Source organism: Gopherus evgoodei, chromosome 6 (assembly GCF_007399415.2).
Source record: "Gopherus evgoodei ecotype Sinaloan lineage chromosome 6, rGopEvg1_v1.p, whole genome shotgun sequence".
NCBI classification, from domain to species: Eukaryota; Metazoa; Chordata; order Testudines; family Testudinidae; genus Gopherus; species Gopherus evgoodei.
The window spans coordinates 4163122-4443218 of NC_044327.1; the positions used below are offsets into that span (position 1 = coordinate 4163122).

The 280097-nt window shown below is 45.9% G+C and overlaps 2 protein-coding genes and 1 long non-coding RNA gene across 4 annotated transcripts; 1 reads left to right on the plus strand and 2 right to left on the minus strand.

Moving 5' to 3' along the window:
* Window positions 1-5321: 5321 nt before the first annotated feature.
* LOC115653686 lies at window positions 5322-69012 on the plus strand. The gene is made up of 3 exons (XM_030567238.1): window positions 5322-9108; window positions 11324-11717; window positions 68537-69012. The coding sequence occupies exon 1, from the start codon at window positions 5566-5568 to the stop codon at window positions 6694-6696; it is 1131 nt and encodes a 376-aa protein (XP_030423098.1). The 5' UTR covers window positions 5322-5565; the 3' UTR covers window positions 6697-9108; window positions 11324-11717; window positions 68537-69012.
* On the minus strand, window positions 46784-144593 carry SLC44A1 (solute carrier family 44 member 1). Of its 2 annotated transcripts, XM_030567236.1 has the most exons (16): window positions 144436-144593; window positions 103464-103553; window positions 99703-99845; window positions 91393-91529; window positions 80254-80347; window positions 75504-75673; window positions 72737-72826; window positions 70627-70766; window positions 67865-68051; window positions 64185-64350; window positions 60754-60910; window positions 60450-60533; window positions 58188-58325; window positions 54992-55228; window positions 50966-51046; window positions 46784-48060 (listed from the first exon to the last, which is right to left on the minus strand). In XM_030567236.1, exons 1-16 carry the CDS (start codon window positions 144460-144462, stop codon window positions 48037-48039), a joined length of 1965 nt encoding a protein of 654 aa, XP_030423096.1. In that variant the 5' UTR covers window positions 144463-144593; the 3' UTR covers window positions 46784-48036. The 2 variants fall into 2 exon arrangements, with proteins under 2 accessions (XP_030423096.1, XP_030423095.1); XM_030567235.1 differs by lacking the exon at window positions 46784-48060 and having other exon boundaries at window positions 50496-51046.
* Window positions 144594-246755: 102162 nt separating this feature from the next.
* LOC115653845 lies at window positions 246756-257365 on the minus strand. The gene is made up of 3 exons (XR_004001019.1): window positions 257326-257365; window positions 248136-248338; window positions 246756-247333 (listed from the first exon to the last, which is right to left on the minus strand). It is a non-coding gene; the product is annotated as an uncharacterized LOC115653845 (long non-coding RNA).
* Between the last annotated feature and the right edge of the window lie 22732 nt (window positions 257366-280097).

Here is a 280097-nt window from a genome sequence, read left to right on the forward strand (position 1 = left end):
ACTCTGGTTGCAAAGTAAAAGAAAAGAAAACCACATTATGGTAACTCTCCAGGACTACCTTCACTACTACACCACCACTTAATGGTAAAAAGGATTTATTAAGCCAATTTGAGCCTAAAATAACTATAGAACCAGTTTTGAAACTATACAAAAGGAATGTCCTGTCAGAGTGTTTTTAATTTTGAGGGAGGAGCTTTGGGGGACATAAATGGGAATTAAGAGTGATGAACCCCCATTTTTTCTTAGTATCATTGTTTTTCTAAAGCATTATGGACTTCCTACCTTCATGAGAGTCAATCAGGCACTCAAAGGAAATTTTATAAAACAAGACACCTAGTAACAGGAGGAAATGAATTCTCTAGTGAGGTAGAACTCCATACCCTTTTGTTATTAGTATTGTTTAAGATTTGTGAGATCAGGACCCCATTGTATTAGACACTGTAAAAAGATATAGCAGAGACAGACCTTGCCTCAAAGAGCTTACAATGACAAATATGTGAACAGACAAAGGTTGAGAAGGAAAATGGGCACAGAGAGGTGAAATGACTGGCCCAATGTCACACAGGACCAGGCAACAGAGCCAGAAATACAGATCAGATCTAAAAGAACGAGGAGTACTTGTGGCACCTTAGAGACTAACAAATTTATTTGAGCATAAGCTTTCATGTGCTATAACCTTATAGCTAAAGCTTATGCTCAAATAAATTTGTTAGTCTCTAAGGTGCCACAAGTACTCCTGTTCTTTTTGCTGATACAGACTAACACGGCTACCACTCTGAACTCAGGTCTAATAAATTTAAAAATGGTAAGGGGTATGGAACCACTTCTATATGAGGGGAGATTAAAAAGACTGGGACTTTTCAGCTTGGAAAAGAGATGACTGAGGAGAGTTAAGACAGAGGCATATACAATCATGACTGGTGTGGAGAAAGTGAATAAGGAAGTGCTATTTACCCCTTCACATAATACAAGAACCAAAGCTCACCCAATGAAATTAGTAGGCAGCAGGTTTTTAAAAAACACAAGGAACTACTTCTTCATACAGTGCACAATCAATCTGTGGAACTCATTGCCAAGGGATGTTGCGATGTCCAAAAGTATAACTGGGTTCAAAAAAGAATTAGATAAATTCATGGAAGATAGATCCATCAATGGCTATAAGCTAAGATAGTCAGGGCCGGAGCCCCATACTCTGGGTTTCCCTAAAGCTCTGACTGCCAGAAGTTGGGACCGGATGACAGGGGATGGATAATTCAATAAACTGCCCTGTTCTGGTCACTCCCTCTGAAGCATCTGACACAGGCCACAGTCAGAAGACAAGGATACTGGGCTAGATGGACCTAGGGTGACCAGACAGCAAGTGTGAAAAATCGGGACGGGGTGAAGGGTAATAGGAGCCTATATTAACAGAGGCAGCTCCAGGCACCGCAGCTTCAGCAGCAATTTGATGGCAGGTACGCCCAAGGTGCAGGACCGGTGGACCTCCCACAAGCATGCTGCCGAATCTGTGTTACCGGCAGACCTCCCACAGGCGTGCCGCCAAAAGCCACCTGACAGCTGTGCTTAGGGTGGCAAAATACATAGAGCCGCCCCTGCATATTAAAAAAAGACTGAAAAATCGGGACTGTCCCTATAAAACTGGAACATCTGGTCACCCAGATGTTCTGACCCAGTATGGCTGTTCTTAGATCCCAGTCTCATGTCTCAGGTAGCAGGCTATGCTGCCTCTCAAGGGCTGGAACTGATTTATTGTATGATCCTGAGGGTGTGTGTTTTGTTTTGTTTTTTCCTCCAAATCACGCACACACTACTGTGCACATAATTACCATGCCTGTGTGAGCAAAGAAGAATATTAGTTCGAGCAAACCTACAATTAGATAATAGACAATTGACTATTTGCCCATTGAAAAGCAGTAATTTTGCATTCAAATTAGCCATTTGATTGTGCATGTCACTATATAAATAAAGAGACCTGAAGAAGAGCTCTGTGTTGCTCAACAGGTTGTGTCTGTCAGCAACATAAGTTGGTCCAATAAAAGATATTATCTTGCCCACCTAATATTCTAGGACTAACAGGGCTACCACAACACTGCAAACATTGTGAAAATAAATCCCTTTATGTTCATGTAACTTATAAAGAACCTATGCACATGAAAATGAAACACTAAGGTCTTAGAGACAATGCTTGCTTTTTTAACTATTGCAGAGTCTGGTGACTCATACCAAATAGAAAAAAAGCAATAGCCATTTCCACAATAGCCATTTGTTTCCACTTAATTTCTCTTGATTAATTTTATAGACTAACAGACGTATTGGAGCATGAGCTTTTGTGGGTGAATACCCATGTTGTCGGATTCACCCACGAAAGCTCATGCTCCAATACATCTGTTAAGTCTATAAGGTGCCACATGACTCTTCGCTGCTTTTACAGGTCCAGACTTACACGGCTACCCTCTGATATTTGATTAATTTTGTAATCCTAAATAATGTAACCCTCATTTGAACTATAAAGGAGAGCAAGAACATCTTTAAACCGCGGTCTGTTTGTACACACCACACTTTGAGTAATGAATTCCAAAGAATCCATGCCTTTGACTACACTCTCTTGATTTGTTTTATTGCAGCAATAGCAGTGAAGATACAATACTCTCATTCAAAGTGTCCCAGATTGTTTTACTGCAGAATGTGGACATTCATCCTGTAAAACAGTATAACAGTATAAAATAGTTTATGTGTCATGAGTCAGTTCATAATGTAGGCGGCAACAATCTCTTTTCTCTTGAATATGCACTTTCTGCATTCCTGGTTGCAATCTACTCTGCTGTACAGAAAAGTTCACATGCCACTGATAGGAAATGGTGTTATCACTGATGTCCCATTGTACAGTGATTAGTTCAGTTGATTGGTTCAGTATTACATGCCCTCCTATTCTGTCAGCCAATCTGTCACTCCTACACAAAAAAAGAGATTAACCCTGTTTTGACCAATACCTGGAACTCTCTTGAAGTCAGTGGGCCAGGGCCTTTGCTAGCACAAATCAGAATAGATCTTCTGAAGTCATTTTACATTAATTTACACTATCTGAGGACATGACCTATTATTGGGAACATGAAACAGCTTTAGAACCACATCATAATTGTATCTGTTACGGAGCAATCTGCACATGCAGCTTTCTCTCATTACATGTATTCTTCAGGTATTTCATCTCCTTAATTATGATGCCCTGTAGAATGGGATTTTTTATTTTAAACTGCACATGCGCATTATATCTTTATGAAAGGTAAAGCATGATAAAGCATGATAAAGCTTTGTTAGAACAAAGACGATAATACAACTATGGTTTAAAAATAAATACAGTACTTAACACTTCTGTGCACAGCTTCTTAAAGATTACTCTGAATTTGTAGATCCATAGTGCCCATAATCACTGATAACAAGAGTTATCAACCATTTTTTTCCCAAGTAGTGCAAAACCAAATAATAAAAGTCAGTGGAGTTTAAAAATGAAATCTGCTTTTTGCTGGAGCTAGAGGGAATTCAGGAGTTAAAATGGCAGACCAATGGAGGGCAACACCTAAGCTCAATCAGGGGCCTTAGGCTAAAGTTTATATTGCCTTATTTTTTATGAATTACCAGTAACACCAAATCCCAGGAAGGGGGACAGTTTGGGGTCCAAATGGCCTGGGTCAAAGCCCATTGAAGGCAAAGGGAGTCTTGTAATTTATTTCATTGGGCTTTTGATCAGTCTGAATGCTTTGTCTAAATTCAGACACAAACCATCAAATGCATGTGCCTTCCCCAGTACCGGATTAAGGTATAAACTAATTAAACTACAGTTTAGGTCCTCGCAATATCAGGGACCTCTAAATAAGAAAAAACTGAATCCATTTAAAATTTTATCAAAATCAGTGGATAAATAAAGGCAATATCGGAAAAAAAGGTTCTCTCTAAATACAGACATTTTCATTAAAATATGACAAAAATATACACATCTGGCTACACAAATACCCTTACCCTTCACTAATTGTATTATTGATAGATGGGAGGCCAGGGCTGAGGAAAAAAACAATAATTGCACTTGTAAAATTAGTATTTCTACGAGTATGTCTGTTATCAGTCTCTTAAGGCAGCATTTTGTTGGCCAGCTACTACTGGTAAAATTCTGACCGTGACTTCATAGCTTATTTAAATAAATAAATAATCTCACTGCTGATAAAATCAAGAAAAATGTTGAGGTCGGAGACAGCAGTCATGAAGCAGTCCTGCCAAGCTTATACTCATATGTTAGTGTGTTCTTTCTTTTGTTCTGTACATACATACAATTGTGTATTTTAGTGCGCACTCCACTTTTCGCTTCATGCGCTATCCAGGCTTCACATGACTGAGTTTGCAGGCGATCATTTTGTGGACTTGGGTCAAGTGGATCTTGAGGAGGATAAATTTGTGTTGGCTTCTCTCCATCAGTTTTGGGAACCTTCACAGTAAATATCAGAGAGTGCTGACGAAAGGATAAATAGAAGGTTTTGAGAGAAGTGAAGGAGGACAAAGCCCTGGCTGGGATGATTTAGTTGGGATTGGTCCATCTTTGAGCAGGGGGTTGGACTAGATGACTCATAGACTCACAGACTCTAAGGTCAGAAGGGACCATTATGATCATCTAGTCTGACCTCCTGCACAATGCAGGCCACAGAATCTCACCGATCCACTTCAATAACAAACCCCTAACCTATGTCTGAGTTATTGAAGTCCTCACATTGTGGTTTGAAGACCTCAAGCTGCAGAGAATCCTCCAGCAAGTGACCCGTGCCCCATGCTGCAGAGGAAGGCGAAAAACCTCCAGGGCCTCTGCCAATCTGCCCTGGAAGAAAATTCCTGCCCAACCCCAAATATGGAGATCAGTTAAACCCTGAACATGTGGACAAGATTCACCAGCGTAGTGAGGCGGCCTGGCTCCCAGCCGCCCCAGGGGAGGAAGAGCCCCGCCGGAGGCCGGTCTGGGCAGAGCTAAAGAGCTCTGAGCCCGCCCCGCAAGGGTCAGGCCCCGACACGGAACTATAAAGGCGGGCCCTCAGAGCTCAGTCAGAGGCCAGCAGCTGGAGCGAACGGACGTCCCTCAGGGAGCTCGGGACTGGGAAACTCCCGCGGCCCAGGGTAGCCGCCCAGAGTGGCCGGAGCTTCCCCACACCCGTTACTTGGAGGAGCTGCCGGAGCGTCCCCTCACCTGCTACCTGGAGGAGCCGCCAGAGCCCAGGAGCCTGGGCTTAATATACTGAACCGTTTGCTCAGCCCTTGCCTGAGGGTCTGAGCCCTGACTTCTTGTTTGCAGCCCCGCCCTGACCGAGGCCGGGGCCTAATAGACTGAACTGGTCACTCAGCCCCTGTCGGAGGGTCGGAGCCCTGAGCTGTCGTTGTTGCCCCAGGTAGTGAGACGGCCTGGCTCCCAGCTGCCCCAGAGAGGGGCAACCCCCAACAGTGGACGTCTACACGTGGTACCAGAAGTAGGGACTCCGTCCCGAACCCTGATCCTTGTGAGAAGGGATCTGAAGAGACTTGCCTGCGGTAGCCATGGACATGGACAAGCTGATGAAATTCTTGGCAGAGAACCAACAGCAGCTGCAACTGGTCCAGCAGCTCGGGATGCAGCAGCAGCAGCTGATCCTGGAACTGGGATGCCAGAACCGAGACCACCAGCAACAATGCCTGCAGCAGTTGGTGACCTTGCTGCCCCGTCCTGTCGAGTCCCAGCTGGTGGGGCCCCCGGGACCACCCGGCAACGCCCCGCGTATCTGGCTAACGAAAATGAGCCCCAGCGACAACCCAGAAGCTTTTCTCATCACGTTTGAACGGGTGTTGGTCGTTGCTGATTGGGCCCTGGACCAATGGGCTACCCTCCTGGTGCCGTACCTGACTGGAACTGCTCAGACGGTCTATCGGGGCCTGTCCACGGAGATGGCTCGGGACTACAGTCAGGAAAAGGCCGCAATTTTAGATGCCTTGGACGTGAGTCCAGAAACCTTTCGCCAGCAGTTTCGGAGCCTGGCCTACCCCACAGGGGCCCGGCCCCGAATGGTGGCTCAGGAGCTAAGGGAAGCATGCAAGCGGTGGCTGCAGCCCGAAAGACGAACTCTGGAGGAGCTTACCGAACAAATCGTGCTGGAACAATTCACCCACATACTCCCGCCGGGAGGAAGGGCTTGGGTCCTCCGCCATCACCCGGCGACGCTAGCCGCCACCATTACCCTGATGGAGGACTTTCTAGCCACTGAGGCGCTGGTGGGTCCGACTGTACGAGCAGCTCCACCCGGAGTGAGGCACCCTAACCCAGAGAAGAGGAGGGCGCCCGCCCGGACTGACTCCCAAGTTTCCTCCCGGAGTTTGGAGCCCCGAACCTGGCCAGCGGAGGCCCCAGGGCAACAAGCTCCAGCACCTTCTCCAGTTGCTCGGAGGATCAACCGGAACCCTCCCCGGGGAGTCGCAGGAACACGTCCATGTCTGGGACGGACAGACCTTGGGCCCTGTTTTTCCTGCAGGGAGTATGGCCATTTACAACGGGACTGCACAGCGATGGAGTGCCACTTTGGCCAGGTCTGCTCAGGGGAAGCCCATGCCCGACGTCCACAAGCCGCCAAGATCACAGTGCCAGTGGTCATGGAGGGTTACCCAACGGTGGCCCTCATTGATTCAGGCTGTGGCTAGACGCTGATCCGCCAAAACTTAGGCCCCCAGGCCAACACCCGCCTGGGGATGATCCAACTGCAGTATATCCACGGGGACATACGGCTGTACCCCAGTACTCAAGCCCAGCTAACTGTAGGTGGGGTCACCCAACCGATGGTGGTAGGTTTAGCCCCGCGCTTTGCATACCCAGTGATCCTGGGGCGGGACTAGCCAGAGTTCCCAGAAGTCCTCCGCTGCAACACCAGGGAACGCCCGAGGGTCACACCAGCCTTGGAAGGAGACCCCCCCTGAGACTGGGGCAGAGGAAGAGGAAGCACCCAACCCCACCAAACCGACGGGAGAATCGGAGGACTCTCCCCCGGAAGCTGTTGGGGAGCCCTCGCTTCACACTGACTTTTGCCACGATCAACGGGCCGATCTCACACTCAAGCAGGCGTACAAGCAATTGGCCACTGTCGAGGGCACCGTCATCGATCCACACCGGGTGGCCCAGTGGCCACACTTTGAACTGTGGCAGGAGGGCCTTTATCGGGTTGAGAGGGACCCCTGCACGGGAGAATCCCAGACCCAACTCCTCGTGCCTCAATGTCATCGGCGGGCCATCATGAAACTAGCCCACGACATCCCGGCAGCCGGACACCTGGGCCACGAGAAGACCCTGTCCCGGATATTGACGCGCTTCTTCTGGCCGGTATACACCAGGAGGTGAGGAACTACTGTAAGTCCTGCCCAGACTGCCAGTTGGCTGCTCCTGCAGAGATCCCCAAGGCGCCCCTGGTCTCCATGCCCTTGATCGAAACCCCCTTTGAGCGTGTGGCCGTGGACCTGGTAGGGCCTCTCCCCAAAAGCGTTGCTGGGTTTCAGTATATATTGGTCATGGTGGATTATGCTACCCAGTTCCCTGAGGCAATAGTCCTCCAAAACATCATGGCCCGCAGCATCGCAGCATCGCAGCCCCGGGCCCCAGCATGAGCTTGTGAAGATCTTCGCCCGCGTAGGCTTGCCCCGGGAGATCCTCACAGTCCAGGGCACCAACTTTACTTCTCAGCTGTTGCAGCAGGTGTGTGAGCTCCTGGGAATCAAGCAACTATGTATGTTGGTCTACCATCCCCAGACCGATGGGTTGGTCGAACGATTTAACCGGACCCTTAAGAACAGGCTACGCAAGTTCCCCCAAGAAGATCTCCGCCGATGGGACCAGTTGCTTCCACCTCTGCTCCTGGCGGTTCGGGAGGTTCCTCAGTCATCTACAAAATTTTCTCTGTTTGAACTACTGTACGGTCGACGCCCACAGAGCCTATTGGACCTAATGAGGGAGACATGGGAGCAAGCCCCGTCCCCAGCCCAGGGCCTCTTAAAATACGTACTCTAGCTCCAAGAGCGCCTTACGAAGGCTGGGGCCCTGGCGCATGAGAATTTGAAGGCCACCCAGGAGGCTCAGGCCCAGACCTACAACCGCGAGGCACGGACTCATGACTTCCAACCTGGAGATCGGGTTTTGCTCGTCCTCCCCTCCAGTGAATCAAAGATCATGGCCCGGTGGCAAGGGCATTATGAGGTGATCCGAAAGATCGGGCCCGTCACATACGAGATCTACCAGCCCAACCGACGCAAGAAGAGGCAACGCTACCATGTGAACCTTCTCAAACCTTGGCGGGAGCGAGAGGGACTGTTAATTAACCCATACCCGCCAGAACCCGAGCTGGGTCCCCAGGTAACATGTTTGGAGGACCCTGGAGGGCCCCAGCTTGGAGAGACCCTGACTGTGGAACAACTCAAACAGACCCAGTGTCTCCTACAAGCTTTCCCCCACACCTTCACAACCCAACCGGGATACATCACCCTCATCCATCATAGAATTCAGACAGAGCCTGGGATGGTGATCCGAGGCACGACCAGGCCCCTGCCATATCACATGCGACAGGTCTTTGAGGAGGAAGTACGGGCCATGCTGGACTTGGGAGTCATCGAACTGTCACAAAGCGAATGGCGCAGCCCGGTAGTGATGGTACCGAAGCCCGATGGCACCTGACGGTTCTGCATCGATTTCAGACGTGTCAATGACATCTCAAAGTTCGACGCCTATCCGATGCCCCGGGTAGATGAGCTGCTCGGCCGGTTGGGAGAGGCCCTTTACATTACCACCCTTGATCTGAGCCACCTACCTTGAGGATGTGGTTATTTGTAGTCGCCAATGGGAGAACTACCTAGCACGGGTAGCAGCAGTCCTGAGGTCCCTGCGGGCAGCCGGGTTAACCGCCAACCCAAAGAAGTGCCATATTGGCTGGCAAGAAACGACCTACCTGGAGTATACTATAGGGAATGGACAAGTAAAACAATTTGGTGCCGTGACTACGGATTCCACGGATGACCCCCCTGGACCGAAGGACCGCAGACGGCTTCCTCCCACACCCCGGGCCCACCTAAGAGGTAAGAGACCTTTTGAAATCTCTATTGGGGTCTGGAGAGAGACCGGCCCGTAGGCTCCAGCTGGGGGTAAGTCACAAGCTGGATTCGAACTTTTAAATTTCAGACAGGCCTGACGCCCTTTCTCTGAGGTTCTTAAGGTCTTTCTAAGGTTCTTAAAGTCTTAAGGTATCTGTCAAGGTTCTTAAAGGTCTTTCCAAGGTTCTTAAAGTCTTAAGGTATCTGACAAGGTCGCTGGCAGCCTACGGACCATGCTCTTTTTGGTCCGGAGAGTCCTGATCCACTCTTGGGCTAATACGCCCTGGGAGTTGATTGGGGGTCCCCTTCCTACCAGGATTGGTGGGGACCCGTGTTTTGAGGTTTCCTGCCTTGAAAGCTATGTCAAGAACATGCCTGTGTGTGTGAGGGCCAAGCGGCCAGTGTGAGTGACAGCTGTGGGAAGACGCCCCGAGCCTCCTGCGAAGCGAAAGCTCGTGACCGGGAGTGTCTCGAAAGCAAGCCCCGCAGCTGAGCTCGGAGAGACTGTGAAGCTTCCCAGCTGGGAGGCCTTGGTAAGTGGCTATCCAGCTGAGGTGCGTGCATGTTTCCCCATCCTTTTTCACTTCCCCTTCCATGACCTATGACCCTGTGACCGTTCCCTGAGTACTGTCTTTAAGGACTGCGGGGTCCCTTTCTTTGCCCCCCAGAGCCATAAGCTCCCTTCCCTTCTCAGAGAGGAGGGGAGCCCCGGGAAACCGCACCGCCGACCCGATAGCTACAGAGGCACCATTGGCTTGTAGGCTGGTGTTCTGGGCTGACGAAAGTCGTGTGGGGACCACGGGCTTTCCATTAGGGTAAAAGTCCCTGAGGAGGCCCGCCCCCCTTCACCTCTTTTCCCTTGTAGGTCTCCAGCTGTGGTTCTGGCCCACAGAAACCTACCCTTTTGCCCTTACCAGGGGCAGGAAAGAGGCCATTGGTGTTAGAACCATGGCAATCCAAGTAAGCATTCCCTTGTGTGTGTGGCTTGAGTGAAAGCGGGCTGAAGTAAGAATGGGGACTGACGGATCCAAAGGCATCCCAGTTCCGCCTAAAGGCATGCCTGCTGCATATATGTATGTACATTATAGTCCGTCGACGTGTAAATACTTAAAGAAATGGAATTGGTGTACCAAAAATGATCCAAAATTGCAATTTCCCCTAGAAGGAAGTTTCGACCTTGACAGGATTGTGCATCCGCAAGGTGCACTTCTTGCCAAGGCCGTACCACAGGGGCAGTTCAATGCATATCTTAATTGGCATAATGAGACAGTAAAACGGCACCATGAATTCCAAATAAGGGGTCTTAAGGACTCCCAAGAAAAGTTAAACGTTCACGCAGAAAAAACTAGTACATTCCCAGAAAACTCAGAAAAAGCTAGTCCGTGTCTGCAGCTGGTCCGGGAGCCCCTCTTTGGGGAGTGGCGGCCTCTAGGCTGCCGCCTTTATCCCCACCAGATAATTTAAATAACTTATTTATGAAATATAAACAGTGGCCCCCACCGGTAGCCATTGATAAAGGGAAAGGTCAAGATACCTCTCTCCCTCCCATAATTGCAGTCGTTAATCGGAACGGCAAAAATTTAGAGGGTATTTTAGCTGCGGCACAACACTTTTATAGGCAACTGGAAAGGGAAAAGGACAAGACGGAGTCCAAGCTTATGGCTCTGCACATTCAAACCATGCAGGACACTAGTAAAAGGTTGCCCAAACAGAAACAGGTACCGGGGACAAAAAAGGTGAAGCCCCTGCAAAGGGTGAAGCCACTGGTAAGCCTCCCACCTAAACCCAGTGCCTGCTTTTCGTGTGGGCAAGTAGGACACTGGAAGGATAAATGCCCTCGTAAAACTGCTGCGCCTACTGTGAGCAGGAAGGCCATCTCATAAGAAACTGTCCCTCACGACCTCCTAAGCGTTTTCCTCATCCTGAGGGAGTTTCGAACCAAGCTTTTTTTTTAATTGTCAGCCAGTCGATCAAACTGGCCCTTCAGTTCTTGTATTATAAACAAAGTGCCTATCTCTTGCTTAATAGATACTAGAGCTTCGCGTTCCACTCCTAGAGTGCAAGATTTCCCTTCAGCACCCTTTTCCTCAGAAGTTATTACTGCCATTGGTGTGGGAAATACTCCCATTCCCCACCCTGTTTCCTCTCCTTTGTTAATCTCAATCGGCCTTCTCACTGAGTACCATGCGTTTCTCCTCAGTCCTTGCTCCCCTCAGGGAGATCAGGACTGGGCAACTCCCGTGGCCCAGGGTAGCCGCCCAGAGTGGCTGGAGCTCCCCCGCGCCCACGACCTGGAGGAGCTGCCGGAGCTCCCCCGCACCCACTACCTGGAAGAGCTGCAGGAGTTCCTCCGCACCTGCTACCCAGAGGAGCTGCCGGAGCTCCCCCGCACCTGCTACCCGGAAGAGCCGCCAGAGCTCCCCCGCAACTTCTACCCAGAAGAGCCACCAGAGCTCCCCTGCAACTTCTACCCAGAAGAGCCACCAGAGCTCCCCCACGACTTCTACCCGGAGGAGTTGCCGGAGCTACCACCCAGCCCCGGCCGTGACGAACCCATGCACCTAGACCCTGCAGAGGACGACCCCAGGATCCAGGTAGGCCCCGAGGGGGAGTTTGGAAGTAGCCCGGGAGCAGCCAACCCTAGTCTGGCTGCAGCAGAACCAGAGCCAATGTCAATGTGTTGCGGCCAGAATCCCCACTGACACAGCAGCAGTTTGCCTGCCGCTGTTAGGGCCCCGGGGCTGGGACGCAGAGGACTGGACGGGCCTGCACCCCCCCGCCACCTCACTCATGGGTGGCTGTGTCCTCCTCGCCCCGACGCTCAGGCCTAGGAGCCCGGGCTTAATATACTGAACTGTTTGCTCAGCCCCTGCCTGAGGGTCTGAGCCCCGACATGTTATTTGCAGCCCTGCCCTGACTGAGGGCCTGAGCTTAACAGACTGAAATGACTGCTCAGCCCCTGCTTGAGGGTCTGAGCCCTGCATTAGTGTTTGCAACCCCGCCCTGACCGAGGACAGGGGCCTAATAGACTGAAGTGGTCGCTCAGCCCCTGTCAGAGGGTCAGAGGGTCGTAGTGAGACGGCCTGGCTCCCAGCCGCCCCAGAGAGGGGCAACCCCCAACAGCGGACGTCTACAACCAGCCAGCACCCAGGAAAGAATTCTCTGTAGTAACTCAGATCCCATCCCATCTAACATCCCATCACAGACCACTGGGTATACTTACCTGCTGATAATCCAAGATCAATTGCCAAATTAATTGGCAAAATTAGGCTATCCCATCATACCACCCCCTCCATAAACTTATCAAGCTTAGTTTCGAAGCCAAATATGTCTTTTGCCCCCACTACTCCCCTTGGAAGACTGTTCCAGAACTTCACTCCTCTAATGGTTAGAAACCTTCGTCTAATTTCAAGTCTAAACTTCCTAGTGTCCAGTTTATGTCCATTTGTTCTTGTGTCCACATTGGTACTAAGCTTAAATAATTGCTCTCCCTCCCTAATATTTATCCCTATGATATATTTATAAAGAGCAATCATATCCCCCCTCAATCTTCTTTTGCTTAGGCTAAACAAGCCAAGTTCTTTGAGTCTCCTCTCATAAGGCAGGTTTTCCATTCCTCGGATCATCCCAGCAGCCCTTCTCTGTACCTGTTCCAGTTTGAATTCATCCTTCTTAAACATGGGAGACCAGAACTGAACACAGTATTCCAGATGAGGTCTCACCAGTGCCTTGTATAACGGTACTAACACCTCCTTATCTTTGCTGGAAATACCTTGCCTGATGCATCCTAAAACTGCATTAGCTTTTTTAACGGCTATATCACATTGGCGGCTCATAGTCATCCTGTGATCAACCAATACTCCGAGGTCCTTCTCCTCCTCCGTTACTTCCAGCTGATGTGTCCCCAATTTATAACTAAAATTCTTGTTATTAATCCCTAAATGCATGACCTTGCACTTTTCACTGTTAAATTTCATCCTATTACTATTACTCCAGTTTACAAGGTCATCCAGATCTTCCTGTAGGATATCCCGGTCCTTCTCTGTGTTAGCAATACCTCCCAGCTTTGTGTCATCTGCAGACTTTATTAGCACATTCCCGCTTTTTGTGCCAAGGTCAGTAATAAAAAGATTAAATAAGACTGGTCCCAAAACTGATCCCTGAGGAACTCCACTAGTAACCTCCTTCCAGCCTGACAGATCACCTTTCAGTACGACCCGTTGTAGTCTTCCCTTTAACCAGTTCCTTTTCCACCTTTCAATTTTCATCTTTTCCAATTTAACTAATAATTCCCCATGTGGAACCGTATCAAATGCCTTACTGAAATCGAGGTAAATTAGATCCACTGTGTTTCCTTGGCTAAAAAATCTGTTGCCTTCTCAAAGGAGATCAGGTTGGTTTGGTATGATCTACCTTTTGTAAAACCATGTTGTATTTTGTCCCAATTACCATTGACCTCAATATCCTTAACTACTTTTTCCTTCAAAATTTTTTCCAAGACCTTACATACTACAGATGTCAAACTAACAGGCCTATAGTTACTCGGATCACTCTTTTTCCCTTTCTTAAAGATAGGAACTATGTTAGCAATTCTCGAGGCGTACGGTACAACCCCTGAGTTTACTGATTCATTAAAAATTCTTGTTAACGGGCTTGCAGTTTCATGTGCCAGTTCCGTTAATATTCTTGGATGAAGATTATCTGGGCCCTCCGATTTCATCCCATTAAGCTGTTCAAGTTTGGCTTCTGCCTTGGATGTGGTAATATCTACCTCCATATCCTCATTCCCATTTGTCATCCTACCATTATCCCTAAGCTCCTCATTAGCCTCATTAAAGACTGAGGCAAAGTATTTGTTTAGATATTGGGCCATGCCTAGATTATCCTTAACCTCCACTCCATCCTCAGGGTTTAGTGGTCCCACTTCTTCTTTCTTTGTTTTCTTCTTATTTATATGGCTAGGGAACCTTTTACTATTGGTTTTAATTCCCTTTGCAAGGTCCAACTCTAAATCAAAAACCCTAGTCCCAGATCTATTTTTATTTATCCTTCCATCTAGTTTGAACTGAATTAGCTCATGATCACTCGAACTAAGGTTGTCCCCTACAACCATTTCTTCTATGAGGTCCTGACTACTCACGCTCCTGAGGTCTCCTCCAACCCTAATCTATGATTCTATGATTCTAAGATATACATATATATCAAAATATTCTGAGTAGTTCGTGAGCAAGTTATTTCAAACTATGTGCATATATGATTTATAGGCTATTAAAGCCTATGGTATTCATTATGTTTGCTTGAATATAGGCTAGTTTTTCTCACTTTCTCAATGCCTGTCTAGACATTACTAGTCTTTTTTCTGGAAAAAATCTTTCTCTCTCTTTTGCACATATAGCTTGTTGTCACTCTGTGTCCGAAGTGTTTACTCAACATTATTAGTGGTCTTGGAGAAGACAGAGGATAGAGAAGCAAACACGAAGAGAGATGTCTGACTAGAAAAAAGACTGGGATTATCTGCTTGATAAGCTTCCAGAGGGCTATTGCCACTCACTTCTCCTGTGAGGGCTGCTCTCATCTTGATATTATGGCGTTTCAGGGCAGGGGAAAGCAAGTCACAAAGTTCCATGAAAGTGCTCTTACGCATGCGAAAGTTTTGCAGCCACTGCGAATCGTCCCACATCTGCAAAACTATGCGGTCCCACCAGTCTGTGCTTGTTTCCCAGGCCCAAAATTGGCGTTCAATGGGTAGAAACTTCCCCATTACCAGCAGGAGCTCCAAAGCGCAGGGGCCCGCGGTTAGGGAGAATTCAGCGTCCATGTCCTCATCACTCTCGTCGCTGCGCTGCCGTAGCTGCCTCCTCCTCTCCTGCGTTTGCAGTTCATGGTTCACCATAGACAGCACGAGAATGTGCGAGGTGTTTACAACGTCCACGATTGTGCTATTGAGCTGAGCAGGGTCCATGCTTGCTGTGATATGGCGTTTGCTCAGTTCACCCAGGAAAAAAGGCACGAAATGGCTGTCTGCTGCTTTCAGGAAGGGAGGGGTGAGGCTGTACCCAGAACCACTCGCGACAATGATTTTTGCCCCATCAGGCACTGGGGTCTCAACCCAGAATTCCAAGGGTCAGGGAAGACTGCGGGAACTATGGGATAGCTACGGGATAGCTACCCACAGTGCAACGCTCCGGAAATCGATACTAGCCTCGGACCATGAACACACACCGCCGAATTAATGTGCCTAGTGTGGACGTGCACAATCGACTTTATAATATCTGTTTTATAAAATCGGTTTAAGCTAATTCAAATTTATCCTGTAGTGTAGACGTACCCAAAGTCACTATCGTTTAAAAATCATGTATTCTTTATTGATTGATTATAAAAAGAGGGAGAGGACTGACAAGGTAGCCCGGGTGGGGTTTAGGAGGAGGATAGGAGGGAAGGAAAAGGCCACTAAAAAAGTTCAAAATAATGACAGCCTTTTGGTAGGGCTGTCCACTGGGGTGGAGTAGCAGATGCACGGAGCCTCCCCCCACGCGTTCTTACACATCTGGGTGAGGAGGCTATGGAACTTGGGGAGGGGGGAGGGTGGTTATACAGGGGTTGCAGCGGCACTCTTTGATCCTGCTGTCATTCCTGAAGCTCCACCAGACACCGGAGAATGTCAGTTTGATCACACAGAAGCCCCAGCGTTGCATCATGCCTCCTCTGATCTTCCTGCCACCACCTCTCATCTCAAGCGTCTCTCCTCTCCTGACATTCATCCCTCCTGTCTTCACACGCTCACTGACATCTTTCCTATACTTTGAAACAACGTCCTTCCACTCATTCAGATGAGCTCTTTCATTGTGGGTCGATTCCATGATTTCTGAGAACATTTTGTCTCGCATCCTTTTTTTTCGTCGCCTTATCTGAGATAGCCTTCGGGACGGAGGAGGGAGGCTTGAAAAATTTGCAGCTGCAGGAGGGAGGGAAAAAAGGGAGAGAAGTATTTAAAAAGATACATTTTACAGAACAGTGGTTATACTCTTTCGTGGTAAACAACACTATTCACCTTACATAGCACATGTGATCTCACTACAAGGTCGCATTTTGCATCTTAATATTGAGTGCCTGTGGCTTTGGTGTTAGAGATCACAGATGCAGGTCTGGGCATCAGAATTCAGCTTGCATGCGGCCATGGTAAGCCATTGTCTTTCAGCTTCTGCAGCCTTCATATATCCAGTGCCCTCCTTTCTCACATACCAAGCAAAGCCCGTTGAATGCTGCAGCTTTCCTGTTAGCGTGCAGCACCAGAAACCAACCCCCCCCCCCGCATCCAATTCTCTGGGATGATTGCTTTACCCCACCCCCCACCACATGACTGGTATCATGGAAGATCCCTGCTGGCCACCTTTCCCCGCACCGTGTGGCTGGTATCAGGGAAGATCCCTGATAGCCAAACGCAAAAAAGCTCAGTGCCAATCACTCCCTCCTCCCCTCGCTTGAGTAACTGCAAGGAAGGATTTTTTTTCAGCCGCAGGCAAACAGCCCAGTAGGAATGGCCACCTCTGTCCCCTTAATTACATTCCCGTATTTCAACCAGGTTACCATGAACGACATCACTCTCCTGAGGATAACACAGCGAGATAAAGAACGGATGTTGCTTGAATGCCAGCAAACACCGGAACCATACGCTGCCAGGCTTTGTCATGCAATGATAGCAGATTTCTTGCTACTGACATGGCATGGTCAAGTGTCCTACCACGGAGGACGGAATAAGGCTGCACTGCCCAGAAACCTTCTGCAAAGGCTTTTGGAGTATCTCTAGGAGAGCTTCATGGAGATGTCCCTGGAGGATTTTCGCTCCATCCCCAGACACGTTAACAGTAGCTGTACTGGCCGCGAATGCATCCCAAGTCCTCAGGGCAAATTAATCATTAAAAAAAGCTTGCTTTTAAACCATATTTTATATTTACAAAGGTACACTCACCAGAGGTCGCTTCCATGGCTTCACTGTCTGGGATACCACCTTGGGAGGGCTGGGAGGGTACTTCTGTCAGGCTGAGAAAAAGGTCCTGGCTGTTGGGGAGAACAGAGTGCTGTGTGGTCTCTGCAAGCTCGTCCTCCTCTTCCTCCTTCTCATCGTCCCCATCTGCAGAATCCTCAGGCATGGCTGAGATTACCACCCCCACCTCGGAATCCACAGACAGGGGTAGGGTAGTGGTGGCGGACCCCCCTAGAATTGCATGCAGCTCAGCGTAGAAGTGGCATGTTTGCGTCTGTGCCCCGGACCTTCCGTTTGCTTCTTTGGTTTTCTGGTAGGCTTGTCTGAGTTCCTTAACTTTCACACGGCACTGTACTGTCCCTAGTGTGGCCTCTCTCCTTCATGGCCTTGGAGATTTTTTCAAATGTTTTTTCATTTTGTCTTTTGGAATGGAGTTCTATGGAGATCAGATCCAGTACCTCCCATGCAGTCCATGCTGGAGCTCTTTTTCGATTCTCAGACTGCATGATCACCTGTGCTGCTCAGCTGTCCATGCTGGGCAAACAGGAAATGAAATTCAAAAGTTTGTGGGGCTTTTCCTGTCTACTTGGCCAGTGCATCCAAATTCAGATTGCTGTCCAGAGCGGTCACAATGGTGCACTGTGGGATAAGTCCCAGAGGCCAATACCTTCTAATTGCGGCCACACTAACCGTAATCCGAAATGGCAATACCGATTTCAGCGCTACTCCCCTCATTGTGGAGTACAGATATCGGTATTAAGAGCCCTTTATATCGATATAAAGGGCTTCGTTGTGCGGACAGGTGCAGGCTTAATTCGGTTTAATGCTGCTAAATTCGATATAAACTTGTAGTGTAAACCAGGCCTCAGGGCTGTGAAAAATCTACACCCCTGAACAATGTAGTTATACCAGCCTTAACCCCCTTTTGTAGATAGTGCTATGTTGACAGGAGAGCTTCTCGCATTGACATAGCTAGCACCTCTCAGGCAGGTGGAGTCATTAAGCTGACAGGACAACTCTCTCCCATTGGCTTAGAGCAGTAGTTTTCAGACTGTGTGTCGCGACCCAGAACTGGGTTTCAGAATGTCAGGCGCTGGGTTGTGGTGACTCTGGTCAGCACTGCTGACCGGGCCGTTAAAAGTCCAATTGGTGGTGCTGCCTGGCTAAGGCAGGCTAGTCCCTACCTGTTCTGACACCACGTGCGCCCCAGAAGTGGCCAGCAGCAGGTCCGGCTCTTAGACGGGAGGGCCACGGAGCTGCGGGTGCTGCCCTGAGCACCGACTTCATACTTCCATTGGCGGGAACTGGTCAATGGGAGCTGGGGCGGTGCCTGTGGCAGAGAGCCGTGCGGAGCCACATGCGCACCTCCACCTAGGAGCCGGACATGCTGCTGCCTGCTTCTGGGGTGTAGTGCAGTCTGCAGTACCAAGATAGGCAGGAGGCCTGCCTCTGCACCCCTACTGCACCGCTGACCGGGAGCTGCCCAAGGTAAGGCCCAGTCCCCTGCCCCACCCCTGAGTCCCCCCTTCAAAGCCAGAGCTCCTCATGCACCCCAAACCCCTCAGCTCCAGCCCCAGCCCAGAGCCTGCACCCTCAGCCCCCACCCCAACCCCCTGCCCAGAGCCCCCTCCCACACCCTGAACCTTTCATTCCCAGCTCCACCTTGCAGCCTTCACCCCCACCAACCCTCTGCCCCAGCCCTGAGCCCCTCCCATACCCCAAACCCTCATCCCCAGCTCCGTTGGGTTGCGGGCATCAACAATTTTCTTCAACTGGATCGCCAGAAAAAAAGTTTGAAAACCACTGGACTAGAGGGTCTCCACTAGATATGCTACAATCTATAAATTTGTAGTGTAGACCTGCCCTAAGTCTCCATAGAGACACACCTTAAGTGTTCACATGAAGAGTTGCACGAAAGAACAAGAGGTGTGTATTCAAGCAAGCCCTTTGGGGCAAGGGTTGTCTTTTGTTCTGTGTTTGTACAGCACCTAGCACAATGGGCTCATGGTTCCTAGGGCTCCTAGGAACTACAATGACACAAATAATAATCAAACTGATGCAGATAAACCAGCTCTAAATCCTTTCACTTACTCACAGGTGGTTTCTGCCTAACCTGACTGCCACTCACCATCACTCCCAGCTGAGATATAGGAGAGCCCAGTCCCTCCCTCTAGACCAGGAACAGGCCCCTAGACTCTGCATACAGAGGAGCAGCTATCTGTTCTAGCTTCCACAGGCTACTTCCTGCCTTGACCCTTTTGCCATCTCTCTCTTAGTACCAGTCCTACCTAACCCTTAGTTACACTCTTCTCCAGAAGCCCTATAGCTGGCTCTCCCCTCCTCAGATTGAAGGCAGGGAGCTTTTATATCTTATGCTGCTTTCCCATACCTGCCAAGGCCCATGCTTAGGTCCAGTCAGGTGCTCCTCCTAACCCTGAATGCCTGGCTTTGAACTCAAGGGGCTGATAACCCATAGCAGTGGAACAGGCCTGACTGTGCCTCTAAAGGATGCACATTTCCTGGTACAGTGGAGATTTCATATGAAACGAGAATGAAAAATGTGTATTAAGAAATACCTCTGACACCAAAAAGTTTGAAAACCATTTTCTTTGTCCTTGTTCCCTCTCATACTGTATATTGACTCTTATCAATACTCTTGATTTCCCTAGTTTCCCTAGAGACAAGCCCTTATTTTGAAATAAGGTGTCTTATTTTGGTGTAGCTTATTAAAAAAACCCAGTCAGCTTAACCAAAATTGAAATAAGATTCTCTTGCTACAAAAGAAGAGCATCCACACAGACTTGCACAAAAACAACGATGCTGTGACTTAAAAGAAACTTGTACCCAAGTAACTACATCTGTCCAGCCAAGGCCTTATTGACCAAGAGCTTTTATGGTTGGTGCTCTTTCTTTGAGCAGAGTCAAAACTACCAGAGCACCTACCAGTCCGTGAACTACCGGGAAATGGTGCCAGCGATGCTTCTGGGTTTTAGAGGAGGGAACTCCACAGAGCCTGGTGACATCAAAAAAACATAAATAAGGCCAGCCCTTCCTAGCGTTTGTGTGGGGGTAGCGGGGGGAACATGAGGCTTGGTACAGTGTTTGGCTTATTGCACACAGTTTTAGTCAGTTTATTTAATAAAGACCAGGTCTGAAGGCTGTTCATTTATATGGTTTTAAAAGAACAGACTGGCTCCACTCACACTTATAGACTCTAGGACTGGAAGGGACCTCGAGAGGTCATTGAGTCCAGTCCCCTGCCCTCATGGCAGGACCAAATACTGTCTAGACCATCCCTGATAGACATTTATCTAACCTACTCTTAAATATCTCCAGCGATGAAGATTCCACAACTTCCCTAGGTAATCTATTCCAGTGTTTAACTACCCTGACAGTTAGGAACTTTTTCCTAATGTCCAACCTAAATCTCCCTTGCTGCAGTTTAAGCCCATTGCTTCTTGTTCTATCATTGGAGGCTAAGGTGAACAAGTTTTCTCCCTCCTCCTGATGACACCCTTTTAGATACCTGAAAACTGCTATCATGTCCCCTCTCAGTCTTCTCTTTTCCAAACTAAACAAACCCAATTCTTTCAGCCTTCCTTCATAGGTCATGTTCTCTAGACCTTTAATCATTCTTGTTGCTCTTCTCTGGACCCTCTCCAATTTCTCCACATCTTTCTTGAAATGCGGTGCCCAGAACTGGACACAATACTCCAGTTGAGGCCTAACCAGCGCAGAGTAAAGCGGAAGAATGACTTCTCGTGTCTTGTTTACAACACACCTGTTAATGCATCCCAGAATCATGTTTGCTTTTTTTGCAACAGTATCACACTGTTGACTCATATTAAGCTTGTGGTCCACTATGACCCCTAGATCTCTTTCTGCCATACTCCTTCCTAGACAGTCTCTTCCCATTCTGTATGTGTGAAACTGATTGTTCCTTCCTAAGTGGAGCACTTTGCATTTATCTTTATTGAACTTCATCCTGTTTACCTCAGACCATTTCTCCAACTTGTCCAGATCATTTTGAATTTTGACCCTGTCCTCCAAAGCAGTTGCAATCCCTCCCAGTTTGGTATCGTCCGCAAACTTAATAAGCGTACTTTCTATGCCAACATCTAAATCGTTGATGAAGATATTGAACAGAACCGGTCCCAAAACAGACCCCTGCGGAACCCCACTTGTTATACCTTTCCAGCAGGATTGGGAGCCATTAACAACTACTCTCTGAGTACTGTTATCCAGCCAGTTATGCAGCCACCTTATAGTAGCCCCATCTAAATTGTACTTTCCTAGCTTATCTATAAGAATATCATGCGAGACCGTATCAAATGCCTTACTAAAGTCTAGGTATATCACATCCACCGCTTCTCCCTTATCCACAAGGCTCGTTATCCTATCAAAGAACGCTATCAGATTAGTTTGACACGATTTGTTCTTTACAAATCCATGCTGGCTATTCCCTATCACCTTACCACCTTCCAAGTGTTTGTAGATGATTTCTTTGATTACCTGCTCCATTATCTTCCCTGGCACAGAAGTTAAACTAACTGGTCTGTAGTTTCCTGGGTTGTTTTTATTTCCCTTTTTATAGATAGGCACTATATTTGCCCCCTTCCAGTCTTCTGGAATCTCCCTCGTCTCCCATGATTTCCCAAAGATAATAGCTAGAGGCTCAGATACCTCTTCCATTAACTCCTTGAGTATTCTAGGATGCATTTCATCAGGCCCTGGTGACTTGCAGGCATCTAACTTTTCTAAGTGATTTTTTACTTGCTCTTTCCTTATTTTCTCTTCTAAACCTACCCTCTTCCCGTAAGCATTCACTATACTAGACATTCCTTCAGACTTCTCAGTAAAGACCGAAACAAAGAAGTCATTAAGCATCTCTGCCATTTCCAAGTCTCCCGTTACTGTTACCCCCTCCTCATTGAGCAGTGGGCCTATCCTGTCCTTAGTCTTCCTCTTGCTTCTAATGTATTGATAAAAAGTCTTCTTGTTTCCCTTTATTCCCATAGCTAGTTTGAGTTCATTTTGTGCCTTTGCTTGTCTAATCTTGCCTCTGCATTCCTGTGTTATTTGCCTATATTCATCCTTCGTGATCTGACCTAGTTTCCATTTTTTATATGACGCCTTTTTATTTTGTAGGTCACGCAAGATCTCAAGGGTAAGCCAAGGTGGTCTTTTGCCACATTTTCTATCTTTCCTAACCATCGGAATAACTTGCTTTTGGGCCCTTAATAGCGTCCCTTTGAAAAACTGCCAACTTTCCTCAGCTGTTTTTCCCCTCAGTCTTAATTCCCATGAGACCTTGCCTATCAGCTCTCTGAGCTTACCAAAATCCGCCTTCCTGAAATCCATTGTCTCTATTCTGCTGTACTCCCTTCTACCTTTCCTTAGAATTGCAAATTCTATGATTTCATGATCACTTTCACCCAAGCTTCCTTCTACTTTCAAATTCTCAACAAGTTCCTCCCTATTGGTTAAAATCAAGTCTAGAACAGCTTCCCCCCTAGTAGCTTTTTCAACTTTCTGAAATAAAAAGTTGTCTGCAATGCAGTCCAGGAACTTATTGGATAGTCTGTGCCCCGTGGTGTTATTTTCCCAACATATATCTGGGTAGTTGAAGCCCCCCATCACCACCAAATCTTGGGCTTTGGATGATTTTGTTAGTTGTTTGAAAAAAGCCTCATCCACCTCTTCCGCCTGATTAGGTGGCCTGTAGTAGACTCCCAGCACGACATCACCTGTGTGATCACCCATCCCCCATCACACAGGCAAGACTGAACTGTTTTATGACAATATTGACCACTTTTAAGTATGAGACACGTTATACCCAGTAGATTGCATAGTATACATGGTGCCCAAACCTCCCAGTGGAAGGAGAATGAAGGAAGGGGGAAGTTCCAGAAAAACCTTTTGATTAGTGTTAGATTAATCTATCTCCTTCCGGCATTCTGCTTGAGGGAAAGGCAGGATGATGTTTTCTCCAGTCGTCTGTAAAGCTCTCCAGAGATTGTCCTGGATGATCTGAGAGTTTGTGATAGTACTGCTCACACAACATTAGATTCAATTACCGCTTCTGCTGTAACGACTACCAAACACTTGATTAAGCACAGAGTGTGCTGTGACTATACTTGTGATAGTAAACTAGTAAGTGTGATTATTTCACTCTTATCTTGTCCTCCCTTTCTCTTTGTTGTATCCACTTCTTGTCTCTCATCAGATGCTAAATTTGTAAACTCTTTGGGGCATACCACTCAACTTGCCCAGTCCCAAATGCAGGGTGCAATGTGTAACAGAGACCAAAATGAGGGACACAGAAAAGAGTCATGTACAATACTGAAAAGGCTGTGGAATTTACTCCTGTAATGGGATGTGCACTGGGGCACAGGTTTTTGAAAGTATTTCAGCATTGCTGTGTTCAGTGTCGCAACCTCTAGCTGATTTAGGCCTCTAAATATTATTTTCAAATGGAATTTAGGCACTTAGCAGCCTAAATCCCATTGGCAGTCGACAAAGACGGGGAGGGATAGCTCAGTGGTTTGAGCATTGGCCTGCTCAACCCAGGGTTGTGAGCCCAATCCTTGAGGGGGCCATTTAGGGATCTGGGACAAAAAAAATTAGCTGGGGATGAGTCCTGCTTTGAGCAGGGAGTTGGACTAGATGAGGTCCCTTTCAACCCTGATATTCTATGAAAGACTTGTTAAACTTTAGAGGAAACCATTTTTAAACACACAAACATGCCTCCTACTATGCATGTAACCCAAAGCTTGCATCATTAGGGAACTGTTTGGGAGGCTCAGAAGGAAATTGACTAGAAAGTAACACAAGCACCAAAACACTGTAATAATCCAAAGTGGTTTGTGTGCACTTGTGATATAGCTCAGGAATTCTCTCTCTCAAGATAGAGGCTTTCTTCAAATCCAGTCAGCTGTGTCCCCTGGACAGCTTCGAAAATCAACCAGATTTTTAAACTTACTACTAGTTCCTTTAAACTGAGAAGTTCATATTAGAACAAGCTGAAAAAAACCCTCCTGAATCTAGTTTCCTCCACACTGAAGGCTTGGCCCTGAGCCAGGTAGCCCAGCAGAGCAGTCACTTCCCCTTTTAAAACAGCCTTTCAAAATGCCCCACAGCCAGGAGCAGAAAGAGGAGAACAGAACAGGAAGAGAGAGAAAAGCAGGGGAGAGACAAGGAAATAACAGAGCAGAGAGAGGAGAAGGGAGAAGCAAGACTTCTGGGAAGGACTTTTTTAGAGGCTATAACGTACATTTAACTAGACAAAAGGGAGGAGCGGATAGGTAATGATGAGCACAAACATGGGCCCTGATCCTGTGCAGGTGACATCTATGCAGAGATTTGCCAGCAGGGAGCTGCTTACCAAATAGAGACCATGGTTAGTAATCTAGATTGGTTTTTTAAAAACCCAAAGATATTTGATTTTTTTTGAAAAATGCATTGTATACATGGCAGTGTTTTCTGCTGATTGGAAATCAAGGAAAGTTACAAAGTCACTATTAATAAATAATAGCAATCTGCATAGCTATATCTCTTTAGCCAAGGATGTCTAAGCATTTCACAAACTCTGCACCTTCAATGCCCAATTGCTGCTAAAGGGGCACTGCTTTTATCTGACACTTCAATAAACAAACTGGTTGTGACTGATGGTGTTTAGCCAGGATATTAGGCTGTGGCTATTGAACCAATCAGAATGCAGGCTTTCCTAAAGCCGTTTCTTAATGAGGATTATCCACTGTCTTGTTAATAGGCTCAAGACATTCTAATCCTGGTCTTGTGCTGCAGGCCATTTTGTTAGCCTTGTCAAAAAAGTGAGAATTGACATTTATTTGCATTATGCACATTGGTAGCTATTCTATCTGCAGCTGATCTATTGAATCAGAGTCTTTCAAATATAACAATGAAGATTTTCAAGGCCTTGCCTACCTGAACCCATTACCTTTAATTGGTGAAGGTGGTTGTGCTTTAGTAACTCAGATTATTTCAAAAACTCAGCAGATGGCACTGCAGCGCTACAGGCCTGAAGAGTAGGATGATGCTGATCATGGGTTTAATGTATGTCGAATAGGCCCGATATACAAGTGTTGTAACTTCTAAACTTCTTATGTGCCCTCTATTTAGTACAGCAAGCAGTGAAGTCCTGCTTACTGAGCTATATGCTGGAGCCTGAAAACTTACTGGGAGCACAATCGTCACATGGGTAGTATGGAGACTGGGACTGGACATGGGATTCTGATAGGCTAACTGGGACATATTCCTGTTAGAGAGCAGTTGATGGTTGTGAAAAAACAAGTCTGGCCCATGGAGAAGGCTTAGAACAGCAAACCATAGCAAACATAACAACAAGCTGCATAGAGACATAGCGGAAAGACAAAAAGGGCCAGATCATAGGCACTGACTCCGTGGATGCTCTGGGGCTGGAGCACCCAAGGGGAAAAATTGGTGGGTGCACTCCCCACTCCAGCTCACCTCTGCCTCTGCTTTGCCTCCTCCCCTGAGCATTTCGTGTACCTGCTTTCCCCCCCCAGCTCCCAGCACTTGCACCGCAAAACAGCTGTTTCACGTGGCAAGCGCTGGGAGGGAGGGAGGAGGAGGGGAAACGCGGTGTGCTCGGGGAAGAGTTGGGGCCGGAGCGGGGATTTGGGGGGTCCAATAGGGAAAGACTGGGGGTGGAGTTGGGGCAGGGACTTTGGGGAAGGGGTTAGAATGGGGGAGGGTTGGGGCAGGGAAAGGGTGGAGTCAGGGCGGGGCCAGGGGCGGTGGGGCACAAGCACTCACCAGCGCTGGGAAAAGTTGGCACCTATGAGCTGTATGCTTGGCTGGTGTAAATTGACAAGACTCTATGAATGAAGCTACCCTGATTTACACCAGCTGATGATTGAGCCAAAGGGTGGGTCTTCCCAAGGAAGTCCACAGTACAAAGATTACAACTCTGCCCAAAAGAGATGTGACCAATTTTGCAGTAGCCCCCTCTCTCTTGCAGTGCCTGCCCTTGCCTGTGTGTTTATAGATCTCATATCTCAAGGAACTAGCTGGCTTGCTGCTAATAAAGCACAGCCATTTGTTGGGGACTTTAACCCAGACGCCAAAGTTTGTTGTTTGACCGTGAGAGAGACAGGCAACACCAGCAAGGTTTGATTAAAAGCTTTTTATTGACAAGTGCATGCATTAATAGAGAGCAGCTTGTTTTCAGAGAGAACCAGCCAGCTTTTTACATTTTAGTATAAGCCTATATAGACAGTTTTGTTGCGTTATAAATTATTTACTTTAGCAACCCATCCCCTTCTTTTAACAGCTAAAAACTAGACACCTTTAGTATACATGCATGCCTAAAGTTAGAAATGTAGGGGAGTTAAAAACAAAGACCAAAACCAGGGAGTGAAAACAAGGAGGCTGGGAAGCTAGGATTTTTATTAGTTTTTTGAAGGATTTGCTTTTAACACAGCACATTTGGTACTATGCCAGGAATGCAGCCTTTTTTTTATTTTACTTTTTTTCAGAGTTTGTGAGACATGCTGCTTCTCAGTGTTTTTCCACTCAGGGATTAACCAAAAACCTTTATTAGCCTGACTTTGGTCAGGCTGGAATACTTGCTTTTGCCTGCTATATCTTTATTTAGGCCTAACACATTCCTTGCTTGCAGCACCAACCATTCTACCTGCTGGCTAGCTGAGTACACAGGAGGCTGGCAATTTGGGGAGCTGTTTTAACCCTATCCCTGCCAGAGCTCATAGAGGTGTCCCTTCCACCTAGCATAGCGAAATGCACAGGGAAATGCAGCCTCAAACTTGGCCAATCAGAGCCACAGGGCGTTTATGTGAGAAGTCTGTAAGAGGTTGGAGATGAGATGAAAACTGACTGAGTAACTTCTGGTAACTTAGCGACGCCAAAGCTGTGGATAATCCTGCCACTGGGATGGACTTCAGGACTGGAGCTGTTGTCTGAAATGGGAACCACTGACTCCTACTGGAGTCACTGTCCCAAATGTTGCACTGAACATCTGAGAAAGCAACATAGTTTTTACTCTGCCAAAGGGTAGGAAGAGAATGAGGAACCCTGGCTCCCCTAGCCTCTACCCAGAGTAGCCAATTGGGGCACATGGAAGGAAAAGCTGCTCCACAGAGAAGGGTGAAGTCACTTGCTCCCTTGAGCAAGAGGGCAGCAAGGGAGGAATCGTGAGTTTGTGTCACAGCTTTGTCAGGTCTGCTCCTGACCAGCTCAGTTTACACACTGCCCCTCTTCTTGGCTCACAGTCATGAAACAGAAATACTCATATCCAAAATGTGTCTCTGTCTAATTGCAGGCAACTGTGTGTCCCCGCGGAGCCTGCAAAACTCCAGTTTTATTGAATGTCTTGAGTCCCCTTAGACTTTCATAAAAATAAAGGGTTACCTGTTGCAAAGTCAACCAAACAAGAAGGCATTTGTTAATTGCACCATTCTATAGACTGCGTAGACAACATAGAGAATGCCAGCGTTGTGGGTACTGGATAACTGCCTTTATTATAGCCACACAAACCCATCAATTGTGAATGAAGGGGTTCGTCTTATAAGGGAAATACACATTTTTCATCCTTGGCATAATTATGCCTTGTACCCTGTATTTTAAAGTATAAGGAAAAAGTATCTCTAAAAATAGGAATCCCCTTGCACAGGGCAAATGAACAAACTTGTGGAGACTTTAGCTAATTTTGCAAATGTATAACAGACAATTGTAATTGTTATCATGTTTACCCCAGTATTCAGACTATGCCCATCACTGTGATAAAGGAGTGCCTTCCATAGCATGGTAGTCTGAATTTATGAGCATGTCCCTTTGGTTCTCTCCTGTGCTACAATACTGCTTTTGTTCTCCAATTGTTTCACTATCTCATCTCATTCCTACTCACCAGAAATCATTAGTGCTGTTCTTTGCCTCCAAATCTCTTTGTGGAAAGCCCAGCAGAGGGTGCTGTGAGATCACTGCAGTAACAACTGCTTCTGCATACACAGTTAGCTCATCGTGCTTTTGAGGACATCTACCTAATAGTGGCAAATATAAGAGACTGATTTTTCATCTTGGCGGGTCACACTCCGGCCCCTTAAGCTCCTCTATATTATCTGACCCAACAAAGTGACATGAAAGAAATGCACTTTTTTCCATCAGGAAAATAAAATAGTCTCCATATGGAAATATCATTGCACAACGCTGGGTCTCAAGATTTGTCTTTGCAACCTTCCTAACTGGACTCCATGTGTCTGTTCCCTCCCCACACTGTATCCCTTTAACAGGATTTTGGAAGCTGCTTCTGGGGCCTGAGAAATCCCACAAAAAACCGAGTCTGAGGCCAAATGTGTGAGGTTAGGCAGGTATGTTTGTGTGGCTGCCCCTTGTCCCCAAAACACTGTGTCCATTTCCAGCCAGATGCAGCCTTTCAGTGTTTGTATGATGCCCAGCAGAAATCAGTGTATATGCTAGATTGGAATGTATGGGAGAATCTCCATAAACTTCCTTTCTAGTTTAAAAAAAGAAAACCTGTGAGGTGCACTCAGGCTGTCAGTGTGCCTGTTTAGAGAAGGCAGAGGCAGTATCAGCACCCAGAAAAGTAACTTTTTTGGACCTCTTTAGGGTCTGATCCTGCAGGAGGCCAGAGCTGACTCAGGAGCCATTCAGTTGAAGGACCAAGCCTTTAACTTGCTATAGCCTTAGATAGCAGGATGCACAAACAAAAGTGGAGTTCAACAGCAGAAGAAACCAGAGTACAAGATAAATACTTGGACACACAATGACTCCTGGGTTTCCATAGTGGACATAGTGACTCCTGGTTTCCGTAAAAGTGAGGTGATGGAGAACGTTTCAGTGGACTATCTGAAATGTTTTAGGTTTAATCTAATTAATGCATAAAGGGGACAGATCACCTAGATCTGGAAGGCTAACGTCATGCCACGTCTTGGAGCACAATAACCTTTGGCATGTTAATTTAGGTAACCAGAGGGGGTGCTGCATAAGCTAAACAACACAGGCCAGGACAGAAACGGGCCAGGTCATGTCCCAGCAAAGCTCAATAGCGGACAGTGGTGCATTCTCGCCTGATTTTGGGCTAAGCCAGTCAAAGACAAGCTTCTTATCTGCTAACATTGATTGCAGCTCTCATAGGCCCTGGCACATTTGGCTTGGGGATCAGGTCAGGCACCTGGACCACAGGCACCAGGAAACAAATATTGACAATCTGACCCTTTTGAGATGGGAGGGAGGCATAGGGGACAGTTAATGATTTGAGAGATTTACTGTATAGGACATTTACAAAATATAAAGTTGATTGTAACAAACTGGAAACAAAATCTTGATGTTCAGCATTAAAGGTGACACTGCAGTGGATCGGGCTTACCCAGCTGGACCATTCAGGGTCCGACACATGGCTGTAGAACAGAGGGTGTTCTGGGAAGTCTTTGCTCTCTTCAGGGCACTCGGCTGCCAGCAGTGGTGCTCTAATACATGAGTGCTGGAGCGAGTCTCCTGTGTGTTTAGATTTAGTTTGGGGGCTTATGACTTAACACTGCCAGCAAGGTGGAATCAAGAACAGCTCTCCAATAGCAGCTGCTATTCCACTCTTCTTGGTGGTTTGTTTAGCACCTGGAGAACAACCAGGAAAAAGAGGAGGAATTTCCTTTTTAAAGGAGAACTCAGAGTGGAAAAATATCAGGCAGCTGCCTGGCAATGTATTAGTCTAGAGTGGGTTTCTGTGACTTCCCTTATCACTTGGGAGGTTCAAAACTGGATTGGAGAAAGCACTGAGACGTACTGTAGGGAACAATCTTGTCATGCCAGGAGGATGAATTACGTACCCTGACAGCTCTCTCATCACGAATGAGATCCAACGGCACCAGAAAACCCTATTCACTGCGTGTCTTAAAGTAACCAAACAACACTGACATTTAGGCTGATTCTTCAGTTAGTTCAACATAATTCATTTCCCACTGGAGTCAGTTTGGCTCCGTAGGGGTTTCCAACCATGCACAACTCTCTGCAGGATCAGGGCCTTAAACATAAATCACGGGGTTTCAGAGTCAGCACCCACTGTAAGAACTGGATGCTGTTGACTCCTCCCCATGTAGTTTCAGACTCACTAAGGCCACCCTCTACTCAACAAGTACAGCCAATGCACTAATGTAGATGGGACCTAGTCATGTCCTTGTGATCATGTTAAAACCCTGCACAGTCCAAGGCTTTAGGCTGACTATGGTGACCAGTTAGGTCTGGTCTGTACTAAAACTGTAAACCAGTTGTAACAGGGTCAGCGGAGAACACTGCTGTAGTTAGGGTGTCCTGACTTACTAGCTGGAATGTGTTTGAGGTCTAAGGTGATACGACATTAGTTAATGTTTGGAAAGGTATCTCCACAGTGGCAAGAGTTAGATACTTAATTACAAAAGAGAAACCTTAGTGACTGCAGAAATGAATGGATCACTTGAGCATAGGTGCTGGAACTAGGGGCGCTGCCACACCCCTTGACTTGAAGTGGTTTCCATGATATCAGGGTTTACACTTTGGTTCAATGGCTCTCAGCACCTCTACTATAAAAATTGTTCCAATGCCCCTGCACTTGAGAAGCATCGGAAAAGTCATCTCTGTCTGTTCTGAGTCCCTTCAAGTCCCCATGGCTACTTGCACTGTACTAGTCTCCGCTTCAGTCTTTCCTGGCTGGTATCTAAAGCCCTGTCTTGTGCTAGGAAATAGAACCATTGCTGAGAAGGGCTGAATTGCTACTGAAGACAATTTCTGCTAGTGCAGACAGGACAAACCCATTGAAATGGAATTCCATCCCAAGACACCAGCAGGACCAACAATTAGGAAATTCCTAACTCCTAGTTCTTAAAAAAAAATGATGAAAATAATTGCAACAGAATAATATGAAGGCTTAGAATAATAGAATCATAGAATATTAGGGTTGGAAGGGATCTCAGGAGATCATCTAGTCCAACCCCCTGCCCAAAGCAGGACCAACACCAACTAAATCCTCCCAGCCAGGGCTCTGTCAAGCCTGACCTTAAAAACCTCTAAGGAAGGAGATTCCACCAACTCCGTAGGTAACCCATTCCAGTGCTTCACCACCCTCCTAGTGAAACATTGTTTCCTAATATCCAACCTTGACCTCCCCAGTGAACTTGAGACCATTACTCCCTGTTCTGTTATCTGCCACCACTGAGAACAGTCTAGATACATCTTCTTTGGAACCCACTTTCAGGTAGTTGAAAGTAGCTATCAAATCCCCCCTCACTCTTCTCTTCTGCAAACTAAACAATCCCAGTTCCCTCAGCCTCTCCTCATAAATCATGTGCTCCAACCCTCTAATAATTTTTGTTGCCCTCTGCTGAATTCTTTTCAATTTTTCCACATCCTTCTTGTAGTGTGGGACCCCAAACTGGACACAGTACTCCAGATGAGGCCTCACCAGTGCTGAATAGAGGGGAATGATCACGTCCCTTGATTTGCTGGCAATGCCCCTACTTATACAGCCCAAAATGCCATTACCCTTCTTGGCAACAAGGGCACACTGCTGACTCATATCCAGCTTCTCGTCCACTGTAACCTGTAGGCCTTTTTCTGCAGAAGTGCTGCCTAGCCACTCGATCCACTTGGCTTTTCAGTTGGTGACAATATTTAACATTATTCCCATTAATGAGCTAGTGTATTTCCTTGTTTTATTTGAATTTTTTTTTAAATTCACTTAATTATGAGATTTTGTGCATGGGTCTTGAGCTGGCTCGCTGAATAGGGATGAATTTCACTCAGTGCACTATACTATAGGCAAAGTTAGCACAGATTCTTGTAGTTAAGGCTGCATAACACTAGAGCTGGGCTATTATCTTTTTTTTTAGTTTTCTTGTGAATTTAAAAAAGTCAGAAACATTTTTTTGGGGTTAAACTAAACAGTTCCTTTGACTTGAAATATTTTGATTTCAAACTTTTACTTTTAAAATTAAAACTGAACAAATTTTTGAACCAGTTATTTTGAACTGAAAATTAAAACATTTTGTTTTGACATTTTCAAAACAAAAAACTTTTGACTCTGTCAGAATTTAGTGGTATTTTGGGGGGGAGGACGAGGAGAATTTGACCAAAACAATTCAGCAAATTTGACATGAATTAACTATGTGTTTTGGCTAACCCAAATCTGCACCTTTGGACAAAAGAAATTTCAGTAAAAATAAAATATTTCCCAGCTTTACCTAGTACATTCCATGAGCAGTCCCTTGTCTCAGCTGTCCAGAACTCTGCCAGACTGTTAGTCAGACGAGCAGCTAGACTCCATGCCAGATACCTATATCAGGATGATTTTAGAAAGTTTTTGGCAAAAATGGTTCAGCTGCTTCCAAGATGAAGGAAAAGGATATTATTTTGGCTATGTTCAATTCTGGCAACCATTTTACTGAGAAGCTCTAATGCCTCTATGCTTCAGAGCAAGGAATTGAAATTTGACAGGATGGATGGATCACCATGGTTCCAAAAGGTTGTCCCTTGCCACCTCTGTGACAACTACTCAAGTCTGGCAGAATTAAACACCTCTGAAAAATGTCATTTGCACACACACAGTAGTAGAATCTGGGAGCTAGTCTCCAAATATTCCACGTATACTGAGATGCTTCACCTACACATCTCCTACATGCCAACGGTACTGAGCATGTTTCAGCAGGGCATGAGCAGGATTTTCCCTGTAGTTTCTCATTTCAATTCCAGGAAGCAATCCTGAGGGGCGGGGGAATAATTAGTATGTGATCATGTAATTAAAGATTTTATCATAATGCATGCACACAAGTTTTTACAGGCAGCCTTAATTCCGGCACTTCCTAACCTGAGTCATTGACTTTGCAACCTTAATATTCTTTTGACATAGGGTTTAAAGTCATTACACAAAACATCTATAGCTATCCATCTGGTCACAGCCATTCTGATTTGAGTCACTTCAAAGCTTTTTGTGATACTCTCTCCAAGGGCAGTGTTCAGACTCCCATCATCTCAGAGTCACCCCCTTGTGGCAAGATCTGCTGTTGCAGCAACGCCTCCCCATCTCTCCTCTGGACTCCAGTGGTCTGCGCAGTGGCCCTCCAGCTAGGTCACACTGTAGTTTTCCCCCTTCTGGTGTACTCCAAACTCCAAAATAAACACCAACATATAAAAGTGGACTCAGTTCTTTCCGGCTTCCTTACAGAGCACTGCTTTTCATGGCTTTCTTCCTAGACATCTGGCTCTTCCTAGAGCCAAGTAGCCATGGGGTTTCTCCCTGAAGTCCCATCCTCAGATTGGATCCTTTTCCCAATCTCCCCCCAGGCCTTAGGGCCTGGCCTTCTCCTGGACCTGCCACAGGAGAGTCTTTCCTCTTACTGCAGTCTCCCTTCAGAGCCATTCAGAGGGGAAAGCCTACAACTCTCCATCTCCCTTGTATCATCCTGCACTCCTTCCTTTAGGAACCAACCAGTCTGATCCTCCCTTCATTATCTGTCTCCCCTCCAGGTGCCAAAGAATGGGCTACTTGGGCTCTCCAGCTCTCTTTAACCCTGTCACTGCCAGTGGGGTTTATACTTCCCAGCACAGAGAGTCTGCGTAGTACTCCACAAAGAATCTTGTGGCTGTTGTTTACCCTCATTTGGGCAGGATCAGCTAAGCTAAAATTGAGCAAACCCTAGTCTTAGTCTTCCTCCAAGCACATGTGTAAAGTTACATTGATTTTTTTTTTTTACCTGAGCCCCTGTGAAAACAATAATTTACACTGGTGGTTTGGGATGTATTGTGGCACCTGATGCTGCAGACTTTAGTCAGACAAAACTCTCCCTCCTATCAGTTACTTCAGTGGGAGTTTTGTCTGAGTAAGAGAAAGAGACAGCTGCCCATCAGGCATATCGATAGTGATTTTAATGACGTGTGGCACCCAGCTGCTGTATTAACAGGGCTATGGAAACTCTTGTATAAATAAATAAGAGTGCAACTGCTGTGGATTTGAGCAGGGCATTGGACTAGATGAGCTCCTCAGGTCCCTTCCAACCCTGATATTCTATGATTCTATGGATGCAAAAATTAGTGTGTATCCATTACCTCTGAATTTCTGTGCACAAAGCCCATGCTCCAGCAGAGACGGCAAACACGTGCATAACGTTAAACTCCAGTGAAGCCAAGGGGACTGTGAGCATATTTGAGTGCCTTGTGGATTGGTGCTAAACTGAGTAAATGCCCTGCCAATGTAGTTTAGCAACAACATTGCTTCTTTATTTCCTTCATGCTGATAATCTGGTCCACAAGGACAATGAATTACTAGTGTATTTTAACTGTTGTTTAGATGGACACATGGTCCATATTTTAGGACACATGGGATTTGGTGCATAGTGATGCTATGCTGGAGCCAGGCTCCGTAGTTCGGAAACCTTTTAAGAATGGTACTTTATTGTAGCACTGATTTTATTTCTCAATTGCCCTTGCTAGCCAAAGGCTATTTATTTCACGCCCACGTTGCAATGCAGTGGCTGGCTAATTGGCTATTTAGTTGGAATATTTTTAATTCCTGCCAGGTTTTTTATGATCATTGCATGTTGTGATTACAGAAGCAAGGAAATGATACTAGATGAGGCAGCAAAGCTCTAGAAACACAATCCTCTACATCCCTTGTCATGGGATTTGCCCTCAGGCTGAAACACACTGGCAGTACACAGCTGGCAGGATGGAGACTGGAGCTGGTATTTTGTAGGGACAATTAACCTTATCGGTCAGCAAAAGGGAGGGGTGTTTTTCTAAATGAAGCACAGACTATTTCACTGCAAGATATTTGTCACTGATACCCCTGAGACTCTGCTACCTTTTCAAAACTAGACATGTACAGTCGAGCGCTTAACTTGCTTGTGCAATTGCACATGTAACTTTGGTATTAGCCGCACTAGTGCAGTAATTGTGTGCCCAATTTGCACACGGATCTGGCATCAGTTCCATTCTTTTCCAGCATTGACTCTGGGTGTTGCAGGGCCTCTTGCAAGGTAAGACACCAAAGTGTCCCATCAGCACCACTCTCGTCACCTTAATCTCTGTATTGCCCACAACTATTCTAGCCACCTTCTTATTTTGTTGTGTCATGTCTTGCTGCTTATTGCCATTTCCATGTCCCCGACAGTCCCATCTGCAAAGGCTTATGAGTTCGAGCTGGTTAGAAAATTGTGAATCTGGAGCTTGTGTAAACACCCCATAACTTTTAACTCTTTGAGGCTGGCTGTTTTGCTTATTCCCTTTAAAGATGACCTGCAAAGCGTGGGAGCAGATATACAAGCCCTTCCCCTCTGCTATATCATTTATAAAGACAGGTGTGTCGAGGGAGGGGACAGACAAACGGTCCTTTCTGCGTCTTTTTAGAATGATCAGGAATGTCAAATCTTGTCTTTCTTCCTTTTTGTTGGAGGACTTCTTGGATGACAAACATGGGTTCGATGCTTTCTCAGCCTTTGATTCAAAGCATGGGGTTACTGAATCCTGAACAAAGAACTTTTTTGCCCAGATGTCTTCAGGTATGCCAACTCTCCCAATATTTGGTGTTCCCCTACTCCTGCAGTCAAGTGATTATATGAGAATCTCAGCTTTGCTTCTTTCTTTTGCTTTTAAGCAAATTTCTAGCCCTCATGGCTGCTGAGAAAAGCTTGAAAACATGACCACTAAAGAGTCAAAAACTAGAAGCAAATAAAAAGGAACATAAATTACTTTTTTGAGCCAAACTCATGATCCTGGAGAGCTTGATCTTGGACACTTGGAGCTGGCAATAGTGTTGATGTGAACAAAAAATGAAACAGTTCTGTGCAGTGTAACTATCACTTCCATTTTCAATCAGGGTTCACTTTCAAGTTAGCTGTAGTGTGAATCTGGATAATTCAGACCTGAATTTCTAGGCTGGGTTTGCTTCTTTTTAAAATGCAAAGACCCGCTTGTTATTGTTTGTATAATGGTAGTGCGGAGAACCCCCATGATGGACCATTGCCTAGTCGTGCAGTGCTACTTTCCTTTTATTGCTCTCAGCTGATCTATTTGATACGCTTCTCTTGTCATCTAATTGTCCCTTATTTACCTTGAATGCAATAAAATTTAAGAAAATCCAATGTTGAGACAGATTTTTGAGCCCAGTACAGCTTTACATGCCCTAAATAAAGCATACAGCAGCATCCTCTGAGTTGATTTATCCAGCCACCTGAGTTGACAGTAATCAGGTAGGAGACAAATAAATGGCTGAACAGGTATTTCACACTAGAATGCCTTGGACATGAAATCACAGCCCTGAGTAAGCCACAATCCCAGAAATAATGACAAAAAGGTCCTTCTGTTTAAATTATGTTTCTGACAGGGTTTAGACAGCAGAGTTCCCACTTTAAATGCAAAGTCCTAGAGGAATAAAAACTCTGGGGAACAAACTGTATATTGGATATTGATGTCAGCGATGGAAGTGGATGGGACGGGTCTGGTTACTTCTTTCCAAATCTCAGGCTCAAATGTGGGTCCCAAGTCATGCTCTGGCTTTAATCTAGAGGCCTCCCAGTTAGAACATGGGAGAAGGCAAGGATGGCCAGCAGACAGGACACTAGCCTGTGAATCAGTTGTTCTCTTCTCTGCCACAGACTTCCTGTATGGCCATGGGAAAGTAACTTAGGCCCAGATCTGCAAAGGTATTTAGGCAGCTAACTCCCGTTGCAATCAGTTGAGGCTCTGGGCCTTGGTGCCTCAGTTCCCCAGCACACAGGGGATTGTGTAGATAAAAACATTAAAAATTGTGAGGCGCTCAGGTATTACAGCAATGAGAAACAGCTGAGTTAGAAAGAGGGGTAGATTGAAGGCTTTGTATAAACTCAAAGTGAGAAAAAAAAGCCTCCAATTGACATTAGTAGTCAATGGATCAGGCCCTGATTGCACGGCTTAGCTAATAACTCTAGAAAAAAGAAAAGGTGTCTCAACAGAATCATGATCCTGGTCTGCGGCTGAGGCTGTTACACTGAATTTCACCAGGGTTTGTCTATAATGAATAAGTTCTTTGTAAGTCTGACTTTAGTAGAGAAAATTGTTCATTGTTTTTATTTCACGGGGATTTTCATTCTTAGGGTAATTCATAAATTTCTGCCTTTTTTTAGAAAGTAAAACTATGGACATTTTTAAGAACAAGATAAACACCTGTCAAGGATGGTCTAAGTATATTTAATCTCCTCTAGTGTATGGGCTGGAGTAGATGACCTCTTGAGGTTTCTTCCAGCCCTACATTTCTATGGCTTTTATTTTGCAATTATACTTTTGTCTTTCCCTTGATGCCTCATCAGGGTACCAAATACAACCCTGAGCGCGACATGGACGTTTAATGAGCTATTCTAGTGAGTCAGATATTTGTAGATTTTAAGATCAGAGGTACAGATCTGGTCTTGATATTGCCATATCTGCAATATGCGCTTATTGGTAAAGTCAATCATCAGGATAAGCTTTTTGCCCCAGGGTTTCGACTTGTCCGTGCCAGAGATGGTCCCACATGGGTTGTTTTTCAGACAACGTGACCCAGGGTTAAACACTGATTATTGCACGCAGAGCATCTTGACTGTGGAACTCTGTGGGTTCCAGAATGAGGCAGTTGTGTGTGTTGCTGCTTTTTCATTTCTTGTGCTCTCTTCTCCTACCTTCTCCTGTTTCACGTCTCTCTATTCCACTCTTGCTTTCCTTCCTGTTAATATTTTCCTGGTTCTCTCTCTTGGTTTTCCCTTACCCTTTTCTCATTCTTTCCCCAATCCATTTCCCTCTTCCTTGTACCTCACCCCCTTCCTTCCCTTCTTCTGATCCCTGTCCACCCTTCCACACAATCTCCATCCCTCCCATCTATTTCCCTATGTGGGTTTCATCTTTTTAGTTCTATCCCTCTGGTTCCCATTCTTGCTGCACACTCATCACAGGCTTCTGTCTGAGCCAAGCCCCAATTGTCTCCTCATTTCAGGTCTCCATGCTTGTTCTCCCCTTCCAAACCCTCTCCCCATTATCCCTGTCCAGATCTTCCCAGGCCCACTCTCTGTGCCTTCCCTTTTCCTCCCCCACCCAGAGCGCCAAGGCTTTTTTGGTTCAGAGACAAGCAGGAGTCAATGCTGCTTCCCCAAAGGCAGTGCCGGGGGCCTCAGAGCAGTGATGCCACAGAGGGGGTTAAGGCAGATGGGGAGCCAGCCTCTGACTGTCTTAGGGCCTTATCCTGAAGTCTTTCCACCTGCAAAGATCAACAGGAGTCGGTTGGGTTCCGAATGAGCTCAGTATGTGTGCAGTCCCATTCTGGTTCCGAGCAGCTTCACTGCTGACAAACTGTGAATGAGATACTCTGAGCCAAACAGACGAGACCTTGGGCACATCAGAGAAATTACAGCACACAGAGACACAAAGCAAAACTAGATCGTGTTGTGTGGAGTGCGATGCAGGCAGGGTTGCCTTACCTGTCTGTAGAGCACCGAGCATACTGTTGGTGCTCGCCAGCGCATGCACGCACACAGCATTATAACTGAGGATGGTTTGTCCCTCAGTGTCTCTTTAAAATGGAATTTTCCAGTTAAAATGGACTAATTTAGGGGTAGTTAGTTCCACCACATGAGGCCCTATCTGTATGCAGGAGTCCAATGTTCTGATTGGTTGATCAGTCCTTTATGCCTCCTAATTGTATTTAGTGATTCTTCACAATGGCTTTAACTTCAAGGTTTGAGCTGGCAATAGCTCCCAGTTAAATTTAAAGCCCCTGAAGCATTGATAACGGGGAGAAGACACAACTCTGCATGGCTTGTTATAGTCCATTGAGAAACTGGCGGCAACAAAAGAGGAAATTTACAGCTATAATGCAAGGGAAAAGGAGGGGAGCTGAACTAGGCCGCATTAAGGTACTCAGATAAGATCTCATAAGTTACCTTCTATAGAACATCTTTAAAGTCAGTGTCCCATTTACTGCCCCCAGAACGGGAGAGTGGTAAGTAACATTACCCCTATTTTACAGATGGGAAAAGGGAGGCACAAACTCACTCAAGGTCACACCGCAGGCTGTAGCAGAGAACACAGGTCACCGGACTCCCCGTCCAGTTTCCTATCCATAGGATTATGCTGCCTCTCTGCACTCCCCTCCTTGCTATGCTACTTGTCCTCTTGGGCTTTGATCCTGAAAGGGCTTAAAAATGTGCCATGGACACCAAGTTAAGCACATCTATAAAGCACTGCAGAATTGGGGTCTTGGATTGTAAAAGCTTCAGAGTGGGGACCATGTCTTTGGCTGTGTACGGCACCTACCACAATGGAGTGCTGATCCTCCAGGTGCTACTGTCAGCAGTGATGGGGTATTACAGTGAGGAACATGGGCTAATATTAGAGATGCCTTTTTAAGCCTGGGGGCATTAGAGTAACATGCTCATGCATATTTGCTTGCAAATGTGTTATTTCAGACAGTGAAGGACCAGACAGACACCTGAACATATTTTTTTCCTGCCTACGTAAGGAAAAAATGGTGTGCGTATAAGAAACATGATGGCTAACACATTTTAATATCCAAGGGGGAAGAGGCCACATTGTAGTTCTAAGTATTATATATACCCTCAGGGGAAGTTTAATCCAGAGACAAAGTCTGCCCATCAAGCCCAGTCCCGCTCTACTACTCACCCATCCTGCAAGGGAAAGCATCTTACCAGCCAACAGAATAGACATGAAAAAGTCTTTCCTATAAAACTTTATTCTGATACATAAAAAAATTCTATACATTTGTTAGACTAAAATACAGTTTGCATCAGTATTCTGCCACAGTCAGTTTACACAGAGAATCTAATATTAGATCAGAACTGTTAATTTCCCTTCCCCTCCACCATTTACAATTTTCATTACAACACGTTTCAGGTTCTCAGACAACAATAAACAGTGTCACGTTAAGTAGTTTTATTCCAAAAGGTGGCATTCCATTGGAAAGAAGCGCACTTCTTAGTAAATGGACCAGCAAGATTCAACATTAATTGCTAATACATTCCTTGGGTTTGATCCCCTTATTAGAAGTATTCGTGATCTGGATGAAAAACCTGCACCAGGATGAAGTAGTGGTAAAGATTGTAACAACGCCATCTGCGAGTACTTAAGCCATGTTTGGTCTGTATATCCAGTATTTCCAAACAGATTTTGATTCCCCACTTTATTGGTATCAAATATAGGAACTATCTGAGATACAGTCCAAACAGTACAAAAATAATGCCAATCTGCTGGTAGATGGCTGCGCCTTGCCTACTTGCTAAAAGACCATAAAAGAGGAAAACCAACACTTGCCAAACTCGGCAACAGTACATATGTTTTCTAAGCCACTAAGAAGGGTCTGTAGGCTATATTCTGACCTCTTTATGCATATGAAACTCAGCTGTGAAGGGCTTCAGCCAACCTTTGTCAATGCCTATCTGGACTGCAGAAGTAAAATTCTGTTTATTGTTCTGTTTCAAGGGCCAACTAGTTTGGTTAGGTAGCAGGGGAGGATTAAGGCAGGGCCCTTGCAATATTGAGAGTAAGCAGCAATGAACTAGTGGACAGCAAGCAGCAGAGCACTCATCTGATGGCTGCCATCTGCTGCCAATGTAGGGTTCCTAGACACATCCTGGGTCCACGCTGCCCCCTCGGTGCCCACTCCGATGTAAAGGAAGGTGGACACAGCCAGGGGCTAGATGCTGAAACCCCGGTGCATAGCACACACTACTCAGGCTTTGAGGAAGGAAACTGGAGGCTATTATGGAGAGGAAGGAGGTAGCTAAGTTGTGGATCTGGGCCATGTGTCATTCTAATCCACTGCTGTTCTGGAGACATGTCCCCTTCCAGCTACCTGCTTTCTACCATCACCCTCTGCTCCTGGTTCACAGACATGCTTGTTTTAATCACAGTGAAGCCAGGGGGCAATGCCTGCAGCCTACACGTGGAGTGTGGGACCTGACAGTGCTGTAGGCCAGATCCTCAGCTGCTGTAAATCAGTGAAACGCCATTGTCTGTCGAGCGACATTTACACCAGCTGCAGGGCTGCCCCTGTAAGAATGAGTGTTAGAAAATGTAAGAGCAGTACTACTTTGCAGAGTGCCTCCCCTCCCCTTATTCTCTCCCAGACCCCTCCTCGCCCCAAAAATTAAACATGTGCCAGTCATCTGTTTCCTTACCTGTTAAAAATCAGCCCTGTTGAAGCAAGATGTATCCCCTACTTTACTGTCGTTGGGTGCACTACAGACCCATCTTAGACCCTGAGCACGTCAGCCAGCCAGTGCTTCCCAATCTTTGTGGTGCAGGATGGGAACACCTTGTGACATAACTGTGCCAGGGTGTATCTAAGTTTTACCATCCATTCCCTCAGCTCATCTTTTCTAGGGCTTCCAGCTTGTAAAACAGATAAGGCATTTGAAGTCTAACTCATTGCCACGTTTGGGGTTGGGAAGGAATTGTTCCCCAGGTCAGACTGGCAGAGACTCCTTTCTCTGCAGCATGGGGCACTTTTGTTTGAACTACAGTAAATGGTAGATTCTCTATAATGTGAAGTCTTTAAATCAATTTTTGAGGACTTCAGTAACTCAGCCAGAGCCTTGGTCTAATGAGTCTATTAGAAAGAGAACTTCCTTCAAAATGGCAGGAACGAAATAAGACTTCTTGTAAACTAAGCAACACTCAGATTTGCTTTAGGATGTACCACTCACCCAGGAGAGAGCATGTGGGGCTGTGGGTATACAGGTCTCTTCCCCTACCTGTCTAAGGAGGTGGAGTCAGAGACTGCTTCTGCTCACACTAAATTTAAGGGTGAAACTCTCATTGACTTCATTGGGAACAGGCTAAGCCTGTAAACTAGGAGCTGTTGACAAACATGAATAATCCTGGGGTGACAGGCATAGGACGATTACCTGGCTCCTAGCAAACCAAGCATTAACTGCAGCTCAGCTTTCCCCCTCTTTCTGCACAGATGTTCCAGGGAAGGAGGGTTGGAGGTTTCTTTTTATTCTGTTCATGTTAAGTTGCATTGCTTTGTTAGGAATATTATTCAACAGTGAAGAGACCTTGCTGACTGCTTCTCTGCCCTTTTTCTGCTGCATAGGTCCCCTAACTTACACCTGGGCTCTCACTCTCCTGGTAAAAATCTACCCAATGTCAACATTATAGTAAGTGAAGTATTTTTGCATTAAGAGCAATGGAGGGTAATGGAGTGAGGTATGAAACTCCCTCTGACTTTCAATGGGAATTGCGTTCCTAAACAATTCTGAAAATCCTAGCAAAACACATTCTTACTTGTCCAGAGAAGCATTGTCTCACCTTGCGCAAGTTAATACCTGTACCGCCTAGAATAAATGCAGGCATTGCTGTTCTAGGGGTCAGTGACGCCTTTGACTGCTGCAGAGAAAACCTTAAGGTAGTTTTAAATTATCTGCTGCTTGTAATTTAATCTACCCATGTCTTCCATCAAATATTTCAGAGGTCAAAGCATTCTTTGAATTTATTAAAGCATTGCAGTTCAGTTTTCAAGACTAATGGTGGTTCTGCTGTAAAACCTTGCAGCACTCTTAGTTCTTTTTTAAGGTATGTCCAACATTTCTACAGAATCTATCAAAGGATCAAATCCTGCTTCATTTATTTGAACATCAATTGGAACTAATTTCAGCAGTAAGACAAACAGGTTTTGATCCCATAGTACTTGGTAATTTGTTTTTTTAATAGAAGTTCCACCAACTATTTTTATAGGATTTTGGCTGATTCACTATGGAAATTCCAGACAACTATCTGTTCTAATTCCTCTGAAATTTCCTGTAGAGAACAGGTATATTCGGAACATTATAATTTGCATGTTTTCTCCTTTGGGGAGAAAAGTTGCCCAAAGGGTTTTAATTGTTCAAATGCTATTTCATTCTTTAAAGAGAATGTTAGGTGGCTAAATCTATTTAAAAAATAAATGGAGTCAAATAGCTTAATGTGACTAGAAAAGTATTTTCGTGATTTTAGAATGTCACTGAAAATCATTTTGGCCTAGTTGCATTCTCTTGCTACATTGAAGCTAAACTTTGCAACACTGTGGTACACCAACAGTTCTCAATGTTTTCCATAACACATCCCAGGCTACAATCAAAAAAGTTGAGACACCAGCCCTCTCTAATCTATCCATGAAGGAAAGCAGCTTGAGAACACAGTGACTAGACAGCATATGAAACAGAGGAACTTACTAGTCTCTGCCCATAGGCAATAATAAACAGCAAGTGTCAAAGACATTGTTTTTAAAAAAATACATTTAAAAGTGACTTAATCGAATGTCTCTTATCAGAGTGTGCACCATGTTTCAGACATATCTGTTAGTTTTAGAGCTGGGTTTGGGCCTATTACACTGAAAAACTACAGGCTTTATTCTGCCATAATGTAGCTTAGGACCTATTACTAACAAACACTTTATGAACTGATGCTTAGGTTTAGGAAAAAATAGTGACCATATAAGCAAAGGTCAAGACTTTCAAAACTTAAAGTTAGATACCCACTCTTAGATCTGGTCCACAGTACTTCTTAAATGACTATTATTCAACGTAATGTGTAAATATGCATGAAGACCAGAATGATCACTGTTTCGTGATTATATACTATACAGAAGTCTACTATATGCATCTTACTCTGAATCCACAACATACATTCACAGAATACATTTTAACTGCTCGGAGCAAGCCACTAAAGTGCATGTCATGAGGGCACGTTAAAAAGAAACTCAAATCCTGGCAGATCAGTTGGTCGAATATTTGACTCAGCTGCGACTCTCGTCTCTGCCATTCTACATCAGGAGAGCCACCAGCCAGCGTGCACCTCAGAAAAAGGGGGCATCTTTTTGCAAGTGAGTTGCTGCTTGTGCGGAAAGCCCTTTCAAAAGGCAGCTATCACCAGCAGAGGGAGTTGTACAGAAACTAGTGGAGAAGCCCTAGATTAGCGCAGAGCCCGTAACTGGATTTTCCAGGTTGAGTGAGCCCCACTTAGTGTGTGACCAAGAAGAGAGACACCTAACAAGGAGACTCTCTCGGCTATAGAGCCAAATGAAAGCTGTACATAAGACAGCCCTGCCAACGGGCACACTTGGGGCTGAATGCAACCCCAGGAATCAAACTAAGAACAGGGGCTGGGGATGCATCTTGACTTGTTCGCATCAGGTGCTTAGAGGCTAGCTGTGGAGCAGCGCTGAGATCTCCTAGGTGGCGGTATGTCCTCCCAAACATGGAGAGTGCAATGACTGCAACTGCTGTGAGGAAGAAGGGATGGTCTCGGGCAGGAGATAAGTGGTGGGGAAGCACCTTAAATCACCCCATTTAGTCCAGGTGATCTCCTGAATCACTGCCTTGGGGAGGCGAGGATGCCCTTGGCACATGCTGAGGTGAGTGGGGCAAAGGGGAGCTGGCATGCAGCTGCTTGGTGCCCCTATGCTGAAAGAGAAATACAGAAATGAGAGGTTTTCCGCAGGTAAGTGTGTTCTCCCTGTGGCCAGCACATTGTCCTTAAAGAACAGGGAGAGGCAAGAAAGGCTGGACACTGCTTGGGCTCTACCTGAAGTGTAGCAAACAGGTATTCTGGTCTTTCAAGCCCAAGTGACCAAAGCTAGGAATATGTTGCATAACGTGCTACAATCCAAATATGCTGTCATTCACCCAGGCTAGGATTTTAAATCCAAGCTGACCTGGCTGGCTCTCTAATCCTTCTTGCTTATGCAGAGTTTTTAAGAGTCAGGGGCATCCTAAGGAGACGGCTTCTCCAGCTTTATCCTTCTCAGCCACCCCCTCACCAGTAAGCGTCTCCCAGTGCAGGAGAGAATGGTAGCACTGACACTAGCTTTAATAGCCAGATAGGAGGAAGTGTCTAAATCCTTTATCACTGGCAGTGCCACGCGTCTCAGCTGCCAGGTGTGGATATTACTGCAGGAGAAATCACATTCCCACTACCCTCATTATCAGGATAGGCAACGAGCATCTAAAACTTGCTCTGCAAGCAACTTTCTCTAGAGACTTGTTTTCCACCTCTCTCTCCACACACAAAGGAGGGACTAGGAAGGAAGAGGGCAGCTTGTAGTCTGCTGCAAAAGTAAGTTTCAAAGAGCATCCAAAACACTGAAGTGCCACTAGAAAGCCTGCATGGGAAAGGAATGCTTTTGAACAGCCAGGGCATTTGTGATAGTTCAGTAAGGCATGACCCTACTTTGTAAGTGAAAAGCTATGCATGCTGCACATACACTAAGGAATGGTACACTTGAATTGATTAAGAACTTTATAATGATAGATAACTTGAAAATTATCGCTACCCATACAAAAGTGTTGTCCATAACTTCTACGCACTGTGATAATAAAACCAATTTATTTGTAAAACAGGCCCTGTTATAAAAATGGTGCACAGGCAAGTTATACAAAAATACAAACTTTGTTTCTGATTACAGTTCCAGTTGTAAGTTAACTGAAAAGCACCCCCTCCCCCCACGGCTTCCAGAGAGCAGAGAACCCAAAGTTGCGGAACTTGTCATGGCAGAATATGATGTTAGGTCATCAAAGTGTGCAGAATCCAAGGCTTCCGTCAGAGCAGGTCAAATGATGTCTTCAGAAACGGTGTAAGCTGCAGTTTCTGTGGAGTAGCTAGGTACATGACAATCCTTTTCCTAGCGCTGGAATCCAGCTTCCAGGATCCTGCTGAGCCAGTATTTAACTCACGGCCAAACTCCACTGATCTCGGCACATATTCGAAGTCTCTAAACTCCAGAGCTGCAGCTGGGCCAGTGCACTTCTGGCCGTTGATGCAGCAGACTCCTTCCGTGCATAAATGAAGGCTGCCCTAATGTCTCCGAGACGTCCTGACAGATGCATGTAATTTACACTGAGAGACCTAACCAGTGCTCCAATTAAAATCCCAGACTAAAGCCCTGATCCAGTTAATGCTTACACAGGTGCATAACTTGACTTACGTAGAATATCAGGGATGGAAGGGACCTCAGGAGGTCATCTAGTCCAACCCCCTGCTCAAAGCAGGACCAATCCCCAGACAAATTTTTGCCCCAGTTCCCTAAATGGCCCCCTCAAGGATTGAACTCACAACCCCAGGTTTAGCAGGCCAATGCTCAAACCACTGAGCTATGAGCAGTCCTATTGAAGTCAATGGAACTACTTCTTTGAATAAAGCTACACAGTTGCATAAGTGTTTGCAGGATCAGAGCCTAAGCCAGTTTTTCCCCTCAAACAGCTACAGTTTATTTATATTCCTACTGTCTGGTTTGTGTTATGATAAGGGTAAATCCTTCTATTAATCCTGATTTTTATTGCAAGAAGTCTGAAAAAAATTGAAGTATCAAATGACTTATAGAAACAAACAGAAGTAGTTCGCTACCACTGGAACCGTTAAGAGCACTCGATTAAAAAAATACAGGATGCCTTTTACCTTCGGCAGCAGTTTAAAGGTCTGATCCTTTGAAAGGAAGCACATAAGCAAACAGTTGCTGATAAAACCCTGGTGGCATTAATCGTATGCTTCTCCACACATCCCTCTTTAATCCATTTGCAAAGCTTAGCTGGAAAGGCTGCTCTCTTTCAAAAGATTTTCTTGTATGGAGTGAACAAACCATTGAGGCATTATTTATTCTTACAGAGCTTGTATTTAGTGCAATAAGATTAAAAATTCTGCTCTGAAATATTTACTTTACATTAACAAAAATAGTTTTCTTAAAAAATTGTAACAAAAAGGAGTATATAGCATGAACAGATCATGAGTTCTTAGCAAATACACTAAGCATTTACCATTACAGTAAGCTGAACAATGGAGTATTAGCATTCATATCTGGTAAGCTTCAGAAATGAAAATTTTAAAACTCTCGAGAATTAAAATGAACAAGTTATCTTATGGTTAGTGGATAACTTTCGATACCATGGCAGTGTCATTTCCAAAGAAATGTTTATCTATCCTCTCCTGTTTTACCCACCGGCTACAGTACACACTAATATGATTGAGAAAACAGCCAAGGCCTGGCCATTTACATTTACACTTCCCAAATCTCTCTGGAGGTAAATAAAAACAACTTACAATACTCTTTGTACAGTTTGTTTCTCTCCTCATGTCCAGCATCCTTTTATCTAGTCATGAATGAATCATGAGGAGTATGGCTAAGGCTGAGTTTTAATGATCAGTTTGTTGAACTGCTCGTTTGGAGAATCCATACCCTTCAAAGGAGCCTTATGAAGTGCAAAGGAGGCTACTGAACTCAAAGGGAAAAATAAAGTAAAACGGAAAACAGTTGCATATAAAACTCATCCTTTCCCATTGTCTAGTTTCTCTTTCACAGAAATGCAGGGGCTCCCACAACATCTAAATACCTGAGGAGTTTATTATTTTGATATCTGAAATTTATAAACAAAACACTAGGCCCCATTAGGGTTGGTGGGTAAAATGACTGACTACAAATGAGTTATAATTATGACTCTCATTGAAACCCTTTTAAAAACACCTAAAATTTTAATTGTTTTTTAACTCAAACATTTCCCCAGAAGTCACTGATGCATCTGAGTTGAAATATAAAATCCTAAATGAGCTGATTTAAAAGTAATTCTTGGTTGCATTTCAATTTTGAGGGACACCTGATAAATCTGATACTCTAACCAATAGAGCCTTGATTTAATTTCTTTTAAAAATAACTGAATCCTCCTCTAGATTGTATCTTAATCAGATAAGAATCTTAACATTTCCATGACCACAATGATTAAAAAAAGGAACAATGATAAAGTTGCTTGTAAAAGCCACCCGTATGAAAAGAGTACATGTTTCACAAAAATAATCATTAAAAAAAGTATTAAATCCCTGTTCCTTTTCTGATTTTGGCTGCTTATTTATATATAGTGTTTTGGAATGTCAATGGGTTCCATAATGGCTGGCTAGTTTCAAGATGAACTTGCTCCAGAGGCCTAGAAAACAAAGTCATACAATACAGTCTTAGACACATGTCAATGGACAACTGAAGAAATTGATCCAAAAGGATTACTACAAATAGTAAAGTTTGAAAAGCCTTGTTCTTGAACATCGACAGTCTCTTTAGAAATGACAACTCCTAAATGTTTCCACTCAGATTTTTAAGAAGTGTAATTCTAGGTAGCCATTTCCATTTCTGAACTAATCTCCACACTCTTGAGAGAGATTTATAAATCTACTTTATAAATGAGGGAACTGAGGCAAAGAACTGAAGGCCCAAACTAGCCTTTAATTTTTGGGTACTCAACTTTAGGAAGAGAGGAAATGCTGGATCAGATCAGTACTATGGTCCATCTTGTCCAGTACCCTCTCTGCTAATGGCCTTCAGAGAAAGGTGCAACAAACTTCACAGTAGGCAGGTGTGTGATAATCTGCCCCCCACATCCTACTCTCTAATAGTTAGAGATGAGCTTCAACCCTGAAGCATGAGGTTTTAGATCCTTTCCAAAAGGTCAGCATTAACTATTAGAGCTCTGGATGTTCTAGTTATTCATATTAGTGTTCAATTTCTGCTTTTCTGGACTCCATGCAGTTGAAATTAGGCACCCAAAAATTGGAAGCCACTTCAGAAAATATGGCCCGATGATTTGTGCAAGGCAAACAAGTTAGTATCAGAACTGGAAATACAATGTAGGAGTTCCTGCTTCCTGTCCCATGCTCACACCATCTCTCTAGCAATCCTCTGTAAGGATTAGACAAAAAATAAATTTCAAAACCTGAGTGCTCTAACGTTAGGTTCCTAAACAAGAGGCCTGAATTCCAAGGTGCTGAGCATGCACTGCCACAGCCTTCAGAGGGAGCTGTGTGGATGCTCAGCCTGTCTTTTCACAGGTACCCAAATATGGCTGAGGAACCAAGCTCAAGCCTGAAAGTGCTGAACCAACAGCTTTTAGCACCTTTCGCAGTGTGCACTAGCTATAAGGCGGACGTTATAAGGACACTACTTGATGTAAACCAGTACTCTGAATTGGGAGTTGAGTAAAAAGCTTTAGGCTAGGACTTTCAAGACTGCTTAGAGGATTTGGACACATAATTCCCACTAATTTTAATGGGAGCTGTGAAAACTCTTAGATAGATCTGAAAATCCCAGCAGTAGCTTCTAATGTTCACTTAGTTGGAATTACTCCTTGAAGTAAACGGTAGCTCATACAGATGAAAACGCTCTTGTTCTATATTTAGATATACAATAGCACTTATGCTTTAACAAATACTTTAAGGTGGAGAAAGGCCAGTCACGGCTAAAATGCTGGCCTTCCAGAAGACTGTGCAAGGAGAGGTTTGAACGAAACCACACAGGTCACAATAAGTGAGCCAAACCACTGTCACTGGACTAAGTGTCTATATGCTGAGGAAGTTGTGCATGGGAATTACTCTGCACAATTCTAGAGACAACAACAGTAACGAGATCTTGGCACCCATAATAATACAATATACGGAGATATACCTAGCTCATAGAACTGGAAAGGACCTTGAAAGGTCATCCAGTCTAGTCCCCTGCCTTCACTAACAGGACCAAGTACTGTCCCTGACAGGCTTTTTTTTGTGTGCCCCAGATCCCTAAATGGCCCCCTCAAGGATTGAACTCACAACTCTGGGTTTAGCAGGCAAATGCTCAAACCACTGAGCTATCCCTCTCAATAATAATGAAAGACCCTTTATAATCTAGGTTGATATGCTAGAACAGATTGCATAAGTAACTTAGCATAACATTTCTCACAGCTACAGGGTTAATCAGCGAGCAGGAATTCAATCTTTTAGATCAAAGTGCTGGCACAGCATGGCTTTATATATGCCATATTAAAAAGCAATTTTCTACTATAAGGAAATGTATTTGGATTTCATTACTTTTTATCGTTTAAAAGAGTTACTACTTACTGTTGGAGGAATCAACATAAACCCCACTATACCCTATGGCAGGTACCGATGTAACAGGAAATACTGTTCTAGCGTCAGTATTAACAGGCTCATCTCTAACTAGTTCAGTCGTACCTGCCCATCTTTTATACACAGAAAGCCTGGCTCCCAGTTCTCCGAGTCCCAAGCTCACCTTGCAAGATGGATAACTCCACTATCTGTATTAGTTACAGATGTTCCTTATTACAGGATACTTAAACATGCCATGCCTTTCAAATAGGCACAGCGTAACTGAAAACAGGTGGTGGTTAAGACTTCAGAAGCATAAGTGATGCATTGTCCCTGTATCTGACAATGTGAAATGGAAATAGCGCAAGAGACAGCAACATAAATAGTTAGCAATAAAAAACAAACAACTGGGAGAAATGTTATTCTAAGCAGGTTGAAAGGAATCACTGTATCCAATCTCTTGCCACAGTTTAACATAATTTGGTGTGACCCTGATGTGCATGGCCTCCATTATTTTAGCATACAGCTCATAAGTGTCCTTCAGATTTTTACGCTGAATGCAAAATTAAGAATTTGGTTCACCAATGGAAAGAGGAGTAAGTTGGGCTATGCTAGTAATTAATTACACTCCCTGCCCCACAGATCTTACAAAATAAGATGACTGTCTTCTGTGTGTATCACCTAGCATGTCGTGGGCATTGCTGCAATCCTGATCCTAATTCAACTGATTTTTCCACTGTATTTCTACTTCACAAGATACAGTTCCTTTCAACTTACTTTTACAGGAGATGGTCTCAGCTGTGACAAAAACTCTGCCATCCAGGTGATAGGCAAGCTCACAAACAGAAAAAGCAGAACATTTTGAGTGATACAAACAACAAAAACTTCCCCTGAAGAAGCGCAGTCAGTAAAGACAGAGAGGGAGAGGAAGTAAAAGTGAAATTCTTGGAGGATGGCCACCTCCTCATCTGCACCTACCATTGGTTTTAGCTCTCTGCCTTCAGCTCCACCTCCCCTGCCAGCTTCTTTCATTGATTTTCTACTGTTCTCCACAAACTCCTGCAAAATAAGTCAAGTGGCTTAGTCTTTACTCTGCTGGTTGTATGCTGAAGTACAGCCAGGGAACGTGCAAGCCTATGGCTCACGTATAAAATTCCCTGACAATGTCAAAAAAAGGAATCTGTTCTGTCCCAAGAAGCGAACACAAAAACAAGAGATACTGCTTCCGTCCGTCTCTTACCCTTCTGGCACTCAAAAGATCCTTACAGACAGTATTAACCATCCCCTCCCTCCACCCCTCCCTGGCATCCACATTTTGATGACTGGCACAAAATAAATACAGACCCCAGCCACTATATTCTGTCCAGTGAAAACAGTATGTAGTGTTACAACTCTATCAAGCAGTTGTAATAGAAAAAAAATATACTGGGATTTTGTCTTTACTTCTAGCAATGACTTCTAGTTTTCCCTAATCCCTCAGAACACAACTTCTCAAAACTTTTCCACATCCAGGATCTCGTCTTGTGAGATTTTCCCCCCCGCCATGGACATGGCCTTTCCCATTTGTTATAACATCAAATGGAAGCAGACAGGCATTAGACTCTGCTATTAAAGATAGCAGCAGATATGCTACAGTTCTGTAGTATTTCAATATTTCTTTCTACTGTAAAAGGTGAAGGCATCACATAGGAAGTTCCATGCCACTAGTACTTTGATATCTACTGCATCCCTTTGTTGTTCACAATTTTGTGGCCAATCTGAACATTGACTCTGCACACACACACACTGTGATCTTTCTAGATTTCTTGTGCTAGATTATATATCATGATCTTACTGAATTACCTGTGCTATGTGAGCGTACGGTATTTTCAATTACTTGATATCAACGGGATCAGTTAGCATTACGTACTATACAACCTAAGACACTACACAACAGAGGCTAAGAGTTAAAATCCTGACACACTTCCCAACAAGTATTCAGAAATCAGAATGTTAAAAAGAATTGGATTTGAGTCTGTCTCTGGTTTATGCAGGAGAATACATTTCATGTGAAGTGAGGAATGGACTTCCTGGCTGCTATGTAGAGCAGGTACAGAAAAAGGAGCAAGGACATTCTCTCTATAGGGTATGTCTACACTATGGGATTATTTCGATTTTACAGAAAACAATTTTTGGAAGCAGACTGTATAAAGTCGAGTGCACGCGGCCACACTAAGCACGTTAATCGGCGGTGTGCGTCCATGTACCGAGGCTAGTGTCGACTTCTGGAGCGTTGCATTGTGGATAGTTATCCCATAGTTCCCGCAGTCTCCCCCGCCCATTGGAATTCTGGGTTGAGATCCCAATGCATGATGGGGCAAAAAACAGTGCCGTGGATGGTTATGGGTAAATGTCGTCAGTCAATCCTCCCTCCATGAAAGCAACGGCAGACAATCATTTTGTGCCCTTTTCCCTGGATTGCCCGGGCAGACGCCATAGCATGGCAACCATGGAGCCCGTTCAGCCTTTTTTCATTGTCACTGTATGTCTATGGGATGCTGCTGGCAGATGCGGTACTGCAGCGCTACACAGCAGCATCCCCTTGCCTTTGCAAGGTAGCAAAGATGGTTACCAGCCATACAGTACCGTCTGTTGCTTTGCAAGTTGACAATGACAGTTACCAGTTACATTGTACTGTCTGCTGCTGTCCTGGGTGCTCCTGGCCGGCCTCGGTGAGGTCGGCCGGGGGGGCATGGACAAAAATGGGAATGACTCCCCAGGTTATTCCCTTCTTTAAGTTTTGTCTAAAGGGAGAGTCAGTCCTGTCTAGACTATCGGGTAAGCCTACTAAAGAACCAGAGAGGCAAACGGCCGCTCTGGGTCAGAACCCCAGACAGCCTGCAGAAATGATGAGCTGCATGTCATTCTAGGGGGTGCCCCTGCAACAACCCCACCCGTTGCTTCCCTCCTCCTCCAACCCCCCTGGGCTACCGTGGCAGTGTCCCCCCCATCTGTGTGATGAAGTAATAAAGAATGCAGGAATTTGAAACACTGACTTTATTGCCTCTGCAAGTAGAGCTCAAAGGGGGAAGGGGAGGGCAGGGCAGCCTCCAGCTGCTATGATATTCCAGGCAGGACTGAATCTCCATTAGACAAAGCTTAAAGAAGAGAACGACCTGGAGTCATTCTTTTTGTCCAGGTGCCCCCAGCCGACCTCGCCGAGGCCAGCCAGGAGCACACACGGGACAATAATGACAGATATCAGTCATACTGTACTGTCTGAAAGGCAAGGGAAGGGAAGGGGATGCTGCTATGTAGCGCTGCAGCACTGCGTCTGCCAGCAGCATGCAGTAGACATATGGTGACATTGAAAAAAGGCAAGAAATGATTTTTTTCCCCTTTGCTCCTCCCTGCCCCACCCCCTCTCCTCAGGGGGGTGGGGCGGGGAAGAGAGGGGGGTGCAACAATGACATATACCTTGAACCACCTGCGATAATGTTTTTGACCCTTCAGGCTTTGGGAGCTCAGCCAAGAATTCAAATGGTTTTCGGAGAGTGCAGGACCTGTGGAATAGCTACAGTCATCAGTCGTCCCTCCCTCCGTGACCGTCCATTTGATTCTTTGGCTTTCTGGTACGCTTGTCTCAGCTCCTTAGTTTCACACAGCACTGCGTTGAGTCCCTGTTGTGGCCTCTGTCCATCATGGCCTTGGAGATTTTTTCAAATATTTTGGCATTTTGTCTTCTGGAACAGAGTTCTGATAGAACAGATTCATCTCCCCATACAGAGATCAGATTCAGTAACTCTCGTGCGGTCCATGCTGGAGGTCTTTTTTGATTCTGGGACTGCATGGTCACTTGTGCTGATCAGCTGTCCATGCTGGGCAAACAGGAGATTAAATTTAAAAGTTTGCGGGGCTTTTCCTGTCTACCGGGCCAGTGCATCTGAGTTCAGATTGCTGTCCAGAGCAGACATAATGGTGCACTGTGGGATAGCTCCTGGAGGCCAATACTGTCGAATTGCAGTCACACTAACCCTAATTCAAAATGGCAATACCAATTTGAGCGCTACTCTCCTCGTTGGGGTGGAGTACAGATATCGATATTAAAAGCCCTTCATATCAAAATAAAGGGCTTTGTTGTGTGGATGGGTGCAGGGTTAATTCGGTTTAACGTGCTAAATTTGAGATAAACTTTTAGTGTAGACCAGGCCTTAGCGCTGAATTCGGTCTAACGTTGGCTTTAAGAGGATTTTTACTTCCCCATTTCTAGTACATCAGATGTACGTGGGGGGTTAGGGGGAACATCTAAATTAAGAAACTAAGACCACATCTACACTACCACTTATGCCAGCAAAATATATGTCACTCTGGGGTGTGAAAAATCCCACATACCTCAGCGACATACGTTTCACCGGCCTAAGTGGTAGCGTGCACAGCTTCTCCCGCCGACATAGCTATCACCACTCACTGGGGGTGGTTTAATTCTGTCGACAGGAAAGCTCTCTCCTGTTGGCATAGATCTGTGGCGTAACTGCTCTGACAGTGGTGCAGCTGCATTGGTAGAGATGTGCCAGTGCAAGTCTCTAGGGTAGACAATCTAAATGTAACATGGCCAACTTTGTCCCTGTCAAATGAGATGCTAATAACAACTTGGGCTCAGACCCATACTTCAGGGAGGGACTGTAGGCACTGCTATCTGAGGACCAAGACAGACACTGTCTGAGCAAAGGCTGGTCTGTTGGTCTGGGTAACAAACCCCAACTTGGGCACTACTGATGTTAGTCATACTTTCTTCTGGACCCAAGAGAAAGGTCTCTAAAAAAGGCCACAAAGAATCCTGTGGCACCTCACAGACTAACAGATGTACTGGAGCATGAGCTTTCATGGGTGAATACCCACTTCGTCTGACACAAAAAAGGCTGACACTGGGATTTTTGTGCTGAATGGCATCAGAAGCTTGCACTAAATTCTCTATAGATAGTAGAGTTCCTTTGACTCAAGGGAGAGGGGAGGAAACTAACTTACCATGAGAATTTTATCCATGTAGAATTCTCTACCAGGGCTTCCATCGTTGTATTTTGTATCAATGGCAAAACATAAGAAGAGGACATCCACAACCATTTCATAAATTGACAGGAAGCAGTGAGCTACCAGGAAAGCAAAGAGGCAGATGATGATGAGAGGCAGCACCCACACTGTGTAATCCCGCTGGTAGTTCAGCAACATAACCCCCGCCAAGCCTGTGCTGCAAACGATCAGGACCTGAAGCAAAGAAAACAGAAAGACAAGAATGATTGCAGAAGCCATTGGATTATTTTTCATGTATGTGCAAACACACTTTAATCTCACAGGTATAGGAGAACAGGATGCTCCAGTGTCACTGATTCCACGACAAGAGGTGCTGCTGGATCTAGCCAGAGGTGTTTTCAGTGCTGTGCTTGCATCTCTTCAAAGCCCCAAAGCTAATTCACATGAGTAAATAAAAAGCTGCCACTCACCCATTGTTCGGGGTGGTGGTGGTGGGGGGAGATACCATAGTAAGACAGAACCTTACTCTGTTGTGTTGTCAGTTTATTCAAATTATAAACTCCTCTGGTCAGGGATCAATTCTAGGTCTGTACTTGTACAGAATATAAAAAATTAATATAACTAGCTAGATACACCAATTAACATGCTTTATAAAAATTTTGCTTGCAGACACACACACACACACACAAAATATCCTTTCAGCTTGTTCCAGTCCCTCCTATTTGCAAGAGGAAGGCTGCTAAGAATTATCTTGTGTACTAGGTCCCCACTGTAAACTAAGCATTATTTCTAACTCTGATTTTAACAGTGTAAGGCACTTCTACATATCTTTCAGATAGTTTCCCAAAAATTAGCATGAGTGGCCCTAAGAAACGTCATACTAGGTGTCAATGTAGTTTTTATGAACAATACACCATACCTCTGCATTTAAAAAGCAAACACTACAAAATAGGTCAGTTTCCACTGTATTATTCAGATATTGAATTAGGCTGAAAGCTGGGTTGGCCAGGCAGCAGAATAAAGCTAACACAGTTGTTTGGTAGTTTGCACTGCTTATTGAAGCATTACTGCCACCCTTCTGTTCATCCAATGATGTGAAAGCCATTTTTTCATGGAAACATTTCTTGGTATGTTAGACTACTCCAGAGAACTGCAGTGTTCACTTCAATACCCCCAAGGCACCAGTGTCTTCATTATGTGCTCATTCCCACTACTCTGTATTGATCAGAGTATTTACTGGATTAGAAAACCACACTTATAGAGTTCAGCTCACTGTAATCTGATGTATTACACGGAGAGGAGTGTACAGAGGATAGACGGCTCATTCCATGAAGGGCCCCAATGCTGACGGGTACTTGTGGGGCTACAGCTGATGCAGTTGGACTAGTATTTAGTAGGTTAGTAAATAAGAACACAAAAAGCCAGCCCAGGTGTAACAGTAATTTACTGGGTTCTGGTTTTCCCTAAAGAAATAGAAAACTGAGCTGCAACAACAGTGCTTACTAATCTTTTTACCTTGGAATATACTCAGTTCCAACTCTTTTCTCTTTACTCCCACTTGGGCAACTCCCAGCTGCCAACACAAGGTCCTGCTGACTCCCATTCCACCCCTACTACGAGGGCTGGTCAAAAATGTATCAACTTCTTTCTGAAGGAAAACTGAGGGTTTGATTAAATAAGTTGTTACGAGAAGTGTCTGCTTTCCTTACATTTTAGATTTTTCATTGGAAAACCAAAAACTCCTGGCCAGACTTTTTTCAGCTTTCAGTTGCCAAAGGAATCAAAAGCCAGAATGTTTTTGATGATGAGAAATTGGAATTTTCAGCTGAACCCCGGCAACGTGCACTTTCTGACCTGTCTCACTCACTACCACCAGAAGTTCTTCTACACTCCCATTTCCTGCTCAATTCCCTCTAAACAAGGGGTATCAAACACGCGGCCCATGGTGCTCTTGCGTGTGGCCCGCCAAGCTCCCCGCGCCCCCCCACCACCTACCCACAGGACTGCCCCCGTGGCGCTGCGAGCCCTGCGCCGCTCTCTGAAGCAGCTGGCAGCACATCCCTTTGGTCCAGGGCGGGAGGGGGAAGGAGGCAGAGGGCTCCTTCCTTGCCTCCTTCCAGGTACCGCCCCCCACAGCTCCCATTGGTTGGGAAAAGGGAACCGCGGCCAATGGGAGGTACCTGGAGGAGCAGCAAGAACAGCAGACGTACAGAACCCTGAGCCCCGCCCCTTCCCCCAGGGACACGGTTCCAGCTGCTTCCTGGAACGGAACGGAGCGGCATGGGGCCAGGGGCCAAGGCAGGCAGAGAGCCTGCCCTGGCCCTGGTGCGCGCCACTGCCACCCCGGAGCCACTCTAGGTAAGCGGCGCCAGGCTGGAGCTCGCATCCTGAACCCCTCCTGCACCTCAACTCCCTGCCCTGAGCCCCCTGCCGCATCTCGCAGCCAACTCCCTGCCCTGAGCCTCCTGACACATCCTGCACCCCTCCTGCACTCCCTGCCCTGAGCCACCTGCTGCACCCAGCACCTCGACCCCACGCCGCACCCCTCACCTTCTTGCACCCCACATACCAACTCCCTTCCCTGATTCCCCTGCCGCACCCTGCACACCTCCTGCACCTCAACTCCCTGCCCTGAGCCCCCTGCCACATCCCGCACCCCTCCTGCACTCCCTGCCCTGAGCCACCTGCTGTACCCTGCACCTCGACCCCACGCCGCACCCCTCACCTTCTTGCACCCCACACAAACTCCCTGCCGTGAGACCCCGTGCCACACCCTGCACACCTCCTGCACCTCAACTCCCTGCCCTGAGCCCCCACTGCACCCTGCACCTTTTCTGCACCTCCTGGGGCAGCGTTGGGGTGGGGACTTCGGAGAAGGGGTGGGAAGAGGCGGGGCCTAATGGAAGGAGTGGAGTGAGGGCGGGGCCAGAGGCAGTGAGGAGTGTGTGTCAGTGATGCGGCCCTTGGGTCAATGCACTAGTCCTCCTGTGGTCCTTGTGGTCATTTGAGTTTGAGACCCCTGCTCTAAACCATGTTCCTGATTGGAAGCAGCAGGATGGGATGGGTGACAGCAGTAGGCAGTGGGAAAACACACGCTCAGAGGCACACTGTAGCTGGAGTGCAAGCACAATGAAGGCTTTTGAGAGCAAGCAGACTTGTTCCAGGTCTGTAACAGTACACCCCTTCGGCATACCTTTCCCAGGAATAGCATGAAGTCTCCCACTGTGTTTATGGCAGCCACTCGCAGAGCATTCTCCACTAGAATGACAAAGGCATCCTTTGCTGAGGTGCAGAAGTTGGTGCTGTTGATAGCTGTGGCTGTATATGCATTCTGGGGAAAAGCAAAATGAAGCATTAGTCACAGACACACTGTCCCCTTTCCTTCAACATTCATCATCTGTTATGGCAACAAGACTTTCTCCTTCCATCCCCTTCCACAACAGAAAGCACAATGTCACGAGACACTTGATTTAGTAAGAGATCTTTAAAGGTACAAATCTAATCAAGAAATAATGAAGACATGACACTCACTTTTAAGACAATCAGCTCCATCCCAGAATTAGGGAGGAAAGGAACTATGTAATGAAAAATCCCATCAGTGCCCACTGCCGATTTCATACACAAAAAAGGGTTTGTGCTGGATCTTGAGACAGTCACTGCTCACCTTGAAGCTGCTAAATCATTTCCCCCCAGGGCAGTGGTTGAATCGATAGACAGAGAACAATATCAGAGGGAATAACCATTTTCCACCTGCCTTGCTTATTCTTGCCACATATATATCAGTTTCACACTAAAATACTAATAGAAAAATAATCTGGAATCTCTCTGCAAGAGTAGGAGGTGAGCAACGACATTACTACTATGGTAAGCAGCTGGACAAAAATATCTCTCTCTCAGGACATACAATAGTTTGAGGGTCATGTGTTTCAGAGAAGTTGCTTTCTAGATGTTGAAAAAGAAAGCATTTCTAGTTCTGTCCAGCATTACTGAATAGGTAAATCAAGGGTAACAAAGACAATTTCCAATAATTACACACTTTACTAATGATCTTCATCAAGACAATTCAAAAACAAGGCCTGCTGAGGGCAGGCCAGCACTATGCCCAGGCTAGAACTTTACAATATACTGTAAAGTTTTGTCTGGTAGTTCATCACTCTGAAAACCAAGCTTCGAATAAGGCAGCTTCCAAAAACCTATCTTGTGGTTCTACAAAAAGTACAAATTCTGTACAACTTTAATCTGACCCAAGGGGTGAGCTCGCTCGCTCACAAAGGTATCTGGGTTCACAATCATGTAGGTTTGTGAAATCAAAGATGGAGGAGCTCCATTATACAAAATGTCTCAAATTTGAGAAACAAATTGAACAATAGTAAAAGAGAGATCTATATTAACAGACTACAGCACAGCTCTCCCACGAGGAAACAGATATGACAAAACAACCCATCACGATTCACAGTCATTCTCCTTCTCTAGATAATGTTACACTGAAGCTGGGAGGTATAATTCCCAGCTCAGGTCCATGTACCCGTGACAGCTCTGTTCAAGCTAGCACGCTAAAAATAGCAGCATGGCAGCTTAGGTGGCACCTTGGGCTAGCCACCAGAGTACATACTTAGGATCTCAGACATGGTTAGACTCTAGCACTAGCCCGACCTGCCGTAACTACCCTGCTATTTTTAGCATGTTAGCTCAAGCAGAACTAGTCTACTCGAGATGGGAATGCACCTCCCATCTGCTGTGTAGACACAGCCTTAAAGGAAGAGAGTGACTTAAAAGAAATAAAGACTTCAAGGTACAGAGAATCCTACAGGGCACTTGCTGGAGGATTCTCTGTACCCTGAAGTCTTTAAACCATGATTTGAGGACTTCAATAGCTCAGACATAGGTTAGGGGTTTATTACAGGAGTGAGTGCATGAGATTCTGTGGCCTGAGTTGTGCAGGAGGTCAGACTAGATGATCATAATGGTCCCATCTGACCTTAAAGTCTACGATTCTAAATACATTTTCTCAAATATGTGATGCTTAAATATTAAAAAGGAGAAAAGCTCCACACTCTGTTACCATATATACACTTTCAAACTTAAATGTACCTGGGGAAAGTGGGTACTGGGAGGCTTGTATTCAACCATTAAACTCTAATGCTATATTGCTTAGACACGATTAGTCATTTTTAAAGGACAAAATGTCTTTTCCAGAAAGAGAAATTGGGACAATTTTTCACACAGGCACTGTAAATGAGGACTAATATAATGAGCCTCAGTGAGATCACAGTGTACTTTAATTTCAGTAATGGGGACATGACTGAAGTACATAGGTTCAATCAAGTTCCAAAGTACAATTTAACATGTGTCAACTTAAGGAAAAAATTACTCCATCTTCTGGTTTCAGACTAGCCTTCCTCAATCACATACATTGTCAGCCTTTATATAAAAGTCAAAATATATAAAATCTTACCTGATTTAAGTAAGTCAGGCACTTTTCTAGACACCAAAGACAGCAGATGCAAGCTTTCAGCATACATCGAGCACAGGCATTTTCCTAGCACGGCAACAGGGGGAAAAAAACCAAGTACATTTAAAAAAAAAAACCCGAGGACAAAGAACATGAATGACCATTACATTCAAATGCATGGGCTATACTTTAAGGGCTGAATATTCTGAAATCATGAACACACACACTTACTTTTTTGGTCAAAACTTAGGATCAAATTTCAAGCATTTGGAACCCAGTATTTTAGTAAGAAGTAGGTTTCCCTTACTTTTCCTTTGAGTTGGGAATGAATATACATTAGGATCATTCGTGGAATCTTCACTAATGTGATAATGAAAGAACCTTTTGCCACTGTTCCTAGGTGGTAACAGACAAGACGATTTACTGATGCTAGAATAGGAGTAAATGGCAGATTCCTTTTCTCCCTGTGGAAAATCATCAGAGAGATAAAATAAAGCAGTATTATCAATATGGATTTCAGGTGAGAAAAACCAGCTACAGGCAAATTCTGACTGACTGAGTTCACAGGTGAAAAGCAATTTGGTGGTCTTCAGTGGACATTGCTGATTCATTGAGAAGCAGGGTCCATAACAGTATTAGCTTTAATGTAATAGCAGGAAAAGGATGAGTCATTGGCTGAGCTGTGAGGGGACACTTGTCTGAATTACAGTTATACCTAACCAATCAATTTTTTTAAGCTCTACACTTTTATAAATGTCTAATTCAAACATTTTAAAGTCTTTCCCTCCTCTCCCCACATTTATTTTAGGATTTTCCCTATTTTATATATTGGAAAAAGCATATACATTCATTACAGAAAAGCTGTTTTCAGACCATTTGTATTTCTGAATATACATATCCACACAGCCAGGGAATCAAGTATTAAAACAAAATACAGTGCTGTAACGAAGTATTTATAAGGATGTATTTGTAAGGGGAAATAGGGATTTATTTATAAGAGCTGAATGCACATTCAGTCTTCTGACACAGCTTTTAAGAAATGTATTCTTATCATTCGTATGTGTCTCCTCTAAAGCAAAGCATCACTATTTCCCTCTCTACAGCAGCTCCATTCAGCATTTAGTGAAAGAGTGCTAGATAAGTATTAAAAAAATCAACTCAGTGATAAAAGTATCACAGGATTAATGTTATTGAACTGCCAGTAATAAATAATTGCATCCAATAATATAACGCCTCCCCTGAAGTTAGGGAAACCTATTCTAAAGGGTGGTTTCACTTGAAAAATATAAAAACGTGGCACCTTCTAATTCCACAGACCTGCTCTGTGCATGTACTGATTCATGCTGACTTCAGTGAGGAAAAAATGTTTTTACAACTTTTGGCTCCTATTAGCATTCTGATGTCAGTTTTCAGTGAGCTGGATTCTATTTCTTCTTGCAAAAACAGTCTACCTAGTTCCAACCAATTATACCTGTGCAAATGGAAGAAGGCAATTGGCTTGTACAAGTGTAACTGAGGGCCTAATCTGGCCAGCAGAACCTTATGATTAGGCTTGGAAACATTACATTTTTACCAGTAGGTATTGATAAATGTCAATTTCACCACAAGCACACACAAATATACACATAATGGCAGAGTAAGAAACATGCTGCTTGAGTTTGATTTAAGGATGTTTGCTTTGTATATTTTGACAAGAGGATGTTGACAACTTGTGTTTTAACAGTTATAAAAGCTTTAACTTTCTGATTCTCATTATCTACTGTCATTAAATAATTCTGACCTTTCCCCTTCATTCCTCTCAACTGTGAAAATTTAAATAAATAAAGATGACTGAAATGCTTGAAATGAAGATTGATATTATCCATCAAAATAATAAAAACCCTCGAATTCTGGCAAGCCTACTTATGACTGGTAGCACTGCATGAAATGCAAAGAGCCCGTCTTGGCTTTAAGAGCCCTAGGTGAGAATGCAGGGCTGGCAGTTTAACAAAAATCTTTCTATATGCAAATTATGTACATTGATCTAGAAATCATTAACAACGTGGAACCCAAGTATTCCATTTTCACAGTTACTTTTCAGACTATAACCACACTTTAATGTGCAAGAAAGCAAAGTAGTAGAGGGAAATGGACATTTAATAACTCAAAATTCCCATTAAGGGATGATGGATAGGGAGCAGGTAAGAGCAAATTCATTTACCTTCAGGTAAAATACAGTTGTTAAACTCACAGATGTTGGAGATGCAAAAGATCTCTTAAATCATCTAGCCCACCAACATGCTGTGGCAAGACTATTCCTACCTACTGTGTATTTCTTAGTTATGTACAATTTTTTAAAACTGTACATTTGTAAAAACAGCACAGCAGGAATATCAATGAAAATAAATCAATGTAAGGTATCTTTCATATGAGAGAACATTTAAACCAAGGTGCTCCTCTGCTCTGCATGGACACTGATGACCCTATGGCAATTTTAATAAGGCATAAGGGCTTTGTCATGGGTTGACATTTTCCTCCCTTACTCCAACCACTCTTGCTGTGCATCACAGCTGATGCCCTCTGCTGCAGAGGTAGCTGCATTTTTCCAGAGGTGCTGTATTTTTATTATTTGTAAACTACTTTGAGACCATTTTGAACGGGAAGTGTAACTTAAATTTTCAGCCTGTTGAGCGCAGAGATTTCTTTCTTTAAACAAATATATAGTGAACTATAAAATATCACAGTTACACTTTGAGAAATTTCACTTTAGAAAGATATACTTTTAAAAAAAGAAGAGGTGAATAAGTACAATAGCATCATTTCTTTCCTTAATCAAAAATGTTGCCAACAGTTGTATGTTAGCAAACACTCGATACCACTTCAGTATTGCTCATTCTTACAAAATTATTGCAAGATTTGTGACAGTTTTTCTTAAAGCCTTATCTCCTAGCTCTGTGATTGAGAACCTCAGCTTCCATTTAAAAATAAATAAAAGTTTCTAGTCCTTATTATGGTAGAAAAAAGCTTAAAAACATAATCTCCGTGCACCTAGAGACTTTAAAAAAAGTAATTAAAAGCGCTCAGATTTATTTATTTTTAATTCTCATTATTTTTTAACACTGCAGTACTACCAATTAGGAGTTATTATCCTAAGAACATGTGATGCATCCCTCTCTTGTACTTGAGATACACGTGCATTAGCTGATACGAGTACAGCATGATTTGCAAATTAGGACTCATGCACAGTGATGGTACATGGAGATTTAATCCATATATTTTGCTTCACTTGAACATTAGTATATAATCTGAATTCATATGAAAATGATGGCTCTAAAGGGACTTTCTGTAATCTTAGGAAACAGACAAATGAGTGGGTGAAAAGAATTAAAGAACTGTATTTTTCAGTTAAGTAATCCCAGTAAATTAGTGCCAATCATTTTTTAATTTAAATGGAGTTTATTGGCTTTATTATTGAAAAGAGAGAAATGTCAAAGTGCTTATTACTTTTTTTTTAAAAAAATGAATCACCTAGGTCTTCATAGTGTATATGGGACTTAGGAGCAAACAAAACTGTGGTGCTTAACATCTTCAAATTGCACATAACCAGCTAAGCACACTATTTATTTTAGAAGTTTGCTTTTGCTTTTCAGCTTCCAGGCAGAACACACCTGCTCATTTCACCACAAGCTCTGGCCCCAGTTATTTTTGATGATTCAGTCACTAGGTCACTTCAGAAAAAGCTGTCTGAAAAGTTCTCACCTTGTAAAATAGTATGTCACAACAGCCCCAGCTACAGTCATCTGTTGACATGCTAGAATAAATTCACTGATCCAGATCAGCCCTACCACATGGTACCACCACATGTATCGTAGAGGGCCCAAAACCTGGAATTCCACAAACCCTTGTTCGTTTAGGACAGGGCTACCTAGGAACAAATCAGAGAAAGAAGGCAGATCGCCAATATCAACTTAGAAAGAAAGAATCGTTTGTAATTCAGCTAATAACTCTCAATCATTTCAAGAGTGACAGCTCTGTCTCCTAATAAAGTGTTAACATCAGTGTAGCTGAACAGTTGATAATGGAGATAATATTGCTGATTCAGCCAGCAAAAATATTAATTACTGTTAATAATTATGCAGAGAAAGGATTTTAAAATTCTCCAGAGCACACTCAACATCCAACTTAAAAAAAAAATAAAAATTGTTAGCTATGTGGAAATTTGGAAAAAAAGATGAAGCAGAATGATTTCTTTTGCCAAAATGTAATGGAAGGAAACCTGAGTCATTCTGAATTTTCGGCCACCCTCCCTTCAGATCCATAGTTTGCAAAAATTCAGGAAATTTATTTAAAGATCATAATTTGTATTTTTTTTTTTAGTTAGGATCAAACAACCTATTTCTTGATGGTGTAAGTGTTAATACATGTGTTTTGTCTATATTTGAATAACAGAATCTATTTGCTAGAATATTAGCAGCGTTTGAGAAGAGAAGATTTTTCCCAGATAATTTTATACATATTTTAAAACCCAATAGACTTCTCTGATCTAAGTAGCATTTTCACATAAGCTCACTGACATTGTGTCAGGATTTCCTCAGGCGATGGATGCTCTATTTCAAAAATCATTAGCACTCACTGTGGAGGTCCATCTCACCCATCAAAATGATGTGAACAGAAGAAGAGGTTCAGAAAAATACAGAGAATGGACATAACAGGTGCATAAAACAGATCTAATTTGAAAGCCATTAGTGTTTTCACTTAGGTTTGCACTAGATCTCTTATGTGAATGGTTTCAGATTTGAACGAATCTTGGAAGTCAAACACCACTACCAAAATAATTTTGTTCTAGTGAATTACTATTTGGAAAAACAAGTTTCTTCTGATTCATTTTTAGAAATGTTATACATTTTGGCTTTCAGTAGTTTGAGAAATACTGATATATAGTATGTATGGCCTTGTTTCTGCAAAGACATCAATATTTGCTTAACTTTAATACAAACCACTTTGTTCCATTGACATCAATGGGACAACTCACAGTAAATAAAATTAGGCATATGCAGGACCAGGGCTGAGGTTACCAACAATTAAAACTGAGCAAAGCTTTTTATTATTAAAGCCCAAACTCTGGCCCTGCTGATGCAATTGGGTCCATGAAGGTGCATGCTATGCGACCCGAACAGCTCAAAATGCAGAATTGGGACCTCAACCATTTTCAGGCACAAGAAAAATATTGTGATTCATTGTTCCCTGGATAACAAACATCTCATCTCATAATTCAAATTAAACTTATAGCAGTAAAACAAACAAAACCAAGAACAAATTTCATTAGTTCTGTCCCTTGTTAAAGACAGAGCCCAAAAATCCCAAATATTTTTCCATAGTTAGGCTGAAATAGTTATATGATCTAAAAAGTGTTAAAATTACTATATTGTATTAGAGCATTTGTGAAGTAGGGAACACACCATTTCAGATGTCAAGTTCCATTAAACCCTCTTCCCTAACATGCACATAACTTTCTGAGAAATACACATTTCCCATTTTGAAAAGTTATTGCCACTGTTTTGTACAGAACTAACTAAAATCAGTGAAACTTTTAGGCCCCAATCCTAGAAACTCCTCTAGTCAGGCAAACCCTTGTACCTCTACTGAGCCCCAGCAACATCTATGGGGCTCAGGTGAACTTCTAGGCCTTTATCTTGAAACTGGATGTGTAAAGTCCGCATTACCGTGGAGCATGTCCCCTGCTAAGGCGATGTCTACACATAAAATGCTACAGCAGCACAGCTATAGCACTTCAGTGTAGATACTTCCTACAGTGATTTCCGTAGTAAATTCACCTCCCTGAGAGAAAGTAGCTAGGTCGATGAAAGCACTGTCTACACAGGGACTTAGGTTGGTTTAATTATGTCACTCAGGCATGTGGATTTTTCACACCCCCAAGCAAGGTAGCTGGGTGGATCTGTCTGGTGTAGACCAGTCCTAAGACTGTCACAAACAACAGAAAATTGGCTACCGTGCATTTGCGTTTTGAGCGATGCTCTGTGCATGCATGCGTCCTTTAGAAATGTGCATTTATCAATTTAAGTAGTGGCTAAATTGCTTGTGCTGCCTTAAGTCCTTAGAGGAGCATAACTGTTTTTTTTAACCCTTTGCTCTACAATGAAAAGGAAGAAAATTAAATAAAAAAAACTGTTAATGTAATGTTACTGTAATAAGAGAGATTTAAAAAGTCAAGAAATCCAGAGTTATGGCTCCTACAATAATATTAGCACATTCACATTGCATGTCTCTAGTATTTTCTAATCCTTTTATTTTTGTTAAAGAGATTGCATATATGTTGAATATTATGGCAAGTGGCTATATTAATATTTCTGCAGGAGGACACCATTAACTTGAAAAGTACATTTATCTGCATGTGACTGTTATAAGTAACCCCTAACATCATCATAACGCAAAGACAGAATACTTTTCCTCTATTATTCTGTTTGTTTAGTTTGTGTATTTGACAGCACTTTATCAGGTTGCTGATGTTGCACCAGGCCCTGCTGGGGACTGTTTACTAGTAACAGCTGCAGCAGAGCTGAAAATGAATAGATTGCAAGCAGCAGGTGGCTGGTTGTGTGCACAGAGAAGGGGAAGAAGGACCAGGGGCAGACCTGAGCATGGCTGGTGGTGTTTCTCTCAGGTCCAGCCAAAATACTCTCTAAACACAGAAAGGAACAGAAATAACACTTCTGAATATTTTAAATAATGGTTTAAATTGAAGGACATTATTTCAAAAGATGTGCTGAGTTTAATTTTTGAAGATAAAACCAGATTGATGGGTTCCTTTGAAATTGTACATTTCCTTACTTTTTTTTTTTAAATGTATGTCTTTACTGATGTATTGACATGATTTTTTTGCATTTAATTTCTGTAACTCTGCAAATCAATGAGACAGCCAAAAATGAGACACTATCCAGTCTGAAAGCTACCCTAACAGGATAGCTAAGTATTCCTCTGGCATGGGGAAATCTGAGTGGCATAAAGCTGGCATCATAAACTCTCCACCTTCCTTTCCTAGGGCCCCCCCGCTGTATATGGAATATGCCATAGCCAGAACACAGTGTTCAAACAGGTCACAGCTAGCATGACAGTCCCTTGGAGACTTGTGCTTGCATATGTTACAGCAGCCCTGCGGCTGCTCTTCCTCACATCAAACGGGCAAAATAATGGTAGAAAGCCACTTCCAGGGAACCAAACAATGGGTAACCTCACACCTGATGATCAATACAGATGTGCACAATAACACAGTACTAAAGTACTCGCTGTGCTCATTCAAAGTATTCAAAGTCAAAGGGCTATAACCAGAGCACAGCAGTTATTTTCAAATTTTAACTATATCTAAAGTCTGTATAAGAAAGTACTAGTGTTTACTTAAAAGAAGACATGTGCCCACATACCTGTAGTGCCAAGGAAAAACAGGACCATGATCCAGTAGCTCCAAAACAGGATGAGAGCAAAGAAAGTCCAAAAGGGCTGGAAGACTAGCAGTGGCAGGTGAATGAAAACTTTGCCAGCCACGTGGAACAAGGCAATGGTGAGAGCTACTCGCTTGCGCATAATTAACATTATCAAGAACAAGATAACCTGAGGAGAGAAGTTTCCAACTGACATTTTAGGTGATGAAAAGCAGACCATTAGGTGCAGTAAACAACACAGGATCTTCAAGTAGAGCAAACTAATCATACTTCCAACAGTTTGTGGAAGCCCTGCAAGTTTACATGACTTAATCTAACATCAAATATTTCGAGATTGATTTATCAATGCAAACAACTTTTAGTGACTCCTGCTACCTTTTAAATACTTTTTTGAACTGACACTAAGACTGACAAGACTATAGACCAAATTCTATCACTCAACTGCATTGTGCAACCAAGTAAAAGCAATTGGATTGCACAAGTGTAGCTGAGGGCAGAATTTGCCCCATATTTTGAAACAGAACCTGGAGAACTTGTCAGATAAGTTTATAAAAAGGTATAATTACAGTGCATACCTGTATTAAGTATTACTAACTAAAATGAAATTATGAGGTATCATCTCAGCATTGCATGTTTGATTTATCTGACAAACAGGATCCAAGTGCAAGTGAACATACAGATTAAGGGTCCAATCCTGAAGTTGCTCTGTGCATGGAAGACTTCTGAGCATGGCCCAGGCCAGCTGTGGGTTCAAGTCCTACAATCTATTCTTCTGACATCAGGGAAGAGTGTGGACTCTCTCCTCAGGTCCTAAGCTACCAGCATTCCCAGCTATCTTCGAGACACCACTGACTTCCTGAGGAAACTACAATCCATTGGTGATCTTGCAGAAAACATCATCCTGACCACTACGGATGTAGAAGCTCTCTATATCAATATTCCACACAAAGATGGACTACAAGCTATAAGGAACAGTATCCACGATAATGTCACAGCAAACCTGGTGGCTGAACTTTGTGACTTTTTCCTAACCCACAACTAGTTCACATTTGGGGGTAATATATACCTTTCAAGTCAGCAGCACTGCTATGGGTACCCGCATGGCCCCACAGTATGCCAACATTTTTATGGCTGACTTAGAACAAAGTTTCCTTAGCTCTCATCCCCTAACGCCCCTACTCTACTTGCGCTACATTGATGACATCTTCATCAGCTGGACTCATGGAAAAGAAGCTCCTGAGGAATTCCACCATGATTTCAATAATTTCCATCCCACCATCAACCTCAGCCTAGATCAGTCCACACAAGCTGTCCATTTCCTGGACACTACTGTGCTAATAAGCGATGGTCACATAAATACCACCCTATACCAGAAACCTACTGACTGCTATACTTACCTACATGCCTCCAGCTTCCATCCAGGACACACTACACGATCCATTGTCTACAGCCAAGCTTTTAAGATACAGCCGCATTTGCTCCAATCCCTCAGACAGAGACAAGTACCTACAAGAGCTCTGTCAATCATTCTTAAAACTACAATACCCACCTGCTGAAGTGAAAGAACAGACTGACAGAGCCAGACGAGTACCCAAAAGTCACCTCCTACAAGACAGGCCCAACAAAGAAAATAACAGAACACCACTAGCTGTCATCTTCAGCCCCCAACTAAAACGTCTCCAGCACATCATCAAAGATCTACAACCTATCCTGAAAGATGATCCCTCACTCTCACAGATCTTGGGAGACAGACCTGTCCTTGCTTACAGATAACCCCCCCAACCTGAAGCAAATACTCACCAGCAACCACACATCACTGAACAAAAACAATGACCCAGAAACCTATCCTTGCAACAAAGCCTGATGCCAACTCTGTCCACATATCTATTCAAGTGACATCATCTAAGGACCTAATCACATCAGCCATGCCATCAGGGGCTCATTCACCTGCACATCTACCAATGTGATATACGCCATTACGTGCCAGCAATAGCCCTCTGCCATGTACACTGGCCAAACCAGACTGTCTCTATGCAAAAGAATAAATGGACACAAATCTGACATCAGGAATCATAACATTCAGAAACCAGCAGGAACACTTTAACCTGTCTGGTCATTCAATAACAGACCTGAGGGTGGCAATTTTGCAACAGAAAAGCTTAAAAAACAGACTCCAGCGAGAAACTGCTGAACTCGAATTGATATGCAAACTAGATACAATCAACTTAGGCTTGAACAGATACTGGGAATGGCTGACCCATTACAAACATTGAATTTATCTCCCCACGTAAGTATTCTCACACTTCTTATCAAACTGTCTGTACTGGGCTATCTTGATTATCCCTTCAAAAGTTTTTTTTTCCCCTCTTACTTAATTGGTAAGAGTTGGTAAGACAGCTCCCATCTTTTCATGCTCTCTCTATGTGTGTATATATATCTCCTCACTATATGTTCCATTCTATGCATCCGAAGAAGTGGGTTGTAGCCCACAAAAGCTTATACTCAAATAAATTTGTTAGTCTCTAAGGTGCCAAAAGTACTCCTGTTCTTTTAAAGGGAGAGTGTGTGTCCACCAGCACAGTGCCTAATAGTAGAAAGTGCAGCAACAAACAGAGCGGGATATTGTTTCTAAAGCACTTTCAATCTTTTATGCACATATTACAAAACCTGCATTGACAAGCCAAAGAACATGGCAAGAATGACAGAAAAAGAGAATACAATTTTGTCAGTGACAAAACACTTACCGTGAAGACAGTAGCTGAAATGGCATAGACCAAGAGGGCCTGAAGATTGTCTTTGGCTACTTGAAGCTGATCAGCAGTAAGAGTTTCATTGATAAACTTTGTTTGCTTAGCATACAGCCACCACAGTACTCCTGTGCCTCCTATGTTTTGAATTAAAGACAGGACAAATACTACATTTCCCTCTACAGAACAGACACACAAAGAATGGAATCAGTCAAACACAGCACAGTCTAAACTGATAGAAAATATCCAAGTGGGCTGATGCTACTCTGAAAGGAAGGATTTTGAAGGGGGAGTGCTGTGGCTTAAGCAGGTGCTCTCCTTGCACTGCTCCTCCCCTGCTAGGTCCATCTGAAAATCATGCAGCCCCTTGGATCAGCACCCCTCATTTCATGTGTTTTAGAAAGAACAGGGTGAAGCTGCTAGTCAGGGGAGGCATACTAAGGACAGATTATTGCCTGTCATATGGGAGCAGTGAGGACTGGAAGGGTGTAAGGAACAGATGATGATGTGGTGGGAGGTGTATGGAAAATTAAAATGGAAGAACTGAGTGAGGGAGCCCCAGAGAGGATGTAGAGAAACAAGAAGAGCAAAGAAAAGTGAATAAGTGAAAGGGTAAACACTTCAGAGAGAAGTGCCACCAGGAAAGAGGAAAGAAAACAACCAAGGGGGGGGAGGGAAGAAAATCCATGATACTAGAAACAGCACCTCAAATAAATCACAGATAGGTGTTCCTGCCTCCAGAAGAGCTGATGCAGGCACGGAAAGTGCAGGAGTGATAGGGAAGAGCCAGCTCACCTCATTTGAGATGGGAAAATGAAAAATAAAAAAAAAGTCTAAGGAGACGAGAGGGAAGCGTCTCCCATTAAACTCCCTGGGGGAAATCCCAGCCCTACCAAAGTCAATGGGAGTGGCAAAATTCCCACTGATTTTAATAGGGCCAGGATTTCACTCTCCAGCTCTAGCCATTTTTCCAAGACAGAACCATCCCTTTGATCTGGGATTCCATACCTCCAATGAATTAACCTTTCTCTTTTGATATTTCTTTTCTCTCTCCAGTGCTCCTCTCCTTCCCTCAAGGCCTGAGACTCCGCAGCAGTGTGCCTATCTAAAGTGCCAAAATCTTAACTGACTGATTCTATATATTTCAAAAGATAGGTCTCAGGACATTCCAGATTTGCCACCGACCACCTAGAGCTTTCAGAAACAATGAACTGATGTAAACAAAGCGGCGTGTCTCACAAAACACAACTTTTAAGGGCTTCACTCTTGGTGCAGTTTTTCAGCATGTAATAAGATGTCAGTGGGACGGTTCAGAAAAGGTAAGTGATCTTGGCCCACTGAAATTTTTCTAACTCTGGCAGGTCATGGGACCTTAAATCATGGCTATCACCGAATTTAGCCTCCCCCCCCACACCCAATATTTTGGCTGCATTATTAAAGATCAACAACATAAAACTTCAGTTCCACAAAATTTAAAGTTAATGGGGTAGATCAAAGCTGCCAGAAAGCAGACTGAATGGGACAGCTGGGAATTCACATTATGTAGAGGAATCTCTGGAATCTTAAAGCCAGCGTGTCTAATTCATCCCACAGCTTCAGGCTACTGTTACGTGCTCTGGGGGGCCTAACTAGCCCCCTGCTCCCCCAGTAGTCCTCAAGATTGGAGGAGGTACGCAAGGAGGAGGAAAAGTGATGGAAAACCATCCATGTTCCCCTCTGCTTAAATGTATTGAGCAGAGCTCAGGAACCCCCTAAGGATCTCTCCTAAATGTTAATGGGGCTGCTCTGCCCACAGGGATCTACACTTCAGTGTAAGGATTCTGGATAGATTCCTGGTGTCATTCTCCAGGTTGTCATGGCGGTGTGTGTACTCATTCACCAAGCAGGAGGTGCAGCAATTGTCTGGCTGGATAAGGAGCAGCAATGACTCTATCTAATCCAGTCCTCCATAGCCAGAAAAATAGCAGTTTCCCCATGGAACCCGGAGACAGGTCAATGCAAAGCAGAAAAGACGACATGGCTCTGAGTAGGATGCTGATGAACCTTGAGACTCGGGGAGAGAGATCAGAACTTGGCTCTCAAAAAAAAGGAAATGAACAAGACTTACCAAGTGATCCCAAAACGACAAGAATTGTTAAGATCCAAACCAGTACTCTTGAAATGTACCTGATTATCACCATCAAAATCATGGACAGCACTGCAGAAGAGAGAAATATAATAAGCAGAGCAATTATTTCAGACAGAAACATGCTATAAAGGTGGTGTTTTTCGCGAGTAAGGGGGAGAAGTTCAATTGAACTCATTACACTAAAGATAACTGCATATTAGTAGAATCCTTTATAAAAGGAATTCCCACCGCCCCCCGCCCCCATGGCTTTCAAAATTATTACACAAATACACAAGGAACGCCAGGTAGCCTCTACAATTCCTGTTTCTCCTAAATAAAAGGAGCATATGTGCATTTACATAGTACACTACATATTAAACATAACCACACAGACGTATTCAGACAGTGACAGAACAAACAAGAGGACATGACACAAGTGTGAGTTTAATATCATGAGCTGGGAAAACACTGCACAACTCTGAGCAGCAGAGGAGAACTCGCATGCAAACATACATGCTAAACAAGTGCAGATATTGTGATGTATGTAATTTAAGATGTCATGTTTGTTACAAGGAAAAAAATTACTGCTTTGTGCTTTATCTTTATTATTCACATTGGGCACTTTAATAAATTTTATTGATTCTGCAATAATTTTTTACTTGCAATTTTCACATTTCCTCCTCCAATCTTTATTATTTTCCCATTTCTGATCTCTCAAATCCCTGTTTTTGTGCACTTGGCATTATGGCACCATATGCAACATGCCACTTCAAAGTTCATTTGTTTGGACTGGTGCATAAGTATTTCTGCACCTGTTTTCAGAGTGCACCTATAATTTGGGAAGCTACCTCCCTCACATGGAGCCAGCATGGGTATTGTATTAGTCCCACCAACAAATAGGCACAGCATGCTAAAAATCCTCCTTGAATTGTCACTCACTAACATGTATTGTGTGTGTACTAGCTACATATTGAAGTGAAAGGCATTGGGGTCTTCTTTGTGAACTAAACAACCTAACATTCTGATATTTTTAATTAAAGGAGCATAAAAAGTGATCTGAAAGCAATCACATTTTTATCCCCCTTTAACCTAAAGGACTACATTAATTTTATATAAAATTTTGCAATAAATATGTAAAGTAAAACCTGGCAGTAATAGTGTTGCTAATAGACAGAGCCCTACCAAATTCACAGCCATGAAAATTGCACCATGGACCAGGAAATCTGGTCTTTTGTGTGCTTTTATCCTATACTATACAGATTTCATGGTGGAGACCAGGGTTTCTCAAATTGGGGGCCTTGACTCAAAAGGGAGTTGCAGGGAGGTTGCAAGGTTATTTTACGGGGGTCGCAGTATTGCCACCCGTACTTCTGCGATGCTGCCTTCAGAGTTGGGTGGCTGGAGAATGGAGGCTGCTGACCGAGGGCCCAGCTCTGCAGGCAACAGGGCAGAAGTAAGGATGGTAACACCATACCCTGCCATCCTTAACTTCTGCACTGCGGCTAGTGGCTGCTCTGCCTACAGAACTGGGCTCCTGACCAGCAGTCACCGCTCTCCAGCTGCCCGGCTCTGAAGACAGCACCATCGACAGCAGCAGTGCAGAAGTAGGGGTAGAAGTACTGCATCCCCTCCCCATTACAATAACCTTGAGACCTCCCCCACCTCAAACTACTTTTTGGGTCAGGCCCTACAATTACAACACTGTGAAATTTCATATTTAAATAGCTGAAATCATGAAATTCACGATTTAAAAAATCCTATAACTGTGAAATTGATCAAAATGGACCTGAATGTGGTAGGGCCCTACTAACAGAGCTACAAGTTTGCAAATTCTTAATTTTCTTTTTACTTTTAGGTCAAATTATTGCAGGTCCATTATTATCACCATAGAGTGCAATGGAAGAAAGAGTTCTGTGGGTTTCTTTGCAGCTGGTTCCAAGAAGTGATTTTGCATTTTATTTTTTTCCCCAGTCAAGATCTAGCTCTCTCTACTACAGAGACAGATTGGCTATAGCAGAGTTGTGCTGCTATAGACTTTGTGGCACCCTGTAGTCAGCAATCATTTCTTTTTCTTTAACAACATGCTCTTTTGACAGATGGCTGTAACAACAGGGGTTGGTTTTTTTAAGAGGTTAAGGGCCTCACACGAAGAATCCAATGAAGTCAGCTGATCAGAAATGTAATAAATTTGGATGCACACAATTTTACCTTCATTTATAGGGTTGTTTAAAACAAACACTTCACTTTGGTGTGATATCAATGACCAATAAGAAACCTAAGGCCCAGAATTGGGAATTTCCCAACTTTTAGTAACATATTTGCATTCATAAAAACCAAGGTTAGGAGTTTCAAAGGAGCCAAATCCAATTGCACCTAACTTCCTTTTGCTCCTTTGAAAATCCCAGCCCAAATAGCTAAGCCATACACACCAAAAGAAGCCTATGCCCCAGGTTTATGAGAGTATAATGCCATAGATCGCTCTCATATTTAGGGCCAGATGAGCATTAGAAAGTAGAGCTGCCTCTGGCTGACTTAAACAGCTGTGGCAAGAGCACTGAAGAATGTCCAACCCCTCTCCCCCCATCTTAAATAAAAACTGAATGTGCATGTATACTTCTTTTGAAACAGTTATTTGGCTACTGAGTAAAAAGCATTTGAACAGTTTCCTGAGGGCTTATTATGGTATATGTTCATATTGTGGCTAGAGGATGTTAAAAGTCTCCTACCGCAGTACTATGAAACAGCTAATAATGAGAAAAACAATTACCTAGTGATAACAAGCAAAGTCCCATTATAATCTCTTTGCTGGTCATAACTCCACTAATCAGCCTGTGTAAGACACTACTGTCACTGACAAAGGTGATCAGGGCCTCTGCAAACTTGGCATAGCAGGAAATGTTCACAGGAGCACAGCGATGGAAGAATGGAATAGGTGCACTGGTGACACAAGAAAAAAAAAATCAGAAAAAAAATTACTCCTACGTAATATAAATGCCACATCAACACACAAATGAAAGGTGAATTGATGCAGTACTCTCCACCCTCATAACACCATAACAAGGAGCTGTGAGTTTAATGCAGAGGTGCTGCTATAATGACAATGGTCACAATGAGGAGTGATGCAATTTTACAAGTATTTCTGTAAAGAAGGCAGCATGCATATTCCAATAGGATATTACCCTCTGCCTCTCAAAAAAGTATTTTCTTATTTCAGCTTAAACATCTGTCATTCAAGTGTCAGGTGGTACACCAGCTCAAACAATGCCTTTCACTGACTTCAAAATGAAATACTGACCCACTTTTGTAGCAAAAAAGTAATCCAAGAATGATTGTACTATAGTTGCAAATATATATATACATTAGTCTAAAACATGTCACCATTTACAACTGTTGCCAAACAGCCATGATAAAGATACCTTATTCTGTCCCTCTCTTATGCTTATTCTGGTCATAGGAGAGGAAAATTACAGTGACTACTTACATTACCTCAGCTAAATATTTAAATGTTTTATAACAAATGCAATGAAGAGGCCTGTAATTGTTTAATTATTCCTTTTACCCTGAATGGTATTGGAGCTCCTCTAAAGGGGTACTGACATTTTACATTATACTGCTCACTCCAGTAAACAGACACGGGGATGCAGTTCACCAGCAGATAATACAGGAGAGCACAAACGTGAAACTTTATTTTCCCAATGCTGCCTGCTGGGGAGTTACATCTTCTTGTTCCCTAAACTGTGTCAGACTATCAAGGTTGTCTATTTTATTTAATTATTCTTTTCCATTACATTTAAGACACTTTTATTAGCAATATACTCTTGCTTGTAATTGAATCCAATGAATACAATACATTTTTACATTAAATTGAAGAGTTTTCTTTTAACCTCCAGATTCTTTCCTTTCTCTCCATCAGTTCCTACTGACTTATTTTCAAGATTTCAGTATAATGAAGCAACCGTGTACACTATCCCTTTGGGAGTCTCCTATTTTAGAAGTGATTTTGAAGCCAGAGATTTTCTGTACCAGATACCTCTTTTTAAATTGTGAGTTCTACCAAAATTCTAATCTTCACTTCGAGTGTGTAGGGTTAGAGGAATCATCTGCGTTAAGAATATCCCCTCCATGCATTATTATTTTGGTGAGGTAGAAGCGAGGAGGGAGATAACATACTAAAAAAACAATTGTCGAATTATTCAGTGCAGAATTGGGAGGGTTTTATGATCACCCTCATGATTAGATAATTAACAGATTCCCATGCTTTTGTGAAACTGACAGACAGTGCTAAATAATAAGATTTTAAGTCAACTGTGCTTGACTAAATAAATGTGTTTGCAGATGCTTATACTGATACTCTGCTTTTAGTGAGTGGTAAAGCCAGCAGTTAAGCAGAATAGTTACACGGTTAGTCAGAACTGTTGAAAATCAAATTAAACCCACAGTAATGGCCTTCCTATCTAGAGAGCAGCCTATATATTCCCTTAGCTTTTTTTTTATAAGATGGAGCTAGTTTGGTGTGTGTTAGCATCTTGCAGGTCTGCACAGAATGCATGCAATGAAATTTGAAAAACTTTAAATTAGAGGGCTTTGCATTTAACTTTTAATTCGTGCCATACTCCAATTTTTAAGAAAGCTTACAAAGTTTAACAGGCTTATACTGAAAATTAGAGCTATCATTCTGACAAAGCTCAGCTTTTAATCTTGAAACGTGCAAAAAAAATCCATTTTTTACATCTTGATGAGAAAACAGACATTCTGAAAAAAGTCATGTGACGCAATATGACCTGAAGGAGAAGTATATACTTTTTACCTTTATCTCACAACATTCCTGTATTAAACTGCTAATATCCCTCTTGCTTGTAGCAATTATACTGTACATATTAAGTTACCTGTTTTTATGTGTAACAGTTAAATACCAACTGTTACAATTAATAAAAAAATAAGGTCAGTGGTTATTACAAACTTTCTTGAATAAATCAAACTCTTGAGAATCCAGCACGAGACCTGCTTCTGTTTCAGTGGTTCTGACTCCCTGAGCATGTGATGTGTCTCGTTTAACAAAAAATGAAATAATAAATCTAGTCATAGTGACCTCTGCTATTTATAAGGCCCCTTGATTACACCTTGGGACATTACATACGTAAATGAAATTATAAGATAAGAATAATCTGCTGCTTAATCATTGTGATCAAGATCAGCAGAATCCGCCTAGTAGGGATGATGATAAATAAATTTTTAAAAGCACAAATATGACAGTTGCATTCAAATTATATTAAAGGCCCAGTTTAACTGGATATGGACAAGGAAATGAATGCAGAGTTAAGAACAGAGTAGTTCTCTATCAGGTGGGCCTCAAAACAAGGGTGGATGTGAGATATTTAGGTCCCCATAACTGATATATGTCAACTTATGTAGGGGAGCCTGTGCCAACAGAATGTAGCATTCTGCTGCTGTGGTATGCTCTCCTTTTCTCTCCAATCTCAATGGAAGCTCCTCTGCCAGGGCTGTGCAGAGTTGGAACAGGCAGAGGCAGGAAGGAAGGGGAAAACTGGCTAGTTTCCCTGCTCCAAAACCACCTTCATACAATGAAACTGCTCTCCAGCCCAGAGAAGAGGTTCCAGGAGGCACAGCTGGAGGGCATGGTTATCTTTGGCAGTGCTGGGAGGAAGCCAAAGCCAGTAAGGACAGAGAGTGCCAAAGGTAAAATGTCATAGTCCCCCAAGATCTTTAGGTTCCTCTGCAGGGCATGAGGAACACTTTTCCTCCGAATTGATCAACTGGGAAACTTCAGGGGACAGTTCTCAGCTGATGTAAGTTGCCACAGCTATTCCATTGACTTAAATAGAGTGATATAATTTACACTAGCTGAGGATCTGCTTCCAGGAAGGGAACATTTGGGAGTTTTCCTCAATATCCTTCTTCCTGCAGTTTATTTTATTTTTCCATCCTTCAGACCATTTCATTTCTTCTCCAAAATGTGCTTGTTCACTTCAATAACTGCACTAGCACAATATCTAAAACACAATTATGTGAGTTAAAGGCAAACTATTGGGTATTTCCTTTCATTTTCTTTGGGGGTTTAAACCAGGAATTTGTACTGTATTATAAAGTGACATGACACTCCAGTCTATCTGCATGCTTGCTTATTAAGCAAAATTCAATCCGACTGAATGACATGGGAATGTTTAGGAAGAAAAGTACATACAATTCTGGCAAAAATTAAAACTGACAAGCCATTTGAGTATGCAAAACACTGAAATTTTTATTTATTTTAGTTAGGTAGCACAGCAGCTATGCCTAGATCTGATGCACAGGCGATAGAGCTGCAGAAAAAAAAAAAGATTCAGAGAAAGTATGTTATTGTCAGCATTTGAGCTGCTGCTTATCACAGTCAATTTAAAAACTTGGATAAGTTACCGAGGTAAACAAAAGACATTTAAAACTACAGGTCCTAAAATGGATACAACATATCCTCTCCAGGACTTCTCTCTGTTTTCCCTTTGCCAACACTCATGTCTATGCAGAGAATGTACAGCCTGCCCCTGAACAGATCTAATCAGACTGAGGTTGTTTATGAAGTAGGAAATATGCCTAATCACAACTGTTTGCATTGTCAAGCCCCTTCAATTTCAGCTAAAACATAGAAGCCCAAAGCCGCAAACACCGCTGTAGAACTCTCATTAAAGACAGTGGGACCACTCACAGAAGTGTTTGCAGGACTGAGCCCTAAAATAATTGCATTGCTGAACAATTCCAAAATTTGCTGTACCGCTGAAGTGCTGACTGCCCCTGTACTTCTGGGCAGCACGCTAATCTTCCAACATACAGCTAGGCTCCCAATACCAGCAGCATCCTCTTTGTTACAATCACTACCATAGACTTTACCAAGAACAGTCAAGGCAGCTCTTCATTGAAATTTTAAGCGTTAAAACGAGAGCGATTTATTTACAAAATGTGGTAATACATGAATAGGAGTGCCTTCAGGTATTTGGGTCTTTTTTCTTCTTTCTGCCATTTAAGCAACCCAGTCCTGGAAACTTAGATGCAACAGAGAACCAGCAAATGAAACAGACTCATTGAGTTTAACTGGCTGAGTAAAGTGCAAGAAGCAAACACCATAAATGACAAACGTAATATTTTATATGTATATATCACCTTTCATTCCGAAGCCCTTCATACGTTGTGTACAGACAACACTGCTAAAATGCAGCCAGTCCTCAGGGTGGCAAACAAACTGCTTTGCAGCATACAGCACAACACTGAATATATAACATCAAATAGCATTTTTAATATTCCAGTTTTAATAGCACTAGTAACAGTAGGGTTTGGGTGTTTTTTGTTGTTGTTTTTTTAGTGTTATGTTGACAGAGTCTCTTTAAAGATGACCTTTGTACCAACAGAGTTAACATGCTAAAAACAAACACAGGTATGTTATACAGTGACCTAAACTATTCTTTGTGAGATTTTTATGAAATCTTTTTCAGACAAATGAACTGTTAGACAAGAAACCATAAACTTACCTCTCTGGAACCGGGAGCTTAGGACAAAGCTTAGAGGCCTGTGAATCTGTAGTGTACTTAGATGACAGTAGTTCATAGCTACATAAATTTGATCCTGTTGAAAGAAAAAAAATGTTACAAGATCAAAAATCTAATATTCCCTGTTCCAGTCCAGCAAATCATCTTAAAATGGATAATAGTCCTGATTTTTCACTCCATTACTTTAGTTTCACATGACAAACTCCATTGACTTCAGAGTTACAAGAGACTATTAGAGAAAATATTTTGTAATGGAATGTTGAATCAAGCCCATTGTATGTTGTATTAGATGGGCCCCTTACATCCATGGCTGGGTCATCCTCCTACCACCTTTGATCATCCAAGAGAGAAAGGCTAAATTCACAGTCTACATTCACAGTCTACCTTTAAAGGAAGGAAGGAACACAAATCACTAGACTCCTTGAAATAATTCCCTCCCCCCGACTGTTTCTTAATCATTCTTAATGCATCAAAATTGCAGAGGCACAACATCCATGATTAGGTATTGAAGGAACAGATTTTTATTGGTAAACGTTAGTTTCACCGTACACCCACAAACTGAAAAAAATATTTCCATCGATAGCAGTCAAAACTTACAGATGGGCAAAGTGAGAAAATGCTGCCTGAGAACTCAGCTTGATTTAAGAATATTTACTTTGTATATTTTGACGTGATGGTGACAATTTGTGTTTTAATGGATAGAAGGCTTTAACTTTTTGAATCACCTACTGTCGGTAAATAATTATTGTCTGATCCCCCCATTTCCTTAGTTTCCCACAACTGTGAAAATTTAAAATTGCTAAATATTGGGAAAAAATTGCTATATACAAATATTATCACCAAAATTATACACAAATAAAAATCAAATTCTGCCAAACATATCCACGATGAAAAGAAATTATCCAGTTTTCTTTTTAAACTACAATCCACGTGCTTTACAGAGAGCAAAGAGAGGAAGAACTATTGAGGTAAAAGAGTGAGTTAGCTGAAGACCTGTACAGAGGAGTGCTCTTGTGTTTATATTGTCAAACCTCTATGGATTGCACAGCAGCTCTAACAAAGCCGAAGCCCTCTCCACACACTGGCCAGTTAAACCATAGTGGAGACCAGGCTGGCTACAATCAAGTTCAAACCATGCTTAAGCACAGTTTTTAAAACTGCTGAGCCAGCATCAACTGGGCTTAATGGTACTGCACCACATAGCAGCATCTCCTCCCATTTACTACCCCTGCAGAAAGAAGTCCTCCATTTGTACAGAGAAGGGGCACAGCCTGGGAGTACCAGTGCCAAGTATCCCATGCAGTCTCAAGAGCCTCAACTGCATGGTTTAGATTTTTCAGGAAGAGACTAACATCTCTATTTAGCAGATCATTAAAGAAAGTCAGGTGGCTGAAATAGGCAATCAAGAATCAGGACTCCTGAGTTCTAGTTCCAGTCCTGCCATTTAGATAATTACTCCGGAGGGCATTCTGCACCAAAAAATAAAAAATTCTGCACACAATATTTTAAAATTCTGCCAATTTTATTTGTCAAATAAATGTGGAGGCCCCAGCCTGGCATTAGGGCGCACAGGCCACTGGCTGCACCGAGGTGGGAGATCACTGTGGAGCTCCCCCCGGGACATGTACTTAGCAGTGAGGCTGCACTCAATCCTGACATAGTGCAAGGACTGGGGCTGGCCCAGAAACACCTCAGGGCCCTGCCTCTCCATGCCAGGTGTGGGCAGACAGTCTTAGCCCAGCAGGATCAAGTGTGGAGGGGCTTAGTGTGTGGGGAATCCAGCTTTGGGTTGAGAAGGTTTCTGTGCAGGCAATCTGGGTGTGGGTGGCTCAGTGGGGATCCAAGTGCAGGGGTAGGGAGATCTGGATGCACTGGGGCTTGTTGGGGGGTTTCTAAGTGCAACAGTAATGGGACTCTGCAGGGGTCCATGGAAGGTGGTTGAGCTCAGCAGGGAGAGGGATCTGAGTGTGTGTGGGGGGGGGACAGAGCTTGGCTGGGGGATCTGGTGTGGGATCTCAGTGGGGGTCCAGATGCTGGGTAGTGGGGCTCATCAGCGAGGGTGAGGCTCGGTGGGAGGGTCTGGATATGGGGGTCTGGATGCACAGTGGTTGAGGGATGGGGGAGCAGCTCCCCAGGAACACCCTCCCTCCTGCAAGCTGAGGAGGCAATGGGTGCAGGAAGCAGGAGTGAAAGGGAGAAGGGAGTTTGCAGAGCTTCCCCAGAGAAAGAAATCTGGGGGTGGGTCTGACTCAGTCTCAGATGCCTTGCAGGGAAGAGGAAGTCCCATCCTCCCCAGCCCAGCCCGGACTAGCAGTTGAGTCCAGCTCAGGGTAGGAGCCACTAGCTGGATCTTCTCCAGTCCTGCCCCTTGCCCCACAGTGATTTACCTATTTAGTGGCTGCTATAGTCACCTGAAATATACTGCTAGGGAGGGTTGCATGACCCCTTTTGTGGCTTCCTTTGCTTTCCTACCAGAAAGTCATTTTTCTGCAGGGAAGCAAAGAAATCTGTGGGGGACATAAATTCTGAGCATTTGCAGAGGTGCAGAATTGCCCCAGGAGTAATGATGAAGCACTATGACTCAGCTTACCTATCTGCAAAGTGGCTATAATACACCCGCCTACCTCAAAGAGGTGTTGCAAAACTTATTTGTAATGCACTTGGAGCTCTCTGGATGAAAGCTTTGCACTACGATAAAGCCTATCTAATCTGAACACCTGTACTAAAATATAAAATTCTGAATTTAAATGTGAGCAGAACAGTCGTAAACATGCAAAGAGGGCTAGCCGTAGGAAAAGGATCCATCAACATGCCCAGCACACCTTGTGAATACAAGGAGAAACATTATTTCAGTTTGGATATCAGGAACCTTTTAAAGGATGCTAAAGTCAGGACATGCGAGTCGGGGAAGCGAGTATGGAGACTCATTTATTGATTTATGATTGTAGTTATCCATGCACAGAGGTCTAATAATTTGTTTCCCACTGTTGCTCATTTTCAGCAATTATCTATAAGGTAACAGAGGGCCCAACCCCACGTTCTCATATCTAAAGGACCAAACCATGTCCCCTTCCCTTTGGTTGCAGAGCACCCTGCCGTCAATGGCCTAGATCTCACAGCGGAAGGGGGTGACAGCAGATTTAGTGAGCACAGCCATTGTGGGCTGAACCCCTTGCATATAAACTCTTGTCTGCAGGGCCTCTGTCCCACATCCCTGCGCCTGAACATTTTGGGCTAATGAGGAGTGGAGGTGGAGCCAAACACTTGTCCTTTCAAGATGGAAACACAGACGGAACCACAAGCCAGAGGGTTCCAATAGTAGCTGTGCACTTCGTGGCTTGCTGGAGAAGAAAGAAAGGAGAGGATTCTTTCTGCCTTCCTCTCCCAGTCGCAAAGGAGCTATCCTGGTTTAGTACAGATTATATGAGCTACACTGGTCTGGTGGCAGTTTTCTGAACATTTGGGGATTTAGCTACCGTTGAGCTTCTAAGTCTGCAAGAGATAAAGCTCTCTAGATCAGCCTTACTTGGAACAACACATTGATCAGAACATCATTAATTCTAACTGGTTTAGGGACATTCTTACTGGAATCCAAATATCCAACCTGAAAATAATCAAAGGCATGAAGCAGCATAATCCATTATTTCCTACACATGAGGGTGTGCTATATTTGGAGATGTAATCAGGAAAGTGCCAATAAACTGCATCTTGCAGAGGATGGACTCAAGAGCTCTACTTGTTCTGAGCCTTATGAAATACTCTCTTATGCAGTGGTCCTGGGTTCTTGCTAGTGGTCCACAGGACTACTGGTCATAGTGCTGTCTTGTTCCTTGCTACTAAATTATATTCTGAAGACGTAGCATTTATTTTTAGCTCCTTTCCTAACATTACTTTTCTGCATAAACCACATGGTCGAGTCACCCAGAGAGCTATGACGTGACCATAATCAGGAGGGGAAGTGACCCATGAGATAAGCTTTCCTTTTTACTGTGGCCCACACCCAGAAAAACTGAGAACACCGGCTCTGGACTCTGATTGGAAAGCAAACATTATTTCCTTTGAAATCCTGCCTTCTGTTTTGTTTAAGATTGATCATTCAGGTACTAAGCAGTTATTAACTCCAGTACTCTTAAAAATGCTGCCACAATTAACATGAATTTCATAAAGATGCTGGAAAAGCTTGAGGACAAGGCGAACACATTGTGCCGAAAAGCTTCTTTCCAGTGGAGAATGCAAAATATTGACGACCTTGTAAACTTTGGAGGAAGCTGCACCTAAATTATGTGACATGGCCCTCTGCATTCTATGATACTGCAACAGACTGAATATTCCACAACAGACTGCAGTGATTTAAGAAATGAAGATTCCTTTAGTGAATGGCGTTTCAGTATTGTACTCCTTGGGACATTTATTTTTCTACAAAATTCAAACATCTTCCAATTTTTTTTTTTGGGGGGGGGGGGGGGATGTATAACCACCACTGTCAGTTATAGGAGTAAATCCTGTAGGGAAAATCATGCTGCTATCCGCTTGGAGGACACAATATACTTTGTTGATGAGTTATACAACTATCTGTGAGATGATAGCAACATGTTGGGTATATCAGTATTTCTGCATTGTTGCTAGCTCTGGAAACAATACTGTTTAGTGGTAGTCTGGACAGACTAGTGGAATGTAAGGATATCCCTGTTTGCATTGTCTGCAAGCGCTGAAACTGAGGCCTCTAGAACTAAACCTCCAAGCCTCTAATTCAACAGTAAAGGGCCATAAACCATGAGCATGGAGGAAATAGCCGATTCATGATCTTCCGTATATGGTTCCTTCTCTAGCAGGGAGACAGAACCACACTGGTAGCCTGAGTTACTGGCCTAGTTCTTCTGAACGGTAGGCGGGAAAGAGGAAAAGATTTATATTGTCATATTAGAGAGCGGGGATTCTATTCCTAGCTCTCTCTGAAGTGAGACTGTACGCCTTCTGAGTCACTCATCTGAAAACAAATGAATGACAGTTGCCTGTAAGACAAGTGTATGAGACCTTGGTTAACAATGGTTACTAAGCATGCAGAAATAGTAACAGTAAGTCAGAAGGCAAAGTGGGAAAAACATGTTATTGTCTCCGGACGGCAGCTCAGTGCCCATTTCCTTGAGTTACAGGCTATTTTGTGGGGAAGTTTGTCTCTCACCAAAAACCACAACAGATCTTGCAACTGCAAGAGTGCACATCTCAAGATGGATGATTCTTGACAGGTCTGCACTGCACAGCTTGGTGGAGGGAAGCTGAAGGCATTAACAGCTGGATAGTGGCAACCTGGGCTTTGGTACCCAGACGGGTAGGCCTGGAGGCTCTTGTAAATTCTGGGCAGGGTTTAATTCATTTGATCGTCCCAGCAGTTATGTACAGCTACCACCTTTCATATTCACACATTTGCCCCATATTTATGTGCACAGCTAAACCTAACCAATGTGTCTACTAAAATGATCAGCAGAAAACAGTTAACCAGGATGCCATTTGCATTGCCATTAGGTTTCAGAGTCAACAGCAAATTAAGAAAAATGGGATCAGTTCCCTGCTCTAGCTATACAAGTGCTAGTAACATTACTTTAAAAAAAATGAAAACTCAGATACTAGAGCATAGTTCTGCAGTAAACTGTGGCTTTGGAATTTGCCCCAGAATCCATCAAATCAGAAACTTGCATGAGCGCTTATTTCACATGGTAAGATATGTTCCACTGCCAACCACTCTTTGTATAAAGGAGACAGGTTTGTAGAACAAGGAGAAGATCCTCATGTGATTTGTGAGTAGGACAAATTATTCCTATGGGGGAAGAGCACAAGTGCTGTTCTCACAAAGACACCTTCTTGAGCCCTTGCAAGTGCACAAAGTTTAAGGACATTAGAAAAAGAAACATATTGAGACTGACCAGCTCTTCTTCATTCTGTGTCTGCTGGACCTGACAGTTTGCAATAATACTCAGTCAAATGCTAAATTGCTAGAGGGAACAAATCTACCAAGAATGTATTCACTAAGAACATACATAATTTAGACCTCCTATGCCAGAGATTTCTGGTTGTGTGTGTGTGTTTTTAAGAGGAGGCAGGAAAGCAGTTTGACTTTCCACTCACTTCTAGAAAGAGAAACTACAGGTTTTAATGCTCTGTCATGGGATCAAGAGGTGCTGGGCCAGATGAGGGAGGAGTCCAGTAATAAGATACAGAGACTTTCACTTCCAGGTCACTGGTTTGAATCTGGTCCAGGTCAGTGGTGATCAAAAGGAGTTCTCTCCTAACATTAATTCAGGGGCCTATGTGAACTGAGGAACGGTGCACACATGAGACCACCACAGACCTCACCATCACAAATGATACTCCTTACTGGCAACAGCGAAGAGGTTAACTATCAAATAGCCACAGCCACTGAACTATCTTCTCACTACAGGTAGTTCCAGCTGGTAGTGAGTGAAGCAACAGACAAGACGGAAGACAACAGACTGTACTGCTTACTATGCGCTACAGATATGTCAGTTGCGTCTGACGAAGCGGGTATTCACTCACGAAAGCATATGCTCTAATACTTCTGTTAGTCTACAAGGTGCCACAGGACTCTGTCGCTTTTTACAGATACAGTGGACTTCATTCACCAGCACTGCCACTTGGCATCTTTCAGAAACATTCCATACACTTTTAAAGGGAGGAAGAATAGGCAGTTGGATATTCAGAGTTTCTTGAGCTCCTAATTGTCTCACAGGAACATATAGTAGGCGCCAGTAAAGAGGAAGCATCAGAGGAAGGGAGAAATTAAAGCTCTCTATTAAATAATTCTGGGATTCAGACTAAAGAAGGGAGTATTCTCTAGAGCCTACAAGAGAGTTCCAAGGAACGAGACATTATTTACATCTTTATAAAGGTCTCCAGATATATAAATATCTATAAGACTGCAAAGGAGGAATAGCAGAGATATCCAATCATGGTTGCCACAGCAACTAACTGGATTCAAGAATGAGATTAAGAAATATTTATCTATCCTACAGTGAGTCAGAGAAGCCGTAAAGATGTATTTTCATGGTCAGCTGCAATCCTTTATTTAAAAAAAGGAAGAATGCTGCCCGAGCCCTTTTTTCTTCTCTGTTCACCATTCTTTATCAGCAGATAGAATCTTGAAAGCAAATATTACTGATTTTCTTTCCCTTTGGTACACAGCAATTCTCTCTCCTCCCATCTCCCTCACTCCCACAGATTTCTAATGGAGCTTAAAAACGAGTGCGGCTTTTTGGCTTATTTTATTTGCAATACAGAGTCATTGATGCAAGCACAATCCTGGGAGAAAGGTTCACTGGTTATACTCCCACTCCCAGGAGCGGGACGCAAACATGTTTTGTGATTTTTTTTGTTTAAAGACTTGTTTCTGTTTTCAATGTAAGTGTACCAGATAGTGCTGACAGTTACAGACAGTTTTAGTCTACTGTGGAGGAGTGCCCCCAAGACCTCCATGCAGTACTACTCAACCATAAACAATCAAACCAAAACATCAGTTGTCTCTATTACAGCCATTCAAAATTGTACTTATATTCAAATAATGGCTTTAGGCTATATGGGGTCTGGCAGAAACCAAGTGGTGTAAAATCTGTTTCTCCTTGGCAACGTGCCTTTAACTAGGAAACCTAACAGCACAACCAGGAGCTTCAATAATAATTCCTTGGCTGTGATTTCCTTAACAGTTTTCAGGAGTGAAAACCAACATTTTTTAACCATTGCATATTTCCACAAAAATATGGAGAAAATATACAGTTCACGCCACATTACTTCCAACGCGTACAAAATCTGCTTTTAAGGCAGGTACCAGTGATGTGCTTCAAAGCAGGGCCATTATTGCTCAGACCAGAAACCACTGATGCAATAGTTTCCCCTACCTACAGTTCCTTCCCATTTCTTCACAATACCTATGTGCATTTTACTTTCAAACCCATCCCAAAGAAAACTCCAGAAAGTCAGCAGTTTAGGCCTTTTGAACCCAACTTGGATAAGAAGACTAATTCAGTGTGTTTTCTCATTTCAGTTCAATTTTCAACCTACTGGTGTAATACAAACAGTGTGGGGTAACCCTTGGCTTATGCTCAAATCTGCAATACCCTCACCCTCAACTCAAAAAGATGCCTGAACGTGACCTAATCAGCTTGATTTCCTTTACTATTTTAATTCGTGTCAGCCTCTGCAGTAGACTTTTTTCCTTCAGTCTTATACTTCAGTAACTGCCCCAGGCATGGCATCCACCTGGGCCTCTGCTGGATTGGCCTGGCTACAGACCTCTAAAAGTGAGATCCAGGCCAAGATGTTTAAAAATAGAAGCTTAATTCTAGGCTCTTAAATCCACATTTAGTCATTAGTGGCCTAATTTTAAGTGCTGAACAGCCAGCAGTTCCCAGCAAGGGTAATGCTAGATGTCACACACTCAGCACTTTAGATGGATATGGCTAATTTTAGGTTCCTACTTTCAGAAATTTTGACCCCAGATTTCATAGCATATGCATATATAAAGGCAGTTTTTTGTGAGCAGTGGGACATGATGCGAAAGAAAATGAAAAAAAATCTCATTGTTTTAAAAAGTTATTTTAATTCAATCTGGCCAACAAGCACTATGTGCATCCACAGTAACTGTACGATTACTGCATGGAGTCACTACAGGGCAGAGTTAAGGTTGTTTAGGTCCTTTAACTGCATTTTCACATATTAGTGTGTTTGGATTTTAAATTTAACCTGAAAAGTTAGAAACCCAAGAAAGTGAGAGTTGGTTTTGGGATAGTTACGATATCCCTGTAATGTTTTTATCTTAATGTACAGATATGTATTTCCAACCTTCCTCCACCTTAATTTAGTTCTTTTCTGGGAATATTATACAATCCTAACTAAATATAACAGTCATTAATTTAGCTTAATTACAATCCAATTTTAAGATGTAGCCTGTGCACATGATTTCAATGGAGACCAAACAATGCAGAAAGTTTGAAGAATGTGTTATTCCATTATGAAGATCATCTGAGACATTACAAGGTCTGACACCAAACAAAACACTAAATTTCTTAAAGGCTCCATTCCAAATTAAATTTCAACTCAGGTTAGTTAATGGATTTACTTTCAAATTCTCAGAAATATCCTGTATGCAGTGGATGCCATAATTTTGGCATGGACACACTATTCTTCGTACTTAAGAAAAAGGTTGAATCTACTTTAACCCAGACTCAACTCAACCTTAACTATGGAGCTGTAACCAGCACTATCATAACATTTAGAATGCAGGCAGTAAACTTCCAGCAAGTACCAGTTTAACCACATCAACTTTCGATCCTAAACAGTTGATATAGTTTTAAACAGAAGCACCAGCAGGGGATGACATGCTTTCTAAGCCATAACTATATTTTCACAATCTTGCATAGGTGTTCATCAGTGATCTTGTACTCTGGTTTCATACTTTTTTGGGGGAGGAGTGGGGAGCTAATTTATTTATAACATGAAAGCTCAGTTTAGATTCAGCATCTACTTTATTTTGAAATTCTGCATTAACATTCTAATTCGTTTACCTCAGACCTAAAATGACTGGCCCAAGGTCACACTGAGTGAATATGGATTAGAAAATAGGGATCAGAGCCCTTGAGTACTTTTGGCTGACACTTCCCTGCATTAAGTGCTAGACTTCAGATACCCTGGTCTAAGTTTACAAGAACCAAGGCAATTCCATGTAATGCCAATTTGAAAACATTTCACAAGACAAGCTCTTGTCTTTTAAACAGCAAGTGCCAAGGAGTTTTGGCTAGCCTGGATCACCTTTAGCACAAGATGCAGTAAATTTTAGCAAAGCGTGTAGCCTTTGGTTCAGTTCGACAAAGTCAGTCATGCTGAATATACTGTAGTTATCATAGGATAATAAAGGAATTTTGATTTCCCGGCACAAGTTAAACTTACACTGAAAAATAACACTAGTCACGCACGGACAAGAGAAAGATACTACGCTTAAGTGGCCACGTTTAAATATTTCAAGAGGCTCTGATGAAGAAATTCTCCGACTGAATCCTTCAGTTTAGTTCTACTAGAAGGCCACTGTACATCAGATAAGACAAAAATAAGAGGTAACCAAAATTAATACGATAAAATAAAGCCACTTTCAGATACTTGAAACTGAAGAGTCAATGGAAGTCAGCACCTCCTTGCCTTCACCAAAATAAGGCTCCAGGCAAACAATTTTCTGCTCTGTGCTCAAAACAGTAACACTGTCACTATCAGCTAATGAGCAGAAGTGTTTTGCCATGAGGTGCAAAAAGATCAAGCCTAAGGAGAAAACCCACTAACCATAGTAATGACAGCTGAATGACAGAACAATTTGAAGGGATTTTTGCCAAATATTTACATTTGGCTTCCTCACATTTCAAAGTCCCAAAGTTGGACACCTATCCGAGGGCTTGTCTACACTACTGCTTAACTCTGTTATAATTATTCCAGCATGCCTTAAGGTGGTGATATTGATGTCACCATGGATAACAAAGCAGCACATTTTGGGGGAGGAGGAATTGAGTCAGTTTCATTCAACCGCACAGTTTCCCTTATGCTTACCTCACACAAAATACAATAAGAATGTTGAAAAATAGGGAATTGCACTGCAGTACTGAATGAAAACAGGATTACCACCCACTCCCCGGCAGACACCGTGCTCCAGTGCAGTTCAATAGCAGTACTGATCCCACCAATCCAATACTTGCTAGAATGACTCAGCAGTGTAGGAAGGCTACCTGGAGCAGTAGCTTGAGGCAGCTTCCAGAATGTAGGGGCACAGGTCCATAAAATGTAAAACCCCTTTGGTCAAGTTCTGGTTAGGTCTTGCCTTTTTTTCCTTCTTTAAGAAAATGAATTTTAAAAAGGAGATTCATGTAGATAACAGGGCAGGACAAATGGCTACCGTTAGGTTTTAGTTTTATAAAAAGACTAGAGACTAGTCCCCTTGGTATTTCCCTTTACGTTTTGTCAATTCATTTTTAGTTCTGCTACGTCTAAGGCATCTTTATCTTTCTTATATCTATGAATACTAAACAAATACATTTGGCTCCAGAGAAAAAAAGGGATGTGCTTTCCTCATACCGTTAGTTTCCGCAAATTTCTGAACATCAGCCAAAGTCTTTAGCTCTTTCCTTGGGCAAGCTGCTACACACAGGGCAATGGATTTGATCTTCCGATGTACCAGATCTACGTTGCATGGATCCAAAAAGAACACATACCTACAATAGGAAAAAAACAAACAAGTGGTTGAATTATTTATATTGTAAAGACAAACTTAAATTTGTTTCTAGCAGAAAAACGTATGTAACTCAAATAACTCAAGTTTTTTGTTTTAAATTCATTTTTCACACCACTAGTCCATAATATTGAATAGATCATTTTGGTATTTATTTAGAAGCATAAAAATTGTTGAGCTATTTCAGGTAACTATCTACTGTGAAAGTCCTTTCCATGAACTCCATCATGATTTAAAAAACACCCAAAGTTGTGAAATGTGCATTGTTTATCAACTCCCTAGCAAACATCTCCTTCCTATATATCTCTTATCTCAGAACCTAACTCAGGAGCTCAAAATGTTAAGAACATGTACTATTTCTATTAAACACATTGATGAAAAATCTCTTCTGATCTCAGAAAGCCTGTTTCATCTCAGAGTACACTTGGAGACAGTTACAAATGATTTTGCAACAGGTACATGATGAAGTACACTAACAAAAATATTTTTCAGTTGATCCAACTGTTGAAATGCTTTTCAGCCCATTGTACTAGCAAAAATACCATTACAGACCATTTAAACAGTTTTACAGGGTTTGATTCCTTGGGGTTTTTTTTTTTTGGTTTGTTTCTGTTAAGGACAAAAAGCACTTTCTTGCTAACTGTGAAGAGGAACTGAAAATGGTTAGATCCTCAGTAAGTTTTACACCCCACTCCTTAAGGTAATACCTCAAACTACATTACTAATAAAAGACTTCTATGGGAAATGCAAAGATGTCCAAGTGTACGTTTATTGTTAAATGATCAGAACAGGCTACGTCTAATTCACAGTGTCAGATAGTGGGAACAGAAAACATCACTTGTGTCATATAATCTGACCCTTTGTACATAGGCTCTCTACTGTTCCTGGCTTTTCTCACATTACTTTGACTATACGCAGTGATGGTGCCTCACTCTGGGTAGTCGTTTCTATTTTCAATGTACAAACGTTATTACTATTTAGCCTCAATTTCTCAGTTTTAATTTCATGCCCTACCTTCTGAAATGGAATCAATCCCTGTCATCATTTATATTAACTTGAATGTATTATAAACTACTCATGTTCTCCCTGAATGTTCTTTTTCCCAGGGAAACTGTAGTGCTTTCCGTCTCCCTAGGTATTATCCTCTACTCCTTGGATCATTTTTTCATTTCTGTTTCCCCTATATACTATATCCATCCAATACTGTACAAACATTAGGGGCTATCACACAACTGGAAACTGAACTTCACATTCTATCTGGCAGCTGTTTTCAAAGGTAACTACACGTAGTAACACACGTGTATTAAGCCTCTGATTCCCCATTTCTCTCAACAAAAGCACAATCGTCACTATTTAAAACACTTTGAGTAGCTAAAATTTAATACTAATATTAAAAAATACTAGAAAAATAAAATATACAAGACAGGTGGTAATCCTAGTCTTACCCCCAGAGAGGAATAGCTTTCACTCAGATACTATACCATGAATAATAACACAATAGCAGCACAAATGAATCGGGAATCCTTTGGCAAGAGCAAGTTAGGAGAGACAGTCCACTCTCTTTGTTTATTTGAGTTCTTGCTATTAGTAGAGAGGTACAGTTTCAGTGAAAGGGGAAAATTACACAGATTATTTTATGAGGAAAATCCCGTAATTTTGAGCTTGGTCCTGTAATTTACAGGTATAGCATAGCTCTATGATGTCATCTGCGTTCCTCACAGGAGCATTCTGTTAACATATCATTAAACAGATACATATAACCTAAACACTAAAGTACTCCTTGGTTTAGAGTACGTTTGACAGGCGAAGTTTTCAATACAGCTTCAGAATGAAACTGGAAACTATGGTGATGTCTGCAACCTTAAATCATACTTTTTGAGAGTTACGGAGTGCGTCTCGTGAGGTGATGAACACCCTTCAGTTCCTACTGACTTCGGTGAGTCATACTCAGCACTTCACAGGATCAGGCCTTTAAGGTAGAAATGTTGACTCAGGAATTAGAAAAGCAACGTAAGTTCACTATGCTGTCCAAAACTGTCACTTCTTGGGTTCCTGAAACTGGGGGGCTCTTCAACCTACCTGAAGCAAAATACTTCTTCAGTCTTCCTCCAAGAGGGACTCCAGTTCATGAATTGACATGATTCATGTCCAGAAGAGCAATTTATTCAAGGGTTGCCTCTCTGACTGGTGTTTCATAAAACTTTTCTGGTCTTAGCAGAGTAAAACGAGTGGCGATTCTCTTACTACTGGAAGTTGCAATTGTGACAAAATATTGGAAGTCACTTTGTGCTCCTGGATGAGACTGGTTAGGGATGATTTTATTCAGTTGTTTGAGTGCTTTTTTGGGTGATGCAATCAAATAGTTAAACATCAAGAGGGAACGAATACATTGTTTCTGGAGGCATATCCCAGAACTCTGATACATATTGTTGGCAGGCTAGGCTGTTGCAGAATAGGGATCCAGACCAGAAAATAGAATTTCACAGGCTCTTGTACAGGAAAGCCAGAGTTAATTTAATGGATCTGAGCTGCTTAGAATTCCTGTCTGTACTCATGAAGAATCTCTTGGATGAAACAAGGAGTAGGGTGAATGAGAGGGTTCTACGTGCTGATATTATGGATATTACCGTTGCCCTTAATGTAATGGGGAAAGATTTCAAGCCCCTTTTAAAAGAACTCTTTATCTTCTAGTCTAAAAAATCCTCTGGAGACCCTACTCTGTTTCCTGTGATCACAGTTTTCCGGTAGCCAGGAGCAATCCTGGCTGAGATGAAGAAAGGTGTCAGTTCTGAGAACCTGAGTCTGAGAACTTGACCAATCAACTTAACCCTTTAACATGTCACAGCTTTGACTAGCTCCTGATAGAGTTCTTCCTCTTTACACTGAGCCATCAAAAGAGATCCTCCTATTAAGAACACTGTTCTGCTCTTGTAACGCTTCATACCATGGAGGCCTTGAGCTAGAGGGAGTTGGGAAGAAAGGTCTGCTATTTTTAATGGCTAAGTAGAATCAGGTCAGTGAGCTCATTAACATTGCCCTGTAAAAGATTACCTCAATCCAACTGACTATTCCCAATGCAGATCAGGAGAGTTCACTCACCTCTTCTAATTATTTAAATAATCATTTATGACAGCTAGTTGACTGAGCACAAAGCTGGTTTGAGCTTTGTTTTCTTCATGGCTTTTCCCTTTCTGAGGTGAGGTTTGGCTACAGAGTGGGAAAGGCTCAGTGAAAGATGTCAGAGGAAATCTATGAAGAACCATGGTAAGTCACTACAGAACCCATTTCAGTTCTGCCTAAAGAACTGTGAAATTATAGTTCCAAACATGAAGGATACAAGTAATCCAAAGTACAGTAGTTAAGTCAGCCCACAAACAAAGGTCACTTATTTTACTTGGGCTAGTTCAACTCACTTCAAGATTACACTGCAGGAATAGGAAAATAATTAATTGTACCATAATAAACCTATACATACTAGATGTGTACATTTTTCGTTGGTACCACTGTACCTATGCTTTAAGACAGCCAATGTACAGGATTAATGAAATTACAAGATCTTAGTAAAGTGTTTTCATAATCCAAAACATTTTTTGAGAACCAATAGAAAAAAATAACTTCTGAAATATGAAAAGAGGGAGGAGAATTACTTAGAGACAAAAATACTTGATTAAACTGATGTAATGGTGGACATGCCCAGTTTTTGGCCAACCCCAGTAACTATCTGGAATTTTAAACTCTTCATCAGTTTTGCCCATGCCTACATCTTTAATTTTTCTCAAATTTCATTCAAAGATAAATTGCAATATCAAAGCTACAGGTTTAAATGTTCAGAAATCAGAATATGAAAGTTCAGGTTCACAGCGAAGTTAACTGCCAAAGCACATATCCTGTGGTATATCCTGTGGCATACATTTAACAAGCTTAAATGTATACAAAAACACAAAAGTGGTAGTTTTTTCCATCTTGACTATTATTGCTTTTAAGTTTACATCATGGTAACATTGATTTTTGCAGGGGAGGAAGGGAATTTTAGGGCCTACTTTAAAAAAAAGGGGGGGGAGTAAAAAAGAAAAAATTCCGAGCTACACAGGAGCTAAACTATATGGTTTTAAATTAAGATGAAGTCACACAAGGAAAAAATGGAGAAAGAATCAACAGTCCCCTCACATGACCAACAGGCTTACTGGGCAAATGCCTGATTACCCCATCCATGCCTGTTCAGTCACAGTTAGCAAAAGTTAAATATAAAAGTGAGAAGAGGCAAAGATATTGTTTTGTTTTCCAAGTATCCTGTGTTTTTCTATTTTAAAACCACAAACAGTTAACCTTTAACTGTGCAGCAAGCTAGCACAATATACAAGTCTATCCTGGCTTGGAGCATCTTGTATGTTCCTACATTTGTAGATTTCATTGATTTTCTGTCATCCCTCAAGACACCTCTAGACGTTTAAATGAGCACTGTACAGAACCACTGTTCACTGCAATCGACAAGCATCTAATTGCAATAATGGAGAGATGAATTAAAATGTTCACCCAATTCATACAAGTTCTGGGTGGGTCATTTAGAATTTAGTTCACATATTTTCTCTCCATGTATGCTGCAAATTTTCCATTTGCTACCTGCATGCACTGAGTAAAGAGCCCATTAATTAAAGTCTTTGCTTCTGGGGGATCAAGAGAATTTGCTAGCATTTGAAAGTCACTGGCTGACAATTCTCTGAAGCAGGGTATTTCTTCTTGTAGTTTTTGTGAAGGATAAATACTATAACAGGGGTGGGCAAACTTTTTGGCCCAAGGGCCACATCGGGGTTGCGCAACTGTATGGAGGGCTTGGCAGGGAATGCTGTGCCTCCCGAAACAGCCAGTTCCCCGCCCCCTCTATCCCCTCCCACTTCCCACCCCCTGACCTCCCACCTCAGAACCCCTGACCCATTCAACCCCTCCTGCTCCTTGTCCCCTGACCGCCCCCTATCCAACCCCCCTGCTCTCTGTCCTGACTGCCCAAACCCCTATCCACACCCCCGGCCCCTAGACAGCCTCCCGGGACTCCCACTCCCTATCCAATCACCCTCTGCTCCTCATCCCTGACACCCCCTCCCGGGACCCTCCTGCCCCTAACGCTCCCCCCCCCCAGGATTCCACCCCCTTATTCAACCCACCCACTCCCTGTCCCGATTGCTCTCCTGACCCCTATCCACATCCCCACCCCCGACAAGCCACCTGGGACTCCCACTCCCAACCCTCCCTGTTCCCCATTCCCTCATCGCCCCCACAGAACCTCCGCCCCATCCAACTGCCCCCTCCTCCCTGACTGCCCCCCACAACCACCCACTCCCTTACCCAACCCGCCCGCTCTCTGCCACCTTACCAGCAGCAGGAGCTTGCAGCGGTGACACCCGGCCAGAGCCAGCTGCACTCCCCACACTGCCCGTGGGAGTGGCAGGCCAGAGCACGGGGGCGGTGTGGCTGGGGGAGAGGGAACAGCAAGTGAGGGGCCGGGGACAAGACTCCCCGGCCGGGAGCTCAGGGGCCAGGCAGGACAGTTCCACAGGCTGTAGTTTGCCCACATCTGTACTATAGTATCTTCATTCTGCCCAAGCAGCAAGATCGTGCAGGTTAAAGACCAGTTAGGACTGGCATCTGAACAACTTGTACCTTGTCAACGTGTTCATAATTTTGTGTGCCAATTACTCTAGCACATCAAGATAATTTTAATCCTATAATCCTGACAAAGCTCTAAAAGAAGAGCAACCTCTTCAAGAGTAGGCAGGCTGGTCTGGAACAGGCTGTAAGGTCTTCACTACACTCCATGGGGTATGTCTCCCAGCGTACAGCATATTGAAACTATGCTGTGTTCTTTTTGTAATAAAGAAAAGACAGTCAATTTTGGTGCAAAGATGTGGCTGTGAGAAAGCTACAAAACTGAGGATACTCTTTCAGAATCTGAGGTGTATTCAGCAAATCACTCAGAGGACCCCCACCCCCAAATTTTAGCTCAAGTTTCCTCAAATAGTGTCAATTTCACTTCCTCATTACATTCCCTACATGTTGCTATGATTCAGCAGGAAGAGATCATGCTAGTTTACAAATAATGTAACACGTCTGCTTCTGATTGGAGGCTAAAGATAAAATTACTCTACAAGAGGTGGCAAATGGAAATATCTTCAGGGATCCCCTGGAAGTTTAGAGCAAGAAACTCTTTCTTTAAGACTTAGTTCATGATAGAGAGGCTAAGAAAAAAAAGCTTATTTTCTCCAGACTGTAAAAAGCATTACTATAAAATGTAGATGACCGTAGGAAGTAATCCCATGTATTGTACCTCTGACACTACAAGAACTCAGTCTGACAGAAACAGATGCTGATCCGATGGAACCCTTTTTGAAACAATTTCAAGACAGTGAAAAACAAGGGGGAAAAAAATCACTTGCTAATATATAGGAATTGCCATACTAGATCAGACTACAGCTCTATGTAGTTTAGTGTGCTGGATTGTGCCACATGCTTCAGACAACTGTGCAAGAATAATCTGGCCACAAGGAAAATTTCTTCTCCCCAGGCAGGTAGTAGTGGTCTTGTGCTCTAAAAGAAATGATGATTTATGCCATCTAATTTTTCTTAACTATGACATAATCAGATGTTCTTGTTAGCCGTACAAGAGTAATCCTTTTTCTGAACTCTGCTGAACTCTTGACCTCAGGTGATATCTTGTGGCAATGAGTTCCATACATCGTGAGAGACTGTGTAGGTAAAAAAAAGGTATTTCCTTCTATCATTTTTAATTTGCTGCCTTTCAGAGTCATTAGATGTCTCTCTGTATTATGTGAAAGGATAATACAATAAAGTACTCTTCCATGTGACAGCTGATAGAAATTAGATTTGAGGACACAACGTTCTTGAATATAAAAAATCCAATGATTAATTGATTAGTGAGAAAGTGGTCCAATGCAGTCACACACCCTGCTCATCTACTTTTTGAAATAGGACAAGCTGCTTGTGAAATGAGTAGCAGATTGCCAACTCAAACATCAGGTGATTTTATAGGATAATTACCAGCGTTACAAAAAGAAACTGGAGGCTAATTAGAAAATTTATGAACTATGAATTATCACCTGGCCTGGATTGTAAGCCCACTCTTTAGATCTTTCAGTCCAAGATGCTGCTCATTCCTTTGAACGTTTAAAAGTAACATCAGAAAGGATCAAATCAGTTTTAAAGAGTTTACAACAATATTAAATTCAATACTACGTACTGCTCAATTCTCTAAATAAAACATGCAATTTTTACCCCACAGAACAATCTGAAAGATTTATTCCATTAAATAAAAGGCAAGTATTTATGTTTTGGTTTCCAAGGGACAAATGCCACTTGATACCCAAGCATCAAAACTAGGCCTACAACTTTTACAGATTTAAATCAATAAATTGTTTAACTGTCACTGGATTTTATGTAACCAACTCAGATTACTTCCGAAAAAGTGATAGTCGTCTTAACTTTTCACATTAAATTACTCTTCCAAATGAAGATGCCAAGAAAACTTCAATACTATCTCCAAATAATCAAACCTTCAGTCAAGCGTCCTTACAAAACGATCTGCATGTACTGAGGGGTTTGTTAGTCTAAAGACATGTGAATCAAGACTATTCCAGAAGTTAATAAGGTCTTTTAGTTTTTCATTATCCTTTGTGGCAGTCCTATTTCAAACTTCATTAGTTATAGTCTCAATACAGTGCAGTAGTGATGATATACAAGCTAAAGGGATATTTTGCTTTCTAAAGTCCTCTGTGAATTATTCAGAGGGGTTTCTTGGCTTTCCTCATTCAACCCTGGAACACTTGAAAATGTTGGTCAGTATGAAAAGCCCCATTGTACCAAACGGCTGAACACAACAATCAAACTATACAATAAGATGCCAAGAAAGCAGCAATACTCCAAATTACTTTGTTTGTATACATATTACAAATTCCACAATGCACATTCACAAATGCAGGCTACTGGTTGTTAGAGAAGGTTTTAAGCAAGAGAAATGCAGGCAAGGACTAGATAGGAAAAATTAAACACATTAACTAAAAGAGTCAGAATATTTATTGTAATCTACTTCCAACTGAGAACAGACTCTGGTTCAATCATACACTAGTTTGAAAAAGGCATATACTCACTTCTTTTGTGTGAGATCTAAACCACTATTGACTATTCCATCCACCTTTACATTCTTCTGTCCACAGATATTTCCATAACTGTCATATCCTGAAATCAATCTCGCAGCTGCTCCAGTAGCTATTGAAAAGCCACAAATAAAACCCTGGGGAAAAAATAGATAAAAGGTTTCAATGGCAACTGTGTCGGAAACACAATTTAACAATGCTCTCCTTGGAGCTAGTCGTGAGGAAAGAGTTAGTTGTCATTCATTTTTTCAGAGCAGAGGAGTCCAATTTTTTGCATCCTTCTTTGAAATTCCTTCCATTTAAAAGGGAAAAGTCTAAGTCAATTGAGAAAGAACCACTGTGGGGAACAACAGACAGTTGTAAATTTAAATGCAAACACTAATTTAAAATATGATTCAGATGTGATAAAAATTATTTATTAGCTGAACAGGCTCAATGTGCTAGGTGCTTTTACAAGACAGGCATAAAACAAAGTTCCTGAGGGGAACTGCTCACAATCTAGGCAGATAGCACACACTTGTAAAGGGGAGGGGGCAGGGAAGGAGAGCAACACATGCAGCATGACTAGTGAAGTTTGGGATACATCTCGTTAATTTCCACATAGTTTGGGTATTTTTGCTTGTAAGATTTTTCAAACATCTTGTTAACACTTCTGAGGGAAAGAAGGCCTATTTGGAGTTTTAAGCAGAAGGGGAGGCAGGGCAGACCAGGCAAGACATTTCAGATATAGAGGACAAATGGAAGAAAAAGAAACACAAATAACAGTGGAAGCATACAAAAGGAGCAGCTAGGAGCAGCATGGTGGAGCAAAGCGGGAAAAAGGGCCTTAGAGAAGAGAGATCCAGGTCTCACTAGGCTATAGACGGACTTTCAAAGAGCTTAAATTGGATACTAAAGAGAAAGTTTGGGAGTTGGGAGGAAATAAAGAGAGGCCACTGTAAAGAGGTCATGCCTGAAAGCATCAATTATCTCTTTACAACTAATTAGGCTAGCAAGATCCTGGGCAGAGAAAAATAGTTCTTATGCTGTCTCGCCAAGTGTCCAGTGATGCCAGAGGAAGAAGACAAGAGGGGTAAGCCAAGGTTTGAGACTGGTGAGAGAATTAATTAGTCTGGGGAGGCAAAGGAAAAGTGCAGAAGAGAGTCTGGAGTTACAAGTGGACACAAGAGAATCAACTGAGAAGGAAAAGGCATTGGAAGGAGGGTGTGGAGGAGTCAAATGTTGACACTTTAAAGCCTTAGACAGCAAGACAGCGCAGTGCAATACCAAAGGAGACAAGCTGAATACAGAGAAATTCCAAATGAAGAGCAGGTCACTGTCTCATAGTAAATTAGCTTATTTATAAACTTAACATTGGACAAGTCAAAGCAAAGAAGGAGTAAAAGGTTATCACCAGTAATAAACTGATATGCAGCTCTTATTGTCAATTTCATCAATCCATCACCACTCTCAGCAAGTCTGCAGATGACACTAACTGGGAGGAGTGGTAGAGACGCTGGAGGGTAGGGACAGGATACAGAGGGACCTAGACAAATTAGAGGACTGGGCCAAAAGAAACCTGATGAGGTTCAACAAGGACAAGTGCAGAGTCCTGCACTGAGGACGGAAGAATCCCATGCACTGCTACAGACTAGGGACCGAGTGGCTAGGAAGCAGTTCTGCAGAAAAGGACCTAGGAGTTACAGTGGATAAGAAGCTGGATATGAGTCAACAGTGTGCCCTTGTTGCCAAGAAGGCTAATGGCATTTTGGGCTGTACGAATAGGGGCATTGCCAGCAGATCGAGGGATGTGATCATTCCCCTCTATTGGACACTGGTGAGGCCTCATTTGGAGCAGTGTGTCCAGTTTTGGGCCCCACACTACAAGGAGGATGTGGAAAAATTGGAAAGAGTCCAACAGAGGGCAACAAAAATGATTAGTGGGCTGCAGCACATGACTTATGAGGAGAGGCTGAGGGAACTGGGATTGTTTATCCTGCAGGGGGGAATTGATAGCTGCTTTCAGCTACCTGAAAGGGGGTTCCAAAGACAATGGATCTCGATTGTTCCCAGTGGTACCCGATGACAGAACAAGGAGTAATGGTCTCAAGTTACAGTGGGGGAGGTTTAGGTTGGATATTAGGAAAAACATTTTCACTCAGAGAGTGGTGAAGCACTGGAATGGGTTACCTAGGGAGGTGGTGGAATCTCCTTCCTTAGAGGTTTTTAAGGTCAGGCTTGACAAAGCCCTGACTGGGATGATTTAGTTGGAAACTGGTCCTGCTTTGAGCAGGGGGCTGGAGTAGATGACCTCCTGAGGTCCCTTCCAACCCTGATATTCTATGATTCTATGAAAAGCTCTAATTCCTTTTAAGCAATAGAATTTTATGTAGGATAATGCATAGATTCTTAATGTTTTCCACACTGACACTCTACATTACAGGAGAGAAGTTTCAGGATCCTCCTCCATCTCCTTTAGGATTCTACTCCCATCTAGCCACAAAGTGAGGGAAAGTGGATGTAACCACCTGAACTTATTTGCAACTCCCCAAGGCAGTGATGATATGACAATTGCTCCGCACACCATATTGGTGTGACAAGAAGGCTGTAGGAGAGTACACCATACAAAAGGAAAATTTCACAGTTGCAGGTGTGTATGGAGTTATATCAGCAGGACACGGCCAACAACAGACCAGGTAACAGCAAAGAGTGAAATGTAACAGTCTGGGACCTAATTTTCGAAGATGGGCATATGCAACTATGTGTACCTAATTTGTATCATCTAATACCCCAAATAAATATACAGAACTAGGAATTTCTGTATTAAACAGTCATTTAAAAATCAAACTTGTCAATGGATAGCAAAAATACCGAAGGGGTGTTAAGTGAAAAACAAGTTAGTGATGAGCTTGCAGGGCACCATGGTTGTAAAATAAAGCCAGTAAGAGTTTGAGATGCATAGGCACAGAGCATCATCTCACAAACCAGGAATGTGAAAAAGATATAGTTATTCTCTAACTGGTGGCAGGTTGGACTAGAATAATGTAAGCAACCCTCCCTAATTCCACACAAAAAAGGCAAAAAACAAGATACTGAATTTTCACTATGCTGCAATCATTTTTTTGTAATTTGACATTTAACTGCATCATAGCCTTTGTCAGAAGGAAGCCAAGTGTTTTGGCATCTAGGTAAAACACAGTGAGGCTTTGACACCTGGGGTAGCTTGGGAAGAAGGTATAGATTGTGGAAGAAGCGTATTAATTGGATGGCTCTGCTAAAGTTATCAACAGGGATATCAACAATTTTGAGGTTCATATTGCCATTTTTATGTTTCAGAACTAACAACCTATTGAGATTAAGGTAACAGTTCCTTATGCTCAAAGCTATTTTTAATACAGGTTTAGGATGATGGCCTTTTTTTTTTTTTTTTTTTTTTTAAGGCTAAGTGTAGCGTGACATCTTCACAACCATGAGGACTAGAAACTTGCTTTAAAAGTAGCTTAGAGTCTAATGCTCACAATTCCATGGCAAAACAGAATCTATACGCAAATTATGAGACCCTGTGAAAGTACTAGATTTGTGCATCGTGACACTGCTTTACAAAAATGTATCAAAATCAAGCAAGTTCTTGTTCCATAACTGATACCTGCCATGCTAAAATACACTAGACATTGACTGATGTTACCAAATTTCTAATCTCAAAATCTGATTTCTTCACAATGAGTGAAAAATATCTGTGGCTAAGTAACATTTAGAATCTTTCTTATTTTACTCACCATTCCAACACAAAAGAGGATGAATAGCAACAGCCATGGTATATCTGTGCATCTGCGATCCTCCAGAGGCTTCCACTCTCGTCTGGAGCTCTTGGGTGAGAAAAAGGGATAAAGACAATGGTTACGAAGTCAATTCAATAAAATATGCTCTGTTAATAACAAAACGCTTTGAAAAGCAGTTTTTAGGGCATTGATATTCGTCAGGGTTTATCTTTGGATACGTAAGCTACTTCATCTATACTGTAAAATGTACAATAATTATTTAAACTACAGTGAGCCTAGTGGAACCATTTAAAAGACAGTCAAGGTAATGCGTCCAAGGGTAAGTGCGGGAAGAATCTGCAAAAGAGAGCAAGTAAGAGCAATGCTGAATTCAGAAAGCATTTCATTTATTCATATTTCTGGCTCTAGCATAAGAGGGGAAATAAGCATGGTCACTCAAGGGATCAACAATACTAGCTAAGTATCAGAGGGGTAGCCGTGTTAGTCTGGATCTGTAAAAGCAGCAAAGAGTCCTGTGGCACCTTATAGACTAACAGACAAACACTAGCTAGTTACTGTACCCTTCCACAGCTACTGTATGTACAGTAATCTGCTTTCCAAGAAGGGTAAAAGGATAAGCTTTCCACAAACTCGTTAGTTTTAAACACCTCCATGGCAGGATTAACAGCATACAGTACAGACAGAAAGAACGTAATATGCAGCAGTCTAAGGAACAGTTTTTTAATCTGCCCAGAAAAGGCAGCTATGGAGCTCTGCAATTCAGGCAAGTAGTGTCAACTTACTAGAAGAAAGGAGTCTGGAATTAAGTTAAAACTCTCAGGAAAGAGACTCTACTGCTTTTTCAGATGACAGAAATACCTCAGTGGATAAACGGCTGAACTGTTAACAGTTTGCACTATAAAAATGGCTACCCTGTGGCCCACAAGTGTACATTTCATAAAGTCTGTTCTATTCATACTGGCTCATTATAATTAAAAAATTATGAAGAGGTTTTTAAGCTATACTTCTTCCCTAGGAAGCTAAGGGAAGAATGCATATTGATTACAAAGCAAAATTAAGTATACCACTAGAATTTTGTTCACAGATCAAAATTTTGATTTAGATCCAAGGCTGAAAAAAGTACACCTCATTTTAAAAATAACGAAGTTGCAGAGACAACAAAGCTCTTTCAATAAGTTTCCAGGAACCTACTGCTAATAGCATCTCCCTACCAAAAGTTTAGGCATTTAAAAGGATCTTTGGGAGAGCTAGTCCTCCATTCAGTAAGGGCATGGATCACAGAACACAGACTGTAGTCCAGAAGAGGTGTAGAATGGCCTTCTATACCTATATGGGAGAGCATGAATTGGGATATAAAGAAACAACTAAAGATTCCAACTTCTTGTGTAGGACAACCTGCCAAAACCTTAAATTTTCATTATAGGTTCTGGAGTCTGTTGGAGATTCAGGTGAGAAATTAGAACAGGAGACTGAACTGCCAACACTGATCTATTGTAAACTTTGCTGATATTTGCCATCTCCAGTACCTAGTTTTGCAGACTGATCAAAAGCAGAAAGTCTGCAGTACGTGGCTGTTGTATTACTAGCTAAAATGTGTTAGTAAGATTTTTCTGGTATTCAAGTCATCTTTAGCTTGATTTGCAAACACAAATACCCTTTACAAATAAGGTTATTAGAAAACTACAAACTAGATACGATGAATGAAAAAATGTATCTTCCTCATCAACTGCATTCAAACTGCACATCCCGTTTCATGACAATGGTATCTGTTAATATTTTTAAAGTCTTTCTGTATTTGTCCAGGCTGCGCGTGAGTCCTCTAATCAGTGGCTGTTGACAGGAAATTAAATGAACAGCTCTTGGGGAATCACTGCCTCCCATGAGAGGAGCTGGCTGGGTGATCCCACTCAGTCTGGGATGGCATAGAGGGGACTTGGAAGAAATTTAGGTTTCCAGATAAGAACTCCAGCAGACCCAGACTCTAGGAACTGCAACCTCTGGAATTTCACTCGAGACCAGGAACCAGAAAGGTACCTTATAAAGGACATCCTGCAGCATAGACTTGGCTTTTGACGTCAGCATCCACAGAGGCTGCCCACATCAACTGTAGTACCATGAAGCTGCAAGGAAACCCATCTCTCTCTCTGCTGAAAAGGTAGAGGTTGCTCTTGTGGAATGAGCCACAAACCTCTTTACTCCTAACACTACATTCTCTTTCTTCATACAACGTCACTCCCAATGACACAAAGCCTTGAAAAGCAAGCTGGGGAACCCCACAAGAATAAAATCTGCCTTCTAGTGTCTACAGTCTTATTCAGTTATTCAAAGCCCTGTTCCCACTGAGCAATAAGTTTATCTTTATTCTATGGGACTGGAAGGAATGAGGAGAGACATCCCCACCTACATGGACAGATTAAACACGCTGGAGGACACAGGAAAGAGACTGAATTATTGTGGAAGTTCTGACCTGATTAAAAAGTCATTTAGCAATCTGTGAACAATGAGCAAAGTTCCCAATATCATGGCCAGACAGACTGCCAATAAAAAGGAAGTTTTAAAGGTGAGAAACCTCTAAGATCTTCTCTAAGTGTTCATAACACATGCCTGTGAGGTGCTTAGCTGGGTAAGACTTCACCGTCAACTGCTTGGAAGAGAGATTCTTACCACTTCCAGATGGCAAGTCAGAAATGCTCTACAGTACTTTGCTTATGTATTATTTATTACAGTTTATAACAATATACACAAAAGTGCCTTGCCTCAGCTCTAGGTGCCTCTGTCAACATTTAAAAATACAAATCAGCAAAACGAAAGCCAACAGCTGTTAAATATCTCCAAGCCACCACTACCCCCCATCTCAATAAAAAACAATCCCATCAGCACTCTCCCTCTCCCCAAAAACAGCTTCTATTGTGCCCCTCTCCCCTCAAGAGCCTGGGTAACTGCTAATGGTCCCTACAATATGAAATTTGGGTTTTCATACCAGGGAGGTGGGAGAGAATAGATTGCAAAGTTGAGGGCCTCTAATGGAAAAACGCTCTGCAAGCGGCTCCTTCTCTACAAAAGGAATGGATGAACTCCAGCACAACTGCCTCTGCTGACTGCAACCATGGCAGTAAGACATGGAGCAGGAATCAGTCTTTCAAGCACTTTGTGGTTCTGTCCCTCAGAAAATGACTTCACGAAAAAAAAAATAAAGAAGCTCAGTGTGGTTCCTTGTTAACTGCCTCATTTACTTTTGTATAAAGTCTGCTCTGTTTGCAAATAAGCTGCATTTCCTAAGAGTACATCTGCACCATGGAGACTCTCCCAGCACAGCTATGCTGGCACAGCCCTGAAAGGTACACACGGTATGCACCGACAAAAGGTGTTTTTCATTGGTGTAGGAACACCGCCTCACTGAACAACTAAGCAACACTGCTGGAAACGCCATCAACACAACCCCCAGTATAGATGCAGCTACGTCGCTTGTGGGGGTGGGATTTTTTCACACCCCTGACCAACGTAGCTACGCAGATACAACTTTCCGATGTAGACGAAACCTATTTGCCAACCACACAAATTCACTCTGGACTCTGAGGGTATGTCTACACTGCAATTAGACACTTGCGGCCGGACCCATGCCAACTGACTAGGGCTGCAGGGCTGTTTAATAGTACTCTTCTATCCCGATACAACATGAATTTGGATATAACGCGGAAAAGCAGCACGCTGGGGGGGGGCAGGACTGTGCACTCCAGCGGTTCAAAGCAAGTTTGATATAACGCACTTTCACCTATAATGTGATAAGATTTTCTGGCTCCCGAGGACAGCGTTATATCGGGATAGAGGTGTACTGTAGACTTCCAGGTTCAGGCTAGGATCCTGCGAGGTACGAGGGTCATGGGCCAGCTGCAGGTAGACGTGCCCCGACAGTCAAGCTGGGTTCTTTTAATCTCTCTCATCATCACCACTACAAGAGGTGCTTGCAGGCCAAATGATGCCCTCAGCTACACCCAGGCAACCTAACCGTCTTCGAATGATGCCACCCTTACACTTAAAACAACATCTGTAGTGAGATTTTTACATTAAATCAATTTGTACGAATTCTATTACATTAAGTTCATGTAATGGCATGCTCAGTATCTTTAAAGATCTCTCCAAGGATCTTTTCTGGCTTTGCTAAATCTCACAATATTTGTTATTTACAGGTAGTGCTAACAGAAAACATAAGAAGCTGATGAGTTTTGTTTGCCACCACAACTTTGGAGAGATCAGTCTTGATGACGAGATGGCAGCTCCTTCTGTGCGCACCACCTTCAAATGAAATCTTATAATAGGATTTTTTAAAAGCCATTGGATGTACTTTGGAAGAGCACTGACAAGGATTTGGAATTACTCACAGTTACCACAGGTAATCCATTTCATTTGCTAAGTCAGTGGACATAGACTCATAGACTTTAGGGTCAGAAGGGACCAATATGATCATTTAGTCTGAGCTCCTGCACAAAGAAGGCCACAGAATGCACAAAGCAGGCCACAGCACCAGAGCCTTCCAGGACAACAGATGCAAAAGCTGCAGACACAAATCTCCACTGCTATAATGATCAACACTTCCCATAACGCACGTTTCAAGATCCACGGGCCCTACACATGCCTATCACGATCTGTAGTGTACCTCATTCAGTGCACTAAATGCCCTAACAACTATGTGAGTGCAACTAGACAGTCCTCACGCTCTCAAGAGGCAAACAATAGGACAAAAAATACACTGTCACCTGTGGATTAAAACTTTTCACAAAATGATCACCCTACATCTGACCTCTCAGTCCTCATCCTCAAAGGAAACTTGCACAACACCTTCTAAAGACAAGCCTGGGAGCTTAAATTCATAACTTTGCCAGACACTAAAAATCATGGACTGAAAAAAAGAGACTGGATTAATGGCTTATTATAACAATCTGTAATTAAAGCTGCAAGTTTGTCATGGATTCTGTGACTTTCAGGGACAACTGTGACTTCTGCAGCGGCCGGTGCAGCTGGTCTGGGGACTGCCTGAGCAGCTCCTGGGCCAGCCGTCCTGGCCGCTGCTGGGGAAGTCTCGGGCCACCATGCTCTCCTCCTCCAGCAGCAGCAGGTGTTTGGGTGTGGGGGGGGCTGAGGCGCAGGAGGGGATGAGGGCTCAGGGCAGTGCTTACCTCGGGGGGCTCCCCAGAAGCAGTGACATGTCCCTTCCTCAGCTACTAGGCAGAGGAGCGGCCAGACACCTCTGTGCAGTGCCCCACCCGCAGGCACTGCCCCCGCAACTCCCATTGGCTGTGGTTCTCAGTCAATGGGAGCTTTGGTGCCAGCACTTGGGGCAGAAGCAGCACGCAGAGCTCCCTGACCATCCCTTCGCCTAGGTACTGAGGAAGAGATATGCGCTGCTTCTGGGGAGCTGTGCGGAGCCAGGCAGGGAGCTAGCCAGCCTCTCCAACACACACCCCCCCACGGGGTCGCAGGCTGCTCCCCCCAGAGCACCCGCTGTGCCCCCAGGCCACCCCCCCAAGCACCCATGGCACCCCTGGGCTGCCCCACCCCCAAGATTTAGTCAGGGGTATATCGTATAAGTCATGGATAGATAACGGGCTGTGAATTTTTGTATGCTGCTCGGGCCCCGACTTTTACTAAAAAAATCATGACTAAAATGTAGCCTTATCTACTGCTGCTGTCCACCCCCCTTTGCCTCCTATGACTGGAGGAGTGTTAACAGGCCAATTCACCTTGAATGGTCTCTTTGAAATACGTGTTAACTGCTTATGCTAACCAGTGGTCCCCAACCTTTTTCATCTGGCGGGCACTGGATGACAAGCCACCAAGGACTGTGGCCGGCGGATAAGCATCCCCTGAAATGCCACCGAGAAGCAGCAACATCAAGAGGTGTCGCCGCTGAAAATCAGCGATATTTCGGCGGTGACGCCTCTTGACATTGCCACTTTTTGGCAGCATTTCGGCAGATGCTTGTCTGCCAGCCAGTATGCAGGTGCAGACAGATGCCCCGGCGGGCGCCATGGCGCTCACAGGCACCGTGTTGGGGACCACTGTGCTAACAATTGTTCTACCTTGTATTTAAGATGTGAGAACCCTTGATTTAGTGCATCACAACACATTTTTTGGTGGCCTCAGTGTGGCCACCAAATCTCGCTGGTGGCCACACTCACACTTTTCCTTAAAATACTTTATTAACTTTAAGAAAAACAATTAAATATGCACCGATACACATCCAAATCTTTGCAATTTATATATGTGGGGTGTTTTTTTTTTTGTCAGCCTCAATAAAAATAATACTGTGAAAAGTGATGTGTGTATATTTGTTAATATCACTTTTCACAGCAAACTTAGTAGCTATCTGGGAGGCTGTGAAAAATATTAACCAACATACAAGTATCTCTTTTCACAGCCTTTCAGACAGCTAGTAAGCCCCAGGACCCAGCCCTAGATTGGGGGCGGGGGCAGAATGGGGGTCGAAAAAGAAAGCAGTTGGGGCCAGAGATGATGGTGGGATAGATAAGGGGTTGGGGGAAGCAGTGGGGGCCCAGGGTGATGGGGGGATGGATGTGAGGCCAGGAAGGCAGCAGTGTACTGGAACCATGGAAGAGATGGATGTGGGGCAAGGAATGTAGCAGTGTCCTGGGGCGATGAGGGAGGGAGGGGGGGGCAGAATGGGCCCCATCTGTCTCCAGAGGCAGTGCAGGGCAGCACATCCAGGAGTAACAGGGGAGGGAGGGAGAGGGGCTAATGTGCTGTCCCCTGCACCCCATCACCAGGCTTTATGGCTGCACGAGAAGTCCCTGGTGGCCGCATTTGAGAAACATTGTTCTAAGTACCTTTCCCAGACCTGAGAAGAGCTCTGTGGAGCTCAAAAGCTTGTCTCTCTCACCAACAGACATTGGTGCAATAAAATATATTATCTCACCGACCTGGTCTCTCTAAAAGGGAATATGAAAGCCATGATTTTAACAGGTATGTAAAGGATTACATGGATGAATTAAGTCTGTTTCCTTATCTTTACTTATATCTTGAATTGTGCTAAATCAGGTTTACAGCTCCACAAAAGCAAAATGTCAAACAAGACTTCTCATCATCTACATATGAACCCTAAATGTATGTAGCAATGATCCTTTGGACGATTAACGACCTGATTTTCAACTCCTCAAATATCAAGAATAAGATGTGATACACATTCAGATCTTGTATTTATCTTGAAAAGCATGTCTTATTTATTTAACGTAAATTATTACTAGCCTTAGCTACTTATGCTCAATCGTACAAAATATTTACTTTATGGTCATCACAAGGTCTAACACAAATGTTGTGATTGTTAGAAGATTGTTTCTTCTGCAGTAGGCCTCCAACTTTTGCCTACATCCTAACCCAAGCACCATCAAAATTGCAGCTGACAAGTTTTGCCTGCAGCCCTCAATCTGCATTTCTACTGGATTTCAGCCTTTTCTATGGACAGATTAAGATTCCTTCTGCATTTGCTAATGCAAGAAGCATACAGATAAGATAAGCAAAAACTGATATTTTTCCTTCCCATTTGCCCCACAGTAACAGTTTTCTCTTAAAATGACGGGATGCTGTTGTTATTCTTGTTCTACTAGCTTACAAAAGGTATTGCCCCTGAACAAAGCACGTAACTGGAAGAAGAGCTCTGTGTAAGCTAGAAAGCTTGGTCGTCTTCATCTATGGAAGGTGGGAGTTTTGCTGAGAACTGCTGGTGGATTAGCTGCTGGATTTGCTATTTGATCAGTTGTTCTTTTAATGAATAGAAGAAGTGCCTAGAGCATGAGATAGTTACAGTTCTGGTATGGATCCCGGGATCTGACATCAGAAATCTGGTCAGGTAATTATTTCTGTGTTTTGTCCGGACTGAGGACTGTCCTGTCTCTGTGTCTATCCGTCCTCCCTGTGGAATGTTTGAGTCTGGGTGCCGTCTCCATCCGGGGATCGGCCGACCAAAGGGTTCCTGTCCCCGCAGTCTAAGTGAGTGAAATCTGCACAATCGCAGCCGTATCGCACCTTGGGTAAAACCCTTAGTGTGAAAGCAAGGGCGACTGAGGCAGTAGCCTGTGGGCTCCTTTTGTGTGTTGCACTGGGCATCGCTGTGACAAACCCTAATTTCCTTCTTGTGTGATTGGTGTGTGAAGTCCTCCTGTATGGGTAACCAGACGTCTAAGCCGGGGCAGTTCCCTAAAGGAACTCCGGCTCATTTTATGTATTTTAGGAAGGGTCTGGACTCCTGTAAGTTTCTGGAAAAATGGTCTAGGCTAACTCAGGCAGATCCCAAAACTCAGTGGCCACTGTTAGGATCTTGGGACAAGGATCGAGTCGATGTCTTAAAAGACAAACTCGGCTAATCTAAAACTAAATTGGCAAAAGGAGAGGTCGATTGTTTTATGCAATGGTGGGAAGAGGCAAATCGTAGATGGACAGAATCGAAATGCCTCTCTCAAAGATTCAAATGATAAGTTAAAAGCTTTATTGGAAACCTCCTCTCCCACCCCTAGACCAAGCGCTCCCCTTTACCCTGTTCTCCAAGCAGACCCCCACCCTTCATACTCCTGTCTCTGGGTGGGAAAAGATGAAGAAAACCCCTTGCTAGATTCCGGGGACGAGGATGAAGAAGACGCATTAATTGGCCTGGCAGCCTTGCGTTGAATCAATAGACGGCCACCCACGCCCCCAGCTCAGGAACAACAGTCACCAGATTTCCCAGCTCAGGAACAATTCCCAGAAATCTCTAGTTCAGACCCGTCCAGATCATCTGGTACTGCCGAGGCCCATTCCTCTGAACTCGCTCTGCCTCGTAAAAGCTCACGCTTGGGCCTTAAAAATGTTCAGGCTCCCCTCCGAATCCTGCATACTGGGGGCCAGGACGGGGGTCCCACTTGGAGCTATAAACCCTGGACTCACACTGAGCTCCTTTCAATTGTAAAAGGCTTTCCAAAGCCCCGAGAAAATCCTACCAAATTTGCAGAGGAATTTTGTTAGTGTGTGACACCTATAAACCCTCTGAGGCAGACCTCCTGCAGCTGTGCAAGCTACTTGTAACAGCCCCTAGTGAGCATGAAAAATGGCTCACAGCAGCAGATTGGCTCGCAGCTGACCACCACTCTACTTTACCAGACACTGGTCCTAATGCTGGATACCGAAAAAAGTGTAAGGAACGAGCTAAAAATCTATTTGAAGCCATCCCTCGGGTATGGACTCCTAAAACCAACTGATGGCCATAAATGGCTGTAAGCAACGACAGGGAGAAAACCCGGGCGACTATCGCACCCAGCTAACTGACATTTTTCTGCAACATTCTGGTATACAGCAATCAGATACAAATGGACAGGGTGCCCTGGCTAGTGCATTTGTTAATGGCCTCCTGCCTGCTACTGGCAATCTGCTAAAACGAATAAGTGTTGGATGGGAGACCGAAACCATGGACAAATTGCAAACAGTGGCAGAGCACTGCCAGCGTACTTTAAAAGGAAAGGAAGAACAATCAGCTCAGCACTTAATGGCCTTGCAAATACAGCATTATTCAGGGTAGGGCAAACAGTACCAGGACGGGAGGGGAAAATACCAGGGAAGGGGACGTGGTTGTGGGAGGGGACAGGGAACTGGATTTTCGGGTTATGGGGTGTTTGTAATTACTGTAAACAGCCGGGACACTGGAAGAATGAGTGTCCAAGCCGGCCTGGTAACTCTGTGAACAACCAGTTAACCCCCCTGCCAGCACAGCCAGTCAGCCCCCAGCCTTACTTTGCCCCACAACGACAGGACACCGGGGAACCTGGGAAATTTTAGCCCCTTTACTACCTCTCACTCCCACGGGTGAGTGTGTGTTAACTATCAATGATCTGTCTCTCCCTTTCCTTGTTGATACGGGAGCTTCGCACTCTGCAGTTCGTACTACTGACCTGCCTGAAAAACCGTGTCCGCTGTGGGCATTACGGGAGTCCCAACCCCTTATCCCCTTTCAAAACTTCTACCGGTCCAGGTTGGTCCCCTTTCTGCGGATCATGCCTTCCTTCTCTCTGATTCCACTCCAGTAAACCTTTTGGGTCAGGATCTGTTATGTAAGCTTGGCTGCACCATATACTGTTCCTCAGATGGGGTCTATTTACAAATTCCTCAGTCTTCCCTGAGTGATTCTGTAGCCTACCTGCTGTCTGAAACGTCCCTTTCTACTCCGCTCCCTTGTTGCCCACTGGTCCCGTCCCTTGAACACCTAATTTCGCAGGTCCCATCCTCTCTGTGGTCAACCCTTCCCTCTGAGGTGGGCTGCTTAAATACTGATCCTGTCTGCATTACTGTTGACTCTTCCAAACCCCTGCCTCGTCTATCCCAGTACCCTTTACACCCTGAGGCAGAGGCTGGCATTGTTCCAGTCATAACTGCCCTGCAGGAGCAAGGCATTATTGTTCCCTGTTCCAGTCCCTGTAACACTCCTAACCTCCCTGTTCGAAAAGCTGATGGCAAATCATGGCGATTTGTTCAGGACCTTCGAGCCATTAATCGTATTATCATACCCACTTTTCCTGTTGTCCCAAACCCAGCAACCATCCTGGCTTCTATCCCACCAGCTGCAACTCATTTTACTGTTGTTGATTTGTGTTCTGCTTTCTTCTCTGTTCCGGTTCACCCTGACTCCCAGTACCTCTCCGCCTTTTCCTACAGGTGACAGCAATATACATGGACCACACTCCCTCAGGGGTATACGGAAAGTCCATCTTACTTCTCCCAGGCATTAGCCTGAGACCTAGCTGATCTTGTTTTCCCATCCAGGTCCACTCTAGTCCAATATGTAGATGATCTGCTCCTCTGTTCCCCCTCGTTATCTGCCTCAGAAACTGATTCTTTAGTGTTCCTTACTGCCCCAGCAAACAAAGGTCACAAGGCTTCTTGCTCTAAATTACAGCTCTGTCAAACCTCTGTCATATACCTTGGTTTTCATCTCTCCCAGGGTTCCCGTACGCTTTCTCCCGCATCCAGGCTATCCTTAGCTTTCCCCGACCCTGCACTCCACACCAGGTCCGAAAATTTTTGGGCATGGCTGGATTTTGCCGGCAATGGATTCCCCAATATGCCTCCCTTGCAAAACCTCTCCAAGAACTCACTCGACTCTCTGTGCCTAATCCCATGCCATGGCCACCTGAAGCAGACTCTGCCTTTGTTTTCCTCAAACAAGGTTTGGCTTCTGCCCCCGCTTTAGGGCTGCCAGACTATTCTAAGCCTTTTATCCTTTTCTGCCATGAACAATTTGGATGTGCACTTGGAGTTCTCAGTCAGGTGCACGGAGGCAAGAACCGCCCAGTAGCTTATTTCTCTGCCACTGTGGACCCTGTGGCCCAAGGCCTGCCCCCCTGCCTGCGTGCTGTGGCTGCCACAGCACGCCTAGTCGAAAATGTCTGAATCCCTTGTCCTTCGCTCCCCCTCACTCTCATGGTCCCTCACTCTGTAGAAACTCTGCTGTTACAACGCAATACAAGCCACTTCTCCTCCGCTCGCCTTACCAGGTATGAACTTCTACTGCTGTCGGCCTCATGTATCACTATAAAGCGCTGTTCTCAGTTAAATCCTGCCACTCTCCTTCCTTTGTCTAATGACGGTGATCTTCACGACTGCCTTGCAACTGTCTCTGCTATCACCGTCCCACGCTCTGACCTTTCTGATGTCCCTCTCCCTAACTCTGACCTTGGTTTGTTTACTGATGGTTCCTGTTTGAGACAGCCAAGGTCGTCTCCTTGCAGGATACGCTGTAGTGTCACTCTCTGAAACCCTAGAAGCTGCGCCTTTACCTTCTGTAACCTCAGCACTCGTGCCTGCTTTTCGGCGGAGGGACGCTCAGCCACCATTTACACTGACTCCCGCTATGCTTTTGGGGTTTTACATGACTTTGGCACCCTCTGGCAAGCTCGGGGTTTCCTTACCTCTGCCAGTACCCCTATTAAGAACGGCCCCTATATCACTGCTCTCCTGTATGCAGTTACACTTCCCTCTGCCCTGGCTATTGTTAAGTGCCCTAGCCACTCGATGGCAGACAATGATGTTGCTAAGGGTAACGCATTTGCTGATGCGTCTGCTAAACATGCTGCTGCCATAGAACCTTCCCCAGATGCATTTCTAGCTTCCCTCTCTGTTTCTATACCACCGCCGTCCCTCACTGACCTCATCCTGCTCCAGGACTCTGCCCCAGAAACCGAAAAGGACTCCTGGGTTGCCCAGGGTTGCTCTCTACATCCTGATTCCCTTTGGCGTTCGCCCACTGGTGCCTTTGTGGCCCCCTTTTAATTCTACCCATCGCTGGCCGCCCTGCTACACGGTGTTTCGCATGTCGGAAAGGAGGGGATGGTCTCTGCTCTAACTAAGGTGGGATGGTGGACTCCCCATTTCAGCTCTTTTGCAGCCCGCACTGTGCCGCCTGTACCACTTGCCAAAGCCACAATATTGGTAAACCTGTAAAAGTGGCTCAGGGATTCTGGGGCTTGCCCCAAGCACCCTTCTTGCATTGGCAACTTGATTTTGTACAAATGCTTAAGTATCAACGATTTGAATTTATTTTGGTTATGGTATGTTTATTTTCTGGTTGGATTGAAGCCTTTCCTTGTCGCAAGGCTGACTCACTGTCTGTTGCTAAATGTTTGTTAAACCACATTATGCCTGCCAAGGGAATTCCTGCCACTCTGTCCAGTGACCGGGGTACGCATTTTACCGGACAAATTGTCTAGCACCTGGATCATAATTACATGTCACACACCTGCTGCACTGTCCCTACCACCCACAAAGTGCAGGTGCTCTGGAAAGGCGAAATGGTGTACTTAAGAATAAGCTTGCTAAGATTTGTGACTCCACAGGGTTAAACTGGCCAGCAGCTTTACCACTAGCCCTTATGGAAATGCGATCCACTCCATCCCAAAGGCATAAACTGAATCCTTTTGAAATCGTTATGGGATGCCCTATGCGAACTGTGGCTACCATTACTCCAGTCCCAGACTTGAACTTGACTTACAGTACACTCCTTCAATATTGCAAGGGATTAATGCAAGCTGTAAGTCACTTCCATTCACAGGTTCGAGCTGCCTGGCCGACGGAACCCACCTCTGACGCCTGCCACAACCTTGAGCCAGGTGACTAGGTCTACGTATGGCACCACCATCGAAAACATGCCTTGGAACCTCGGTGGAAGGGTCCTCATCAGGTACTGCTTACTACCAGACAGCTGTTAAGCTATCTGGCATCGCAGCGTGGATACATGCTTCACAGTGTAAGAAGACACCTCCCCAGTGAACCAATCAACACCTCAGGACTGCGCAGAGTCAGTTTTGACTCCAGAAGACGACGTAGAGGAACATCCTACAATACCTTACAATCTACGCTCTCATAAGGGTTGCCAGAAACAGACGACGACCTAAAGCAAGGCCCAAGCAGCAGCAGTAGATGAGCTAGCGCCTGTGCCTGGTGACATAAAACCGCGACTGTGGTTCCCTCAGTTAGGTTGTCAGAACCAGAAGGGCCTTGCCTCCAACATGCACCTCTGGTGGCGCCTGTTCCTCGGCTGCTGGTATCTTAAGATCTGGGGAGCCCACAATGACAATTCTTTTATCCAACAGCAAGTGTGGATAGCTCAGACCCTTAATATTTCTAAATGCTGGGTCTGCAGCCACATCCCAGCCCATTTTCAAGCTAGTGTTCCTGTCCTGGCTATCCCACTGAATTCCCCAGACCTCACTGGAGGACCTCGTCCATTTCACAAAACACGGAACAGCAATGACACTTGGGAAGCAGTGGGAATAAATGTATCTAAATGGATAAGTGTGTGGGGGGGGAAAGGTCATTGGTGTTGGGTGTGTAATGGGACAGGGCTGGATCTGGGAAAAAGCCGTTGCCTTCAGCATATTGTGGCAAATGGTGTATGCGATTATTCAAACAAAACTAAAGAGTGGCGGGCTGGGTATGGGAATATGAATTTTTTCTCAACCTGGGATCAAACAGAAAAATCAATCACATGTTCCCCCTACAGTAATCTTAGTAAAAATAATACAATCTTCCAATGACATACAAACACTACCACTCCTCGTAAGGAGGATTACCCTGTGTCCTTTGGAGGATATTACTCCTCATTTGCAGATACCTATGTAACAAATGGATGCAATCGACCCTTCCCCGCCTTAATAGGCCATCATTGGGTTTGTGAAACCAAAGCTTATACTGGGTTACCAGCTAACTGGTCAGGTGTCTGTTATCCCGCCCGACTCTTCCCACAATTCCGTGTACTAGAGTCCCTCCCACAAGAACGCCTCCGTAATTTCAGGCGAAGAAGAAGGGACTTACCAGATGTCCAATGGTATATACATAACATAAGCCCCTTAACTTGGGAAGAGGCCATTGGCACTTCCTTTATCCCACTTGGGGGAGTAATACACCATGCAAAAAGACTCCTAAGGTTACAAGCAGTGGTTGAAATAATGGCAAATGAAACAGGAGAAAGTTTAAAAACCCTGGCCAAAGAAACAGGGGTGATCCGACAGGTGGCCCTCCAAAACCGTCAAGCATTAGACACAGTGCTGGCGGCCAAAGGAGGGACCTGTGCTCTCATTGGGAAAGAATGTTGTGTGTTTATACCTGACGATACCAATGAGGTAATAGATCGCGCTAGCCACTTAGAACAAATTGCATATCTTCCCCATGAAGAGCCGAGTTCTTTATGGAAGTGGCTAAGTAACCTGTTCAATTTCTCTGGCATAAGAAGCTGGTTGTTTCAGGGAGCCCTAACCATCCTGTTTGGAATCTTAGTGAGTTTTGTGTGCTTTCAGTTAATCTCCTGTTGTATCCAGAATTGTGTCACCCAGATGACTGCCCCAAAACAGAGTGCTAATATGATGATTTTGAATATCACTGATGATCAAAGAGATAAGGATTAGTTTTAATTTGTGGAACCTAGTAATGGTTGGTCCATGGCGTATGCCTGACCAAAAGGCGGGATTGTGAAAGTAGAATGAATTATATTGTAAGAATAGAAAGGATTAAAGAAATGTTGTCTGTACCTTTAAGCAAAATTGTTGGAATTTTGCAATCCAGATGTCAGGGAATACAGACATTAACATAGAACAATTGCACCGTTTAAGGACAATTGGTGAAGTATTAGCCTTAAATCGATAACAGTAAGGAAGTAGGATATGCACGCTGTGCCCCAGGTGAATTTTACTGTTTTTGCCTTCTTTGTCCCTTTGTCTAATTCCCGCTCTTTTATCTGTATAAATAAGGACTGTTTAGGCCTTGCGTGGCCACTCCATATTCTGAATGTTATTGGCGGAGCGGCTGCGCTAATAAACAGAGTGGTCTGACAAATTGTGAGTCCTGATTCTAACTTTGACACAGTCATACCTCAGAATTCAAATAGGAACACAATTTTCTTGTACAGATGCTTGTTAGTTATCACACACTCATTTTTCTTCATTTTCAACCAACATGTTGCACTAATGTCAAGCAATTTTTCTTTTTGTTCTGACTAATTTTTTTAATTGTATTAGCCCCACTTGCAGAATCAAGTAGGGGACCTACAAGTTAGGTCCGTTCAGTGCACACCCAAGACACAGTGCCAATTTTTTTTAAAAGGAGTAAACAAAATGACCCAGGTAACTATAGGCTTCAGTCTGACATCATCCCAGGAAAGATAAGGGAATGGGTGATGGACTCGATTAATAAAGAGTTAAAGGAAGGTAATATAATTAACACAAATCAACATTTGGTTGATAAGGTAATAGTGTTGATGTAATATACTTGACTTGATACTGCATGACATTTTGATTAAAAAACTAGACTGATATAAAATTAAACTGGCACACATTAAATGGATTAAAAACTAGGTCACTGATAAATCTCAAAATGAAACTGTAACAGGGAATCATCATCAAGCAGGTTTGTTTCCAGTATACTCGCAGGGACCTACGCTATTCAACATTTTTATCAATGATCTGGAAGAAAACAAAATCACTGACAAAGTTTGCAGATGACACAAAAATTAAGGGAGTGGCAAATATTGAAGAGGAGAGGTCACTCATTCAGAGGCTATCTAGACTGATTGGTAAAACTGGACACAAACAAACAATATCCATTTTTGTATGTCTAACTGTAAATGTATACATCTAGGAACAAAGAATGCAGGCCATACTTACAGGATGGGGAGCAGTGATTCTGAAAAAGATTTGGGGGTTGTAGTGGATAATTGGTTGAACTTGAGCTCTGTATATGATGCTGTGGCTAAAAGAGCTAATGCAAGCCTGGGATGTATACACAGGGTATTTTGGGTAGGAGAGGTTATTTTACCTCTGTATTTGGCACTGATGCAAACTCTGCTGGAATATTATGTCCAGTTCTGGTGCCCACAATACAAGCAGGAGAGGATTTGGAGAAGAACCATGAGAGTGATTAAAGGACTAGAAAACATGCCTTATGCTGATAAATTCAAGGAGCTCAATCTAGCTTAACAAAGAGCAGTTAAGGGGCGACATGATTACAATCTGTAAGGACCTATATGGGGAATAAGTACTGTATTTACTAATGGGCTCTTCAATGTAGCAGAGAAAGGTATAACATGATCCAATGGCTGGAAGTTGAAGCCAGACAAATTCAGACTGGAAATACAGCACACATTTTTAACAAGGAGAGATATTAACCACTAAAACAATTTACCAAGGGCCATTGCGCATTCTCCATCACTGACAATTTTTAAATCAAGATTGGATGTTTTTCTAAAATGTCTGTTCTAGGAATGATTTTGGGGAAGTTCTATGTTATAGAAGAGGTCACACTAGTGGCAAAGATTCCAAAGCCAGGACAGACCAATGAATCATTTCTTTAAATTGTTTATTTCGTACTACGCTGACAAGAAAGTTGCCACCTTCATTTGTTAACATCCTGTTCAAGTATTAATTATTTCGATTGCAGTAGCATCTTCAGGCCCTAGCCCCTAATGTTCTAGGCCCCATCCAAACCTAACAGATCCAAGCATAAGATCATAAAAACACAAATGGGCAAAATGGCCTAAGACTGAGATGACATGCAATTGTCACAGCACACCAACTGCTCATACACGGTCAAGTGTTTTGTAGGCAAACTGACAGAGGTGAGATCTGAAGAACACCACTGACTTTGCAGATTTTTTTACAGGTGGCTTTTCTACATGAAGAAGTGGAGACATGAGTCAGAGTGAAAGTGCTGGTTAGGAAAATCTGACAAATAAGCAATGCAGGTTGGTATCGCTGTTGCAATGTAAACAGGGATCAATGTCTCAATTACAGCTGGCTGATTTGGGTTCATCAGAAGTTCTGGTCTTTTCAAATTTGCTTTTCAGCAGTGTTTGGAATGGAAATAACTGGGACAGAGATTGCATTTGTCAGAGAGGAGAAAGTTGCAGTATTTGAGACATGAGCTGATAAGAGCCTGGATAAAACAGTTTTCAAAATGTGGAAGGCCGGATGACTGAAATATTGCGCCTGAAGTAGCAGTAAGATTCTGACACTGCCTGGATAGGTATATCTAGAGAGAGGACAGAGTCAGAAGACAACACAGGTTTATGGGCCTGAGCAATAGAGAAGATGGTAGTTATTGACCATAGCAACTAAGACATGAGGGAGGTGGACAGCTGGGAAGGAAAGATTAAGCACTTTGTTTTGGCCACACTGAGTTTAAACTAGCAGCTGGACATCCATAAGGAGATGAAGTGGGAAAGGCAACATTTTAAGATGATAATTATGGTCATGTATGAGAAAGGCAGCTCACCAGTCAAGAAGAAAAGTCTTTGACTTCAGTTGATTTTTTGTGGTATAATTACCAGATGATCTGGGCAATTGTGTGTGCATCAAAGACGAACAGAGACTACTAGTGAATGAAGGCGATGTTCAAGCGCTTCTGGAAGGCCTAGAACAGGAACTTCATGATCCTCATAGCTACATGTCATTGAATTATCATATTTAACAGTGATCCAATTGTACTTCAATAGACTTTGAATGACACTTTGACATTAAATCTTAAAGAAACTGGAAAAATAGATTTTCTGCACTTTCAGCAATGAACTTTTCTTACGACCTTGCTACTTAAACTTGGCAATGTTAATTTTTCTTTAAGAAAGTTACCTGGTTTTGCTTTTTCAATCTATTCAATTACATATTTCCTACAATGGTCTTTAAACTTCAGACATGTTGAGCAAGGAAAATTCTTGTCTGGATGTTTGGTAACCCCTGAACACTAATCACCTAGTCGCAGCTTTCACGTTCACCACATTTAGAAAGAGAAACAGGCACCTTGTGAATTCAATATTGAAGACTGAAAAGAAAGAAGCTTTATGTAAACTACGGGATCAGGTGCCCTACCCATATTCTAGAAGTTTCCAAATTCTAGTAAACTCAGGAACCTAACAACCCCCCCTCACACACACACACACACACACACACACAAACTCCCTCTTCAACATTCAATAATAGTTGATTCCACCTATTAGGGATGTGACCTCTCTAGTCCCCTGTGACACCACTCACTCCTTTTTCCTGCTAGACATTGACTGTATTAACATTGTAACTGTTTGCGAACAGATGATATAACTGTGACATTCTCATCACTTCTTTAAAATTTGTAGAATAGGTGAAATCTTCATTTAGATTTAAATTAGAACCTAATATTTCTAGAATCAAAACCACTTTCAACTATAATGTAAATAATTCAGAAGTAACAAATATTTTAAAACCTGGAAAAATCCATAAATATCAATAAAACCTACCAGGATCTCCCTCATGCTCCCTGCATTCTCTCTTTTGCATTTATATCCAAATGTTGAATTCAGAATCTGGTTTTGTCCTGTACATAATTTCCCGTTTGAAAGTGATTCTACTTGAAGAAGTGATATGTACTCATCTCATTTTGCACAGCAACATCAAACCCATTTCAAGTTTTTCTATCCTAAAAACTAATATGACATCAGATTAGAGGGGAACATTAAAATTCAACAGTGTCAGTTAAGAAACCAAATGAATGATACCCTCTAACAACATGAACATCTGAACTCTGACTGCAAAAAACTGGACAATCTGCAAACATGAGTTTGAAGATCTATGACCGGATACTAAAATCCTACTTAAACTCTACAGATGACATATCTAGTAAGTACTCTGTTCCAACTAGGCTATACAAATGACAGCTTAAATGTTTGTTAACAGCAACCATGGTTACAACTTCAGTGATCTGGCTTCGTTATTTTCAAGGGGACATGGTTAGGTTAAAGTAATACTTTAACAGATTTCCTTAACTTAAGGTGCTAGTAACTTTGGTATTAGACCTGGAAGAATTTTTTAAATGATTTAACCGCTTATGCTTTTTTTTTGGCACTTTCAAAGTAGCTAATGAAAAATGAACTCATTTTATTTTTTGTCAGTGTCACTTTGCCCTATATTAACAAGGTGTTGTAAAGTCTGGACTGCAAATATTGCAAGAAATTTTTATTCATTTAATAAAAGGCAGTTTCTACTGGAAGTGTTATGAAGTCTTTGGGGACATTTCTACTGATGCTAAAGTTGAAAATATAAATAATCTTTTACAAAGCTTAGCATCAAGTCCACCCAAGTGCATCCCCTTTAAATCAACTATTGTTCTGTGACCTTGATGCAGTGGCCTGCTTCAAAGCATGGAGAAGTGTGACTAAATTCAGGAGAGCAAATGGGAATGACCACAGATGAGGCAGTCTTCATACTGTATTTGCAGCTCCAGGGATTCAGGAATGATGGCACAGCTATTTATCTACACAAGCGCAGGCAGCCACGATGCGGACAGTACTGACATGCAGGGCTTGAAAATTCTACTTGCTCAGGATGGGTATGAATTTTTTCTGGTTGACTGACATGAAGTTCTGCAGAATCTAAGTTTACAAATTGAAGCCCTTATGGTTCTAAAGAAAACTTCCAAATTCACACAGAGATTTAACTGATGAAATGTCTAGCCAAGTCTGCAGAGACAGTTTCAGTGCCACCATCACTGCTTGGGGAGGAGTCTGTGAAAAATGGGACAAACACGATGAAGCCTGATTGCCACCATTATGGTGATTTTTTTGTATATCTGCTTTTGGGTGGATGAAAGCCAACACTCTTTTAGGAGTGTTGTGCAATGGGGGTGCAGGGAAATCTTTTACTTCCGTCTTCTGGAGCAGGAAACATGCCCAAGCCTTGAAACAGAATTCCAACCAACCCAGCAATGGGCCAAGCATGCGTGGAGAGCCCCTACCAATACCACTCCAACACTCCAGACAAGTGTTCAATGTAAGCTCCCATATGATCAGTTAAAGAAAAACAACCTTTGCTTGACCTACATTTGACACAAAATTAACTTTTAAAGTATGAGCAATATGTTTCATATGAATCATTTTTAAAAGCAATACTACGGGTTATCAGTGGTTTAATAATTTATGTAACATTTACCAGCTCAGGTCCAAAGAAAAAAATCTACTAGCCCATCCTTTACCTTGATGCACTGCCATTATAAAAAAAGACAAGTAAAATATTACTGTGGTTATCAAAAATCTCTTACAAGCAAAATTTTACATTGTAGAATCATGTAGCGTCTGTGCCACACAAGTGTATTCTCCAACCCACCGTAAGGCACGACAATCCATTCCACAAGATATTACCATCTCTGCCTCTACTGCTGCTCTAATTTTTCATATATTCTCCTTTTAATAAAAGAAAGTTAGCATTAGTAAAGTTCTTCCACAGGTGAGCATGGATTTCCCTCACTGCTCTAAACAGGAATAGGAGGCTGATGTACTGATTTTAGGTATCTACAATTTAGATCCTTGGTTACAGCAACAGTAGTAGCCAGTTTCTCTCCTTGCGTTATGAATATTAGGTTGCAGAAATAAAGCCATTAAGATTATGTACCTAGAGGTGTTCCTTGAAGTAAAAAGTATTCTCCAATGATCAACTGTGCAACTAGTAGCAACCCTGGGTTAGGTGTGCATCATCCCCATACATGAGCCCATAATTACTGCATGAGAACAGAATACTGCACTAGCAGGATACTTGTCTACACACACAGGAGCTCTGCTAGGCAATGAACAAAACAACAAAGTGTGCAAACCTTCAGAATGGAGCATTAAGACAGAAGAATAATTTGCTACATGTTTTTCACTGAATACCACCAGTCAATTTTCACTCAAACCTTAAGTATTTCAAAAGTTGTTGTTACCATGCAAAAATAGAGACCAATTAAAAAAATTCATATCCATCTTTCACAGAGCCTCTCCTTGACAATTCCATTATAAAGATTTTCTCCATTAACTTGTTTTGGGGGGGGAGTCAGGACGGGGGGGGGGCAATACTTACTCTAAGACCAATCCCATGAATCAGTCCCTAAAAAACCCACACATGTTTATGCGGAAAGCACTACAGGGGAAAGGAGCACCTCAGTTTAACTATTTAAGCGTATGAGTATAGTATTCACAGTGCGAGGATTTAAGATTTCAGTGCTCAAAGTAAAGGCCTGAAATGGTGAAAGCAAATCACAGTTCATGATCCAATCCACCCCTTACCTTGAACTTACATAGTGCTTTGTGTTTTTAAAGCACTCTACAAATATGCATTAATTAAACCTCCTGATACCTACCTGTATCACAAAGGTATGAAATATTAGCCCAAGTTTCTATATAACAAAGGTTACACTGGCTTGCCCTAGGCCATACTGTGGCTATCAAAGCGGAGATCAGAACTAAGAGGTTACTAGCTTCTGGACCCTTTCTTGGGTCCAGGCTACACTACAAAAGGTTTGCCAGTATAGCTATAATGGCAGACAACCCATGTAGGGTAGATGCAATTTCTACCAGCAAAAAATGTTCTTCAGCTGGTACAGCTTATACTGGTTTCCTGGACCAAAAAAAACCAAAACAAAACAAAAAAAAAACCACAACAACAAAAAAACCCTGATATAACTGCATTTACACTAGAGCTTTCGCCAGTATAAAAACATTGTTAAAAAAAGCACTCTTAACATCAGATCAGCAAGAGTTTCTAGTGTGGACCTGGCCTCAGACGACACTCCACCCTGCCCCACCGATTCCCCCCGCCCAGTTTACTACGACATTTAAACACATTGCAATGACAAATAAATATTAACTGTCCTATCACTCCCACCCAAAACAGTATACCACATTACATCTAACAGGTTTCAGAGTGGCAGCATTACATGTGGTCAGTTATTTCAGGAGGTTAGAAAGTAACTTTTAATATGTAAATATGAAATTTTTTTTATCAGAAGTTATTATCAAGAAATATCACTATGTGTTTATTGTAACTCTGTTGTGTCTGTAGATTAGCAAAGAATTTTCATGAGCTTATTTACAAGTTATTCTCTTACTATTATAGGGTTCTTATTATTTGAGCACAGGGTCTCCTGTGTGCTAGAGTCTTTACCAAAAGGACTTTCGCATCCTGAGGCAATACCTCAGAAGACAAACCCAAGTCTGGAAGAGTCACTGGAGTATGTCTATACTGCAATAAGATATCCATGGCTGGCCCATGTCAGCTGATCATAGCTGAACAGGCTGAGCCCTAAAGTTGCAGTGTAGACATTCCAGCTCAGGCAGGAGCCTGGGTTCTGAGAGCCTCTCCTGAGCCCAAACATCTATATTGCAATTTTATAGCCCCACAAGCCTGGGTTAGCTAACATAGGACTGCCACAGATGTTTTATTGCAGTGTGGACATACCCACTAGGTGACCATACTTCTCCTTTCTATACTGAACATGTACATCTGCTCTGCATGCTCACACAACTCAACACTTCTGCTAGGAAGGGAAGCAGCAGCCTTTTCATTATACAGCACTACAAAGTTATTCTCAGTCATCGAGGAGAATGAACATCTTATATTGTGTTGTTCTTTAGCGACTAAACGTAACATTAATGCAATGATCCCACACCTACTACTTCATGAAGTGCTCCCCTACTCCTTATATTGTATTTGCAAATTTTCAACATAATTTAAGTGTAATTTAGAGTGCATGAACCAACACTTGAATTATTAATATATTATCAACGAGGCAGTATGAAACTGACAATCTTGAAAAAGTTTGTTTACAAACCATTTATGAATCCATCCATGTCATATGATTACAATTACAATGTCATCTTTGCAGTCAGTAGATTCTATGACTCATTTATTACTTTGTTTTCACAGGATTAGAAAGGTACCCTCACGGCAGCTATGAACAACATACATAGCCATTACATATCTTGAAATCTAACAGAACTGGCAAATCAGTAACAGGCTGATATTTGACAGTTACAATTATAGACCTATGATGGGAGAAAAATCCATACTTTTAACCACCACTGAAAGTGTTTTAATTAAAGTGCTTAAAAAACACCTATCTGAAAATAGTAGGCATTTGACTAGAAAACAGAACTACTCATCATAAATAAGGATACTCCACATAACTTTCATACACAAATGACTTACAATCTGAATATCAATAATGAAATGCTTTTTCTCTTTTTCAATAGTTCTCAGACCAAAGAAAGAACACCTTATTTTCAGAGCAGTTTTCTCAGTCGCTGAAATAATATAAATTATTTCATTCACATTTTGTATAATTAGCAGTAAATACAATCTGCTTCACAGACTCCTTGAATTCCAATGCAGCTCTGAAATCACAAGTCCTAAATATTAGAATATTTTGAAGTTTTATTAGGACAATATTAGATTATATCTTCAACAGTTATCTGCAAGTTAGTTCCTATTAATTTATTTTTAGCTTCATGAAAATGTGAAATTAGGGTGAGAGAAAAGAGTAAGATATAACCATCAAATTAGAGACCTCAGGAAAATTCCACAGAGAAAGCTGCCCCTCCTCCTATGCATTCCCCTATAGCCTGATGAGTAGCTGTCTCAAACAAAAGAAATTTGTCATCCCTTTACATTTTCTAAAGTTAGAACTTGAGGACACAAAACATCACAGCCATTGCAAGACCTCATGACCTGCACAGTACTGCTGTAAAAAATAATGATCTTGCCATCCACCATAGACACTTATAGCAATTTGCAAAGTAATCGCTTAAAGGGTGTCCTTCGCTCAAACTGGTTTGTCAACGAGAAATTGCATTTAATAAAATCTGACTATTTATGAGTGGACTTTGAAGTTCAAAACAGTGAGAAGAACAAGAGTGAAAAGAACAAGCCATTTCACATTTCTAGCAGGAAAAAAAAGACAAGGGAACAGTTCTAAGGAGTTTCGTGGAACCTTGACAGCAGCATTCTAATGGGCAAAACATACAGTTTGCATTTTCTACTATTTCCAATACAATTTTGGCATAATCTCATTTTAGATTTTTTTAAAAAACTATTTTCATTGACTTGATCTTGGTGGTACAAGGAACATACAGAGACCACAGCAAGACTATATATCCAGCATTAGAAACTATCCTGCATTTCCCCCCACCTACTAATCAATTTATAAACCAAATTCTTTAGAAGCTTCACCAATACATCCTAAAAGATAAATAAATCCAGTCTTGAAAACGTACACAAAGGCAACTTGGAAGTCTTTCTTTCTATACTGCCTTTGCAATTATTTCAGAACAGCTCTTTTCCTCACAGGCAAAGATGAGTTTCTTCAAATGGAGATCCTACTGTGAAGTTGTAATTTTGCATATGCATGTGGTAAGACAAATGCTTGGGGTGAGGGATAGCTCAATGGTTTGAGCATTGGCCTGCTAAACCCAAGGTTGTGAGTTTAATCCTTGAGGGGGCCATTTAGCAATCTGGGGCAAAAATCTGTCTGGGGATAGTCCTGCTTTGAGCAGGGGGTTGGACTAGATGATCTCCTGAGGTCCCTTCCAACCTTGATATTCTTTGACTCTAAATGAACGTGTTATCACAAATTCAACACCATGAACAAAATCCTGCTTGCCTTAGCCATGTGCATTGTTCCATATCACTGCATAATGAAGCAGGGAGTCAAGCTCAGTGAAAGTCTTGTATGAATACCAAAATCTGAGTGAAAGCAAACAACATTCCAAAAAGAAATGAAAAAGTCACAAGTTTGCACATTTCCTGTAACAGGGATATAGGGTGGGTGGGTGTGGGGGTTACACTACTAATTTGCATTTATCTGAATACTGTGAAGAAAATTTACCTTGCTTACGGGTCCAAAATGTTAGCCCTATAACTAAAAAATAATTAAACCAGAAGTAAGATGGTAGTGCTTGAGGACTCTGCAGGCAATTAAAGTACGTATTTACATAAAGAGGGTTCTGCCGGATTCATGGGAGGGGAATAATATACCAATTCGACTTACAGATCATTTACTGCCTTAGGAGGAGGAAGTTATTTTTGCAAATACTCATTTTCCTGAAGTCCCTATTTAAAATAATGGGTGGAGTCTGAAGAACAACTCCAGTAAAGAAAAAAAAAGCTGCTGTCATTGGCCATGGCATTAAAATAGCTTCTACAGCTCATGAATAAGGAAGGAATTAACACAGTCATCTCAGTACAGGACTTGGAATATTCCTTCTTGGACAACTATCAAAAAATACCATTTAGACCACAGGATCAGTTAATTTTAAAAATTTCAAGAACTCAGAAACAAGTATTATTGGAAAGCTGGGATTCTTAACTTACTACACAGCATTGAGCAAATCACCAGCCCATAATATCAGTACATTCTGAATACCAGATTAGCTCACATGCCCCCTGCCCCTCATTTCAGCAGCTATTATCTTTAGAATAGCTGCAGTTAGGAACTACCATAGGAAAAGTAACATGGAATCCCAGCTTCTAAATACCATAAAGCATTAATCTCCAACTCTAGTGCTACATAGGGTATGGTCTGTAGAAACTGTGTTTGCTTCTTCCCTTACTTGTAATCTTTAAAAATTTAAAGACAGTCTTCAAAAACAAAGGAGTTAAGATTTGTGCCCTTTTTGCTCCATTATGATGTACAAAGACAGCCTGAAAAGGATCCATAAGAAGTTCTGGCTTTTTTTTGTGTCAAAAATTCAGTGTCTCTCTAGAAGACTCCCAGGATGGCTGGAGATTTGATCCAATGACATCAAATGCAATGGAAGGGAATTGCTTCATAAAAATCACAGATATTAAAAATGGATTGGATGAACTAAAAGAATGTCTTCATTCCTCCGCCAATATAGAATTGTTCCCCATGGTGAACCAGTACAACTAAACTTTTCCAAGCACTGTCCATGAACTGGTAGCTTGAATAAAAATTCAGATCAATAGGAAAAGGACATAAGGCAGCACGCTTTGTAAAAACTGGCTTCCGGTAGCAGAGATTGGAAAGAATGATAGCCTTTTCCACCAGCTTCTCCAAGTGAAAGAAATTCAAAGAAGAAAAGATGTGTGATGCACAGTTGCACTCAAGTTAGCTTGCAAAAGATAATTAGGTCAGTCAAAAAAGTAACCACTGGAATGCATTTAATTGAAAGTGTATTTTGCCCTTTTGGCTAATTATACAAATGTAGCTACAATAAGTGAGAAGACCTCCTCAGAAGGAGGAATAAAACTAGAAAGACAGCTGACTCTTTACCATACCATGAGCCACTAAAATAAGCTTGCCCTCTTTTCATAAGGGGCAAACCAAAGTGGACAATTTCAGGATACAGCACACGCACTGAAAAACCACCACCAAGCTTAAAATCTAAAGGTTGACACAATGTTTTTACACAAGGTAGGTTGGGGACAGCATATTACAGGTTTTTATTCCAACACTTGTGGTGATGGTTGCAAGACGAACTTTTCTCGTTTGCATAATTTCCAGCAAAACTCTCCTTTGAAGATAAGGACTTTCCATGTCTGGTCTCAGCCCAAAGATTGTGTTTTAAAGTTTGAAGAAAGCCTCCTCAGATAATTCAAAGGCTGAAGTGGTTAAAAAAATACTTTTAACACTGTAATGATTTCTGATGCAGATAATTCAGAGATGGTTTGAATGCTGTAACACCAATGCCGTAACGTCAAACTTTACGTAGGGCTAGACCCCAGGGAGAAATGGTCACAATTAGGGGGGGAAAAGCCACCATTAAAAACTCTCCTTGATATTCAGAACTAAAAAGTTACTTGCATACCTTGTATAACTGCATGCAGCAGGGCTTTGGGGAGGAGGGGGCGGAATTACCCGACACTTACTAGCCAGAGGTCGATACATAACAAAAGGAAGCAGAATGCCCTGGTGACAAGGCCACCCAATATTACCTACAGTCTAAGAAAAGAAACAGCACTGGGATTTCTAGCAAGGTCCCTGGTCCACTGTCCCTGGACCCTGTTTGGAGGCATCACCTTTTATATTATCAGACACCGACTAGCCAGAGGCTAAGTTTCAAGCACCATCTCCCATCTGTTGGAAGGGAGACTAAACTTTCTGGATACTAGGAAGAGAGTCTGCTATTCTACTCATTTCTCAGCATCCATTTGAGCAGGGGCGGCTCTAGTGATTTTGCTGCCCCAAGCATGGCATGCAGGCTGCCTCTGGCGGTTTGCCTGCGCAGGGTCCACTGGTCCTGCGGCTTCGGCGGACCTCCCACAGGCATGCCTGCGGGAGGTTCACCAAAGCTGCAGGACCAACAGACCTGCCGCAGGACCAGCAGACCCTCCGCAGGCACGCCTGCAGGAGGTCCACCAAAGCCACGGGACCAGCGGACCCCCCGCAGGCAAGCCGCCGAAGGCAGTCTGCCTACCACCTTCACGGCGCGGCAGAGCACCCCCTGTGGCTTGCCATCCCAAGCACGTGCTTGGCGTGCTGGGGCCTGGAGCCGCCCCTGCATTTGAGTCCCCATCTTCCAAGATGTAGTGCTCACCTCTGCTGCTGCTCATAGCTTTCTCAAGCATGAGCAGAGCACTGACTGCTGACAGTTTCACTGGGTATGTCAACATAGAAAATCTCTGAGTCAATGATTACAGATTCGGTTCCGCTATGGTACTAAAAATAGCCACGTAGATGTCTGGGCTTGTGATGGAGCTTGGGCTCTGAAGCCTGGGGAAGAGGCTAGGTTACACAGCCTGAACCCCAATCAGAGCCAAACATCTACACAGCTATTTTTATTGTCTTCCAGAGAGAGCTCTGAGAGATGGAGTCTGTAGACCTGGATTCTAAGCCTTGTTGCTACATAAGGTGTTTGTTGTTGTTGCCATTACTATTACCCCAGCTTACCAGATAGCAGTGAAAATAGTCATTAATTTTGTTCTGCTGCAGAAGAAGTGAGCAGCAGCGGAGGCACTGCTGCTGTGTGGTTTGCATACTCTGGAAGACATCACTGCACTACTTTACATTTGGAAGACTAGAGACTTATTTTAATCAAAACTTACACTCCAAAGAATTTTATGGGGTAGGTCCCCAAACTCATGAGGGAAAATGTCCCACTTACTACTGACGAATGGGCATAATTTTTCAAGCCCGTGAAAAGTTGAGACGCAGACACACAAAAAAGGATAATTAAAATGCCATAGATCATTATTTACCATATGTATTAAGTGGTTGAAAATAAAATTTTCTGAGTTCCAGACACCAGTTATACAACTCCAGTGCCACACTTAAAAGGATCACTCCCCATTCTGTCTCAAAAGGGGAAACTATATATAATTTACTTAAATCTGAAATCTTAAGACCAACTGCACAAATGCTTCAAATCCATCATTCAACAATGCATTGCAGCTATGACTATGCTTCATGTTCCACTTGTTGGGTATTGTATTGTGCTGTGCGTATAAGCATTATGCTTTCACACTGACTCCTGCTCAAGGAAGGGATCTGTTTCTTGTTGTTACTGTTTATCAACTGTAACGTCCATGTACTATACTAAACAGAAAGCAAGGAAATGAAGATCAAAAGTAATTCAGCCACAGTGTAAGTATGTAGTATTTTTTATTACAATTTAGGCAGTTAAATGTATACATTAACAATCAGTATGTACACAGTGAGCAAGCTAAGAACTACAACAAGAACTTTGGCTTTTTCATTTTCTGATGCATGTGCATTTTAATTTGCAATTTTAATTACTGCATTAGTTTAGTTTTCTGTATTTAATGTTAAGATGAACCAATTCTGTGTTTAATTATAAACTGGTGAATTAATTTATAAAAGAAAAATCAGTGGAACACAAATATACCTGCTGTAGTATTTTTAACATTACAGACAAGTATAACTGCAAAATATCTCACCACTGTGTGATAATTAAGGGCAACATTCATAGAATCATAGAATATCAGGGTTGGAAGGGACCTCACAAGCTCATCTAGTCCAACCCCCTGCTCAAAGCAGGACCAACACCAACTAAATCATCCCAGCCAGGGCTTTGTCAAGCCAGGCCTTAAAAACGTAAGGATGGAGATTCCACCACCTCCCTAGGTAACCCATTCCAGTGCTTCACCACCCTCCTACTGAATTAGTGTTTCCTAATATCCAACCTAGACCTCTCCCATTGCAACTTGAGACCACTGCTTCTTGTTCTTGTCCATCTAGTAAGTAACAGATCATCCAAATATTCAGAGATATATGAGCGAAATCAAGTTTTATCAAAAGGGCTATGAAAATAATTGCTTTGAGATTAGCTCCAAGCATTTTATTTTGAAACACCTTGCATGTGAGAGTCGTTGCACGGTCTGTCATCACCAGCCTTTGTAGTAACGTACTCTTTTAATCTGTAAAGCCAAGGTCACAACCAGAAGTTTATAGAATAAGATGTGCTCTATTTATCCCACTCATGGCATTATATTGCCTGAAAGATCCCAAGCCCTTCTCACACAAATCTTAATCTAACCTAATGCAATGAAAATGAGTAAGTAAAAGAGTACATTTCCAACCTTCCTACTTGTAGTGCATATATTAAGAAAGACTCTGATATCTTGCTTTCTCTCTGATAATGTTGTGAGGAAATACACTTCCCATAGTTCTGATCAGCCAGTTTAGAAGTAAAGAATTATGTCAACAATTCAGTCAATACCAGAGTCAAAAAGGGAAGCTGTTGATTCAATGGCAAATTCTGTTTTTCTCCCTTATTAAGGTAAAGAACTTCACAATAAAACACAAAATCCAAGTTTTCCTTGAGTTTAAACTTGGGCTTTCTTGGGTAAACCCCAAGACCACTATAAGAGAGAATAGTAGAAATTGTTAGAGCAGCAAAGGGTCCTGTGGCACCTTATAGACTAACAGACGTATTGGAGCATGAGCTTTTGTGGATGAATACCCACTTCGTCAGATCCGACAAAGTGGGTATTCACCCACGAAAGCTCATGCTCCAATACGTCTGTTAGTTTATAAGGTGCCACAGGACTCTTTGTTGTTTTTACAGATCCAGACTAACATGGCTACCCCTCTGAGAAATTGTTATGGCACCACTACTACCCCAGGGAAGCTACATAAAATTTTGCTCTGCTTCGTGCAGTCTGAACATAGAGCTACTTTTTCACAACTGTTATGAAGTGTTTTTCCCCACATCCAAGTGTCTCTTTCTTACCACCCTCCCCCTCCACAGTGCCCACAAAAAAAAAAATCACGAGTCTGGCCTGTGGCTTAGTTATAGTTTCACACAGCACTCACAATATGCTAGGTACTTCCCCCTAAGGAGCTCACACACTACAGACAAAAAAATTAAAAAACGGTAAAAATTAGTATAGTGGTCAAGGTGGGAATGGGCCACGGCATAACAATTAAAAGGTTTTCTGTAAATAAACAAGTATACCAATTAATCCTCTGTACATCTCATATTTGTCAGTGTAAGTTAGTGTCCCATAGGCATCATAACTGCAGCTGGTCTTTAGAAGAACCTTGTGCATAGATGTAAGCACAGGAGACAGCAGAGATACATTTGCATGAGAAGCTGATAAATTGTCAAATGAAGTTGGCATTGATGGGGCAGCAAAGAAGGTGGCTGATGAGAAATGAGACAAGGGCAGAGCAGTTATGCAAAGACTTCAGTGACCATTTCAAACCTCAGGTGGATGGGGAGTCAGTGGAGGGATGACATGGTCTAAACAACAGGCAAGGAAGGCTATGTTAGCAGCAATTTTTGTATGAACTGAAGAAGGGTGATGCGAGTGTCAGGAAGATCAGAAAGAAGAACACTGCAGAAATGAAGTCAGGCAATCACGAGGGCCCAAATGAGATATTTAGCTGAAGGGATAGAAAACAAAGGACAGGTCAGAGAAATATTGTGGTCGAAGAAGCAATGGTGTTTGCATATAGCTAAGTGTGTGAGGTAAGGAAGGAGAAATAAAAAATACCTCCCAAATTAAGGTCTTGAGTGACAGGGAAGATGGTGGTGTTTTCTACAGAGACAGATGGGGCAGCTGAGAAGGTGTAAAAGAAAACAAAAGGAGCTTGGTACTAGTCATGTTAAACTTAAACTGATGGTGCGGCATCCAAGGACAGATACCAGAGATGCATGCTGTAGGGCAGGATTAGATGAACAGGGGTTCTCAAACTAGGGGTCGGGACCCCTCAGGGCATCACAAAGTTATTACATGGGGGGTCGAGAGCTGTCAGTCTCCACCCCAACCCCACTTCACCCCAGCATTTATAATAGTGTTCAATATTAAAAAAGTGTTTTTAATTTATAATGTGGGTTGTACTCAAAGGTTTATTGGGTGAAAGGAGTCACCAGTACAAAAGTTTGAGAACCACTGAGCCAGAAGGAGATAAAACTAGCTGTAAAATAAAAAAATAAAGAGGAAGGGGCTCAGAAGTAACTCCAGAGACAGTGGTGGAGGACAGAAGGAAGAGAACTATCAGAGATAGGAGAAGCCTGAGGAGAATAATCACAGGACAGTTTTGCAGAATTCCAGGGAGAGTGCTCAGGATGATTGACCTCTGCTGCTTTTGATATTATCGAAGAGGGTAGCAATGGAATAGAAGTCTTCAAACTTGGCCAGGAAGAGATCTTTAGAATTGCTAGTAGTTTAGAGGAGAGTGTGGAAGCTAGATAGGAAGAATTTAAAAATGACTAGGACATATTAGATGTCTTCAAGTTACCAGGCCTGATAAAATACTTAGAATACTCAAGAAGCTGACTGAGGAGATATCTGAGCCATTAGCAATTATTTCTGAGAAGTCATGGAAGACAGGTGAGATTCCAGAAGACTGGAAAAGAGCAAATATAGTGCCAATCTAAAAAAAAGGGAAATAAGGACAATGTGAGGAATTACAGACCAGTCAGCTTAACTTCTGTACCCGGAAAGATAATAGAGCAAATAATTAAGCAATCGTTAGCAAACATCTAGAAGATAATAAGATGACAAGTAACAAGTCAGCATGGATTTGTCAAAAAAAAAAAATCGTGTCAAACCAATCTGATAGCTTTTTTTTTTTGACAGGGTAACAAGCCTTGTGGATGCGGGGCAGGGGGGTTGCGGGGGCGGGAAAGCAGTAGACGTGGTAGATCTTGACTTTAGTCAAGCTTTTGATTCTGTCTTGCATGACCGTCTCATAAACGAACTAGAGAAATAAAACCTAGGTAAGGGGTGGGCAAACTATGGCCCAGGGGCCGCATTCGGCCCTTCAGACATTTTAATCCGGTCCTTGACTTCTGCTGAAGAGCGGCATCCAGGGCTTGCCCCGCTCCGGGTGGCTCCCAGAAGCAGCAGCAGCATGTCCCCCCTCCAGCTCCTACACATACAGGCAGCCAGGAGGCTCCACATGCTGCCCCCACTGCAAGCACTGCCCCTGCAGCTCCCATTGGCTGGGAACCTCGCAGAGCCGGGGCATCACACAGAGCCGCCTGGCCAGCACCGTGCCTCTGCACAGGAGCCGGAGGGGAGACATGCCACTGCTTCTGGGAGCTGCTTGAGGTAAACGCCGCCCAGAGCTAGCGCCCCGATCTCCTCTCGTGACCCAACCCCCTGCCCCTGCCCCAGCCCTGATCCCTCTCCCACCCTCTGAACCCCTAGATTCCACCTGCCTGCATCCCAGAGCCCACATTGCCAGCCGGAGCCCTCAGCCCCCCACTCATACCCCAACCCCTTGACCCCATTCAGAGCCCCCTCCTGCACACTGAACTCCTCATTTCTGGCCCCACCTCAGGGCCTGCAGCCCCAGACAGAACTCTCACTCTTTCCCGCACCCCAACCCTCAATTTCGTGCGCATTCAGGGCCCGCCATACAATTTCCATACCCAGATGTGGCCCTCGGGCCAAAAAGTTTGCCCACCCCTGACCGAGATGGAGCTACTATAAGGTGGGTGCATAACTGGTTGGAAAAATCATTCCTAGGGAGTAATCATCAGTGGTTCATAGTCATGCTGGAAGGGCACAGCGAGTGGGGTCCTGCAGGGATCGGTTCTGTTCAATATCTTCATCAATGATTATAAGTGCCATTAAGTTTTGTGGATGATACCAAGCTGGGAAGGCTAGAATTAAAATTCAAAATGATCTAGACAAACTGGAGAAATGGTCTGAAGTAAATAGGATGAAATTCAATAAGGACAAATGCAAAGTACTCCACTTAGGAAAGAACAATCAGCTGCGCACATACAAAATGAGAAATGACTGCCTCGGAAGGAGTACTGTGGAAAGGGATCGGGGGGGGGGGTGGAGCTTAGTGGACCACAAACTAAATATGAGTCAACAGTGTACTGCTGTTGCAAATAAAGCAAATATTCTGGAATGTATTAGCAGGAGCGTTGTAAGCAAGACACGAGAAGTAATTCTTCGGCTCTACTCAGCTCTGTTTAGGCCTCAACTGGAGTATTGTACCCAGTTCTGGGTGCCACATTTCAGGAAGGATGTGGAGAAATTGGAGAAAGTCCAGAGAAGAGCGACAAAAATTATTAAAGATCTAGAAAACAAGGGAAGATTCAAAAAATTGGATTTGTTTAGTCTGGAAAAGAGAAGACTGAGAGGGGACATGATAGTAGTTTTCAAGTATGAAAAAGGTTGTGATAAAGAGGAGGAAGAAAAATTGTTTCTCTTAACCTCTGAGGATAGGACAAGAAGCAATGGATTTAAATTGCAGCAAGGGAAGTTTAGGTCGGACATTAGGAAAAACTTCCTAACGGTCAGGGTGGTTAAGCACTAGAATAAATTGCCTAGTGAGGTTCTGTAATCTCCATTGTTGGAGATTTTTAAGAGCAGGTTAGACAAACACCTGTCAAGAATGATGAAGATAATTAGTCCTGCCACAAGTGCAGGGGACTAGACTAGACGGCCTCTCGAGGTCCCTTCCAGTTCTATGATTCTATGAATCTAGAATGAAGATGAAGGAGAGAACTCAAGGCAATTGTTGTAAACTGTACGTTCAATGAGTTCAAAGGTAGGGTAGGTAGAGAGGCAGGCCGGGGTTGATGGTTAGCTTTGAAGATAGAGTAGATTAGACCTTAACTGCACTGGGAGGGAAAAGAAACAGGACAGCAATGGACTGAAGGAAAGAATGCAGGGGCGAGGATGGTTAAGAGATTGGGATACAGGGGTAGATGGACGAGATGGAGATGGAGAGAACAGACAGGACACATACAGAAAGGGGTGTTGAGTATAGAAAGATAAAATGAAGATGAGGAGTGAAATCATGAAGGATTTTATCAATTTTGCCTCTGAAGTAAGCAAATTCCTGTATGGAGAGGGATATGGCAGAGAGAGAGAGGAACGTCTAAAGGACAGAGTCAATGACTGCATACATGCAAAAGGGATTGTGAAATGCATTACTGTTTGACCAGAAAGATGGCAGAGCTAAAGAAGAAAGAAACATTGCAATGAAATAAGAAACAGGAGCAGAGGAAACAAATGGTGGAAGAGCGAAGTCAATGCTGGAGGGAGAACATGGACATCTTGAAAGGGAGAGAGGTCACATCAGGTGCAGGTGGACCCTGAGGAGCAGGGGGCAAGTGGTCTATGTTAAAAGACATGAAGTGGCAATCAGAAAGAGAGAACTTCGATAATGAGTGCTCTGAGATGAAAAGATAGCTGGTGAAGTCAGTGTCAAGTGATCAGCTTTTCTACTGAATGGATGATCTGATCCACAGCTGAGTGATCAAATGAGTGAAGGCAAGGAGTTGTGTAGTTAATGAATCCAATGAGACATCAACACAGAAATTGAAGTCACCAAGAATAAGTGTGGGAGGTTGTGACGAGAAGAAAAAAGGAGTCACATGTCAAATCTGAGAGAAAGCTGGCTGGGGAAGAGTCAAGGAGCAGTAGATGACAGCAACATGGAGTAGGAAGAGAGTCTGATGGAGCTTTGCTCAGACAAGGAGATGGAGTAGAAAGGCAGGAATGATTTATAGAAGCAGCAGGAAAGGGAAAAGAGGAATCCAAGACGCTCACTAAGTAATGAGGCAGGGTGGTAGAAACAGAGGCACTACTAAATTTGTAGTATCCTATCCAACAACTAACAGATTAAGTAAAACAGCAGCTCCTAAAATATTCAGACACTTTCTTTTGGATTATCTGAAGAGATCCACCAGGACCCTGGTTAAGAAATTTGAGAGTCAACTGTTCTTGAGATGTATCAGAGGGGTAGCCGTTAGTCTGGATCTGTAAAAGCAGCAAAGAATCCTGTGGCACCTTATAGACTAACAGACGTTTTGGAGCATGAGCTTTTGTGGGTGAATACCCACTTCGTCAGATGCATGTAGTGGAAATTTCCAGGGGCAGGTATATATATGAAGGCAAGCTAGAGATAATGAGGTTAGTTCAATCAGGGAGGATGAGGCCCTCTTCGAGCAGTTGAGGTGTGAAAACCAAGGGAGGAGAAACTGGTTTTGTAGTTGGCAAGCCATTCACAGTCTTTGTTTAATCCTGAGCTGATGGTGTCAGATTTGCAGATGAACTGAAGCTCAGCAGTTTCTCTTTGAAGTCTGGTCTGGAAGTTTTTTGGCTGCAGGATGGCCACCTTAAGGTCTGCTATAGTGTGGCCAGGGAGGTTGAAGTGTTCTCCTACAGGTTTTTGTATATAGCCATTCCTAATATCTGATTTGTGTCCGTTTTTCCTTTTCCGTAGTGACTGTCCAGTTTGGCCGATGTACATAGCAGAGGGGCATTGCTGGCATATGATGGCATATATTACATTGGTGGACGTGCAGGTGAATGAACCAGTGATGGTGTGGCTGATCTGGTTAGGTCCTGTGACGGTGTCGCTGGTGTAGATATGTGGGCAGAGCTGGCATCGAGGTTTGTTGCATGGATTGGTTCCTGAGCTAGAGTTACTATGGTACGGTGTGCAGTTACTGGTGAGAATATGTTTCAGGTTGGCCGGTTGCCTGTGGGCGAGGACTGGCCTGCCACCCAAGGCCTGTGAAAGTGTGGGATCATTGTCCAGGATGGGTTGTAGATCCCTGATGATGCGTTGGAGAGGTTTTAGCTGGGGACTGTATGTGATGGCCAGTGGAGTCCTGTTGGTTTCTTTCTTGGGTTTGTCTTGCAGTAGGAGGTTTCTGGGTACACGTCTGGCTCTGTTGATCTGTTTCCATATTTCCTCATTTCCTCGTGCGGGTATTGTAGTTTTGAGAATGCTTGGTGGAGATTTTGTAGGTGCTGGTCTGCTGTCTGAGGGGTTAGAGCAGATGCGGTTGTACTCAGTGCTTGGCTGTAGACAATGGATCGTGTGATGTGCCCGGGATGGAAGCTGGAGGCATGAAGGTAGGCATAGAGGTCAGTAGGTTTTTGGTATAGGGTGGTGGTAATGTGACCATCACTTATTTGCACCATGGTGTCTAGGAAGTGAACCTCCCGTGTAGATTGGTCCAGGCTGAGGTTGATGGTGGGGTGGAAGCTGTTGAAATCGTGGTGGAATTTTTCCAGAGTCTCCTTCCCATGGGTCCAGATGATGAAGATGTCATCAATGTAGCGTAGGTAGAGAAGGGGCATGAGTGGACGAGAGCTGAGGAAGCGTTGTTCTAGGTGTGCCATAAAAATATTGGCATATTGTGGGGCCATGCGGGTGCCCCTAGCGGTGCCACTGATCTGGAGATATATATTGTCATCAAATTTGAAATAGTTGTGTGTGAGGATAAAGACACAGAGCTCAGCAGCCAGTTGTGCTGTCACATCATCAGGGATACTGTTCCTGACAGCTTGTATTCCATCTGTGTGAGAGATGTTCGTGTAGAGAGCCTCTACATCCATGGTGGCTAGGATGGTGTTTTCTGGAAGGTCATCAATGCATTGTAGTTTCCTCAGGAAATCAGTGGTGTCACGGAGATAGCTGGGAGTGCTGGTGGCATAGGATCTGAGTAGAGAGTCCACATATCCAGACAGTCCTTCAGTGAGAGTGCCAATGCCCGAGATAATGGGGCGTCCAGGATTTCCTGGTTTGTGGATCTTGGGTAGTAGATAGAATAACCCTGGTCGGGGCTCTAAGGGTATGTTGATTTGTTCCTGTGTTAGTGTAGGGAGTGTCCTGAGTAGATGTTGCAGTTTCTTAGTGTATTCATCAGTGGGATCTGAGGGAAGTGGCCTGTAGAATTTGGTGTTGGAGAGTTGTCTGGCGGCCTCCTTTTGGTAGTCAGATCTGTTCATGATGACAACAGTACCTCCTTTATCAGCCTCTTTGATGATCTTTGATGTTCTTGAGATGTTATGAATATAAAAGGACACGCACAGCTCATTTACGACACAACTTGCCAGTCATAAGGAAACCCAGTTGAAAGATTTAACAGAATAGTATTAACAGCCTCCTGAACCCTGACTGACAAATACAAGTCCACCTGGAAAATTTAAACCAAGCAGTGCAAACCTGTAACTGTACCAAGCATGAAACAATTAGTTATTCTCTACTTCTCCTGCTTTATGAAAGGTCTCCAAGGTTATACATAGATAATCTTTTTGATTTTGAACAGAACAAAGAGGGCAATAACGATGCCAGGTACACAGACTGGTAAAGAAAAATGCTCAAGAGAGTCTGTGAAATAGTTATGAAAGCAGTTTGGAAAAGGGGAAGCCTAGTGCAACTGGAAAGCTCCGAGCAGTGTTTTTAGAGTCCTAGTAAGAAAGCTGTCTGAATCTGCCAGGACACAAACACTCAGTTCAGACCATTGATGAGTCATTAGGGACAGAAGAAATGGATATTCACGCACACACACATCATCCCCTGTTGTGACCGTCAACTCCAGACAAATGTAAATTTCTTTTGGTGATTTCATCTATGACCTGCAGTACTTGAAAGACCCCACACTACCAGTCACGTTGCCTTCTAACAGGGGCAGTAGCTGTAAAACCCTGCAATCAACGACCTAACCTCTAGCAGGTCAGATTTCTGCCTGCTGATGGGAAATACCAAAAGCATAGGAAGGCTAGAGTTATCAACACTTTAACTAAAGTATCACGATTGCCCCGTGAAATCATGATTTTAAAATCTATTAATTTAATGTAGTTTTAAAGAGGCTGTGGAAAAGTAAGGCTATAGTTTGGTACCAGTGTTTATGTAGGACATAGCAACATTTCTATTCTACAAACATGTTATTACACTGAACATTGTGCTCAAAGGGAGTGTTAAAATGGGAGACGAGCTGCAAACTGGAGCATTGGGTAGAGCTATTCATTGTGGCTCCCATCTAGGAGACTGGCAGCACCACTCCAGGGAGCAAGAAAAAGGCAGCAAGGGCAAAAAAGAGCAGACAGGGGCAGTGTAGGGAAAGGAGCTACAGGGATTAGTGAGGCCATGAGGAAAGGACCGGGCCCTGCAGCCTGACTGGAGCCCTTCCCCTGGCTGTTGGGGAACCAGATGGCTGGCGAGGTCCAGTGCAGAGTGGGGCCAGGGGTCGGGGTGGGTCTGCAGAGAGGGGAGCTGAGCCCTGCCCTAGGAAGAGAGAGGAGAAGTTATTGTGAGCTCTACTCCCAAGGTAATGAATTTGTGTCCCTGAATCCTCGCCTTCCTCCCATCCAGGGGTGAGCAGGCAGGGTGTGAAGAAGGGCGACAGGGGTACCCTGTGAGATGGAGCACCATGGGGAAGGGGGCGCTGTATGGGGGGGCTAGGTCCCATGGGTGAGATGGGGGCACCGTGTGAAGGAGGGTCATTTGGCTCCCTGAGAGGAGAGCAAATAGGGCGCGCCCGGCAATCTGGGAGGGGGCACTCCGCAACCCACGGGGGGAAAGGTGGGGAACCACCTTGCAAGGGGGGAATGTGAGAAGAAGGTGGAGCTGTATGGGGGGGACCATGTCCTCCCGGGTCCCTGCACAGAGGAGGGCCAGGTCCCTGTGAGGTGAGGGGGCACGGTACTGGGGGCAGGTCCCCGCGGGGGTGCGGTGGGGGGGAAGGGGCACGGTACGGGGGGCAGGTCCCCGCGGGGGTGCGGTGGGGGGGAGGGGGCACGGTATGGGGGTGCAGTGTGGGGGAGGGGGCACGGTACGGGGGGCAGGTCCCCGCGGGGGTGCGGTGGGGGGCAGGTGGCACGGTACGGGGGGCAGGTCTCTGGGGGGAGCGGTGGGGGGGAGGGGGCACGGTATGGGGGCGCAGTGGGGGGGGAGGGGGCACGGTACGGGGGACAGGTCCCCACGGGGGTGCGGTGGGGGGGAGGGGGCACGGTATGGGGGGCAGGTCCCCGCGGGGGTGGCAGTGGGGGGGAGGGGGCACGGTATGGGGGTGCAGTGAGGGGAGGGGGCACGGTACAGGGGGCAGGTCCCCGCGGGGGTGCGGTGGGGGGGGCACGGTATGGGGGGCAGGTCCCCACGGGGGTGCGGTGGGGGGGGCGGGGGCGCGGTACGGGGGGCAGGTCCCCACGGGGGTGGCAGTGGGGGGGAGGGGGCACGGTACGGGGGTGCAGGGAGGGGAGGGGGCACGGTACAGGGGGCAGGTCCCCGCGGGGGTGCGGTGGGGGGGGCACGGTACGGGGGGCAGGTCCCCGCGGGGGTGCGGTGGGGGGGAGGGGGCACGGTACGGGGGACAGGTCCCCGCGGTGGTGCGGTGGGGGGGAGGGGGCACGGTACGGGGGGCAGGTCCCCGCGGGGGTGGCAGTGGGGGGGAGGGGGCACGGTACGGGGGGCAGGTCCCCACGGGGGTGGCAGTGGGGGGGAGGGGGCACGGTACGGGGGTGCAGGGAGGGGAGGGGGCACGGTACAGGGGGCAGGTCCCCGCGGGGGTGCGGTGGGGGGGGGCACGGTACGGGGGGCAGGTCCCCGCGGGGGTGCGGTGGGGGGGCACAGTACGGGGGGCAGGTCCCCGCGGGGGTGCGGTGGGGGGGAGGGGGCATGGTACGGGGGGGCAGGTCCCCGCGGGGGTGCAGAGGAGGGAGCTGTACGGGGGGGGAGCGGGTCCCCGCGGGGGTGCAGAGAGGGAGCTGTACGGGGGGGGAGCGGGTCCCCGCGGGGGTGCAGAGAGGGAGCTGTACGGGGGGGGAGCGGGTCCCCGCGGGGGTGCAGAGAGGGAGCTGTACGGGGGGGGAGCGGGTCCCCGCGGGGGTGCAGAGAGGGGGCTGAACGGGGGGGAGCGGGTCCCCGCGGGGGTGCAGAGAGGGGGCTGAACGGGGGGGAGCGGGTCCCCGCGGGGGTGCAGAGAGGGGGCTGTACGGGGGGCAGGTCCCCGCGGGGGTGCAGAGAGGGAGCTGTACGGGGGGGAGCGGGTCCCCGCGGGGGTGCAGAGAGGGGGCTGAACGGGGGGGAGCGGGTCCCCGCGGGGGTGCAGAGAGGGGGCTGAACGGGGGGGAGCGGGTCCCCGCGGGGGTGCAGAGAGGGGGCTGTACGGGGGGCAGGTCCCCGCGGGGGTGCAGAGAGGGGGCTGTACGGGGGGCAGGTCCCCGCGGGGGTGCGGTGGGGGGGAGGGGGCTGTACGGGGGGGAGCGGGTCCCCGCGGGGGTGCGGTGGGGGGGAGGGGGCTGTACGGGGGGGGAGCGGGTCCCCGCGGGGGTGCGGTGGGGGGGAGGGGGCTGTACGGGGGGGGGAGCGGGACCCCGCGGGGGTGCGGTGCGGGGGAGGGGGCTGTACGGGGGGGGGAGCGGGTCCCCGCGGGGGTGCGGTGGGGGGGAGGGGGCTGTACGGGGGGGGAGCGGGTCCCGCTCACGTGTGCGGCCGAGCTGCAGCATCCCATGGCGGGCGCAGGTCTCTGTCCCGGGGGAGCCGGGCCGGGGGTCCCCACTAGGCACCGGGCATCCAAGCGCCCAGATCACCCGCCTCAGGGCAGTGGGGCGCCGCTCCGGCTCCTCCGCGCGGCCGGGCGGGTCGCTCACTGGCGCTGAGCTGCGGCGCGAGTCCCTGGGCAGCGCCGCCCCGCGCTCCTCATCATCCCCCGGCGGCGGCGCGACGCGGCGGCGGCGGCGGCGGCAGCTCAGCACAAAGGGGCGGGGCCTGCTCAGCTCACCAACCCGCCGGCCGCGCCGGGACCGCGAAGTGCGGCGGGCGCCGAGTGCCGGCTCAGCGCGCCCGCCCGGGCACGGATTGGTGCGGCACCGCGGCCACTTCCGTCCTCCGTGAGGGAGATAGAGCGGACTCACTGCTGTCCGCCGCAGAAAGGGCTCGGCTCACTTCCGGCCTGAGAGGGGGCTCTACTCTTGCTCCTCTGCGCTCGGTCAGGTGTCCGTGTCGTTCCCTGGGGCAGCTGTGCGTTTGGCTGGTCCTGTCTCTGCGACACGTTTGTGCCTCCCCCATCCTGCCTCTCGGGTCTATGCCTAGCTGGGGGTCGACCTGACTTCCCCCGCCCCTCATTGTCAGTTTTGCCAGCCCCACCTCTTCAGACAATCACGAGTCCGGCCTCCAGAGGCCCTAACATGCGCTTTGAAATGATGACTTTTCTGAAATATTGAATGTTATTAAAAAATTGCCTCCTGGCAACTCAAGCTCTGGGGTGCACTTGGTTCGTATTTTCTCGCTTTTCCACAAGACATGGACTAGAAACTTGTTTTTAAATGAAAGCTCAAATTCTTTGGTAGATCACTTGACTTAGATATAGGAGAGACCCAGGAAAAACCAGCCATCCAAAAGTTTTTATAAAAGTGCAAGAGTTGCCAAAACTGCATTGTGAAGAAGATATACAGGGCCTGATCGCCAAAGGTGCTGGGCATCCTTAGATCCTATTCACTTCAGCTCAAGTGCACATCCTCTCACAAACTGCAGGTCCATAGTGTATTTTTTGAGGAAACATGTATTAAACATGTATAGGGTTGGAAAGATTAGATTTTTATCACCATCACTCTACAGGCACAAACTGATGAAAAAAATTATCCTATCAAAGTTTACAGGTAAGCAAAGAAAGAAAAAAGAACCATACTTTGTATATTTTGACATATGATATTGACAATTTGTGTTGTAACTGTTATAAAGCTTTATCTTTTTGAATCACAACATCTACTTCATTAAATAATTATCCTGACCTCCCCTTGTCTGATCCATCCAGCCCATAATTTCCTGCAACTGTGAAAATTTATATAAAAATAAAAAAAGTGCTTAAAACAAACATCATCCATCAAAATTACATGAACAAGTAAAAAAATCAAGTTCTGCCAAGCCTCACTATGTGTGCTCTCCTGATCCCATTATTCCAATCTAATCTCTCCTCTGTAACTGAGATAAAATGTATCTGGATATTCTCCTTGTTAATACAGCTCCTGTTTGTGTGATGCTGATTTTGGGGGGAGGGGGAGTTAGTTTTCCCATAAAGTTCTCCTGGGGAGATTTTCCTCCAACCACCTACTAAAGGCATCTACTCTAAACTACACCCTACACTGGGTGTTTTGAAAACTATATACATATGTGCGTGCGTGCATGCATACCCTGGCTCCTGCAGGTTCATCCACATGAAGAGATCCCTATAGCTGAACTGAGCCCCTTAGAGTCAATGAGACCTAAATGAATGTACCACCAACTGTGACTCTGTCCTCCTAGTGCTACACAGTCTCTACAGCTGGTGCAATCTGCAGTTGCTGGCTGTGCTGAAGTGGCTCTTCTAATGACAGTTACTCAAGGGGCACTGTTTGAGCTGCAGTGCCAATTCAGGCTAGCTAGGGAACGGACCAGCCTCAATTAGCTAGTAAGACAAGGTCAGAGCAGACAGCAAAATATAAGATGAAGGATTTAAACCCAAAAGTTAAGCTAGATGCTGGGAAAAATATGGATTTCTAGTAATTGTCTAACACAATCAGTGAAAGTAATTGGGACAGAATAAAGCATCTGGGTATGTAGAATATACTAAAGAACAGCAGCAGGGGGAAGGGTTTATAGCCTTTAAATGTCAACACCACACACACACACACACTCTATGGGGGCACAGTTGAGAAAATACTTTTCTTCTACCCAGAACATCACTGAGGATATTGCTGGCCCCCTTGGCATAGTTTATTTGGGCAAATAGCCCTACTTCCACAAGCTGTTGTAGACCAGGGATAGCATCACACTTTAGGGATGTGTGTGTGTGTGTATTTGTTTGTTTTTAATTCAGGGCAAGAATAATTCAGTTATCATCCTTTCCCTGGGGCCTTTCCCAGAGTAACTGAATCCGTGCCAGGAAGCCATGTGGCTTCTGAGAGAAGCTATGTCTACACTAGGGACCTGAGTCACTCATAACAGAGCCAGTAGGATTGCAGCAATGTATGTTTCAGCATAACTGCAGCTTTCAGCCCCTCCAAAGTCATTGCAAGGAATCCGCTCTGAAGTCTCAGGCCTCTAGCCATTCCTTTCTTTCCTGAGCAGAGATTTAGGTTACAGCTCCGCTGCATCCCACTGTGATTACCCCATGCAGATCTGACTAGCGTTCAGCCCCTGTCATTTCACTCTTTCTCCAGGGACAATGACAGCGGTTTACCAGTGACTGCACAGGTCTTTCAGAGCAGGGTACAGATATTTTACCTCATGTTTGTTCTTGGTCTCCTGCATTTCTTGGAAACCTGGCATGAACTGTATGCAAACTACACCAGGGGAGATACTTCTCTGGAATGGTTTGCACTCCCAAGGATTTCAGTAATTAGCCACCAATGTTTTCAGTTCCTGAAGGAGCTGTGATAGCCCTTGCCTCCCCACTTGGAGTAGAATGCAATCCTTAGCCCACAATAATTCATTAACATTCATAAAATTAAATACAATATGTTGTTAGATGTTCAGCTGCATGTGTGTGTTCTCCCTGTGTGCTGCCCCAGCTCTGTGCAGACAGTTGGAACAGCAGACCTTGAGCGAACTGCCCAATGACCACAAGATCCGTTAAGGTACGAAGACACAAAGCCAGGTACTCCCTCTAAAATACCTCTTTATACCCTAATACAAACAAGTTACGTACTGCCTCTGACATAGTTACTGCCCCCTGATGTGGCTAGTTATCACCTATCATATTGATTCAATCAAAACATTGCTATTATATGCTGTCATCCTGACCTTATCTTTTAAAAGGGATCAGTAAGTTCCAGTTATCCTTGGGAAATGTTTTTGTATCATCCTTGATATTGGGATCAGGGGCGGCTCTAGGCATTTTGCCACCCCAAGCACGGCAGCCAGGTTGCCTTCGGCAGCACGTCTGCGGAGGATCCGCTGGTCCCGCGACTTCGGTAGACCTCCCGCCGGCATGCCTGTGGGAGGTCCTTCGAAGCCGCGGGACCAGCGGACCCTCCGCAGACAAGCCATCGAAGGCAGCCTGCCTGCTGCCGTGCGGTGACTGACAGAGCACCCCCAGCAGCTTGCCGCCCCAAGCACACCCTTGGCGTGCTGGGGCCTGGAGCCACCCCTAACTGAGATGTTCTGGTACCACTTGATATCAGAATGTGTTTGAGTAAGTACTCTGTGCTTAGCACTTCTTAAAAGTATGTATTTCTGCAATATTAGCCCTGTTCTTGCCAGATTCTGTAAGCAGGTCCTGCCTCATACCAGGCCTTTAATACAAGGGCTTGTGTCTCAGGCTCTCTTCCTACTACACAATAGTCTTAACATTTACTTGTATTTGTCACATCTTTCACAGTAAGTACCCACAATGTGGTAAATCCAGTTTTGCCTCATGTCCATACCAACTGTCATACACTATTGTAGTCGCTCCGTATGATAGATATTCAGCACAGCTCCCTGAAACACTGGCTTCTAGGAGCCTAATGGGATCGTGGGAGAAAAGAGGTCAAACTGCCATAAGTGCCTGTGTACCACTGCTATTTCAAATACCTCTAAATGGAGGTGAGGATGAACATTTGGGTCCTTGCTCATCAAGGAAGATTTATGGAGCTTTTGAAAAAACAGTTCTGAGGTGTCTATGGTGAAGTGGGAGAGGGTTTTTTTTGGCAGTACCCATGAAGAGCCAGGAACTGAGGCCAGCACTTGATGGAGCTTGCCGCAATCTGGAGTGGCAATTCCTATGTTTACATGCAACCCTGTGTAATGATCATAGAATCATAGATCTTGGAAGCCTTATAAATTCTGATAAATATTATGAAGCTGTTGCTGTAAAGACTGCTGTATCACAAATGCCTCACTGTCTACATATATTCATTAAAGGTTTGTCACCAATGACCATGTAGCTTTCACACCAGCTACAATGGTGGGTCATTGGAACTCAGCACCCGCCTATTCAGAGTGAAATTCCTTGGGCCTATAGGTTTGCAGAAGCTGGAAGAAGATTCCTCCCTCCTTTCAGAAAAGAGGAGGAAGTAAGGGAGAGAGTGGAAATTCCCGAGGAAGGTCCAAGGGACAGAAGTGACAAGGCAAGATTATAAAATGACTCACAAGGGGAAGGTGCAGAGAGCCACGTGGACGTTTGAGCAGGAGAAGGGAAGGGTAGGGATGGCGAGGGGCAGAGCAGACGGTGCGGGAGAAGGCTTCGTGTTTTAGAACCCAAACCATCCACTGAAATGGAAGGACCCTGAATGGCCCCAGAGGACCCTGACTTCTGTCAGCCAAAGTATACGTTGAAGTAGTGAGGAAACTGAGGCAGGGAAATGCCTGTAGGGTTTATTATTTTTGTATAGCTCTCTGTATTTCTTGTGCTAGTAAAGAAAGAGCAGTTTGCATTAAATCCTGTGCAAAATGTCTGTGCATTTTATATTGCTCCTACCATGGAGCACTTGACGAGGTAAACCAGAAGGCTAAGCAAGGAAGAGAATCTAAAGTCTCAGCACTGGTTCCAGAGACAGAGCTGTGACCGTGCTGCCCATTGCTCACAGGACAGGATGCCAGAGGCCCTAAGATAGGGACAGTGCCTGTGCTGCAGTGCAGACTCTGGAGGCGTAACACATATAGGATCCAGCAGCTGGCTCCCCTCACAGCAGTTTGGTGAGTTTCCAAGAGAGGGTGCTCAGCTGGATCTGTGACACCCTGCAATAGCCAGTTCCATGCAGTTCAAGAATTATGTTCACTCAGTGGGTTGCTTTTGGTCCAGTCCACACCCACAGGCTGGTGGAACCAAGTTGTTCTTGAGGCCTGGAATGAGCAGCACATACCACACAACTAAAGAAAGAGGAAGGAAGCTTTGTGGCTCCATGGCAAGCTGGCTCTGACATTGTCACGTCAGACCACAAGGAGAGGAGGGGAGTGCTCTGCAGAAACCAGCTGTCCCAGAAGGGTTAGGTCTACTCTTGACTTTTAGTTGTGTTTTAACATGTGTTCAATACATTTAAAGTGACAATTGTAAATGTGAGAGTAGCCAAAACACAAACATTTGCTACTAGTCATGTTTAACGCTGACTCCACAGAGGTTTGAATTCAATAAAAAAAAATAGAGAGACTAAGGGGGCATATGATAGAGGTCTATAAAATCATGAGTGGTGTGGAGAAAGTGAATAAGGAAAAGTTATTTACTTGTTATCATAATATAAGAACTAGGGTCCACCAAATGAAATTAATAGGCAGCAGGTTTAAAACAAATAAAATAAAGTTCTTCCTCACAGAGCGCACAGTCAACTTGTGGAACTCCTTGCCTGAGGAGGTTGTGAAGGTTAGGACTATAACAGGGTTTAAAAGAGCACTGGATAATTTCATGGAAATGAAGTCCATTAATGGCTATTAGCCAGGATGGGTAAGGAATGGTGTCCCTAGCCTCTGTTTGTCAGAGGGTGGAGATGGATGGCAGGAGAGAGATCACTTGATCATTACCTATTAGGTTCACTCCCTCTGGGGCATTTGGCATTGGCCACTGTTGGTAGACAGGATACTAGGGTGGATGGACCTTTGGTCTGACCCAGTATGGCCATTCTTATGTTATGTTCTAATCCATGCAATAGGAATGTACTTGGTCAGAAAACACTACAGTGACATTTGGGTTAAACCATTCTATAGGCGAGTAACTTGAGACAAAAACAGAGGCCAGATGACTAGATCAAGGCATTTTACAACCACCCTAAACAAAACAAATTTTGGCATGTGGAAAATGGATCATGTGTAAGGCTAAGATTTTGTTATTGTTATTTTTAATAAAAGTCATGGACAGGCCACAGGCAAACCAACAAAAATTAATGGAGCCTGTGACTTTTACTAAAAATACCCATACAAGCTGCAGCAGAGGTGCACAGCCCCAGCTGCAGTCCCCACCAGGGGCAGAGGCGCACAGCCCCAGTGGTGCCCCCTGCAGCAAGCCACGGGGCCAGGGTGCATGGCCCCAGCGGTGGCCCCCACCGCAGGGCTATTTGGGGAGCATAGCCTCAGTTCCAGCCCCAGCCATGGCTCCAGCCACCGCTTCAGCAGCTGACAGCTGAAGAAGTCACGGAGGTCCAGTAAAGTTACAGAATCCGTGACTAAATCATAGCCTTAATCATGAGTCACAAATCTTAGCTGTTCTTAGTTTAATAGTAAGTGGTATCACTTCTCTCTAGTTATCCAGGTCTCCTCTTCAGAAGGAGAAGTTCTTATTTTCTATCTGATGCTTACAAAAGTCTCTTCACTACTTATATACAAATCCTCATTGATGAAATGAGAGAGAATAATCAATTAAGTATTTCTATCAACCATGATTATGAATTTACTATCACAATTACTTTCGCAAGTGAGTTATTAGAGAAATCCTCTAGCAGGAAGAATAATTTTGTGGTTGACACTGCACCGGTTTCATGGTTGATGCTCACGGATAGGTTAGGTATCAAGAAACCTAGAATCAATTCTTGTCTGACTTTGGGCAAGGCACTTATCCTCTTTTTGCTCCAATCTCCCATCTATGAAATAGGAACAACACTTTCTTTTTCCCAATGTTTAGGACTCTTGCCTATTTAGAGAATGAGATGTTATTTTCACAACATGCACACAGAAGTTAGATAAAAAAAAACCCAATATTTCTGGAAAGTTGCAAGATTGCACTAGATTTCTTAGAATTCAGCACCCTAACGCCCAGGAAACAAAAACAGAAAGACACAAAGCAGGCTGCTCCCTAAGGCAGAGAGGCACAACCCACCCCCTGGGTCTAGGCTGGCTCTTTGTAGACTTACTGCGCAAGATTCAGATTGCATACTTCCCTCAAGGAGGACAAGGAAACCCCTTATGATTTATTATAGCAGCTTGTAATTTGACCACAGTTTTTAATACAGATAACATAAGAACAGCCACACTCGGTCAGACCAATGGTCCATCTAACTAGATGTCTTGTCTTCTGAGAGTGGCTAATGCCAGGTACTTCAGAGATAATGAACAGAACAGGCAATCATCAAGTGATCCATCCCCTGTCATTTGCACCCAGCTTCTGAAAATCAGAGGCTAGGAAAACCCAGAGCATAGGGTTGCAGCCTTGATTATCTGGGCTAATAGCCATGGAAGGACCTACCTTTCATGAACTTATCTAGTTCTTTTTTGAACACAATTAGTTGTGTTAGCTAGTTTTGGTCTTTACAACATGCCCTGGCAAATGAGTTCCACAGGTTGTCTGTGCATTGTGTGAAGAAGTACTTGCTTTTTTTTTTTTTTAAATTTTAAACCTGCTGCCTATTAATTTCATTGAGTAACTCCTGGTTCTTATGTTATGTGAAGGAGTAAATAACACTTCCTTATTCACTTTCTCCACACCAGTCATGACTTTATAGACCTCTAATGATATCCACCCCCATTAGTCATCTATTTTCCATGCTGAAAAGCCTCAGTGTTTTGAAACGCTCTTGTCACGGGGCACATCACTCACCACTGGTTAGCACCTCCTGCTAGTGGCTCTGGGGATCAGCACCTGAGGTAGTGTCAAGGTTCCTTCCCGACTCTGAACTTTAGGGTACAGATGTGGGGGACCTGCATGAGAAGCTCTAAGCTCAATTAACAGCTTAGATCTGGTCTGGCTGCCACCATCCCCAAGCACTCCCTTCCCTGAGTAGCCTTGAGAGACTCCTCCACCAATTCCCTGGTGGACACGAATCCAAATCCCTTGGATCTTAAAACAAGGAGAATTTAACCATCCCCCCTCCTTTCCCCCCACCAATTCCTGGTGAGTCCAGATCCAATCCACTTGGATCTTAAAACAAGGAAAAATCAATCAGGTTTTTAAAAAGAAGGCTTTTAATTAAAGAAAGGAAAGGTAAAAGAAAACCCTCTGGGAGAGATTAGCATACCAGCTACTCTCACAGACAACAGATTCCAAACATAGAGGATGTTCTCCTGGGCAAAACCTTAGTTACACCAAAAAATACCCAAATACCCAATTTGATTCTTCCTCTAATTGCACAAGACAGGTTACAAAGAAATAAACTTATTTGTTCCTTTCTAAAACTTACTACTCTGATAAGAGGTTGGTTCCTTGATCTTTTTCACTTCGGTTGAAATTGAAAACTAAACAAAGGAAACTTCCCTCCTTCCTTTTGAAACATCTTGTTCCCCCATTGGTTCCTCTGATCAGGTGTCAGCTAGGCTAGGTGAACTTCTTAACCCTTTACAGGTAGAAGAGGCATTAACCCTTAACTATCTGTTTATGACAGGTAGACATCCCCTTCCTAGGTTTGCATGCCATTACTCTGTTTCTCGTTCTAGTCTGCAGCTCTATGACCCTCAACATCTCCTTTGTGACAGCCCTCTGACTAGATCATTCAGAAATTCCCCCTTCTGGGGTACTGTACAGCAGCAGTCCTGGGCAGCCTTCCCATTCACTGTCTCAGTTCTATGCCATGCCCTTGGTGGCTAGTAGGGGAACCCAGGCCCACCCTCTTTTCCAGGTTCTAGACAGGGACTCTCAGCTCAGCTGTTCTGGGCTCCCTCTCTCTACACTCACTGTTCCTTCCCTGGACTGCTTTCTACCACTCTAGTTCCTCTACTCTCTCTGGGTGTACCAGCTCCAAGAACCATTCTCCCAGGGAGTAACTGCAGACTATCTCCTGCTGCCCCTGAACACACCTCCCTCTTCCCAGGGAGTTACTATTGCTACTGGCTGCCTGCAACCTTTTCCAATAGCCCTATCACTACCCAGCTACCTGGCTTTATAGTCCCTGCCTGTTCCTGCACAAGTGAGCCTCTTTCCAATTAGCTGCCTCCAGCCTAAAGCTCCCCTGTTTGCAGCCTAGTTAGCTGATTGGGTCCACCTGGCCAATTCAGCTCTTGCAGGGCTAGTGAGGGAGCTCTTCCCATCACACCAAAGCGGTTCCATGCCCTTAATCATACACCACATAAAAGACATACAGAGACACTGTAGTGTTGTATCTGATTAAGTACAACACTACAGTTGTACTTGTATTGAATTCAGGATGCTGCAGAGTTAGGATTAAACATGACTAGCAGCAAATGTGTGTGTCCTGGCTACTCTGTGTATGTCAAATGACATACCCCAGATAGGAGGATGTCCCTGCCCACAGAGAAGTTACTGTGTGTTTGTGACAATATCCAGGGTACAATCTGGACTGATAGGCAGCTGTGTCCCCTCAACTCTCCAGACTGGAGTGTCTTTTACACTGCTTCACTGTGAGAACTACTGCTCCTTCTCTGTTCACACACAGCCTCCAACATGCAAAATCATTGCCAGCTGAATCATGAGTGCATCTAACGAGCCACTCCTGAATTATATTTGAGTGACACCAGCAAACTCCAAGTTTCAGATTTGTCCCCAGAAATGTGCATCTTGTATTGCACAGCATCCTCCTAATCAGTACAAGCTCATAGAAAGTCTGTCATTTCATTAATAGAAAATAATGTACACAAACCCTGTTATTTCAAAAGGAGGTTCCAAAACATTTCAATCCAAAAACACAGGCTTAGATAAACAATAAAACAAGTTTATTAACTACAGAAAGATAGATTTTAAGCAATTACAAGTAATGAGGCATAAGAGTCAGAATTGGTTACAAAGAAATAAAAGTCAAACTAACACTTCACTTAACAAGCTAAATGAATTCAAAGCAAAGGTCTTATCACCATGCACCTTTATTGGCTGAACTCCTTCAGTCAGGAGCTCTCCTCCTGTTCAGTGTTCCTTCAGGTACCACTGATACTGTAAGCAGAGAGAAAGGGAGTAGGGCTTGGAGGGGCTTCTCTTCTAATTTCTTATAGTTCTTTTCCCTTTGAAGGAGACAGGAGGTCTGGGAACAAGAACTCCCAGGTGGTTTCTTTGCCAATATGTAAATTTCTTGCTCACATCCTTCTTCCTACCAAAGAATGGCCACTTAACCAGGTGATAATCTATTTGATTAGGTTGACACCTGGGGTATGGCTACATTTGGAATTTCAAAGCGCTGCCGCGGCAGCGCTTTGAAGTGTGAGTGTAGTCAGAGCGGCAGCGCTGGGAGAGAGCTCTCCCAGCACTGCATGTAAACCACATCCCTTACGGGTGTAGCGTGCAGCGCTGGGAGCCACGCTCCCAGCGCTGCTGTCCTGATTACACTGACGCTTTACAGCGCTGTGTCTTGCAGTGCTCAGGAGGGTGTTTTTTCACACCCCAGTTGCAGCTCTGTAAAGTGTGAGTGTAGCCAAGCCCCTGGATGAGGTGTTTGCTAGCCTTTTGTCTCTGGGGAACTGATCTGCTTGTTTTCCCAGACTTGGAACATGCCTTATACAGTAGACTTTTATAACTTTACATACAATGTTGCCGCACATATTTAATCAGGACAATAATGTTGATCAGATTATGAGTTTTCAAATGATACCTCACAAGGCATGCTTTGCATAGGCATAGTTTGACATCTGTATGGGGGGGGGGAGCTCCAGTCAGGCCACCAGGACCATGCGTGTGGGGGATGCAAATTGCACACCTGCCCAAGGCTTGCAATTTGGGCGGTAATGCCCCCATGCACCACCCAAACTACACCAATGATACCTTGTACAAAAATTATCAGAGACACGTTAAAAGGGTGAATATAAGATTACAGACTGTCACAGTGTTTGCATAGTGCCTTTCAGGTGCTACCATAATACAAAGAATTAAATACCACTGCCATCTTCTTTGTTGCAGAAGTGCACTCCATTTGATAATGTAGATTATATAAAGTTAGACAGTTCCTTGCCCTGGGAATAATCTTAGAAAACCAATCTAGACAACAATTAATGTACCCCAAAAGTGCTGTGCAATGATGGAGGAGGGAACATACCGATGCAGCAGATTATTAAGGAATCCTAGCACTTGGCTGGTGAGAGTGAGGAAGCCCATAAACTGTATAGGCTGCAACATAGCAGTTGGGTTTTACTGTAAGTATGTGACAAGCAGAGATCATATTTGAACAATTATGAACTTTAGAAATAATTACCAGAGTAATGCCCTTACTGAGCCCCAATCCTTAGGCAATTAGTAGCCTTTGGACAGATATACACTAATAGCAGCAGAAGAAGGTTCCTGGATTTCTTTAGAATGATGGTAGTATTTTTTGGCAATCCCACAAAAGCAGGCAGAGGTTCTTTTTCATGTTTACTTCTTTTTTTTTTTTTAAATTAAACACATCATTCAAGTTAGTGTTGCTGGAAGAAAATGGAGGAGAGGAGTGAAAGTGGGAAATTCTATAAGACAGCAGAGCACAAGCTGTAATTTAATTATGTGCTTAAGTGCACTGTGCTGAATTATGCCTTAATGACCAAACTCTTTTGGGCCTGATTCTCATTTACATTCAGGCACCTTGACACCACTGGCAGGTAGCGTGTAAATGTAACTGCCAGTTGGCCTGGGCAGGAACTGTTTTTTTCCTATCCTGTGAATATTTTCCTATTCCACATCAGGAGGAAAATGAGACTTCTGAAATTTTGAATGAAGACCACAAGAGATAAAAAAGCCCCAAATCACATACACCTTACAGAGTAGTCAATAGTCAGTCACTTTGAATATGGGACATCCAGATTCAAGTCTTTACTCTTCCTGAAGTGGAACAGGGACTTGAAGTTGGGTTTCTCACTACCTGCATCAGTTCCCTAACTACTAGACCCAGCTTCAAGTCCCTGTTCCACATCCGTACAATGTAAGCTCATAAATAGTTCGTCCCTCCCTCAATGTGGAGAGGAATATGCAACAAACTTGAACACTTCACTTAAAGGAACACTGGTTTAGATAAAGCAAAAAACAAGTTTATTAATTACAAAAGATAGATTTTAAGTGATTATAAGTGAAAGCAAACAGATCAAAGCAGATTACCTAGTAAATAAACAAAACTGCAACCTAAGCCCAAAATACTAGAAAGAATGGATGTGAATTAGCAAATTCTCACCCTGGCTGATGATACAAGCAGTCCACCAGCTTTCCATACACAGGCTAGAAATCCTTTTAGCCTGGGACCAACACTTCTCCCAGTTCAGTCTTTATTCCTCAGTTGTTTCCAGGAGTGTCCTTGTTTAGGGGCTGAGGCCCTGAGATGATGTCACACCCCACCTTAGAATCATAGAATATTAAGGTTGGAAGAGACCTCAGGAGTGATATATAGCTTTACCCTATGGCGGGAACCCTTTGTTCCAAAAACAGTTCCCAGCCCAGTTTGTGGAAAAATATACGTACCCAAAATGGAGATCAGTGTCACATGGTCTGGGCACATGCCCTTGTATGCCCTGCTGAGTCATAGCAGCCATTACTCATCGGCTGTCTGAAGCGATCTCAGGAAGGTTTGCTAGGTGGGGGATAAACTTCTTCTAAGGCCTAATATTTTCCCTAATGGCCCAATACCTTGAATAGGCCCTTCAAAACCAGCTGTCTAGATTGGAAGCATTTTGTAACCCAGGTGTAACCACATTAGAAATACAGATACATAGTCAATATTCATAAAAGACGGTTACTCACCACTGTAACTGTTGTTCTTAGAGAGGTGTTGCTCATATCCATTCCAGGTAGGTGTACGCGCCGCGCGTGCACATTTGCTGGAAACTTTTTACCCTAGCAACTCCCGCGGGCCAGCAGGTCGCCCCCTAGAGTGGCGCCACTATGGCACTAGATATATACCCCTGCCGGCCCGCCCGCTCCTCAGTTCCTTCTTGCCGGCTACTCCGACAGTGGGGAAGGAGGGCGGGTGTGGAATGGATATGAGCAACACATCTCGAAGAACAACAGTTACAACGGTGAGTAACCGTCTTTTCTTCTTCGAGTGATTGCTCATATCCATTCCAGGTAGGTGATTCCCAAGCCTTACCTAGGCGGTGGGGTCGGAGTGAGAGGTCGCGGCCTGGAGTACTGCAGAGCCAAAGGCCGCATCATCTCTGGACTGCTGAACCAGGGCGTAATGAGAAGCGAATGTGTGGACCGATGACCAGGTCGCCGCCCTACAAATCCCTAGGATTGGTACGCGGGCAAGGAAAGCCAGCGATGATGCCTGTGCTCTGGTGGAGTGAGCAGTCACGCGGCCCGTCGGAACGTGGGCCAGGTCGTAGCAGGTCCTGATGCAGGAGGTGACCCAGGAAGATATCCTCTGCGAGGAAATCGGCAGCCCCTTGACTCGGTTCGCTACCGCCACGAATAACTGGGGGGACTTGCGGAATGGTTTGGTCCTGTCCACATAAAATGCTAGCGCCCGACGGACATCTAGCGAGTGGAGCTGTTGCTCCCTGCGGGACGAATGGGGCTTTGGAAAAAAGACGGGGAGGAAGATCTCTTGGTTAACGTGGAAAGCTGAGACCACCTTGGGAAGAAAGGCAGGGTGTGGCCTCAGCTGCACCTTGTCTTTATGGAAGACGGTATACGGGGGGTCTACTGTGAGGGCCCGTAGTTCTGACACTCGCCTAGCTGAGGTAATGGCCACTAGGAAGGCGGTCTTCCACGAGAGGTATAGCAGGGAGCAAGTAGCTAATGGCTCGAATGGAGGACCCATGAGCCAAGTTAGGACCAGGTTGAGGTCCCATGAAGGGGCAGGAGGGCAGATCTGTGGATAGAGACACTCCAGTCCCTTCAGGAATCTCACCACCATAGGGTGGGAGAAGACGGAACATCCGTCCACTCCAGGATGAAACGCGGAGATGGCCGCGAGGTGGACCCGGAGGGACGACAACGCCAGACCCTGGGTCTTGAGGGACCAGATGTAGTCTAAAATAGTGGTGACGGGAGCCTCCATAGGGCGAAGACCTTTCTCTGAACACCAACAGGAGAAACGCTTCCACTTAGCTGAGTAAGTAGCCCTGGTGGAAGGCTTTCTACTGCCCAGGAGAACCTCCCTAACCAGGGTAGAGCAGCGCAACTCGGAGCCTGTTAACCACGCAGGAGCCATGCCGTAAGGTGCAGGGATGGAAGGTCCGGGTGACAGAGCCTGCCGTGGTCTTGGGTGATCAGGTCCAGATGAAGGGGCAGGGCAACTGGGTTGGCTACTGAGAGGTCCAGCAACATGGGGTACCAATGCTGTCTGGCCCATGCTGGAGCTATGAGAATCACCCGAGCTCTGTCTCTGCGCACCTTGAAGAGAACCCTGTGTATCAGCGGAACGGGAGGGAATGCGTAAAACAGGTGAGTTGTCCATGGGATCAGGAATGCATCTGCTAGAGACCCTGGCTTCCGACCCTGGAAGGAGCAGAATGCTTGACACTTCCTGTTCTCCCTGGACGCGAAGAGGTCCATCCGGGGACGACCCCACCTCTGGAAGAGTGAGAGGGCGACGTCTGGGCGGAGGGACCACTCGTGCGAACGGAAGGATCTGCTCAGTCGATCCGCTAGAGTGTTCCGCACTCCCGGGAGATAGGAGGCGGAAAGGTGAATGGTATGGGCTATGCAAAACTCCCAGAGGCGCATTGCCTCGAGACACAGGGGAGAGGACCTGGTGCCGCCCTGCTTGTTGATGTAAAACATGGTCGTCATGTTGTCGGTAAACACCGCGACACAACGACCTTGAAGGAGATGGACAAACACTTGACAAGCAAGACGGACCGCTCTCAACTCTTGTATGTTGATATGGAGGTCCATCTCCTGAGGGGTCCACAAGCCCTGAGTTCTCTGGGCGCCGCAGTGCACCCCCCAGCCCAGATCTGAGGCGTCCGTAGTCAGGGATGCTGAGGGCTGGGGCGGATGAAACAGGAGCCCCGCACATACTACGGACTGGTCCAGCCACCACCGAAGGGAGTCCAGTACTCTCTGAGGGACAGTGACGACTGTGTCCAACGAATGTCTGGCCGGCCGGTACTGCGCGAAGAGCCAAGATTGAAGAGGCCTCAAGCGGAGTCGGGCATATGCCGTCACGAATGTACAGGCTGCCATATGGCCTAGGAGGGCCAGACATGTTCGTAGAGAGGTCAGCGGGGCCGCCTGCAAGCGCAGAATGATGGCCGACAGTGACTGGAACCTGGGCAAGGGTAGCAAGGCCCTGGCCAGGGTAGAGTCCAGAACGGCCCCGATGAACTCTATCCTCTGCGTGGGGAGCAGAGTAGACTTATCCACGTTGATGACGAGGCCCGAGGCAGCAAAGAGGCTGCTGATCCTGCGGACGTGGTCGCAGACCTGCAGCTCCGATGTGCCTCGGATCAGCCAGTCATCCAGATAGGGGAACACGTGAATGCAGCAACGCCAAAGGTGTGCGACGACGACTGCCATGCATTTCGTGAACACCCTCGGGGCCGTAGAGAGGCCAAACGGGAGGACCGCAAATTGATAATGTTGGCGGTCGACTACAAAGCGGAGGAAACATCTGTGCTGGGGGGCAATGGAGATGTGGAAGTAAGCGTCGTGCATGTCGAGGGCGGCGTACCAGTCTCCGGGATCCAGGGATGGGATGATGGTTCCAAGGGATACCATACAGAACTTCAACTTCACCATATACTTGTTGAGTTCCCGCGGGTTGAGGATGGGCCTGAGGCCGCCCTTGGACTTGGGGATTAGAAAGTAGCGGGAATAAAACCCCTTGCCCTTCTCACTCTCTGGAACCTCCTCTATGGCTCCCTTGATGAGGAGCGCGTGCACCTCCTGACGGAGGAATTGCTCCTGAGAGGGGTCCCTGAAGAGGGACAGGGACGGGGGGTGGGAGGGGGGGGGGGCGAAGAAAACTGCAGGCGATAACCAGCCTGCACCGTACGCAAGACACAACAGTCCGATGTTATTCGGGTCCACGCCGGGAGGAAAAAAGAAAGATGGTTGGAAAACTGCGGAGAAGGATCCGGAGGGGAAACTGGTACTGCGCCCTCGGGCGCACCTTCAAAATGAAGGCTTAGGTCCCGGAGGGGCCTTGGCGGAGCCTTGGTTCTGCCCCGTTTGGCCACCGGACTGTCTGCGGCGGTTGTTCCTGCTGCGGCGCCTAGTGAGGTCCTGCCGCGGACGGAACTGAGGGTACAGCCGCCGCTGCTGCTGTTGGTTCTGCTGCCGGAATGGCCTGTGCTGCGTCGCAGGCGTATGCATCCCCAGCGACCGTATTATGACCCTATTATCCTTGAGGTCCTTGAGTCTGGGGTCTGTTTTATCAGAAAACAGGCCCTGGCCTTCAAAGGGGAGGTCCTGGATAGTATGTTGGAGCTCCGGTGGAAGGCCAGAGACCTGCAGCCAGGAAATTTGGCGCATCGTGAGCCCGGAGGCCAGGGTCCAAGCGGCTGAGTCGGCAGCATCTAGAGAGCATTGTAGCGATGTCCTCGCTACTTTCTTGCCCTCATCCAGGATGGTGGAAAACTCCTGGCAGGCATCCTGTGGCAAGAGCTCTGCGAACTTCCCTGCCGCTACCCACGAGTTGAAGGAGTAGCGGCTGAGGAGGGCCTGCTGATTTGAGACCCTGAGCTGTAGCGCCCCCGCCGAATAGACCTTGCGGCCCAGGAGGTCCATCCGTCTCGCCTCCTTCGACTTGGGCGCTGGGGCCTCTTGACCGTGGCGCTCTCTGTCGTTCACAGACTGGACCACCAGTGAGCAGGGTGTCGGGTGAACGTATAGGTATTCATAGCCCTTCGAGGGGGCCATGTACTTCCGTTCTACCCCTCGAGCGGTCAGAGGGTTGGAGGCCGGTGACTGCCAGATGTTAGCTGCGTTGGCCTGGATTGTTTTTATAAAGGGCAGGGCCACTCTGGTGGGCGCATCGGCAGAGAGGATGCTCACCACCAGGTCCTCGATTTCAGACACCTCCTCCGCTTGCAAGTCCAGGTTCTGTGCCACCCGTAGGAGGAGGTCCTGGTGTGCCCTAAGATCCAGCGGGGGAGGGCTGGAGGACGAGGTACCCGCCACTGCCTCATCTGGTGAAGACGACGAGGAAACCCCCGGCAACAGAGTGTCCATGGGGGGTTCCATCTGGGGCTGCACCTCTGTGGCTGGAGGGAGCTCTGGGTCCTGATGACTGGACCTGCCGTCTGCTTCCGGGGAGGGAGGGGGTCTAGACACCGTCGCCTCCGGTGGCCTGCGTTCCCCTGTAGGGCGGGGGGTAATGTGTTGTGGACCCTGGGCTTGGCAATACGCCCATGGGGTCCAAAACCCCCACTGTTGAGGCCCTCGCTCCTGTGGTGGAGGGTCCTGGAACAGGGCCGAATGTCTGTCCTGGCCCAAGGCATAGGCACTGTCAGCCTGGGAAGACACCGATGGTTCCCGAGAAGGCCACGGAGGCGCTGAGCCTGTTTGGTAGGCATCTCTGTGCGCCGACTCCGACGCTCCCCTCGGTGCCGAGGGTCGGTGCCGCAACCCGTATCGGTGCCGGGATCGAGATCGGGAATGGCGTGGTAGCCAGTGCCGGGATCCGGAGCGGGATCTGGAACGATGTCGGTGCCGGGAGCGGGACCGCGACCTTCGATCAGCGCGGTGCCGGGATGGCAGTGGAGACCGGGACCTGCCACCGGCGCAGTGCCGGGAGGTCGACCGTGATCGGGACCTGCCACCGGTTCGGTGCCGGGAGGTCGACCGAGGAGCCGAACGTCAAGGTGAACAGCTCCTAGAGTCTCGGTGCCGGCGGTGAGAGGAGCCAGACCGGGACCGTGCAGATACCGATCGGTGCCGCAAGTACGACCGGTACCGCCTGGGAGAACGGTGCTGGGACTGCGAGCGGCGCCCCGAGCGTGAGCGTTCACGTCTCCGGGATGATCGGTGCTGGGACTCTGGAGACAGCGCTCGTAGCATCGGTTTGCCCCTGGAGGTTACTCGTCTCAGGGGTGCCGGCTTAGGCTGCGATGGCTCCATCAGCACGATCAAGTCCCGTGCCGAGGCAAAAGTCTCCAGCGTAGATGGTACTAGGAGCTGGACCCCTGATCTTAAGGGGGAGCTAGGAGGGGCTGGACTCGACGGACCTTCTGGGCCTGGAGTCGACAGCAGCCCTGCAGGCGGTGCCGCGGCCAAGGTAGGTGCCGGGCGCTCCACTCGGGCCTGCGTCGATAGTGTTGCAGACGCCGAGGGTCGTGAGTCTGCTCCCGGTGCCAGAGATGGTCGGTGCCGGGGAGTCTTGCAGGTGCCGGCGCGGTCCGGTGCCAGAGTAGAATTGGCCGACTGCGCCGCCGGTGCCGGAGCCAGAGCCAGAGCCACTTCCATGAGGAGAGCGCGGAGCCTTTGATCCCTCTCCTTCTTCGTGCAAGGCTTAAAGGCCTTGCAAATGCGGCACTTTTCACTGATGTGCATGGGGATCGCTAGTAGGCATCGGCTTTTTGCATGCCGAGCACTGCTTGAAGCCCGGCGAGCCAGGCATGGGCCCGGTGCCGGGCGCCGGGGAGGGCAACGGCCCACCCACGAGCAATGTTAAACAACTATATATACACAATACACTAACTAACTAATATACTATCAAACTATCTATGAACTATTTACAACTCCGACTAGGAATGAAGTACAGGAGAGCTAGGTACGTGGAGGACAGCAAGCCGCACTCTACAGTTCCAGCAACCGACACAGCGGTAAGAAGGAACTGAGGAGCGGGCGGGCCGGCAGGGGTATATATCTAGTGCCATAGCGGCGCCACTCTAGGAGGCGACCTGCCGGCCCACGGGAGTTGCTAGGGTAAAAAGTTTCCGGCAAACGTGCACACGTGGCGCGTACACCTACCTGGAATGGATATGAGCAATCACTCGAAGAAGAACTGCAGTTCCAAAAAGGATACATACATACAAATAGGATAATCATATTCACATATCATAACTTTTCCAATAACATCTTGCATGACACATCTAATACGAAATGCATCATAATTATGTCATATCATAATCATACAACTATAAAGAATACAGGGTGCAGTGTCATAGAATCATAGAAGATTAGGGTTGGAAGAGACCTCAGGAGGTCAACCAGTTCAACCCCCTGCTCAAAGCAGAACAACCAACTAAATCATCCCAGCCAGGGCTTTATCACAGGTGTCTCTCTACGCAGCAGGAGGAGGGATAACTCAGTGGTTTGAGTATGGGCCTGTTAAACTTTCAACTACCTGAAAGGGGGTTCCAGAGAGGATGGATCTAGACTGTTCTCAGTGGTATCTGATGACAGAACAAGGAGTAATGGTCTCAAGTTGCAGTGGGGGAGGTTTAGGTTGGATATTAGAAAAAAAATTTCACTCAGAGAGTGGTGAAGCACTGGAATGGGTTACCTAGGGAGGTGGTGGAATCTCCTTCCTTAGAGGTTTTTAAGGTCAGGCTTGACAAAGCCCTGGCTGGGATGATTTAGTTGGGAACTGGTCCTGCTTTGAGCAGGGGGGTGGACTAGATACCTCCTGAGGTCCCTTCCAACTGTGACATTCTATGATTCTATGAAACCCAGGATTGTGAGTTCAATCCTTGAGGGGACCATTTAGGGAACTAGGGTAAAAATCTGTTTAGGGATTGGTCCTGCTTTGAGCCAGGGGTTGGACTAGATGATCTCCTCCAACCCTCATATTCTATATCCCGGACCACAGAAACTTTTCACACCAAAAGTTTAGTCAAAACTGCTATGCTCCCCGTGAAAAGTTTCTGTTTTGATGAATCACTATTTTGGGATGGAAAAACTGATCAGCTGAAAAATTCCTAACTTCCTGAGCAGTTCATAGATTCCAAGCCCAGAAAGGACCGTCACTTGGTCCAACCTCCTATGTAGCACAGGCCATAGAACTGCCCCAAAATAATTCCTAGAGCAGATCTTTTACAAAAACATCCAATCTTGATTTTGAAAATTGTCATTGATGGAGAATCCATCACAAGTCTTAGTAAATTGTTCCAGTGGTTAATTACTCTTACTGTTAAAAATGTACACCTTATTTAAGCCTTCTATATTGGTGTAAAGGGGCCTGTAGCAGGGCGGTCACCCTGCTCCGGCTCTGAAAGGGTTAAAAGTCAGCCCTTGGTGAGGACTGGGGATGACAGCCAATAAGAAGAGTCTGAGAGGCAGCCAATCAGGGCCAGGCTGGGCCCTATAAAAGAGCTGCAGGGCCAGAAAGCAGTCAGTCTCTTTCTAGTAAGAAGGACCAAGTTGCCTGGGAGCACAAGGGTACCTGGAGCAGAGCAGCTCCAGCCTGACAACTCCCCAGGCTGAGGCCTTGGTAGTCCTAAGGGGGTACTGGGGCTGCAGAGGTACAGCCTAGGAATAGGCAGAGGCAGCTGGTCCAACTCCCTTGCCAATGATGAATGGCCACTACAGACTGCAGTTTGCTTGATCTGCTGCAGGGCCTTAATCTGAATGAGATAATCTAGCCCTTTTTCCCTCAGCCAAAGTAGTATTGGTTTTGTCTATATTTCCATTTTATTTCTAGTCTCAAAATGACAGCTTTGAATTTATTGATGCTTCATATGGTGCAGAGACAGGGAGACAACAACAACAGAGAGAAAGTCCTAAATTACAAAATGCCTTTGAGTTCCAGATCTCTAAACAAAGAGGTGCACTTTTTAGAAAAAAGTAGCCTGTTTCCATTTCAGGAAGCACAGGGGGCAAACAGGAAGATTAGAAGGAAGCATTTGAGAAAGCACAAGTTATAAGAGTTAGGCACCTACCACCATATTTATGTAACCCTTCTGCCCCTCTGAATTGGCAGCAACAAGGGCCGGGTTCAGTATCCAGGGGTTCCATTTCAATAACACAATGCATAACTGGCTCGAGCCCCCACCCAGTGACCTGGGACACTTACATACCACACACCCCTGGGCGCCTCTAGGAGGCAATACTTCCCCTCTCGCAAGCACAGAGTCTGAGTGTAGCAAAATCTTTTTAATAAAGGAAGGAAACAATGCGGCATCCCACTGGAGAAACACCACAAACAGGATCATAACAAACCATAAACAAACAAAAAAAACCCACCCCCAGGTATGTTTGGCAATGTCCTTTTCCCCTTAATGTCTTAAGTCCAATCACCCCAAAGTCTAACAACCCAAAAGTTTCTGGTCAGTGCCACCCCAGAATTTGAGAGTTTATCTGCAGAGTTTTACCCTCCCCTCCCCCGCAGCCTAGGTAGAAGGGGGGGGGAGTCCACACAGGGTGTTAAGGGGCACCTTACGTGGGCCAGGGCCAACTGCTCTGCCTCTCCGTGGAGTTCTGCTGCAGTCTTCACCACAACCAGCTCCACCACACCAGCTGTGCCGCTCCTCCAGCTGTCCCTGCAAACCACTTCACTCCGCTCACTGTTCCATGGGCTGCTCCAACACGCTGCAAACTGCTCCGCTCTGCCAGCCGCTTAACAATAGGTCTTCAGGCTCCCCCACTAGTTAGCACAGCACTCCATGATCTCAATTCAGCTCTTTCAGTGATTTCAGCTCTTAGTAGGGGAGCCCTGGTGCTGGTGCACCATTGGCCCAACATGAATTCAGCTCAGCAGTCTCTAGATAGACTCCTAATAGAATTAAAAATTAGCTCTACTCTTTAATGTTGGAGAGAGGAGGATGTGCAATTGGTGTTCCAGGCCCACAAAAGGGGGCCCATACCACCAGGTACACACAGCAGTCCCCAACCTCTCTCCATTCATGAGGTTTTGGAACCCATGTCCCATGTTTAGCAAGTACCACCCAACTGAGGTTGAGTCATTTCTGTCACAAAGCAGTCCCATCCCAAGCTGCTGTGGGGTTATGCTAAGTGTGGGGGGGGGGTGCATGCCAATGCAAATTCTTAAAATTCTTTCCACACTCTCTACAATTCACCACCAGATGTCAGGGTAGTGCTCATCCTGACTCTGCTTACATTTAAGTTCCATTTCAGCTCATTAAGAGCAGTGCCTTTTAAAAATCAGTCCGCTTAGTTCTGTGCAAAAATATAGAATTAAAGATGGAGTTTAAGACAGCACAGCAGTAGCTTAACTCTGCTCCCATTGAAAGTTAGGCCAATGCTAAGCACTTTTGAAAATCCCACCCTATGTGTCTAACTTTAGGAATCCACTCTGGAAAGTCTTGGCCATATAACAGGTTTACCCACCACAAGAGCACATCCTCCTGGCTAGGCATGGCACAGAGGCTTTTTTCCTGTCTAGCACCCCCTGTTGATGGCCACTCCATCACTGCTGTGGTCTCTTGCTGTAATTCACAATGTTCTTTATTTGCAATGCAGGTCTCTGGCTAAGTCACTATGTAGTCTCCCCTCCTGTTGTATCAAAGTCTCACTGGACCAACTCTCAGGGTGGCACCACCAACAGTCCTGTGCCACATCCTGGTGGCTGGCAGGGGAACCCAGACCCTCCCTCTGCGCTGGGATCCAGCCTAGTCCTATAACCAGCAGCCAAGGTCTACACAGTGCCCCTCCATGCATCTGTTTCCCTGGGCTTCTCCCTATCTAGCCTTTTCAGGCTTTCTATCCCAGAACCCTTGGTGGTTCTCCCTTTTTCAAGGCTAGGATCTCAGGACTTAGTCACATGGTGGAGGTGGTTGTTTCCTCTGCTCTCAGAGAGCGACTACAGATTCTGTCTCCCTGTAACACCCTCCTGCACAAACATCCTCTCTTTATAATCCTTTCCCCACTTCTCCCCCAGCTGGGCTTCACCAGCAATTAGTGTTTATAAAGCCCTGCACCTGATGGGAGGCTCATCTGTGGAGGTTCATTGGTTCTTCCCTGCCCACCTTAACCTCTTCAGGGCTGGTGTGGGGTAAACACCACAGGCTGTTTGATGGTTTTCATCTACTTTTTGTTTTTGAAGTGTCTTCCTTACAGCATTCCATAATATGAACTTTCAAGAAACAGAGTCTGATCCACCATTCATGGCCATCAAGGCAAATCAGAATAACTCCACTGAAGTCAGACTTGTAGCAGAGAAGAGAATCAGGTCAATATGCTCCAAATCAGATTGTAGGCCATATTCACCACCTATCTAAGGTACTTTTAATGCTCTTGTGACTAAGTGGGACTGGTTTTAATGTTCCCTCTGAATACTGTGTGGGGCCTCAGCTCTGTCGCCCCTGCAAGAGGATGCTAAAGGTGTTGGAGACAGAGAGATCAGGTGACCTCCTGGCCCGGGAAAGAGAGACAGCCCAGGGAGGAGGGGCTGGAGGGGGTTGGGTAGTTTTTTGGAAGCTGGCTGGAAAATGGAAGGGAGCCCCAAGGAGGCTCAAGCCTTCCAGTGGGGCTGTGGCCTCCCTAGGACCCCAGATGGACCTAACTAAGGGGGGTCTTCTTGTCTGTACTGGCAAGACCTGTTTTGGACTGTGTTCCTGTCATCTAAATAAACCTCTGTTTTACTGGCTGGCTGAGAGTTACGTCTGACTGCAAAGTGGGGGTGCAGGACCCTCTGGCTTCCCCAGGGCCCCGACTGGGTGGACTCGCTGTGGGAAGCACATGGAGAGGCACATGCTGAATGCTATGTGTGAGCTTCCTGCCCTAAAGATAATCTGCTTCAAGGGAGGGGAGGCTCCCCAAAGTCCTGACTGGCTTTGTGGGGAGCAGTTCCAGAGCATTGCCCGGGGACTCCGTGACAGCTCCCATTGCCATAATATCTGTGCAGCTCATAATCTCTAGTTTATTCTCACAACAGCCCCGTAAAGTAGGGAAATGCTGTTATGGGGAATGGAGACAGACTCAGTGGCCGACCCGAGATCACATGAGAAGATGTGGCAGAGAAAGGAATTGAACCAGGGTGCCAGGCTAACACCCTAATTGCTGATGACTATGCCGGTGGTGAATTTGACTCTGCTGGAGAAGGGTTCTGTAATGATGCTGTCCTTGGTGGGACACTTCTGAGACTGTCAATTCAGGACAAATTGCCCACAGCAGAGCAGTTACAGCCTGTAAACATGCAGACTCACCCCTCTGGTGCCTCCTGCTGGTTGTCCTTGGGAATTAGCTCTTTTCCAACCAGGAACTGCAGGCTGGTGATCCGCCTGTCCTCTTGGCCCCTGTGTCCCTTCCCGGACCCTGGTACTCTTAACTGGGGTGCTGCCCCCTGGCAGTCCCCTACCAATCTGGGTCTCCCCTCCCTGGGGAACCCCCAACCCACTACCTCTACTTTTCCTCAGAATATGGCTACTGCCAGTCAGCATCTAGCCCCCAGTCCCTGGGGTAGACTGCAGTGTATGTGCCATTAATCACTAGCAAAGAGGGGTTTGGACTTGCTGCCTTTGCCTACCCTTGGCTACCCCTCTATAGCCCCAGTACCTTTCCTAGCCTTTATCAAGGCCACAGCCTGGGGCTCTCCAGGCAGGAGCTCCCCAACTCCTCTGCCTTTCCCTAGCTCTGTTCCACTCTAGATACCTTTTCTCTAGCTTCTAAACAACCAGACCTTCTCCCTCTAGAGAGGAAAACTGTTTGCCCCTGGCTTCCCTGGCCTTTTTATACAGGCCAGCTGTGGCCTGATTAGAGTATGGCCCAGCTGCGGCTGCTTCCCCAATCAGCCCAGCTTTTAGAGTTGCAGCTTTTAAGCACTTCTTGCCCCAGCCACAGCCCTCTCCTCGCCTATTTTAAGCCCCAAAGGGCAGGAGTAGGTAACCACCCCAGACACCCAATAGATACACAGCCCAATAGATACACAGCCCAAAGTCCTCCTCGCCCTGGCTAAAAAGGCCATCTACACGACCAGGGAGAGGAGGTTGGCCGATGGAGACCCTGGTGACTGTGGGGCTTGTTTCCGCTCCATGGTCCGTTCACGCATCCGGGCGGAGTTCCTCTGGGCAGCGTCCACTGGCTCCCTTGACGCCTTCGAGGAGCAGTGGGCGCTGTCCGGGGTTCTCTGCTCGGTGTCCCTGTCAGGTTCCCTTCTTATGACCTTTTGACCTCACTCCTGTTCCTGTTCTTTTATTAGTTGTCCCCCGAACTCAGTGGGTTCTGTGGTCCTGTGGGTCCTCCCCTTAGGCTGGGGGGGATCCTTTAGCAGTGAGCGGGCTTCACCAGCCCACTTCCCAGACACCCAATAGATACACAGCCCAAAGTCCTCCTCGCCCTGGCTAAAAAGGCCATCTACACGACCAGGGAGAGGAGGTTGGCCAATGGAGACCCCGGTGACTGTGGGGCTTGTTTCCGATCCCTTGTCTATTCACGCATCCGGGCGGAGTTCCTCTGGGCGGCGTCCACTGGCTCCCTTGACGCCTTCGAGGAGCAGTGGGCGCTGTCCGGGGTTCTCAGCTCGGTGTCCCCGTCAGCTTCCCTTCTTATGATCCTTGGATCTCACTCCTGTCCCTGTTCTTTTATTAGTTGTCCCCCGAACTCAGTGGGTTCTGTGGTCCTGTGGGTCCTCCCCTTAGGCTGGGGGGGGGATCCTTTAGCAGTGGGTGGGCTTTGCCCCCCCACTTCCCAGAAACCCAATAGATACACAGCTCAATAGATACACAGCCCAAAGTCCTCCTCGCCCTGGCTAAAAAGGCCATCTACACGACCAGGGAGAGGAGGTTGGCCGATGGAGACCCCGGTGACTGTGGGGCTTGTTTCCGATCCATGGTCCGTTCACGCATCCGGGCGGAGTTCCTCTGAGCGGTGTCCACTGGCTCCCTTGACGCCTTCAAGGAGCAGTGGGCGCTGTCCGGGGTTCTCTGCTCGGTGTCCCCGTCAAGTTCCCTTCTTATGTCCCTTTGACCGCACTCCTGTCCCTGTTCTTTTATTAGTTGTCCCCCTGATTCAGTGGGTTTTTGCAGTCCTGTGGATCCTCCCCTCAGGCTGGAGGCGGGGATCCTTTAGCAGTGGGTGGGCTTCCGCCCGCCCACCTCCCGGATACCCAATAGATACACAGCCCAAAGTCCTCGCCCTGGCCAAAATGGCCATCTATGCAACCAGGGAGAGGAGGTTGGCCGATGGAGACTCCGCTGACTTCTTTCCGGTCCTTAGTCCGTTCACGTATCTGGGCAGAATTCCTCTGGGCGGCGTCCACTGGCTCCCTTGATTCCTTCAAGGAGCAGAGGGGGCTTTCTGGGGTTCTCTGCTCACTGTCCCTGTCAGGCTCCCTTCTTATGACCCTCTGACCACACTCCTGTCCCTCTTCTTTTATTAGTTGTTTCCCGAAATCAGTGGGTTTCTGAGGTCCTGTGGTTCCTCCCCTTGGCTGAGCAGGGGGATCCTTTAGCAGTGGGCGGGGTTCCGCCTGCCCATTTCCCGGAACCCAATAGGTACACAGCCCAAAGCTGGAGTTTCTTTACTATTAAGGCAAACCAAACCAGCCAAACAGAGAGGACTTTGGTTTTAACAGTCTGGCTAACAATAAGTCACACAAGCAATTTCCTTAGACACTTCAGATTTCCAGTATTACCACCAGTGCCACTCATTATGGGGATGAATAGTTATGAAAACTGTTACCCCAGTAGAAGAAAAAAGGTTCTTTCAATGCCAAAGGGCCAAGACCCAGACCTAAATCAATATACAAATTAAATTTTACCTACAAATCACACTGTTGCCAATCCTTTAGAATCTAAAGGTTTATTCATAAGAAGAAATATAGATGAGAGCTAGAATTGGTTAAATGGAATCAATTACGTACCGTAATGGCAAAGTTATTGGTTCAAGCTTGTAGCAGTGATGGAATAAACTGCAGGTTCAAATCAAGTCTCTGGAGTACATCTCCAGCTGGGATGGGTCATTCAGTCCTCTGTTTTGAGCTTCAGTTTGCAGCAAAGTCCCTCCAGAAGTAAGAAGCATAATTGAAGACAAGATAGAGGAGCTGCAGCAGCCTTTTATAGTCTTTTGCAATGTGGTCTCTGCTTTCTTTGTCCCAAAGACAAGCTATCCAGCACATGGCATAGAAAAATCTTAGGGTTCTGTCCATACGCATGTCCCTGCATGTCTTGCTGAGTCATAAGGTGTATTTGCCTTCTCTCAGTGGGTCAGTTGTATAGCTGATGGTCCTTAATGGCTAGGCGGTGCTGATGCCAAGTTGTCTGGGGTGTCACTGAGAAGCACAGCACAAGTTTGAAATACAGACGGTATAGAGCCAATACTTATAACTTTAAATACAAAATGATACATGCATACAGATAAAATAATCATAACCAGCAAACCATAACCTTGTCTTAGACACCTTATTTGACCCCCTTTATACAAGATTTGGTGCCACTACAGGATCTTGGTTGCAACAATGATCTATACAGTCCCAGTTCATGTCAATGTCACAGGTTCATATTGGTCTCCCTCCCACTAGGAACTCTAAGAGTTTTAACCTTCCTCTCACTTCAGCCCCACAAGCTTTTCCTCTCTGACAAAACATGCTGCACATGGTTAATCAGGAGATCAGAGACCTCACACTAGGGCTGAGGGTTGTTCTGCACTGCCTGACTGGCATCAGAGGGGATTATCAAGCCAGTGATCGCTCTGGGGAGCCCAAGGCACAGAACTAAACCTGCAGCTGCACTCCCTAGTGCTGTGATGGCACTGTGTCTCCTCACATTAAGCAGGACAGGACCATTTCAGCACTTGGATTGGAGGCCTCCAAAGAAGATGTAGGGTACTGCAAGAAGTGGTGTGAGCAACCAGTAGGAGGAAGTCTTCCTTCATCCCTTCTGAACCGATTCCTTGGTGCCCCGTGCTGGGGGAGGTGTCTTCTTTTGGGCCAGATGTACTCTGGAGATCCCACACACTTGTGATCATTAAGGCCCCACAGAACTTTTGAAAAGAGTAGGTGGATGTCCTGGGCCATTTCCAGTTTTATGGAGTGACACTGTCATTTCGCTGCCATCCTCACCCTTGCTCCCTTGCAGTTTTAGCAAAGCTCCGTGATCTTCCCTTCCTGTATTGAGGTATTGTGTAGTGTTGCTTTGCATTGTTAAAAAGCTGATGGGTTTCACTCCAGCACTGGACTCTTGTGCATGAAGAATTGCCCTAAGTTGAACAGTTCCTTTCACACCTGTCAGATGTTTAAATTGTTATCAACTTTAGCCAGACTCAAACCTGTGGCCTAACACTGGAAGACTCCATTTTCCGCACACAGAGAAATTGAGTCCTCAGAAAACACTCCTCAAAATGAGCTAGTCAATGCTGATTAAGTTTCTTTCACTTGATCTCACAGTCGTGACCAGGACAGCATTGTTTGTTTCAGCTTGGCAGGAAAATTTTCTGTCGTCCAAGTGAGATGATGAAAGCCAAGTGCAATCTTTCCTGTGGAGACAGTATCATCATAATACATTAGTAGCCATTGTGATCTTCTATCATTTCGCTCTGGGAGAATTATGGCGATGGCATTGGGGATGTAAGACTACAGGTAGAACACTACTTGCTACAAATCTCTTGCAAAGCTGCTACAATAAATCTCTCAGAGAAAAGTCATGTAAAAACTGCGCGGAAGAGACCTGCCGTTTGTTTTCGTAGGGAAGAGGGGCTGTGAAGGGACACACTGTTCCACTCCACACTCTTTAATGTCATGGAAGGAAGCATCCATTCTAGGAAATGCAGTTCATTCTCAGTGCAAAACAAGAGAAAGGAGATAACGCAACCTCCAGCCTATTGTCTATCTCAGGTTCCTTTATAGCCTTCTGGATAGGATGTCTCCTCTTAGTGGCATTTCCTTCAGTCTCAGGAGATATTCCAAAGACCATGACTGATTTGGGGTGTTTCAATGTTAAAAATATGTGATCATCCCCAGGGATTTGAATGGCAGTGCCGTGGCTGTAGTATAAAGATACTGTAGCTCAGTGGTTAGAGCAAAGGGTGGTGTGGAGCCAGAGTTCACACCATAGTATAAAAATAATTCCCACTGGCTTCAGTGGGAGGTTTTGAAACCCAGGTTTTCGTTCCCAACCCTGTTACTGACTTGCTCTCAGGAGACACTCACTCATGACTATTCCCCATATGACTTAATACATCTGTGCTTCACTTCACCCATCTTTAAAATGGATGTCAGAGGGGGCTGAAGCCTCACTAATTCAGGTTTGTAAATGGGCAGAGCCTGTCAGCGAAGAGCTCAGAATAAATGTGAAGTATTATTGTATGAATAAAGGCCAAGATTTATTTATTTTTTAAATCCCTGGCTTAAAGTTAGTAGCCCAACTATACATATAGCCCCATCAATAAGTAGCCTGAATTTCAAAGGTCCAGCACCTCCCATTGATTTTAGTTTCACTTGGAAAAAGCAAGTTGTTTATTTAAAAAAAATAACTTTGTCTTGGCAAGAGTGGACAATTCAGCATTCAGTTCACTTCCACCGTGTTTTTTTTAAAGCTGATATTAAACATTCCACAGAACAGTAGCTTCTCTGTTTAGCTAGAAGCTATAGCTATGAACAAAAGCACCTCTGCATTCACACCCTACACATCACTGTGATAATCTTTGTACAAAATATTCCTTGTGAGGTATTATTTGAAAACTAATAATTTGCTGGTCAATAATATCCTGATGAAATATGTGTATCAACTTTATATGTGACATTATGAATTCCCCCTGTAAGATGGTGTTAGCACATGTTCAAACCTACACAGCCTTGACTAGGCAAAAGTTGTTAAATAGGTCTATCCTGAACAAAAGAATGTCTGTTTACCTCAATTTGCATATAAGTAGGGCTCGTGTCTGTCACAGAGGTCTCAGAAGTCACAGCTTATTTACTTTACATACAACAATGTACTTTACATACAACAATAGTTTAGTTATATATTATAGACTTTTAGAAAGAGACCTTCTAAAAATGTTGAAATGTATTACTGGCACGCAAAATTTTAAATTAGAGTGAATAAATGAAGACTCATCACACCACTTCTGAAAGGTTGCCGACCCCTGACCTATATAATTATTGGTGGTAGGCTGAGTGTTGTGAAATACTAGGATAAGCATTGTGATTAGTGCTCAACTGTGCTATGTATATGAGAAGTAAAACAGAAATTTGGAGTAGTGACATTACGAAGTAGGCCTTTATATATAAATATATTGTAATTAGTTACTACTTAGTACTGTTCATTTATATTATAGGTTACCCTTACTGCTGTTTGTCACTCTTTGGTTATTGCTTTATGATACACCAGTACATAGATTTAGATGTTTTTTATGGATGCTGTTTTTTAGATAACCCACTGAATGGACAGTAACTAATTTATTAAATATTGCTGCGTTAGGATTTAGTATTTATACCCAGACACTGAACACGATTGTTTTGAATAACATGCCTTACTTAGGATGCAGTGTTACTGACCCCAAAGTATGACTGGTACTACCAGGGAATTTGTTTACCCAATTTGTAGTTACTGTATAACTTAATTTTTTTACCAATTTGGGTGGTTTTTTGGGCCTTTATGTTGTTTTCTGACATTCATTTGATTTTTACCTGTGTGTTTGTTAAACAGTTTAGCAATGTGTAACGAGGGGGCATGGTCTCCCTCCATGACGGACGGGGAGAGAACCATGAGGGAACCATGAGGGAAGCCAGAAGCAGAGGGGCGGGACAGGAACCAGAACTATAAAAGGCTGGCCCCCCAGCTCAGTTGGGCCAGAGGAGCAGGACGTCTCCCCCCAGCTGCTGGAGCCTGGTGCTGACAGAGGCCACTACACTGCCAGAGACCCAAAGGGACTACCGGAGCTACCACACACTGAGGAATGTTGGGGCTGCCATGGCAAGGCGAATGACAACCCCGGAATCATAGAATCATAGAAGCTTGGGGTTGGAAGAGACCTCAGGAGACCAGATACCCCCTGACTGGGAGTGTAAGAAGGTACCCAGGGAAGCTGAATAAGATTCGGCTGTGTTACAAACTGCAAGTTGGCTAGAGTGTTGTGGCCAGATTTCCCTGCTCACCCAGTGGTGGAGCACTTCACCACTGTTAGGGCCCTGGGCTGGGACGCAGTGGAGTGGGTGGGGTCTGTGTCCTCCTACCCACTGCCACCTCACCCTGGGGGTGGCAGACTTCCTACCTTTCAGCCAGAAGGCCTGCATTAGTCTGATGCCCGCCTGAACTAGGATGCCAGATTGGTTTTGCTGTCTCTCTCGCCAGAGAGCTAATCCCCCCTAGACTGTCTGCCTGCAGGCCAGAGCCCTGAACTGATTGCTGCCCTGCCCTGATTGAATGCCCCAGGGCAGACAGACTCACTATTGCTCTGCCTGACTGCAAGCCAGAGCCATTAACTGATTAGGATCTCACCCTGATTGAGGGCTCTGGACCTATAGACTGACTGTTACCCTGCCCAACTGCAGGCCAGAAGCATTAACTGTGTACTGCCCCGCTCTCGCTGACAGCTGGGGCTCACAGACCCAATTGCTGCCCAGCCTGAACTGCGGGCTTGGACCTATTATTCATTAACTGTCAGCTTATTCCCCCGCAAATGGAATCGCTCTAGGAGCACTGAAGTGAGAGGGGGTATGGTCTCCCTCCCCAATGGACAGGGAGAGAACTGCGACCACCTTACACAACTGTATGCACATTGTAAATGATATACAGCAATAATACAATTGTACAGCAATAATACAGTTGCTTTTACATAGTAGCCAAGTTCAACTCAACTGACAGTGGTTTCTAGCTGACTGCCAACTTAATTGGTTATATATGGTAGATTGAGGTGTATTTGCCCAGACTCTTATTTATAAAGCACTTGACTGATGAATGCTTGGGGGTTCCTTTACTGTCTACTGATATTTTTTGGTGGTTTTGTGGTGTGATGTTTTGTGATGTTGGTTTGTAGGACGCAACCTTAAACAGCTTAAGTTAGTTAACATAATAAAGGGGATTGTTTGTTTGTTTTTTACATTTCTCTTGTTTTAGTAACCCAACTTTAATGCACAGATTAATTTAGTGTGTTTACAACGTAATTGGGACCAAGTGTTTTATAACACAAGCTATACTCTGGCAATTCTTGTATAGATATTTATTTTTACTTGAGGGGCATTACTAATATTTTATACTAAATGTAATGTTTAACTGCTAAAATAGATGCTTACAATTTTTTCTTAAACATATTGCTTTTCCCTGCTGAGCACTTTGTTTTATCAAAAGAGTTAATAAAATAATTTTTACCAAGCTTTTCAAAGTTAATTTGCTTGTGATACCAATTTTACTTTTATTAACTGTTTAGAAGCATAAACGTTAGCAACCACTAGTTTCTTTAAACATAACTTTAAAGAAAATAAAATTAAACCAAAATGAATTTTAAATACAGGTAAATATTAAACCAAAATAAAATTTAAATACAAGTTGATGCAAATACTTTGAGGGTATTAAAGTTTTCTGACACTTGCTTGTGTTTGGGAGACATAGATGGAAACCTGTTGAAATTGTTTGGTTAGCTTTATGCATAAATTGTAATTTTTAAAAACATTTTTGCTATGACATTTTTTATAACTATATTTAAAAGTGCAAACAAGTTTATAAAAACCCAAACAAGAAATGGACATTTTGTTAATATTTCCTTTATCTTAATGTTGAGGTTTCCCCTCACATTTTTTTTGAATAAAGAATTAAAAAATATTAAAAGCCAACAAAATAAAACTGTGATTAGTAAAAGAGAATTATTTTTGTTTGCAATTGCATTATTTGTTGAGGCAGAAATATATGTACATATATTTATAACTGAGACATTCTTGAACTTTGAAAAAATGGTATTAATAATATTGATGGTTATACTCCATCCATAGTATTAAAATAATGTGGTACCACTTATATATTTTTTTTAAAAAGAGGTTTAAAATTGACTTTTGTTGCAACAAAATAAAAATATAATAGGTATGTGACACATACAACATGGGACAACATACATGATATACAGAACAAACTTACAATTAAAAACAAATGGCAACATAATTTTATTTATAACTATACAAAATAAGGCAAACAAAAATAAAAAATAAACAAAAAGGTTAAACATTTAAATAAAACAAGTTATCACCTTTTTATTTAAAAATCTATTAAAAATGATAAAAATGTATATTGTTTGCCATCTTTGTTGTATTTTTTTATTACTTTATATTAACTTCATGTTAAAATTGTGCTATGTGGTAATAAGGAAAGTCCTTGTTTTAAATGTTGGTTAGTGGTTAGGATTAGAAACAGAGTTGCCAGATCAGCAATTGTGGGTCGCCAATGTGGTCAGATGTTTATTGTCATCAGATGTTTGGCTGCCTGGGTGTGTTCTTTCTGCCTGCTGTACTGACTCTGGCCAGATAGGCCATACAGCAGGCTCTGATCAAACTGCCCAATAAATACACAGACTTGGTTCGTAGCAAAGGAACTTGGTCAGGTTTATTGCCAATGAGTCATAGTGCTAATGCCCAGCTCAATGGCTACAGGTACACTAACACATGTATGCCCGAGACAATGGAGCGGCTCAGTGAACTGCAGGATTTTCTGTTCCTCCCTCCACCAGACAGAGACACTGCCTCTGAGACTCTGAGTTGGTCTACATTGGGGTGGGGGTGTGATCGATCTAAGATACGCAACTTTAGCTACGTGAATAGCGTAGCTGAAGTCAAAGGATCTTAGATCGATTTACCTCTCATCCTCACGGCGCGGGATCGACGTCCGCGGCTCCCCCTGTCGACTCTGCTACCGCTGTTCGCGCTGGTGGAATTCCGGAGTCAACGGGAGCACGTTTGAGGATCGATATAGCGCGTCTAGATGAGAAGCGATATATCAATCCCCAAGAAATCGATAGCTACCCACTGATACGGTGGGTAGTCTAGACGTACTCTCTATTTTATACATTAATACAAATAAAATCTGTACTCGCCCTCTGACGTAGCTGGTTACCACCCATCACCTTGTACATCTCTTTTCATCACACTGTCATCCTGACCTTATCTTTAGGATGGGTCAGCTCATTCCTGTTATCTTTAGGGAATGTGTTGGTACTGAGGTGCTCTGGTACCACCCTTCTGGAATGTGTTTGTGTGTATATTTTTGTACTTGACACTACTTAGAAAGATGTGTTTCCACAATATCAGAATATGTGTTCTTGCCAAATTCTATGAACAGTGCCTGCCACTTGCTCACAACTTAACTTTGCTTTATGGCTGCAAAGTTTTGACCATTACTTTAGTTCAGGCCTCAGACCAAGGTTTCAGGCTCTCTTCCTACTACAGTGCATAGTAAGGGGACAGCCTATACAGACTTCTCTGGAATTACTGGAGCAGTAGCCTTCTCAGTAATAGCCCTCTAGCAGACAATCCCCTACTTGCTTTCAGTTCAAAAGTGCTTCCCCTGATCCTGCAGTAACTCAGGCCCCAATTCAGCAAAGCACGTGTTTAGTTTTAAGCAAGTGAACAGTCTCACTGAAGTCAACGTGCTGAACTTTGAGCTATACTTAAGCACTGTCCTGGACTGTAACGTAAATAAATGACATTTGAAAATCTGGCCCTGGGTTTTTTATCCCTGGCATCATTTTCACTTAATTTTTTCAAAATCTTTCCCCATATGTTTTGTTTTCATAACTCAATGCAGTTTGGTTGGAATCCCTTTTAGTCCTTCTTGCTGTAACATCTGTGTTGGTCCAGGGCCACAATGGAGCCCTCTTCAGGGCCTCTGGGCGCTACTGTGATGCAAATAATAGAATAGGCTTCTGTGCCTTCATGCATATCCGTACCACTCTGCATTGAGATTAACCCTTTAGGCCGCTTTCTATCCACTTCTGAAATAAATTCCTCCAGCAGCCCTCCTCTCCCCTCAGTTCTACCTGTGCAAGAGGAGGTAGACATTTTAGTTTCAGCAGCCCAAATGAAGATTATGACAGTAGCTATAGGCTGCAATCAGAAGCAGGCCCGATTTTACTAGGTGCTTGACTGAGGGAAGTCATAATTTCTGCCCTGAGGCACCTTCACAGAAACACAGGACACCTGCATCCCACAAAATATATTACCCACTGCTGATTCCCTATGGATACAGAAAAACCGGTTTTGTGAAAAAAAGGGGGGAAAACTACTGTGGAAAAATGCTTCTAGGCCAATTCATCTGCCTCAGCACAGTCATTTAATTGATTCCTTGTAGGTGGGCAGGAAGCCAGGTGGAGTTGTTGCTGGCACAGAGTGCCCGAGGATGGCAACGGTTGGGTCTGTTGCCCGGTGTGCTTCGCAACCAATTAAACACAGGGTGGAGAAGTAACCAAACTTTATTTGAGCTCAAATAAGATGCCTGGAGCCACACAGGACTCAGATTAATCACGCCAAACTAACAGCTTACCTAACTATTTATACTGGAACCAAAACTGATACACATTATAACATGATCTGTTACTTACACAGTCCCCACCCAAGGCTAAGTTTGCCTAGTAACAAGTTTAGCTTTTCGCCCAAAGGTTAAATCTACCCAGCAACTGAGGGAGTAGGAGTAGCCCCTCCCAACAAGGGCAACCTGAGGTCAAACATGGAGGAGTAAAACTTAAAATGGAGGAGCTGGTACACTATGGCTCAGAACATGAAGACTTTATCAGCTCTCATGGCCTTCCATTCTCCCGAATTACCTGGGTTATACCAAGTGCGTCCCCAACAATTCCTCCTTTGAGAATACTCAAAAAGCTCCTTCTTGAGTCTTCTCATAATATGATGACAGCACTTGGTTTAAATTTGGGTCTGGGGAATGCTGAAGGTGACCAGCCATCAGCATAAGTGTGACAGAGGTTGTAGAACAAACCTTTCCCCATAATAACCTTACAACAGGTAAGTAACAGTAGAACAAGTAAGCATAACACTACCCCATTACCAAAAAGTGAATTAATTTTGAACCTATTTCACCAAGGTTAGGTAACCAACTAAAGAGAGTTAAAAACGGAAGGCACCTGTTTTTGAGTGTTTTATTAGTTAAGAGATTGTTTAGAGACATATGTACAACATTTATTATAACTGAGAACACAGACCCTACCTTGAGAGGCTAGGATATAGTTTAGGGTCTATTTAATTTGCAGAGCCCTGAGCCAAAGCTGGTAGAGCTAAGAGCTGAGGCTCCTTTTAATGACTAAGATTTTATTGGCACATTTAGTAAGGAACACCAAGAGCCTATGGTAGAGTTGGGTTACCTGTTTTGCCTTATAGAAAGGGAGGTGGATTATATTTAGTTTATTTTTCTTACGAATGGGCTTTGAGGTGGCTTGCAGATACCTGCACTGCCTGGGCTTGACCTGGTGGAACTGGGACGTGACACAAAGAGAAGGTGCAAGGAATATTAGATAGTAGTTTTTACCACAGATACAAAAGGAATTGTTAATTGCCACCATTTATTACCTTCTTTTTAACTCATGAGAGAATTGTTAGCAGAGAAGTACATAAGCCCTTTTTTGTGTTTTGACCTAAGGTATTAAAGACAGTGGGGGATACATAGAACTGGCAGGTGCTCTCATTAGCAAACCAGATGTAATTGGCTGTTGCTTTTTGTTGAAGGTAGGTAAAACCAGAAGGACACCGGGAGTTATTACCTATAGCATAACAAGACTTGTTTTTCCTTAATAGCAGATCATCATTGGCAATGATTAGACCAGTTTTAGGGAATTACTTTTAAGGGCAGCTTTGCTGTATGATAGGGGATTTGAGAGCATATCCAGCAGTTGAAGAGATTAAATTTGCTGGCAAAAGCAATCTTTAGGACCTTATATGTGTTAATTATTAAATTAGGAGGATTGGAACCTTAACCAGCATACAGTTGGGCCTTAATTAGGGAAACCATAACTGAGAGCATGAAAAGTTTTTTACCAAAGGAAAATGTTAACAAAGCATACTGAGATTTATAATGTTTTCCTGAGGTGAGGAGTAAGGAACAAAACACTGTACATCCAGGGTCCAAAGCCACAATAAACAGAGACTTTTATAACCCAACACATTTAAGATAAGTAACCTGTTCCCCTTTTAAACCTTAAAGTCTTTTGAACAGTAACTTTAATTCAAAGTTCTTGTCATCTTGGTTACCAACAGGCTGGACAGTTCATTGACCTAATAATGGAGGTTTTTTTACTGCCTTAAGTCGGGAGTGGTGTATTCAGTTTTTATGTCCCTTGACCTTGGCTATTGTACAGGATACAGGCAAGACTGCATGTGGTTTCTTCCACCATTCCTGTAGGGGTTTCTTCTTTGAGGTGCGAACGAGGACCAAGTTACCTGGCTGCAAGGAATGGACAGGGGAATCCAGCGAAAGAAACTGCAAGTTTTTAATGTACCTGTGAAAAGAAAAGAGAAAAGAGAACAGCAGACAACGAGCACATATACTGAGACAACAAATTATTTCCAATATTTATATACCCCAACCTACCCTGGGGAAGAGCACAAAAATGAAGCAGGGAGAGTGGCAACACCTAGGGCCATCCTGTACTTTAGACTTTGACAGAGGAGTTCTCTTTTCTTTACTGGGTGATGTTTTGGAGAGTAGCATGCATTTTATCTGTTTAGCTGGTGGATTTCTTGCCTGTGTGTTACGAATGCTGGTGTATGTTGTTAGTTTCTTGGACTTTTTAGGACTTATTTCATAACTTTGACTATAGTTACTCTCAAAGAATCGTTTCTCCCATAACTTCACTTTCTTTTTCTTTTTAGTCTTTTGCCATATTTTTAATTGCATTTCTGGAATGAACTTACCTTTTGACAACCTTTTTTTTCAGCGTTGGGCAGCTGAAGTGAAGAACTTATTGTTGAGCGCTGAGCCACTTATTCTTATCAAACCGTCTGCCCCGACTTGCCTATTTACCTTGGGGAGCAGTAGTAGCAGCTGCTGCTGATAGTCTGTGGGTAGGACAGAGAATGCATGCTTGTTGATCAGCGCCAGCAGATCTGTGTTCACTAAGATGGAGTCAGTTGTTTTTATATTAATTTTAGCACGTTTTGCCCTTTTTAGCTACCTTGCATGGAGTCTGTCAGATTTTTGGAATGATTTTTTTCTTAAATCTGATGGGGAGTTATTAAACTTAACAGAAGGAGAGGAGCTGAAGGTAGAGTTTTGAGGACTCATTGGTTGTTCATTTGACTGCCTCTTTTTTTGAGCAGGCTTAGCAAGTGTGGAGTTACTGGCTGCCTTTACAGTTTTTAATAGGCGATGTTGGTTAGAGGACACAGGCATACTTGTTTTGCGTTGCTGCCTCCGTTGCTACTGCTTTGGGGCCCGCTTGAGCTTTTTTTTGCTGTGTTTCTGGGAAGTACATATAGTTGTACTCCAGGCTGTAAACATTGTGACATGATGACATTAGAACAAATGGTTACCACTAGTTGCTTCTTTCTTTTGAGGGAAACCTACTATAAAAATGATTGTCCTAAATAGTTAGCCATGTGCTAAAAGCAAAGGTTATCTCTTCTGAGCCAGGAGCTATAAGGTTTGGAAGGACTGCTGACAGGGTTTGGAGAGCCTGAATTTTAAACTACAAGAGAACTTGGTGAGAAACTACCGTGTGCCAGCTGTGTAACTTCTAGAGAAGCAGCAGCAGCAGAACCAGGTCCATGGTTACCAAGAGCCTTTACTGGCTGTTGAAAAACCAGAGGTGATGGTGCTGCAGGGGGGGGGCTGGGATTTACTTGGATTACCCCAGCATATTCTGCCCTCCTTTGTCCGTTCTTCTGTGCTAGAAGAATGGGGTGTTTCAGGCCTGCAGCCCTCCTTTGGCCATTCACAACAGTGCTGCTGCCAGCGATGTACCACTTACAGCTTGTCTTCAGAAGAGGTTAATTTTTTAAGTCTTTAAAATTTTTTTTTTCAAATTCTTGCTTCTTCCTGCTTCCTTTTTTAGGGCATTTCACTTAGAGGAGAATTTTCCAGGTCTTTATATGCTTTTGAGGCTTGTTGAATCTCTGTTTTTAGCCTGAAGCATTGCTTGAGGTCTGATTACGAATTTTAATGTGTTTTCACTGATATTTCCAGTTGTTGTTTTTTTTTCTGTATTTTAGCAAAAGGGTGGCTGGGCTAAGGGAAGGACAGGTCTGCAGAGTAACTTTGGGTTTTTCAGGAGGTTGGCTTAAAGGCAAGAAGTTAGGTTCACAGCAGCTTAACCCTCCTTTTGTCCTCCCTCTTAAAGGAAATTTTTTTTGAATGGAGTGCAGACCAAAATCATGAAGTTATTAGTATATATGGGTTTAGGACAAGAGAGTTTAGAGTCTTAACCCATTTGTTACCCTTCCATAGGTACAAGATGGGAGTATTCCAAGCTGACTGACATTTTTCTGACACTGTTTGAAGCGTTATTATCCAGGAGTAAAATGCAGGGTGGCATTTTTACACTGTACAGTATATTTACAGAGCACTTTTCATTTCTTTCTTACACAACATTACATTCTTTGTCCTTCTTACAACATACAATATACCTTCATGCCTATTTCCAAAACTGTCTTTCCTATTTTCACACAAAGCAAACAACTTTTCTTTTCCATTCTTTATTGCTACTTTCTGCTTTTTACTTAAGCCTTTTGCAACATGCTTAAAACCTTTAGCTCTTATTCACACAGTTCTTTTTTTAGTAGTCTAGGACATACACAAGCAATTTGACTTGCTGCATTGCTTTAGAATTTACTACAATATCCATCTGTGAATTTGTCCACTTGCACTTTTACTTGAGGTTCCGGAGGTGGAGTAGTCTGCTTTCCAATTCTCTACTTTTATCATAGAGATGGGCCACCCGTTGGGACACTCATTTTTCCAGTGTCCCTCCTTTTGGCATAAGGCACACCAATTTCAGCCTAGACACCTTTCTCGTGGGCCAGGAAGATTTTGCCCACGGTCTTTCATGTCCCGGCCTCGGCTGCAGCCCTGCGGTAGGTTTCTCTGCCCACTTGCAGTGTAGCAAACATTATTTCCGCCTGCCTCTTTTTCTTTTTTTCCTCCCTGAGGGCATAGGCATTATCCCAGTGGTCCCTAGGGTTCCACTGGGAATCTGCTAAGGGGAACGCTTCTACGGGGTCTGGAACATTAGCTGGGTTCCCTTTATATCTCTGCTGTGCCTCCTCCCTTGCCCTGCGAACAACTTGATTCCGCTCAATCTCAGAGATTAAAGTTTTTAAGAGGACCTGACAATTATGAGTCAGGTGTTTAAGATTTGCTAGGTGTTCTAAGCCTACAGGATTAGACGGTACTTGGGTAGACACTTGCATGGTGGTAGCTTGCTGCACTTCAGTTTCTCGCCTAGCAATCATGGCTTCAGTAACAAGGGGAGATAGGCCCATATTTAAGATGGCTGACTCATTCTGACTATCCAAGATGGCCGCCCTTTTCTGACTATGCAACCCCTCACAAGATGGCTGACTATGTGTTACCTTACAAGGTGGCAGAGCTGTGGCTGAACAAGATGGCTGCATGGTAGTGGCTGAAAGGGACACCGGTTCTGGCATTACAGTTCTTAGGGGATTTTTGGTCACCACAGAAACACTGACTGGTGCTCCAGTCACAACCAAATTACAAGTAGACAACAAATCCGACCTACTCCTTAACGACATAAACAACAATACATACATACACTCTTCCCATTTACCAGCACGCTGACAAAACAACAGCAATTGGAGGATCGTGTTGTAATTAAGGGATTCTCCAGGTGGCCACCTCTCCTGTTCCTCTAGTTGATACTGAGGCCAGTTAACTGTACAGAATCTTTTTAATTGATCTTTCGTGATCACATTTGACTTAAAGATCTTCCACCACCTAAGAATGCATTTTAGCAGGGTACAACACTGTACTTTCCACCCCACACCATGCTCTTGACCCATTGTATGCCTCTAATCCCGGGGAAGCCAATGGGAATTACAACGACTGGGCATCCCCAGCCTCGGGCAACCACTCCAGATAGCCTAGGACACCAAAAGGTAAAAGAATTAGGAATAAACCAGACTGGTCTTACCTTGTCCAAGGGGGACCGGTTTTGCACCGTCGTACAACCCTGCGATCTGGAGGGACTGGTTCTCTACTGACATCTACCTACCATAGGGGAACCGATCTACCCTAACTCCCTCTTACTTCTCCACTATACGATCACGTTGCACCGTTGTGTCCTCCGAGGTTGGCCTGATGCATCTCTGCCGAGGCCCTCGGTAAACTCACCGGTGCCGGCTGGGTGTCGGCCGCGACTGCCATCCGTCGGCCATCGGAGGAGTCCAGGCAAGGCACAATTTTGCCTCGAGCCCCACGTTGGGCGCCAAAAACTGTTGCCGGCATAGAGTGCCCGAGGATGGCAACGGTTGGGTCCATTGCCCAGTGTGCTTCGCAACCAATTAAACACACCAGGGTGGAGAAGTAACCAAACTTTATTTGAGCTCAAATAAGACACCTGGAGCCACACAGGGCTCAGATTAAGCGTGCCAAACAAACAGCTTACCTAACTATTTATACTGGAACCAAAACTGATACACATTATAACATGATCTGTTACTTACACAGTCCCCACCCAAGGCTAAGTTTGCCTAGTAACAGTTTAGTTTTTCGCCCAAAGGTTAAATCTACCCAGCAACTGAGGGAGTAGGAGTAGCCCCTCCCAACAAGGGCAACCTGAGGTCAAACATGGAGGAATAAAACTTAAAATGGAGGAGCTGGTACACTATGGCTCAGAACAAGAGGACTTTATTGGCTTTCATGGCCTTCCATTCTCCCAAATTACCTGGGTTATACCAAGTGCATCCCCAATAGAGTGGGCAGGATGCTGGCATGGTGGTCAAGATCCCGCAGTTCCATCAGCTCTGCTGATGCCTCACTGTGTTACTATAATTCCACCTCTGTTTCTCCCCCTCCCTGTGCCAAAGATAAACTAGGGATAATGATATTTACTAACTTTGTGAAATGCTTTGAGGTCTATGGGTGAGGAATGCTGAGTATTGTATGTGCATCTGTATATCAACACCTAGGTCCAAACCTGCAGTTGGCTGTCGTGCCTGTGGATCTACTTTAATTGACTTTGGCTGAGGATGTGGCCCCTAAATTGATCCACTTACATGCAAAGTAAAGAGAAGAAAAATCCTTACTGATGTATAATATTTATTGCACTGTGGGCTCAAAAGAACACCATTGAGTTATGGCTGAAAGGTTCTCTCAAGGAGAACAAGTCCTATTAATTTCTTGAACATTTCTGTTTGTCACACTTTATCAATCTTTGTTTACCCGGAGGCTACAGCAGAGCTAAGAAATGCACAGGAATAAATGCTGCCTATATGCGGCTCTACTGTATATTCAACCTCACAGTCATTTCAGAGGCACACAATCAGCCTATGTTTTGTTCTGGCTCTGTCTGTTGCCTTTAACAAACTATTCCACTAAGCATCAGGATAATGTCTACCAAATAAAATGTTTTATAATGTGCAGCCAGTTGGAGTTTATCTCTGCTGGGAGTTTGTCTCATTTTTTTTGCCCCTTGAATTTAATAGCATTCACCAGGCATCCTGGCTGCCTTTCTTGGTCCTTGACACTGGTGTAACTACAGGCTTCAATGAGGCTTCTCACTCAGCTACCCCAGTTTTGACATATAAATGCTTACATGGGAGCCATTAAAGTTTCCAGATGGGAGCTGAAGGAGAGAGCAGTCTCAAGGAAAATGGAGCAGCAGTGTGATAGGTTTGGTCACAGAGATTCCCCTCGGGACTGTCGCTTGATGTGCTGAAATTACCTTTGAGCCTGTTTTCCCTGCCAGCTTGAGACTCCAGAACCCTACCTTGCTGAGCCAGACACACTAGCTTGCTGCAACAGAGACCCAGGATCTGGGCCATGCCCCCAAGGCTGCAGACTTTAACTAAAAACAGCTCAGGAGGTTACCTTCTCCAGCACCCAAACACTCAGCTCCCAATGGGATCCAACCCCCAAATAAATCAGTTTTACTCTGTATAAAGCTTACTCTCGGTTTATTAATAAACAAAAGTGATTTTTATTAAGTATAAAAAGTAGGATTTAAGTGGTTTCAAGTAATAACAGCCAGAACAAAGTAAGTCTCAAAGCAAAATAAAACAAAACACGCAAGTCTAAGCCTAATACATTAAGAAACTGATTACAGGTAATAACTGACCCTCAAAGACATTCCAATAAGCTCCTTTCACAGACTAGACTCCTTTCTAGTCTGGGCCCAATCCTTTCCCTGGTACAGTCTTTGTCAGATCCAGCATACATCTCTGGTGGTAAGCAGGGATTTTCTGTGACTTCTTCCCCTTTGTCCTGCTCCACTCCCTTTTATAGCTTTGGTACAAGGTGGGAATCTTTTGTCTGTCTGTGTCTCCACCCCTCCTTTTAAATGGAAAAGTATCAGATTTAAGATGGATTTCATTATCTGGTGACATGGTCACATGTCACTGTAACAGCTCATGGGCTGGCCCACACATACACAGGAAGGCTTTCAAGTAACTAAGGCCATTTACAACTGATTATTTCTGGAAAAAGAACAGGAGTACTTGTGGCACCTTAGAGACTAACAAATTTATTTCAGTATAAGCTTTCGTGGGCTACAGCTCACTTCTTCGGATGCACAGAATGGAACACACAGACAGAAAATATTTATACATACAGAGAACATGAAAAGTATCCATACCAACTGGAAGATCCAATCAATTGAGATGAGCTATCATCAGCAGGAGAAAAAAAACCTTTGAAGTGATAATTGAGATGACCCATAGAAGGTGTGATGAGAAATTAACATAGGGAAATAGATTCAATTAATGTAATGACTCAACCATTCCCAGTCTCTGTTTAAACCTAAGTTAATTTATCTAATCTGCATATTAATTCAAGTTCAGCAGTCTCTCTTTGGAGTCTGTTTTTGAAGTTTTTGGTTGCAAAATTGCCACCTTCAAGTCTGTCACTGAGTTGTTAGAGAGGTTGAAGTGTTCTCCCACTGGTTTTTGAATGTTATGTTTCCTGATGTCAGATTTGTGTCCATTTATTCTTTTGCGTAGAGACTGTCTGGTTTGGCCAATGTACATGACAGAGGGGCATTGCTGGCACATGATGTCATATATCACATTGGTAGATGTGCAGGTGAACGAGCCCCTGATGGCGTGGCTGATGTGATTAGGTCCTATGATGGTGTCACTTGAATAGATATGTGGACAGAGTTGGCATAGGGCTTTGTTGCAAGGATAGGTTCCTGGGTTAGTGTTTATGTTGTATGGTGTGTGGTTGCTGGTGAGTATTTGCTTCAGGTTGGGAGGCTGTCTGTAAGCGAGGACTGGCCTCTCTCCCAAGATCTGTGAGAGTGAGGGATCATCTTTAAGGATAGGTTGTAGATCTCTGATGATGCACTGGAAAGGTTTTAGCTGGGGTTGTAGGTGATGGCTAGTGGCATTCTGTTATTTTATTGTTGGGCCTGTCCTGTAATAGGTGGCTTCTGGGTACTCTTCTGGCTCTGTCAATCTGTTTTTTCACTTCAGCAGGTAGGTATTGTAGTTTTAAAAATGCTTGATAGAGATCTTGTAGGTGTTTATCTCTGTCTGAGGAATTGGAGCAAATGTGGTTGTATCTTAGAACTTGATGTAGACAATGGATCGTGTGGGGTATCCTGGATGGAAGCTGGAGGCATGTAGGTAAGTATAGCAGTCAGTGAGTTTCCGGTATAGGGTGGTGTATATGTGACCATCGCTTATTAGCACAGTAGTGTCTAGGAAATGGACTGCTTGTGTGGATTGGTCTAGGCTGAGGTTGATGGTGGGATGGAAATTGTTAAAATCATGGTGGATTTCCTTGAGGGCTTCTTTTCCATGGGTCCAGATGAAGATGTCATCAATGTAGCGCAAGTAGAGTAGGGGCGTTAGGGGACGAGAGCTAAGGAAGCGTTGTTTCTGGAGCACCCTTAATGGCCTCCACTTAATATGTTTACATCAGTGATACAAGTTTATATCTTATTCTCCAACTCCAGATATAGAAATAATACCTGTAAACAAATAGGATGAACACACTTACTAGATTACAAACTGTCTAATGGCACCATACAAGGGATAATTAGCATAAAGCATATTCCAGTTATGTCATATTCATAATTGTATTTCCATAAAGCATATGGAGTGCAATGTTACAAGCAGCTTGGCTGTAACTAATTGTTTTATATTCCCACTTCTGCTAGCTTCACTTGACAGTTAGATTACTACAAGGCATGCCACGGGGGGCTAGATCTTAAAGTCCATTTGCAAGCTGGAACTGGTACGGAAGGCCTGGTTGGTAAGCAGCATCCTCTAGAGAGTATGTGACACCTGTGTCCCAGGGCCAGCTCTGTTAGGTTAAAAACCATCACCTAAAAAATCTATCAAGACTTCTGAGGCCTGGGGACCAGCTTACCTGAGAAACAGCTCTCTTCCTATGACAGTGTCAGTTATCAGCAGAGGCACTGACATTGGATCCTCTCCATATCTAATTGTAACTCAGCCAGAGGTGAGGGGTCTATTACAGGAGTGGGTGGGTGAGGTTCTGTGGCCTGCAATGTGCAGGAGGTCAGACTAGATAATCATGATGGGCCCTTCTGATCTTAAAATCTATGAGACCAGGCAGTTGTCTCTGCTCTGAAATAGCCCAGAATTGCTGACTTCCTGGGCACAAAGCAGAGCCCATTTATTCTGGCTGGCCTTTGAGGAGCGATCTGGCTGACAGGTTGGGTATTATTTGCAGATGTGGTTAGGAATTTTTAGACAAAATGAATCCCCTACTTCCCCAGAAAAGGCCATTTGTCAAAATCAAGACTTTGAATAGAAAGGGGTCAATTTTGACAAACCTTCAGTGGGAAAGTTTCTGAGGTCCAGGATGAAATCTTGAAAGAGCCCCACTCTAGAACAGCCAGTAGCACAGTGGCTTAGGGCACTCACCAGTGATGTGAGACCAGTGGTCAAGTTCCTGCTTGAAGTCAGAGATTTGAACAAGGCCTCTCACAACCCAAGCAAGCCCCCTAACCTGCACACTATTTGGGATGAGGTGCCCCAATTTTAAAAGGTCTCTGGTTCATTCCTATGCAGAACAGGACATTTTTTGATATCTCCAAAGTTCAAAAGTTGGGAACAGTTTCTTACCCACCTCTAGTTAGTTGTATTTAGAGCTGCTGTCACTTGGTTGAATGGGTCAGAGGACTGAAACTAGGTTTTTGACTTTTAGTTTTGAATATTTGGCAAGGCTTTTCAAATCTAGGCACAGATTACTCCAACTCAAAATATTTATTCTAAAAGCAAAAGAAAGCAACAATACTACAAAAGTGTCCTATCTTCTAAATACAGATGGAGCCCCCTTGATGATCAAAGACTGGAAGATCTAACTGACATCCAAGTGCTCCATGCTTACCAGAAGGCCTCATGTACATTTTGGAAGCAGCTAGGAAAACCTTTCCTCTCTGACTCCAGATCTCGATTGCATATTGCAGTCAAGCCCGCCAAAAGGGGGGAGGGGAGGGCAAAGGGAGCAATTGCCTAGGGGCTTGAGCTGTTTAAAAGAGCCCAGGGGCCCCCAGCCACCACCACTGCCACAGTAGCAGTGGCAGCAGCTGGGAGGCCCTGGCCCTTTTAAATCCTAGGTGTGCGTGGGATGGTACTGGCAGCGGCAAAGGCAGCCGGGTGGGCATGTGGAAGCCCTGACCGTGCCAGAAAAGCACGCCCAGCAGCGCAGACGGCAGCTCGCTGGGTACCAAATGTCAGGCAGACCTTTTGAGGGGTCCCATTGACTATTCTGCCCTGCCTGTAGGATACAGCGAATCGGGGAGACTGCTCCGGGCCCCAGGGGCTCGCACGATTAGTCAGCACAGTTGATCCCAGAAGTGACGGATTCATCACTTCCGCCCCAGGCCTCACACCCACCTAGGGATGGCCCTGGCTCAGGGGCCCAAAATTGCTGTCAGTGGGCCTGATTGCACTTGTTCAGTGTGTGCAATTTCCGTTCATGTCAATGGCAGCAACATGCAGAGAATGAATGCCGTGAGGGTCAGGGAGAGGAGTAACTGAGCCCATTATTTTAACACAATCGAAATGGAACTTGATTCAGGGATAGTGAAACAGAACTAACGGTAATGTCAGATTCCTGCAGTGCCTCAGTGATGTTAAGGGACTGTCACTTCTTCAGCCTTGCGGCACCAAGAATCTCCTAAAGCTGTCAAGTGTTACAACGACAAGCTAACACTGTGCAGTGTGTTGTGTATTTGGTTGTCATGGTTTTTGTTCCTATGGCAACTGAGTTAGATTATTAGGGGATAGCCCAGCCAGCTTCGGCCGGTTAGGCAAGCTCTGTGTCTGTAAATAAATGGTAGTTTTGTTAGCTGTCTGCTGTCTGGCCTCAAGTGATTTCTTCCTAAACCGGCTGCCCCCAAGGATATAACAAGTGGCGACGAGGGTGGGATTCTGGTGCTGCTCCAGTAACAGAAGGAAGTAGAAGTCAAGGTAAAGAACAAAAAAAAACAAAAAAAAACCTGCTTGTTTGCACTGACTGTGAAAGTGAAACTAAAAATCATGGCTACTCTGACCGGGCCACTGGAACCTTTTAATGAGAATATAGAGCAGTGGCCTGTGTATACTGAGCGTTTTGAGCTTTTTGTTATTGCAAATGACATTCCAGAAGCGAAGAAGGTGCCAATATCAAAGCGTTGTAGGGGCTAAAACCTACTCCCTGCTATGCAGTTTACTACACCCTGTTAAGCCTGAGACTAAATCTTACAGTGACATCGTGGAAATCCTGGGGTCCCATTTTTCCCCAAAACCACTGGTAGTTGCTGAAAGATATTGGTTCCACAAAAGAGATCAAAAAGAAGATGAAACAGTTGTACAATTTGTAGCAATTTAAAAAAAGCTAGCAGAACACTGTGAATTTAAAGAGATGTTAAATGATGCCGCCCGTGACAGGTGAGTGTGTGGCCTCTCCAGTGAAGCTATATGGAAGCGCCTACTGACAGAGGCTCAGCTTACATTACAGAAGGCTGTTGATATTGCTGTCTCCATGGAACTGGCTACAAGGGAGGCGCAATACATCGGTGCATCCCCTAGGGTGCAAAAAGTGTCACAAGAACCTACCCACAAAACTGTGCAGAGTCAAGAATGTTACCGCTGCGGTAAGCCAGGTCACCAGGCATCAGAATGCTGGTGTAAGGACCTGGTGTGTCGACACTGTGGCAAAAAGGGACACACTGAGTGTGCCTGTAAACAAAAGAAAAAGAGGCCTGTGGTCTGGCCAACAAAAAGAGGAACCCTACATACCCTAGAGCAGACCCAGGATGATCAAGGTGACACCTCATCACAAGAGGAAGTGCCACTGCATGTTTCGTCTTTGGCGGTGGGCTCACATGAATATGGGTAACCCCATTGTTGGATGGCAAACCTATACGCATGGAACTGGACACCGGTGCAACCGTCTCGCTGGTCTCCGAGACTGTGTATAAAGAAAAGCTACAGCATCTTCCCCTTAAGGCAACAAAAACTGTTCTGAAGACGTATACGGGAGAAGCTGTGCCCATGTTGGGCACTATTGACATTAAGGTGGAGCTTAATGGACAGGCTGCTAAATTGCCACTGTTTGTGGTGAGAGGTAACTACCCAGCCTTAATGGGTAGGTCTTGGCTTGGGAAGATTCAGCTGAACTGGGCAGAAGTGCACCAGATGACTAAAGAAGAAACCAGTCTAACCCCTATACTAAGGAAACATGCTGCTGTTTTTGGAGATGATTTGGGAAGTATGAAGGGAATCACTGTGACATTGAACATTGAACCTGACAGTCCACCAAAATATCTGAAGGCCCGAACTGTGCCATATGCCAACAAGCCAAAAGTCAAAACAGACCTGGAGTACCTGGTCACCAATGGAGTCCTAATGCCAGTTACCCATAGCTCATGGGCCACTCCTATCGTTCCAATAGTGAAGAAAGATGGCTCTCTCCGGATTTGCGGTGATTTTAAAGTCACTGTCAACCCAGTGTTGTGTGCAGAGCAATACCCGCTTCCCCACATTGATGACCTCTTCGCAGGCCTGGCTGGGGGACAAAAGTTCAGTAAGATTGATCTGAGTCAAGCATATTTACAGATGCACTTTGATGAAAAGTCCCAAGAGCTGTTGACTATTGTGACTTATAAGAGGCTTTATCGATACTGTCGCCTATCCTTCGGAATAACATCTGCTCCCGCCCTGTTCCAGAGGGCTATGGACCAGATCTTGTGTGACTTGTTAGGAGTTCAGTGCTATCTGGATGATATCCTGGTCACTGGAAGGAATGAAGAGGATCAGTTAGAGAATTTAGAGGCTACCCTACAAAGACTGGAAGAGTATGGCCTACGAGTTCGCAAAGACAAGTGTGAATTCTTCAAGCCCTCTGTTGAATATTTGGGACACATCATTAATTCTGCAGGTCTTCATAAGGCCCCTGAAAAAGTTAAAGCTATTGTGGAGGCTCCCCCACCTCGAAATGTAAGCCAGCTGCACTCATTTCTAGGACTACTGAACTATTATGGAAAGTTCATCTCACAGTTAGCCACACTGCTAAAACCACTTCATGAGCTCCTGGGGCAGAACAAGGCCTGGAAGTGGACTGAAGCCTGTGATGTTGCATTTAACAAAGCTAAGGATGCATTGCTAAATTCTGAAGTTTTAATGCACTTTGATCCATACTTACCCCTACAATTGGCCTGCGATGCCTCCCCTTATGGAGTGGGAGCAGTCGTGTCACACATTATGCCTTCGGGAGAAGAGAGACCTATTGCTTTTGCTTCACGCACTCTAAGCAAAGCAGAAACTAACTACGCCCAAATCGAACGTGAGGCATTAGGAATTGTTTTTGGAATTCAGAAGTTTCATCAGTACCTGTTTGGGCAAAAGTTTACTCTTCTCACAGACCATCGACCTCTGACGTCAATTTTTAGACCCTACACAGGCATTCCTCCATTAGCTGCTAGTCGTATGCAGCGTTGGGCATTGTTACTTTCAGCACACACATATGAAATCAAATATCGGAAATCCACTCTGCACGGCAATGCAGATGGCCTCTCAAGGTTGCCTTTGCTGGTCAAACATCAAGATAGTGCCCAAAAGGAAATCTTCTACTTTGAATAGGTAGAGAATACACTCATCACTGCTACTCAGATAAAGAAGGCAACTTGCGTTGACCCAGTATTGTCCCAAGTTATGGACCTGGTGATGCATGGAAAATCTTGACAAACCTCTCCAGTCTCACCCACCTTGTTACCTACATGTCCAGGAGGATGGAGTTATCAGTCCAATCTGGTTGTTTGTTGTGGGGGAGACGTGTCATTATTCCACCACCACTGAGATCACAGATGTTAGAACAGCTTCATTCCGGTCACTGTGGAATAGTGCGCATGAAGAAAATTGCACGAAACTATTTTTGGTGGCCTGGATTGGACAGTGCTATTGAAGAGAAGGCAAAAACTTGTATGTTATGTCAGGGTGTGAGGAATGCACCCCAGTGGGCACCCCTACACCCATGGGACTGGCCTGAAAACCCGTGGCAATGTATTCACATTGACTTCGCTGGCCCCCTTGAAGGAAGCATGTTCTTGGTGGCAGTAGATGCCCATTCTAAATGGCCAGAAGTCTCTATAATGCAGTCCACTACTGCAGAGAGTACAATACAAAAACTGTGGGGACTCTTTAGTCGTTTCGGTCTGCCAGAACAACTTGTGAGCGACAATGGACCGCAGTTCATCTCTCAGGAGTTTCAAAATTTTATGAAGGCAAATGGAATACGCCACATCACGTCAGCACCATATCATCCATCCACCAACGGATTAGCTGAAAGATTTGTGCAGACAATGAAACACGCTTTGAAATCAGCAAGGGGACAACACTCCATACAAAAGCGTCTAGACACCTTCTTACTTTTCTACAGAAACACACCTCATGCTACGACCCAAGCATCCCCGGCCTTTCTAATGATGGGATGACAGTTGTGCTCTTGCTTTGATCTGCTGAAACCTTCTGAACCCCGACAAATTGTGCAACATCAGCAGCAATATCAAGTCATCAGATGGGCACCCAGAGCAAAAGACTGAACCTTTAGTCTGGGGCAGCCAATTTTGCCTCAGAATTATACTTCCAGAGCTAAATGGGTCCCTACCACGATCATCACTCAAACAGGACCTGTTTCCTATACAGTCCAGACTGCAGAGAATCTTACTTGGCGGCGACATGTAGATCAGCTGTTGCCAGATCATGCCAGTCCTCAGGACACATCTGCAGTTGAGTATCAGAGGGTAGCCGTGTTAGTCTGGATCTGTAAAAGCAGCAAAGAATCCTGTGGCACCTTATAGACTAACAGACGTTTTGGAGCGTGAGCTTTCGTGGGTGAATACCCACTTCATGCATCTGAGGAAGTGGGTATTCACCCACGAAAGCTCACGCTCCAAAACGTCTGTTAGTCTATAAGGTGTCACAGGATTCTTTGCTGCATCTGCAGTTGAGTGGTCTGACTTCATCTCTTCTGGTGAGACACCGAATCACGAATCACCTGTTCCTAACTGTTCTCCTCCATTACTGCCAGCGGCTGAGATACTCCTTTGCCCAGCATGAGCTGATAACACCTCCTCACCTGTTCGTGCTGTGGACCCTGAGCCCATGGTACTTTCAGGTGCAACAACACCAAAAGTTCGCCATAATCCACCTAGAGACAGAAGGCCTCCTCATCGGCTGGATCTTTAGCTAGGGCGAACCCATGGTTATGGGGCAAAATAATCCCCAGGATTTAGCTGGGAATGGAGGCAGTCTACCCTCCTTCTCTAGTCTAGTGTGTGTTTTATTTAGGGGATGTTCTTATTGGGGGGGAGGAATATGTTGTGTATTTGGTTGTCATGGTTTTTGTTCTTATGGCAACTGAGTTAGATTATTAGGGGATAGCCCAGCCAGCTTCGGCCGGTTAGGCGAGCTCTGTGTCTGTAAATAAATGGTAGTTTTGTTAGCTGTCTGCTGTCTGGCCTCAAGTGATTTCTTCCTAAACCAGCTGCCCCCAAGGATATAACACAGTGAAGCTTCACTTTGCTCATAGAGGCCAATTCCAAAACTGCACGTTCCCTGAACAATGAAACCAGCCCAATTTTGATGCACTGCAGTGGGGAGGGGGGTATATTCCTTGGGAGAATTCTGAGGTTCACACCCTGCAGGGAATGCATCCAGGTTGAGGGGTGGTTGGGGCTAAGCTATGGGTGGCCTAAGAAAGGGATGACCCAAATTCCTTGGTCCTTCTTTAGAGAGGTCCTTTGGTCCTGCTTTATGCTGCAGTGGAATATCTATGGAGTAACCTATGGGGCAGTTCCACAGGTTTGGGTGGGAGGAGGATGGTGACTGCACATGCCATCTTTGCAGAACCCAGCCCAGCTACGCTGGCTAGGTGTTAGATTCATTGGGCCCCATGATGAAACTTGACTCCGCTAGAAGAAGATTTGATTCTGCCTCTTGCCATGGAATTTACCAGATAGGGGATGATTGTCTTGCCTTCTGTGCAGAAAGGGAAAACACAGTTGTTCCTACCCTGGGTAGGAAGAGGTGAAGAGACAACCTTGGCTCCTGTTGTCATCACAGCTGCTCTGAACAGAGAGTGAAAAACTCTATCTTATTGTAGTTGTTCATCCCCGTGAGCAAAGAGATATGGCTTTCCAGAGGAGCCCTCTTATTAGTTGTTCCTAGCCTGTTCCTGACATGAGATATTGGCCCAACCTAAGCCTCCCCTTTTCCTATTCCACACACAAAGCAGGGTTGGAAAGCAGGTGGAGCTGGAAGATAAAATTCACTGTGGAACACATAGCTGGCATTTCTCTCTCCCCTTGCAGCTCCTTGCTCTATTTACTTGCTCCAACACATGCTTTAATCACCAAGAATGCAGCATGTCTATTTTGCATGACAATGTTTATTTCAGTGGGATAAAACCAAGACTGTTTGGCTTTCTGGACAATCTACATACATTTCATAGCATCCTTGTTAACCCCAAGTGTCATGGATTCCTCCAGCTGGGAAATCTAAATACAGTTTACAGGAACAAAAAATGCCTTCCAAGTACTGTATTGTAGGAATAATTGCACAAGGCAGAAAACCTCCCCTTCAGCATGGAGGGCAAATGCCCTTTGTCTTACTTCCTTGTTTATCTCAGCCAGCTGTTGCAAATAGCTTTAGCTTATGCTCTAAGGCCCCCAACTCAGGAAAACACAAAGTTTTGCATGTGCTGAAATTTTGAAGTCAATGGTATTTAAAACACATCCTTCGGGGCTTTCCTGACCAGAGATGCTTTCAGGAATCAGGGCCTATTTACTCATGAGGAAATGAAGTTTTAAGATATTAGGCCAGATTGTCCTGCACTGGTCTATTGCCACTGATTTCTGTGGGTCTAGGGTGACCAGACGTCCCGATAAAATTGAGACTGTCCCAATATTTAGGCGTTTGTCCTGATATTTCGCACTCCTGGTTTTTTTTTTGCTCCGCTGGCGGCACTCTGTTTTGTTTTTTTCCTCTGCTGCCCCCCCCCCCCCCATGTCTCCCAATATTTTCTTCCTCTCATCTGGTCACCCTAAGTGGGTCCTGCTTTACATCAGTGTAAGCAAGATCAGAAACAGGCCCATTTGCCTCCAGTAAAGCTTAAGCCCTGCAGCTTTACTTCCACCTGCTGTTTCCATCATGGCTTTAGTAAAGATCTACAGATTATCTCAGGGAAAAGAAATTTTCTAGTAGTTAAGAGCAAGGAACGGGGGGTCAGCAGGCCTGAGTTGTATTTCCAGCTTTTCCATATTTAATTATTAGTTAATGATAGATGTTATTAATTCATAATTTAACAGGCCTGTAAGCAGCTCAGATTCCTGCATCTGTTAGTGAAGATTAGTTTTTGCAGGAAGCAAAAGCCAGGTCCGGAGCAGGAAGCAGGCCTGTCTTCCCAGCTGTAAACAGGTGGTGATGTTTTACTTTGCACTTGAAGAGCTTTGCTCATCTCCTTTACAGAGGTGGGAAAGTTTAGCTGCAGATGGGGAAAGTGAAGCACAGCGGGAAAAGATGCAGCTGGGGGATCTCTGCCTGGGCTGCTTCGAAAACCAGGTTGTAGAAGTCAATTTTGTTTGCCCAGATGTTTTGGTTGTGGGAACATCCCCAAATACCAGGCTATTCGCTCTTTCCCTTAATAGCAGCAGGAACAGCTGTGCCCTTTCCACCTTTTGCTCTTTGTGCTCCCCATGGCATCCTTACCAATGAGCCCCAGGCAATGCAGATACATGGATAGGATCCTGGACAGGGAGGGGAGTGCACATTTTCACTAGATGCAGATGATGTCCTTTTCAGTATCACTCAGCTTGGATGACTCCCCTGGCCCTTTAATAAGTTTCATTGATTCAGACAGGGGTTCGCAAGCTTTGGAGAGACAGAATCCTGTGATGTGGCTTTTCCCCTTCCCCCAGCCCTTGTGCTCCTGTGCATGTGGCGCCGGAATCTTTACCGAGAAAAGGTCTGTAAGTTGCAGCTCAAGCAGTACGAGGATGTGCTGCTGGCTGAATCATGGAGGTGACCCTTTTCTGAGCTGACTAGCAGATCAGGGCCCCCATACACTGCATCTGGTTATACCCACTGTCTCTAGAGTTACTCTGCCTCTGTCCTACACAGGCAGAAAGCCGTCGAGAACTGCCACTAGTATGGTACCCTCTGCGCTATCCCATGAGGGGATGGCTTTTAAAGGCCAGGTTTAACCCTGAGCCAGCTCCCTCACCCCTTTGAGAAAGTCTAGGTTAATCTTCCTTTGTCACTAGGTGGCAGAATTGGGGCGTTACTAAACCATGCAGGGTTTCCTTAATGGTTGCAGTTAACTTCTGGATTAACTCGTACCGATTGCATTGCTCAGCATTTGCTAAGGCCTGGTCTACACTATGCGTTTAAACCAATTTTAGCAGCGTTAAACCGATTTAACACTGCACTCGTCCACACTACGAGGCCCTTTATATCAATATAAAGGGCTCTTTATATCGGTTTCTGTACTCCTCCCCAACAAGAGGAGTAGCACTAAAATTGGTATTACCATATCGGATTAGGGTTAGTGTGGCCACAAATCGACGGTATTGGCCTCCGGGCAGTATCCTACAGTGCACCACTGTGACCGCTCTGGACAGCAATCTGAACTAGGATGCCGTGGCCAGGTAAACAGGAAAAGCCCCGCGAACTTTTGAATTACATTTCCTGTTTGCCCAGCATGGAGCTCTGATCAGCACGGGTGGCAATGCAGTCCCAAATCCAAAAAGAGCTCCAGCATGGGCTGTACAGGAGATACTGGATCTGATTGCTGTATGGGGAGACAAATCTGTTCTATCAGAGCTCCGTTACAGAAGAAGAAATGCCAAAGCATTTGAAAAAAATCTCCAGGCTACACAGTGCTGCGCGACAAGCATAGCATAACGGAAAGCCAAAGAATCAAATGGACGCTCATGAAGGGAGGGAGGGGGTACTGAGGACTCCAGCTATCCCACAGTCCACAGCAGTCTCCGAAAACTATTTGCATTCTTGGCTGAGTTCCCAGTGCCTGTAGGTTCAAACACATTGTCCAGCGTGGTTCAGGGTATAGCTCGTCAATTTACTTCCCCCCCCCACCACGTGAAAGAAAAGGGAAAGAAATCGTTTCTTGACTTTTTTCAATGTCACCCTATGTCTACTGAATGCTGGTGGTAGATGCGATGCTGCAGCAATGAAAGCAGTATCCACTCCTCTCCCCTCCCCGGTGGCAGACAGTACAATATGACTGATAGCTGTTGTCACCATCAGCCTGTGAATGCTCCTGGCTTGCCTCAGGTGAGGTCAGCCGGGGGCGCCTGGGTAAAAATAGGAATGATTCCTGGTCATTCCCAGTAGATGGTACAGAATGGCTGGTAACCGTCTTCATCATAGCAACTGGGGGCTGAGCTCCATCAGCCCCTTCCCTTTCCTGTGTAAAGAAAAGATTCTGTACTGCCTGGACTGTCATAGCAGCGGGATGCTGGGCTCCTCTCCTCCGCACCGCTTAATGTCCTGCCTGGACTGTCATAGCACCGGGAGGCTGCCTCCCCCTCATTTTATCTCACTAACAAGTCACTGTTTCTTATTCCTGCATTCTTTATAATGTCATGACACAAATGGGGGGGACACTGCCACGGTAGCCCAGGAAGGTTGGGGGAGGAGGGAAGCAACGGGTGGGGTTGTTGCAGGGGCACCCCGCGTGAATGGCATGTAGCTCATCATTTCTGCGGGATCTGACATGGAGCAGCTGTGCTCTCTGATACACTAGTTCTCTAACACACTTGCCCCATATTCTAGGCAGGACTGACTCTATTTTTAGAAACCATAAAGGAGAGATTGACTTGGGGAGTCATTCCCAGTTTTGCCTTTACGCTCCCGGCTGACCTCAGCCAGGGGCACCCATGATAGCAGAAGACAGTACAGAACAACAGATAACCATCACCTTACTGCCAATTTACAATAGCAGCAGACAGTACAGAACAACTGATAATTGTCTCTGCTATCATGCAAAAGCAAACAAATGCTGCTGTGTAGTGCTGCAGTAACACCTCTGTTAGCAGCATCCAGTACACATACGGTGACTGTAAAAAAAAAGCTGAACAGGCTCCATGGTTGCAGTGCTATGATGTCTGCCAGGACAATCAAGGGAAAAAGGGCGCGAAATGATTGTCTGCCGTTGTTTTCCCGGAGGAAGGAATGAGTGATGACATTTACCCAGAACCACTCGCGACAATGATTTTTGCCCCATTAGGCACTGGAATCTGAACCCAGAATTCCAAGGGCCGGGGGAGACTGCAGGAACTATGAAATAGCTACAGAATAGCTACCCACAGTGCAACACTCCAGAAATCGACGCTAGCTTCGGACCATGGACGCACACCGCCGAATTAATGTGCTTAGTGTGGCCGCGTGCACTCGACTTTATACAATCTGTTTTATAAAACCAGTTTATGTAGAATCGGAATAATCCCGTAGTGTAGATGTACCCTAAGAGTGCAGTGGAGAGAGAGGTGGGGTGGAACAGTTTTGGTTCTGTTTCTTACATACTGTGTAGCAACCTTTCAAGGAGGCAGTTCTTGTACACAGCTGGCGGTGACTTGCATTATATTGGTTTCGGGATAAAGAAGTCCAATTGCATTTCTGTAATTACACAGTCTTTTCTAGAGAACATCCCTCTAACTCTGACTTCTTAGCTGACTAAGAGGGATGGCTCAGTACTTCTCTCCAGCAATTTCTCCGGTTGTCGGACTGCCTGTACATGTTGAAAACTTGATCAACAAGAATCTTTATCTAGGAGGGGGCCAGTGGCACTGGGCTAGCATTTGTGGCCCTCTGACCTTTACACCTAGCTCTCTCTTCCTACAGTACACTCAAGGGGCCAAAAGTCTCATCAGATTGATCCAAATTGCTAAGAGCAAGGGGAACTAAGGCAGTTGGAAAATCTCAGACCTGGAGAGCCTTTTGTGGTTAGCTTTTTTGGCCTTGGCTACACTGGCGCTTCACAGAGCTGCAACTTTCTCGCTCGGGGGTGTGAAAAAAACACCCCCCGAGCGCTGCAAGATACAGCGCTGTAAAGCGCCAGTGTAAACAGTGCCGCAGCGCTGGGAGTGCAGCTCCCAGCGCTGCAAGCTAATCCCCATGGGGAGGTGGAGTACGTGCAGTGCTGGGAGAGCTGGCGCTGCGACCACACTCACACTTCAAAGCGCTCCCACAGCAGCGTCCCACGGCAGCGCTTTGGAGTTTCGAGTGTAGCCAAGTCCCTAGTGTTCACACTGAGTCCCTGTGTCACACAAGCTAGGGCATCAGCTTGTCAATGTTCCTTCTAAATGCAATGCCTTTTCGGTTACTGGAAAACAATGGGAGGGGGAGGGAGATGTTTTGGGAGTGGGTCTTTTACTGACGTACTAAACCCAGTTACTTTAGAGAAAAGGTAAAACAGAATGAAGCAACGTGTGAAGTAGATCAGATCAAAATTACAGCTGCTCTAAGGAGTTAATCCTGAAGTTACTGTAATACATCATTGCATTGGTTAAGTGAAGAACTCCCCTATCCCCCTCATGTTTCATTCAGGTTCTAATACTGCACACATCAGTACAGCATCTGAGATCACTGGGCTTGGGGTTAAGGTAGATTGCTTCCTCCAGTTGTGTGTAGGGAGGATGTTAGAGGTGGGTCTGGTTTAAGAATCTGCACCAAAAATCCCCTGGTTTGGGGGGAAACATATGGATCTAGATCAGGGGTCAGCAACCTTTCAGCAGTGCTGTGCCGAATCTTCATTCATTCACTCTGATTTAAGGTTTTGTGGGCCAGTCATACATTTTAACATTTTTAGAAGGTCTCTTTCTATAAGTCTATAATATATAACTAAACAATTGTTGTATGTAAAGTAAATAAAGTTTTTAAAAAGTTTAAGAAGCTTCATTTAAAATTAAATTAAAATGCAGAGCCCCCCTGACGAGTGGCGAGGACCCAGGCAGTGTGAGTGCCACTGAAAATCAGCTTGCGTGCCGCCTTCGGCACATGTGCCATAGGTTTCCTACCCCTGATCTAGATCAAAATCTGCATTTCGCACACTCTGGCTCATCTCTGTAATGAGCTGAGCCAAGCCTCAGGTGATGGCTACACTTGAAATTTCAAAGTGCTGCCACGGCAGCGCTTTGAAGTGTGAGTGTGGTGGGAGCGCCAGCGCTGGGAGAGAGCTCTCCCAGCGCTGCACATAAACCACATCCCTTACAGGTGTAGCTTGCAGTGCTGGGAGCCGCGCTCCCAGCGCTGCGGCACTGATTACACTGAGGCTTTACAGCGCTGTATCTTGCAGCGCTCAGGGGGCTGTTTTTTCACACCCCTGAGCGTGAAAGTTGCAGCGCTGTAAAGTGCCAGTGTAGCCATGGCCTCAAGAGTTACTGAGCCCCCACTGAGAATTACTCTGTATACACACCTCAGTGCTCTTAACCTTCCTCAGCTGTTTTCACCAGCTCTGCGTATTGAAAGCCCAGAAGGCAATTGCTTCTCTTGGGGCTCAATCAATTTAATGTTGTTCTTTCTTGCTCCCCTTGGGTCTCTCACACTTACATCTCTTCTGTAGGAAGTTTTTACTAAGAATTTCCTTCTTCTTAGCGAGTGGTAATTTATTCCCTGCCCCCATTGATCTCCCATTAGAAGTGTGCCTATCATGTGTGCCTTCACCATGCCTTACAGATACATTCACGTAGAAACAATTAACACAGCAGCTACTTCTCACCCCAAAGCCAGAAAATATGTAACCAAAGATTAAATCAAAACCCAGCCTAGCCAGACAGCAGTTCTGATGTCCCCTATGCCTGAGAACCTGGCCTGGCGGTGGGCCCCAAAGGACAACAGTTTCGACCTAGTCCAGACCAAAGAGCCACGTGTAAAGCGTCCACTTTCACGTTGGGGGGGAAGCACTGAGGATAGCAGTGGTAACTAGGGGGAAAGCTGATATGGATATAAACAGCTTCAGGAGTTAAGAAAGCCAGAGTGGCTGACTGCAGCCAGTTTCCCTCCCTCCATCAGAAGAAACATTTTCGTGCTTTTAGCCAAGGCCTGTCGATTAATTGCAGTTAACTCACGCGATTAACTCAAAAAAATTCATCACAATTAATCGCACTGTCAAACAATAGAAAACCAATTGACATTTATTCACAGGTGTGCACAGCACATTTCATTAGGGTGTGCACCCAGGGAATGTTATTTATTTATTTATTTATTTAAAGGCAAACACCATAAAGGTTGAGGTGCAGGAGGGGTGCAAGGTGCAGGCAGGGGGCTCAGGGCAGGGGGTTGGGGTGCAGGAGGGGTGTGAGGTGCAGCAGGGGGCTCAGGGCAGGGAGTTGGGGTGCAGGAGGGGGCTCAGGGCAGGGAGTTGGGGTGTAGGAGGGGTGCAAGATGCAGGCAGGGGGCTTAGGGTAGGGAGTTGGGGTGCAGGAGGGGTGCACCAGGGGGCTCAAGACAGGGAGTTGGGGTGCAGCAGGGGATTCAGGGCAGGGAGTTGGGGGGCGGAGTGCAGGAGGGGGCTCAGGGCAGGGAGTTGGGATGCAGGAGGGTACGGGGGTGCAGGCAGGGGGCTCAGGGCAGGGAGTTGGGATGCAGGAGGGCACGGGGCGCAGGTAGGGGGCTCAGGGCAGGGAATTGGGATGCAGGAGGGTATGGGAGTGCAGGCAGGGGGCTCAGGGCAGGGAGTTGGGGTGTAGGAGGGGTTCGGGCTCCGGCCCAGCGCCATTTGCGTGCAGTGGCACACTCCCTGCCTGCCTGCCCTGGCCCCATGCTGCGCCGCTCACCATGTTCCTTAAAACAAACATGCTGGGTCATCATCGGAGATTGCTATAACATGAAATATATGGCAGAATGCAGGTAAAACAGAGGAAGGGACATACAATTCTCCCCCAAGGAGTTCAGTCACAAACTTAATTAATGCATTATTTTTTTAACAAGCATCATCAGCATGGCAGCATGTCCTCTGGAATGGTGGTTGAAGCATGAAGGGACATACAAATATTTAGCATATCTGGCACATGATGTAAATATCTTGCGACACTGGCTACAACAGTGCCATGCGAACGCCTGTTCTCACTTTCAGATGACGTTGTAAACAAGAAGTGGGAAGCATTATCTTCTGCAAATTGTAACCAAACTGTTTGTCTGAGAGATTTGCTGAACAAGAAGTAGGACTGAGTGGACTTGTAGGCTCTGAAGTTTTGCATTGTTTTATTTCTGAGTGCAGTTATGTAACAAAAAAAATCTACCTTTGTAAGATACACTTTCACGATAAAGAGATTGCACTACAGTGCTTGTATTAGGTGAATTGAAAAATATGTTTGTTTTTACAGTGCAAATATTTGTAATAAAAATAAATATAAAGTGAGCAGTGTACACATTGTATTCTGTGTTGTAACTGAAATCAATATATTTGAAAATGTAGAAAACATAAAAAAATTAATAAATAATATTCTATTATTAACAGTGCGATTGATCACAATTAATTTTTTAAATCATGCAATTAATCATGATTACTCTTTTTAATCACTTGACAGCCCTATTTTAGCCATAAGTTGGTCACCAGCTATACTTCTGGAAGAACGTTTCTCCCATAATTTAGTACTTCACAGTTAAATGCAGTGTGGAAATTTCACACTTTGCATTATCTGCCATTGGCTGCTGGGGACAGGATATTTGACTAGGCTATTGGTGAGTTCTGCCTTTGTAAATATTATATTTAATCAGTGGCCGTTTAGGGGTTCTGTTTGCATCACTTCTGAACGGTGGATGATTTTAGGAAATTGTATTAGGAAATTACTGTGCCATGGAAAGCCTACGGGTGTGTGGATCCATCCTGGATTAGCAGGGTTGTGTGACTTCTTTGGCAGGCCAGAGACAATGCTGGGTGATCAGCCCTCACACCATGGTCTATTGAAAGTAAGAGAGACAAGTTTTGAACGTTTGTCTCTCTCAGCAACAGAAGTTGGTCCAATAAAAGATATTACCTCACCCACCTTGTCTCTCTAATATCCTGGGAGCGACACCTCTACAAACACTGTATGTACAAAGTAAAACAACTTGTGACAATAGATTTGCTGTAGCTGGGAGAAGCCACTTCCTTCTCTTGTCCAAAGGAAGGGAGGTTTGAGAGTGGTGGGAAATTACCAAAAGGCAGAACAAAAGAAGCAGGTGACCCCAGCAGGAGCCTATAAAGGGACTTAAGGGGGGAAAGTGGAGGGAAGAGTCATTAACAACAGATTAAGATGAGGGAAGTTGCTGCAGGAGGGCAGGCAATGGGGCAGAGGACCCTGCCTGCCTGACAGAATACAGATGATCCTGTAAGGCAGGGGTGGCCAACCTGTGGCTCCAGAGCCACATGCAGTTCTTCAGAAGTTACTACGCTGGAGCTACAGGCACCAACTTTCCGATGTGCCAGGAGGTGCTCACTACTCAACCCCTGGCTCTGCCTCAGGCCCTGCCTCCACTCCACCCCTTCCTGCCCCCTCCTCTGAGCCTGTCATGCCCTCGCTCCTCCCCCCCAGAGCCTCCTGCACGCCACGAAACAGCTGATCAGGAGGCGCAGGGAGGGAGGCGGAGCTGCTGATTGGCAGAACTGTCAGTGGGTGGGAGGCGCTGGGAGTGGGAGGAGCTGATGGGAGGCTGCTGACGTATTACTGTGGCTCTTTGGCAATGTACACTGGTAAATTCTGGCTCCTTCTCAGATTCAGGTTGGCCACCTCTGCTCCCAGACCCTGGTGCCCTTTACTTTGGGGTTCTGCCTGCAGCAGTACCCCCAAACTCTGGGTCTCCCCTCCCAGGGGAACCCCCAACCCCCATCCTCACCTTGCCTCAGTGGCTACTGCCAGTTGTCATCTAGCCCCTGCTCCCTGGAGCAGACTGCAGTCTGTACTGGCCACTCATCAGGCAAGGGGGTTGGACCAGCTGCCTCTGCCTGTCCCCAGGCTGCACCTCTGCAGCCCCACTACCTCCTTAGGCCTTAACAAGGCCTTAGCCTGGGGAGTTGCCAGGCTGGAGCTCTCCAGCACCTCTTCCCCTTGCCCAGCACGGCTCTCTTTCAGGTATCCTGCTCCCAGACAGCTAGGTCCTCCCCAGGGCCGGTGCTTCCATTTAGGTGACCTAGGCGGTCACCTAGGGTGCCAGAATTTGGGAGGGTGGCATGCCGCCCTCGGCGGCAATTCGGCTGCGGGGGGTCCTTCCACGCTCTGGGTCGGCAGCAGCGATTCTGCGGCGGGTCTTTCACTCGCTCTGGGACCCACCGCAGAAGTGCCCCGAAGACCCGAAGCGCGGAAGGACCTCCCTCCCCCGGCGCAGAATTGCCACCAATGACCGGAAGCGCGGAAGGATCCCCACCTAGAGCGCCAAAAACCCTGGCGCCACTCCTGGTCCTTCCCACTCCAAGGCTGGAGTGAGACTGACCCAGCTCCTCCCTTAGCCCTTATATCAGGGCCAGCTGTGGCTGCTCTTAACCTCCTTTCTAATTGGGTCCCAGCCACAGACCTCTACCAGGTCTGCTTTTAACCCCTGCTGTCCTGGAATGGGGCAGCCACTCCACTACAATGAGTTTATTTTCAAGAAGCCCAGGATTTCACAGAATAGTTTTGCACTAATTGCACAAGCATATTGACCAATGTACACATAAGCTGGATACTTGTAGATGCAAATACCCAATTAGATGCTCATCTGACCATCTGCACATGCAAGTACCCTGTTTGCTGCCCATTTGCAGTAACGGCATGTATAAATTAGAACACAGCTGCGTGTGTGTGTGTGTGTGTGTGTGTGTGTGTGTGTGTGTGTGTGTGTGTGTGCACGCACACACAAAGTCACGTGATTCTACTCTTTTGAATAGCTGGCCCTAGAAGTCAGACTTGTTCCAAGTTCAGAGAAAAGAGCTGTCATAAACAGATAGCTAAGGGTTAATGTCTCTTTCACCTGAAACACCTGACCAGAGAACCAATCAGGAAACCGGATTTTTTCAACTTTGGGTGGAGGGAATTGTGTGTTTGGGGTCTTTGTTTTCTCTCTGCCTGCTGTCTCTGAGCTTTGGAGAAGTAGTTCTGCTTTCTAATCTTTTGTTTCTAAGTGTAAGGACAAAGAGATCAGATAGTAAGTTCTATGGTTTTCTTTTCTTTGGTATTTGCATGAATAAGTGCTGGAGTGCTTTGATTTGTCTTCTTTTTGAATAAGGCTGTTTATTCAATATTCTTTTAAGCAATTGACCCTGTGTTGTATCATCTTAATACAGAGAGCACATTTGTATGTATTTTTCTTTCTTTTTATATAAAACTTTCTTTTAAGACCTGTTGGAGTTTTTCTTTACTTCAGGGAAATTGAGTCTGTACTCACCAGGGAATTGGTGGGAGGAAGAGATCGGGGAGATCTGTGTGTGTGTTGAATTGGCTAGCCTGATTTTGCATTCCCTCTGGGTGAAGAGGAAAGTACTTTTTGTTCCAGAACTGGGAACAGAGAGGGGAAGTCACTCTGTGTAGTTTCACAGAGCTTGTGTCTGGGTATCTCTCCAGGAGTACCTGGAGGGGGGAAGGGAAAAAGGATTATTTCCCTTTGTTGTGAGACTCAAGGGATTTGGGTCTTGGGGTCCCCAGGGAAGGTTCTTCAGGGGGACCAGAGTGCCCCAAAACACTCTAATTTTTTGGGTGGTGGCAGCAAGTACCAGGTCCAAGCTGGTAACTAAGCTTGGAGGTTTTCATGCTAACCCCCATATTTTGGACGCTAAGGTCCAGATCTGGGAATAAGGTTATAACAAGAGCAAGTTCCCCTTTGTGCATATTTGAAATTCTGCAACAGGACAAAGTATTTTTAGCCTCTAACCTTTGGCAATCTGAGCACAAATGTTAGCTCCTCTATTAAAACGGTAACTTTGCAGTGAAGAAATTTTCCTACATTGCAATTGTTCTCCCAAGATAAGAGCTTTTTTAGTTTTGCAAACAATGATATCGGATTGTTCTGTTTGATTGCTAGGCTCTTTAAAACAATGGGATGCATCAGAGCTAATTTTGGAGAAGGGGGGGAAAAAAGCTATTGATGACTCTTCTGGGATATTCACAGCCAAAGATTAAATCCCCAGTAGAGTGTATTGTTATTCCTGATATAACGACTGTTTATTCATCATAAAATGCTCTTCATCACATTGTTTCCTAAGAATGACTCACAGCATGGTGGGGAAATTCAAACAGGATTGAACTAGGCACCCAATTCAGCAAAACACGTAAGCAGGCAGTTAACATTAAGCATATGCTTAAATGCATTGCTGAATGGGGATGAGCTTAAACACATACACTTCTATGATTCTATGAATAAGTAGGACTGGAAGGGACACTGAGAGGTCATCTAGTCCAGTCCCCTGCATTCATGGCAGAACTAAGTAATAACTAGACCATCCCTGACAGGTGTTTGTCTAGCCTGTTCTTTAAAACCTTCAATGATGGAGATTCCACAGCCTCCCTAGGCAATCTGTTCCAGTGGTTAACCACCCTGACAGTTAGGAAGTTTCTCCCTAATATCCAACTTAAACCGCCCTTGCTACAGTTTAAGCCCATTGCTTCTTGTCCGATCCTCAGAGGTTAATGAGAACAATTTTCACCTCTGCCTTGTAGCAATCTTTTATGTACTTGAAAACTTATCATGACCACCCTTGGTCTTCTCTTCTCCCGACTAAACAAACCCGTTTATTCCCCAGTCTTTCCTCATAGGTTATGTCTTCTGTGTTTTAATGTTAACCGCCAGCTTACACACCTTGCTGAGTTGCGGCCCCTGTCGTCACCCTTTGAGAGCCGAAACTCCCAAGCCCTGGTAGTTATTTCTGGACTGCAATGTCGTGTCATAACTGAGAGCTCCTCAGAATGCTGCTGAGGCTGCCCAAAGCCTTGCTTGGATGGTTTGTGAAGTTGGCCTGTGCCTAGAGCATTGCTGCTCACAAAGCAACCAGAGTAAATAGCTACAGAGAGTGGGACCAATGACTAGTCCGTCTTTCATGCCATTGTACCCAGACTGTCACATACACCCTTCCATCCTTATTCCTGGCCTAAATCAATGGCAGGCTGGATGCTCTGACACCCTCTCCTCCCCCACAATTTTCACACTTGCTTGGAGATGGCCTTACAGTTTTTTTCCATTGGTGACTTTATACTAACCTGGGGCTTATATCCAGGGGCCTAAAGTTAGGTACCTAAACCCATATTTAGGCCTCTTATTAAAGATGGCATGATTTTCAAAAGGTGCCCTGGTTTGAGAGTGTCTGAAGGCACGGGGCTCCCTCTACACAAGAGTTCAGTGAGCAGTGTCAATAGAAGTGTATCTTGGAAAACACAGAGCAAGGCGGGGATAAAACTCAACCATTTGCCTCGTTACTTTTACCTGGGCAGCTTCTCAGCTGGGGCACCTTGGAGCCGACCCAGTGACTTGTGTGGCATGGCACTGACTTATGCCATCGGTGCACCCGACCCTTAGAGTTCACATATTCTAGGTGTTTTAGATTAGAAAAGAGAGGGTAGAATTTTTAGAAGCACATGTCCCATTAAAAGTCAATCGAACTTGTGCTGTCAAGTCTTAGGGGCCCATCCAGTGCCTCCAAGGCTTTACCATCTAGTTTGTTCTCATTTCTAGTAAGACACTGGGAAGATGATGGCTTTGGGCTAGTTTGCTTTGCACTTGGAAGATGGGACTGAATTTGCTCTCCTTCACTCCTAATACACACCAGAGTAAGCCCCCTGAAGGGAATGGAGTTACTGCTGTAAAACTGGTGGCATACGCAAATCGAGCCCACTTTACACCAGCAAAACATTTGGCCCTAGAAAGTCCTACTCTGTATAAACTATGGAGCTATTTGTTTCTCCTTGCCTAGTCTCATGCTCATTGTTTCTTAACTTCCATAAATTTCTCTTAAAAACAAAGTAGCCTGCCGTGACCTTCGAGGGATGCAACTGGGGAAGAACAGCACTATGTTTGTTAGAGCCAACTCAAAGGGCACATTAGAGCAGCTGTTGTTGTCCTGTAAAATTTACGGCTCAACCTCATCCCCTAGTCTAGCAACATAACTTCACCTTTCCCCTATTTGCTTTGCTTTGCAAATCAGCACAAGAAAATGTACACAAGTGGCCTAATGCAATCAGTGAGCGCTGAATGTCTCACTGCTCTCTGAACAGCGCTCCTACCTCCAGGGAAGCTATTTGCAGCATTGGGCTATAGACTGAGATAAACACCCAAGCCCCACCTCCTAAATCCATGCATGGGTCTGCATTAGGGAGTAGCATTCCACCTTGGCGAGAGTTCACATTATGCCTCCAAAATACTCTTCTCTTAGCACTGCACAGGACTTCCACATCCCCTCCCCTAGGAAGGCTTTGTGTGTTTTCACTTTGCTGGAATGCAGCACTCCTACAAGGCAGCCCTGAAGACCAGTCACCCCCAGAGCTTGCAGGAGCCACTCACTCTGTTCCACTCAAAATGCCTCAGCTCACCCAGACATACCACAGTGCAGTTGCAGTGCTTCCCTAGAGCAGTGTTAAAAAAGGTAGGGGTGAGCTGCAGAGGATGAGCAGGCAGTGGGGAGCCACAGGTTCTCTGGGCAGCTGGCTCTGGCCTCTTACCCAGCTCAAGGTATCTAGGAATCCAAAGCCCTCTCTGTTCCATTGGGAGTGTAAGAGGAGGAGTTTCTTGCAAACTGACCTATTGGAAACTCCATGACAGCAATCAGAATTCCTCTTCTCCTCCATGGCAGGGCTTGTTCTGACTTGGAAGTTTTCTACTGTAGGCGCGAGTTGGATTCCTGGCCATGCGTGTGACCTTGGGCAAGTCAACTGAGGAATTGTGGCACAGTTCTTCATCTGTAAAACAGGGATAATACTGGCCTACCTCACCAGGTTGAATGAGGATAAAAATTAAACTGAGTTTTATCAACTCATGGTTTTACTGCAAGTCTCATGATATTTGGCATTTCTTAAACCTCCAGCTCCTGGAGTCATGTGATTATATAAGAATCTCCACTTCCAATTTAAATAATAAGTTCTAGCCTTTATGGTTACACATGAAAGCTTGAAAATGAGAACATCAAATGCTCAAACAGAAGCCAACAGTTTTTAAAATCTCATGAATTTTGGGGGGCCTGACTCATTTCAGAATATTTGATGTTGGCAATAGTGAATATTTGTTAGAAGTTCACATGCTATCCTAATTAAGTTAACAGAAGTGCCTAGACAGATACATTACAGAGAGACAGTAGCCTCATCATTAAGGTTGCAACTAATTTCCCGTATGAAACGCTACATTAGCTGTGTTTTGGGAAAACTGGTTTGGGGAAAGACTGGAAGTTAGTATATTCACTTTGAAAGCAATGGAGACTATTTCTGCAGAGTTTCAGGGAAATGCAAAATGATTTGAGTAAAGGAAGTTGTAAAAAAAAAAGAGACGATTCCAAAACCAAAGTACTGTTTCAGAAAGAAGGTCACTAAGTCATAGTATAGCAGGTGATCTTTTATAAAACTAAGTCCTAAAAGGAATAGTTAAAGATGTCGGCTCTTACACTACCCACATTTCTTGGGCCAAGTCCCCAGGCTGGGTAAATTGCCACAGGAGGTTCACTGAAGACAGTGCAGTTGTGCCAGTTTGCATCAGTTGAGAATCTGGCTCTTTATTCTTATCTAGTACAAAGAAATTCATATTTAGGCCACAAAAATCTGAACTCTGACCCTGAAGAAACATTGTTCTTTCATCAACAAGCTGCAGATGTGAGCACATACAAAGCCCTCTTAAAAGCAACTTACAATTGTATGATGATGTATTTGAGGCTGGTAAATGTGCAAGTTCACATCTATAATTTTTTCATTATGCTACACTTTTCCTATAGAACCACATACAACATTCACTCAGCAGTTAAAAGTACTTTTTCTGAAACAATGTACTGTTGCTTAAGTATATTGATGTTTCCCATTTGACCGCATCCTTCGGAAGAATTTCGTTAGTTGCCACAATCAAGAGAACACATTAAAAGCCTACAATCCAGGAATTGGAGATAAAGCTGTTGTGCTGCAATGAAACATATATTCCTTTATACTTGCAAAGAAAAGTGTTAACTAGGTAGTGTGACAAAGCTCCTCCTTTGCCTTGGTTGGTCCTGCGCTTATTGGTGGATTTGCTCGCCTCAGTAATATTCCCCTCTGGTGGAACCCACAGTCTGGGTCAGCGCCTCCTGTGTCTGATCAGGAGTTGCGAGGTTTGGGGGTAACAAGGGCCGTAGCAACAAAGAACGTGGCCCCCTCCGAACATATGTCTGGGGCCCCTTACAATGCAGAAACTGGAATGCGGTATTTATTTTATACAATATACAGGGTTCATATTATGTATACATAGGCCTACAGTGTACATGTATTCCGTATTTACGCAAAGCGCTTCTTTCGAGCCTTGTTCTCCACAAATTGGTTAATCAATGCTTCATAGTCCAGAGATCTGGCAATCTTGTTTTCGATTGAGATAACTGCAAGTGCAGAAAGCCTGTCATCTGTCATGGTTGAGAGCAGGATATTCTTGATCAGTTTCATTCTGCTGAAGCTCCTTTCAGCACCAGTGACAGTAACTGGTGTGGTCAGAAGAATTCTGATGCAAATGCAAAGATTCAGATATATCTCCTGAAGGCTATTCTTGTATATGTACGTTAAAAAATTGTTTGCCGTGACAAGTCCTCTCCCTTTCTCGATGACATAAATAAAACGATTCAATTCCATTATGAGTTCGTTGGCATCAGTGTCTCCCATTTTTCTTTCAAAATTTTTGCTGTGATTCTCCAGTTCATTTTCTCTGTGACACTGCTTCAGGCTGTTAGCGTTGTACAGAAATCCAAACAACTTATACCACTCCACGAGCTGGTCAAATTGCGACGAAACAAAAGATATGGCCTGATCAGTGAGAACAAGAAAGAACTGCGATTTGAATTTTTCTTCAGCAGAAAGATGACTCGAATCATCAGCACATTCATAATCAAACATTCTCTTCTTACGTCACACCCTGGTTTCTGGAAGCACCTGCTCAATACCCATATGCTCTGCTATTTCACGTGCATTTGTGACCACAGAGTTATATCCTGTATTTCGATAGTCTTCCAAAAACTTCATTGTAGCACCGACTTCTGCCTGCAGTACGTCAATTGACACATCTGGTGACTGAATTAATTTGCTGGTTTTATTGACGTGAAATAGTATATCATACCACGTGTACACAGTCAGAACAAAAGGCCACGTAGTAACATGGTCTAAAAGCGCACCGGCTTCTGTTGCTGTATTGCTATCTTTCTTTTCGAGCAAAGATGACAAAGCATTACACAATTCTTCAAGGTGATAATGCAATGGCTTCACAGCATCAATTCTCGACTCCCAACGAGTGTTCTATAACCCTTTAACAGATACTGGCATATGTTCTTGAAATATATCCCAACGTGAAGGTGAAGAAGAAAAGAAAACATATATTCTGTTAATCAGACCAAAAAAGTCAACGGCATATTTCAATGACTTTGCCGCGTCTGAGATCACAAGATTCCATGTGTGAGCTCCACATGGAACATACAATGCACTGTCATTTATTTCTAGCATGGGGCTTGAACTCCTTTATTCTTTCCTCTCATATTTGCGCCGTTATCATAAGCTTGGCCTCTCATGTCAGCAATGTCTATTCCTAAGTTGTTTGTCTTTTCAAGAAACGCTTCCAATAAGCCCTCGCCAGTTGTATCATGAACATTAAGAAAACCAACAAATGCTTCACGAATATTGACACCATCTTCACCGTTGCATTCAACTAAGCGTAACACCACAGACATCTGTTCTTCATGTGACACGTCGGGAGTACAGTCCAAAATAACTGAATAATATTTTGCTTTTTTAAGCTGCACTATGTTGGCCTCTTGAATGTTACTGGCAACAAGTTGAATCAGCTCGTTTTGGATCTGTGGACTGAGGTACTGAACATGTGTCTCTGCCTTCTTAATCCTCTGTAAAAGTTCGCTGAGGACAGTATCATACTTTGCAAGCAATTCAAACAGTTCTAAAAAGTTGACATTCGAAGGTTCGCCAAGCTTTTCATTACTTCCTCGAAATGCCAAGTTTCTTTCAGACAAGAAAATAACGACATCAACCATGCGTTTGACAACATTTCTCCAGAAATCTCTTTCTTTCAGAAAAGCCTGCAATTCGAGTTGGTCAATAGATGTATGGTTTACTATGCCTGATTGAAGGTCAAACCATTTCACCATACAGTCTTGATGACCTTTGCCTGTTTCATGCTGCTAAAGTCTTTTTGACAGTGCTTTCCAAGCAGATGTTCCACGACGTAGCGGTACATCGCCAGTGCCAAATAATTTACAACAAAAACAAAAAATGGCATCTTTCTGAACTGAGTACATTAACCATGAACGTCTTATTTTCTCGCCATTTGCCATGGTTCGATAGAAATGAGTACTTGTGAACCTCCGTCTTTCCTCGTTAAATGGAAATTCGTAACTTTCATTCTGCTGCAGTGGGCCATGTGCCACAATGTCATACACTTGCCTGTCTGATATTATAGATGGCCAATCTCCTGGATCATCAGTCAGTGGTTCATATTCAGATACTTCTTTCCTGGCAGCAGCTGGAATATCTGTCTCAGTTTGTTTGGTAGAACAACTGGCTTCACCTTCGACCTTACTTGAAGCACTTCTGGATACTTCTGGATATGATTCGTCGCTGCTAGCGCTGTCCGTTTCATGTGCCTGTACCTGTACGTTGGATTGCAGCGCAAAATACGTTGACAACTTTGGAATTTTCTCAAGTTTCTTCTCGGCATCTTTTGCTGCCTTTCGTTTACTAGCTCCGCTCTTATACATTCTCTTAGACATCACAAAGCACGCTTCTGCATTGGAAACGATAAAAAACTAAACAACTAAATTAATAACATTTATCCGCCAACCACCATTATGAACGCAAATACACATTCTTTGAATGGGTCCAACTAAAATTTGAAACTGACCAACAGACAACTGAGGTAGTCAATAGCATTATGATGTATCATAATGACTTCACGGTTTTGTCAGTAAAACCAACATGGATTGTGCAATAGCGTCAATAATTGTCACTTACCTAGTTATACCTTACATTTTTTTTTGCCACTTTTAGGGGCCCCCTTCCTTGCGGGGCCCCCTCCAGTCGGAGGGTACGGAGGGCTCTCTCTACACCTCTGGGGGTAACCTGGGCCCGCCCTCTACTCCAGGTTCCAGCCCAGGGCCCTGTGGATTGCAGCTGTCTATAGTGCCTCCTATAACAGCTGCATGACAGCTACAACTCCCTGGGCTACTTCCCCATGGCCTCCTCCAAACACCTTCTTTATCCTCACCACAGGACCTTTCTCCTGGTCAGGGCCAGCTTCAGGCCAATTCAACCAATTCCCCTGAATCGAGCCCCGCCCCTAAGAGGGCCCCGCCCCCAAGCCCCAGTACAGCGTACCGGCAAGAGCCAGTGCGCTGTACTGGGGTGGACTGGTTTCCCCAAGGAGCAATTTAAAGGTCCTGGGGCTCCCAGCAGGGTCTGAAGTCCCAGGCCTTTTAAATTGCCACCAGAGCCCCACTGTTGGAGCCCTGGGAAGGGCTGCGGGGCTCTGGGAACTATTTAAAAAGTCCAGGGCTCCTGCTGCTTCTACCGCCCAGGCCCTTTAAATAGCCACTGGAGCCCCACCACTTCCCCAGGGCTCCTGCAGCTATTTAAAGGGCCGGGGCAGTAGAAGCAGGGTAGCCCTGGACCCTTTAAATAGCCGTGGGAGCCCTGGGGTAGCAGGGGGCTCCAGGGGCTATTTAAAGGGCCAGGGTTCCAGCTTCCTCTGCCGCCCTGGTCCTTTAAATAGCTGCCGGAGCCCTGCCGCTTCCACAGGGCTCCCTCTGCTATTTACAGGGCCGGGACAGTGGAAGCAGGGGAGCCCCGGGCCCTTTAAACAGCCCCCGAAACCCGGGTTGCTGCTGCTACTCTGGTGGGGGAGGGCAGAGGAGGGAGCACTCACCGTACAGTGTGGGCTGTACCCGCACCCCCTGCCTGCAGCCAGCCCCGCACCCCCTGTCCTGCCTGCAGCCAGCCCTTCACCCCCTGCCCGCAGCCAACATGTCTCCAGCCAGACCCACACCCCCTGCCCGCAGCCAGCCTCTGCCTCCAGCCAGCCCTGCACCCCCTGCCCTGCCTCCAGCCCCGCACCCCCTGCCCTTCCCGCACCTCCTGCCCTGTCTCCAGCCAGTCCCACACGCCCTGCCCACAGCCAGCCCGTCTCCAGCCAGCCCTGCACTTCCTGCCCTGTTTCCAGCCAGCCCTCTGCCGCACCCCCTGCCCACAGCCAGCTCATCTTCAGCCAGCCACTGCCACACCCCCTGCCCTCCCCACACCAGCCCTGCACCCCCTGCCCTGCCCGCACCAGCCTTGCACTCTCACCCTGTCTCCAGCCAACCCCTGCCACACTCCCCTGCCTGAAGCCGGCCAGTCCTGCACTCCTCTGTCTCCAGCCCTGCCTACCCCTGCCGCACCCCCTGCGGCCCTGCCTGAAGCCAGCCAGCCCACCCCACACACCCCTGACTCCAGCCAGCCCCACACCCTTTGCCCTGCCTGCAGCCAGCCCCTACCTCCAGCCAGCCCCATGTCCACTTGTACCCTGCAGTTCCCAGGGCAGTAACCCTGCACACCTGCTTCAATGAGGGGGGCAGGGAGCAGCTGGGACCCACACATGTGCACACCGTAGGGTGACCAGACAGCAAGGGTGAAAATTCAGGACAGGAGGTGGGGGGGGGGTAATAGGATCCTATAGAAGAAAAAGATCCAAAGATTGGGGCTTTCCCTATAAAATTGGGACATCTCATCACCCTAGCACACCTCCCTAGCACAGGGAGTGGCGGGGACCCCCAAATGTGAAATTGAGCTCATTTCTAGATCAGGCCCATCTTTTTTAAAAATAACTTTAGGTGGGGTTAACATACATCCCTATTTTCCCAAACATATCAGGCTTTTTGGTTCTTAAATTGCCGTCCGGCTCTTGGGAAAATATGAACATATGGTAACTCTATTGGTACAAAAAATACATACTGTGGCACATCCCTTAAATCGGATTTTTTTATAGGGAACCGGTTGCTAAGAAATGAAAGGCTTTTTTTTACAGGGTTTGTTTTTATTTTTTAGTCATCCCTGCTGGGGCCCCACCAAAAATGTTTGAATTAGGCCCCACGCTTCCTAAAGCCGGCTCTGCTCCTGGCATCTGATAACGCTTGTACTCCTTAGTCCTCCAGCAGCACATTCTCACTCTCACTCTCAGCTCCTTGCGCATCTTGCTCCCAGCTCCTCACACACCACAAACTGAAGTGAGCTCCTTTTTAAACCCAGGTGCCCTGATTAGCCTGCCTCGATTGGCTGCAGGTGTTCTAATCAGCCTGTCTGCCTGAATTGGTTCTAGCAGGTTCCTGATTACTCTAGTGCAGCCCCTGCTCTGGTCCCTCAGGGAGCAGAAGCCTGCTTCTCCTGGGGCCAGTAGTGGCTCTTCCTTCGACCGCTCTGCTGTAGAGGAAGGAGGGAAAGGGCTGCTGCTGCTGCTGCTGCTGCTGTTCCTGCTGGGCGCTGGGCCCTCGCTGCTGCTGCTGCTGTTTCTGCTCCTGCTGCTCCCCTGGCTGGGCTAATCACCACCACCTACCCCTCTCTCTGCTATCTGCTTACTGGCTGGCTAGTAGATTTCCCCCCTCCGTTGCTGCTGTTACTCCACCTACTGCCCTTGGGGGGGAGGGGCTGCTGGCCTGCTTCCCAGAGAGGGGGAGAGTGAGGGACCCCAGCTCTTGTTGCTGAGGACACCATCTGAGCAGGGTCCCTTCTGCCTGGACACCAGACCGCCACCACCTGCAGCTGCTGGGGTTACTGTGGCTGTTGCTGGGGAGCTGTTGGTGCCCGGAGGAGGAGGAGGAGGAGTAGAGGACCACCCGCTGCTGGAGACCGCGTGAAGACCACTGTGGAGGGGGCATTCCTGGACTGAGTCTTTTTCGAACTGTGCTCTTGTGGTGGGGGTTTGGACTGTGTCTGTTGGGACACTGGGGGTGTGGCGTGGAGCCTGCCCCCAGTCCATCCGTGTCCCCCTTCACCCCCATCACCATCGTTGCCCCCTCCACCACCCCCGCGGGCTGTTTTCCTTCTGCTTCGGACTCCTGCCCCTGGGACTGAGCTGCTCGCCTGGCTCACCACACCTGCTCCCATCGTTTGGGCCTGCAGCAGCAGCAGCCTAGCATTGACTTTTGCACAAGTACCTGTGGGTGCACCACCTCCCCCTCCCGCTGGACTGACCCCTTTCCTTTGCCACATTTGTCCTCCCCACCTATTTCCCTCTACGGCCTGATAGTTCTGCCCCAGCCCTGCAGCTGTCCCCGTGGTCCCTCTACCCCAATCCCAGCTTGCCCTTTTCCCCCCACCCTGTGCTCCCCAGCCCTGATTGGTCCCTCCCCTCGTGCACCCACACCCCCTCCCATGCTCTTGTGCCCTTCCCCATTTGGTTTCCCCTTGTTCACTGCACCCCCCCCCCCCGATCCCCTAGTGCAACTAGAGGAGCCAGAACTCCCCTCTGCTTCGGTGCCCTGAAACCCTCCCACTCCTAGGTCCTTGGTTGCTCCCCACGCCCCTTTAGCCTTCCCTTTCTGACGCCCTCCTCCCCTGCCTACAGCCTAGCAGGGAGGGGTGGTTGCCTCCTTCCCCTCCCCTCGCTGTTTATCCTCCTTCCTGCTCTCGTTATGGCGGGGGACGCGGCGGGGGAGACCCCTCGTGATGCTCCCACTGCCCCTACTCCACCTGCCCCCATGTCCACTGCCCAAGCCTCTGCCTCGACTGCCGCTGCCGATCCACCTAGCACCACCCCTGCTGGGGCACTGGCGGCAGCGAGTACTGGGGAGACTTCTGCTGCTGCCACGTCTCTTGCCCCTTCTGATTCGGGGGGAGCCCCCCCAGCCGGTGGGAAGGGTCGGGGTGGGAAGAAGGGTAAGGGCCCCGCTAGAAAGGCCAGGCCCTCCATGGCGGAGACTGCTCCCGCTGCCGCAGCCCCGCTACCGGCTGCGGCATCCCTCCCCACTATTCTCTCCATCAGCTCTGCAGGTGTCCCTCCCCCAGCCCCCAGGGAGTACACCCAGGTGGTTGCGGCCCCCCCTCGTCTGCTGCTGCTCCTCCGACCGCCGCTTCCGCTACCGTCTACAGTGGCCGGAGCCCCTTTCCCACCTTGACCAGGAAGCACGGCGTCCGTTGCCTCCTAGTGCCCGCCTCACCCCACGTGGAGATCTACGTGCGGGCGTTGGCGAGGGTGGTGGGGCCCACGGCCATCGTGGCAACCTCCAAAATGTACCGGAGGGTGGTCTTCTTCCTGACATCGGAGGCTGCCACCCAGGAGGTGGTAGAGACAGGCCTGGCGGTGGGGGGCGTGTTCGTCCCCCTGGAGCCGTTGGAAGACCTGGGGGTTCGCTTAATCCTGACCTCCATCCCTCCCTTCCTGCCCAATGCTACCCTGCTGCCTGCCCTTTCTGCCCTAGGGCGCCCCATTTCCATCATCAGCCCTCTCCCCTTGGGCTGCAAGGACCCCGCCCTCCCTTATGTCCTCTCGTTCCGCTGGCAAGTGCAGCTTCAACTGCCGCCGGCGGAGCGTGGCGGAGAGGCGCTTGAGGGATCCTTTCTGGTTCCCTACCAGGGAGCCCACTACTGGGTGCATTATTCAATGGGGAAGGCCTGTGCTACCTCTGCCGGGCGATGGGGCATGTCCGGAGGGACTGGCCCTTAGCCCAGCACGGAGGAGCGTCCAGGACCCCCGAGCCCCGGCAAGGCGCCGGCCCTGTCATCACCGGTACCCCTGGCTACCCAGCACCCGAAGCTGCCCCTTCTCCTCCTTCTCGGTCCACCACTGTGGAGGAGGGTGCGGCGGAGATACCGCCGGACATGGGAGAGGGCTCATCCCAGGGGGAATCCTCCCTCACTTCTTCTGTCCCACCACTGCCTCTCCGAGTCCCTGAGCCATCGCCCTTGCCCTCTGAGCCGACCCCTGTTAGCCAGCCCCTGGATGATGCCATGGAGGGCTGGTCCTTAGTGCAGGGGAAGCGGGGAAAGCGGAAGGCTCGAGCTTCCTTACAACCTTCGGAGTCGGAGACACCCCGGAAAAGCAGGAAGGGGGGCACCAATGACGAGTCTTCCGCCTTGCCCCCTGATGACCCATTTTGTGGTGCCGGTTGGGGACACCGTGGCAGTACCGGAAGGTAACACCGCCCCTCCTCCAGGGTCCCTTTCCGTGGAAGCCCCCAAGGGAGCCTCTCTTTCCCCCTTCCCCCTCGAAGCCTCTGTGAGCGCTGAGGTGGGCGTCGCCTTGGGTGCTGGCGAGGGGGGCCCTGGGGTGGTGGACGGTGATCTCCCTTCCATCTACAAGGAGATCGAGGCCCTGGGTCTGACCCCGGTCACGCAGGGGGAGGACGACCCTCTGCTAGCGGGCCTTGGTCTGGGTGACCTCACCCCAGTGCCCCTGTCCCCGAGTTCCCTTCTCCTAACTGCTGCTTCTGCTCCCACCTCTGAGGGTCCCCTGGATTATTCCATCAACCCGGCTGCGGGTGGCACCCTGCTGACAGCCTCCGAGCCCATTGGGGCAATGGCCAGTGCCCCGCTGCCAAGACCCGGTTCCCACGGGGTGTCCCTCTTGGGTGTGGAGGACCCACCCTCCTTCCTAGGCAAGGACCCCATTGAAGAACATCTCTCTCTGGATGCCGAGGCTGCCGCACGTGCCACGATGGCTGAGCCTGGCATCGTTAGGGGTCCCCTTCCTACTTCCCAGATCCCTGAGCCTGGCCAGGAGGAGCCACCGTCCAGCGGCTCAACTATAGAGGCTCAGGATCCTGCCTCTACCCCCTTCCCAGATTCTTTCCCTGATCCCCGCCCTACTCCTGTTAGCCCTGTCCTTGTCCCCCACACCTCCTGTTATGCCAGTGCCGCCCCTGGGTATACCCTCCAGGGAGTAGCTTCACTAGTTTTTCCTTGTCCCGACCCACCTGGGGCTGATGTCCTCCTTCCGCCACCCCTTGTTGAACCGGGGAGCAGGGCAGGTCGCGTGGCGTCGGCCCATCGGACGCCACTTCGGGGGTCTGCCCCCTGCCTGCCCGCCTCGGTAGGCCACAGGGCTGTGATGGGGGCCACTGGGGGACAGTCATCGATCAGTGACTCCACCCCCTCATCCACTGAGGGAGAAGCTTCAGGAGTTCCTTGAGGACGTCCATGGCTCCCGCAACAAAGACCAGCTTGCGCTCCAGAGGTGGGGGGATTTCCATCAGGTCCTCCGGGCCGCGAGAGCCCTCATGGGGGAGGGTAAGAGGACCGGGTAGCAGGCTGCCGCGGCCTACTGGCAGGTCCGCCTCTTCCGTGACTCTTTACTCACCTACAGGATAGGTCACGGATTGCTGTGCGGCCTGCCAGAGGCTGTGGGCGTGTCTGCCGGCAAGGATCCCCCCCAGCCCTCCTCATGGCACCAATCATCTTTGCCACATTAAACACCCGGGGCTGTAGGATGGGTCTCCGCAGGAGCCAGGTGCTCTCCTTCCTCCGGGAGGGGGAGTAATCTGTGGTTTTCCTGCAGGAGACCCATACGGATCCGGCCGCTGAAGCTAGCTGGCGGCTGGAGTGGGGGGACGGGGCCTACTTTAGCCACTTCTCTGTCTGCGCGGCTGGAGTGGCGACCCTGTTCTCCCCTGACCTACGGCCCAAGGTGCTGGGGGTCGCCGAGGCTGTGCTGGGCCGCCTGCTGCACCTCCGGGTCCGCGTAGAGGGGCTTGTGATTAATCTCATCAACGTTTACGCCCCGACATCGGGCCCGGAGAGGTTGCGTTTTTATCAGCAGGCGTCTGCCTTCCTCGGCTCCCTGGATCCTTGCGAGTGCCTGGTCCTGAGAGGGGACTTTAACACCACTCTCGAGGAACGGGACCGCTCGGGGACCGAGCAGTGCCTGGCCGCCGCGGACATCCTCCAGGAGATTGTGTCGAACGCCACTCCCTGGTGGACGTCTGGTGCGACCACCACCCGGACGACATCTCGACGTTCACCTTCGTCCGTGTGGAGGCCCATCTGTCGCACCATTCCCGGCTGGACCGCATTTACCTGTCGCGTTTCCACCTTTCACGGGCCTACTCCTCCAGTGTTCGGCCGGCCCCCTTTTCAGATTACCACCTTGCCTCCGTGATGGCCTCTCTTTGCGCGGAGAGGCCGGGGCCAGCCTATTGGCACTTTAATAATAGTTTGCTGGAGGATGTGGGTTTTGTGGCATCCTTCCAGGAGTCCTGGCTGGCCTGGCATTTCCCTCAGCGCGGCGGTGGTGGGATCTGGGGAAGGTGCGCGCCCTGCTCTTCTGCCGTGACTACACCCGGGGTGCCAGCCGACGGAAGGATGCGGCGATAGAGCAGTTGGAGCTGGAGGTCTTGGAGCTGGAGAGGCGTCTGGCCGCCAGCCCCAAGGATGCATCACTCTGCGGAACGTACCGGGAGAAGTGGGAGGAGCTCCGGGCCCTCGAAGACCATCGAGCCCGGGGTGCTTTTGTTCGATCCCGCATCCGCCTCCTTCGGGAGATGGATCACGGCTCCCGCTTCTTCTATGCCCTGGAGAAAAGGAGGGGGGCCAAGAAGCACATCACCTGCCTCCTGGTGGAGGACAGCACTCCTCTCACGGATCCAGCTGAGATGTGCAAGAGGGCCAGGGCCTTCTACGCGACTCTTTTCTCCCCGGATCTGACCGATCCTAACGCTTGCAGAGTGCTCTGGGATAGACTCCCGACGGTCAGCACGGGCGACCGGGACCATCTAGAGCTGCCTCTCACTCTGGCCGAGTTCTTGGAAGCCCTCCGTCGCATGCCCACCAATAAATCTCCGGGCATGGACGGGCTGACCATGGAGTTCTACCGCGTGTTCTGGGACATCCTCGGCCCAGACCTGGTCACCGTCTGGGCCAAGTCTTTGCAGAGCGGGGTCCTCCCTCTCTCATGCAGGTGAGCCGTGCTCGCCTTATTGCCGAAGAGGGGGGGACCTCCGCGATTTATAGAATTGGCGTCCCGTCTCGCTCCTCAGCACGGACTACAAAATCGTTGCGAAGGCCATCTCGATGCGGCTAGGGTCCGTGCTGGCGGACGTGGTCCATCCAGACCAGACCTACACCGTCCCAGGCCTCACCATCTTTGATACTTGTATCTGGTCCAGGACCTTCTGGAATTAGAGTGTAGGGATGGTCTGTCGTTCGCCCTCTTGTCCCAGGATCAGGAGAAGGCATTCGACAGGGTGGATCACGGGTATCTCCTGAGCACACTGCAAGCGTTCTGCTTCGGACCCTGCTTTGTAGGTTTTCTCCAGGTGCTGTACACTTCTGCGGAGTGTCTGGTCAGGCTCAACTGGACCCTGACCGAGCCGGTCAGCTTCAGGCGGGAAGTACGGCAGGGGTTCCCCCTCTCGGGTCAGCTGTACGCTCTGGCGATCGAGCCCTTCCTCTGTCTCCTCCTCAAGATGTTGACGGGGTTGGTGCTCTGGTAGGTGGAGCTGCAGCTGGTCCTGTCGGCGTACGCTGACGATGCGCTTCTCGTGTTCCAGGACCCGAGCGACTTGGCGCAGATGGAGGCTTGCCAGGCTGTGTACTCGGCAGCCACCTCCACCCGGGTCAACTGGGTCAAGAGCTCTGGCCTGATGGTCGGGGAAGGGTGGCAGGCGAGCTCCCTCCCACCCGCGCTTCAGGCCATCCAGTGGAGCGCGGGTCCGCTGCTCTAGCTCAGTGTTTACCTTTCTGCCACACATCCGTCTCCGCCGGAGAACTGGCATGGTTTGGAGGGCAGGGTGACAGAACGGCTCCGGAAATGGACAGGACTACTCCGGTGCCTCTCCCTTCGGGGGAGGGCACTGGTGCTTAATCAACTGGTCCTGTCCATGCTCTGGTACCGACTCAACACCCTGGTCCCGGCCCCGGATTTCCTGGCCAACCTATGGACGGCGATTCTGGAGTTCTTTTGGCCAGGGACGCACTGGGTCTCTGCAGGAGTTCCCCACCTGCCCCTGGAGGAAGGGGGGCAGGGCCTGAAGTGCCTACGCACTCAGGTCCATGTCTTCTGCCTCCAGGCCCTGCAGAGGCTCCTGTATGGCGCAGGTAGTTCGTCGTGGAGCGTATTGGCGCACGCCTTCCTCCGCCGCTTCCGAGGGCTCCAACACGACCGGCAGCTCTTTTACCTCCATCCGAGAGGTCTTCCGCGAGACCTCTCTGGGCTGCCGATCTTCTATCAAGACCTCCTCTGGACCTGGAAGCTCTTTTCAATGACCAGGTCCTTGGTGGCCACCGTGGGGGTTGATCTCCTCGCGGAGCCCCTGCTACACAACCTTCAGCTTCGTGTGCAGGTGGCGGAGTCCCCCGCGGTGCGCCAGAGGCTGGTCTTAGCGGGAGTCATCAGGGTCGGAGACCTCCTGGACTACGACTGGGGAGACTGGCTGGATCCCCTGACACTTGCTCAGCGCATGGGGCTCTCCAGCCCTCGTACTCCCCGGCGTGTACTTCAGGAGGTGAAAGCCACTTTACAGCCCGCTGCTCGGGTCTACCTCGACCAGGTCCTGCAAGAGGGCACACCCCGCCCACCCTCCACCCCTGGCCCAGTGGACATTTTTATCGGGCCCCTACCCCGTGGACCCAATCGGCCCCCCCGTCCTTTCACTGCAAGCTGACTGCACGATCTGCAGCCGGTTCTGTTCCAGACCGCGCCAAGGAAATATCTGTACATGCTCGTGCTCCACGCTCTTCACTACCTCACCCTCGCGTCCTGCCCTGATACCAAATGGCGGGATCTCTTGCCACTTCTCGAGGGTGAGGAGCCCTGGTGGGCCAGCTTAAACTCTGCCCTGGTCCCGAGGCCTGCTGGGGATGTCAGTTGGCGGGTCCTTCACTGGGCCGTGACCATGGGCGTTTACTTGGCGCAGTTCACCCCTGTCCCCAACACCTGCCCCTTTTGTGGCATGACGGAGACCCTGGCGCACATTTATTTAGAGTGCGCCAGATTGCAGCCTCTTTTCCGGCTCCTCTTGAATATCTTATTGCATTTTTGGTTGTACTTTTCCCCTCACCTCTTTATCTATGCACTCCCCATCCATGGCCCCACAAAATCACGGGATCTCCTTATCAACCTCCTCTTGGCCCTGGCCAAACTAGCCATCTATAAAATCAGGGAGAGGAGGTTGGCCAACGGGATTTCCTGTGACTGTGGGGCCTATTTTTGCTCCTCTGTCCGTTCACGCATCCGGGCAGAGTTTCTCTGGGTGGCATCCACTGGCTCCCTTGACTCCTCTGAGGAGCAGTGGGCATTGTCCGGGGTTCTCTGCTCGGTGTCCCCATTAGGTTCCTTTCATTTAGCCCTATGACCTCACTCCCGATCCTGTTTTTTCATTAGTTGTCCCACAAAATCATTTGGTCACAGACCTGTGGATCCTCCCCTTAGGCTGGGGGGAGGTCCTTTAGAAGTGGGCGGGCTTTGCCCACCCACCTCCTGGATGCCAGTAGGACCAGAATCCTGTACCCCACTGGTCTGGGTCTGTCACAGTAGGCAATATAAGATATATGATGCCCATAAATATTTGTTTCCTTGCTCCTGGAGTTTCCCAAGTTACTTGACAAATAATAACTGGATTATTGTTTAGCAGCCCACAGGTTTACTTTTGTTTTGTTTTGGTGTGTGTGTGTGTCTGAGAGAGAGAGAGAGACTGAAGCAACCTTTAGTTTTAAGCCTGAACTAGTATATATTGGCATTGCTTCATTGACTTCTGTGCATTTAGACTAGCAGAGGATCTGGATTGAAGTTTTTTGGAGTTGGAATGGATCCTATGGGCCCACTTTTTCCCTGCCATGCACCCTGTGTAGACATTTAAACCTGTAAATAAGTGTCCCTAGTTCTCAGAGGCAGATTGTGCCAGTATAGAATCGGAGAGGGTGCAGCTTGCTTGCACTTCCTCTGCTTAGGGAAGGTGGGGCTATTGTGGGAATGGACAGACTCCTAGAACTGCCCTACTCTGTGTGTCTGCTTCCAGGGCTCTCCTATGGGCTACCGCAGGGGTGCAGTACCACTGGGGCACAGGTTGATCATGACCATGCCTCCTCCTGCCGATCCCTATGTCATCTCCACCTGGTCATGAAACTCCATGGGAGGCATCCCCAGTCTCTGTGCGTAATATAAGGGGGCTGTTTGCAAGGATTCCCCAAGGGCTTTTATACCTGGCCAATTGTCCCTTTGAGCTAGCCTGGCACAACAGTCTGACCCCCCCAGCTCCTCCCTTAGTCAGCATTGACCCTTTTACACTAATCACGGAGCATTTGTTTTATAAGGATCAGGAGTAATTTCTGGAGCATTTCAAAGAAGGAAAATACTTCACATCCAGTTGATCAGCCATTGGCTGCAGGTAAAATACGTTGCAGCTTATACAAGCTAATTACAGCCAGTTATAGTGTCACTGGCCTCCCTCAGTGTTACTATTCGCAGCACAACTCATATTCTTGTAAAATAGTGATTTGATTCCAACTAAGCGTCTGATTTGGGAAGCTCCCTGGTTGTGGAACTGGATCATTCATATCATGGATCAAAACAGGAGTTGCTTAAATTGATCCAGTTGTATCAGATTCCATCATGTTTTCATATAGCTTATTATACACAATTACCCTTGGCAAGTTCTGTCAGAGGTGACCCTCAGACTCCATTCAAGAGGCAATGTATCAGTGGGCAGATTTTAAGCAATATTCTTGCATTTATGAGTCTCATTATCCAGCATGAGACTTTACGATGATTTGTAATAGGCCTTTCTACACCTTGCTTCCCAGTAGAGTCTGACGTCTGACCAAGTGATGACACGTGACTTCTAGGAAGGCAATACCATCCAGCAGACTCTGGGCACCAGACTGGGAATCAGAAGTCCTGGTTTCTATTGCTAGTTTTGCCATTGACCTTGGACAAGCCACTTCACGTCTTTCCACTCCTGATCTTGTCTTATCTATTTAAATGGTTAGCACTTCAGGGAAGGGGCTGTCTGGTGTATGTCTAGGATCACGCACAATGGGATGCCTATCTGTAATGAAAATACATTTCAGCAGGGCTGATGCGCTGGGATTTGTGGTGGATTGTGAGTTAGTATTCCAGTGCTTTATCTCATCACACAGGTAACTATAGTTCAAAGTCAATGGCCCAGATTTGGCCCTGTTGTAACTCCATTGATTTCAGCCCAGTAATGGATGAATTTGGCTGTTTGTGGAGATAACCAATCAGTGTCTGCTTGAACTTCAGATTTAACAGTTTTCCTGCTAATAACTCTTGGGGTACTTCATTTCCCAGCATAAATGCTCCCTCTATCTTTAAGCAGCTTTCCTTTGGCGTTTCTTTAGTGATTTTCCTGTTAGGTGAACTCTGTTTAAATTGCAAAAACAAAATTGCTTTGTCCTTAACTGGTACTCTAAGGACATCGCTTCTGGAAAGATTGTTTGAGTTAGTGCCCAGGGGTTCTCAACCTTTTTCTTTCTGTGGCTCCCCCCAACTGTGCCACAATAACTGTTTTTTCTGCATATAAAAGCCAGGGCCAGCGTTAAAGGGTAGCAAGCAGGGCAGTTGCCACAGGGGGCACTATGAAGCTATGTTGCTCAGGCTTCTGCTTCAGCTCCAGGTGGCAGGGCACAGGACCCCACGCTTCAGCCCCGTGCAGTGGGACTTTCGGCTTTCTGCCTTGGGCCCCAGCACATCTAACACTAGTTCTGCTTGGCGGACCCCCTGAAACCTGCTCATGGCCCCCCCAGGGACTCATCCCCCTGGTTGAGAACTACTGATATTATCCACACAATCTCTAGCTTTTGCGATGAAATTGGAGGGGTGGGGCGACATAATTATCAATTCAACTTCCTTCTCAGCTTCCCCTACTAGCAGAGGGAAAGGCATGACCACTTTCCCTGTCTCCCATCTGAACACTGTTTCCATATTATCCACTGTAAATTAAATTTACACCTGTGCAGAAGGATTTATAGTGATCAATAGGTCTTATGTTGTTCCTCTGCATAGGTGTGAATTTTGCAATGTAAGAGTATCACTGATAACATCAAGGACTCCTAGCAGGTGTTAAGAGCTGGCTTGGTATGTTAGCTTCATCGTTTATTGGCTTAGACAAAAGGCTGTGACCCAGGAGTAGAAGACATTTTGCAAAGATGTCAGGCAAACTATAGTTAGAAATGGCTAGAATAGATAATTATAATCTCCCAGAGGATCTTTTTTTAAAATGTTTTTACCAGGGTTTTTCCAGGGGCAGCTCTAGACATTTCGTCACCCCAAGTATGGTGGCATACTGCTGGGGGCGCTCTGCCTGTCACCAGTCCCACAGCTCCGGTGGACCTCCTGTAGGCGTGCTTGCGGAAGGTCCGCTGGTCCCACGGCTCCACCGAAGCCGCATGGGACCAGTGGACCCTTCACAGGCACGCCTGCGGGAGGTTCACCGGAGCCACCTGCCGCCCTCCTGGCGACCGGCAGAGTGCCCCCCGTGGCATGCTGCCCCAAGCACGCACTTGGCGTGCTGGGGTCTGGAGCTGCCCCTGGGTTTTTCCTAACTGTTCATCAGGCTTATCACACAGCAAAATACTCTGTTGCCTGTAGTGAAAGTTTGCCCAGGGCTGAGTTGGCCCATTGCATATATTGCATTAGTTTGGAATTTTATGAGCAAGTCACTTAACTTGTAGCTGAGTTCCCCATCATTAAATACTAGGTGATGCGTGATAAGTATATTCATTATTATATTAGTGTTACTATATCTAGGTACTTTTGCAAAGTGCTTTGAGATCCTTGGGAGAACTTGCAGGTGCCAAATGTTATTTTATTAGTACGAGAAAGTGATAACATGTTAAGCAGACACTCAGGTGACCTCTGATGGTGCCATATATTATTTAAGCAGCAAAGAGTCCTGTGGCACCTTATAGACTAACAGACGTTTTGGAGCATGAGCTTTCGTGGGTGAATACCCACTTCGTCAGATGCACGTCTTATATATTATTTAGACAGACTGGTATATCAAAGGACTTTGTAATCTGTATAGCACAAGTCATTGTTTCTCGTCCTTTGAAGCAGTATGAAACTTCCAAGGCTATCAAAGCTTCAAGGAGATCCACTGCCAAGCATCATAATACTTTCCCCAACTTGAATACATACATCTGTGCAGCTAAAAAAAATGCTAGGCACATCCAACTGCTCTGCTTAAGATTCATGAGTCACAGTTCTCTATGAAAACTGAAAAGAAAAACATAACAAATATCTAAATGTGACAACAGCCCCAATTTGGTTTGATTGTCTTTGGATGTTCTGGCATATTTTCCCCCTTCCTCCCCCTCTCCCCGTCATGTAGACCAATATTCAACATTTCCTTTATTGAAGCAGACAGGACCTCTCCTGTTATGCTGCATCAAAGACCATGAGACAGAGCGTAGGCGAAGCATTTATAGCCCCATACTGAAAAGTCTGCCATGCATTTAGTTAGGAAGAGCCTATGCAACAGATGCACAGGAGCAGGTAGAGTAAACTGCCAGCCATAAGAGCATAGGGGAAGAGCAGCAAGTCTTTAATGGGTAGGAGAGCAAGAAGATAACTGGCTTTAATTTAAGGCCTGAGATTTTAAAGCTTCAGAAGCCGAGCTGCCTTTAAGGGTATAATGCTCGTTTTTCCATTTCCTACAGTCCTGTGCCAAATGACCTACTTGTTCCCCTATCAGATCAAAGGGTATAATGTGACCAAGAACGTAACAGCTAGGTCAAGTTGGCCTGTGCCAGATGTATAGACTGCGGATAATGCAACTGGCTTCACAGGGTGCTGATCAGCCAGTTTATTTGTGCAAGAGGAGCAGAGAAGCCACGAAGGCCCCCAGAGAGATTTCACAAGGCATGACCACTTTAGCTCTGCTGGGGCCTTTCCAGCTTCAGAAGTTAAAGTGGCAGAAACAGAATTGAATCTCGGTCCCCAGCTAGTGCCCTAATGAAAGGCAGGAAGGCTCAGCAGTTAAATCTGTGGCTCTTTTGTAAGGTTTATAACAGGCTGAACCGGGGGCAGGGACAGGTCCTCAACTGGTAACAGCTTCAACAGAGCTATCATGGTTTACACCAGCTGGGGATCAAGGCCCACCTCCTCAAAGGTATTTAGCAGCCCAACTCCCGTTGATTGCAATGGGATTTAGGTTTCTAACTATCTCTCAGGAGCTGAGTCTAAGCTCTTGATTTTGTAAAGATGGACAACGCCCATTGCTTTCCCCATCTGTTACATAGCAACACACGCCTGGCATTTGCCAGTTGCTAGCTAGAGATAATTAAGGATCAGGCACTTATTAGAAAAGATACATTTCTCTCATACGGAGAGTACTAGTCCAGAGACCTCATGTCCCTGTCTGGGATGGTTAATTCCTATGATAGTGGGGGCCCCAGGGATATATAGTGTGTATGGTCACATGAATCATTATAGCATGCAAGATCATGCCTAATTTTGGCAATTAATTGATCTTTGACTATTAGCAGTAAATATGCCCAATGGCCTGTGATGAGACATTAGATAGGGTGGGATCTGAATTACTACAGAGAATTCTTTCCTGGGTGTCTGGCTGATGAGTCTTGCCCACATACTCAGGTTTAGCTGATCACCATATTTGGGGTCAGGAAGGAATTTTCCTCCAGGGCAGATTGGCAGAGGTCCTGAGGATTTTTCACCTTCCTCTACAAGGTGGGGCATGGTTCACTTGCTGGACGATTCTCTGCACCCTGAAGTCTTTAAACCATAAGTTGAGGACTTCAGTAGCTCAGACATAGATTAGGGGTTTGTTGCAGGAGTGGGTGGGTGAGATTCTGTGGCCTGCGTTGTGCAGGAGGTCAGACTAGAAGATCATAATGGTCCCTTCTGACCTTAAAGTCTATGAATCTATCATTGGGCATTTCCACAGAAGGATGTGGATCTCTGAGTGCTCCATAAAAGTTAAATATCTGGAGTCCTAGATAACCGCAGTGGCCTTTACAACCTCTTCTGCAATACAGAAGTCAGTTCTTACACCTTTGTCATCTGCAGGTTGGACTACTGTAACATTCTACTCAGACCCAACCTTGAAGAGTATTCTGAACCTTTTCCTAGTGCAAAATGTGACCTGCCCCTTAAGCCTACCAGGCTATTACAAACTAGTCAAAAGCCAGGAGAGACTCCTGTGATGGTGATACATACTGGAATCAATTACACCATGTCAGGCACAATTCTAAGATCCTGGAAGACTTCAGGAATCTGGGAATGGAGCCACAGGAGAGACTATCCGGACAATCTTCTTGGTAATCCTTCCTGTCCCTCAGGCAAGAGAAGAGAGAAGGCAAAACTAATCCTTCCTGTCCCTCAGGCAAGAGAAGAGAGAAGGCAAAAGTTACTGATGGTGAACAGTCAGTTAGGTGAGTGGTATTGGAAAAAGTTTTAGTTTTGTGCAACTTTGAGACACCTACTCTATAGAGAGGAGCTGTGTGAATCAAATAGCCTCTATACAGTAGTAGGGGCACCAGTCACCTGAGCGATAGACTAGCTAGTGTAGCTGGCAGGGCTTTAAACTAACCACAAACGGGGAGGTTATATGAGGCTATCAACACGTCACATGTCAGCCCCAAAGCCTCACACACACAAATCCAAGCACAAAGCAGGAGGTAAGGAATAAAAATTTGTAATGTGTTAACATACTTATGCTAGGAACCTATGTAACAAACGAGAGAAGTTGGATGCTTATGTATGAGGAGACACATGATATGACTGGTGTAACACTGACAAAATCCTGGACAAACCTTATGAAATTAAGAAAGAGGTGGAAGGGTCCCAAAGCCTGGGCTCTTGCCCAAACCCGGAATTCTACATTGCAATTAAACAGGCCTGCAGCCCACATCCAGCAAGAGTCCAAGGCTTGGTCTACATTATGGGTTTATACCGAATTTAGCAGCGTTAAACTGAATTAACCCTGCACCCGTCCATACAACAAAGCCCTTTATTTCGATATAAAGGGCTTTTAATATTTATATTGTACTCCTCCCCAACAAGGGGAGTAGCACTCAAATCGGTATTGCCATTTCAGATTAGGGCTAGTGTGGCCGCAATTCGACGGTATTGGCCTCCGGGAGCTATCCCACAGTGCACCATTGTGACTGCTCTGGACAGCAATCTGGAGTCGGATGCACTGGCCAGGTAGACAGGAAAAGGCCCGCAAACTTTTGAATTTCATTTCCTGTTTGCCCAGCGTGGAGCGCTGATCAGCATGGACTGTTCGGAGATACTAGATCTGATCGCTTTATGGGGAGACAAATCTGTTCTATCAGAGCTCCGTTCCAGAAGACGAAGTGCCAAAGCATTTGAAAAAATCTCCAGACAGAGGCCACAGCAAGGACTCAACACAGTGCTGCGTGACAAGCGTAAGGGAAAGCCAAAGAATCAAATGGACACTCATGGAGGGAGGGAGGGGGGACTGAGGACTCCAGCTATCCCACAGTCCCCACAGTCTCCGAAAAGCATTTGCATTCTTGGCTGAGCTCCCAATGCCTGAAGGGTCAAAAGCATTGTCCCGGGTGGTTCAGGGTATATGTCATCAATTTCCTTCCCCCTCCCCCCATGAAAGAAAAGGGAAACAAATCGTTTCTTGCCTTTTTTCAATGTCACCGTATGTCTACTGCATGCTGCTGGTAGACGCGGTGCTGAGGCGCTGAACAGCAGCATCCCCTCCCCTCCCTTTCCTGATGGCAGACGGTACAAAAGGCTTGGAAACCATCCTCATTATCCTGTCAGTGCTCCTGGCTGGCCTCGGTGAGGTCGGCCGGGCGTGCCTGGGTAAAAACCGAAATGACTCCTGGTCATTCCCGGCAGACAGTGCAAAAGGATTGAAAACTGTCCTCATCGTAGTAACTGGAGGCTGAGCTCCTCACCCCCGCCCCCTTTCATGTCTAATGAAGATTCTGTACTGCCTGGACTATCATAGCAGTGGGTGGCTGCCTCCCCCTCATTTATCTCACTAAAAATTCAATGCTTCTTATTCCTACATTCTTTATTACTTCATCACACAAATGGGAGGATAACTGCCACAGTAGCCCAGGAGGGGTGTGGGAGGAGGGAAGCAACGGGTGGGGTTGTTGCAGGGGCACCCCCTAGAATGGCATGCAGCTCATCATTTCTGTGGGATATCTGGGGCTCTGACCCAGAGCAGCTGTGCTCTCTGATTCTCTAGTAGACTTGCCCCATATTCTAGGCAGGACTGACTCTATTTTTAGACAAAACATAAAGAAGAGAATGACCTGGGGAGTTGTTCCTAGTTTTGTTCATGCGCCCCCGGCCAACCTCAGCAAGGCCATCCAGGAGCACTCATGACAGCAGCAGATGGTACAAAAGGATTGATAATCATCATCACCAATTTCCAATTGCAGACGGTACAAAAGGATTGATAACCATCATTGCCAATTTCCAATTGCAGATGGTGATATAGGGCTGGTAACCGCCTCTGCTACCTTGCAAAGGCAAATGAATGCTGCTGTGTAGGACTGCAGTACCGCCTCTGTCAGCAGCATCCAGTACACATATGGTGACAGTGACAAAAGGCTAAACAGGCTCTATGGTTGCCGTGCTATGGCGTCTGCCAGGGCAATCGAGGGAAAAAGGGCGTGAAATGATTGTCTGCCGTTGCTTTCACGGAGGAAGGAATGAGTGACGACATTTACCCAGAATCACCCGCGACACTGTTTTGGCCCCATCATGCATTCGGATCTCAACCCAGAACTCCAATGGGCGGGGGAGACTGCGGGAACTATGGGATAGCTATGGGATAGCTAGCACAGTGCAACGCTCCAGAAATCAATGCTAGCCTCGATACATGGAAGCCCACCGCCAAATTAATGGGCTTAGTGTGGCCGTGTGAACTTGACTTTATACAATCTGTTTTAAAAAAACGGTTTATGTAAAATCGGAATAATCCCGTAGTGTAGACATACCCTCTGTTTTAAAAAAATGGTTTCTGTAAAATCGGAATAATCCCATAGTGCAGACATCCCCTAAATCAGCTGGCATGGGCCAGCAGCAGATTTTTAATTGCAGTGTAGACATACCCTTAAGGAGCTCAATTTATTCAGTTTATCATAGAGAAGGCTGAGAAGTGATTTGATCACTGTGCATAGACGCTTACACATGGAAAAGATCAGATATCACGGGGCTTTTCAATCTTGCAGACAAAGGGATAACATGGTCCAATAAGATGTGATTTCCTAGCAGTGGGGGTCATTAAACATTGGAACAGTTTACTGGGGAGGTGGCAGACTCCCCATTGCATGGATTTTTAAAAAAAATATTATTCGATATTCTTCTCAGAGACATGTTTTAATCCAGCTTCTGGGGAAAGTTCTACTGTCTGTGTATATAGGAGGTCACATGAGATGACAAACCCACAGTAACTGTCTCCAGTTTGTGAGGGACTCCATGGAGCCAGTCTCTAGGAAACAGATAAATGCATGGAGGTTAAGTGAATTAATGGCTATTAGCCAGGATGGGTAAGGAATGGTGTCCCTAGGCTCTGTTTGTCAGAGGGTGGAGATGGATGGCAGGAGAGAGATCACTTGATCATTGCCTGTTAGGTTCACTTCCTCTGGGGCACCAGGCATTGGCCACTGTCGGTTGACAGGATACTGGGCTAGATGGACCTTTCGTCTGACCCAGTATGGCCGTTCTTATGTTCTTATGTAATACAGTAAGATACTATATGCAGGTAAATCTCACCTTCATAGATGTTCCAATAAGCTTCTTTGACAGACTAGACTTCCTCCCAGTCTGGGTCCAGCAATCACTCACACCCCTGGAGTTCCAGTTTCTTTCAGGCATCTCTTTGGGGTGGAGAGGCTATCTCTTGAGCCAGCTGAAGACAAAATGAAGGGGGTTCCCAGGGCCTTATGTATCTTTCCCTTGTGGGTGGAAACCCCTCTCTCCCCTGTGTAGAATCACAGCTACAAGATGAAGTTTTGGAGTCACATGGCTAAGTCACATGTCCATGCATGACTCAGTTCTTTACAGGTCTATGCCATTGCCCATAAGTTAGCCTGAATGTTCCCAGGAAAGCTCAGATGCGGATTGGCGTCTATCAAGGTCCACTGTTAGTTAAGTACTCCCAATTACTTGAATAACCTCTTCACACTATGTTGACCAAATTGGCCTTATGTGCTTCCTACAGCAAACACTTTAAATACAAGCACAGAGCTAATACTCATAATTTCAGATATAAAAATGATCCATGCATACAAATAGGATGAATACATGCAGTAGAACATAACCTTTGCAGAGATATGTCACATGGCATATTTAGCATAAAACATATTTCAGTTATGTCATATTTATACTCATAAGCATATTTCTATAAAGCATTATGGGATGCAACATCACACTTGGGTTGGATACCCAAAAATGAAAATTCAAATGCTAGCGACTTTGAAAGCGTAGGCCACAGTTGGAGAAGCTCTTGGATTACAGAACTCAGGCTACGTCTACGCTACAGCATAAAATTGAAATTACTAAAAATGGTTTTATAAAACCGATATTATAAAATCAATTCGGCACATTAATTCGGTGGTGTGCGTCCATGGTCCTAGGCTACCATCGATTTCCAGAGCGGTGCACTCTGGGTAGCTACAGTAAAAGAATGAGACCAATAACTTTGATTTCTGTCCACACTAACCCTAAATCGATATAGTAATATCGATTTTAGGGTTACTCCTCTCGTTGGGGAGGAGTACAGAAATCGATTTTAAGAGCCCTTAAAATCGATTTAAAGTGCCTTGTAGTGTGGACGGGTACAGAGTTAAATCGATTTAACGCTGTTTAAATCGATTTAACTGTGTAGTGTGGACTAGGCCTCAGGGTCAGAGGAGAGAAGCATGTCTGTCTGTCTGTCATTCTCTTGATTCACTGCCTGGTTTAGGATTGGGATGTGGCGGGGTGTCCCCCTGTATAGCTGTCTACTACACTTTCCATTAATGCACCATTTTTCAGAGATTCTTTTTCTACTAAGTGCATCTGAGAATTTAACAGTTCTATTGTTTGTGAATGTTTCTGAACTGAAACATGGCTCATCTCGATGCCCAGAAGGAACAAGCACTCAGACCTGTAAGTAGCAGTGAGAACACAGCTGCTCAGTTTGCAAGTACATTTGTGGTCCATTCACCCACCTCTATAAATTAGTCCAGTCCTGCCCCTATTTCAACCAATTGCTGAATTCCCATTGATTTCAGTGGTGCAGGGTTGAACTCAGCTGTTTGTTGGGAAGTCATTTGCATTTCGGCAGCAAGGTAAAGAGGAAACATTTCAAGACTAAAGCATGTCACAGTTGTGCAGTAGCAATGGCTTCCCAATGGAATATCTTAGGCAGCTAACATGCTGTGGGGAGATTCCACTCTGCAGAGAGCACTCCAGCCCAAGGAAGAAACTTTGCAGGATTTGGGAATACAGCTGCAATAGAGGAAAACCGAAATGGAGAGAACACTCCAGCTGCTGTTTCAAAAGCTTCCCTCCATGCTGACTCCTGATACACAGCAAAGGTATTACAATCACTGGAACTCACCCAAAATTCATCCCAACAGAGTTGAATAGATGCATGGTGGGGCCAAGCATTTGCTCTAAAAAGAGTTTTTAAGGGCCACATCTGTGCACTGAATGCTTGGATGCACTCACGTTGGGCTGGAGTCTTTACTGGAGCAAATAGGCCCAGCCGTTAACTTCATGTGAGTTACACCCATTTACACGAGCTGACCTCAGTAGGTGCTGAGCAGGAGAGCGCTTTCAGCATTGGGTTCAGTGGGGAGGGATGTTTTCTTCCTCTGGCTTTTGTATAGCACCAGCCAGGCTCTTAGCACTTAATAAGCAAGGCAAATCTTCAGCCCCACATTTCTTTATAAGGTTATCACTGCTTTCTCCATTCTGCCCTAACGCCAGCAGTGAACTGGTGGGATCAGACACCCAAAGAAAGAAAACCATGTTCCCTGCAGCGTGGTGAGGCACCTATTGTATCTAGTCACAGGCTGCAAGATAGATGCAAAGGAAGACAGCTTTTGTGAATCCAAGCCACACAAACGGATCAACGGCCAATGGGAAAAAGCTGCTAAGAGAGCATCTACCAAGTTAACTCTGTTATTGAATATTGCATTGGAAGAAAGCGAGATCTCAGTTTGTTCTCCACTTTGTTCCCAGGACGTTACTGTTCCAGTGATGAATGTGCTCAGATCAAGGGCTTTTTCTCCAGCCAGTAAATGGACACAGATCTGATTACGAGAAGTCATTTGAAGTCGATGGCTGAGTTTCACAGGACACGTGCACCCATGAATCTGAGCACAGGGCTGAGTATGTAGAATGCAGCTGAACTGCGTAATGTGGGAATTTGCTAAAATTCTTGACAGATACAAGGGAAGCGCAGAAGGTATTACTCCTATTATTTTTCAGAATAGGTCCGCTCCTTTTCCAGACACTATCCTATTGGGCCAGACTTTGCCAGGATTAGGTGCAGCCAGTGATGAGCTGGACCCACTTCACACCGGTTCACGTGAACCGGTTGTTAAATTTTGAAGCGGTTTTAGAACCGCTTGTTAACCCGCTTCCCTGCAAGGAGGGTGCGCTGCGGCTTTGATGGGCTCCGTCTGGTAAGTGTGTAATTCCTCCTCTGGCCACCAGGGGCATGGTGCTGCAGGAGCCATGTGGGCCCCCGCCTGGCCATGTTGCTGCTGCTGCTACTCAGACCTGTGGCCCAGGGGCTCTGGCTGCTGCCTGGCGGGTCCCCGGCTGCCCTGCCGGGCCTGGGCTGCGTCCTGCTGCTCGGGCTGCTCCGAGCCGTGAGTACCCGCCACCCTGCCCACAGCCAGCCCCGGTCTCCAGCCGGCCCTGCACCCCCTGCCCTGCCTGCACCAGCCCCGGTCTCCAGCCGGCCCCGCACCCCCTGCCCACAGCCAGCCCCGGTCTGCAGCCAGCCCCGTACCCCCTGCCCTGCCCGCACCAGCTCCGGTCTCCAGCCAGCGCCGCACCCCCTGCCCTGCCTGCACCAGCCCCGGTCTCCAGCCAGCCCTGCACCCCCTGCCCTGCCTGAACCAGCCCCAGTCTCCAGCTGGCCCCGCACCCCCTGCCCTACCTGCAGCAGCCCCGGTTTCCAGCCAGCCCTGTACCCCCTGCCCCTCCTGCACCAGCTCTGATCTCCAGCCAGCCCCACACCCCCTGCCCTGCCCGCACCAGCTCCGGTCTCCAGCCAGACCCGCACCCCCTACCCTGCCCGCACCAGCTCTGGTCTCCAGCCAGCCCCACACCCCCTGCCCTGCCTGCAACCAGCTCCGGTCTCCAGCCAGCCCTGCACCCCCTACCCTGCCCGCACCAGCTCCGGTCTCCAGCCAGCCCCTGCCACACCCCCTGCCCTGCCCGCACCAACCCCGGTCTCCAGCCAGCCCCGCACCCCCTGCCCTGCCCACACCAGCCCCTGCTGCACCCCCTGCCCTGTCTCCAGCCAATCCCTGCCACACCCCACTGCCCTACTCGAAGCCAGCCCTGCACCCCCTGGCCGCAGCCGGCCCCAGTCTCCAGCCAGCCTCGCACTCCCTGCCCTGCCCGCAGCCAACCCCGTTCTCCACCCAGCCCCGCACCTCCTGCCCTGCCCACAGCCAGCCCCAGTCTCCCGCCAGCCCCACCCCCCCTGCCCTGCCCGCAGCCAACCCCGGTCTCCAGCCAGCCCTGCACTCCCTGCCCTGCCCACAGCCAGCCCCGGTCCCCAGCCAGCCCCACACCCCCTGCCCTGCCTGCAGCTAGCCCCGGTCTCCAGCCAGCCCCACACCCCCTGCCCTGCCCGCAGCCAGTCCCTACCGCACCCCCTGCTCTGTCTCCAGCCAATACCTGCCGCACCCCACTGCCCTGCCCAAAGCCAGCCCTGCACCCCCTTCCCTGCCTGCAGCCAGCCCCAGTCTCCAGCCAGCCCCGCACCCCCCGTTCTGCCCACAGCCAGCCCCGGTCTCCAGCCAGCCTCACACCCCCTGCCCTGCCCGAAGTCAGCCCTTCATCCCCTGCCCACAGGCAGTCCCTGCCACACCCCACTGCCCTGCCCAAAGCTAGCCCCGCACCCCCTGTCCACAGCCAGCCCCGGTCTCCAGCCAGCCCCACACCCGCTGCCCTGTCTGCACCAGCCCCGGTCTCCAGCCAGTCCCACACCCCCTGCCCTGCCCGAAGTCAGCCCTTCATCCCCTGCCCACAGGCAGTCCCTGCCGCACCCCACTGCCCTGCCCAAAGCCAGCCCCGCACCCCCTGTCTGCAGCCAGCCCCGGTCTCCAGCCAGCCCCACACCCCCTGCCCTGCCTGCACCAGCCCCGGTCTCCAGCCAGCCCCACACCCCCTGCCCTGCCCGCACCAGCTCCGGTCTCCAGCCAGCCCCGCACCCCCTACCCTGCCCGCAGCCAGCCCCGGTCTCCAACCAGCCCCACACCCCCTGCCCTGCCTGCAGCCAGCCCCGGTCTCCAGCCAGCCCCACACCCCCTGCCCTGCCTGCAGCCAGCCTCAGTCTCCAGCCAGCCCCTGCCGCACCCCCTGCCCACAGCCAGCCCCTGCCTCATCCGCCTGCCCACAGCCAGCCCCTGCCTCATCCTCCTGCCCGAAGCCAGCCAGCTCCGCACTTCTCTGTCTGCAGTCCTGCCAGTCCCTGCCGCACCCCCCTGTGGCCCTGCCCTTAGCCAGCCAGCCCCACACACTCCTGTCTCCAGCCAGCCCTGCACCCCCTTGCCCTGCCTGCAGCCAGCCTCTAACTCCAGTCAACCTCTGCCCTGCCTCCAACCAACCCCACACCCTCCTGTCTCCAGCCAGCCCCACACCCCCTGCCTCCAGCTAGCCCTGCCCCCAGGGCCAGCTCCAGCGTTTTTGTCACCCTAAGCGGCAATAAATAAATAAATAAATAAAAATGCGATCGGCAGCACTTCAGCAGCAGCTCTTCTGCTGCCGCTTCTTCAGTGGTAATTTGATGCAGGTCCTTCCCTCTGAGAGGGACTAGGGGACCTGACACCAAATTGCCTCCGAAAAGCCGGACGTGCCGCCCGTTTGCATTGGCCGCCCTAGGCACCTGCTTGCTGCACTGGTGCCCGGAGCTGGCCCTGCCTGCCGCATGCCCCTGTCTGCAGCCTGCCCCACGTCCACTGGTGCCCTGCAGTTCCCTGGGCAGTAACCCTGCACACCTAGGCCTGCAACCCTAGGGTGACCAGACAGCAAGTGTGAAAAATTGGGACGGGGGTTGGAGGTAATAGGAGCCTATATAAGAAAAAGACCCAAAAATCGGGACTGTCCCTTTAAAATCAGGACATCGGGTCACCTTAGCACACCCCCAGGGAGTGGTGGGGACCCACACATGTGAAACGGAGCTCCTTTCTAGTTCAGGCCCATCTTTTTAAAAAAGAACTTTAGGTGGGGTTAACGTACATCCGTATTTTCCCAGACATATCAGGCTTCTTGGTTTTTAAATCGCCGTCCAGGAGGAATTTTAAAAATTTCCTCCCGGGAAAATGCAGACGTATGGTAACCCTATTGGTACAAAAAATACATACTGTGGCACATCCCTTAAATCAGAACGTTCTCTAGGGAACCGGTTGTTAAGATTTTGGCAATTCATCACTGTGTGTAGCTAAGGGCAGTCAATAAAAATCTTCCTGATTTACAAAGGCAGAATCTGGCACTGAAAAACCTAGGCTACAAACAGAGTTCTCCCAGGGCTGCCCATAGGGGGAGAGGCAAGTGGGGCAATTTGACCCAGGCCCCGGGCTCCGCAAGGGCCCCCACTAGAATGGCTGAGGCTCCCTCCCCGGCCCCAGCCCGATCCGACGCCACCTCCGCCCCACTCCCAAAGCCTCAGGGCATCCATGAGCTTCTCTCAACAGCGGCAACGTGGCTCTGGCAGGGCCCCTGAGCTCTGCCAGGGCCCCTGAGCTCCGCCTTGCTCAAAGCCGCATGGTAAGGGGGCGGGGGCTGCGAGCTCCAGCGGGGCCTGAGTTCCATCCGCTCAGCCTGGAGATTGCAGCCCCGCCCCCTTACCACATGGCTCTGAGCGGGGCAGAGCTCAGGCTCCGCTGGAGCCACACTGCCGCTGTCGAGCAAAGCTCCTGGATGTGTTGAGGCTCCGGGTGAGGGGGGAGCCAGGGGTAAAGGGTCAGGGCCGGGGGGGGTGGCTAAGGGGCAGGAAGTCCTGGGGATAGGGAGGGGGAAGAGGTTGGAGAGGGCAGTCAAGGGACAGGGAACAGTGGGGGTTTGTATCGTGGGCATTCTGGGGGTCGGGGGTGGCTAGGGGTCGGGGCAGTCAGGGGACAGGGAGCAGGGGTAGGGTCCCAGGGTAGTGATTGTGGGTGGGATCTCTGGGTAACAGTGAGGGGACAAGGAGCAGGATGGGTCGGGGATTCTGAGGGGGGCAGCTAGGTGGCAGAAAGTGAGTGGGGGTCAGATAGGGGGCAGGGCCAGGCTGTTTGGGAGTCACAGCCTTCCCTGCCCTAAAGCTCATTCAGCAGTTTGAGGCTTGCAGAAGAGCCAAGCTGTTAGCTTTTCCATTAGAGCTACCATCCCTTTCACTTCTCAAATACCAAATTATAGTCTATATTTAATTTCAGTGCCATAGGGAGATTCATGTCAGGGAAGGGTAGCTTCATTTAAAATTAGCCACTGGGGGAGGGATCACATGAGAAGAGCAATATCCTACACCACCTACCTCCTTCCCAACCCTACCAAGGGAGACCTCCCTCCTCTGCATTCCCTGAGGCTTCAAAGGGGTTAATTCAGTGGGTCTCAAACTTTTGTCCAGGTGGCCCCTTTCACATAGCAAACCTCTGAATGTAACCCCACCCCATTATAAATTAAAAACACTTTTTTATATATTTAACACTATTATAAATGCTGGAGGCAAAGCGGGGTTTGAGGTAGAGGCTGACACCTCGTGACCCCGAGTAGTAACCTCGTGACCCCCCTTAGCATAGGCAGCAGGTTATATGCGCTCTAGGTGCCTCAGCTCCAGCAATATTCAGGGCTGGGGGCTGTGCTCCACCAATATCTGGAGCTGGATTTCTACCCTGGCCCTGCCTGGAGCAGGCACCAGCCCCTGCCACCATCAGTACTCCCTGCCCCGGAGCATACCTCCTCCCACCCAGTAGCATAGTGGGGGAGAGAGGGGGAAGCGTCCGCTCCCCTCTGAGCACATTTCCAAAATTGACGTCTTTCCAGGCAGCCAGCACTGGGCTCCAGACTCGGAGTATGGAGCCAGGTTTTGCATGTGGCCGCCAGCTGGCTCTCCGCTGGCACCAGCCTCCCACATCCCCAGCCATACTCGCTGGCTCCGGGGCTGCAGGCAGTGTGGGCTGGTTGCCGGGCTTCCCGGGGGTGAGGAGGAGGAGGCGCCTGCCCGCAGCTGCCTGGCTCCCTGAGCTGGGATGGGCTCTGCTGGGAGGGGAAGGGGCGGCAGTGCAGCCCCCCCAGTGCGGCAGGGGACTGAGGAGCAGCAGCCCTGTTGGTCCCAGGCAGCCCCGTGCAGATCAAGGTGGCCGCGCGGCAGGGAGGGGGACTCTGAAGCCCAGCTGGTGCCGGTGAAGAAGGAGGGAAATGTGGGGGCGGGGGGATATTTTTTCTCGTGGTCTCTCTTCAGCGGAGTGGTCTGAGGGAGCAGCAGGACCAGGAGGCAAAGGAGCGACTTTGGGTTAATGCCCCCCCACACACTGTACTTACCCCCACCTCCCAGTGTAGTGCCCGGGGCTGTGAAACTGTGCTTAGTTCAGCTTGTGAAGGAAGGGGGGTAAAGGTGCTTTAAGGTGCCAGTTATGTCTCCTCAGTCTCACTGCTGAATAGCTGCAGACCCAGTGCTCAGAATTCAGCAATGTTCTCAGGGACTGTACAACGCTCTATATGAGTTTTCAGTTGCCTGCTAAATACTTCAGCAATGCCACCTTTTCACTTAGCTATCTCCATCTTGTTGCTAACATACCTGAAGAAACCCTTCTTGTTACTCTTAACATCCCTTGCTAGCTGCAACTCCAAGTGTGATTTGGCCTTCCTGATTTCACTCCTGCATGCCTGAGCAATATTTTTATACTCCTCCCTGGTCATTTGTCCAATCTTCCACTTCTTGTAAGCTTCTTTTTTGCATTTAAGATCAGCAAGGATTTCACTGTTAAGCCAAGCTGGTCACCTGCCATATTTACTATTCTTTCTACACATCGGGATGGTTTTTTCCTGCAACCTCAATAAGGATTCTTTAAAATACAGCCAGCTCTCCTGGACTCCTTTCCCCCTCATGTTATTCTCCCAGTGGATCCTGCCCATCAGTTCCCTGAGGGAGTCAAAGTCTGCTTTTCTGAAGTCCAGGGTCTATATTCTGCTGCTCTCCTTTCTTCCTTGTGTCAGGATCCTGAACTCGACCATCTCATGGTCACTGCCTCCCAGGTTCCCATCCACTTTTGCTTCCCCTTCTAACTAGTATCATTGTGTTTAGCACAATACTTGATTATTTTACACCCTTTCAAGTATATAACTAGTTGTATACAGGTGTTACGAAGTGGGAATGTTCTTAATGTTTTCTCTGAATACTGTGTGGGTGCCTGTTTCCCCTGTGCATTTCTTAACAATCTAGATGGTGGGATAAGGGAGTGTGATTGTTGTAGAGCCCAAGAGGGCCAGTGTGAGGCTGTCTGCACAGAGAATGGCCGAAACCCTCTCTCCGGCCAACCGGTGGCCTGGGCCGCTCTCCTGCAAGGTGCCAACTGAAGGTGTTGGAGAACAAAGAGATCAGGCGGCCTCCTAATGCCTGGAAAAGAGACAAAGGCCAGAGGAGGGAAGTGTTTGTGCCTGTGCGGACTTCCGGGAAGTGCATAGTGTGCAAGGAGATGCTGGGATGCTCTGGAACCACTCCTGCAAAGCCAGTCAGGACTCTGGAGGAGCCTCCTCTCTCTGAGCATACTGTCTCCAGGGCAAGACACTTACACCTTCCTGGGTCTGACCTCAGAGCATTCAGCATGCCCTTCCACACTGTGCACTTTCCGCAGTGAGTCCGCCCAGCCGGGGTCCTGGGGCAGCCAGAGGTCCCTGCACCCCAACTATGCAGTCAGATGTGACTCTCAGCAAGCTGGTAAAACAGAAGGTTTATTGGATGACAGAATCACAGTCTAGAACAGAGCTTGTACGTACAGAAAACAGGACCCCTCAGTCAGGTCCATCTTGGGGGGTGGGGAGCCCAGACCTAAGTTCTGGGCAACTCCCCATTTCTCCAGCCAGCTCCAAACTGACACTCCCTCCTCTGGCCTTTGTGTCTCTTCTGGACAAGGAGGCCACCTGATCTCTTTGTCCCAAACACCTTCCGTTGGCACCTTGCAGAGGAAGCTGAGGCACCCACACAGTATTCAGAGAAAACATTAAGAACATTCCCACAAAATATAATACTGTATATTGAAGCAGGCAAGTGCTACTTCAGACTTTCCACTTTTAATTGACACTTGTAATCTTGTGGTGCTGACGCGTTATAGATTCCTTTTATCACAGCAACAAATTCTTGATTTGTAGGACCACTAATAATCAACAATGGATTTTTCTGATAGTGATATTGTGCAATAAAGAGAAACTTAAATTCTTTCAGCTTCCAGTCCATGTTTACACTATTTAATAAAATATATATATCGGCTTACAGGGCGGGAGTGGGGAGGTGGCATCACCATTTTGGGCACCACCAAAAATTGTACAAACCTGCCGCCTATGCCCCTGAGGGGTCCTGACCCCCGGTTTGAGAACCCCTGGGTTAATTTAATTTTAGACCCTGTGTCCATTCACATGCATGTGCTATTTTGAGCATTTCAGTTTTCACAACATAGGCTCATCCCAGATTCTGGAACATGCTCAAATGCTCAGTTCTTGGAGTATGTACATAAGCTATACTAAAGACAAACTCACAGTAACCGTCTCCAGTTTGTGAAGTACCCCATGGAGCCAGTCTCTAGGAAACAGATAAATGCATGGAGGTTAAGTGCATTAATGGCTATTAGCCAGGATGAGTAAGGAATGGTGTCCCTAGCCTGTGTTTGTCAGAGGGTGGAGATGGATGGCAGGAGAGAGATCATTTGATCATTACCTGTTAGGTTTACTCCCTTTGGGGCATTTGGCATTGGCCATTGTCTGTAGTCAGGATACCGGGCTGGATGACCCTTTGGTTTGACCCAGTATGGCTGTTCTTATGTTCTAACCTAAATGAACCCAAAGTTATGGAGACAGATATGAGTCAAGGAAGCCAGCAGAGTATCAGAAACCTGGAATAATCTCTGACTGGATGGGCTCAGGTGTTTGGTCACAAGAGGAGGTGGTTCAAAAGTTTTGGATTTTTTTAAGCAGAATTTTTTTATTGTTTAAATAATCAAACATCTACAAAGGAAATTGGACACGCACCAACTCTTGTTCCTGAGCTGAGCGTTTTCCCCAAGCACTTCACTCAACCCATGCTGTTTTAGGTAAAATATAAAATAGATTTATTAACTACAGAAATATAGTGATAGCAAACAGATCAAAGTAGATTACCTAGCAAATGAACAAAAACCCAATCTAAGCCTAATATACTAGAGAGGATTTGAAGTAAGCAGAGTCTCACCCTGTTAGATAGTATAAACAGTCCACCAAGATTTCATACGCAGGCAGGCTTCCTTCTTTCCTGCCTGGTACCAGCACTTCCCCCAGTTCAGTCTTTGTTCCTCAGATGTTTCCAGGTGTTCTCTTGTGTGGGGAGTGAGGCCCATTCATGATGTCACTTCTCCCTTTTACATCTTCTTCTAACTTGCTAGAAAGATCTTTTGCTGTTACCTGAGTTAAACAGTTCCCATTCTGTAGTCCTATCTTAGGAAAAAGCAGCAAAGAGTGCTGTGGCACTTTATAGACTAACAGATGTATAGGAGCAGGAGCTTTTGTGGGTGAATACCCACTTCGTCAGATCCATGTGTCTTCGGAGAGGTTTCCATTGTTCACAGTTCCTGGAGTAATCCATGTGAGCATCAGTATTTTTCATAATGGGGCATCAACGTTGTTTGAACTTTTTATTGTTGTATCTGAAAGGCTGCTTGTGGGTGTTCCCAACCTCACAACATGTTTCAGTGGCACCTACATAGCAAAATTTCGTAACTTCTAATACAATGATAGCACATACAACTTAACAGGATATTAACGTTCAACAGATTAAGACTTTTAAAAAGATACCTCACAAGGCGTACTTTGTACAAAACATATAATTATATCACCAGTGGTGAATATGGGTGCAGAGTGTCTCTTTGGGGCACAGAGTGTCACATAGGGACTGGTCTAAACCCCACTTTTTGTTCAATTTCCCTCCAAGAACAGACAGCTGATGGGCTTTCATAGGAAACCAGTCATGCAAACATTTATGCACATGCTTAACTCAAACAGGCATATGATTCCACTTTAGACAGTAAGAGCATGGACAGTGCATGAAGTTCAGCGAGTACTTAAAAGTGTTTGCACCACTGGGGCCCAACCTTGCACCTGCCTGCCAAGAAAGCAGGGTCCAACCAAATAGAAAATATACCAGGGAGACTGACACATGGAAGAAGAGAAACAGCAGACAGACGGGAGGAGACAAAGGCAGGGTGGAAAGAGACAATAAGAATAGGAAGTTTTTCTCCTCTAATTAGTCCTTGACTAGTTCTAGTCAAACCCACATCAGTAGTGATCTCTGGTCACTATGTCATTATGCAGGGCTAGCCTGAGGCCGTAGCAGCAGGCTCCACAGTAAAGGAGAGAGCCCAAAGAAGAGTCAGACTCCATCTTTTAGAGGCTCTGGCCTGTTTTTTAATGGAAAAGGCCCAAAGTTCCTTCAGCACCGGGTCAATGCAGCAAACCAAACAGCAAGTTCCTCTCAGTCGTTACAACAAAGAATAAAACTCACCTGCCTGTCAGCTTCTTCAAGCACAGCATGGTCCTTAGGAGAAGAAGTCACAGCCAGCTCTTCAGCCTCTCCTTTCCTCCCCAACTAGTGACCAGGTGGAAGCTTTCTTTACCTACTGGGCAGGTTACACAGGTTCTCCTGGGGAGGGCAGGCCCCCTGCATGGAATTGACTTCTTGTGGCCCAGCTCTAGTGTAAGGTGTACCTAGGGTGATCAGATAGCCAGTGTGAAAAATCGGGATGGGGTGGGGGGTAATAGGCACCTATATAACAAAAAGCGCCAAATATTGGGACTGTCCCTATAAAGTCGGGACATCTGGTCACCCTAGGTGTACCTGATGCCCCCCTCCCCCACTGCACAGCTGAATGCTCTTTGACTGCCTGTGTGAATGAGTTAGTGGTCTCAGTGCCTTTTGCAGCACACAGGTGTCCTTATCACAGAAAATACCACAACAGAGTGGTACTAATTGGCCCCCTTTTTGCCAGCATCAGTAAGAATCTGAATGGACATGGAGGCTGGACTATACTCTGACTCCTCAGCCCTCTCTCAACTAGCACCCAGCATACCATTCTTCCCTCTGCGTAAGTCAATGGAGTTACACCAGACGTGACACAGCTTCTCTCTTCCTACACTGCTGTTCCTTGACCATGGCTAAATATGGTTTGACCACTGGTGTAGACAAGGGCCAAACAGTGGTTCAGCACCCCGTGCTGACAGTGGGATGGCTCACTGTGAAAAAGGGAAAATGGTCAGGTTCTGCTCACCTCATGCCGTGGTTCTGGAAATGAACATCAGATGCTGTATTGCAATTTTGCTCAGCTGTTCATTTTCAGAGAACGTGAGGAGTCATTCACCTCTGAAAAGTTTGCCTTCCTTGCCCACAGTTTTGATACAGCAGCAATGAACCCATTGAACTCACTTACTATTTTAGGCAGCTTCGGTCACGTGAGAGTGAGTAATAATCTCAGCACTGCTTCTCATTTGCATCGGAGATTGGGAACTAGATTCTTCACTGTCTTACTCCAAGTTTTAAGTGGTGTAGCTCTGCTGAAATCGATAGAGCTCCACCAGTATAAAACAGGTGTAATTCAGGGCAGAACCAGGCTCTGGGTTTTAAAAAGGCCCCTTTTTCTTCTGTTAGCACTTGAATTTGTGATCTGTACAGCGCCTCATCTGAGGCTTAAATGCTATTATTAGTGCGTATAATAAAGCATGTTAGACGTACATCTTAGAGTTCTCAACCATCTCTCAGCAACACAGAGGTTATTTTGGAACTAGAATTATAAATATTAATCACTTGTGTCACTGGGTATTTTTGCAGATTTCTTTTCTTTTTTAAAGTCACTGACAGCTGCTGCCTTGTGTGTGAAATTTGGAGGTAAAATTTATGCAGCACCATGGATTCACATGCTGACAGATGCTCCCTGGGCCTCTGTGCAGTGTTCTCATTGGCAGATTTTTTTAAATTTCCGATATGACTTGACAATTTAAGTCCCTTTGAGCAATGCATACAAGCCCTTTGACTTCAATGGGACTATTCACATGCTTAAAACCAGGTGCTTGCTTAAATACCTGACTGAACTGGGGACTCAGTGTGATGAAACATAACACAGGGAGTCAAATTCATCCTGATTAAGTTGTAGCAGGGATGAGTTTGAGCTAATAAAATTTAAGGCCTGGGCTGGGACCTACAAACTGTATTTTTTCACACAATGCAGTCAATCTGTGGAACTCCTTGCCAGAGGATATTGTGAAGGCCAAAACTTAGGGTTCAAAAAAGAACTAGATAAGTTCATGGAGAATGGGTCCATCAATGGCTATTAGCCAGGATGGTCAGGGGTGGTGTCCTTAGCCTCTGTTTGCCAGAAGCTGGGAATGGGCAACAGGGGATTGATCACTTGATGATTACCTGTTCAGTTCATTCCCTCTGGGGCACCCAACATTGGCCACTGTTGGAAGACAGGATACTAGGCTAGATGGACCTTTGGTCTGACCTAGTATGACCGTTCTTATGTTCTAAACTCACGTACATGATTAGTTCCACAGAATCTATCTAATCTTCTTATGACTTGCCCGTTACCATTTCACAAATGTATAAAGTATGAACACAAAGATCTCTCTCTCTCTACATTTTCTCATTCAGTCTGTGAAACTCTGTTTCTCTATGTGTGTTTCTGTGAGGTTGGTGGGTTCCATTGTCATCCAGACCTCCTCTTGCAGGAAGTCACAGACTGATGGGCCAGTCACCTAGAATAGTCTGTTTCCTGCAGTATGCTCCTCAGGTTGGCAGAGTCCCTGTTCCAGTGAAATATAGCAGTTGTAGGAGGTAATGATCAGTCAAGATGAAGTGGTCCCTTAGTTAGCTTGAAGATCAAATGTAATCTAGAGTTTGACCCAGAGCCAGTGAAGACTGCAGAGCACTGCGGTGACATGTTCTTAGCAGTGTGTGTTACTGTGCAGACAGGCTGCTGCGTTCTTCTGAACCAGCTGTGACTTTTTTAAGAGCATCTGTTTCAGACCTTAGTACAGAGAATGACAATTTTCAAGCTTGAAGGTCACAAATGCTGATTCACTATGGCTAAGCCTGAATTTGACAGGGGATGTTGTAAGGATTAAATTCATTAAAGACAGTGAGGTGCTTGGATTGTATAGTAATAAGGGCCATACAAATACCTGAGGTATTTAGGAGACAGGTGGAGAGTCATTCAAGTGCTCCCATATCCACATCACTTTAATGTTTCATCCTGATGTTGATGGTCCGCATGCCTTGAGAGAGCTGGGCGGTGCTGCTTGCATATGATATGAAGATGGTGTAGAGCAGAACTTAGTCTAGTACTGGCATTTTAGGCCATGCCGCTATCGCCTCTAGAGCAGTGGTTCCCAAACTGGGGTTCGTGAACCCCTGGGGGTTCACCAAATGTTCAGGGGCGGCTTTATGTATTTTGCCGCCCCAAGCACGGCAGTCAGGTGGCTTTCGACAGTGCGCCTGCAAGAGGTCTGCTGGTCCCACGCCTTCAGCGTACCCGCCGCTGAATTGCCGCCAAAACTGCGGGACCAGCGGACCTCCCTCAGAAATGCCGCCAAAGACAGCCTGACTGCAACCCTCATAGCGACCAGCAGGCCAACCCCTGCAGCTTGCCACCCCTGGCACACACTCGGTACGCTGGTGTCTGGAGCCGCTCCTGCAAATGTTACAGGGAGGTCTTGTGAAAAAATTCCCTAATGGCTGACAGAACTCTCCATAGGGACCCCAGGCAGCACGGGGCCAGCAGCCCAGAGCCTTGGGGACTTCCAAGAGCTAAGCAGATCAAAGCAAGCATATCTATCACACTGAGGAGATTCAATCTTTAAGACTCCTTATAAGAAATGGAAAGGGAGGTGGATATTTTTTGCTGTTTTTAAAATTAAATAGGCAGCTAGAGTTGATTTTAAGTTATTATGAAGATCAAGTTTAAGCTTTGTTGTAATGGGCGTTGTTTGCCTGGACTGCATCCGAAGAAGTGGATATTCACCCACGAAAGCTCATACTCCAAAACATCTGTTAGTCTATAAGATGTCACAGGACTCTTTGCTGCTTTTATAGGAGTCAGAGGCACTAGTATGGGGAAATGACGAGGGTCATGTGCCACCCTCGCGTATGCTCAAGTGGGTCCCTCCCCTTTTTTTCCACAGACCCCATGCCCCCCCCCCACTTCTCCAGTGGTGACCCCCAGGCATAGCCTTTGCCCTCACACCCTTTTTTTCTACTGGCGCCTCTGATAGGAGCCTTGTCTTATAGCAGGCTTAATCAAAAGTGATATAAGCTCTTGGAAGAGTTGCCATTTTTATAATGCAATAAAAATACTATAATGATAAATATTAATTAATAAATAGTGTGTAATAAGCATGTCATAAAAACAAAAGTTATATTTCCAAGATCACTGCTTTTATAATTTGTGTTGAGGTAAGAGAGAAAAGCCCTGGAAATATTCATTTTTAGGAGGGGGTTCCTGAGACTTGACATTTTAGTGAAAGGGATTCGCGGGTTGTCAAAGTTTGGGAACCACTGCTCCAGAGGCTTCATATACTGTAGTTCTTGAAGAGGAGGGAACTTGTTGAGTGAGTAGGGCTGCAGAACTGACCTTTGGCATGATAAATATGCCCCCAAATTTTGTAAAATATTCATTATTTTGATAGGGGTTTGTTTATTTATGTACATTTTAAAAGTTATCTGTAAAAAAATAGATTCACGTTTCATGGAAAAAATGGAATTACATTGATAAATGGTCAGATATTGGCTTCTGAACCAAAGTCAGCTGCTTGTAGCCTTAGATAGCTGGTAGCTAATCTCTACTAATGGGATGGCTGCCATCAAGGACTGACCCAGGAACCTCCAAAGCTGAATACAGGAGTCGCTATAGCTTGAGCGAGGCTTTGTGAAAGTGGGTTGGAACAGACTCGCAGCCTCTGTAGATCAAGAGAGTACACTAAAACTCTAGGCCTGATTTTCCTGTCTCTGGCACTAGCTTTACCCTGCTGTAGTGCCAGAGCCAGATTCTCAGCTGATGTAAACTGACATAGCTCCCTTGTCATCAGGGATGTGAGTGAGGGCAGGATCTGAGCCCCTATGCTATGCAGCTCTCTCCACCGTCTGTCCTTTCTCTCCCCCATTCCCACTTCCCCGCAACTCTTTGCCTAAGCTTCCTCTGACAGTGTATGATGTTACCACCCTGCGTTACTCCTTTTCCATTCAAATGCCATTAGATACAACCCTGCACTCTCTGCCCTTCTGGCCGAGGTTGCTAGCAGCAGGGAATCCAAGCAAGATAACAGAAAGGGCTGTTTTGGAGTTGAGTGGGACTGTGAATGAACCATAACTTTCTGGACTAATAACAGACAGACTTACAAACCTACCACCTGGTTCTCCTCTCCCTTACATCACTCTGACATTATTGTCACTCCCCTGATTTCAGCAAGTGTCAGCAAGAGCAATATTGGCCCAAAAGGACTGGGTTACATTTTGACAGGCTAGAAACCCAGTGACAGAGCCTCAGCTGGTGTAAAGCGGCCTAGTGCCTTTGACTTCAACGGGACTATGCCAGTGCTTACAGTTATGCACATAGTTCAGTACTTTGTCCCATCCAGGGCAGAGTGCTCAGCACCTGGCAGGGCCAAGGCCCTTATTGAATACATATTTCATCTGCTGAAGCCAAGTGCATTTGACCAGACCGGGGCTAAAATCCTAATAACCTTATGCTGAGTTGTTGCCATCACTTTTTAAAAGCAGAACTCCCCATTGATTTCAGGGGGTTGCCACAGGCACATGAGCATACCTTGAAACACTGCAAATAGCAGACAGTGAAATAAGCTCTGACTCAAGACAACCAAAACCTAGCTTAAGTAGCTAAAGTGAGTGCCTGGCTGCTTTGTATCATTGCTGGAGCACACTGGGGAACCTGGACCCTGAACTGTGTGTTCCAGGCACGTCTGTAGGCATCCTCTGTGACCAACTCCTCTGAAATGAAACTAGCATTGGGAATGGAGGTCGAGGGCCATTGTAACTTAAAGCATTTGCTTTTCTACCTTCTGATCTTGATAACAGAAGCAAATCCATCAGCTTGGTTCAATCCCGAATGAACTGATGGAGATGTGTCGAATATCAATCAGGGCACAAAGCATTATAGCCCGCAGTTCCTAATTATTTTCATTATTTGTGTCCCAGCAGAGGTCCTGTTGTGCTAAGTGCTGTAGAGACGCATGGTAAGGGGCAGTGCGGCAGTCCCTGCCCCACAGAGCTTACAATCTAAAAGACAAGAGGGGGAACCAAGGCACAAAGAGATTAAATAACGTAAGCAAGGTCATGCAGGGAGTCTGTGGCAGAACTGAGAGTTGCCCCTCTAGCTCGTGAGCCCAGTCTTGTGCCTTAACCCACAAAGCCATTCCTTCCTATTCAGCTAACTGCAGGTACCAGACTAGCGGGGGTTGTGTGTGTGCTCCCCCAGTACTAGGCTAGTACCTGCTGTGAAAGTAGAATGAATTATATTGTAAAAATAAGAATGGATTAAAGAAATGCAGATGTACCTTTAAGCAGAAATAAGAAATGTTGAAATACAGGTGCCAGGAAAAGAAACAGGCATAAACAAAGGTGCTAATGGCGAAACATTAACAGAAGATCGGTAATCGTTAGTAACGAAATAAGATATGCATGCCTAGCCCAGGTAAACTTATCAGATTCTGCTTCCTTTGTTATCTTGTTAAGTGCTCGCCCTTTTATTTGTATAAATAAGATAGTTTGTGTCTTGCATGGTGCTCGCATTATCTGGGTGTTATTAGCAGAGCGCTGTGCTAATAAAACAGAGTGGTCTGACAAACTGTGAGTCCTGAGTCTAACTTTGACACTGGCTTGGACTGATATCATCATCCAGCTCCTGCTTTTGTGAGTATTAAAATACACCCGATTCCTCGGAATGAAATGTGGAAAAGAGTGAGGTTGCTGGATTTGTGTGTGTGCTCATTGAGGTCACCATTGAAACAGATATTGTGAGATAATGCAGAAATATGTAGGTCAGCCAAAAATATTTTTTACCTCGATATGGAGGCTGGCTTTATTTTCCCTGCAGTTTGGAGATACGGCAAAGACTGAGACAGAGAGAGACTGGAAGAGACAGGTGATGAAAGATGAGAATGAAAGTGACTATTGTAACTCAGTCTTTGAATTAACAACAGATGAAAAGGAAACTGAACTAATTCAAGGCTAAAACATACTGGCGATGTTTATCGGTGTAAGGAAAAAGAAAAAGTAGGAGACAATTACAGCTGAGCATTGATTCTGAAAACTGGACTATGGAATCACTTTGGAAAACAGAATGATAATGAAAGACACAGATAAAGAATAAAAGAGCAGAGCCCTGCAGGGAGCAGATTTCAACTTCCATGATATCGCAAGCTTCATCTGTGACAAAATGAATTCACGCCCCTCTGCTTCTTATGAGCTGCAATTCTGCAAGTCCTGTCTACATGACAAACAAATGATCCTTGGAGGTCTCCCAACCAAATGTGGGCTGAACCCAAATCTGGCTTTAGCTATTAAGGTCTCACAAGATCATAGCCAAGGCTGAAAAGTCAGTGAAAGAATTAATGCAACAAGGTGTTTCCTACTGTTGTGTATGATACAATCCCATTGCCTACGCTTGCACTCAACAAAAATGCTGAACTTTTATTAAATCAAGGCTGCCCAGGAGTGATCAAAACAGTCTATCACACTTCCATTTTCTCCTCCCAGCAATATCTTCTCCCAGCTGTCCACAGACTGCAAGACTAATTAAACAGGCACTGCTCAGACTTGTGCAGATTGCAACAATTTATAGCCTGTCACTGTTCCTGGGCTCTTCTGGCCAATAGAGAAATATTACCTTGCCTGAGGTCTGATTCTCTATTGCTCTGCACCTGGTGTTGTCATTTATACCTGGGCAGAATAGGTGTAAAATGCTACCATTCTGATTTAGTAGCATTTTAAACCTATCACTTTACCCAGGTGTGAATAACAGTGCAAGTTTCCAGGAAGTGGATAGAGCTTGTCAAAAAGGTTTTGAGACAACAGTTTTCTTACTGGAAAAAGTTGATTCAATACAATTGAAATGTTTCCTGGGATTATACTGATTTGGTTGACATTTATCATGAAAAAAATGATCAAAGTATTTCATTTCAATAAGGTCAAAGAGCTTCATTTTTAACATTATCAGTTTGACTTTTATACTACAATAAGCAATTTATAATAGAAGAATTGAAATGATAGAGTTAATATGAAGGACTTCACCCTTATGAAACAGAAATGTTTTGATAAGGCTGTTTCAATATTTCCAAAATGAAATTTTTTGAATTTTCATTTTGCAGGAAACTTCCACTTTTCATTCCAATTTGAGTTTAAAGGACATTTCAAAGTGTCGTAATTTCCCACAGAATGGAAATCTGGAGTTTGGACTAGCTCCGGGAGTAGAGACCATGGCATGCTGAACCCGGTTTAGCTTGTGTGTACATATTTTGGACGTCACAACCTGTTTATCCCCTCAGTGACAAACACCATGCAAAGAATATATCTAACTCTTTCTGCATCCGTTTCATAAATACATTCAGAGGGCCAGATCTTCTCATGACACGGAGCTACAGGAATCTTCACATAGCTCAAAGGATGGAGGTCAGTGAAAGGTCATGGAGATCAATGGAGCTGTACTGATTTGACAGCTCAGGATCTGGACCAGAATGCGTGCAATTATTTCTGAAGACTTAATAGCCAAGCCAGTATGGCTAACTGTGAAGAATACAATGTGGCTCTCATTAACAGGTGTCTTATTAACATTGTAATTTTGCATGCATGCACTGTTGTTGGCATTGATTTGGTACTTGCGTAGTATTTTGCATGTATTCTTATTAACTATGGCTATTGTTAATGCATTGTTTTCCAGTAGCACCCTGGGATGCTACTTATAGACCAAGGCCGAGCTTCCCTCGGGAGCTTTTATTACTTTCTGCAGATATAGGGCTGGGGCCTCAGCTGATGTAAATCCACAGAGCTCCACTGAGTCACTGGGGCTATGGCGATTTACACAAGCTGTGAATTTGGCCTCTGGTCTCATTTTTCCAGTGGAAAGGTGGAGCAATAAGTTGTAGTTCCAAAAGGTGCCTGAGTACAGTCTGTTCCCTTCCTGAACTACAGCTCCCCTGTTTGTAGTATCCCTCTGCCATCTGCAGTGTCTGCTGTGGGGGAAGGCAACAGGGGAGTTCCTCGCCCTGGGGCTGCAGTCTCATAGTGTGCTGCTCAGTACAGGAGATGGGAGACATTCATTTTCACTGTCAGAGGGAAATGTTTAATTCATCCCTCCTGTGCCCTGCAGGGACATCAGCAACGCATCATTACGGCAACCACCAGCCTCGCCAGGTAATCCACCTGCAGCTCCTGAGGCCATTCTCTCTCTCGCTCTCCCTGGCAAGCTCAGCTGCATCACAGACTCAGGACCGTCCTCAGGCATAGGCAGAATAGGCAGCCGGGTAGGGCCCCACGCTGCCTGGGGGCACCACTCTGCAGGCAGCCCAGACAGTGTAGAAGCAGGGCTGCTGGGTCCTAGAGAGAGCCCAATGCAGCACAGTCTGAGGGAGGGGATTGGCTGCTGGGGTCTCTGGGAAGGGGTGGGGGTAGGGTTGGGAAAGGAGCTCACCTGTGAGTGTGACTCTTTCCCCCCAGCTGAGGTCAGGTGAGGTGAGGCAGGCTCTGTGGCTCTGGAACCAGTATCCTTTGTTGTCTCCCATAACATCCATTCTTCTCCCCCCCGCCCTACGGAGCACCCCCTCCTTTCTCCCTCCTCCCCAGGAGCACCCCTCTCTCTCCTCCCTCCCCTCCGTCAGGGCTGGGTTGGGTGAAGTGCTGGGGGGGAGGAGAGGCTGGCTGCTGAGGAATGAAAGTGAAAGTAACTCACTTCCTGGGCAGGCAGCCAGAATTGGAATGTCACACAGGGCTTGGCTGGGGTTAGCCAGATGAGTGACAAATCAGGACTTGGGGTGGGGTGAGCAGATATCCCTATTTTATAGGGACAGTCCCAATTTTGGGGTCTTTTTCTTATATAGGCTCCTTTTACCCCCTCTCCCCCCCCCCACTGCCTGTCCTTATTTTTCACACTTGCTGTCTGGTCACTCTAGGTGGGGGTAATTGGTGCCTATATAAGACAAAGCCCCAAATATCAGGACTCGCCCTATAAAGTCAGGACATCTGGATCTGGCCACCCTAGCTGGGAAGTGCCTCTCCCCGGGCTGGCAGCTGCCAGCGATCCATCTCATCCGGGGGGAGCTGCACAGGGCAAGATGAGCTGCTGTGGCTCCATGGGTGACCTGTCTGAGATCAGATGCTGTGCTAACTTCACCATGGTCCGTAAGGCTGGTGGTGGTGCCCATTGGCGTGTGATTGCACCTGAGGGTTTGCTGCTTCTGTTGCCACTCTGCACCCCAAGAGGTGGATTTTGGGGTCTAATGCAGCTGTTGGACCAGCAGGCTGGGGGGTGAGCCAAGCATGAAAGCAGTACTGTGTTGCCATTTAGATTGTCATTTAACAACTTTGTTTGCCAAAAATTCTTGCTAACAATCCTGAATCCAATTTCAATATTTTTTTTTTTAAAAAATCAATATCTTAGCCAAAAACAGAAAATTAAGTTGTTGACAATTATTAGTGACAGGTTTGGTTAAAGGCAGAGAGTGGGCCAGTTTTCATCAGAGAAACAAAAAATGTTGACTGACTTTCCTATAGCCTGTTGCTCCTGATAAGAACCCTCCAACAACTGTAATATGCTCATCTTCTTACTAGTGTATAAAGCAGGGGTCGGCAACCTATGGCACACGTGTCAAAGGTGGCAGGTGAGCTGATTTTTGATGGTATGCAGCAGCAGGCTGAGCGGCTCAGCCCATCACTGCTCTGGGGTTCCGGCTGCTGCCCTATTGCCAGCTGGGATACCAGCCGTCGGCCCCACTCAGCACCTACTGCTGGCCTGGGGACCCCCAAGGAATCCCAGGCTGGCAGTGGGCTGAGCAGGCCAGTTGAACCACTCAACCTGCTGTCAGCCTGGGGTTCCATTCACTCAGCTGGCAGCGGGCTGGTGGCGGGCTGAGCAGGGCCGGCGGGGGGTTGAGTGGCTCAGTCTGCTGCCAGTCTGGGGTGCCAGCAGCACTCAGCCTACTGCTACTCCAGGGTTCCGGCTGCCGGCCCCTTGCCAGTCAGGAGCTCAGCCGCCAGCCCCACTCTGCCTCCTGCCAGCCTGGGTGAGCAGAATCCCAGGCTGGTAGTGGGCTGAGGGGGGGTTGGCGGCCGGGATCCTGGCTGGCAGGAGTTGGTGGTCAGAACCCCAGACCAGCAGCGGGCTGAGCAGGGCCTGGGATCCTTGTCTAGGGTTCCAGCCACCAGCCCGCTGCCGGTTTGGGGTTTCATTTACTCAGCTGGCAGTGGCCTGAGCAGGACCGGTGGCCAAGACCTCAGATAATAACAATAGTTTATTTATATAATATAGACATAGAGAGAAACCTTCTTGTGACGAACTGGGAATGTTCTTGATGTTTCCTCTGAATACTGTGTTGGTGCCTCAGTGTCCCCTATGCAGTTCTTAAGTATCTAGGTGGTGGGATAAGGGCATGTGATTGCTGAAGAGCAAAGGGACAGTGCACCTAAATGCCTGGCACTCTGTCTCCTAGCAACTGATGGCCTAGGCCCCTTCTCTGCAAAGGTGCCAGCTGAAGGTGTTGGAGACAAAGGGATCAGGTGACCTCTGGCCTGGGAAAGGGGCTGAGCAGAGAGGAGGGGCTGGGAGGGGTTGTTAGTCTGGAGCTGGCTGGGGTCGAGGAGTGAAGTGCAGACGTGGGGGGTCTGGTTCACTGCCCCCCAGAATGGACCCGGCCGAGGGGTCTGGTTCGCTGTATCTACAAGCTCTGTTTTAGATCTGTTCCTGTCATCGAATAAACCTCTGTTTTACTGGCTGGCTAAGAGTCACATCTGACTGCAAAGTGGGGGTGCAGGACCCGGTGGCTTCCACAGGACCCCACTGAGGCGGGCTTGCTGTGGGAAGCTCACGGAGGGGCAGAGGATGCTGAATGCTCCAAGGAGAGACCCAGGAGGTGAGCTTCTTGCCCTGAACAAGTCTGCTCCAAGGGACAGGGGGCTCCCCAAAGTCCTGACTGGCTTTGTGGGGAGCAGTTCCAGAGCATCGCCCGGTGACTCCGTGACACTTCTACAAACATTAAAATGTATTACTGGCACGAGAAACCTTAAATTACAGTGAACTTGGCACACCACTTCTGAAAGGTTGCCGACCTCTGGTATAAAGTGACCATATGTTGTACTAAGATTCTCCTGCTTTTTTTTTTCCCTGTGAGTCAGTATAACTTTTGCCAGCCCAGAAGTTGGGCAGCCAATGTTTTACGTTTTCACAATGTTTTCTCCAACTTTCATAAAGTAAATACATAGTTAATATGAGTTTAAAAGGCCAGGGACACTTCTTTGTGAAGAATCTGTACAGCAGATCATTCCCATAGACGATCCAGAAAATAAATTTGAGGTTGAATTTTTTAATGTTGTGATGGATAAAGCAGTATCTGCTGTTGATGAACGGTTTAATACCTTGCAAGTACACCATGAACAGTTTGGATTTTTGTATGACATAACTAAATTCAACGAAATAGGAAAACGAGCAACTAATGACAAAGTGCAAGAACCTAGAGAGCCTCCTGAAGCACGGTGATAGTTTTGATTTAAATGGACTTGAACTGTACGAAGAATTGAGTACACTGTCATCAATGTTGCCACATGCAAAATCGGTGATGGACATTGTACAGTTTATTCATACCCGCAAACTTGTTGACATATATCCTAATGTGTATATTGCCACTTGTATTCTACTGACAATTCCTGTAACAGTAGCATCAGGAGAACGGAGTTTCTCAAAACTAAAGCTCATTAAAAACTATCTCCGCTCTACCATGAGTCAGGAACACTTAACTGGTCTTGCTATTCTTGCAATCGAGCAAGACACAACTTTGTCTTTGTCATACGATGACATTATTACTGATTTTGCAGCCAAAAAAGCCAGAAAGATTGCTTTTAATTAAAAACAAATCTTTGTTTCAATACCTTTTCATATAAATTTCCAATAAAATTTTGATAAATTAAAAAAAAATATTATTTGCATCATTCTGTCATATCAGAATTTTTTCTATAGTGCTGCTTCTTTAGTGCTAGTCCATCAGCATTACAGTGTGCTTCATTAAGTTAAACTGGTTTTAATAACGTGAATGTGGCAAGTTTTCCAATACTGTAAGCTTATGTTTGTGTTGCTAAGAGCAGATCAGGCACAGGGGCACCAGTTTAATAATCTCGCCTAGGGCACCATAAATCCTAAGGCCGGCCCTGCACAGACTGCTAACTTTTAAAAGTTTCAGCAAACGGGGTGTATTGACTGTGCCTGGTACATGCCGACTCCATTTTCCCTCTTCACTTTTCTAGGGTCCTTTCTTTGCCAGCATGTTTTCATTTCCATTTTTAAGCCAGGTGTAGTGCCAGGGTAATGTGAGTTTGACTACCTTATGGATTCTGTCCACTCTAGAGGTTCCTGCGCTGCTGCAATGCGCCACACAGGTGCCTCAACTCTGATGCTGAGGAGGTGAGCTGTTGAGTGAGAGGGGAACGTAGGTGCAGCCTGCCCCTCAGTGCCACTTTCAAACAACCATCCAACAGTGGAATCGTCATCAGGTAAGAGCCTCAGAATTGCCAGACCCCACATCCATCTTGTCCAGCATCCTGTCTCTGACTGAGGCCACCACCAGTGTGAAAGTAGAATGAATTATATTGTAAAAATAGAAAGGATTAAAGAAATGCTGTCTGTACCTTTAAGCAAAATTGCTGGAATGCTGCAATCCAGGTGTCAGGAATACAGATATTAACATAGATCAATTGCACCGTTTAAGGGCAATTGGTGAAGTATTAGCCTTAGATCGATAAGAGTTAGTAAGGAAGTAGGATATGCATGCAGTGCCCCAGGTGAATTTTACTGTTTTGATTTCTTTGTCCCTTTGTCTATTTCCCGCTCTTTTATCTGTGTAAATAAGACTGTTTGGGTCTTGCATGGCCACTCACATTATCTGGGTGTTATTGGCAGAGCGCTGTGCTAATAAAACAGAGTGGTCTGACAAATTGTGAGTCCTGATTCTAACTTTGGCACCAGATACTTCAGAGGAAGGTGTAAGAACCCCACTTGGGATGGTGTGTTCACCCCTAGGAAGTCACTCTAGGGGGAGACAGTTTTACCTGTCTCTGAACCCCCCCCCTAATCCTGTTATAGCCTAGGAAGGATTAATGAGACTGTAAAGGGGCAATTAAGTGGATAGGCCACTGCTGAGGAGAATTAAGAGGCCTAAGTAACCCCTGATTGATGGAGCCCACCTGAGATGGAACAGGTGGGGCTAGTATAAAGCAAGGAAGATGGCAGCAGAAAACAGCAGCAGTGAGGGAGCCTTCAGCCACACTCTGGATGTTAGAGAGGGAAGAAAAACCCAGGGGGAGAGTACAAGTCCCGGGCAGGGGTGATGCAAGCTCCATAAAAGCGGGCAGACCACCAGTGCCTGAACTGTGGCCTCTCCTCCTTGCACCGGCTTTTCCCCCAGTGCTCTGCCCCCATACCACCCCAGCCAAGCCATTTAAAAGAGTTCAGCCCTTCCGGGGTAACAAGCATTAGCCCAAATTTAATAAACATGCAGAAGAAAAGCATCTCCCACCCAGGCAGGCTCAGCCAGGGAAGGATCTAAGTATTTTGCTACCCCAAGCATGGCAAGCAGGCTGCCTTTGGCGGCTTGCCTCTGGGAGGTCCCCGGTCCCGCGGATTCGGCGGCAGCCTGCAGAAGGTCCGCTGAAGCCGTGGCACCAGCGGACCCTCCACAGGCATGCCGCCGAAGGCAACCTGCCTGCCGCCCTCACGGCGACCGGCAAAGCGTCCCCAGTGGCTTGCCGCCCCAGGTGTGCGCTTGGTGTGCTGGTGCCTGGAGCCGGCCCTGGGCTCAGCCTTCCACTCCCTTTCTTGTAGGTGGATCCCCCCATACAGTGTCTTCCCATTTAGCAGCTGGCTCCATGGCTCACCAGTCAACCAACCATTCAGGCTAGATCTACCCTCCTGTCAAGGACTGCTAGAGTCCCTGGCCCAAGCCAGGCTCCTTCCGCCACACTGAGCATTGTATGTGCTGTTTTCTCGAGGCAAACCCCGTCACTGAGCTTGCCTTCTCTTAAGACCAACACCCAGCATAGGTGCAGCAGAGTGGCCTGACCGAGCCCTGGGGAACTCTTTAACCCCTTCCTACCTGATGCAGGTTTATCTCCCTGTCATATTCCCTGTCCAGCATCTCTATACCTTTCATTACCTCCTATACCTTTCTCCTGGTCCCCTCTTGGTCACTTTTTCACTAAGGAAAACAGTCCCAATCTTTTAGATCTGTAGTTGTAGAACAGTTTTACCTGTCTCTGAACCCATCCCCTCTAATCCTTCTATAGCCTTCTGGTGATAGGGTGACCGAAACTTAACAGAATATTCCAAGTGAGGATGTAATACTGCTTTATATAATGGAATTATAATATTTGTCACTGTTGTTCTACATCCCTTTCCTTATTTCCACTTCACTCATATTTCATCAGAAAAACAAAGCATAAACTTCCGCAAACGAAACTAAAAATCTCAGTGTGACAGAATTGGAGTATTTGATAAAGCCAATATGCCAGTCATGAAGTATAATGTATGATTCCATTACTTGACTGATTGCACAATAATTACACATTATTCTGATTAATCATGAATTAAATTGAATACAATCAATGTTTTTAAAGTGTTAATGTAAGAGGTGGGTGTATATATATATATATATATTATTACTGGAGTAAGAAGCCACAGCTATAGGCTGCCTAATTGTTTCCAATCTAAAGGTGTTTTTCCAAGAAGTAGTAACTTGATCTAATTTTAGAGCTGAAAATCTCTAGGTCTGACCTGCCACAGAGTAAATTATTTTGCAAAAAAAGTTTGAGCCAAAATGTTTCAGCTGTTTTTGAATACAGGGAAGTGAAAAATATAATCCTTTGTCTTCGTATCTTAAATAAAAAGGTGTGTGTGTGTGTGTGTCTGTGTGTGTCTGTGTGTGTGTGCGTGTGTGTGTGTATGTGTGTGTGTGTGTGTGAGATTTTTCTTGAATGGATTTAGCATCTCAACAGAAGACATCAGATATGTGAAATCTGGCATGGAGAACAATGTTTATGTCCATCATGTTTAGTGGCTTGGAGAAAATCCATTTTGACTTTGTCAGATAAGAAGGGTTTAAAAATGCAAGCATTTATATTGAATTGCCTCTGTGCACAGGTGCTTAAATTGGGAGGGCTTTAGGGAACCTTTGTCTCATTCGGTGGCCGGGGGGTAGATAGGCTGAGGTGTAATGAGTGAGGCGGGGTCTACTAATAAACAATGAGGATAAAAATACTCATAGCTCAGGTGCCTCATCCACTATGCAGAGAAAGAGGAAATAGTACTATGGAATCACATCATCAAAGATTGTACTGGTTTCAGAGTGGTAGCCATGTTAGTCTGTATCAGCAAAAAGAACGAGGAGTACTTATAGACTCATAGACTTTAAGGTCAGAAGGGACCATTATGATCATCCAGTCTGACCTCCTGCACAATGCAGGCCACAGAATCTCACCCATCCACTTTTATAACAAACCTCTAACAATACTTGTGGCACCTTAGGGCTGGTCTACACTGGGTAGGGATCATTCTAAGATATGCAACTTCAGCTACGTGAATATCGTAGCTGAAGTCGAAGTATCTTAGATCGAGTCACTTCTCGTTCTCACAGCATGAGATCAACGTCCGCGGCTCCTGCTGTCGACTCCGCTCCCGCAGTTCGCGCTGGTGGAGTTCCGGAGTCGATGGGAGCCCTTTCGGGGATCGATACATCACGTCTAGATGAGATGCAATATATCGATCCCTGAGAAATTGATCGCTACCCACCGATACGGCGAGTAGTCTAGACATATCCTTAGAGACTAACAAATTTATTTGAGAATAAGCTTTCGTGTACTGTAATTGCAATACATCAGCACAAGGTGGCAGGGTTAAGGTTTGTGGGGAGCGTTGGCATAGAAAATGTGCCACATTAATGTTACATTAATGTAGGGCCACATCTTCATCTAATAGAACTTGACATCACTGTACAGTGACTTTAACAGAGTTAGGCTGATTTGTACCAGATAAGAATCTGGCCTGGTGTGTGTGTGTGTGTGTGTGTGTGTGTGTGTTTGTTTGTTTACACAACACTACACTTTATCTATTATGTTATGTGATGCTTCTCTTTTACCAGATTCATCCACAGTTGTAGCTGATCTGGTTGGCACTAACTATTGCTAATTGTTTTAGAGGCTGATCCAGTTCCATTGAGTCATAGCAGTATTTCCATTAGTTTGACTTGGGGCTGGATCCAGCCCCGGGCCCTAATTCTAAGACCCATAAGCACATGGCTAACATTAGGCATGTGAGTAGCCTTAGTGATATCAAAGGGACAGTTCACATGTTTAAAGTTAGGCATGTGCTGAAGTATCTTGCTGAATTAGGGCTGTAAGAAATGAGTTAGAAGGAGATTACTGAGCTTTTTTGGTTCAGTGCACGGTACTAGAACCATTCCAAACTGCTGGTTCACCTTTGCTGACACCACACATAGGCACCTTCTCATCCACGCATATGATAGTTTTTGAAATCCAAACTGGACTCTCCGGCCCCACATCTTCCATTCCAGAGATTAGTGCTGAGCTAATTAATCTTCCTCTGTCTTTGCTCTTTCCCACTCCATGGACCTGTGTCCTTGGCTGCGAGTCTTTCACCTCTTTCACAGTCATTGTGCCAAGGAACAAAAAATAAATGATGATGCTTGTTCAAAGCTCTGCCCCGCTCTAATGTGACAAAAGAGTTTCGTGTTGGGTTGGCGGATTGTGGATGTTCCATTTGATCAGAACAAACATGGATATTTCACAATTTGCTCTCTTGGGAGCAGCAGTGGCACCTCATTTTAAAAAAGTGGTGAGATGTCAGTGGATAATGAATTCCTAGGCAGCGTGGCACTGTAGCAACACTGCATACAACTGTCTGCTTGTGTCATTGCATGGAGAGTGACATACAGTATGGAATGAGGAATGGGAGTGAGATACTTTGGGCATGATCCCCAGCTGGTGTATCAGGGCTTATTTCCTTTGAAGGCACTGGAGCCAGGTTGATTTACATCAGCCAAGGAGCTGCTCTTTCTGATTAGTGTCTGAGGTGATTTTCTCTCTCTCATAATTTTTTTGTCTCAAGCCTAATAAAATTACTGACGCTACTAAATTAGGGTTTTTATTGGCAGCTGCCTGGTGTGGAGTTTCATCTCCCTGTCTTGACGAGTGCTCTGTCTTTCTGTTGTTCAGGATGTGTCCACGATTTTGTTCCAACCTCTGGGATGAGATGTAGAGACCCATCCCAGAGCAGAACATCATTGGGTTTTCTTACCAATATGCTGTAGCGGCTGTGTAGTGAGACGGAGTGGCCTCCCACTGAGCCAGAGGGGGTGGGACCATGCTGTGAACCTTGGTGGGCGGAACCAGGCTGCCCTCGCTCCTCCCACCGAACATCAGTGGCCGGAACAGGAAGTATAAAAGGCAGGTCCTGGAGCTCAGTTGGGCTGCAGCCGCTGAAGGAGCCAGGCACCTTTTGCCTGCTCCCGAGCTGAGAGACTGGCATGGACCCCGGCAGAGCTGCGGGTTGTCCAGAGCTGCTGGAGCTACCCACTGCCCAAGCCATGGAGGAGCTGCCAAGACTGCTGTGGGCCTTTTACTTTGACAGCCCAGAGGAACCGCTGTGGATCCAGGTACATCCCGATGGGGAGGTCAGGTGTGGCCCAGGGACAGCTGACCCTAGTCCAGCTGTGTTGTTATCAGAGATCCAGTCAGCATGTTGCGGCTGCATTCCCTGATTACCCAGTGGAAGACCGCTCTGCCACTGTTAAGGCCCTGGGCCGGGATGCAGTGGAGTGAATGGGCCTATCTCCCCCTACCCCCTTTCTAGACCGAGGAGCCTGTGTATGTTGGCCGTCCACCAGAGCTAGGATTCCCAACCCTCTTGTTGCTTGGCCCTGAATACCTGCCAGAGCCCCAGATGCTTTACTGCCCCACCCTGACTAAGAGCTGGGCTTATTAACTGTTTGTTTGTGGTCAGCCCTGAGTACTCGCCTGAGCCCCAGACTCTTTATGGCCCTGCCCTGACTAAGGCTCAAGCTTACTAACTGTTTGCTTGTCGCTTGACCCTGAGTACAGATCTGAGCCATAGACTATTCACTGTCCTGATTGCAGTCTAGAGCCCCCAGGTAACTACCTCTCTGCTCAGACTGCAGGCCAGAGCTACAAGCTGTGTGTTACTCTGCTAATTTCCTAACTGTGGGTGACGCCTTGCGACATAGTGAGGCAGAGTGGCCTCCCACTGACCTGGGAGGGAAGAACCACGGCTAACCCACTACAGGCTGACTTTTGAACTTTGAACACTGGACCATTCCAAGGGTTTGCTGTTCACTCTCTCCCCTTCTCTAAAGCCTTCACTCAAAATCACCTTCCAGCATGAAGAGCTGGAAGGAACACCTTCTGCTGCTCTCCTGTGAAGTCATTACTGTACAACAGAAGACTCTCAATCTTCGTGCACCAGTTTTAATGGAGCTTAATGGATCTTCCAGGCTTGGCAGACTTAAGGCTATACCCAACTCCCATTGAAATCAATAGAAAGACTCCTATTGGCTTCCAGGAGCATTTGATTGGTACCCAGGAATGAAATTAACCTGCTAGAGCACTGAGCAGAGAGTCAGTGGCTGACAGCTGACCCTACTGTCCCGGACTATAATAAGAACTAGACTGGGGGGTGGAGGGAATCGATCTAAATTACACAACTTCAGCTACGTGAATAACGTAGCTGAAGTCGACGTACTTAAATCTACTCACTGCGATGTCTTCACTGCGGTGAGTCGACTGCTTCCACTCCCCGTTCGACTCTGCTTGCACCTCTCGCGACGCTGGAGTACAGGCGTCAACGGGAGAGCGCTCAGGGGTTGATTTATTGCATCTAGACTAGATGTGACAAATCGACCCCCTGCTGGATTGATCACCGCCTGCCTATCCGGCAGGTAGTATAGACATACTGTCAGAAACAGATAGTTAAGGGTTAATGTCTCTTTTACCTGTAAAGGATTACAAGCAGTGAACTTGGACCACCTGACCAGAGGACCAATCAGAAGACAAGATACTTTCAAATCTCAGTGGAGGGAAGTCTTTGTTTTGTGTTGTTTGTTTGTCTGTTGTTCTCTCTGGGTTCTGAGAGTGACCAGACGTACCTACAGGCTCTCTAATTTTCTGTTCAAATAGTAAGTACAAGTAGAAAGGCGGTTTAGTCTTTTTGATTGTTTTCTTTATTTGCAAATGTGTATTTTGCTGGAAGGATTTTAATTTGTATTTGTGCTGGGGGAAAGGCTTCTCTCTAGGGTCTATAAGCTGAAAGACCCTGTAACCTTTACCATCTTAATTACAGAGACAACTTCTACTTTTTTCTTTCTTTTATTAAAAGCTTTTCTTTTTTAAGACCTAATTGATTTTTCCCCCTTGTTGAGGCTCAAGGGAATTGAGTCTGTACTCACCAGGGAATTGGTGGGAGACAGGGAGAGAGAAGGGAGGGGGAAAGGTGGAATTCCTCTGTTTTAGATTCACGGAGCTTGAATCTATATTACCTCTTGAGGAGGGGAAAAGAGGAGACGGGAAGTTGCATTCCTCTCTGTTTTAAGATTCAAGGAGTTTGAATCACAGTGATCTTCCAGGGTAACCCAGGGAGGGAAAGCCTGGGAGAGGCAACGGTGGGGGAAAGGGTTTACTTTCCTTGTGTAAGATCCAGGGTATCTGGGTCTTGGGGTCCTCTGGGAAGGTTTTGGGGGGACCAGAGTGTACCAGGCACTGCAAGTCCTGGTTGGTGGCAGCACTACAAGATCTAAGCTGGTAATTAAGCTTAGGGGGATTCATACTGGTACCCCATCTTTTGGACGCTAAGGTTCAGAGTGGGGGTTGTATCATAACACATACCCTTAATCAGATGGAGAAACCATAGCTAAGTGGCATAAGACACCTTTTAGTACATCTTTAACATTTTGATGATGGTTCGATGTTCAAAAAAATGGTTCAAATGTGTATTTATTTATTTTCTTTCATAAGTTTCACATTTAGCACGGGCTTCTCTCGGTTGATCCATTTGCAGCTATAATAATAATACTGAGCTCTTACATGGGTCTTTTATCAATAGGTCGCAAAGTAGTGCCAGAAGATCTAGCCCGCCATTGCATTCATGCAGATGGTATGTTGCCAGGCTGCTCATGCTTGTCAAAGTGGCCAGTTTGCATGCTTGACCTGGAAATATGCAGACAGCATCAATTTACATGGCATTTGAAAAATGAAAATTAAGAAACACAAAATGAAAACAATCACGTAACGTGCTCTAACAGCCCTTTGAAGTAAAGTTAATTAGCTGCTAGCAAGTATTAATTAGGCTAATGGATGATGTTCATCCATCATTGTCGATGAAGACCTCAACAACTCATTCGTTCGATGACCGGACTCTGTGTGTTCGAAGGTGACTGATCAGTCCGATTCGGGCGTGGAACATCCTGTCACACATCGGGCAGACATGTGATGGCGCTGTCGATGATGTGCGGGCAGCTCTGGACTTGCGCAGCTCATGCTTTCTTTCAGCCTCAGCAGTACGCCTCGCCTCAGAGGTATTACTGCCTGTGTGAATGAGGCTGCGCCATGCTGGACGGTTCAGTGCGAGGGTTTCCCATGTGGCAGTGTTGATCTCGAGGGACTTCAGAGAGGTCTTCAGCGTGTCCTTGAACCACTTCTTTTGTCCTCCATGGGAGCGTTTTCCTTGGGTGAATTCTCCGTAGAAGAGTTGTTTAGGAATGTGCTCGTCTCACAGCATGTCCGGCCCATCTGGTCTGGGCTCTCATCAGCAGTGTGTGAACTGATGGCAGACTGGCTCTGGTAAGGACTTCAGTATCGGGCCCTTTGTCCTGCCATCTGATTTTTAGAAGCTTTCGCAGACAGGAAATGTTCCAGCAGAGGTTTCCCTGTGACATTGCGTGTGCTTACATGTTTTCTTACTTTTTGCTTAGCTGACATATTTACAAGGACAGCAGGTCCGCATGATCCTAATTAAATGCAGAACATATTGTTATGCAGACAATTCTCCCTGAGGGCATTTCTTCAATGAGTGTCTTTGTCCTGGTCCCTAGGTCACTCTGGTGAGATGTAGGACATAAAAATCAACAGCTGTTTGGAAAGCGACCCCCGCAGAGGGGATTTTCTGATGGTGCCAGCACACTCTGTGCAGTGTTCAAGTGCAGGCAGAGCGGTTACTGGAGTTCACAAAGGATCTGCAGAAAACAGATTACTCATTTCTTGTGGAGAATTTGCTGCCAAAAACCAGGACAGAAGTGCAGAATAAGTAGCAATCTGCATTCATAGAAAGGCTTCCAAAGGACATTGTTCTGCCTCGGTGGGTCAGGCCCCTTATTTATCTAGCTCAGTATCCTGCCTCATGCAATGGTTATAATCTGATGCTTTAAAACACAGGCTGTCAAATGGGGCGGGGGCGGGGGCTGCAAACTGTTTTCAGAGGCTGGTTACATAGGAGAGGGGCAGAGGTCCTGTCCTGAAACTTTTCTTTTATTACAGTGAGTCATCCATGAGACCCACTGCCTTGTAGAAAGCCAGAATCTGTCCCATAATGCATCTATTCACACTTGCCAGGCTGTACGTGAGAATCAAAATTCCTTCCTGATGCCAACAGGCAATTATCTGATGCCCTCTAGCTCTCTCTTGCTTAATGTTATAAAAGTCATGGAAGGCTGGATTCCACCGCCTCATCCATGTTGAGTACTGCCTTACTCTGTGAGTTGTCTCATGGGTTTACTTGTGAAGTAAGATACTGTGACATTTGGCAAACACTACTGAATTGAATTAAATCTTACTAAATTAAGTTTAAGAAACTTAGATCATTGTAGTAAAAATGCAACAGTTTCTGGATTAGTGTGGGATTGTAGGTAATGTCTCTAGGAGAAGGGATGGTTCAGTGGTTTGAGATTGGCCTGCTAAACCCAGGGTTGTAAATTCAATCCTTGAGGAGGCCATTTAGGGAACTGGGATAAAAATCTGTCTGGGGACTGGTCCTACTTTGAGCAGGGGGTTGGACTAGATACCTCCTGAGGTCCCTTCCAATTCTATGATCTCTAATGTAAACCCTGGGAAGTGTTATGAGCTTCTAAGAACTATGTCCCAGACAGGATGAACTTTTAAAACTAGGTGGGGTTTCCAGGAAATCTTCAGAGGAAGATGTATGCAAAGCTACTCTCCCCTTCCCCAGTTATGCAAGAATGCAGGCTTTTGATGCTTCACCCTGAGGAGGTGAACCTTTCTCTGCTGATCACCTGGTTCATGAGGCCAAAGCAAGAGACCTACAGCGTGACACTGCAATGCAAGGGTGTGCTTGTTCTGAGCCAAGGCCATTATGAACTTATAACCACAGCAAAAGCCCCCTGTGAGGTTTGAAGGACTGATGCCTACCAAAGCTCTTCTTGGAGTTGGGGTGGTCTCTGGTAAGCTTATTAGCATGTGTGTAAAATCTTCTATTGCATTTACTTTAAGAATAAATGTGAATGCTTACAAAGCGCTATGTGGTACCTTATAACTTCTGCCAATTAGGCTGTTCATAGTCTGTGAGGAGAAAGCAAAATAGGCCTGCTTAAGCAGTCTTACTGTCTAGGAATATCATTGTGTAGGCAAGGAACTGTGCAGCCTAAGAAAGCCCCATCAGGAGCAGGAGAGATGCATATCTCTTCCCAAGAGAGATGATGGCTGAGGAGCCAGGAGCCTAGAGTGGATGCCCTCACTGGACCATGATGGGGGAAATACAGGTGCAGTTGCCCTGGACTATGACCTAGAACAATGACACTTATGCAATTCACGCTGTTTTCCCTGAACCCTCTCACGGGTAACATAGTAGTTGTGAACACTTACCACCTAGTGGTAGACAGGCATTGCCCTCATTCTAGCACCATTGCTCTTTACTTAACAGACCCAACATGGCACATACAGATCATACAACACATTCTAAATCATAGAATATCAGGGTTGGAAGGGACCTCAGGAGGTATCAAGTCCAATCCCCTGCTCAAAGCAGGACCAATCCCCAACTAAATCATCCTAGCCAGGGCTTTGTCAAGCCAGGCCTTAAAAACCTCTAAGGAAGAAGATTCCACCACCTCCCTAGGTAACCCATTCCAGTGCTTCTCCATCCTCCTAGTGAAACAGTTTTTCCTAATATCCACCTAAATCTTCCCCCACTGCAACTTGAGACCATTACTCCTTGTTCTGTCATCAGGTACCACTGAGAACAGTTTAGATCCAAAATGCAATGTCCCTCACCAGCTCACCTCTCCCTTGGGCATCCTTGGGACACCGTCTGTGTTCTGTCAGACAGGCAGGACGTGTTCTCCACCCCCCCTACCTACTCTGCCCCTGCAGCAGCCTCCCTCATCTTAATCTGGTCCAAAATGGCTCTCCTCCCTAATCCTTCTGGTGAGTCCCTTTATGGGCTTCTGTTGGGGTCACCTACTTCTTTTGTTCTGCCTTTTGTTTTGCCTTTTCCATTGCTCCAAGGGGAGGAAGGTCTTCTCCCAGGTAAAGCAAATCCATTGTCCCCACTTGTACTTTGAATAGACCATCGTTGAGTGATGATCAACCACCACTGTGTCTGGCTTGCAAAAACAACTGTTTCAAAGGACCATTCAAGGTGAAGTGGCCCATTAACACTTCTGTAGTCACAGGACAAAAAAGGGGAATTAGTGGGTTACAGATTGTTATACTAAACCAGGAATGGGCAAACTACAGCCCGGGGGGGGGGCCATATCCGGCCCTCCAGGTGTTTTAGTCTGTCCTCCGAGTTCCTACTGGGAAGCGGGGTCCGGGGCTTGCTCCGCTTCAGCGCTCTAGCCAAGGAGCAGGGCTGGGGTTCTGCCCCACTCCACACAGATCCTGGAAGCAGCAGTATGTTCCCCCTCTGGCTTCTATGTGTAGGGGCAGCCAGGGAGCTCCACATGCTGCCCCCACCCCAAGTGCTCCCTCTGCAGTTCCTATTGGCTGGGAACCACAGCCAATGGAAACTGCAGGGGCTGTGCCTGCAGACAGGGCAACGCGCAAAGACACCTGGCTGCACTTCTGCATAGAAGCCGGACAGGAGACATGCCGCTGTTTCTGTGAGCTGCTTGAGGTAAGCACTGCCTGGAGCCTGACCCCGACCGCCTCTCATGCCCCAGCCACCTGCCCCAGCCCTGATTCCCCTCCCACCCTCTGAACCCCCAAGTTTGTGAGCATTCATGGCCCGCCATACAATTTCCATACCCAGATGTGGCCCTTGGGCCAAAAAGTTTGCTCACTCTGTACTAAACCATAAATACAGTGTCTTTATTAAGACCATGATTTTTAGTTTCCAGCAAAGTTATGAATTTAAGCTCCCAGGCTTGTCTTTTGGAAGTGTCATGCAGATTTCCTTTGAGGGTGAGGACTGAGAGGTCAGATATAGAGTGATTGTTTTGTGAGAAGTGTTTCCGCACAGATGTGGTGTTTTTACCTTTTATGATTTTCCTGTGTGAGTTCATTAAAGAGCGTAGTGATGTCTAGTTTCACCCACACAGTTGTTGTTGGGGCATTTAGTGCACTGGCTGAGGTACCTCGCATGTTTCGAAAGGTGTGTGGAGGTGTGAGTGGGGAGTTCTGATCATTGTAGTCGTGGAGGTATGTCTGCAGGTTTTGCATTTGTTGTTCTGGCAGGGTCCGGTGCCTCTTTGAGTTGGTGTGTCCCGCTCTGTGGGGAGCTGCTTCTGATGATGAGCTTGGAGAGGCTGGGGAGTTGTCTGCAGGCCAGAAGAAAGAATTCAGGAAAGATTTCTTTCAGAATGGGGTCCCCATCGAGTATGGGTTGTAGCTGTTGGATGATACCCTGTATGGCTTCCAGTGTGGGGCGGTAGGTGACAACTAGGAGTGTGCGGTTGGGGCGTGGGGGAAAAACGCATTATTTATGTACTGAAGCAGCTTCTTTCAAGGTATTTGTGTGGCCTGTTCCATGATGCGATTTACTTCCCTATAGAGTGTCCTTGTTTGGTGAAGGTTGTTTTGAGTGTGTTAAGGTGTTAGAGGAAACCTGCATAACACTTTCGAAAGACAAGCCTGGGAGCTTACATTTATAACTTTGCTAGACACTTAAAAATCATGGACTGAACAGAGGCACTGGATTTACAGCTTATTACAAGAATAGTGGAGTGAGCACCCCGCTCCGGAGAGAGAGGGTTAATGCAGCTCTGGGAAAGGGCTGCCCCAAGGAGCCAATCAGGGGAGGGCAGGTAGCAGCCAATCCGGGCCCAGGAGGGCTGGTATAAAAAGGGCTGTGAGCTAGGTTGCAGGTAGTCTCACTGCAGCCTTGGGGTGGGAAGGACTGGGCTGCCTGGGAGCACAGGGTACCTTCAACAGAGAAGTGCTGGGGAAGGGGCAGGCTGAGCTGGGGAGCTCAGGCCTGGTGATCTCCCAGGCTGAGGCCTTGACAGGAAGGCCTAAGTAGGGCTGGGCTTACCATGAGGTGAACTGAGGCAGCTGCCTCAGGGGCCAGACTGTGGGAGGGCACTACTAGGACCCAGCCTGTAGAAAATTGTGTCTGCTGCTGGTCATATGTATTCTCTCTGCTCTAGACGCACAGAGATGGTGGAGTGCTGTGCTGGAGGAAGGAGGGCACAAGAGACATAACAGGCAGGCAGGAGAAAAGGTGAGAGAGAATAACAGAAAGCAGCAGGAGCTGCAGGGAGAGAGAGGAGGAGGCACCTCTTATGTACCTCTCCAGCACCCCAAGGAGCCTGGACTGATTCACACCAGATTCTCAGAGAGCTTCCTGTTTCCTGCTGCTTCCCTGAACCCGCCTGAGGAGAACAGGCAGTCAACTGAAGTAGTAGGAGCCAGTTAGGCCCTTAAGACGCTGATATCTTCCCTCACTCAGGCCCTGCTACCAGCCTGCTTATTTGTCCCCTTCAACTGAGTGTTGAGAGCCACTATAGCTGGCACAGAAGAGCCGTCATGAGTGAAAGAAGAAAACACCCCTCTGGGGCAGCATTCAGAAAAAGAAAGAAAGCAAAGGAAGCTTTTCTATCTAAGCAGGAAGGAGCTCGCCTGAGACACATAGACACAAATGTTCACATTGAGCCTGCCGGCCCCAGTGAGGATGTGAGTGGTGAGGAGATGCCTGATCTTCCAGTTAGTCAGAGTGCAGGTGACCTGACAGCTACTGCAGCATCCATATTTTCATCTCAAATGGATGTAACTATGCACATTCCTGAAGAAAAGTGTGGATCAGAGAAGAGTGTGGTGGAGGCGCAAGAAACAGCTGCTGCTGAGTTTAGTTTCTTAAGTCCAGATGGTCCAGGGTTGTGGACCCACTAGAGCAGTAGCCTGAGGGACTTCCTTGTACTGCATGGGCCACAGCAAGTGAAAAACTTCATGTTCCCCAAAGACAATGAAAATAGAAGTTTCCATCCAACACATTACTCGCGTGAAATCCCCAAAGGTGACAAAGTGGAGAGGCCATGGCTCATGTACTCAAAAACCCAGAATGCTGCATACTGTTTTTGTTGCAAACTCCTCCAGTCTAATGTTCCAGCCACATTGGGTTCTACAGGAACAAAGGGCTGGAAAAATCTGGCTAGAAATCTGGCATGCCATGAGAACGAAGCAATCCACCAGAGAGCATTCCATAGGTGGAAAGAGCTTGAGATGAGACTAAGGTTAAAGCCACCACAGATGATCAGCATCAAGAGAAGATTGCATCAGAGTCTCTTTATTGGCAAAATGTTCTGAAAAGGCTCATTGCCATTGTGAGAATGCTTGCTACCCAAAACCTAGCACTGCGTGGCACTTCAGATCAGCTGTATGTGCCAAACAATGGAAACTTCCTTAAAACTGTGGAGCTGATGGCTGAGTTTGATGCTGTACTCCAGGAGCATCTAAGAAGAGTCACCACCCAAGAAATGTACACAAACCACTACCTTGGAAAAATAATTCAAAAAGAGATCATACAGTTACTGGCAACAAAAGTCAAACAGAAGATTGTGGCAGATCTGAAGTCAGCAAGATATTACTCTGCTATTCTGGACTGCACACCTGACATCAGCCATACGGAACAAATGACTTTAATGATGTGTTTTGTAACAGAACCTAGTGAAAATGTCCCTGCAATGGTGACTATAGGAGAGCATTTTCTAGAATTTATTGACATTGATGATACTACAGGAGCTGGTATGACAAATGTGCCTCTTAAAAAGCTGGAAGATAGGGGAATTGCGATAGCTGACGTGAGAGGTCAGGGCTACGATAATGGTGCCAACATGAGAGGAAAGAACAGAGGAGTGAAGACATGGATCCAAGAGTTAAAATCTTGAGCTTTTTTTGTCCCATGCCATTCTCATTCATTGAACTCGGTGGTCAGGTTTGCAGCATCAGCTTCTAGTGAGGCTGCTGAATTTTTTAATGTAATTCAGAGCATCTATGTATTTTTCTCTGCATCAACTTATTGATGGCAAATTTTGAAGCAACATCTGGTGGGAACATCCTCTCTGACACTGAAACCACTGAGTGCCACACTATGGGAAAGTCACGTGGAGGCAATAAAGCCTATCAAACACCAACTTGGGAAGATAGATGATGCCATATTGGCATTATGGAGGATAATGCTATGACAGGAACTGTTCGTAGGAGAACAGCGGCAGAGGGAAATGGAATCACCAGAAACATACGTGACTTCAAATTACTGTGTCACTTAATGTTGTGGCATGACACCCTGTTTGAAATAAATGTTGCAAGCAAGAGACTCCAAGGCGTTGACCTTGATATATCTGGAGCAATGGAACAACTGGACAAAGCAAAGTCATACCTACAGTCTTACCGGTCAGATGAGGGATCTCAAAACATTCTGAAGAGTGCACAGAAGTTGGCAGAGGAACTTCACACTGAAGCTGTTTTCCCATCCATTCAAGAATACAGGAGTCACTGAAGAAGAAGACATTTTGATTACGAGGCATGGGAGAATCCCATAAGAGACCCCAAAGCAACAATTCAAAGTTGAATTCTTCAACCAGGTGCTAGATTGTGCAATACAGTCAGTTGAAGAACGTTTCATGCAGCTCAAGGAACGCAGCAGTATATTTGGGATGTTGTATGATATTCCAAAACGTGACTCCTCACTATACCTGAAGAAGACCTACACCAGCAATGCAGGGCACTAGAGACAGCGTTGGCACATGATGACATGCACGATATTGATGCGAGTGATTTAGGTGATGAACTGAAAGCCCTTTCAAGATATATTTCAGCAGGATCAATTCCAAACGCTGTTCTGGACTGTATGTGCCCAAATAAGATGACCCCCCCTCTTTCCAAATGCTTTTGTTGTGCTGCACATACTTCTAACACTTCCTGTAACAGTTGCCAGTGGAGAACGCAGCTTCTCCAAGCTGAAGTTAATAAAAACACATCTATGCTCCACAATGACACAGGAGAGGCTGGTCGGCTTTGCAACCATCTCAGTAGAGCATGAGCTGGCCCAGACTGTTGACCTTCAGGAAGCAGTTCAAACCTTAGCAACCAAGAAGGCACGGAAAGCACCACTTTGGTTATTCAAACAGATAAAAATGCCAGTGTTTACTATGCAGATGAGAAAAGTCACATTTGTTGTTCAGCCATTTGAAAATTAAGTGTTACGTAAAATTTTTGAACAAGGTATTTTAAGTTAGTTCTCCTTTATTGGGGTAGATAGCAGAGCAGTACCATGAGAGGAGTAGAACAGGAAGTTGAGGGGCACAGAAAGTGGTGGAAAGAAAAAAAAAAGCCACTGGCAAAGAGATATTTATAACCCGGGTGATCTCCACCCCCCCCCCCGGCCTGCACCTCCCCTGAGTGTCCCCCGGCCCTGACTTGCTTCCCCCAGCCCCTTCCCAGCCCCAGAGCAGAGCAGCTCCATGTTGCCATTGCTGCAGGGTCCTAGTGACCCCATGTCACTACCAGGGCAGACTGACTGTGAGCCTGCCCTTCCCCCTCAGACCCTTTCATTTTCCAGTGGGACCCTCCAGCAGCACAGAGCCCCTCTGCCCATAGTCACTGCTCCTGCCCCATGCTGGGCAAGGAGGCAGCCCCATCCCTCACCCCCAGTAGGCTACAGTCAAGGGCAACAGCAGGGGAGGAGGCGCACGCAGCACCCCCCGGCACCCACCACAGGGGAGGTGAGGGAGATTCCTGGACCTGAGAGGGGCCCTAGGAGCACATGCAGTGACAGTGTGCTGCTGTAGGGGGGGGCAGGAAAGGGGGGCTCCTCCCCCAGAGCTTGCTGCTGCTGGCAGGGAAAGGGCTGGGGGGAGTCCTCCTCTTTGGCCCCTGTCCCAGAGCAGCCTGCCTCAAGCTCATCCCCAGTCCTGCCACACCCCAGAGCCCATACCCCCAGCCAGAGCTTTCACCCCCCTGCACCCTAACCCTCTGCCCGAGCCCTGAGCCCCTTCAGCACCCCAAACACCTTATCCCCAATCCCAGTCAGAGCCCTCACCCCCCATACTCCAACCCTCTGCCCCAGCCCTGAGCCCCTCCTGCACTCCAAACCTCCCATTCCCAGCCCCAGCCAGAGCCCTCACCCCTACTCTCACCCTGACCCCCTCCCACACTCCAAGGCCCTCATCTGCAGCCACAACCCACAGCCCTCACCCCTGCATCCCATCCCTCTGCACCCCTCCCATCCCCAAACTCCCTCCCAGAACCTGTACCCCAATCCCCTGCCCCAGCCTAGAGCCTGCACCCCAGACCTCCTCCCTCACCCAAACTCCCTCCCAGAGCCTTGGGCAGGTGGTGGGTGGAGTTTGGGTGGAGGCGGGTTCTGGGCACCACCAAAATTTCTACAAATCTGCCACCCATGATCCTGCTCTGCAGACCTGAACTCCCAGCATTCTCAGGACACGTGCTGATCCCTAGTGTCCACTGCTGATATCCAGCACCTCTCTTCTCTCTTAACCTGTGAGTCCCTCTCTGGATTGGAACTGGACTGGAACCAAAGATCATCTTGAAAGCAACATTACCAGTCCAAACAGTCAAAAATCATGAGTTAGACCCCCCAAAATCACAGGCTCTACCACTGCCCCTTCGTTCATTCTTTAGCGGCAATTCGGAGGCAGGCCCTTCCCTCCTAGAGGGGCTGAGGGACCTGCCGCTGAATTGCCACTGAAGAGCTGGCCCTGGGGGAGGGCGCAATTTTATATTCTTGCCTCGGGTGCAAAAATACCTAGTTACGGTTCTGCACCCTGCTACAGTAACCCATTGTTTCCAGTAACTCTACTTGCTATCATTTCATTCTCTGTTCTTTGTGAAATAAACTTAGTGTTTGCCCTGGAAACATAGACTCATAGACTCATAGACTCTAGGACTGGAAGGGACCTCGAGAGATCATCGAGTCCAGTCCCCTGCCCTCATGGCAGGACCAAATACTGTCTAGACATTCCCTAATAGACATTTATCTAAGTCCTGTGTAGTAAGCAGAGCTGGGGTTTAAGGTGTAACTAGTAAGCTGTGCTGAACTGTTTCTTTGGAAACAGCATCCCTGCTAATTCTGTGAGTGTCCAGTAAAGAAGGGGCTGGTCACTACAGGAGGATACTCAGAGAGTTGAAGTGTATATATTTCTAGCTAACCAGTAAAGAATGGGACCTGCAGAGCCCTGAGGGGAGTGTTTGTGTTGACACTACATGGTGGAGTCAGGGACAATGGGCACGGACAAGGCTCCCTCTTATTAAGGCAGGTGATATTGAGGTGCCTCACAACCCTGGATAACCATGGGGAAGCATCATAGAAGGGCAGGGATTTAAAATCTAAATTGCTAAATATTGAACCATAACGCTGGGTTTTAAAGATGCTTTGGCTGGATTTCTCTTCAATACAGGATTCAAATGGGGAAAAGGGAATCAGAAATAAACCAGAGAAATCCCAAGCATCATTGCCAACTGCAGAGAGAAATGAGGCATGTGGTCTCCATCTCCAGATCATAATGACTAAGAGAGTGAAAGCTGCTGGACCATTTACAGTTATTCATAGATTTAAGTGCCAAAATATCAAAGAATCAACAGCCAAGACTGTGTGGCAGCTGCCTGGAAAGAAATAGTTTATACAAGATCAAGACAGATTTTTCTAAAGATTTGGAATTAAGAGAGCCTATCCAATTTTGGCAGGACTTAAAGGTCGACCTCACCTGGAGAAAT

Bases quoted from the DNA above. Each gene is read 5' to 3' on its own strand.
- LOC115653686 (XM_030567238.1), top strand. From the start codon at position 5,566: ATGGACATGGACAAGCTGATGAAATTCTTGGCAGAGAACCAACAGCAG.
- SLC44A1 (XM_030567235.1), bottom strand. From the start codon at position 144,462: ATGGGATGCTGCAGCTCGGCCGCACAC. The intron at 91,530-99,702 runs GTGAGTATATGC...TTCCTATTGTAG, and splicing joins TTAGATCTCACACAAAAGAA to GTATGTGTTCTTTTTGGATC. The intron at 75,674-80,253 runs GTAAGTTTATGG...TTGTGTCACCAG, and splicing joins AAGCTCCCGGTTCCAGAGAG to TGCACCTATTCCATTCTTCC.